The sequence below is a fragment of the Cygnus atratus genome, chromosome 19 (assembly GCF_013377495.2).
Source record: "Cygnus atratus isolate AKBS03 ecotype Queensland, Australia chromosome 19, CAtr_DNAZoo_HiC_assembly, whole genome shotgun sequence".
NCBI classification, from domain to species: Eukaryota; Metazoa; Chordata; class Aves; order Anseriformes; family Anatidae; genus Cygnus; species Cygnus atratus.
In genome coordinates, this window is record NC_066380.1 from 3,024,326 (window position 1) to 3,302,296 (window position 277,971).

At 50.2% G+C, this 277,971-nt stretch overlaps 9 protein-coding genes and 1 long non-coding RNA gene across 44 annotated transcripts; 2 read left to right on the plus strand and 8 right to left on the minus strand.

Annotated features, from left to right (window-relative positions):
* The first annotated feature begins 57,201 nt into the window (after positions 1-57,201).
* GPSM1 (G protein signaling modulator 1) lies at positions 57,202-130,230 on the plus strand. 6 transcript variants are annotated; one of them, XR_004780083.2, is made up of 16 exons: positions 57,700-57,819; positions 79,834-80,055; positions 80,586-80,721; positions 80,997-81,139; positions 83,005-83,128; positions 84,330-84,445; positions 84,727-84,882; positions 86,666-86,774; positions 89,559-89,685; positions 103,191-103,261; positions 106,523-106,702; positions 125,324-125,483; positions 127,638-127,846; positions 127,979-128,524; positions 128,638-128,959; positions 129,092-130,230. XR_004780083.2 is itself a non-coding variant. In XM_050714586.1 (14 exons), exons 2-14 carry the CDS (start codon positions 79,835-79,837, stop codon positions 128,165-128,167), a joined length of 1,941 nt encoding a protein of 646 aa, XP_050570543.1. In that variant the 5' UTR covers positions 57,202-57,218; position 79,834; the 3' UTR covers positions 128,168-130,230. The 6 variants fall into 6 exon arrangements, 4 of the variants coding, with proteins under 4 accessions (XP_050570543.1, XP_035411157.1, XP_050570541.1 ...); XR_004780081.2 differs by having other exon boundaries at positions 128,638-130,230; XM_050714586.1 differs by lacking the exon at positions 57,700-57,819 and adding an exon at positions 57,202-57,218 and having other exon boundaries at positions 127,979-130,230.
* LOC118252219 (uncharacterized) lies at positions 128,530-131,941 on the minus strand. Of its 2 annotated transcripts, XR_004780086.2 has the most exons (4): positions 131,536-131,941; positions 130,965-131,036; positions 130,600-130,708; positions 128,530-129,620 (listed from the first exon to the last, which is right to left on the minus strand). It is a non-coding gene; the product is annotated as an uncharacterized LOC118252219 (long non-coding RNA). The 2 variants fall into 2 exon arrangements; XR_004780085.2 differs by lacking the exon at positions 131,536-131,941 and having other exon boundaries at positions 130,965-131,281.
* Positions 131,942-135,173: 3,232 nt separating this feature from the next.
* DNLZ (DNL-type zinc finger) lies at positions 135,174-137,178 on the minus strand. Its single transcript, XM_035555267.2, has 3 exons — positions 136,951-137,178; positions 136,137-136,276; positions 135,174-135,450 (listed from the first exon to the last, which is right to left on the minus strand). Exons 1-3 carry the CDS (start codon positions 137,134-137,136, stop codon positions 135,279-135,281), a joined length of 498 nt encoding a protein of 165 aa, XP_035411160.1. The 5' UTR covers positions 137,137-137,178; the 3' UTR covers positions 135,174-135,278.
* A 301-nt stretch (positions 137,179-137,479) lies between these two features.
* Positions 137,480-146,454, minus strand: CARD9 (caspase recruitment domain family member 9). 7 transcript variants are annotated; one of them, XM_050714471.1, is made up of 13 exons: positions 146,214-146,454; positions 144,575-144,798; positions 143,835-143,972; positions 143,106-143,431; positions 142,502-142,681; positions 142,161-142,310; positions 141,556-141,681; positions 141,235-141,426; positions 140,873-140,914; positions 140,379-140,424; positions 138,877-138,947; positions 138,035-138,117; positions 137,480-137,865 (listed from the first exon to the last, which is right to left on the minus strand). In XM_050714471.1, the coding sequence occupies exons 2-13, from the start codon at positions 144,756-144,758 to the stop codon at positions 137,769-137,771; spliced, it is 1,635 nt and encodes a 544-aa protein (XP_050570428.1). In that variant the 5' UTR covers positions 144,759-144,798; positions 146,214-146,454; the 3' UTR covers positions 137,480-137,768. The 7 variants fall into 7 exon arrangements, with proteins under 7 accessions (XP_050570428.1, XP_050570430.1, XP_050570431.1 ...); XM_050714473.1 differs by having other exon boundaries at positions 142,161-142,307; positions 146,214-146,436; XM_050714474.1 differs by having other exon boundaries at positions 138,023-138,117; positions 142,161-142,307; positions 146,214-146,403.
* A 1,641-nt stretch (positions 146,455-148,095) lies between these two features.
* SNAPC4 (small nuclear RNA activating complex polypeptide 4) lies at positions 148,096-164,755 on the minus strand. Of its 4 annotated transcripts, none has more exons than XM_035554945.2 (23): positions 164,596-164,755; positions 163,684-163,721; positions 163,158-163,316; positions 162,502-162,627; positions 161,578-161,656; positions 160,896-160,977; positions 159,941-160,045; positions 159,218-159,290; positions 158,730-158,894; positions 158,375-158,522; positions 157,927-158,033; positions 157,556-157,650; positions 156,710-156,804; positions 156,459-156,544; positions 155,622-156,014; positions 154,479-154,568; positions 154,009-154,252; positions 153,832-153,902; positions 153,421-153,516; positions 153,272-153,299; positions 150,585-152,686; positions 149,643-149,773; positions 148,096-148,654 (listed from the first exon to the last, which is right to left on the minus strand). In XM_035554945.2, exons 1-22 carry the CDS (start codon positions 164,744-164,746, stop codon positions 149,654-149,656), a joined length of 4,653 nt encoding a protein of 1,550 aa, XP_035410838.1. In that variant the 5' UTR covers positions 164,747-164,755; the 3' UTR covers positions 148,096-148,654; positions 149,643-149,653. The 4 variants fall into 4 exon arrangements, with proteins under 4 accessions (XP_035410838.1, XP_035410837.1, XP_050570434.1 ...); XM_035554944.2 differs by having other exon boundaries at positions 148,144-148,654; positions 155,622-156,017; positions 164,596-164,751; XM_050714477.1 differs by having other exon boundaries at positions 148,152-148,654; positions 155,622-156,017; positions 164,075-164,736.
* A 117-nt stretch (positions 164,756-164,872) lies between these two features.
* ENTR1 (endosome associated trafficking regulator 1) lies at positions 164,873-168,141 on the minus strand. Its single transcript, XM_035554951.2, has 6 exons — positions 167,789-168,141; positions 167,147-167,220; positions 166,716-166,827; positions 166,050-166,112; positions 165,389-165,528; positions 164,873-165,121 (listed from the first exon to the last, which is right to left on the minus strand). Exons 1-6 carry the CDS (start codon positions 168,053-168,055, stop codon positions 165,028-165,030), a joined length of 750 nt encoding a protein of 249 aa, XP_035410844.1. The 5' UTR covers positions 168,056-168,141; the 3' UTR covers positions 164,873-165,027.
* Positions 168,142-168,174: 33 nt separating this feature from the next.
* PMPCA (peptidase, mitochondrial processing subunit alpha) lies at positions 168,175-174,974 on the plus strand. The gene is made up of 13 exons (XM_035554950.2): positions 168,175-168,299; positions 168,397-168,587; positions 168,768-168,847; positions 169,230-169,312; positions 169,622-169,716; positions 169,881-169,981; positions 170,356-170,619; positions 170,864-170,956; positions 171,224-171,342; positions 171,818-171,908; positions 172,142-172,204; positions 172,659-172,803; positions 173,146-174,974. Exons 1-13 carry the CDS (start codon positions 168,247-168,249, stop codon positions 173,313-173,315), a joined length of 1,548 nt encoding a protein of 515 aa, XP_035410843.1. The 5' UTR covers positions 168,175-168,246; the 3' UTR covers positions 173,316-174,974.
* INPP5E (inositol polyphosphate-5-phosphatase E) lies at positions 173,249-185,962 on the minus strand. Of its 2 annotated transcripts, none has more exons than XM_035554947.2 (11): positions 185,865-185,962; positions 184,003-185,072; positions 182,340-182,463; positions 181,516-181,613; positions 180,733-180,857; positions 180,458-180,577; positions 179,955-180,062; positions 179,030-179,191; positions 178,343-178,458; positions 177,726-177,862; positions 173,249-176,582 (listed from the first exon to the last, which is right to left on the minus strand). In XM_035554947.2, the coding sequence occupies exons 2-11, from the start codon at positions 184,857-184,859 to the stop codon at positions 176,450-176,452; spliced, it is 1,980 nt and encodes a 659-aa protein (XP_035410840.1). In that variant the 5' UTR covers positions 184,860-185,072; positions 185,865-185,962; the 3' UTR covers positions 173,249-176,449. The 2 variants fall into 2 exon arrangements, with proteins under 2 accessions (XP_035410840.1, XP_050570436.1); XM_050714479.1 differs by having other exon boundaries at positions 184,003-185,046; positions 185,865-185,907.
* Positions 185,963-186,343: 381 nt separating this feature from the next.
* On the minus strand, positions 186,344-216,567 carry SEC16A (SEC16 homolog A, endoplasmic reticulum export factor). 18 transcript variants are annotated; one of them, XM_035555222.2, is made up of 34 exons: positions 216,442-216,567; positions 213,655-213,815; positions 210,160-212,741; positions 208,900-209,403; positions 208,202-208,347; positions 205,956-206,041; positions 204,972-205,107; positions 203,997-204,195; positions 203,046-203,100; positions 202,147-202,289; positions 201,305-201,366; positions 200,936-201,074; positions 200,460-200,702; positions 200,065-200,162; positions 199,306-199,387; positions 199,001-199,118; positions 198,656-198,767; positions 198,273-198,378; positions 197,656-197,796; positions 197,427-197,540; positions 196,653-196,857; positions 196,200-196,448; positions 195,469-195,557; positions 194,451-194,498; positions 194,107-194,265; positions 193,470-193,547; positions 193,241-193,297; positions 192,452-192,563; positions 191,999-192,136; positions 191,184-191,284; positions 190,689-190,763; positions 189,877-189,936; positions 188,883-188,957; positions 186,344-187,994 (listed from the first exon to the last, which is right to left on the minus strand). In XM_035555222.2, exons 3-34 carry the CDS (start codon positions 212,665-212,667, stop codon positions 187,926-187,928), a joined length of 6,507 nt encoding a protein of 2,168 aa, XP_035411115.1. In that variant the 5' UTR covers positions 212,668-212,741; positions 213,655-213,815; positions 216,442-216,567; the 3' UTR covers positions 186,344-187,925. The 18 variants fall into 18 exon arrangements, with proteins under 18 accessions (XP_035411115.1, XP_035411111.1, XP_035411116.1 ...); XM_035555218.2 differs by having other exon boundaries at positions 203,046-203,223; XM_035555223.2 differs by lacking the exon at positions 189,877-189,936.
* A 4,425-nt stretch (positions 216,568-220,992) lies between these two features.
* On the minus strand, positions 220,993-261,803 carry NOTCH1 (notch receptor 1). 2 transcript variants are annotated; one of them, XM_050714508.1, is made up of 34 exons: positions 261,746-261,803; positions 260,086-260,167; positions 244,557-244,819; positions 243,904-244,242; positions 240,946-241,068; positions 240,545-240,778; positions 240,257-240,412; positions 239,967-240,152; positions 239,389-239,502; positions 238,592-238,705; positions 237,418-237,651; positions 236,974-237,084; positions 236,005-236,197; positions 235,760-235,905; positions 235,431-235,544; positions 234,366-234,485; positions 234,088-234,240; positions 233,501-233,729; positions 233,152-233,353; positions 232,834-232,987; positions 232,354-232,538; positions 232,041-232,173; positions 231,469-231,588; positions 231,257-231,369; positions 230,231-230,802; positions 229,092-229,520; positions 228,155-228,303; positions 227,344-227,560; positions 226,899-226,989; positions 226,457-226,622; positions 225,396-225,691; positions 224,926-225,073; positions 224,727-224,824; positions 220,993-224,366 (listed from the first exon to the last, which is right to left on the minus strand). In XM_050714508.1, exons 1-34 carry the CDS (start codon positions 261,801-261,803, stop codon positions 222,900-222,902), a joined length of 7,509 nt encoding a protein of 2,502 aa, XP_050570465.1. In that variant the 3' UTR covers positions 220,993-222,899. The 2 variants fall into 2 exon arrangements, with proteins under 2 accessions (XP_050570465.1, XP_050570464.1); XM_050714507.1 differs by having other exon boundaries at positions 231,469-231,726.
* Positions 261,804-277,971: the final 16,168 nt, after the last annotated feature.

The following is a 277,971-nucleotide window of genomic DNA, read 5'->3' on the forward strand; positions in this document are numbered from 1 at the left end:
AAAAATTATTAAATGCGTGAAGATGAAAGAGATGGATTACAGGAGAATTAAATGTAGGGTTTAACTGAGAAATAATCATTTTCTATGAAAGATAATGACTCCTCTTGAGGCTAGTATCAAGATTTATTGACCTAGGAGGTTAATATTGATCAAAACCAAGGCAAACAAAATATTAGACCTTGAAGTAGAGTAATCTTGATATTGAAGTCTTGCTGCTGACTGAACAGGTCAATATATCTGGGTGCCAGAATCTAAGGTTTTGAACACATAATGGTGGGGGATATTAAATATGTCTGACATGGTCTATGTACACACTTTTTATTCTCATCAGCAGTAGTTACTTTATGGCTATGTCCTTCTGAATATAGCTATCTTGCACAGATTCAGGCTTCACTCACAACTCTAGTTGCAAACATAATGGTTATCTTCCTCAAGCGTAACATATAGCAGTCTGAAATTAAACAAGTCCTTCATCTATTCATTCACATATATAAATGATATTTTTAATAGCTTTCATTCCAAACACACAACACAGATGCTTGGTGCTGCTGCTGCAGAACCACAGCGACAACAAACTGAAAAACTGTAGTGCTTCAATATATAGATCTGTCATTATATCCAACAATTTGTCTATAAGTCCAGGGGAAAAAAAAGCATTGAATTAAATCCTACCATAAGCTGACAAGAAGAAAGCATTAATCTTAGAACAAATAAGTTATCTGGATTAATTAATCAGTGAGGATAAAGGTCAGGAGGGCGGTAATTCTCACCTAAGAAGGAAGAGCTCAGTTAATGCTGCATCTCAGCAGTGCCATCAGCTGCAGGGTCTTACCAGAGGATCTCAAACTAGGAGAGTCAAGGCTCCAACTACAGCACCAAAGTCAGTTAATCAGTTAAGGAAGGCTGGGGCTGAGCCTTTGTCCTTACCAGCAGAAGGAATACAACCTTTGCAGAAGACTATAGCCTAAGCTCAGCGTGTAAAATGTTCCAGGCTGTATCAATGAGTTAGAAATAAATTTCTGCCATATGTGGCAGACTTCTTAGAAGACGTACCACTTGGGACATGAAACTAGTTTACAGGATATGATCAGCAGTTAAGGTGCTTGAAACAGAAGTTACCTTTTTATTTCTGTTCATAGGGCAGCTACTGTGACAGTGCTTTTTAATGTCCCGAAGATCTCTCTCTAAAACAACAAAACAATTCCCATTCACTAATGGGAGTAGCACTATATACAATTTAATCTGAAGTCAAATAGAATTTCAGTAAAAATAAGAGACAGAGGGGATTTATTTTGTTTATTCAGAAAACAATTCAATATGAAAACAATTGAACCATCAGTACTTAAACTGAAACAAAGCGCCTTTCAATTTTTAAAAATTGTATTAAGTTCCCTGCTTTTCATTTGAAAGACTCCCTGAAGGAAGGGGAATTAAATAAATCTACTTACATTCAATTATTTAGTAATGAACAATTTCTGAATGCCATTATGTAACACTTGCATAATATTTGTTTTAAACATTAACAAATACAAATTTATCATTAGTCTTAATGCAAAATAGGTAAAAGCACAGTACTATACATTGTTAAAAATTAACACATTTGAGGAACACTTACATTTCCTTCTTCAAATCTTGATTTTTTTCCAATTTTACAAATACAAAATAAAATAGGATTGTTTTCTTCTGATTTGCCAGTTAACGTACATCCTCAGGTGTTTAGACAGCGTTGGAATTCAAAGGGCTCATATAAATTCCGTGATAAGGAACGCAATCAAATGCACATATTTGTTATTCAGAAATGGAAGTTACTGGTAGAAAAGCATCCCATTTAAAGTGCATTACATCAGTATGTCTCATTTACATGAAGTTACAGACATTAGAACTGAATGTTTGGCTGTAGATCCTGCCATATGCCACATCTCTCAAGTCATCTCTGGGCTAATTTAAAACCATTCCACAGGGTGTAAAAAAAATGGTCATTTTCTCAGTCACCTTTGTTATGCTGCTTCACCCATCAGGCAAAGTTGTAGACATGATCCAATTGGAAGAGTTTATTCCAAAAGACAGAGGTCCATAGCAATTCAGTTTCTGGGAGATTTAATTCCATCTGTACCCGTGTGTTCTAAAAACATTGATTTTCCAAACAGTATTCTCAAAATATAGTTCTTCCATCATCATTCACTATCAGAACATAACAGAATAAAATAATTTACACATAAATTGGTTTTGAACTCTGTTTGTATAATCAGACTCCTATACAATTTTAAACATATGATGCTCTTAAAATGCATAGGTGAATAAAGTGCCATCTTGATTAAAAAAAACAGACATGAATAAGATTTCCACGCCACTTAGATTCCACATAACATCAGTCTAAGAAGAACATTGATCTTAATGAGCATTCCCAGAGCTCAGAACTCAAGAAGAATATTTTATGTAATATTTTTCTATGTGCTTACGTCTCTGCTTGCATCCTTTCATTGTAAATATGAATGTATAACTTAGGCCACACTGGTATTGGGTGAAGTTCAGAACTAAAATTCTTAATCACACATTCTTGCCTTAAAGATCAGGGATTAAAATTCCACTATTAGGGAAAACTTCACAGGCTTTTCTCAGATAAATCTTATTAAGAACTCTGATTGTATCAAGGATCAAGCTATCAAATATGTGTTCAGTCACTCTCATCTTCACAGTTAATTCATCATCATCATAGTAAGTCCACTGAGATTCTTCTCTGCGGAGCTCCTGAATCTAAAATATAATATGGATATGAATGTTTACTTGAAGAACAAGAGCATGGTCAGTTCTAAAAGGCAATAAGAAGCTGTGCCTAATCCAACAATTTATATATGCAAAATCCACTCAAACCACTCATAAGAAAGGAAAATACTAGGTTATTATTGCAAGTGTAACAAAAAGGAAGGCAATAACTCATTTCTGGTTATTTTTTACGTAAACATGATTCTCATAAAAGCATGAAAATTTCTAGTTAAACTAGAAGTAAACAAATCTCCGTCTGGGTGTCTGCTTACCAGAATAAGGTCCACTCTGTCTTTCTCACAGTTTCCATACTTGGTCATATTAAGAAGTTTTCTTTTCATTTCTAAGTCATTCTTTTCCAGGTTCATTATTTTAATGACTTCACCCTGAACAAGTGTCTACAAAATAAGAGAGGCTGAAAAGAATTGTTCTCATGGAAAACCTATCCCTGTGAAGTTTGCAAATGAGTGAAAGGGGCTAATGTCAAGATCCAGCTTCCAATCTAGAAACACCCTAGTGTTTGGGGAACAGATCTAGATGTAGCTAAGTAGTACTGACCAACCAATGCATTTTAAACGTGAGATTAGAGGTTACGCCTAAGATCATAACCACGGAGATTTAGAAGTCCAATTCCCATTCCTCTATTGAGCTCCATGCACTTGGAATATTTAGACTGATTAGCTCAGTCTATTTATTCAGGCATTTCAGATCAATGCTGTTTTCTTCTCTAATCACCTCAGTTATAATGCCAGCACCCTCCCAACATCTTTGCCCTTGTGTCATTGCAATGTCTGCTGTCTTCACTGACTCTTGTTATTGTGCACTTTGCATTCCAGAACTTACCTTGACCTCATTGACATCTGCTCTTCTGCAATGAGATCTGGAACGGCGAGATCCCAAATTTTCTTTTGACCATGGAAGTCTATTTGGATTTGCAGTTACTCGATATTCTGTACATAGCACCTCACGAGTCAAATCAAATATAACCTGTAACAACAAAAACAGTACCAAACTGAGTACCGACTCTGATACCCTTTCAAAAGTTTTCTTACTGTTTGATGAAAAATAAAAGGCTCCTGACAATATTCGGTCTTATGAAAGAAGAGCTCTAGCAAAAGGCTTGCATCATAGCAAGGATATCTGTCCTAGTAAAATTATTTTGCAGTTGATTAAAAGCAGCAATATATTTTGCAATAACTCTTTCAGTGTTCCTTTGCTATATTTAGTATTAGCAGCTAGAATAATAGTAAGTAGTAGCTAATATGATTCAGGCTACAGAATGCTAGGAAAAAATATATTAATAACTGTTTTAAAAATACCTGATCATACATCCTCTTGCTTTCTGTTTCCAAACCATTCCCTGGGAAGTCATTACATTCAAAATGCTTTGGCACACTAATTCTCTTGAAATTTGAATATATGTTTTCTGGAGTCCATAATTCTTCTACAGCAGATGCAGACAATTTTTTAACATACGAACTGTAATGTGGAACCACAAGAGGAACCTCCACAGTTTTCTTCCAAGGAGCTGAGTGCCAGCGATCCAATTTGTACAAGTACTGCTTTTGTGTTTGTCTTTCTAGGGTATGTTCATCAGAATTAGGCTGATCAAAATCTTCAGAGCTTCCAAAAACACCCGCATCAAGGATTTTTATAAGGAACTTTCGTAGGGAGAAAAAGAAAAAACAGATGACATACCCCATATTTTTCCACAATTTTTGAGGTATTGAAATTAGCAAATTATTTAAGGTTGCACTTAAAACTAAGGAATCAGATTCTTTTACTCATGGGCTCAAAACAAGTGGGCAACAGAAATGCTTGCCTGTGTAGACCCAATTTCAGGTTGAACACTCAGACAAAAAACTTTGACTCTACTTACAGGCAAAGTGGTTGGAGAAGTCTCTGAAGATGAATGAAATATCTTGTCTGCTTTTGCTCCATGTTTTCTTTTAATCTTCTTATATTCTTTAACTGCATCGTCTACAAATTTAGTCACAATTCTTTCTGCTACTGTGTGACAACCATGAATGCTAAGCATGTTGAAGTCACACAATAAAACATCAGAAGCCTTTGCTGATTGCTCAGATAAGCTAGCAACTGGATTTTCTTTGACGAGAAACTGTTTCAGATTGTCTTCTTGTCTTAGGCCTTTGCCATAATTCATCACGTCTTTTTCAAAGGCACTTTTATGTTTGTGTTGATCTGTTTCAGAAAATGCAATTAATGTGTCAAACAGAAGTTTTTTATTGAGTTCACCTGTGATATCATCAGCAAGTATATTTCTTTTCTGATCCTCTAACCAGCAAGAAATATTTTTGCTTGTGTTTACCCCATCTCTGCTGCTGGTCTTATTTTTCTTTAGAAGCACATCTGCAAGCATCCCTTGTTTTATTTGGGTAACTTCTGTTTTTCCTTTATCTGATGATTCCAAGCACATTAAATTATTTTGACAAAGGAATTCATTACACTTACACTGGTCAGAATGCGTGAACTTCTGACCTTTTCCAGACAGCAAGGCAACGTGTAACCTAGACTGGTTTTCTGGCATTTCTGATCCTCCTGCACTTTTCGTGTCTTCAGTGTTCTTCTCTGTTACCCCTGTGCCCTGTTCATCAGCTTCAGGGTATTTGCAGTCTCTTTTGAAGGATTCATCATCATAGGAGGAGTCTGAGTCTTCGTCCCCAGTGTTATTGGAACCACTGTTGTTATCCTCCAAGAGGTGTGAAATCTCATTAGGCCTGACAAAGATACCACAGTGCTGAGCACACTCAAAATACTTCACCCCTTTGTAAGTTCCAGCATGATCACCTTCAGCTTTGTCAAGTGCAACACCAGCCCAGTGGCCACAATCAAAACAAGTCCGTCCTTTGAACATGAGGGTTCCAGGCTGGGTCTGCTTTACTAACACTCTGTCCCCAATTTCAAATGATGATAATGGGTCAGCACCATCCTCTTCAGCTTTGGGTAGTGTTAAGTATGTTTCACATTGTTGCATTGTGGAATCAGGATTTTTACTGGCCTGACCAGAAAAAATGGGATTGGACACAGGCAGACACTCCAAATACTGTAAAGGTGTCTCATGTTCTCCTCCTTGGTATTCTGATAGTTCTTGTGCGAAGGAGGACTTACCTTCTCTAACTAAAGATTGTTCTGAGACATTACCATCCTGCACTGAAAAAACATCAGCTGGCTCTCGACTGAGCAGGGGAAATTCTTCAGGCACAACGTCATCAAGTAATGGGGATAATGCATCCATTCTCAGTGATGTGTCTTCATCCATACACTGTCTAGTCTCTGAGACTGTCATTTGTTCTGGTGGAGATGGGAAATCATCCATACTAAAGCTAGAATCATCATTTTTCATTGCATTTACACCTAACGGGGGAGGAGGAAGATCTTCACTTGGAAATGACAAATCCTTTTTATTAGAGGATGGCAAGTCAGCACTTCCATAGGACAGCACTTCATCAACAGGAGACAGTATTTCTGACAAGGTATCCTCATCAGCTGGAGGGAGGCCCTCATCACTAATAAAAATTGTATCATCTTTACCTTTGGAAGAGCAGTTTTCAGCTTGAAACAGTTGCTTTTTTGAGGAGGTGGAAGAAAATCCCTTCCCCAATTCCTCTGTGTCTTGCCTTTCAGTTTTTGAGTGATTTTGATTTCCTGGGGCCACCCTTTGCAAAGACTCAAACGAGTAGGTTTCTGTATGTACTTCCTCAGAAATTCCTTGCACAGACGTGGGCAGAGATACAATCTCATCGAGTTTTCTGGATGCAAGTCTCTCATTCAAAAGCTGTGCATGGTTATTTTGCGCTGCTGCATTTCTGGAAGACAGACATGCTACTAATTTACCATCTGTAATACCTTTCCCAGGGGGAAGAGAGACTGTGCTACTAAATTGGTCAGTAGCCAAATTTAGATGTTTCAAAGAATCCATCAGCAGAAACTGCTTTCGCTCTCTGCTGTGATCCATTAATAAACTGTTAATTCCACCATCCTTTTTCACTCTGCTGGTTGTAGAAGTAGGCTTCTGCTGTTCAGAGATCTTAAGTGGGTAAATACCATCACTGCCCAAAGAGCTGGCAGCTGCATCTTTTGAGTTTTCTGAGGCTTCCAAATTTGGCTTATCCATTCCCTTGGCTGGTTTTTCAAACTGGAAGGGATCCAGTGGCTTTGTTTTGAAGGTATTTGCCTTGTCTGTTGGAAGGAAAGAAAGCAAATGACCAGGGCACCCCTGATCTGAAGCCTCTCCAGGGCATTTCCGGGAGTTCTGAGAGAGTGATGAAATCTTAGTGCTGTTGTCCTCTTTGGGTGCTTCATGTTCGTTACGTTTGTCACTGTGTAATGTTTCCTTTCCAATACTTGCTGCTATTGGCATCTCTTTTGAAGTGTTAGGAAATGCATCATTGTTATCATAGATAAACTCTTCTGGGATACTGACATCTGTGTCCTTTCCATTTTTCACCTCTAATTCAGAGTCTGAAGTAGAGCTTTCTGAGATGTCTATCCAAACTGCAGACACTTTCTGAAATTCTGAGAGAGAAGAGTCGGATTTGGCACTTTCACATCTTGGAGAGAAGTCGTTTGACTTGGACGATGACTCAGCAGAAGCTAATCCTTTGCAAAACACTTTTAAAGTTAGTTCTTCATCAGAAGCTTCATGAGAATTATGGTTCAAAGGCTCCAAACATGGACTGCCATCCACACGATGGATCTCACAAGGGAAAGACATTTCCATTTCTTTAACTGGAGCAGCTAAAAAAATTCAGAAAAATATTTTACAGAAGTGCTGATAGGTAACTTCTGATTCAAATCTGGTAATCCTCAGCAGAAAATTGCATTCGAAAGTCAGCAGCGTTAAATTCACAACTTGAAGATTATTTTTAATATCAAATTGTACAAAAAATGAGACATCAAATAAAGATGAAGAAATCAGTAACTTAGTAAGCAAGCTAATACAATAGTGTCCAAGGTAGTTGATCAGAAAGGTTTGAATGCAGGGTGTACATTAAGATCTTTATTATTTTAGCCCAAAGAGCAACTTCACTGCCTGGTACAGGCAGCAGACTTACCGTCTATGGATGACTCCAGGAAGAATTATTACTCAGATTATATGTTAAGTAAATGTAGAAGCCTTGTTGGGAAAAGGCACTTCTTACCTTCTGAAGACAGAATTTCAGAAGGTGCTTTTTCATCCATATGCACAACTTCTGCTTTTCTCTCAGAGTCTGTGCTAACCCTGAAAGTACCACGTTGTAATTAGATTAAAACTGAAGTTATAAAGTGAAGGCACTCAGTGGCATTCAAGAACGTTGGTGCAGAACATCAAATTTCTTTGGGTGTATTTGCTACCTACAGACAGCGTAATGCAAGATGCCTTGTTTTTAGCTGTTACTTCTGATGCTTTCTGTCTAGCCCAGTCTTCTGAAGACAATACTTTTTTTTCCAAGTTGATTTCAACATACCTTCAACTAACTCCAAAAAATTAAACATCCTAAGAAAAACTGGCAGCCAACATTTGATGAATGTGGCATGTATTAAATCATATTATTTTGTGAGAGCTTTTTTTTTTTTTTAAATGTTATACAAGAAAAAAATCCCAGGTTAAGGTCATTATGGCCCGCCTCCCCCCTTTCCACAACAGAACCAACTATGGGCATTAAACCCAAACAAGGCAATGTTCGACACATCGATAAGAAGCAGAATGTATACCAGGTGGTCTTGACCTTGACAGATATAGTACCTCTGCTGCTCCTGTAGTGAGTTTTCCTTCCTTAACTGCGCTTTCACTACTGTAGCTTCATTTGAAATCAGTGCTGATCTTCTTTCATTATCTTCAATGTCAAAAGAAGGATCTTTCTTCTGTGTCTGAGTGTGAAGAGACTATGATCAAGAATCACTAAATTACACAAGGAAACTAAAGAATGCCAATGAATTGCTACTGAAATTCCCTCAGATTTAAGGACAATATTTTAGCTCAGTACAACAAAACCTCAATACAGCTTCAGCTTCTCAATGTGCAAGCTGACTTCTGAGTGTAATATCTCCATGACAGCCAACACTGAGGATTTCTTCTGATGAAAATTTAGGTGAGAAAAGAAACTGGTACGCTAAAACTATAAGCTTGCCACATACCTGAAACGGACAGGAGTCCTGCGCTTCTCTTGGAGTTCCGTGACTTCTCTGCTCCCCATGTACTTTCTCCACTGTCAGAGAATCATTCTCTTGATCTTCCACTAAGGATGGTGCATCGTCACCTGAAACACAGGTTACTCCGCACAGAAGGCAAATACGAGGTTCTCCATCACCTCAGTCATGCTAAGTGCCACGACTAAAAGAATCTAAGGCTTGCTGCTAGAGTTCATTTCACCTATGCACTCACACTCTAGGTTATGAAAGAGCGTGAGACTCCTGCCAAATATAAAGCCAAAACACTAATGGTGAAATTGTAATCCATTGAAATCCATGGGAAGCTCTCTCTACCTGAGGGACAAGATTTATATAAGACAGTTTGTTGTCCACATGCTAAGAGCGAGGCTTGAGAATCCAGTAAGTGTGCAGCCTCTGCAAAACTTCTATCATTAAGATTTAGTAACAATGGTCTTGAATACAGACCTATAGCCTCACTCACTATGGTATCTAGGAGGAGATGCAGAAAGGTAGCTAATTAGAAAAACAAAAATATGAAATATTACCACAAAATGCAAGTATTTAATAATACAGAGATTATGCATACCCAGAACTCTATAAATTATGTAACCAGCTCATATATAACAGCCAGTTTTATTTTTATATGTTGTAGTGAGAGCAAGAAATATGAACTGAGAATAAAATCTGGAAACAAAAATAACTGCAGCATGCGCTGTTGAAGTCTATATTCAACTGATCTATGTTCTTTTAAAGTGAACACCCTTAAATTATTTAAAAAATGCCTCAAAAGAAAGTAAATTGTTAATGACACAATCAGAATAAGTTATGATTTTGTTCTGAGGAAGCAGTGTAATCATATCTCATAATAAACCTTAGAGAGATCTCCACCATCTTACCTAGCAGTGATTTATACTTTAGGTATAGTGAGCAAGACACTTCGGTAATAAATGAGAAGACTGTCTCTCTTTCTGTCTGGATTAAAGTTTGATTGAAGTGGTTGAAACAGATTGGACATAATAGCATTAAATATGATTTACCTGTTTCTTGAGGAATATTTGCTGACTGAACCTGGCATAAGTTACACAAAGTAGAAAGCATCCCCAAGCTTTTCACTGTAAACTTGCTGTAACAGGGATTAATATCTTCATTATCTTTAGGTTCTATCTTTGGGTTTGAAATAAATGCCTTTTCCTTCAGCACAGATTCCTAGAGCATAAATATGCAAGAGATAGAATTAATGTCTTAAGGGAAAGGGACTTTGCTGTTAGCAGACTGGCACAGAGATCAGAGATTAAAATCCACGTTTGCACTAGTCTTCATCTAAACACTAGTCTTCATCTAAATATCAGCGTATATAGACTCGAAATATAAGAGTGTATATACTCTCTTTAGGGTAGCGTCACTGATGTAGGAAATAGGAAAGGAACTAGTCTCTGCAACTACTATGGACAGCTGATAGTTTATTGCTTCAAGAGCAGGAGGTTTAGTTTCTCCTGGTGCAGCACAGCACTTTGCAGCAGGAGATGGCTTAAGTGTGTCATCACCAGTTAACAACATGGAGAAAAGGGAAGAGGCAGGAAAGCGATAATAAGTCAGCCCATGTGAAAAATTAGTGTTTAGCTGAAGTGCCCACAGTCAACACACAAGGTTATTTCTACTTGCCCAATGAGTCTTGTGCTGGTCCTGTCTTAAGGCAGATATAACCTGGGACACCATTACTTTAAACCGAAAGGGAATTCCAGAGGTGATTTTTCTTACCAGAATCGCACACTTTCTGCCATCTGTTGTAATGGATGTGGCTATAGCTTCATCCGTTCCAGCTGAGTTTGCATGTTCCAGATGTAATAAAATGTGATCCTGAGCATTAAGTTCTGAGAAGTTACAGCATGAAGTTACAATATTTGAAGACCTGCATTTTTTTCCCCCCTGAATAAATTGACTATCGTCTTTGGTTTAACTAAGTCAAAAATATTTATAGTTTGAATAACTTATTGTTGCCCTACACATTCCTTGTCACTACAACAGAAGCTGAAAGGAGCAATAACCTTATTCATCTAATCATCATCTTTCCTATCTTCTACTTACATAGCAGCAACTGTAATGCCCACTTCCAGAAATTTCTACACACGCTCTTTTCATCTGTGCACAGGTAGTAAGTACCTCAACGAGACAATTTACACCTTTGCTACACCTTCTTGCTAATCCTGAATAGATCCTGGTACCAAAACCCACACTGGAGGTGACCAAGGAACAGATTAGCATCACAAGTTCTCTCTCATAGGCTAGTCAGCTTGACAGTCCTCTACTGAGAGATCATCTGAACTGCTCCAGAAAACAGCTGAGATTTCAACTTTTGCTCTAAGTCATTCAATTTGGCTAAACATTCACAGTTGGCTACAGAAATCTTCTCAGAAGTCTTCTATGTCGGGTACCTGTGGTTTTGCAGTCTTTAATCATGAAGACCGAGCCTGTGGTTTGACTGGTGGCATCACACACTTTCCTGGTCACTGTTCCAGACACATCGGGACCTTGCACAACAAGGGAGTGCTCCAAACTTGGGGACTCCTCTGCCCATTTCTGATGTTGTACTGGTGTTTTCTTGTTCTCAGTAGAAAAGCTGGAGACAGTTAGACGAGGAATTAATGATTGGGAATTGTTGTCATGTTCTCTTGTTAATCATGATAAATCTATGCGAAGTCAATAAAGGTATGAATTAAATGTTTCTGGTAGCCCTTGACAGTACCTGTAGAGTGCTTGCACATGCATAAGTTTATAAAATAGCAAATTATTTCTCTATTCTCCTCCATCTCACAATACGCTATTTTATAAAGTCGGGTTTCTTATCTTTATAGACAAGAATAGGAAGAGACCAGAAAAAGTCATCAGCACTGAAAAAGCAAAAATAGTCATACTCTGAACCTGAATGATGCCAGCTTGTCTATTTATAATAATAATTAGAAGTTCTGTATTCCTTGTTTGTAGTATTTAATATCTGTTAATGAAACTCCAAACCAGCAGCTTTTCCTGCATGTTGGCAATTTATTTGTTTTGGTTCACTTTCATTTTACAAGTATCTCCCAATTCCTTCCATTCCCTTACAGCCCTGCTTATTAACTGCCTTCCTGATCAGTATAAAATATTAACATACCCGCACTGGTGGATAGATAGCATAATTATCACTCTACACAGGGAACAGATCTATATGTAATAACACAGCAGCCAGAGTTTGGGTGCATTGAGCTCCACCAGGCCCTGTCTGCTCTAGACGTACTCTAATATTCACTGTTCTCCTATGAGTAGGCTTGTCAATAATAAGAAGTGAAAGCACAGCCAAGAAACCTTTTAAAGATTCTTGTGACTTATAATCAATAACACCATGAATTATAGATCAGTTCCATGCAGGGATTTATTTGAAAGCCTTTCCCTGTGGGCAACTTAAATAAATGCACAGCCCTGACTCACCAGTCTGCAAAGGATCTGGATAATACTGAATGAAAGGGGTTTTTAATTCATGTAGATATATATTTGGCTTCAATTGTATCTCTCTTTCTGTAAACTGTACATTTGTTCATCTGAGCTTGTTTTGGACAGCTGCTGTTTTGAGCAGTGTGAATACTGCTGGGTCCTCATCTGCACCGCTCAGCACCTCCTGCTCAAGGTGAAGCAAATAGGGGTGTTGGGGATACAGCATCTGGGGAACAGGAGGCCAATGATTTCTCATAAGTCTCACCAAACTCCTGAATTACATCTGACTGTGGGTATTTTACATGACACCTCTAAGCGTCAATTTAAACGTAAAAGTAAGCCCCATGTAGTACAAGAGGCTCCTGTGATTAAATCCCAAGTGAAACACAAACCTGCCCCTAAGGGGTTAAGTGATACCTAGGCTTAGAGCCAGCAGATGACAAAGGAGTGAATTTCACCAATTAAATCAATACATTTCTACTCATTTCATATGGGTATTTTGAAGTTTAATTAACATATAGTTGCAAAGTGCTTCAGGTTTGTACTTAAAAGCCATCATGAAAGTGTGAGTTACCATTAAATGTTGTATGTCATCATTAAAAATTATCCAGGTTATTAATGCTATGTGAATTAACTGGCTTAGGTCTGATGTCAAAGCTACATTTGTTCCTAATATTACAGTGGTAGGTCCCAGTCCCACAGACTTTACGCTTAACTGACACTGCTTAACAGTTCATACTATAGATAATCTTAGTGAAATGTTGTACCTGTGTGCACAAAAATGCAGTTTAAAAATGAATGTGTAAAGCCTGCAAAGCTTTCTCAAAGCATGGAGGATTGCAACACTGAATGCAAGAGTACGGAGACATTCTAATGAAAGCACAATGGCCTGGAGAACAAATATTGCTCCACCTTTTACACACAGAATTAAAGTTTATTACCTAGTGTAGCCCTTTCCATTCCTTCTCATGTGTAGTCACTTTATGATGGCAGATCAACATGGCTTTTTTTGTGCATGGAACAGGCTTGTTGAACTTGTAATGATAAATCCAAATCACAGTATTACGCGGTTACATGTGTGTGTGTATATATATATGTGTGTATATATATACACACACACACACACACACACACTCTCTCTCTCTCTCTCTCCAAAATTCAGGCTCAGATTTTTTTTTTTTGTTGTTCTATTGAAGGAGCTGGTGTTTGTGATATAAGACAGAACGGAGATTATAATGCAGCTACCTTTGTAACGATGAGGAAGGAGTATAGGAGGGGTGGGCATGAACATCAGATGGAGTCCCTGATAAACAGTACAGCTGGGCTAAATAATGACTCAAATACCTTTCACGTAAAATCCAAAATTTCAATTAAAACACTTTTCCCCCACGCACAGAAGAGTACCTCATCTTAAAGGGTAGAAAAATCTGAAAAAAATACACTGGTTCTTACTGATATATTGAAATGGTAAATGTATTTTACCTGAAGAGTTTAGCAAGTGGTATGTAGAGGATCTCCAGCTATGGATCCAGATTTTAATTTACTTGGTGCTGTTCACATACCTTGCAATAAGCTGGTACCTGCCCCAAGAAGCTTACTGTTTTAGGCATGAGACGGTAGATTGGACAGATAGAGGACGCCGATCAATGAGACGGTATCGGTCAGAATGTTAAGCAGTGATCTGGATGCATCAATTGCTTGACCACAGAGGTTTTCAAAACTTATCATTATAAAACTCCCTCTTGGGAACATTTAAAGCTCACACAGTTATCTAGGCTATAACTGCTTCTGTCTTCTCTACTGGATTGATTTTTGTCTTCAGTTATCACTGTGGAAAGGGTTGTACTTACCTATCATACTTCTTGCTTTCTTTGTTCTTTAGCTGGACGCAATTCTTTTTATCCCCAGTCATATCAGGCCTTTCTGAGCACGCTGTAGATTCTGCCAAGGAGTCGAACGTAGAGCTAGAAGTCTGTCTTGTCTTTGGCTTATTTGCTTCTTCAGTTGCTGGGCTCCTTGTAAGCTAAAAGGAAAAGGATAATGCGTAAGTTTTCACCTGGGTTCCTTAGTTGCAGTGTCAGTTCTTCTGACTTCAGTTATTATCCATTCAAATAAAAGACAAAAACACAAAACAACAACAAAAAAGCACACACACACACACACGAACTCTTGTAACAGCCTCATTAGGACAGCAAAAGTAATCAAAGGGCTATGACTGAGTTTAGTGGTAACAACCTTAGGTGAGAATTGAATGTTTTGAAAGCATTGAAGTACCACTGCAGATCCAGGTAAGAACCTCTTATGTAAGAAACTTTCTTAGATTCCATTGAAATAATGAAAAACATGTAATCCTTAAGAGACTAAGCCCTTCCTTGGACTGTAACACACAGAAGTTCAACCTAACTCTACATGCAACTGTACAACTAAAAACTATCACTCGTAAAGTGACTTAACCTTTTTCTTCCCAGTCAAATTATGCAGCTCTTCCTGGAGCTGTGCTGTTGAATGCTGCATCATTAGGATTTCTCTTTGCTGCTTTAATAAAAGCTTCCTTTCTTGATGGGCTGCCCTGTAGAGATTTTGCAGGTGCTGTATTTCTACCTAAACAAAGCAGAAGAAGGAAGGAGTATAAGAGCAAAGATAGTAGAAAAAAGATATACTTAAAAAAACATGTCTAGTATTTATTAGCATAAGGCAATACTACTCTTAAAGCATCCAGAGAATTCAACATGCAGGTTATTTTTTGTTTGTTTCTAAAAGGATTTTTTTTGGGGGGGGAGGGGGGCTTTTATTTTTCAGTAACGCTGACGGAAATAGGGTATCTCTGAGAGGTGAGACCTTTGGAAATGAAGTACCTTCAGGTCACTCGAAGTATAGGATGCTTGTGGTACCCTGTTTGCACAGGAATTCCTTGAAGCAAAAGAGGGGCTTGTACTACACAAGGAGTAGAATAGAAGTCTTGTGTTTACTAAGTGTAATTATGAGCCCAGCATTCCTTACGGTCAGGAAAGCAGACTATAAAATTAGCTTGCGGATTAAATTCATACATTTCAACATGAGAAGCATAAATCTACAGAAATCAGTGGAATCCTACGTACATCAGGTGCTATTTGTTATGGCACAAACAAAAGATACACAATAACATTGGAGTAGCACAAAAAAAAAAAATTCTCCCCTGTGAGACTTACTGAGTGCAGGAAACAGAACAATAACACTAGTGACCTTTTCTCTTATGAGAACATAAAAAATTTTGCTCCAGCCACCTCCCAGCGTTGCATCTTTCCACCACACACAAGAGGAAGCCTGGCTCCTCTTGCTGTAGCGTTACCTGCTCCTGTTCCAGCTCTGTTAAAATTTTGTGCTGCTTCTCAGCCACAGCAGAGGCTCCCTTACTATCCTGCAGGCTTTCCAGGCAGCTGAATACCAGAGAAAGACAGGCATCACCATCAGATAATTTATTGCCACGAACATAAGTCTTGAAAAAAAAAACAAGATCAGGGACAGGAGCAAAGCTTCTCTCAGAACAGCCCTCAAGCAGCAGTAGCCATGGAAGGCTCTGCAGCAGTTCTGCTGGGCTTTGAGGACACCCAGGGCCACCCAGTCTGGAACTCTCCTGAGGTGTCTGGGCCTCCTGGGGAGGCCCAGTGCAGGGCACTGACTGGTGAGGGACCCTAGCAGGACCTCAGCCCACACGGTGGGCTCTGCCCTCAGCCCCAGCGGGGTTCACCCATTGCTGAGGGACACCTCACACTGGCAGGGCTCACACCACACCTGAGGGAGGATGTGGCAGCCATTTCTGCCATGCTCTGAAGGGAGTAAGACCGTGCAAGCTCCTCTCCTTAAGAGATACGGATTTTGTACTTGCTCCTTTCCCCCAAAAGGAGTCAGTGTCCAGCCGTTCCCCTGCGGACCCGTCCCCTCAGGGCAGGCTTGTGGTGACCTGCCCCCAGCCTCACCACTTCTGGTGGCCCAGCCAGGCCAGCTCAGCCCTGGCTTTTGCCCGGAGAGCTTTTCTGCGGAGCTTGAGGAGGGCAGCCTGGTGTCGAGCTCGCAGCTCCTCTCCCCTCAGACACTGCTCCGCCATGGCCAGACTGAAGTGGCAGAACGTGCTGGAGCTGCCATAGTGCCGGCCGACTTCGCTCCACTGGGGACAGAGCAGAGTACCACAGTTATTGGAGAACTGCTGTGCGAGTGGCAAAACAAACAAAAAAACAAGAACTAGGAACATCCCGCAGGCCAGCAGTAGAGCTGGGGTTACCTGGCTGTCCAAGCTGGCCTGGTCACTGCTCTCCGCAGAGCCATCCACTGCACCAGGCTCCCCGTGGGGAGCATTTCCCAGAGGTGACGACAGATTCAAGGCTTGGTGGATGTGCAGCAGCTCCCCATCCTCTGCCGGCAGGGATCCTAAGGAGAGGAAGACTTAAAAACTGTAAGTAAAATATTTCTCTAACAAAAGGGAAAAAAAAAATGGAGTGATGTATCTTGTTTCTAAACTTGAATGTTTGGGCATAAAAAATGAAGGTTAGAGCTATATGCTTCTAATATACTCCCCGCAAGAAGCTGTTCACACAGTACATGAGTTAGCATCCCTTTGTGAATCCAAGGAGTCTCTCCAGAGACTCAGCAGCCAGGCTTATTCTTGTGCTGCCTTCAAAATTTTCAAAGTCAGTTTGGAAGTTAACAAAATTTGTAATTAAGTGTTCTAGCCCCTGGATGCTATGCTATGTCTTAAGCAATGCTAGAAAGTGTTTGTTTACTCAGAACCACCAAATTCCTTAAATCAGAGTTCACCTTCTTGAAGGCTTGAGCAAGATGAATCCCTTCCTCCTGGAGATTTTCTTTGTTCCACTATTTTGGGATCCACCGGACTGTGATCTCTTTCCATATTCAATTCAGATAGTTTCAGTGAATGCATCTCTTCATTACTGAAGGTAGGAAAGAAAGGTAGTTTTTTCTTATTGCAGTCAGAGATTCAATTTCAATCCTTAGCTTTCATAGAAAAGTCCTCTGGAGGTTGAATATTTTATAAACTAGCATGGTGCTTATTTTTATGCAATACTGAAAGCTTTACCTGTGCAAATTTCCTTTCTGGTGATTGTATCAGTAAGGATCTAAGAGCAACTATCAAGTCTTTAATCTATGCCACTCTAAATAAACATAAGAATGTGCATGTACAATATTTTCATTCATGCCAAGGTATGTGATGGTAAAGCAAAGTGAGGAAAAGGATATTCTTTTTCCATATATTTCTCAAAGGTGGTTCTACCTTAAGAAAAAAATAAAAATACACAAATTCCCCTTAACCCTGGAAAGATGTTTCTCCTATGGTTTGTGCATTAATCAGAGTAGAAAGACTATATCACAAAGATGGATACTTCACAGCAGAAGCTTGAACGATCAAAGGGATTAGACCCTAGTCTTGAAGGCATCGGGACTGCCATGTAAGCTGCTCCTAAACAACTTGAAACAAACATCTGTTTTAGGAACAATGCACAGCTCTAGAATTCCAAGTCATTCATATGGTCAAACCACAAGCTAAACCACTTGAGTGCCTCGCTGTGTACTGCACTCTGTACCTGCCAGATGCGTTGTCACCTTCGGACTGGGATCCTGTCCATGTTTGCTCTGCATGGTCCAGTTTCGGCACAGAAGAATAACTGCCTTTGGAGCTACTGCACAGCTGCAAAAACAAAAGTTGTCCATAGACCTGAATGATCTGTTCGGAAGGCAGAACTCCCCCGACCCCCCATCCTCTTAGATACAGATGTTTTCATAAATAATTTTCATAGTTCCTAAAGAGCTATAGTAACTAATGAGATGGATACTACGCACAGTGAAAGAACTGTGGGGGCATATGGAAGAAAAGTGGTGTAACAGCTCACAAAATGTTTCTTATTTAGAGCTCTGTTCATGGGAGTTGGGGTACCATGCTCATCCCAAGGGCTTTAAAAAATAAATAAAATATCAAGAGAATTCATTGAGCTGAAGTATCTTCCTAAGTAAGTGTTCTCAATGATGTAAGAGAGTTTCGAATTGCACATGAGGCCTGAGCTTATGTTTATGTATGTGGAACTAGTTTTTTATTCTAACAAATAGTCACTGAAGTCCATCAGTTTCTACGGGACTTCAGAATCCAGTGCGGAAAGGTAAACAATAAACAGCATGGTATTTTTTTCCTGAAATTATAACTTTTGGTTATGATTAGCATCTCACTATGCTCTCTTACGTAAACAAATATCACAGTAGTTATCTCCTGAGGACTTAAAACCCTTTCTCTTGATTTTACAAAAAAATAAAAGCTGCAGTATAATTTCAGAACCACAATCCAAATGACAGCCTAAGGAACTTTGTTACCTGAGAGATGTAGGTGCTTCTGAAAAACGTTACCCTGATCTACATTTCTTACCAGTTAAAAAAAAAAAAAAAGTTTGGTTAAGGGACTCCAAGTGAGATAAAAAACAAAACAAAACATAGAGATTAGAGAAATGTTTTGCTGAATTCAGAAGCAATGGTACACAAACTGAAATAACTTGCCTTTAAATTGTCTTGAAGCAGGTCACTCAAGAACCTCTGGCTTTCTTGAACCTCTTGCTTTGCTTTCTCGCTCAGCACTGTAAGTTGCTGTTTCTGCTGGAGCTGATGGGCCTGCATTAGGAAATAGCATGCTATAAATGATATTTTAACTGAGCCACATGATCCCTCAGAACTGGGTCCCAGAGGGCAGCAAACTCCAGAAGAAGGCAGCACAGGTACTGTACCACCAACTCCTGTTGCACCCTGCTGCCTTTAGAAGGTAGTCCAAATACTGCTTTGGCTGGAGCAAAATAACCCATTCTTGCCTACCAGAGCTAATATGTGATTTATGAGTGGTGAATTAAGGTCAGCACATCCCCCTTGCAGCTACATGGGTCTTATGAACCTGTTGCAGAACCAGCTGATGTCAACTGATTATAGCCTAATCACACCTGGGTCCAGGGGTAGCTAGCACCATTTATTTATTTATTTATTTATTTATTTATTTATTTATTTATTTATTTTACCTGTGATAGCAGCACTGGCATTGCTCTTTGCGTAGGTTGCTTACTGTACCTTCAGTCTGTGAGCCAGTAGGAGGGAGGTTTGTCTTAAATTGTCCAGATGGCTCCTGTGTTTCTCCTCCAGTTCGGCACAGCTAGGGTCTCCCGCACCTGCAGAAGCTTAGGAAATAGATGTTAACTGTCACCATTACTTAATAAAAAATAAAATAAAAGCTGTGTTCCATTTAATAGGTACTAGCTGAACAAAGTATCAGAGGTTACTAGAGGGAGGCAGTGGAAGCAGATTCTTTCAGATTCTAGTGGGGTGTTGCCCTCAAAATGCATTTCTGTGCTCTCAAAGTCCATGGAGATTTAAGGATTTGCTAGTATTTTGCTGGGAGGGACGACTTGCTGGGTCGCAACTGAGGCTGGTGCACTCTGTAAACAATTTAACAGCATCGTGATATTTTTCAGTGGGGTCCCAGGGCATCTGATCCACAACTCTGCTGCATTTCAGACGTGGCTGTGCTTCTTCAAACACGCCTGAGTCTTAATACACAGACTTAAAGAGGAGATCGCTGAGAGGGGAAGGGGGCCGTGTACATGGCTCCTACCTGCATTTTCCTTTTGAATCCTTCCAGGGCCTGTTTTTGGAGGCCTCCCAAATCTGACATCTGCCTTTTTTCCTGGAATAACTTCTCTGCATGCACTTACATCTTCTACCATATCTGAAGGAGGGAACTGTCGCTACCTCCAGCCTGACAAGAAATCTGTTAGCATAAACTCCCGCGAGTACTGGGGAGAGGGAAGGGGTAGGATTCAGAGGGGGCCAGCCCCAGGAAGCAGAAGGATGGAGGAGCCATTCCCTTTCCAAGCCACACCCTGGCCTGAAGTCCAGAGGGTGCACTATTGCTGCTCTTTTTTCTCCCTGCTCCTTCTCTGCACCGTCAGAATCAGACCCACCAGTTACAGAAGAAGAAAAGCTTCCCAACCTCTCTGGGATCTCTAGCAGCATCACGTGTGCCCCTCCATCTTGCAGCTTCTCCCCTCAGGGGGTGCAGACTTGTCTTCTCTCTTTTGTCACAGGGGAAACAAGCCCGTGGAAAAAAGCTTTTGCTTTCAAGTGGGGTAAATATCTCTTGTTCCAGGTGCACCTATTGCACTGCTGCTTCCTTATTGGGACTCTCCTGTCTGTCTTTTACAATGTAGGTGATGTAATGTTTACCAGTGATATGTTCTCGGCTGCTCTGAGCTTCTCAGATGAATTGCTAAGCTTATGCAAACAGGTTGAGTGTTTACTCTGAGCTGTGACACTGTCAGAGCAACCAGAGTCATAAATTGAATTGAAGTGTGGGTCATAAATAGAAATAGGTTTGACTTGGAAACTTCAGATAAAATCTGTAGCTCTATTCAGATCGTCTGAACCCAAATTACCCCATGCCCCAGGATAAGCCCACAACATGCAGGGCTTGGTTTTGTTTTAAATACTGAAGGATTCTTAACATGGGAAGGATCAGTGATGTGGACTTCTTTGCATGCCAAAATGCTTTTCATGTTTACAAGGATGTGAGTGAAATAAAATGTTAATGCTTCAAGCCTGATACAGATTTTCTGTTGGAATGTTGCTGCATTTTTATGAACAGCTTGATTGCGAATTTCATTTCCATCTTGGAGCGTTTCCAGTTATCAAAGTTTCTTACAATAGGAGGCTTTTCTTAACCCCCCTAAGACTGGGTGAAAATCTCATCTTTTATGTAAGTAATACATATCTCCTGGTTCTGGGTGGTTGTTTGAAAAGGCAAAATCACACTGACTGATTTAGAAATCACATGGCCGTTAAAGAACTTTTTCATGAAAAAAAAAATGTTTTAACCCCAATCTTTTCAATTCTGGGACCGATTCAGACTCTTTAATACTTATAGTTGCCAGAGATAATTTTGTGAAAAGGTATATTTAGGAAAATCCTATGGGTGAAAGCGCCATTATTTCTACAAGAAAGTTTTATTACTTGTTTTAAGCAATGTAATAGAAAAAAAGTCAACTGAACAGCTCTTCAATAGGTATACAGATAGCTCATCATTTTCGAAGCTAGACGAGGATGCCCCCTTAAATACAAAGAAATAAGGTAACCTTATCCAAAAAATTTACAACCTAAATCTATTGATGCTAAGTTGTCTGAGTAGTTTCATTGCTAACATCTGGGCCATTCTGAAGTACGGGAATCTGTTACTGTCAGGAAGTATTTTCAATTTGTGCTTCAGACTGAACAATGTTATTGCTGTTCTGCTCAAGGACTGACCAATGGTATTGATCTGAAGGTGAATAAAAAGTTTGTTCTGATCTGTTTTCCCTTCTCTCGAACACAATTTTCCTAACTGTGGCTGTTGCCAGATGCACTTCTTGTGTTGTGACATCCTGCATCAAAGAAAATAACATCTGGCTAAACTTCATGTCCTCTTACCTTATGATGAATGGCATTTTACTGCATACCCAGATAGCTTCAATGTTCATACACTCAGTCTTGTTTTTTACAGAATGCTATTTATTAAATCACTTTCCGCTGCACCTGCAGAATCTCAGTAAAGCCCTGTAGAATCTCTGTGACATGTAATTAAAAAAGCTGGGCTAAAAGTCTCATTTTTCTAATCACTTGAAGCTAGGCAGAGGCACTTACTGCTGCTTTACTCAAGGACAGCTTTTCCTCTTTCTGCCCATGTCAGCAATCAGTCCAAAGCAGTTATTACAAAACTACATACTTGCAACTTTCGATAGAAGCACAACTTTGACTACGCTGATCGCCTGGAGGTATATGAAGATGGGTTGAAAATGGTGCTGAAAGGCTGCTGTGGAACGGAGCAGCAGATCCACGAGTATCTGACCCACTTGATACCAAAGTCAGGCAATCCTTCTCTCTCCAAAATTACTGCACTGTCTCTGTTGCTTTATTATTTAGCGATGCTCTTCAGGCAAGGGATGAAATGCTACCCACGCGTTTGTTCGTGTGCAGGAGCTGAGCCATAGTGTGCAGGAACAGAGCCATAGTGCTGACAGGTGAATGGAGATACAGAAACGAGGTTTGCTAACTCCTGACCACAGCTGAGATACGCAGCACAAACAAATAGTGTGGCTGTTTGGCCCTTCTCTAGCAAGAACTGAGCCATGAGCAATCCCTGTGCAGGAGACTCTAAACTTGAAGGCTGTACTCATTTACCAAGGAAAATCAATGGGCTCATCTGCATTCTCGAGTACCTTGGAGAATCTGGATTTCCGTACCCACCGGATCAGTTTCTTCTCTCCTCTATAAATACAGCTGGCATCCCACTTGTCGCCGAAGAGTAGCTGCTTGCTAAACTAGGGATTAATGCGGCCTGTGCTGCTCCTGTCCTCTGCATGTTTTGTGCTTACATCTAAATCCTCCAGTGCGTAGGGTTGGCCAGAGTTCAGCTTCCAGCCAGATGTTGCAGCACATGGCGGTACATCTCCCTGCTACTGACCCTTCCCTGCGGGGCATCTCACATACAGAGCAGCCAAGCAGCTCTTGCCGCAGGCTGATGGGAGAGAGACGGGCCTGAATCCGGACCTGACCGGGACTCTGAATTCCCATGAAATGTTCCTTCTATTTCTCATCAGTTATAAAATTCCCTCAGCCCACTACACTTCCAGTATTGATAACAAAGCCCCAGCCCGTATGGCAAAGCAACTCGGGACACAACAGAGCAAGAAATACTCCCTTCTCTACATGCTTTGTGGTGGTATTTTACAGGTAGCAGTACATTATGGGGTAGTGGCACAGAGAAGGACGAAGTCCTGACTTCTGTGCACACACAGGTGCTAGGATGTTGTACCACGGCTAGAGCCGTGCAAATACAGTTTGTGAGGGTATGGAAAGAAACAAGTTCAGAGAGAGAAAGCTGGTGTCAGAGGAAGTGAGAGCGATTCTCAAGAGCAGTTTTTGTGCTGCCTGTCACAGAGTCACGAAGCATCCTGTGCCTCATTGCAGACTGCGCTGGAGGTGGTCGTGGAGCTCACCGAAGCTCTGCCAGACAGAAACTTTGTAAAACAGGAAAAATAGCGTAGTATTTTGAAGCAAAACACGAAGAGGTCTCTTGTCTCTAAACTATCAATCAGAGGACAATTAGCTGAAACCATGCTGTTAGACTTGCTGATTCCATTAGTTTAATCATTTCTCCCTCTCCTACAAGCAAGAAGGCAGCTCCCTCTAGTGATACGAGAAAGTAAGTCAATCAGCTGCTAAGGGGAAAGACGTTACCTATGATTTTTTTTTTTTGTAATCCAGGATAAAATTGTGTGTTTTATTATAATGGGTAGCATCCCATTTGGTTTCCTAATGCCAATTACTTTAAACCTGTAGCTATGCTGAAGATTAAACACTTAGAAAATACCTGTTTAACAATGAATTTCAGCTTATACTTTGTTGTCTCTCAAGTACAAAAAAAATAAAAAGGGTCTGGCTTGCTGAAATGAGCCTTCTGGTTCATACTCCAAACACAAGGCTGTAGGAAGGGCATAGGCCAAATGGTTTTAAAACCACTTTGTTCCCTTATTGAAGAGCGATACAGAAACCTGGGTACTGGGGCTGTATTCAGAGGGTGTGCTGCAGTAGGGAGGGAAGTACAGCTCATCTCAGCTCCATCCCTGGGATAAGCAGAACGTGCAAACCACTTTCTTATCAGCTCCCTCGGTTATACCAAATTCTGTGCCCAAACTGATTATAGGTGTGTATAAGAGCAAGGTGAAATACTTCCCAGTGATCCCCGTGGAAATGCTTTGTGTTCCTCACAGCATGTGCTTATAGCATTCACAGTTCTGGGTTTTATACCGGCAGTGTTTAAGAAGAAAATTCAACAGCTCAGGACACATTCATGGTCTTAGTCCAAGCAGTAAACAGTTACAAGAATTTTGTGGATATCAGCTTCTTGTACTGTTTTGTTACATTTGAAATTGCAATTTGTTATTTTGCCAAGTGTGTTTACTGCAGGAACATCCAATGTCTTTGGCACAGCAATTAGCGGTTAGGTGCTGCATGTATCTTTTAAATGTAAATATTTATATTTTGCATCAGATGTATAATTACACATCATTATGCTGCATGTGCACGGTAACTTCTGGGCTCTGTGAAAGAGAACAGAATCGGCTGCTGGCGTGGTGCATCGCGGCAGACAATGCAGCCCTGCAGCTGAATAGCCGTTCCCTGATAAGAGCGGTGAACAGATCCACTTGTGACCCATATTTCAAAGCAGCATTGTCTTCAGACTGACAGTTCTGTGCCTCATCTGCAGCAACATGGCCCGAACTGGAACTGCTGGCTTGCAGTCAAACCTTGCTTTGGACTCGCCGTAACTCCGCCAGCTCCTACAACTGCTGAGGGAAGGTACAGGTCTCTCCTGGCACAGACACCAGGCAGCAGCTCCTATTGTTCGAGTGCTGAGTAGTGGCTGGCAGGGTATTTTTGTCAGACAGCTCCCAGAATTGGGGCCTTTAATTATTAATATTCAGTAAATGCTGTGTCTTTCACTCACGGTGAACACTTCAGACAATGGACTTGTGTCCGATTGTGTAAGGTACCCTCGCAGTCCCCGGGGGCTGGGGAGGAGCAGAGTAAACAACGCTGGCTCCTCCACCACCTCAAAATCCAATATTACTTAAAAAAAATATGTGGGGAAAACAATGAAGAATCCTTAATAAGAGCAAAGGCTTTTTGTAAGTACCCTCTTTGAGGAAAGGATATCTGAGCTTGTTCTTTTGTCTGGAAAAGCCCTTAAAACAATGCACCATCTGCTGCCTTTTGGTGGAAGGGAGCAGGGCTCTCCAGCCAGAGCAGGCCTGCACGCCGCCGTTTGCTGCTTAACCCTTTAGACAACCAAATCCCCTTGTTTCTATGCAAATACTTGTTGTCAGCAGCAGTAGTGACGCTTGGCAGCCCACCCTTCCCTTTGCCAGCCACGCGGGATTCTCAAGCATGTGTCTCCATTCGCCCTGCATCCATTGCTAACCCTGTGAATGCTCTGAGCTGCCCCTTGCTGTACAAGGAGGATAATGGCCCACACTTACCTGATGTGTTAATTACAAGGAGTCCATTGCAAAGCTACCTGAGACCTTCAGTTGAAGCTGCAAGGGGCTGCAAGGGGCTCTGATCTGGATGGGGTTTGTTCCATTGGGGCACTCAGGGGCTGTCCCTGTGTCACGGCACAGCAGCCACTGTGAGGTGACGTTCTGGTCAGTTCCACATTTTTGTATTTATTCATTCATCACCTTCAATATCTGGAATGCTCACCGGCTCTTTGAAGTTTCCCTTCACCCCCCAAGTTTTTCAGTCATGGTCTGAACTTTTTGCAAGAGTTTTCTTGTAAGCAAAGGCTACTCATTCTCCTGCAATAGTGCAAGAAGCACCTGGGGAGGGCACGGAGTACCCACCGCACTGACACCGTGGGGAATGCCACCTTACCAAAGTCCTGCTTGAAGCCATCTCGAGTCCTTGATACACTGGTTGGAGCGGCAGAGGGCTGGGCTCTGAGGCCGTCTGGTGTCCTCAGGCTCTCTGGGGGAGACCAGCGGGCAATTCCCTTCTGATGCTGAACTTCCAGAATCGTCTCAGGCCAGCGGTGATTCCTCTGAGCTGCGGGTTCTCTCTGCAGGCTGTGTCAAGGCAGCCACAATTACTCAGAGAGTTTTTGAGGCGATGCACAACCATAAGCAACTGTTGAACTAAAGGATGGTTATTTCGTTTTATCAAGTCTATCATTTATTAAATTTTGTTAAATGGAAATGAAAGATTCACTGAAAAGTCATACCTGCCAAAGTACAAAATCCCCTTTCTTGTACTTTGATATTGTCAGGAAAGCTAAAAACTCTCTTCATTACCTACTCTAATTACCGCTCTGAAAGAGATGGAATTATTTTTCAGCCTGGTGGACAGCAAAAACAACCTTGCAGTTCTGAAGCTTAATTTATTAAGGCTGCATTGTACAATCTATCTCTGAACCTCGGCAAAGTTTTCTGAAATCTTTTTAGAAACGCACTGAAGTAACGCTCGCTGTTCCAGTGCTTCTGGGACTCGTGCTGAGCATGGTTGTGGCCCAGCTAAGGTTAGTTACTGATATATACACTTCAATATTCCAAAACAATGTCAGCACCAAACCCCACAGTCCTGACAAAGATCGCAGCTAACCGAGTTTATTTTGTTTTGATCTGTAACTATCTGAGCTTAACTAAAAAGATTAGGAAGGAAGGTGTGAAAACAGGCATTTGTTGATCAAGCCTCAGCTGAAACTCAGGCAAGGACCCTGGGACACACTGAGCTGGTGACAGATGTCTTCTTTTTTATACAGAAAAATGAATGTGGAAATTTTTTTAATCAGCAATCAGCTTAGGGAAATCTTGTTTCATTTTTCTTGTTAATAAGCTTTTCTTTGTTTTTCGTGACCCAGAAACTGCTAAAACGATTAGAGCAGTCTCCACTAGCACATCTTGGATGTAGTCTTCAGAAAGTGGAAGCAAAGGGGGAGGAAAGAGAAAGAGAAGAGATAAAAGGGATTTCTTACAAAGCAATTCTAATATTTGTCAGGCAAATATGCTGAGTATTGTTTCTGCATTTGTGTTGTGTTCGTTTTTCAGTCAATGCCACTGTTTCTTTTGGCTTTTGAGAAATGCCTACTTATGGTTGGAAAGCCTGATGTCAAGCTCTGAATGCAGCCCTGCCTAGGTCCTGGGAAGGCTCCTGCTAACATCAGTGGAAGTCAATTCGGTTTCTACAGAATACGCTGTGATTACCCAGGAGTAGCCAGCAACCCCTCTCCTCTAAACACAACCAGCTCTGCAGCCGGCAAAAATCATCACAATTGCCAGATGAGGCTCTTTGGATTTGCACCAACCAAAGAGAAAGCATTACTGGAGTAGGAGGCAGCAGGAGGCAGAGCTGAGGTCCCTCAGCTAACAGTCTCAGGACATCAGGCCTCTGCCTGACTACTGCTTGCTCTGCCTTATACCGTGAGGCCACCCAGTGCAAGTTGAGAAATGAACTTACGGCAAAAGTGCTGTGATCTCTTTGGCTCTCAAGGGATGCAGAAAATAACTGAAAGCCACTTCTATAGGTAATTGAATCAAAATAAGGATGAAATTGCATAAACATTTTCTGGCAGTTTGGAGAATTCCCATCACTGAGCAATTTGCATTAACAACAGATCTCCGTCAACCGCCCCTGCGGACAGCCGAGCAGCCGTGCGTGAAATGCGAACATTTCTTATGGAAAGACGCACCTGCGGGATTTCTTGCATGAACCTGAATCACTGTTTTCACAGCTCTAATTAAACATGTAAACACAAAACTGTGCTGTCGCAACTGGCTGTGCTAGGATCATGTTCAAGAGCACTGATTTTGTAATGCGGGATGTTTTGTATTTGTGAATGAGGCTGGCAAACAGTTTTTAACAGGTGGCTTTGTTAAATGAAGTGTTGAAGGGGATATGTATGCAGCCAGCTGCAGACACGTAACTCATTATCACTGGTAGCAACAGGGGAAGTCAGAGCAGAGACCTGATTCTGCTGCTGTTACTGACATGTTTTCTAACCTAGCTCTTAGCTCCGTTGGTGGGGAGTGTTATAGGCATGGGTTTACCAGTGGCTAAGAACAAAGCACTCTCCCTGTTCAGTAGCACAGTCCTATGAAGTCTGGTGTGTTAGTCAAGGGACTGGCTGCCTTTGCTCCTTAACAGGCTGGTGCCCCTTTAGCATGTGGCTTTCTGAGCAGGCTGTAGGTGTATGCCTTCAGCAGGCATGTGAACTGGTTGATACTGGAGGAACCTTGGGAATCGCTTGATTGTGGGGCCTTCATGTTGTCCTTATTGTCTGTGCTTCCTGCTGGTGTGTGCAGGACTCTCATCCACTTTTGCTTCCCATGGGTGGTTGTGGTTGTGCGGGTTCCAGGATTAGCTGTCAAATTAGAGTCTAGATCACATGCAAATAAAAGCTCAGGGCCATTCAAAGATTGGCTTTTACTCTGAACCTTTGTATTACCTACTTTACCAGTACCTAAGGAAGGGTTAGACACAAGGTGATCCTTCCTTTATAACGTCCCCCTGCTGCCACTACTGCGTCAGAGGGAGTCCTCAACTCACAAGGAGATGAGTCTGGAGCTGTTCACGATATAGCTACACTTCCCACTTGTAAACTCTAAAAACAGTGATATTTTATCTGCAAGTATCTCTCCTCATCTTTTGGAGCAGCACTCGCAGCAGGGTTGTGATTTATTGTTTGGGAGGTTTTTATTGCTGATATTTTTCTGCGGTGCTCTGAGGACTTTGTTTGACTCCACTGCTCAGACACACGGGAGCTCTGCTCTCTCAGTAATTGCATTGTTCAGGAGATCAGTGCAATCTGTCTTCTGCTTTGCCTGATGCTTGTCCATTACAGCTTCTCCCGTGGGGGCCCACGGAGGGTCTGAACCTACCTTCGATTACTGTGAATTAGAGCTGCATGTAAACATGCAGGGAGCTGCCTGCTGAGGCAGAGCCACGCCGTCCCCGCCTGGGCTGGGGTCCCACAGCACCAGCACCTCGTCCTGCTCTTCGAACGGGAAGATGGGGACGTGGGGGCCAGTTTGCTGCACGAATGTCCTTTTTGGCACTGCCTGCCCAGGCCTGATTTAATCTGCTAAGGTTCAGGGCTTTATTCTCCGAGGGAGACCTCTCTGCAGGGAGATGCGTGGCTCCTGGTGGGACTCTGTCATTCTCCAGGGGCTGGACAGGGACACGGTTTGATTTGCAGCCTGTGCTTGCTTCTGAGCTACCAGGTCCCTTCCCAGCTCCCCTGTAACCAGAGACAAGCCACCTGGGGCAGCTACACAAATGTGGCTTTGCTCTCTAAGATACAGGTTAATGTATCTTTTCTGTCGACTGCCATCTACATTAAACATTTAATTAATGTTGGTTGACTGAAAATAACCTACATTAATGTAGTCCTTTTCTCCAAACTTCCTGTTCTGAAACATATTTTCCATAATTATCATGCTCTGCCATGCATCCTATTTGAGGAAGCTCAGAGTCTGCGAGTAGGTGTTGCTGCACATACACACAATCTGTGCAGCTGCAGCAACCAGATTTTTTTACCCACTTTTGGAGCAAAGTGACTGAAAACAATCACTATAAATGAATTTATAGTATTCAGTCGATTAAATCACTCTTTAATCCCCTGCAAAAAGGAGATCAGTGGAGATTTAACTAGGTACTCATAAAGATAATCAATTTATTCTTCTGCCGGTGCCATATGTTGAGATAGCGAGGTTTTTATTTTACTGGGGTGGGGAGGGAGGCTAGATCTACACGTGGCTTTTCAAACACCTTTACAGGACAAGTGCTTTATTGTTACTCAGGAATGGAGTCACAGAGCAGAGCAGTGTACTTTGAGCCCCCTTTATGGCTCCGATGTTTCTCAACATAGCAAGTATAAAGCTGACGGAACTGCATCCAATCCATTTCCAGAGCCGTCTCCTGTACCACCTCTTCAGAGGCATTTTATAGTTTAACAGGAAGCTTTTTGAGGAGGTGCTTCCTAACACCTGATGCACTAGTTTGTATTGATTTGGTCAGGTAGGAGCTCTGCTAAGCCCAGACCGTTGGTGTGGGTTGGTGCAGGTTGGTACAGGGTTTGCATGGGTTGGCACGGGGTTGCCACCTGGTGAGCGGCCCCAGCAGCCCCTACAGTGCCTGTAACATGCCCCCTGGGTTTTGTTGCCTCCCTGTGACTCCCCCTGCTCAAGATGGGGCATGCAAAGGCTGAGCTGCCCCACGCAGATGAACAGGGCCTGGCTGCAGGAGGGGAATCCCTCCCTCAGCCCCCAGCCTCCTCGCACAGCTGGGAGGTTGCATCTAGGGCAAAACCTCTGTAGGGGAGATCCATCTCTCTAAAAAAAAAAATAAGCCTGAAACCTTCCTATTGATCTTCCAGCTCTCTACAAATAGGTAGGTCCCTCTTTCAGTATATCTTGTGTCAAAATCTGCCTACTTGGCAATTCTCGGGGTAAGGAGAAAAGAGCGGTCTGGCTCCGCGCTGAGCCGGTGCTATTTATTTTAACTGTACGTGTGTGTGGCGCATTTAGCAGAGAATAATATATCCAAATTTGTTTACCTTCTAGCGAGGAATCCGTGAGATGGAAAGGCTGGGCTGGTTATTGGCTTTTCATGCAGTAGGCTCATGTCCACCTCAGAGCCTTTATTCACAGAGAAACCTTTTAAAAAGACAAATGAAGGCATTTAATAAACATGCTCTTTGTAGAAATGAAATGTACAAGCTTTGGCATCTATTCTCTGCCTGCTTATGTGTGAGCACTTAACTTCCATACAGCTTTTCTTATCCACAGATTTCGAAGTGTGTTGAGTTAGGCTTATAATTCCTTTCTTGCTGCTGGGAAAGCCAGCACCAGAAGGTAAAGTGATGTGTCCAAGTCGGCACTTTGGATACAGCCGAGAGGACCCGCTTCTCAGGGATGTTCCCAAGACACAACACTTTGATTAGCGTTCATAGTTTAGAAAGAGCTGGGCTATGATATGAGAGTCTCCCTGTCACATCTTACCAACGTTACCTACCTTTCAGTGTGCTGCTCATGTCTTCCCCAGTGCTGAGATGCCTCGGTTTTATGCTGTAGGTGTTCCATGGTAATTCCTTGCCTCCAGCACTCTCCCCAGACAAAGAAGTGGGTATTTTCTTCTGGCTGGCCTGGTCCGTTGCTCCCTCAGTGCCCACAAGGCCGATCCTGCCCAGTCCATGAAATGCCCTGTCTGAAGACACACGTAACTCAGCAGGATCTGGGTCTCCCAGAAGCATTTGTAAGGTCATTGTCCTGTCTTGCTCATCCTTGGAAGTGTCCGGCTCTGTGACAGAAGACTTGTTGAAAAGGTCCCAAGTTGTCTCTGCTGGTATTTGGTCAGCAAGGCCTTTAACCCTGCTTGTTCCACTGAGTCTCTTAGTTGACATCTCAATCTTTTCTGCAAGTTCCTTGGATAGATTGTGTATGGCTTTCACTCGATCCCATTTACTTCTGTATGGAGAAAGACCAGAAATCGAGTCCTTGGAGTTCAATTTTGCATCTTTCTGAGGAAGGGAAAAGCTGAGAGGAGGTATAGGGAGAGCTGGGGGAGAGCAGTCCCTCAAGTCTTCACATTTCAGAGGACTGAAGAACCAGCATTCAGATCCCAGTGGTGCTGCAGAAGGTAATGTCTCTCTGTTTTTAGGTGATTGACCTGTTTTTAGAAGCTGGTTCCTGTTTAAATAAAAAGAACTGTCAGGTTATAAAACCAAATAACATTAGGTTTTTACACTGATCAGTATCCTCAGCTAAAGCACTTCACAAAAGAAAAAGAAACAGATTTCCCCGTCTGTAGATACCTTTGTCACATGATAGATTCAGGATGGAGCTCAAACTGCTGACAAATAGGGGAGACAATCGGAGTTTTGCCTGGGGCTGACAAGGAATAATTATTTAAAAACACAAATCATAAAAGTAGGCTGAAATGTTTGCCTCAGCCTGGAGAGCCAGAGCTCCAGCCTCCTTCAGTGCTCAACAGCCCTCCCAGACTGCAGCACTGGGCTTTGCACTGGGTAGCTCAGGTACTGCAGGTAAACCAGAGCACAGAGAGGCCAGGTACAGCACCATGCAGGTTCATTTGATGCGTTGGCAGAAGAAAAAAAAAAAATCCGATTTCACATCCTGAAACACACAAGCTATGTCTTACAGAGCTGTAACTGCTTTGGACTTGGGTGCAATGAGGCCAGTTTTAAGGTGAGATGTGATAGTAGACTAGTCCATTGCTCTGGTTTTTATAGCTTTCAACAGAACACTGTGAAAAGTCTGCAGTGTGTGCTGAGAGAGAGGCTTTCTAGGATGCTTTTAAAGTCTGAGTACCTGTCTCTGTGATCTTTATTTAGTAGAGTATGGGATGTTTTATCCACCCAGGCCATGAAACTCCTCTCCAGGATTCCACCACCAGTTTGCTCCTGAAACAAAAGTGACCATTCGTGTAAGCACTAAATAACTGGGCAATAAGAGCAGTATTTGGCTTTTGTTCCACTTAATAATTGGTTCATGTAACCGGAATAATGCATGAGCCAAACAACAAACCTGTTCTTTTGGCTAAAGTAATCAAGATTTCCAGGCTTTTGACCCTGAAGTCCAGGGTTCCAGCCTTACTAATGAGCACAGCAGTTCTTGCTATAATTAGAAATTAATTGCTTTATTTTTCCAGATAAAACTTTCTGACGCTTCAGAGCATTTGTATGGAGCGTTTCATGTCCTACTCGGTGCTGCAGTGATCAAGATTGAAGGGTTTTCAACCTGCCACTGCTGTATGACTTACTTGTTTAAGTGCACGCCGAGGGCTCTGTGTCACAGCAGCTGTTTCCCCAACCAGGCTGTTTGTCTGGTCAGAAAGCGTTTTCTTTCCGATAGCTTCTCTCTGTTTCCTGTATACTTCTTGCAGCCTCTTATTCCTCATTTCAGTGGCCTTCATCAAAGACTTTTTCTCTTCTAGCTTTTTTTTCTTTCTCTCTTCATTCTTTCTATAAATAAATTCCTGAACAACTTCAGGGCTGTAGGGATGAGGTTTTCTAATGTTTACCCTCCTCTTTGAAGGGTATTTAAGGTTTTCTTTCTCAGACCCTTTCCGCAGAGGGCTGCTTGAGCCTTTCCATCTCTGAGGAGGTGTGCTTTTTCCTCTGCTGCACTTTTCTGAGCTGCCCGGCTTGGCTCCAGCCTTTATTAACGAAGCTCTTATCTTGTCCTCAATGAAGGCAGAGGGAGTCGTGGTCTGAGGTTCAGGTGAAGGAGAAAGGATCCCTGGGTATTGCTGCAGAACTTCTACCTCTGCTTTCACAGTGTCTTCTGGGAGCCTGCTACGTCTGTGTTCGTCGTGATACTGGCTTTGCAAATGCAGGTTCCTGAGTACTGGTTTTGTATCCTTGGTTGGTGCACTGCTGCTCCCTTCAACAGGCCTGTGGGGGGGAACTGTGCAGCTTTTGAATTCAGGGCTTTTCTCCACAGGTTCATTTCCATTTTCTCTAGAGCTGTTTTCCATTGCTGGCATTGCTACAAATCCTTGCTCAGGTTCTGTGGAAATGATTTTGAAACAACAGTGGTGTTATCACTCCAGTGATGTATCAATTCTTACGTCTGTCATGTGCATCTCAAAACCTGCTTCCTACCATAGGCCTGAGGACTGCTGTAAGATTTTCTATGGTCTAGACGGAAGAAAAATCTCTGCTAATTTTGAAGTGGCAGTGTCCAGTTATACAAATGATGTCTAGTTTGTGGTCAGGGAAGCCATACAGCTGTGTCTGGCAAACCAGCCCAGCTGAAAAGCAGAGCATGCAAATACGTGCAGGACATGGGCCTGATGCTGTACCTGCTTGACACTGCACCATGCTGCGGAGACATAACCTGTGTCACGATCCAGACAAGCCTTGCTTTAAGGACACAGTGCATTCGTGTTGTCCCTACAAAACCACGGTGGGTTCATTGTGCCAGCTGACCAGAGACAACAGATTTAGTAGTTGTTCTGGGTGGTTGTTAGCTTTGACAAGTGAGTTATTGCAAAAGTCTTTAAAGATAGGTGCTTAGGAGAGCCCTGAAACCATTTATTTCAGCTAGATTTAATAAATGGTCCACCACTTTTTTGTTTGTGTGCCAAAGCAACTAGTGTAGCAGTGAGAGACAACTGTACCCAAGGCGTTTCCAGTGGTCTGCTCCTCAGCTGTGCTCCTCAGCTTTGGAAATGCAGGGGGTGGACCAAGCAACTGTCTAGCTAGCTTCTGACCTCTTCTCCATGCAGATGCACCGGGTAGCTTTGTATCTGAAACAGAGGACTTAATTATTAAACCCTCACATGTTCTTTGAAAGAAAATTGAAGCTCTATCGTAATTCTTTTTAATGGTGATGTCCAGAAGTCACACTGAAGATGTGGGGAGACCTAAAAGTTTCAGTCAGAGTAAGTTAAAAAACAAAACAAAACAAAATGCTGATGCTACTCTGATAATAAAAAGTTTTTAAAGCACTCAAACTTACAGTTTATACCATTTATCACTTGCGTCATGCTCATATAGTTCTTACAATCTTTGCTCAGAAGCCAGAGAACCCCAGAGTCCTCAAAAACAAAAAGAAGTCAGGACACAAGCATCTGACAGCATCCCTCCGTAATGGCAGCTGCAGACAGTTGGTACTTGCTGGGTTCCAGCAGATTTGAGAACTAGAGAGAGGGGGATGATGAAAATATGGTTTTCCTTGTGATTGCATCAGCCTAACTAGGGTGAACTAATTCGTTTTTAAACTGGTGAGAATCAGCAAGATGCAGCGGGGAAGAATCAATGAGCGATACAGGACGAGGGACCATGTATAATGCAAAAATAAACGCTGCAGTATGCAGCACAAACAAATTATTCTTGCTTAATAGGTGGTGTCACATAATAGACAACATTTATCACCGTTTTACTTCATAATTTCAGATTGCATTCACAGCATGCCAATACTTGCACTGGCATGATTATCTATCTATTGCAAACGCTTCTCGAGCAGCAGGTGACAAAACAGACACTTATTTGGTATTTGCAGGGAAGCTCCCTCCCCTCTTAAGTTTTACCCTGGCTAAAATATTCACGCTTTTTATAGAGGAAGGCCTGTACTCTTAAATAGTTGTCGGCCTCAGTTCAAAGATGTGGATAAAACCAACTGACTGAGTCCGGCTTTCGTAGCCTCTGCTCAGCAGCCCTCTGTGTCCTGAGCCGTGTGCGTACAGCACCGCTGGGAACCGTCTGCTGGCCGTGGGGCACTTTTGGACACTGGTTAACGGGGTTGTCCTTCGCTTTGTGACCACAGCTAGAAAGCAAGGCGGCCTCTCCACACCTATCACAAACCATGGGTGGAACTGCCAAAATCTGTCGGGCTCGGGCGGGCTGAGATCCATCAGTGTTTTCAATTAAACACCTCGCTGTGTCGCTTTGTTTTCTAGGTTAGCAGTATTAAAAATGCAGGAAGGTGCGTTTATTTATTGTGCTTAGTTTCTCAAAATGCAACAGACAAATAAACATGCAGCTCTAACGATCTTCGCTTCGCCGTCTTGTCTGATTTCAATTAAACCTTTTTTATCTACAAAGTGTTTATTAACTACTAAAAATCTATGTCAAAGTTCAAGAACAGCCTGAGTTTCTGATAAAATCACTCGCTAGAAGGAAATCTTTTGATTTAAATATTCTCCACTTCTCTTCTACCTTTGAGCAGATGAATATTTTATAGCTGTTGTGACTTAATTTTTTGTTAACTACAGCAAATTTATAATTCATCAAATTCCTGAGCACTCTGGCTCTGACCCCTGACCCCTCATTCATCTCCTTGTAGCCCTGCCTCGGCTCTTTCCCTGACAGAAACTAATAGCCAATAAAGACACCATGACACTGGCAGTTACAATGATGAATGTTTCATGTGCCATGGTCTTATTATGACCCACTCTCAGAGGAAGATCAAGCCATTTTTCAAGCAATCCATTAAAACAAAAAAGGAGGGAGAGGGAAATTATTATATATTTCATGCATTTTAAATAGTACTCAGGTAGCAGGGTGCGGGATGCAGCTCTACTCATAATTTCGTCTGCATGTATTAGATAGCTTGGATTTTTTTCTTTCTGTTTCCCAGAAGTTGCAGATCTGGTACTTTTGCCAGTGGAAAACACACCTGCTTGGAGTGAGCGGCACCCGTAGCACTTCCACTCCTTGTCTTGCTCCCACAAAGTTTGGACGCAGCCATTTCCACTGCACAATGCTAGCGTTAAATGGGTAAAATTACTCCGATAATTCAAACCTGCACTTAGAGATACCCTCCGTGGAAAATGGTGAGCTAGTGATTGGTAATCCTGCTCCTGTGCCGAGTTTGTAGTAAGGCTGGGGATCATTCATCCGACTTTGCACTGCGTTCACCTGGCCCCTGCTTTGCAGGCTGTGAAATCCCTGCCTTTTGGTGGCACTGCTAATTCATTAGCGAGCACAGAAGGGAACAGGGGACAGACGGTCCTTCCCACCTAGGACGTATGGCTTATTTTTTATTTCTGATTATTTTTAATCCTGGCAGGCCTGGAATTCAACTGCTGCAGGCAACGGCGTGACAAATTGTTGGAGGTCACAGAGGCTGGCTCTTAGGTAACGCCTGTGGGCATCGGCATGGGGCGTGCGACAAATCCTTTGCACATGGAGAGCCCGAGGGAGGGTCTGTGGCAGTGACTTGCCAAACTTTACCCAAAAGCCAGTGACAGAAAGTGCTAGCAGGTGGCTGGACAGACACCCCCCCGAGGCCTCGGCGTGCTTCGCATGCAGCTAACCCAGAAATTAAGCCTCATGTCCTTGTGCTGCCCTTGCTCGTCTTCTGCCTCCTTGAACAAATGCTGATTTGTGTCTCTCAGTGGTTTTGTTACTTGCTGGATATACCAGGCTCTGATCCTTGCCTGGATCCTAGGATCTGACGCTATTTTAATAAGCAGATAAATATTTCGGCGGGTGAGTATCCAGCTGCTGTGACCTCTTGTAGTTTTGTCCGTCAGTCTGTCATTTCTCATGATTTTCATCCTTACCTTTACTTGCCGCTGTTCTCTCCAGCGCAGAGGATTTGGGTGAAGGCTGCCTCTGGCTTTGTGTTTGAATTCTCTGTGCTGAACTTCTCTCCCTTCGGTCTTCAATCAGGAGGAAAAAAAAAAAAGAAAAAGAAAAACACGTAAAAGAGTTAGTGTGTAGGTAAAATTAAACTGCACACATGAGAGCTGTCCCCAGCAAACCAAAACTATGACAAAAATGGCAGCTTTTAGGTGGCAGCTGCAAGCCACCTTTTCATTGCCAGCTGGCCTGCTAGGAAGAACAACATTTCCACTTTCCCTGCACATTGTGCTGCGCTCCCTGGGAAGCTGGCTGAGAGCTGGAGCTGTCCCGAGCCACAGGGGCAGATGAGGGGGACCCAGTCCCGTTTGCTCACAGCAGCAGGAGTCTCTGTTAACTCTCATCAAAGCTGGATCAGGCACAGAGGAAGCAGCACTCCATTTTTCCATGGTTCTATGATTTTTTGTGGTACTGGAGGTGTCCCAGCAAGGCGAGCATTGGCCTGGATCCCCAAGGTTACCTCTGCTGCCCCACCTATGCATACAACAGGGTGCTGCACAAACAGCCCTGACCTAACTGGCACATCCAGCGGGTGCCGTGTGGCAGCTCTCCTTTTGGGGTCTGTCTGGAAACCCGTGTGTGCTCCCAGAGACCCCAGGTGAGCTCCGTAAAAGACTTCCACGCTTCATTGTAAAAAGTATTTTGGAGCAGATCTAAGGGAAGCACCCTGGAAGCTGATGGTGTGTGACAGGGATCATAGTGCCCAATGAGTTAACACTAATGCTATTACAGCAATAAGATTTATTATGCAGAGCTTTTCAGCTCGTCTTCTCCAGTCTGATACAGCCTCAGTAATCCTGAAAAGACTGCGGGCGGGCAGGCTGACTGGGCTGGCCCTAGGGCAGTAAGTACTTGCTCTCGAGTCCCTGCATTACTCACAGCAACCCGAGATCTTAAATTATGCTAAACTAATGTGACAGCTGTACATGAATGGCACTCCAGGCCCAAATTTAGCAGCAAAGCAGGATAAAGAACTCCGATATATGCTCTCAGATCCACTGCTTCCACTGAATGATCTGCTAAATCCTCTGTAATGCCTCTGAACTACACAATTCCTGCTTTAAATACCTGGGATGCCTCCCCACGCCGCAGTGCTGCTATTTCCTATGTGCTTATGCCACCCATTCCGTGCTTTATATCTGGCAAAAGCTACAGTGTGCAGAGAGGCGTGGGGGCTGGAAGCTCCATGCCACAGGCTAAGAAAAGCCACTAAAAGACCCTGGTAGCACAGCCACCAAAGGGCTTCTCTCGCAGAGCTTCAGTGCCAGGACCAGGCCACCTGGTGCCGTCGGGTACCTGCTCCTGGGCAAAGAAATGCAACCAGAGATGAAAAAGTTGCTGATGCAAGTGTGCTGTTTGTGGTGTGCTCCTCTGCGGGAAGGAGAAGTCAGTGTTTGGGCAGAAAGGGGAGAGAGGAGTATTTTTGCAGCAGGTTCTTCACTATTATGTAGAAAGAAATTAATAAATTTGAGCATGCTGGGGAGTAAATCCAGAGAAGTAAGGTAAGCAGGTTGGTACCAATAGCATGGGGAGGTTTATAGCTCCCCCGAGGGCTGCAGCAATTAAGGGACTTATCGCCTGGACATGGCTGCTGCCCAACACGTAACTAAACATGGGGTGGGAGCTGTGTGGTTCGGTACGCAGCTGTGCCAAGGCACAGCTCTGTAGTGCACAGTTCCAGCCTTTCTCTGGAGATGCCAGACCCCTACTGACCTCTGCAAACCGGAGCAGGAGGAGCCGACACCGCTGCGCACACCTTCCTTGTCAGCAGTCTCTTCTGTGGCAGCCCTCCGGCACGGGCTGCAGCCTGGCACTCCTGCGCCTGGGATGCCGCTTGCTGCTTCTGCTTCTGCTCCTGGATTTTCTTCTTGAGCTGCTCTAACTTCTTTTGGGGTGATTTGTCCCACAGTCCTTCCAGCTTCTGATCGTTGGGCCCGCTGCCTGGTGCAGGGCAGTACATCCGAGGTGGGCCAGCCATGGGCACGGGAGCTGAGAACCGGCCGCTCGCTGCAGGGGAGGGAGCTGGGTGATGCGGAGAGCGGCGACATTTCCCCTTCTGCACTGCACGACTTCTCGAATCCATCTGCTCCCTGAAACTGTCCCTTCTTGCTCTGCACAGGCTCGTCACAGGAGACCACGTCCCCGCTGTGCCTTCGCCGTCCGCAGGCTGCCTCCTGGCAGGGCCGCGAGGGGCTGAGCTCGGGTGTCCCCTGGGGGACAGGGGGACTGTGCCCGGTGGGACGGAGCTCACAGCAGGGCTCTCGTGGAGACAGCTCTGTGACCAGGCAGGGGAGAGGGCAGCACAAATCCCTTCTCTTAAGAAAAAGAAAAGCGAGACTGAATGTGTAAGGTGTACTATTAAATTGTTTGTTAGGTTGCTAACGTGAATGGCAGCTGAGTTTCTAGGCACGTTCTGCTGGTGATCTCGGTGTGTCCACGGGATCAGCAGTTTGTCCGTTACCATCAGCTTGGCAAACGAAGATAATATTGGGAAAGTGCAAAGGGAACAGTGCTCTGATCAGTTATTACAAGCATGGGCTAAGGCAGGTAGACTAATGCAGAGAACTGATGGCATTGGCTTGTTGGTCAGCATTTCCGAGGGTGAAATGATGCTAAACTTTTTCTGAAGTCCTGCATCCTAGAATTTTAAATCCCTTTCTGTGTGCCGTTGTCTCTCCATCCCCCGAGTGCTGTACATTAAAGTTATTACTTACCTGCAGGCCGAGGGAACCTCATTGCTCTTTTTCTCATTCAAATCTGTTTCATCTCTGCTTCTCTTGCCATCTACAGTGTAACAGCATTATGTCAATATTGGCAAACAAAGGTTCCTTACCCATTAAATTAAAATAGTTCATTTTACTGGGGACTATTCCCCGATGGAATTTGGCCCTTTGGGCTCCCAGGTATGATTTTGTTGTAAAAATTTCTGTGTACACTGTCTCCATGCCACCCAGGTCCTCAGGGCAGCCCGAGGACTCGGTTACTGGCTCGCACAGAAACCCGAGCTGCCTTCAGTAACCTGTGCCCAGCTCCCTGGGCGACACCGCAGCGTGGTGTTAGTGTGCTCCAACAGGTCACATCGTGCCCCAGCATTTAAACCCAGAGACCAACCTTCGTCTCATCTTTCCTTCCGTAATACAAATGGTGAGAAAGCAAGAAAGAAGATGCAAAACCACAAGGCCCAGCAAAGCCTGTAGCAGATCAGCTCAACATGCCTCTAGCAAGCTGTCCTCAGGAGCGTGACACGGAGCCCTGCTGCTCTGGGAGGAAACAGCACCCATCAGTACTAAGGGACAGCAGTTAAACTGTTCCTGGCCAGTAAACCAGTTCAAAAACAAATACCCAGCAGATGCAAAAATAAGTACAAGTGAAGTCTGTTCTTGTCATTAGTTCTTACGTCTTGTGGAATTTGGTTAAACTTCCTGTGTTTTGTTTTTTTTTTTTTCCATATCCCATTTTGTCTTCAATAGATTATTTCAAACTCATAACAAAAAATAAACAAACAAGATGCTGCATTTACATTGCTTCAGTTATTGATAGGAAAAAAGAACCCTCCGAGGTAAAGCACAAGCAGCTTTTCCTTTGCTGCAGCTGCTGGGCATTTGGTGCTGCATCTTTTGCCTGAGCTCCCTCCAGCAAGGCAGGACTCCTTGGGCATTGTGAAATTCTGGGAACAGCAGTAGGTAGCTGAGGAAAATACACACTTTCTTCAGTAAGGAGAGCCTTCCACCACCTCTGGTCCCCTTCCCATCCCAGCAGCACTGAAGCAGTCCCCCGGTCTCAGCAGTTTCCCAGGAACTCAGAACTCACCAAAGCTTTTTTCACACCAAAGCTTTCTTCTGGCTGCCTGCAATTTGGCACAGCTCCACGTTTGATGATACAATTTGTTTTCAATCCTTTGTAGCTGTGAAAAGGCAGATATTTCCTTTGAAGGGAGACATATGTTTTTTTTTCATGGTAGCCTTTTGCTGGCATACATTGCTTCTCTGATTAATTTTGCAGCTCCTAGTTACTCTGTAAATACTGGCGTGTCTGAGCATGTTCCAGGTGCTATTTCCTACGGTTGGAAAGAATGCAATTGACTGGGAAGATAAGAGATGGAATCACCTCTCTCTCCATTATTTACACTTTGCATGTATGTGTGCCTCAGGTTTTTACCCGAGCTGTTCTGACGGCTTTTAAAAACGTCTCAGGCTCGAAGTAGCTCAAGCCAATAGCGACTTCAGCAGCACGGTACGAGCATCAGGCCGTGCAAGCAACACTGTATTAGGATAATATTATCTGCTCATCCACATAACTTCACGGTTATGATTGCATCTGGGCGTGCCTGATGTAAATATTATCGTGTTTCCTACTAAGAGGACAATAAGACAGGGAGAATCCAGAGGATGTCCCGGCTCAGTGGGGGTCAGCTGTTGTTCTGCTCAGGGCTTCAACCACAAGCAAGGCAAACCTTTACCCGTCCTCATTCCTTCTGAAGAGTTTTGTGCAATTTTTTAAGACTCCTTGCTTTTGTCCTTATCCCCTTTTGGTCAGTTAGTGAATGATTAAAGAGGTCGTATGTTTGTTGCAAACGGAAAACAAAATGGCATGCTTCCCTTGCTTTCAGCTACACTATCTCCATAAAAAACTTCTGCAGAGGGATTGCGTGGGGAGCTGGCAGGGAGCAATAAAGCTATGTGACAGGTAACGCTCCCTGGACCACACGTACCACTGCTTTGGCTTTCTGAAGACTCTTCCAAGCCAGGACCACATCTGTGGAAAACAGGAGATGAAAGCATGTTTTAACATCTCTTCACATCTGTCTTCAGTAGAGACAATTTCCCCTCATGCCCAGCCCTGAACAGATTACAGAGCTGGTGGCTGAAACACAGAATTGCTCCTGGAAAATTGCATCTGGACTGCGTTTGTATACGTCGTGTATTCAACGAGTGCTTAGCTCTGTCAGAGCTAATGCTCTTAGAGCTACATTACTGCTTAGTCAGCAAAATCTCCACTGATATTAGCTGGTAGTTTTGCATGTATTTAAGAAAGACTGAGATGAATTTTCCCATTTCCATCCTACTTGGTACTAGTTAATTACAAAAAAAAAAAAAAACAAAAAACATACAGGATTACTTCTGAGAGTAAGAATGGCTTTTACTCATGTCTTTTTACAGAAAAGCAAACAAACAAACAACAGCAAGAAAGCAAGACATCAGACAGGGAAACTCCTGCTACAAACTTATTGCATACATTCAACAGAAAGTGAGTCTTGGTGACTTCAGGCTGAGGAAGACTCAAAGAGCAGGTCCCGCTGATAGAAGGGCAATGGGGAGTCAGGGTATTGCTGTAAGAGCTGCAAGCACAGAGTTACAAAATTGTCCAGCACTGCCAAACTTCAAAATCTTTCCTTCCTTGTGTTTGAAGACATGCAAATTAAACTAAACACTAAAACACAAGAAATGTTTAGTTTAAAATAAAGTTATACTTGAATATGACTGTGGAGAGGAAAATTGAAGCCCATTACCCACGTACCTGCTAGAGGAGCCGATCCTCCAGGTACAGAACTGCTAGCCATCCTTCAGCTGTGCTAGAGTTCTGCTTGCTTGATATCCATGGCTGAAAAAAACGTGCAAAAGGACTACTTACTGCTGCCCTTGGAGAACAGTCTAGGTCTTTTTTATTCCTCTGTATATTTTTACATATCAATAATTACTGACTGCCAATGAAGACCCTCATCATTTACATTTCTGGGGTTGTGGCAAATGTTACCTGCTATTGTTAATTTTCTCAGCCTTGTGAAGGAGTTCCGGGGGGAGACAGGCATATGACACAGCTGGTAAATGCCCTGCTCTGGGTCAGTGCACCCTGAAGAGTTGCTCTGGGACCTCAGGAGCTGTGTGCTCACTTGAGACAAATACTGTGTGACCAGGCGGTCAGGTCAGCTCCCTCCCACGGCCCCGTTACTGCCTGCTTAGCACTTACCTTTTGTAGCCTCATCCATGCGTGGAACAGCGTCTCCACTTAGGAGCTATGCAAAAGCACCTAGAGGAGCACTTTAGAGCTGATCTGTGGGCGAGCTGAAACCTTTCTTATGTCCAAACCCAGAAGCCGCTTCCAAAGGAAGGTGTGAGAAAGAGCTCGGCACCAGCCTCCCATCCTCGGCTCCTTCCCGGAGCTGAGCCACCTGCAGGCACCAGCTCCCCGGCACCAGCTGGGAATGCAAAGGTTCCTCTGAAACCAGGCCAGGCTGGTGCCTGCCCTGCCCCTGAGTGCTGGGAGGTGCACGAGGCCATCCAGAGAGTCCCAGGAGCCCTGCCAGCCGTCAGCCATCGCCACACCTTTGTTTGGGCCTCTCCATGCAGGGCGACAGCAACGGCAGCACGGGGAGAGGCCATTAGGAACAGCGAAAAAAACAAACAGCAACAAGAGGTGCCTGAAGGCTGAGCTCAGCTTGCAAACTTGGGGCAAGACGCCAGCAGCTTTCTTGACAAGCCCTTGTGGCCTTCCCAGGGCGCCTGGCATCCTGGCGGCGATGGGTCCCGGGGCTGGATGGCTGCGGAGCGGCGGGCAAGGTGGTTCAGGAGCAGTGAGCCCAACCCGGGGCCCAGCTGGAAGCAGCTCTGCAGTTCTGGGATGGGAAAAGGGCACGGTGCTGGTGCAGGGGGAGAAACCAGCCCTACCCGAGTCCTCATCCCAGGGCACCTCTCCTCACACCTTGCTCTCTGGGCTGGTCCAGCCTTTGATCCTGCTCTCCAGCATCCCTGTCTTGCACACCTGAATCCTGGTTTCAGGAGAGTGGGGGGCTTAATTCTGAAATTTGGTTTATATTTAGGGGAAAAAAAAAAAAAAAAAAAAAAAAGAATAACCTGCCTTTGTGATTACAAAGAAGAGCTTGAGAATATAAAGCGAGTATACGATATCAGATTAGATTTTTCCACCTTTGTGAGTGACTTTTTTTAGGGTCAAAGCGCTTAAGTTTCATTACGTGAAATCCGGGGGTAACCACCCTGGTTCTTACCTTGCGTTTCAGCAAGAGGGAACAGTTCATGCAGCGAACAGCAGAGGGCGGCCTCAGATCACAGACAGGAGATGAAGCTTTCAGCGCTGGGTCGCTCAGAGCCCAGTTTCTGCCAGGACAACCCAGGAGGGTGGCAGTTGCCACTTGGTCAAAGACAACCCGGAATGGGTAGCAGCTGGAAAACCCTTGCTATAGCAGTGATTCGCTCTCCTCTTCTTTTCCATACCCAGCCTTTTTAGAGCATCTTTGTGCTGGGCTTCAGTGGGCAGTGGTGTCCCGCACTGAGGCCTGCCAGTGCTTTTCTTAAACCTTCCCAAAACGGTGGCTGCAGAAGGCTAAACGTCCCTTACATCACATCTCAGCTGGTGAACCTGCCCTGTTCTGTTTGCGTGCTGCCTATGCATTGCTTTGGGAGAGTTGGTTCCTGCAGCTGTTTGTCCCAAAGTTACAGCTAATCCCTGCACCTGTGATTACAACCGAAACTGTTATGATCAATATATAACGGCCAAGACTAGGCTGATTGTTTGATGCCACTTCTTTTCCTTAGTTGGATGATCCTTAGATATTAATTTCCTGTGAAATTCCTACATTTCTGAGTTCTAAACTTCCTTCCCACAAATATCCTCTCACATAAGCTGAAATTCTGCACTTCCCAAAGCTGTAGGTGCTGTTGGCTCAGATAGTCATGGAGGGCACATGAATATGATAAAGGCAAGTAAACAAGGGTGAAAATAATTTTTTGTTTCCCTTCAGCAGTGACCATCAATTACTGCCATCATGGGCTGAATTTCAGTAAGTACCCTGAGGAAAGACATCATGTCTTCTCCAAGGTGTCCTCGCTGCAGAGCAAAGCAGACTAATGTACTGTTCCATCAGCATTTTGGTTTATATTGAATCTGACTCTTGTTTCTGGTTTATGTCCTCAATTATTTGTTCGTGCTTTATAATTCTACAGATTTGCTCTCAGCAGCAATGTCAGTATTGTAAGTGTTCGTTATTACTGGAAAGTACTCAGATGGTGAGGCAAGATACTGACACCACATCCTTTCATCTACAAGGATCCCTGTGGTCTCTAGAGAAGTTCTCTTGAAGATACAGACTCAAACTGCTAATCTAATAAATGTAGCTGCAGTCTGTGCTCAGATATCCGCAGCATTTCAGCTTTTCAAGTCTAACCAAACAAGGAATTCCTGAGCTGCAGACTGGAGTCACAAAGTTCCCATCTCAAGCTGTTCCAAGCCAAGGTTTCGGCCTGATTAGAGGTTTCAGTGCTAAGAATGCAGAGCTTGTCCAAGAGGGGAGCCGCAGCTATTCAGGGCGTGCGAGAGATAAGAGCCTAAATTGCAGCCTGAGGGTTCAGAGGCAGCCATCGAGCAGAGCTCGATGCAGAGCAGAGCTCGAGACTGGCACAGAGGAGAGAGGACAGAACAGCAACGTGAAACCTCAGCAGCAGGAGGGCAACTTTCAGGGAAGGCTGGGTGAGCTGGGAGGCCAACAGCAACCAGGAGAGCCCAGGGCTCGTCCCACATCTGCTCAGTTTGGGGAGGCACCAGGAGGAGCAGGACTGCAGGAGCCGTGCCAGGCAGCGCGTTCGGCTGCACACGGGCGATGCTTCTGAAGTCACTCGGGTCGGACTGGCATTTTTTTTGGCACCGTTATTTCTCAGCAAGCTGTTGGAGCTGATGAGAGCCAGGAGAGCGCCAGATTGCCAGCGTGTTGTGCTGCACGTCATGGAGTGTTAGACCACAAATCTGCTGGGAGATGAGGACGTGGAACCTACCTATCACTGGGCCAAATCCCTCTGCTGCAGAGTGCGAAACTCCCGAGTCAGGGAGCCAAGTGTGAACTGAGTCAGAGAGGAGCAAATCCGCTTGGATGTGTGTTTTAAGTCTGTATGAGCAAAATGAGTCAGTCTTGCACAGTTCTGTCCTGCTGACTCCCCAGCCCCCATCACATGGAACTAAGACAGAACTGGGCCCCATGTTTTTACTCACATGGCATTTATGATGCATCAGTCCTCAAACACTTAGTTTCCCTTGCAGGCGTACTCAGACCACCACCTATTAGTTTAAGCAGGTTCGACTACAGGCTATCACATACCTGTTACAGGTTTTACAAAAGCCATTGTAGTTTTTTTCAGGGCAGGATATTGCAAAGTTTCTGTAGCTAAAAACGTGCCAGGAGAGATGCTGATAACCCATTGCATGGCATTATCCCACAGAGAACACACCGACAAGATGCAAGCCTGCTTTTTCCTGGCCAGCAGTTTCTGGGGATCTTGACAGGTACCCTTACATGCCCAGTGAGGTGGGACAAGAAGTGCCCAGCTCTGCCACACTGTGGCACTCCGAGCTTCGGTGTGGCTTTTCCAGTGTTTCAGCAAGGTACCAGCGAGCTTGGTAATTGCTGAGCCCTGTAGAAGGGTGCTTGGAGCCTGCAGGTTTATTTCACATCGGTTCGGCTGCAGGCTCACCTTCCAGAGCAGTTTGCACTGTCACTGCTGTGCACTGTCACTGTTTAGGAAATATTTAAACCAATAACCCACAAGGCCTAGCAAAATTCAGGAAGTGCATATGTATGTGAACCCAAACTAGAAATTCCTCCTAAGTCTCTGTGGTTTGAAGCTGCTGCATATCATGCAGACATAGTTTTGTCCCCACCAGATGTGCTCCAAGGGTCTTATAAGCAGAAATTCACCGCTCTGGCAAGTACACATGCACTCCTTTCTTTCTCGTGCAGGTTTGCCCTGTGCGCCTGCCTTTGTGGGAGCACTGCGAGTTCCTCCACTGATGGGAAATAGGTCCAGCCAAAAGGAAAAAATGGTACTTGGGTTTTTGGTGGTGTGGGTTTTTTGTTGTTGATTTTTTTTTCTTTCTTTGTTTTGTTGTTGTTTTTACAGTGCCTGACTAAGCAATTTACATTGTAAACCACTTTTCATAGAAATTCTCCGTTAGCAAACAATCAAACCACAAATCTAGGCTTTAGCTGCAAGCTGGATGTGACAAGAATTTTGTAGTAAGCATATGGTGGGAAGGCAGCTGATTAAAAAAAAGTGTACTGCTCTGAAGTCTGACAGCCAAGGGCCCAATCCTGTACCCATCGAAATCCATGACAAAACACTAGCTGAACTGAAAAGGGACAAAAGTAAAGACACTTAATTTGGGAATTGATTTGGAGCTGCAAAGAACTTAGGCTTGGGTGCTACATATTGAAGTCATTCATAAAGGTACTTATTATCTCTCAAACCAGCAGGAAACTAAGACTGAGATAAATTTGCTGCCCCATTGACAAAGCCTTGTCACAGTTCCTGAGATAAGACACAAATTTCTTCTTTCACAGAAAGAAACTGTTGTAAAATAGCAGCGTTCGTGCACAACACTCAGAGATACATACGGGTGCGTCTGAGCCTGGCTGCAGAATTTTTGCTGGTAATACTGATCTTCTTTCTGTTCTTTTAATCCTAGCAGCTCATGTTATTTCCCATCTTGTTAGCAGTAAGCAGATACATTTCCCATGGCCTGTGTCATACACTCAGCTACTGTGTTGTACTAAGTGCTGTACAGAGAACTGCTTAAATGCAGATGAGCTACCATGAGGCTGCCGCAAGCCTAGGGGGGGATTTACTGCAATAGAGACGCTCTTCCTTTGCAGTCATTACAGCCAGAAACACAAGGAAATCTTAAGCTTGTATTTTCCCATTGAAGCCCTGAAATAATAAGGATAATGTGTGTCATCAAAGAACTATACCTTCGGAATATCTGCATTTTATGCTGCATGTTGAATGGTGTGTGGAAAACAGCAAGTGCTCGCTTGATGTGTTAAAATATATATAAATCATACAGTTATCAGGGAAAAGTGTGTAAAGATAGGAAATAGCTATTCATGGTCCTTTTTTTTTTTTTTTTCCTATCAGTAGGAGACTATGTGAATGGAATCAGAAGCAAAGGATGGAGAGACTGCCTGCACTGTGCAGCTGAACGTGGGAGAGCGCACGATTGCTATGGAAACCTGCTGTAGTAAACGGGGCTCTTCAGCTGCGAGAGGATTTATAGCACCAGGCCGGGAGGAGGCAATTTAATTCAACGATCCACAGGTAAAATGGCACATTTCCCTGCACATTGTCTCCATGCACTGTAAAATGGAAAGGAAGGGTAGGTGGTAGGGCAGAATTACAGCATTACAAAGTTATGAGGTATCTTAAAGCCTGACCTTAAACCCACTGAAGCTGATGCAAAGATTCCTGTGGTTTTTGGTAGGGGCTGGACCTGGCATGCAAGTTGCAGGCATACGTTCCTTGTGCACAAAACCAGGGCAGTAGGTAGAAGGACGCAGCATACCTGTGCACAACAAACTCAGAGAGAGGACAAGCAGAGCCTGTTCCCTACTTGCACAGCCCTGCAGATGGTGGAGTCTGCAGCTCAGGATCACCGCCCAGTTCGTGCATTTGGTTTGGAGCTGTGGAAGAGTCTACCTGACAAGGGCCTCCAAAACAGCTGGTAACACACATAAGTGAGACCAAGTCTGCTATAAGCTGCAACCAGTGCTTCTGTAAGGAGGGATCAGACAAGTGGACAATGATTTATTGTCTTCAGATTCTCCCATTTACTGTCATCCAAGCACAGTGACATGGAGCCATGTGAGACAGCAGCAATATCATTTTTGCAGTGCTGCCTTCATCACCATACATTACCAAGACCTGAATGACAGTGCCACATATCTTCTGTATCAGACACTGCACACTTGTCTGATCCGGCTCCCATCTCAGGGCAATGGTTAAACATAACATACGTGGAACCAGCATGAGGCCAGGGGGTTCATCAGCTCCTGCAGAACTGCATGCACTTGAGGAATTTGCCTTATTACCATAACTAGTAATGAAGCTCAGAACCTCCTGACTCACCGGGTATCCTGGGCTTACTGTGATTGGATTTAAGCATACAGTTTAGCATGCACCTGGGTATACTTGTGACGTTAAACGTAAGAAGGAAAATTCATTTTGAGCTGGAGAATACAGAGTCCTTGGCAGCAAAGACACAAAGCTTTGTACACTCTAATCATGTTTTACTGTGCTTTTTGTTCCAGTGCTACTTTGTTATGCTTCAATCTTTCACCAAAGCATCAAAGAGCTACCAAGAATAGCAAGATTTCAGCCTCTTCCTTCAGGAAATGTTTTATGTTCAAAACCCAAATGCTCCAAACAAAACAAATATCCAGGAATTGGGTCCTCCTGTCCTGCCTTTGCTGCTGCTTATTTCTTTGTTGAAGTCCTGCCCACACAGCAGATACTGCCCACCAGAGCTTCCACTTCCCTTTTGCAGGGTTTCCTCTTTATAGTGCTCTCCTTGGGCCTTCAGTGACTCTCAGAGTCCCTCCTGCACCTTTCAGTTCTTTATCTCTGCTCAGCAATTTGCAGGCCATTAATTTCAGACCTGCACCATTTGCAAATGACAGGTGAGAAGCTTATCTTATTACCTAGGTAGAAATTCTTGGGCAGATGGGTATATTGTGGCATGTACAGGTACTCCGTGATAGCTTGTCTTTGTCGTACAACAGCTGCCTTGTATCAGCACTGATGTGCCCAGTCCCAGCTGGGACACCAGTACAGTTGGCAGGTTGTGAGAGCAGAAGAGCTTTATATATCCCACTTATTAAGAACAGTCCCAGAGGTCACTATGTTTGCTCATAAATTTACCTGATTTCCCCTTGATTATATTTCCTTTACCTTTAAGTGCCAATCCAAAATATTGTCAGTGGAGAAGCAGCAGGATAAGCTAATGCAACTGATTGTTTTTTGCCTTGTTATGCTCTGTCAAGTCAGGTTGCCCTCAGAGTTGGCACTGTTTCTGCTGTTGTCCCCTGGGATTCTAGACAGCATGGTCATTTAACCCAAGATTATTCATATCTGTGACTGGTATTTGTTTGGGCATTTTTTTCTGTCTCTTTGGATATAAGCTGGCAAAAGTATTGTCTTACTATTGATGAAATCAATCTATATGGAGCTAAGTGCAAAGGAAAATAGATACTAGCTGCATACACATCTCCAATGGAAAATAAGCATAACATGTTTGAAGGCTTAATTCTCTGCTGATGTAAAGTGATGCGGCCCTGTTACAGTAAACAGCTATCCCAGTTTATGTAAGTAGAGGAGCTGACCCTGAGGAATCTCTGCTGGCAGCAAAGTTGGTGGGAGTGTTGCCACTGTCTTCACCAAGAGAAAGAACTGATGCCCCTGGAAACAATGGATTTCTATTGCTGAGCCGCTCTGAGCAAGGAGTGCTGCCACTGCAAGAATTTGGTAGGAAAATCTGGGCTTGTTTAATTCTGCTGTCTGGTAGAAAGGTGAGAAGTTTGCAGAGATGTAGAGACAGGCAAGTGAAGTGATCTGTCCTGTGCATAGTCTCAACTGGAAGGGTTCCCAGATGTGATTCGTATGTTTCTATGACAACATCATTTGTCAGCGCTCGAATGAAAGTCAAAAGCAGCAGCCAGGAGGTAGTAGACACACTGCTCTGAGCAGCCAAGCCACTCCCTTGGCTCCCTTTGCATTTCCAGGGAAAAGTAAGGGAATGGGACTGTAAACGCAGACTAACGCTGTGTTTTGCCACTCCCAAACATCTCATACAGAATCAGAACTCTGCTTTTTTCCAAGAGGCCAATGCAGCCTTCGGGCTGCTATCAACAAAGGACACAAATGTTTGATCTCAATGGACAACTTGAACAAACGTTAACGTTCATTTTGTCCCTTAGGCAATACAGGCTGCTAATCACACAGTGTGATCAATACTTCAGTACATGTCACAATGAAAACATGAGTGTTATGTCAACCATGATGTTGAGATTTGCCAGTCCAGGAAAAATTTAAAATATCAAAGGATACAACTAATCAATAGGTAAAATAAGAAGACAGATTTTACAGATGACAGAGCAGATTGTCTAATTAGAGTTCTGACATGAATGCTCTCATTAAGTGAATGCTGCATCAGACCCAGAACTTGTGTTTGAACTGCAGCATACTTAAACACCATTCTTTCAGATAGAAACTAATGGAGAGAGCACTAGGTTCCTAATAAGTTAGTCGTTTCACTGCTTAATTACCTACATTTAAACATCACGTCTTATTTCTAGTCTGAATTTGCCTAACTGCAAGTTTTGAAAGTGCCTTTCTCAACTAGATTAAAAAGCCTTCCTTCTATTGCCAGAATTTTTCTTGTCTGTAAAGTTAACTGTCACCTATGATTGTCACACCTTAATTCTCTTAAGCAAGTTAAGTTAATTGACTTGCTTAGTTTTGCATCATGCCAGTAGCTGATATTTATATTCTTTGCTATTGTGTTGCTTTGTGGAATTATGCTTGGTTTGTTACCTCCCAGTACCAATAGCCTTTCACTGCCCCTTTGTTTTAGCACGTGCATTTTCATCTTGTTCGTGTCATCCGAACTGAGCTGTTTTTGGGAGTGATGGATTGACATTCCATACCCTTTTTGACTATGTCCTGTACTGGACTAAGAAGGCTGAAGATACTTGGGTCATCCCAGTTGCTTTTCTAAAAAAAAAAAACCAGTTCACTATTAGTTTCTTTTCAGGCCTTTGAAACTGTCTTTGCATTCTGTTATTTGCTCAAAAATCAGCATTAATGGCGCCGATAGTGTGCTATGTTAACTGTGCCCATTAACATTCCTAAAATGGGAATTATTATTCTAAGAAAATGTTGTTTCATGTTGTCATAAAATTGTCTTAGTATTCTATTTCACTTATTTTCAAGTGGAAGAAATGTAGAAAACACCACCACCACCATCAAAACTGTATATCCTGCCATAAGCACCTGGAAGTGCTGGGATGTAAATAGCGACATTTTTGCATTGAATTTCATTGCTAATTAAGAAGTTGACGTGTTTAGACATGAGCTCGTGTGGTTAGACTGCAGCTCTTTGGTTATAAACAGAAAGTGCTTCCTGTCACAAGTGCTGCTTTGGGGACTGGAGGGCTATGCTGCCTGGCGTTCAGAAGCTCTGTGACCTTGCGGTGTGGCTGCTAACACCACACGGAGCGATCTCCTTTCGCACCTTCCATTTCTGGTCCTGAGCTGTTGGCCAATTAAATAGAAACAAACGCTGTCAGTTACACGGGAGTATTTGGGAAGCACTTGCAGAAACTTGGCTAAGCAAAGCAGTTGAAGTGTAAATATTGGCAATCTGTTTTAAAAACAAACCCAAACACGCTTGCTTGTAATTGATGTCATTACCAACTGTTCCAATTTAAAAAGGAAAGAAAGCCCCCTTCCAAGGTGAGAATGTGTATTTTCCCCCTGGGCTTTTAAGTATAACAAAAGATGACTTCTTATTTGAGTTAGTGCTAGTAGGCGGTTTTCCCAGACTTCCAGCAGGAGAAATTGGTTATTTGTCTGTTGGCTATTGGAACTGAAGTTGGTGAAACAAACCCTTTGCCATCATTGTAAATATGAGCTAATCGTGAATAGGAGCTCAGGGTTATTTGCCTGAGCAATAAAGCTTTGATAAAACGTCTCTAAGAAAAGCCTCCTGTCGCTGACATTCAAGTCTTTCTTCTTACCAGGGGAAGAGAGGGCTGGGCATGAAAGGCTCATCCTGGGGTGGGGAAAGGAAGCTAAGAGCACCCTTGGTGTGTCACCTTCCAGACTGTGGGAAGGGGTTTGACCTGGCCTGACAGCCCAATAATATCCTACCCACCATGACTCTGGTTGCTAGCTCCGGGCACTGTAGCTCTGGGTGTGAACCTGAGCCCCAGGGAGGGTCTCTTTGCCCTGCAGTTGTGCCTGTTTCAGGCATGCATGCACACAGGTAAATTATTCAGAGAAGCTCATTACTCAGAGCTTTCCCTGGGTGTCTGTGCTCCAGGTGCTTTTAAGAGACAACCACAGGCAGCAAAGCAGCTCCTAACTCTCGGATGATCTTGCTTATTTCAGGTATGAATACTATTTCTGGCTGTGAGTCTCTATTACGGGTTATCTGCAGATTGTAATAAACTCTTCTGCATCTACTTTGGAGAGGAAATAATCATTATGGAGTCCCACTCCCCGAACAGAGGAGTTTTGTTGCCTTAGGACCAGATTCAGTGGAAGGAAGGGTTGCAAAAGCTCTTGAAAAATGTAATTCCTTCCCAGGTCTTGAAAAAAAAAAAAGCTGTGCATCGCAGCGGTTTTATTTAGACCCATTAGATCTTCCAGATGCATGCAGGGTTCTGTTCCCCAAAGACAGATATTAAACCTCATTCTTCTTAATGTATTGTTTTAAATAACAGGAATGGTTAAGCACTCCTGCTGAAACCCATCCCTGCCCCCTCAAGACTTTCCTGCGTGGCTCTGGGCTGTTCTGAGGAGGATGTTGTTGCAAATCACTTAATTACGTTTTATGAAAATCCCAAAGCCAAAGCAAACATTCCAGGTTCAGACGGGCTGTGTGTGGCCCAGATTTGTACATCAGCCTTTACACCTTCCAGGGGCATTTCTATTATCCCTTTTTTCTCAAATAAGGCTAACTTCTCTCCTACCCATCTTCACACTCATTTCAGGCTTATTCAAACTGCTTTGCTTGCAGCTCAGAAATACATTTAAGATCTTCAGAAATTAATTCTCTGTTCTTTCCCAGGAGGAACGGGTAAAAGTGTGTAGTTTCATTATCTCAATTTTACAAACCAGCATACGGCAGCATCAAGGGGGATGTTTCACAGGAAAGCAGTCCCATCATCCCCTCCCTTCTAGCCCCGTGTTCTTCATCTGGGAAGGAAACGGATCTCGCTGGAACATCCCCCCGCAGGTGCGCGGAGAGGAGGTTTGCTGGGTTATCTTTCGCTTGGATCAGTTCTCTGATTCAGTTCAGTGTGTGGCTGTGTGAACATTTGTGCTGGACAAGTGTTGACAAACCACTTTGTCTGCCTGCTAGCAGATCATTTATAGCATCTATCTCTGAGTAACGAGCTTCTCTGAATAATTTACCTGTGTGCATGCATGCCTGAAACAGGCACAACTGCAGAGCAGAGAGACCCTCTCTGGGGCTCAAGCTCACATCCTCTTCAGCCACTTATTAACATTTGAGTAACTGTTGCCTTTTTCTCTTGGCTGGGAAGATAATAGGTCTCTTTATCCTAATGTTTTTGGGAATTGATAGGGACCCTGCATCTTCACAAGTATTGCTTTTCTGTCAAACATGTTGGAAGTGAGCTAGGAGTGAAATGATTGTCCGTGGGGAAGAGGCAGGAACTGGATGCACCTGTCCATACACTAGGATCACCTGTATACTAGGATCACCTGTGTTCTTTCACAGGCAGTCACAACAAAATGAGTGCAAGAAAAAATATTCTCTTCTATATCCACAGAAACTGAGACCACAGCCTGCTTTTCCTTGCAGGCTACCTTTAAAGGAATTTAGAAAATGTCAGCCTTTTTTTCCGAATGCAGTGTAATAGCAATGTGCGTTCAGAACCTGCCAGTTTGGAAAAAAAAAAAAGACAGTTCAAGGTGATGGTGTATAATTCCAGCTGTTGCTAGTAAGAGCTGGCGATTATAGTGCCAGTTCAGCAGCGATTCCAGCTTGGGTCTGTCAGTGTTGGGAGCCTGAATTACAATGCTTTTCTTGCACGTAAACCCCAGCAGAGGCCACCAGCAATCCATTTCAGGAGCCACAGGAAAGCTACCATGCTAATTAAGAGAGATCTTAATGTCTTGGAGGAAGTGCCTGACTCCTTGGTGTGTCTGGATGGTGAAGACATCGAGGCGGTGGGGGAATGGTCCTAAATCCTCATGATCCATATATGCTTTGCAAAATCTGCTGGCTGGCTAGTGCATCGCTGTTCTGTGTTACTGTCACCGCCTTTCCCTCGGCTTTCTGTGCCTTGTTGCTTTCACGGTTGTCTCTTCTAAATGGTAGGAAACGTGGCGATAGTTAGAGCTCCTCTGTGCTGTGTTGTGATAGCTTTGGATATCGGTGCCTTAAAGAAATACTAAGAACGCCTCAGGGAGTTAAGAATCCCACAATCCTGTCGCTTAGAGTTGTGATTCTGCCTGGGTTTGTGCATGAAGTGAAGTTGTATCCAGCCTGTGCTCAGACACAGAGGCGTTCAGTAACCAGGAGGAAGAAGAACTCAGATAATTTCATGGGTCTTGCTCTTTACTAGCAATCAGCGGTGTCTTACAATGAATAAAAAGCTGTTGGCAGTGGTATTTGTCAGCAGAGGTAAGTAATGTCTAACACAAACCCTTCATCTCCTGTGATGGATTCTATCCTATTCTGTATGCTACCCCCTTTCTTGTGATCCACTCTTGTTTTTTGCAGCAGCCCTATTCATATTTAAAGATTATTACTCCACTTCCTCTTGATCTTACCCAAACTGAACAAATCCATTTATTTTACCTTTTTCTCATAGGTCACTCTTGAACACATTCATCTGGAGTCGTTCTAATTCTCCATCTCTTTCCCAACGTGTGATGCAATGTGGACACAATCCACCAGATAAATTAGTGGTATTTTTTTAAAAGCATTGGGGTTTCTTTCTCTCTGCACACATGTAATCTGCCTGGTTCATTGCAGCTGAGCAAGAGATCTGAGCTGTGGCTTAGGTCCAACTACTTGCAGGGAGCTCTTGGCATGAATATGTAGGGTTAACCAAACCCAACCCACAGCAAAGTAATTGAATTATTTCATCTAATGAATTCAAATCTATTGTGACCCGTTTGCCACTTGTACAAGAAGAGAAAGAAACTGAGTTTGTCAGATGATAAATTATCCATAGCAAATTCATGAATTTTAGGGCCAAAGGGGACCATTACGCTCATCTTAGCCTGACCTCCCGCATAACCCAGGCTGGGGAATTCGACCCGGCGATTCCCGTGTCATTAGCGTGTGGGTGACTCGTTTACTCAGAGCTCTGTGGAATACCATAGATCTGGCGTGAGCCCAAACTGGAAGCTGGCCTCCACCCGCCTTTCTCTTGCTCCCCTTTCCAGCATTGTTTCTCTAAAGGGCAATTACTCTATCTGCCCACGTTCATTAAATGCCTAAATGCCGACCCAGCGCTGTGGGCCCTGGGCAGCAAAGCACCCTCTGTCTCCTGTGGTTGAGGAAGCTCTGTAGCCAGAGGCAAGAGCAGCTGCTTTTTATCTTGTTCACTTTTCTTTTTTTTAACTTGAAGAGGGGCTTGTGGGGAGGCACGGACAACTCCCTCTTCTGGAAATACAGAATCTCATCGGGCTGAATGGTTACTCCTTCCCATGCACTCATGAACGGCTGCTTGTGCCAGGATGCTTGCTGCTCTCTGAGAAACCGCAAACCTGGGTGAAACGCTGGCTGGTGTGAGGCATGGCACCCCAGCCTGGCCTGTGGGTCTGCCTGGGGTCCTCCTGGCTGCCTGTTCGGGGTGCTGAGGGGCTCCCTTTCTGCTGTGTGGGGCGGCGCTCACCAGGACCCCCCTGCTCCTCCCTGGGCTCTCAGCAGGATGGGTTCTGCTTCTGCTGCTGTGGTTAATCTGCACAACTGAGACCACTCCAAAGCTAAGACACAGATACAACTTTGTTTATGAGCCTTCTTTTGGATTTAAATGCCCAATCAATTAATTCTTGGGAGAGAGGCTTTTGTGGTTTGCTAGTAGGGTGTTATTGATGGTGTTTTTCCCTGAGCAGGATCTCTGCTTGCTCTTGAGAGGGGCTTTTGCACAGGTCCCTAGGGTGAAACGCGCCAGAAAGTGGGACGTGGCTCTGGATTCCCCATGACCACAGGGTCCCACATGACCGCACGGCTGACGGGACTGCAGAGCGAGCTGCTGGAACCCGCCGAAAGCCACAATTTATGCCTGCACTTCTTTGGGGAGTCTGCGACGATAATGATGTTTAATTTGGTGTTGCTGGATAAGCAGCACTCATTTACAGGCAGGCTCCTGCCGAGCGATCAGCTCACGAACCTAGAGGAACGTTGCAGGCTGTGGAAAACAGTGGGAGACGCATGCAGCATTTGAAGTGCCCTGCATCCAGCTCTGGACACCTGAGAGACAATAAATAAAAGAGGTGCCAGCGTCCAACGGGACAGCTGCCGTGGACTGGAGGGAAACATCCCTTTTCCGAGCGTGTTCCTCGCCGCCACAGGTCCTGGCTGCTTGGTCGGTGGCTCCTGGCGGCGGGTGCTGGTGTCAGGCTGCCGGGGGGCTGCTGGTGCACCCCTGCTGCTGGCGTGGCTGCAGCTGGGCCAGGTCCCGGTGCTCCTCCAGGTGCAGGCACTTGGTGCTGGGAGCAGAGCCTCAGCTGAGCGAGCCGGGAGAGGTTTTACAGCGGAGCCGAGCGGCTGGAGGCAGGATGGTTTGTTCCTGCACCAAGCCCTTTGTGCAGGAGCCGTGCCTGCGCCTCGACGTGGGCACCGGGGGCAGGCGGGCACCCCAGGGTGAGGGCACCCCAGGGGAGCTGCTTCGCTCCGGGGCCAGCGGCGGCTCCCGGGGCGGCGGCAGCGCGGAGCCCCGCGGCCGGGCCGGAGGAGGAGGAGGAGGAGGAGGAGGAAGGGCCGCTGCCCGCCCGGGGCTGACATCAGCCGGAGGAGGGGCCTGCCCGCGAGTTTCTTTGCTCGGCGCATCACTTCCCGCCGCTGCCATACTCCGGTGCCCGGTCCCGGGCTGCGGCGGGGCCGGGGCCGGTGCTGGTGCCGGTGCCCATGGCGTGCCTGCCCGCCGCCGACAGCCCGGGCTCCGCCGCCCGCCGGCTCTACTCGAGGTGAGCGGGGCCGGGCCGGGGGCTGGGGAGCGGGGCCCCGGCAGGATCGGTCCCCGCCCGCCGCCTCCGGAGCCTCCCGGGCGGTCCCGGGACCCAGCAGCCCCCCGCCGGGAGCAGCGGAGGGGAGGGGAAGGGTAGGAGCCTCCTCCCGGGAAGGGAGAGGGCCGCTGCACCCGGGAGGAGCGGGGTGAAAGGCGCCGGGACGTGGCGCTCCCCCCGTGGGGTGGCTCCAGCCTAGTTCCTAGGACGGGGGGGGGCTGAGGATACTGGGGGGGAGCCGGGGTTTGCCTCGGCACCAGCCCGGAGCCATCGGCACCATGTGCTGAGGATGCTGAGACCTCGCCTGTGCTGGGCGTTTTTGTATGGGAGGCTCTCAGTCGCACTGCAGAGACTTTAAGGCTCAGCTTTAAAATTGGGCGCTACACAGATTTGTGCAAGGCTGGAGAAAATAGCTTCAGGCTCTCTGGGGCTTATGCAAATACCAGGGCTTGGCTCTCCTTTTCGTCCAGGTCAAAAAATCAAAAAGTCTGAGCAGGAGGCGATTTGAGGCCCAGCAGTGTTGCTTGGAGTGTTGTTGTTTATTCTGTTATAGCCTCGTTGTGTTTTATTTCCCCTCTAGTAGTCACAAGTGGGGGTAACGCAGTGTTTGGATGGGAGGGGGATACTCGTACTGCATGCAATATAGTAGTTTTCCATCAATTCACTTTCTCTGCTTTGCAATTATTAGAAAAGCAGCTAGTAGGATGTCTGGTTCCAAGTATTGGTTCATTAGGGAAGCAGGTGTTTTCTGGTGTGTCAGCTCCTGGGGAAAACGAAAAGTCAATGCGGCTAAAGCCGTTGGTCTGCCTGCCCTGGCAGCGCAGGAGCTGCAGAGAAATGCACTGGCTTTTCATCAGGCTTGATCTCTTTTCTTTTTTTTTTTTTTTGTTGTTTCTTCTTGAAAACTTTTTGGGGAATTGACTTGTCATTTTTGGGGTGGAAATCCTGGTGGGGGGCTGTGTACCCCCCTGTGGGCCTGTCCTGCACCGTAGGCAGCGCTGCCAGCTGTGCAGAGGAGCCGTGGGGAATGTGACTTGGTGACTTCGTCTGGGCAGCTCCTGCAGCGCTCTGCAGGCCTTGGAAATGTGTGCCAGTGGAGCCTGTGCTGCCAACTGGGGTTGTAACTCTGTAAGTTTCTCTGTAGCTTCACTTGCATTGCCCTGTAGAAACGTCTAGCTTGGAATAAATGACTCTAAGCTCTGTCTGGCAGTAGGCACGTCTGGGGTGACAGAAGCTCGGGTGACTCCTCAGGTAGTAAAGCTATAATGACTACTATCAAATAGTATCAAAGTCTCTCTCCATGTGTGTTTATTTTCCCTCGGAGCAGTAACTCTGTTTTAAGACCTGCAGTGGGCCCCTGTGTGGGCAGGGGCTGCCAGACCCCTCGGCCAGGGAGAGGAAGAGGGCTGGGCTGGAAAGAAGCGTGCAGTGAAATGGGAGCGTTTGGGGCCTGCTGGCAACATGGAGCTCTCTGGTCACACCCCACAAACCTGAGCTGAGCAAGCATGGACGTAAGCCTGGGCTGGTGCTTTACTTTCTGTGGCGTTTTAGGCTGATGCTAATCTACGTGTGTCCAGTTCAGCTGTGTGTGACCTCTGAGGACTTCAGTTGGACAGAAAGTGGACTGAGAGGCCCATGAAATGCCTGCTTGCAGCAAGTGTCATCCTCTTCTCCACAGCTGCAGAGGATCTTGCTTGTCTTTTTGTGCTGGCTGGCCTCAACGGGTGGGAAGTGGCCAGCACCAAACCCATAAAATGATTCCCTAGGACCGTGGTTCCTGAGAGTTGTGTATGTCAAGGCAGGGCGAGCCTGCTGCTGGCCAGGGAGCTCTGCTGGATTTGGCCATTTGCTTTTTAAAGTTTCCCTGGAGATATCTGAGTCTGGGAGTGAAATGTATAAATCCAGCATGAAAATCTCAGATAAAAACGTGCCTCATTCATTCCTCCTTCCTTGGTGTCCCCCCCCAGGCCTCCCCTTCTCTTCCCTTGCTCTGTTCTCTTGCGGTGCCGTGCATTCAGGGGAGCTGCTGGCTGCTGTAATGTTTACGAACTTCTCTTGATTGTGCTGTAAACAGTTTCCATCTCGCTCATTAAAGTCACTTCAGTGGGTACCTGACCTGAATGTGCGCTGGGCAATTAGAGTGCTCTCTGAGAGCACTGGGGATCTTTCTAGAGAAGGTGACTTTCTCCTGTTCTGCTGGGAAACTGAGGTGGAGGAGTTGTCGGCTTTCTGCTGCTGAGGGCAGCGAGAGAGGGCATAACTCGGCACAGGGTTAAGACAGGATAAGCCTGTGTTTACAAGGCAAATTGTGGGAAAAACTCCACCACTAGGGTGGACTCTGCTCTGGAACAGTTCCTGTTCATTTTGCATAGGTGTCCAAGGAATCACAACACCCTGGCATCCTCCAGTCACTTTCTGGGTGCTAGTACTTGTTAACTTCCACAACTTTAGAAGATTGGAGTTTATATAATATTAAAAGCAATGTTGTGTTCTGTTCATTCAAAAGAAAAAAAAGTTGTGCATTGCTTTCTTTTAAGATATAATTGAATACCACCTCTTAGAAAGAAGACAAATATTTTGTCTGCCTACCTGCAGAGACAAAAATTAGCACCTCTGGCAGCACGACTTCTGGCGTTCGTTGGGAATTTTCCTGAACGTTCATATGAATAAGCCTTCTGTTGATAATTACTGGCTCTCTATTAACTTGGGCTGGGTTTGAGCAGCGTTGTGGTGACAAAAAGCTTGGTGCCCCGCTGGAAATCCTCTGAGTGTGAAGGTAGGAGGGCTGTTGGGTCGCAGGAGGATGGCAGGGTGGTTTGCTTCTTCTGCAGGATGGGGAAGGGACTTGGGTGGACTCGCTGCGGGTACTGCTGTGCTGCTGGCAGCAGCTACTGCAGCCCCTGGAAGTCGGTGATGGAAATATTGGGGCTCGGGAGAGGGAGCACACCTTGTGCTGGTGGCTGGCTGAGCACCTGGGTGCCTGCCGGAGGTGTCAGCTGCTGTGGCTGCATGCCCATGGCCCAAAGGCCGCAGTGCCCATGTCCCGGAACAGCGGTGGTGCGAGTGGTGTGACTGGATGGGGTTTTGTGGAGTGGGGATGAGTCGGTGTATCAGTGAAAATGTGCTGCTTTGCACCAGCAGGAAACTGGGAATGGCCCTTTCTTGTCCCTTGAGTATGTAGATCTATCTTGAAACTGCTTATTACATTTGAGAATGTATTTCTTTTTGTGTCTAAAACAGCAATTTTTCTTCTGTAGGCCTATGCAGTTGGTCTGATTTAGGCAGAGAGATGTTCTTAAACAGAAACAAAAAAAAAAAACAAAACAGGACAAACACTTCTAAAATAGCTGTGCTGCATAATAGGTGACATGGACAAAAATTCCCTGGTAGCTTAGTGTGCAGTAGTGGTTTTGTTGACATCTGTTTGGGACAGTTTCGAACAACTTGCTCGTAGTTCCAGCATTTATGAGCGGTGTGCTCATCCCAGAGCAAAGCCCAGCAGAACATTTGTCAACCCGCTGCCATTCCAGCCTCAGGCTGCGAGTTGGTGTCTGGGTGTCACGCAGGTTGCCCCAGGGCCTTGGCCATCCCATTCGATTGTCCCATGTCCCACCTTGTGGGACGTAGGGAAAGACATCTCCTCACCTGTATGTGTTTTGGGAAGGGGAGGTACCTGATATCTGTACAGTGCCTAGCATGCCGTGGTCTTTGTCTTCTGACCTCTAGGTGCTGCTGCAATACAACCGATTGTCTCGGGGGAGTTAATTTGATGTGTGTGCACATACAAGTCACGATCCTGTGCTGCTCTTCCCCATGCTGTGCTTGCTGACAGACCCTGTGCTTCCTGTCTTGACACCCTGTGAAGCCCGTTCCGCCATCAGAGGAACATTTACACTGTATTTGGCCACCCCAGGGCCTGGGTGTGGGTTTGAAGGGAGGCAGCTTTTGACCCTTCCACCCTGGGATGCTGCAGCGAGAGCAAGTGGCACTGCCCGTGGCTGTAAGCAGGAGGCTGGGGGAGTGGTAAGGGTGGTGAAGGTCTTTGGGGTCCGTGGTGCTAACAGCCCCTTGCCACCAGGTTGCAGGTGGATCGCAGTGCCCAGGTGCTGCGATTTGCTTGTCTAATGAGGGAGTCCTGCTCTGGCTCCTGCTGGATCCAGGGCTGGTCGGAGCTTTGGGTGGCGTCTGCACCACTGCCTGCTTATGAAAATCTTCTCGGGTGTAATTAGTTTCTGTTTTCCTGGTGGACATAACTAATTGGGGATCTGTTGCCTATTATTTGTGAAGTAACTGAGGGAAGCAGTGCCTATTGCACCAAAGGATGAGAACCCTTTATGAAGGCTGAGAGAGCTATTTGTTGTTAGAGTGATTTAAAAAATCCTTTGTGGGTATTCCTCTGAACCATGACTGCTCTGGTGACGACAGCAGAGACTCGGCTGTGATGGGAGACCAGAAATATCTGGGCGAGGGAGACAGGAGCTGGCTGCGCAGCTCGGTTTGCATTCCCCTTCTCCAGGTCAGTGATGAGAATGTCCCAGACACTGGATTTATTCCTGATCTTACATAAAACAGCTTTGTTAGTGCACCGTAGCTACATGCAGTTTGTGCTCTCCCTAGAGTAAACACGGGCATGTCTGAAGCCTCGTCGCCTGTACTCTCATGTTCTAGCCCTGCTTTGTGCTCCCTGCTGCCTTGCCTCCACTCCAGCAGATCTGGCTGATCAGAGAACATAAACTGCATCTTTTTGTGCTGGTGTGGCTGCTTTTTTGCCGTTTTGTATCTTTGCACTTCTGGTGATGTCCAGGCTTGCATTCAGCCTTGCCTGAAGAGCGAGTCTGAGCTGTCAGGCCTTACTCTGCGAGGAGCCACCAGCAGCACGTTTCTTCAATTTGGGGGCTGTCTTATTTATATCCTGATGCTGTTCTGCCGTAAGAACAGCTTTGTCTCCAAATTGCTGCTTGAGTGTACTTTGTCTCCCCCCTCCCAGGCCAGCTGCATGTGTCACTGATGGGCCAGCCCAGCGCCCAGAACCCGAAGCCACTTCCCTGTTCCCAAACACGCTGACCGAAGCCGTGCAACACAAACACCGCCTGGGCACGCAGGCTGCGGAGCCCGACCACAAAGCGGGGCTGCTGAATTCTGGGCCTGGGCTATTTATATATCATCAGTGGGAGAGCTTTCCATTCACCGAGCTGCTCTCTCCGTTAGGATACTTTTAATTAAACATTACTTGAGGGAGCCAATTTTTCTAACTGGCTGAGAATTTAAGTGGTGTAAGCGGGATTTTTTTCCTTCTCCTGCTGAAAGCTGAAGGAAGTAGGAGGAATCTTGTTGGCAGGCTACCTGCAGAGGCCACATCTGTCGTCCAGCGCGGCGAGCTGGCAGCGTAAGGCAGGGGACACCCCGCCGAGGAGGTGGGAGGGAGGCGCAGCTGCTGGCTGAGCAATGCCTGGCGGCGTTGTGCAACTACCTAGGGAAGGAAGTGAAAATTTATCATTACAATGCAGTTTCAAGGGTGATATGAAATGAGCGAGTTGCGCTGCAACGCTGCTTAACTGACATCTGCTGGGGTGGAAGGCCAGGGCTAGTGAGGGCACCTCACTCAACCCCAGGAGTGGGGCCAATGCAGGCTCTTCCTAGAGCTGAGTGTTTGAGGCACTGCACCGAGCCCTCCACGTGGGTAGTCAAACTCCAAACTGGTGTCACGGCCTGATCCTGCATGTGCCTGGCTGATTCCTGTCCCATGCAAGCATGGAAATGGAGGAGCAAGCACGTGCGGAGGTGTCTCATTAATACCCGATTGTTTTTCCTTATTGTTTTCACTGAAATAAAAAGGCCCTGTCAGGGAGCAAAGCCATAGACACTGGAGCAATAGCACAAAACCTGAATGAATTACTTGGAAGGCAGTGCTACTATCTAGTTGCTACTGTCAGGGTAGAAATAAATAGCTCAAGTCTTCTATTCCCAGTTTTCTTCCAGGATTTTGTCCGAGGAAGATAGGCACTGGAACCACAGGCCTTTGCTTTCTGACTCTCAGCTACATCATTCATAATCTCAAGAAGCTTCGTCTGCTTCTGTGAGCCAGGAGGTCTGTGCAGCTGCTACGCCTGCAGGGATTTCAGCCATCTGATTGTCTTGTCTCCCTTTGTGCTCTCCTATTGCTCTTTGCGTTCCTCTGGAGCAGCCAGGTTCATTGCGTGGCTCTTCTCTAGGAGTTTGTTGTAAATGCACCTCTGCTCCAGATGCTGCAGGAGAAACGTATTTCCCCCATTTTAAGGCTGTTTTCTTAATCTGTGTTCATACTACTGACGTACCTCGGTGTAGGAGCCATTTCATGTTGAGCCCTGGCTCCACCCGAAAGCAGCTGTTCTGTCTTGGAAGCTGCTTTGAAAAACGTATGGATAAAACTTCGTGTTGTCAGTTGATCTATGCTGTTTGCTCCCTGAGCTGCAGAAAATGCCGGCTGCGTTATGCCCCTGGGAAGCAGCTCTGAACATGCGCCGTGCCGGGCTCCTCGCCTGCCCTGGGGACCCAGCTCTGCTCCCCTCCCCTGCTCTGGCTGCCGAGGGGCAGATGCAGAGGGCTGGTGCCTGGGCAGAGCATTGTCCCCGAGCCCCCTTCCTGGGTGCTGTGCTGAGCTCGCTGCGGACATGGCTCCTGCGGCTGGTCCGTGATGAGGCCTGGGGCAATCACTTGATTTGCTGCCTGCCTGGTGCTTGTGCACAGCTGGGACGGGCGAGTGGCCTGTGCGTGCGTGCAGTGGAGTTTCCCCATGCATTGATTAAAAAATCTACCTGTGCCAATTCCAGGTAGAAAGGAGGGGTTTGCTGTGCGTGTTTACAGGCGAAATTGAGGGGTTTGCTTCGTTATTCTGTCAGAATACGTTCCCTTAGCGTCCTCGACACCCCTGGGGTTTTTGCTGACCGCTGGGCTCTATCTGTTCTTCGAGTATCCCGGCTGCTTTCCTGTGATCTGCGCTACCAAGATGGAGTGCCCAAAGAATAACCTCGTCTGCGAAGCCTCCGTTCATGCCTGAGGAGAGCTGGAAAATGTCAATTAATATTCATCTCTGTGGCTATTTGTTAATTACTGTTGTTCATGGTTTGTATTACGGTGCTGCCGAACGTCCCACGCTGCTGTACCCGACTGAGCGGATCCTCGAAGGGTTACATCCGTTCCGGGCACTGAGTGCTTAGTGAACATTAGTATTTTATTGCAGCCTTGCTGGGAAATGCTGTTCCTGTTTTCAAGGGTGAGAAGTTGTACATCCTTCGGGGTGAAAGCAAATATAGGTGGCAGAGCTGGGAACTGAGTGTCCTGACTCCCACTCCTTTCCTTTGGTGCTTCCTTACCCACGTCAACGAGGTTAACTGGGAACTGGAGACTTTGGGTTCGTTTTAGTGAGCTGTGCAGGCACAGCACTCGTAATGCACGACATTACAATGGTGCTACTGTTCTGCTTAATGCGGGAGGGAGCGAGACGTCGTTCAGAAATTCAGCAGCTGGGGAATTAAAGCCCAGGCTCTGCCTGTTTGCGAGGTGTGCCCCACAGATGTGGTGGGGATGCTGCAACCCACGGGCCAGGGAGAGGAAAGGAGTAGCCTGGGTGGCCGGGGGGGGGGGGTCTGGATTTGGGTTCTCAGGGCAACCAGGCATCAGCTGGGAGAAGGCAGGCAAACATTCCCGGGCTGTTGGAGTGCTCAGGGACTCGTGCTTCTGTGTAGTTAGCTATCTCACCAGCTCCAAGAAGAGAGCAGTTAATTTTAAAAGAGACGCAGTCAGAGAAAAATCTTTCCTATAAGAAAATCACCTGCGAGTTAAATCACCCGGGAACCGAGTGGAGTTCCTGGGTGTCCTGGCTGCATGGGGCTTGTCTTTGGGATGTTGTGAAAGGTGGAAAGAGAAAACTACACACCCCTGTTCCTGCAGCTGGGAGGAAGCTTCTGGGATGGGCACCGGCTGCTGGTGCTCTGGGAAGGGTCCCTTCCCTGCTGTGCTCTCACTGGGCTCCTGTAAAGTTATCGCAGCTCACGCTGTGCCAGAAACCAACCCCTTTCTAGGCAGCTCCCTGCTGCAGAGATCTGTGCCGAGAGAAGGGCACTGGCGAGCGTATCCTGCTGCAAAACACAGAGGCCGTCGGATCCGCCTTGTTCACTGGCCAAGCTTTCTGCAGCATGAAAGCAGAAATACAAACCACCAGTGACTAAATGAATGAAAATCTCAAGCACCGTATGCAAAGTGTGGTTCTCTTCCCTTTCTGACAAAAAAATCCCCTCCGATTTCAGGGAGGAGCGGCTTGCTTAGGAAGCTCAGGGCCAGCCGAGGCGGGTGAAAAGGGACTTCCATGTTTAATGCAGATGAATGTCCTGGAATTGTGAGAGTCCTGTGTGTGCCTCGAGGCGTTTCCTGGCCTGTTTGTCTCACTGAGTGTCTGAGCCCCTGCCCCATCTAACTAATAAAACAGACGAGTTCACTGCAGCCAGAATTTTAAGGCTGCAGCCCTTGGCCAGCTCCTGTATCGACGGCATCCATTAGGGCTGTAATCCAGGGAGCTGCCAGCAGGAAAGAGGTGACTGAAGCATGTGGTTTGATGCTTTGCTGGGTAAGGGCACTGGAGAAAGGGAGGCTGTCACGTTATCTGCATGCATCCCTTTCAAGTGCACCCCTGGGAGTGTAAACAGCGAGAATATGCCATCTGTGGCTGTGTTCGACAGGGAGCTCCGATTGTGTGATACTTGAGTATCACACAGGAGTGAAATGGTTGAAAATACCCAGTTTTTCCTCTGCTGTTGTGGAGGAAAATGAAAACTCACTCAGCAAAATGTGTTTCCTTCAATAAATCTATTTTTTGGTGTTGGTGTTTCTGGCAGAAACTTGTCATCAGTCATGCCCCTGACTCGCAGCACTTTGCGGGGCTGGGTGAACGATGGGCACTGGGAAAAGCAAGCCCGTGAAACCTGTGCAGGTGTCTGGGACCGGCCTGGCGTGGAGGGGTCCTGTTGTGCTGGTGGGGCTGCTGCCTGCGGGAAGCAGGATCAGGGCCACATGCTGCTGGCGTCCTCTGCTTCGGGCTCTGTGTCCCTGCTGTCTGTGACCGGGGCTGGCCCCAGCACCCGAATGTGAAGCCAAAGGTGGTGTCGTAAGGATGAGGAGCGGAGAAAGCTGTTGCATGACCTGTCCCTGGCTCCCCCACACTGACCACTTGATGTTCTGCTGGGGCAGAAATCTGTTTCTGAGGGACCTGATCCGTGGGACATCAGGGAGTCCTTTCAGGTCCGCTGAAACAGGATCAGGCCCCAGCTGTGTCTGGAGAAGCTCTGTGCCTGTGTGCAGAGGGCAGAGCTCACCTGCTGAGGGCCGGGGTGGCTACGCTGCCAGCAGCCTTGGGAAGGGGAGGAAGGAGAAGCTGTACAGTCCTGGCTCCAAACGAGAACTGAGTCATCTGTCGAGGCTGTCAGCTCCCTCCCAGAGCTGGTTGCCTGAGGCTAATGTGGCACAGAGACAGGAGATGTAAATATATATATATATACATGGGAGAGAAAAGTAACAGCTCAAAACATGTGATTGGAATTTAAAAAAAAAAAAAAAAAAAAAAACGAATTACCAATTAAAGCCATGTGTGCTGGAGGATGTAACTGCTCCTGAAAGGCTCTTGGAGGCTGGTTGTACAGCACGAATGCAGCCGTTCTGTAGTGCCCTGCGTTAAAACAGGCAGACTTCTCCAGCACGCGAACCCTGGGGGAAGTGGAGGTGTTCCCGTGTGTCAGCAGCCTCCAGGGTTAAGGTGAGGAGCTGTCTTGGGTTAAGGTAAGGAGCTGTCTCGTCGCCTGTCTCGCCCTCCCTGTCGCTGCTGCCTGCGCTCCTGAAGCATGTCTCAGCACAGCCTGCTGGCGTGCCCTGTCTGCATTTCCCTGGAAGATGAAGATGTCTCCGTGCAGGAGCAGAGATTTTTCTGAAGACGTGCATTATTCAAGAGTCAGTATAAAATGAGCTCCCTAGCTTTGGATGTGTGTAACCCTGGTGCTATCTTCTTTCCTCCTTTAGCAGTGGTGGGGAGAGGGAGCAGCGAATTCTTTCAGTGCCACAGCACAGCCTGCACTCTGCACAGCCCTTACAGCACCTGTCAGGTTGCAACAAGGAGCCATCCTAAACCTAAAACAGGTCCGTGGAGAGGTTTCCACAGCCTGTTCCTCATTCTGTCTCAGCTGTGGGCTTCTGTCAGCAGGTAATAATGGTAGAACATTAAACCTATGGCTTCATCCTTCCTACGTGCGTGGTAACAAATGCTGTGCAGGGCGTACTGTGCTGTGGCAGGGAAGGTGAGGGTGTGAAAGAAATATGAGGGAGGGAGAAAAAGGAACTGGAAGTTAAAACAATGAAGAGCATGGCCTTAGGAAGCTTGGTTTGGAAGGGGGGCACTTTCCCATGGGAATTGTTCTGCCTCCCCCCAGCAGGCATGGCTGTAGGCAAGGTACAGCTCTGTGGCTGGATGCAGCAGTGACAGAGCATCCCTGTAAGCTGCAGAGCTGCTCCTGCTCTGAGCTGGTTTTCTGAAGAACATGACCAGTGGTTTACCCTTCAGAAAACCTTCTCTAACTTAGATTTCTTCAGTGATGGAGCAGCCAGAGCTGCTGCCAGGGCAGCGCGCAGACCCTTGGTAGTCTTGCTGCAAGCTCCTGGCTGGGGTGCTGGCCGTGCTGCGCCCAAAATCAAACATCCCATCAGGGCTGCCCTGGGCAGGATGCGTGATTGCCTGGCAATGCTGCTTGTACTGGGTCTGGTGTAGTCTTGAGAGCCATCCTTGTTAGAGGGCATGGGTTATTTGGTGTCTCTGCTCCGTGCTCTAGAACCCACCCCTGGCACCCTAGGGGTGGGAGAGCAGCTGCTGTGGCGTAACAGGAGTCGTTGTGTTGGGATGGGAGAGAGGTGCTGAGTTTTGGAGGAGTCTTGGGCACTTCACTGGAGTTGGATGTGCTGCAGTCTTTTACTCTGTGAGGAAAACAGAGAAGGCTTTCTGGCATAGAAATAAAACCTTAAAAATATAACTATTTATTTTAAATACGATGCTTCATCCTTTTCTTTCTCTTACCCAAGGCTCAATTCCAAGGAACACAAAAAGGACATCATCTTTTTGTATTTGTTCATAATTTTTGCAGTTTGCTTAAAAACCAAATCATTGTATGGACTAACACATGATTTTGTGCTAGCAATGGGGAAATTACTAGGGAAAGTAATAATGTTCTTGCCATATCCTGGGAGACTTTCCAAGAAACAAACCCTTTATACAAATTCCTGCTATGGAAGAACAGTACCAGAGTCTATCTCACAGCTGCAGAGACGTACCATGCTTTGCTCTATGAGGCCGACTCATGCAGCAAGGCATGCTTGCCTGCTGTTCACATGGGATTTACACACCGATATCGCCATGTCGGAGTAAAACCTCACGCAGTGCCATGTCTGGGTACGAGTGGGGACTTGTCTCCATATGCTTGGTCCGTGCAGTTGTTCGTTGTGGTGGACCCAAGCGTTCCCAGGGTAGGTGTTATCTGCGAAGTCGCACCAGGACAGAAGTGCTGAGAATTCTGGAAAATGCAGCGGAGGACTAAGCCATATGATCCTCTGGAAGGAGGAAAACCAGCTTGCAGGATGCTGGAGCTCCAGGGTTTCCCACAGAGCCAGCAGACGCCCGACACGCTGTGCTGCATGGTGCTAGACAGTGGGTCTGTTCTCTGATTAGCAGAGCAGAGCATAATTCTCACCTTGCATGTGAACTGCGTGGCCGCCTGGGAATCCTGCCACACTCTGATTTATGGGCTTGCAGATTAATCTGATGGCATGTGCAGATTCTCTATAATGTCACGAAGAACCCAGAAGCACTTTTGCTGCTGTTGTGCGGAGTCTGGGTTTGCACAGAGGAGCTGCACAAACTGACTTGAGATGCCGGCAAGGGCTGTGCAGCTGATATCTGAGCTCTCAGGGGACCTCCATTTCCTGGTTTTTCAGCCGTGTGGAACATTGTGTTTAGGAAATCCAGAGGGGTGCCCTGGGGCTCTGAAACTGCCAGGGGGAGCAGCAGCAACCCGTGCCTGAGCATGGAGTTTACAAGGCAGCTCTCCAAGTGTACACGTGTCTAGGTTAACTTTGAATATTCAGCACCCCAGAAATTTTCAGGGGGATCTTGACAATGCTTTCAACAGCCCTTGGAGCACGAGACAGCTGCAGAAGAGCAGCGTAGAATTGGTACAACCTGCTCTGCTGCAGCCTGGCCAAGGAAGATCTGTCCTGCTGGGGTTCTCTGGCCTGGTGTTACCCTCTTCGTTGCCTTTACCTGGGGAAGTCTGAAAAAAGGAATTGTCACCTGTTTGAGTTCACTGGACTTGATCCCTCTGTTCCCGCTGATGGCTTCTCAGCGAGCTCTGCAGACTGTAAAGGACGGCCAGGCTCCTGCTGTTCCTGCTGCTGAGAGCACATCCAGGCCCCTTTCAAGTGTGAGCGGTGCTCCGAGGCCTCTCGGTGAGCTGCGATCGCTCAGCACCTCCCTGGTTTGATGCCTGGGTGGCCCAGGAGCACGGCACCGGTGGCGTGTGCCTTGCGAAGGGTCCCGAAGGCGTGAAATGCTTGGCTGGGGGCTAAGGGAAGCAGACGAGCCAGGAAGGGAACAGCACCAGCTCGGCTGTAGGGTGCTGAGGAGCCAGTGGGAAAACTGTGGCGTGAACTTCGTTACCGTTGCCTTGTGCCCCACATCACGATGATCTGTTTGCCCTGCCGTGGGTCTGTGGGCAGGAGCGGGGCAGTAAGGGCGTGCAGCCCCTGGGTGCTGGCGCTGGGTGGATGCGGGGCAGGTTCAGGATGAGGCCTTCTGCATGGAGAGGGATGGGGCGCCAGGCAGAGGGGGCTTCCTTTGTCAGGCAGGGGTTAACCATGCTGCGTCCCTGCCCTTGCTGGGACTTGGCAGCATCTCGTCAATGTGCAGTTGTTTTCCTGCCAGGGTCGATGCTCCGAGGCAGGAGAAATTGGCAGCTGGAGGGAGGAAGGAGAAGGGGGGCTGCAGCTGAGGGGCCTTCCAGGCAGCTCAGGCTGAGAAAGGGCTTGGGCCTGTGGCCTCCATGTTTCTGGGGAAACCAGGCTGATTTCCTTGGCTTCAGAAAGCTTCAGAAAAGTGGTCTGGGGTGTGGAGGATAGGAAGTCTCCAAAGGCCCCTCGGCCTGTGTGGCTGCGTGGTGCTGCTGGGGTGGCTCTGTGAGGTGGAGCTCTGTGGGCTTGAGCTGGCGGGGGGGGGGGGGGGGGGCAGGAATTAGGTGCAGGGCTGGGCACTGCTTCAGAATTTGGAAAAATAGCCCCCCTGAACCAGAATCCAGCCGTTTTCAGTAACAAATCTGGTGTGAATGTGCCCTGTATGCTTGTGGGTGAAAGGAGGTGAACAGCACCAGAAAAACAGTGTCAAGTTGGTCAGCTGCCTTCGGTGTATGGCTGCTGGTGAGTCAACTGCTTGTAAACATATTTGTTTTCCTGACACGCATCGTAATTGTAACTCCGGGTGTGTTGTAGCAGGAGCAGTGCGGATTTAAATCAGAGCACACACTTCAGCGAGAGGATGTGTGTGTGACCTAGCTGCCAAAGTAACGCTGTAATGAAAAGCCATTCAGGCTGCACGTCCTCTGTTGCCCTCTGGTTTCTGGAAGTGACTGAGGGAAATAGCACTTCGCTTCTGGTGAAATCATCCCAGGAGTGTTGTTTCACTGCTGCGTGATGGATTAATTTCATTGAGGGCCCCAGCAGCGTACAAGCAAGCAGAATGCTCTTGCAGAACTTGGGAAGTTTTCCTTGTGCTGAAATCAGTGAGTTCATTTGAAGGATTTAGAAGGATGAGAAGGATTCGTTCTCACTTCTTGAAAGCGAATTCTCTTGCACAGTCCCTCTTCTGAGGCATCTTGATCAGTTCATATGTTTTCCTGGATTTGTTCAGTTTGGGAGTCAGAACATGCTTTAATGAATTATTTTCCAAACTGATATCTCCTTAATCTTCATTTCCCTAGATCCTGGGAAGTTTTTACATCTTGTATAAGTGCTTTGAATCTGGGTATCAAGTGAAACTGTTTACCAGGATGAGCTGAAATTCACATTTACATCTTAATGGTAACCTTAATTTATGGGTTCCTGTCCATCCTCTACAGCTGACTTACTGCGGACAAGTTCCTTGTTGGATTTTGGCTTCCTTTTGCACAAAACGGATAACATTTTATGAAAGCACAGTGGTAACTATTTTGGAGTCCTTTGGTCAAAAAGTCTCTACACGTACAAGTTCAGCATCATAAGTGCTTAACAAAACGCTACTAAAACAGCAAATAAATCCCACGTGCCTTCAGGTCTCACTGTCCCTATGAACCAAAGCCCCAGAGGAAATCATTCCACATGGCCCTGGCTGCACAAGACCCTACACGTGACCCCCTGGGGAGCTGTGTGAGCAGGGGAGCGCTGGCTGACTTCTGCTTTTAAGCAGGTGGCAGAAGTTTGAATTTGAATTTCTGACAATGACACAGCTTGTCGGAGCCATTATGACTTGAAATGGGGTTGTATTCAGCTCTGCTAATAAGAGGGTAAATGCAACTAAATACAGCTGTCTTCCTCGCTGTCATTTGGTATTTATTAGCAAATATGCAGTGGAATTGAATCCCTTGTAAGTACTCTGTAGCTAATGGTAGATAGCAATTAACTGAAATGAGTACTGTTGAGCGCTGACGCTACCGTCAGCGAGTGGAAGAGGAGATGTGGAGCCAGCACGCAGGCCCAGCAGCTTCCAGAACACCCTGTAGTTTTCCCCTCTGGATTCTCTTGTTTCATGCCTTTATCAAGACTGCAGTGAAAATCACTTCATCCTGGCACTCCCAGGAGCTCCAGCTCGAACAAATGTTTTTCAGGCAGCAGTAAGTATATGGATGTCTGCATATTTCAGTTCGGGGGTCACTGGAAGGACCCACTGCTGTGCTACTGCTGGTTGGGAAACCAGCATCTGCGTGTGCTTTTGGACACCCTGCTTCTACCAAAGGCAGTTCTAGTCAGGCTCCTTTCATGTATCTTGGTTTGTTTGTCACCTTTCTTGTCATCCTGTGTTTGATATGCTGCCTGGTGGGGAAACTGCTTGTTGGGGGGGATTGGTGCTGGGGCTGTGGGGGAAGCAAGGGGCTGTGAGTGCCCGGTCTGGCTTACAGTGCTGGCCGAGGCTAAACAGGTACAAACTCACCATGAATAAATTCAGGCAGTGCATCTGGAGGCTCTGAAATAGCTTTCCTATGTAAGGAAGTCCACGAAGAGGAGTCAGAGCCTCTGGTGAGCGCAGTGCATGGGACAGGCAGGAGCTGGCCCATGGGGGATGCGAGCAGCCTGCAGCATGTCCCGGTGCAGGGAGTGTGTCCCCTGGGGAGCTGAGCAGCTCACCTGGCCGTGCAGTCTTCAGCTGAAGCTGTGTGACCACTGGGGAAGGAAACTACTGAAGGGGAGCGATTCCCAGCTTGATTACTTTCTTTAGGGTTGTGCTGCCAGTTAATTATTGAAATGCATGTTTAATTAGTTTAGCCAGTGAATGCACACTTGCACTGAGCACCTGATAAATACAGTTCCTTTCTGATTGCAAAAAATGTTTAATTTCCCCTGTCATCAGGGTTTGAAATTACATCTATTTTCATGTAAAATTCAATCAGATTGCAAGTAAGATGCTAAAATCTGTTGGATCACTACTTTGTAGCAATAGAAGTAAGTTTTGACTAAGGAGGTTTTTACTGCTGTTGTTTTGTGGTGTTTTTTTGTGCTTTTTTCTTGAGTTTTCTTTTTACTCCTTACCTCCTGTCTTAAGAGTTTCCTCTTTTCTTCTTTTTTTCCTTCTTGACTTAACTACAGCAGCTCTGGTTGGGAATGAGTTCTGCAGTTGCCCCCACTAATATGAATCAAATATGTATAAACATCTCTATTTTCTTTAACAAGGCAGTTTCACCTTGTAGGAAAAGGTCTTCTTGCCCCACGAGCTAGGCAGCGCTTTCATTACACAAGTTTTCTGCCTCCTGGACGATCTGCTCCAGTACTGAAGGCAGCAGATGGCACTCTCCTAGCCCTGTCTCGGGTTATTTTCCATGTACTTGATGGATTCCCTGTTGGCAGGGTAGGTGCCGTGAGCAAGACGGTCCAAGCAAGGCGGCCCCGAGCGGGTGATGAGGAGGTTTGAGCGAGAAGGGTTGAGCTGCCGATCACTCTGTGGTTTCCCCTTTTTCCGCCCGTGTTCTGCCTGGGGCGGACGTGGGGCTGCGGCGCAGCCCTGAGAGCTGGGACGTGGCTGCAGCAGCAGCCGTGAGCCTCGGGTCTGCAGCAGCCGGTGACCCTGCAGAATGGCTCGTGGCTAAAAGAAACATGCAGGGTTGTTTTCTAAGCTAGAGGGCGAGTGTGACGTCCATGCAGTGTTGTTTTCTTGGAATGCTTGGCAAGGGAGATGCAAAGATTTGGGGAGAGCAGGGTATTGGGAGGTCAAACTGTAACTCCAAGCCTTTAAACACGTGCTGTGAGTAGTGTTTCCCCTCTGGGGACCTGTATCATCACAGAAGTCCTATATATAGTGCTGTTTTGACAGCAGTCACGGTGATTGTTGTTAATAGCACTAATAGCACCTCGTGCCATTTGCTTTGTTTCTAACTTGGCAGTGTTCTCAGCATCCCCAGCACTCCTGGGACCCTCGCTGCCTTCTCTGTATTGCTGTGTCGCTCGAAATTATTTGCTGCATAAGAGTCCTTGTGTCTTGGCTGCGCACCTTTTGTAAAGGAATGTTTTTTTTGCTCTCTAATTCTTTCAGTAGCTTCCAAGGCAGCCACAAGGCAATCGGTGCTACGCGCTGTCGTTAGCTGCTATCTGGCAGTGATGAATGACCCTGGGAAATCTCGTTAAGGCAATATCAGCCCTTCCTGGTCGTCTCGGCTCCCTCTGCCTTCAGATCATGGTTACCCTTTAAAGAAGAAGGGAAGGAGGAGGGAGGGTGGCCCTGCGTGTGCTGCATTGCCACCGCACGGCGCAGGGTCACCCTTCCCTGCCTCGTGCGTGTCGCATCTGTGAAATTCGCAGCTGCCGCCTTGATGGGGGCCGAGTCCTCTGCCAGCGTTATGCCATTCACTCATTCCCCTGGCAGAATGCTGTGCAGATTGCCTAACTCGTTTGTGGCCAAACATTAGGCTTATATTTCGCCTCCCACTGCTTTTCTTACGTTACGACTGGTATCTTTAACGCTTTATTCTTACCTGGCCAGACTTGGCGTGGTCTGTCCGCTCCGTGCATTCAGACAAGCCTTTTGCTCTGCTTGGTGTGCTCCTGTTGTGGTCTGGGACCTGTGCACCTGGGGGGGACGTCGGAGCCTCCTGGCTGCCTGTGGTGGGCCTGGAGTCTGGGTGGGAGTCCCACCAGTGCCTGGAAATCCTGCACAGATCTGCGTGGGTGGTTTGCACAGACCTAGGGCAACGCCTATGAGCAGGGGCCGCTCCAAGCGAGCTTTATTTTCCTTCAATTTTTCTCTCCCATATCTTTGTTCAAAGCCCCAGCTGGGGACACGCTGCTCTGTTACCTGCAAGGTTGTGTGTGGTGGGGGAATTGCATTTTCAAGCCTCGGCATCGTGGCTGTGGCAGTAAGAAAAGCAGCTCGTGTTCTGCAGTGTGTCTTCTGAGCCACGCCATATGGCCGAGCCCAGCACCTTCAGCTTGTCGGCAGGGATTTGCTGGCTCAGGAGGGAGTGAATCTTCTTTCCTGGTATTAAGGCGTGAGTAGAAGTGCTTGCTGAGGTGGTGCAGGCCCAGGCGTGTCGCCTGTGTGTCAGCAGAAGAGAAACTTAATACCTTGGGTGGGGTGGGGGGGGGACAGAAGGCTGTGCCTGCCCAGGTGGGGAAGCTTTGGAGCCCGGTTCAATGGGCAGGCGTGTGCTCCGTGCATCTGCCTCTCGCAGACTGGGGACAAGCGGGAACTGCTTGGATCGTTTGTGGACTTTGCGGAGCTTCTTTGGGGTCTGCCGAGCTAACGTGTGCTTCTGCCCAAGGATGACCCTGCTCCGGAGCAGCCCTGAGCTCTCCTGATGAGGAGAGGCGTCTCGTGGCAGCAGCCCTTCTGCTGCAGCCAGAGCAAGGAGGCACCAGCAGGAGCAGCCGCTGCAACCACAGAGGTGAAGAGCTTTGGGAAGAGGTTGGTTCAGAAAGGAGGGAGATGCATGCCTTTGACCCTGACCATCTCGTGGGCTCACCCAGAGCCCTTTTTCTTCTTTGGGAAGTGCTGAAAATACGTGAATAAGCCAAGACACTTGTTTCTGGAGTTTTAGCTGTGGACTCACCTCTCTGGTACCTGAAGCCAACAGATGACAAAGGATTTCTCAGTGGGAAGAGGACAGTGCTTTCTCTAGGTCTTTTGAAATAAAAGCAACGCTCCTTTTTCCCCTTCCCTTTCACGGGTAGCATACAGGGGAGAAAAAGAAGTGTCCCATATAAACGCAGTTCAGGATTCTAGCAGCTTACTAGTAACATTGCCCAAGTGGATGGAGTGAAAACTGGAGAGCAGCGCGCGTCGTACGAACATGAAGATGCCGTCAGCATCTTCCAAACCCCAGGTCTCACCTGGGAACTTAACAGCAAGAGCTGTCTGCAAAATTGTGCCTAGCAGACCTCAGCCCCGCTGCTTCCTTCTGCCAGTGGGCTTGGAGCTGTGGGTGTACGTTCAGAAAATGCGCAACCTGCAGAAGAAGAGGTAGGAGAGGGCTCAGGTGCTTCCTGTGGGAGGAAGTGGGGCTCTGACTCGAGGCTGGCTCTGCTCACGGCTTTCCTTTGCCAGGGTCTGGCAAGATGGGTTCAGTTTGGCTCGCTTGCTCAGCGGATTCCTGTCTTCTGCCCAAATTGCCCTTCTTGTCCCTTCCTAGAGACAGCTGAGCCGTGGCCACCAGAAGCTGTTGCGTGCGGAGCGATTTGGTGTGCTTGCGTTTGTTGCTGAACCTTGAGCTGCCTCCTCTGCCCTTCGTGTTGTTTCTGAGCACTGCTAAGCCTGTGGTGACTGAATTGCACGTAAAGGTGCTTCCTGGAGCTAGCCCTGGCTGTGGGGCCTGGAGGATGTGGGAAGGGCAGGTGGGTTTTACGAGTGGGTTGTGTTTCCAGTTATAACCGCTGTCCCCAGCTCTTGTCCCTTCGCATGGCAGCGGAGGCTTGGCTGAGGGTGACGCGGGGAAAAAGCCGCCTCTCCCCTCCCCTTGCTTGCTCAGGTCCCAGGCTGAGCCGTGATGTTAATCGGGTAAGTCAGATGCTCTGCAGAGCAGCCTGGCCAAGGACAAACGGATTGCGGTTCCAGGCTGCGTGCGCTGGGGGCCGTGTCACCGCGCTGTGCCGGAGCGGTGACGGTGGGAGCCCCAGGGAGGCACCCAGGGAGCGCACGCGTGTGTGTGCGCGTGTCAGTGCACGAGCTTCCCTTCTGGTGACGCTTCCCCTGGTAAAAGGTAGTCAGAACATGATGCTGATCCTGGAGCACATGGCCGGGCTGTGTTGCCGTGGGGCTTTTTGTGTGACCATTGCTATCCAGATCGCATTAAAAATTTGGTGTGTACGTGGCTGCGATGCTATGAATCAGGCAAACTGAGCTCCAGCTCGGTTTTTAGGCTGTTTACAGCTGGTGAACTCAGTCTCTCAAGGAGAACCTGGTTATTGGGAAGAACTTTGTTTGTTGAAATGTGGAATTAAATGAAATGTGCTTCTCTGTCTGTGGTCTTTTAACTGGACCCCAACGTTAGATCCCATGATAGCAGCTCATTCCCCCATTTCAAGTCCTTTCAAGATTAATCTCTGCTCAGTTTCTTGAATTTAGTTTTGCTGATTTGAGTATAAGGTGTTCTCTGCCTTTCTCCAGGCCCACACCTTCTTTCAGCCGTTTGGGAAATATCGGCAGGTACCTGTCAATAGCTGGTGATGACACCAGGTGTCTGCTCTGATGATCTGCAGGCCACAGAAGTGCCTTAAACTGATGGGAGTTTGGTGCGATCCCCAAACGGGCCCCTCTAATTCAACTCGCTGTAGCAAAAGCTTGTTCTTCGTTTTCATGTGGCCTGGCAAGAGGATCGGTAGAGAGGAGCTGAACATTTTTAGTTTCAACAGTCGACGCTTTTCTTTTTCCTATATCAAAGGGGAGTCAGGCAGGGCCTGATGCTGCACTGGCACTGCCAGCAGCCTTCTCACGTGAGTAAAGGTGCTGCTGACCTGGGCAGAAGATGCTGGAGCACAGTCCTGGAGCAGGAGGAGCTCTGCCCCGAAGCCCCTGTGTGTGAGGGGTGTGTGGTGGCAGGTTGTGTCCTCGGGGAGAGAGCCGGGGTGGTTGCAAGGGTGGCTCTGGGGGAGGCATCTTCAAGGGCTCAGTGGGAAACTGCTGCAGGAGGCATCGGGGCCGCTGCCATCGCAGCGAGGGCGAGCGCGTCGTTCTCTTGGGCTGCATACCACGATCGAGCTTCCTGCGGTGCTCTTTCACTGCGAGGAGAGCAGGATAAAAACCTCCTTTGGATGTTTGTCATCTTCTGTCTGACCCTTGCTTTCTGACTCCGGACAAGTGAGCTGTAATTTTTGTGAGCAGCTGTCTGCCTCCGACCTCTGTGGGTTTGACTTTTTAAAATACATTAAGCAGAAAAGAGCAAAGGGAACGCTCTGCATGGAGGAGCGGGAACATGCTGTGTCCATCCACCTCGTGGAGGGGCTGACTTTGCAACAGGCAAGACGTTCCCAAACGCAAGCTTTCAAAGGCGTGCTCTGTCCCTTCTGAGAGCTGATGGATGCGTGGCTCTGTAATCTAACAGGGCCAGCTGTGACTTAGGGCTTGGTGGAGCACTTTTCCCTTGAGGCAGTGTTGGCGGCATCGCTGCTCTCCCCTGGCTCGCAGAGCTCTTGTGCCAGCAGCACGGCGTGTGCCACTGCCGAAGGCGCTGAGAAATGCGAGGGGGAACAGCTCGCCTGCAGGCCAACGTGCAGAGCGCCGGTGGAAAAAGTGACAGACGGGGAGTTAATGGAAAGCAGACACGGAGCGCTGGAAGCTGCTCAGCCAAGAAATTCTGCACAGCCCAGGGTTTTCTCTGGTATCCAATAAAAATGTGCTACAACTTGGCTACCCTCTCCGTTACCCCAGGGAAATGGCACAGGCACGAACAGCTCGGGTCTGCGGCTTCTGCGCTGCGCGCCACCTTGAAGAAAAAGAGATGCCGTGCCACGCTTAGGGTGCAGGCGCGTGAGGTGAGAGCTAGGAGGCACGAGTTTCTTGTCCAGGTCCTACTGGGAACCCAGAGGCTGCCGTCTGTAAATCTGGGTGCTCCTGTCTCGTGCCCACGGGAGGCTGGCTGCACAGCCGCGAGGTGTTATGGCCCCTTGGAGCCCAGGGGAGGCAGCAGCTGCCCCAAGGGAGGCTTGGGCAGGGCAGGCAGAGCCCCAGCCTGGGTGCTCGTGGCCTTGGCCCCTTCTAGAGGGGGGGCAGCTGCCAGGGAAGCAGGCAAGTGCTCGGTAGTTGTTGTCCGAAAGGGACTCTGGTCCCTGTGGTTGTAGGCCTTGTCCATAGAGGGTCGTCTGCTCTCTAATATTTCCCTTCTCGCTGCCCAAAAGGTAGAGTTAAAATGGACGAAGTCAGCCTGGTGATTTAGAAGCTGGTCTGATGGAGCCATGTACAATTTGACGACCTGTCAGACTGTCTCTTACCTGTGGGCACCACTCAGAAAATGAGGCGTATTCCTAAATGCCATAGTAGTTCCTGCAAATGTTGATAGTAGACTCTAAAGTCTGGCTGGGCTTTGGGCTCAGGCTGTTCGCTGTGCCTCTGGAGGCGCAGACATGCACTGCATTGATAGCTTTTCCAGGTGCGGTGAGTAATTTTAGATACACGCTGAAGGATCTCTTTAACCGTTGTGTGGCTGCAGTCCGACACCTCTAAAATTGGCCTTCTTGCTTTTGCAGAATGGAGGCGTCCTGCCTGGAGCTGGCCCTGGAAGGAGAGCGCTTGTGCAAGGCAGGGGACTTCAAAGCTGGGGCAGCCTTCTTCGAAGCAGCGGTGCAGGTGGGGACGGAGGACCTGAAGACTCTCAGTGCCATCTACAGCCAGTTGGGCAATGCTTATTTCTACCTAAAGGAGTACTCCAAGGCCCTGGAGTACCATAAGCACGACCTTACGCTGGCCAGGTAAGCGTGTTGGCACTGCTTCATCCTAATCAGAGTCTGAGCAAAGGCAAGTTCTGTGGGGTCTGAGCCCAACAGACTTAAGGACCCTGCTCTAGAAACGAGCATCCAAAAGCAGCTCTGGGGCTTGGGGTGACCCTCCTGTGGAGAACTCGGGAGGAAATGAGAATGGGCCAGCTGCCTTCAGGGCATGGAGGTAGAGAGGGGGGATATGGATTGTAGGAGGGCTCTTGGAGCACGAGCAGGGCACTGTCTGATTCTCCCCTCCCCAGGTACTCGCTGTAAGCACCCCTGATGTCATTAGAACAAAGAACTGAGAAAGCAAAACAGTGAGCTGTCCTCAAAATTCAGAGAACTTGTATGAAGCCCTCCAGCCATTCATGTGGGCTGGGAACAGCCAGATGGGGTGTCTGTACTGTGCAGTGCTTGCTACAGCTTGACTCACTGTAACTTGAATTTTGCCTCCAACAGTCGAGGAATAGAAGCCTGTGAGCTTTTTAATACCTATTTCCCTTCCTTTGGTCATCCTGTAGAACCATTGGGGACCGCATTGGAGAAGCCAAGGCAAGTGGCAACCTTGGGAACACACTGAAAATACTCGGGCAGTTTGATGAAGCTGTTGTTTGTTGCCAGAGACATTTGGACATTTCCCAGGAGCAGGGAGACAAGGTAATTGCTTCATGGCATCCAACAGGAAATATTTCCTACCTTTTAAAATTAATTCATCTGCAAGCCAGCAAATGTGAAAGGGTAGAGACAGGCTCTGGAAGGAGGTGAAGTGTCAAGCTCTCCCTTGTGGCTGCATCACAGGTCAGATGCCACTGACAGTAACAGCTGTATGGCAGCGATGGTGGGGAAGGAAAATGTGGGCTTCCTGGCTTTGGCTGACTGTCTCTGTACTGGGATGGGAAGTGTAATGCCCTTACTGTTCTTGCTCCTTTCAGGTGGGTGAAGCCAGAGCACTCTATAATATAGGAAACGTTTACCATGCAAAGGGAAAGCATTTATCTTGGAACATGGCCCAAGACCCAGGCTACCTGCCGCAAGATGTCAAGGAGACTCTACAGAAAGCTTCAGAGTATTATGAGTAAGTATCGAAGCTCGGCCACCCCTTTGTCCTGCAGGGAACAGTCATCAGCGACTGATAAAACGCACACAGGTGCGCCTTTATTAGAGCTAAGTGCACTTGTGCGGTTCACTTGTGGAGCCTTCAGCAAAAGGCTTTCTACATCTCCAAAAAATTAATTGCATGCTGTTACTTTGTATTTTTGAATGACCTGAAATTGGAAAACCCCTTTACTTCCTGTAATGAAGCAGTTCAGTTTTCCCTTAAGACTCTGCATTTCTTTAATTCCTGCTGCTTTACTCCTCCATCGTGCACAGTGAATGTGTAAAATAGGATAATGCTGGGGATCTGGGTATTTGTAGAAAATGGGCAAGAGAGGTATAAATCCCATGCTCTGGACCACATTATTTTGGCAGTATGAGGCAGTGCATTTGATTTTGCAACCCAGGAAGGTTAGGAGCCTGCACACTCTGTTATTCATCTGACCAGGTGAAACTTATGAAAGCATGCAAGCCGCGGTTACTTTCAGCATGTTCATCCATAAGCCATATTAGCTCCAACAGCAATGGGCACAGCGCAATTTGGTACTCTGGCAGGAGCTGCTGCGTGCAAACAAGCAGAGATGTGGAAATTATATCATTTACAGGGGCAAAGCTGCGCCTGAATTGCCTCTCTCAGGCCAAAGCTGCGTGCAGCTGTCTGTTCCTCTCTTAGCATGCAAAAAATCATTCTTGAGAAGATGTTATCAACTGGGAATATTGCTCCACCCCTGGGAGGCCAAGGTATGGTAACAAATTTGTCTCAAGGAAGGCAAGAGAGGGACTGCACGCTTTTATAAAATTAGAGCTAAAATTCATCCTGGTATTGCCTTAATAAAAGTCTTTATATTTTGAAGTATGATCATGCACCTAAGTTCAATAGTCTGTTCCTTCTCAGAGCTATATTTGGAAGGTGAACTATTAGCTCCTGTAGCCCCTGCTGCTCTCTGCTGGCCTTGATGAAAATGTATTCCTGTGTATCTGCATTGCTGGAGCCACAACAGAGCTTCTCCTTCCCCCAGGGGAAGAGGCTTTTCCCTGAAGTCCTGGTTGTCCTTTTGATGGGTCTGTAGCTCATCCTGCTCTAACATCCTTCCCTTTCTTAAACAGTCGCAAAGTTCCCACTCTTGTTCCACACAGGAAGGCTGTTCCCAGACTTGCTTTCAGGCTAATGTTTTTCTCCTCTTATCTTGGAGTTTTATTCCAATAATGAAGCTTTTTAAAGTAGTGTTTTTATTATATGGAGAGCGTGTCAAGATCTTACATTGGTTTCCTCATTTCTGAGGATGTGATTGTGCTTATCTATAGCCCACCAGCCTTTTCCCAAAGAACGATAAATATTGCATAGCCAGTGATTACCTTTGTGCCAGCTGGGAGCTCTGTGCTTCCTCCTGTGTGCTGTACATGAAAAGGGGGGGGGGAAGTGTGTAGAGAAGTGCTGGGAAGAGCCCTGGCATGGAAATGTGGATCTTGTCCCTACCTCTAGCAGGGCAAGGAAAAACTTGGGGATAATCTCTCTCCTTTGCTCCTAGTTCACCCTGTATGGTGGCATGACCATTTCTTATTTAATGTGGGTTCCTATCAGGCTTTTGGGTGTGCGAGCACTCGTGCAGTTACTGTACAGAGCTGCAGCTTGCCCGAGGTCAGGAGAGCAGCAACGATTTATCCCCCAGGCTGCCAGAGCTCTGCGGCCAGCGTGGATCACCAGGCTGTGACCTGCGTGGGATGGCAGCGTGCAGGACGTGTCTGGGAAGGAGAAGTGCCTTCTCCAGTGTGTGTTCCCTGTTCTTTGTGGTGCGAGTCCCTTTGCTGTGCCTCCTGTAAAGATCTATCCCGGATTTCTTTCAGGAGGAACCTGTCCCTGGTGAAGGAGCTGGGGGACAGAGCTGCACAGGGCCGTGCTTACGGCAACCTTGGCAACACCCAGTACTTACTGGGCAACTTCACTGAAGCCATCGCCTTCCACAAGGAGGTAGGGAACTGCTTCAGCTTCTTCTGGGGCTGGGTACCTGGTAGGGAGCAGCCTTCCTTTCTTCTCACCACCTCCCAGGAGATACTGGGAGGTGTTTTACCCCCCCCCCCCCCCCCCCCCCGACTGTTTTGCTCCCTCCTGTGTGTGCTTCAGATCCTGCCCGTGCTGTGCTGTGCTAGCTCCCGCTGAGCAGCACCTTCCTGCGTTCCTCATCAGAGCTTAATGAGCGACTTGAGGGAAGGGTGCTGTTGGCTTGGAAACCAAAGGAGATTTCTAAGGGCAAATTGCAGCTGGGCCTAGCAAGGCTTTTCTGTGCTTAATTTGTGTCAGTCTAAATTTTAATAAATGCAAGCCATGAATTTAATTAAGCTGCTGAAAGAGCTGCTGATCAGGAATAATTGTTGTTTGTAGAACATAGCTACTTTCTGTAAAGCTTTACAGAGGGGCGAGATGACACAGTCCCTGCCCCAGTTCAAATGCAATTTGGTTTCTAGTTTGGAGTCTGCTCTGGTTTTCTCAAAGCAGAGGGTGCTGAGCACCTTGGGACGTCAGGCACTGCCAGAGCTCTTCCTTCTGTGTGAGAAGGCTTGGGGGCAGCAGCCAGCAGTACGTTGGGAGAAGGCACTTGGAAGGGGCAGGAAAATTATGCAATACCAGTGAGCAGGGAGCAGGTGCTGCAAAGTGAGAGGTGGGGAACCATGGGGAGAGGCAGGATGGAGGTACAGGCAGGGACGGGGGCCTGGGGAGCAGCTGCAGCACAGAAGGTGAGATGCAGTTCATGTGTGTGTTCATTCTGTGCTGGAGCACCGCACGGTGTGATAGACATGCTCGTGCTCCTGGTCGTTACAGTCTGTAGATAACTGCATCCCTTCCCCTGACCTCGAGCTCTCCGTTCTCCTATTGATTCAGCTGAAGTACACACAGCTCCTTTTGCACTTCAGCTGAACAGATGCGTACTGACCAGGCTGGAGTAGGAGTTGAGAGGATGCATCTCTGCTCCCACTTTTCCAAAGGTCCTTCCTGATGCTGAAGTGCAAAAGATGGAGAGCTTTCCTGCTGCATCTAGCCCCGATAGGCATGGGCGCCCCTACTTTGCTGGACATGAACTTTGCAAAACAAGAAGTTAAACTCCCAGAAAAGTTGTTGTGTAACAGAAACCTGGCAGTAGCCAGCCTGTACTCACTGTCTGTGTCTGCTGCAGCGCCTCGCTATTGCCAAGGAGTTTGGGGACAAGGCAGCCGAGCGGAGAGCGTACAGCAACCTGGGCAACGCACACATCTTCCTTGGGAGGTTTGACATCTCTGCTGAATACTACAAGTAAGTGCTGGGGTTAAAGCAGACTCGGGGCAGACGTTCCCTGGAAATTCCCACCTATGGCAGTGAATTCATAGGCTCGGGGGAATGTGACAAGGGGCCTGGTGGCAAATTGCCTGTGTGGTGCTCAGCGGTGGCAAGCGATGCTGCCACCTGCCAGCCAGCCTGCGGAGTGTAACAGGCATAAACCCCAGTTCAGAGCCCACCAAGGCTGGGACTTCCCTGTTGCCTCGTGGAGGTGCCCTGCAATGATCAGGTCTGTTCATCTCTGCCTTTCCATGCAGGAAAACACTCCAGCTCTCCAGACAACTCAAAGACCAAGCAGTAGAAGCCCAGGCTTGCTACAGTCTTGGAAACACGTACACGCTGCTTCAAGACTATGAAAGAGCAATCGAGTACCATCTAAAACACCTGGTGATAGCACAGGAGCTCGGAGACAGGTAAGGGAGTGTCTCAGGGGGTGGCATCTTTGCTCTGGTGGGCTCAGAGCACCGGTCCTTCCCTGTGGATTTGTTGTTCTCCACCTCCAGCACTAAAGAGCAGCAAGATGTATTCTTGAAGGCCTTCAGAAATCTTTCAGGGCCCAGGCCTTAGTCCAGCCATGGTTCAGAAAAGTAATATGAGTGAGACCTTTATCATGTCATTGAAACCTGGGGATCATGCCTTTAAGCTCAGCCTGTCTGAGGTGAGAGAGATTTCTAGTTAGATGTACTTCAGGAAAATGCATTGTATCCAGTGCTTTGCTGTGCAGCTACTGCTGTTTTATCCTAGTGGGGCCTCCCTAAAGCTCTCTCACATCACAAAAACTGCCTCTTCTTTGGAAACCGTGCAGATAGGACATACGTGTCACCCTGTCCTGATGCTCTGAGATGGGGCTGGGAACTTCCATGAAGAAATAAATGATAGCATGCAGCATGGGGAGATGATACATCTTGCTTCTTGGCCTCATTATTCTTTGAAGTTTAGTCTCCCTTCTCTCTTTTATTTCTTCCTTTTTTTTTTTTTGACATTAGTTCCTTTCTCCTCTTTCCTCTCTGGATACTGCTGGAGCCTCCCCGCAGCTCATTAAGTGGCCTTGCAGCCCACTTGTTCAGTGTTGCTGTTGCTGGCTCTTGGGAAGCCGGGTGTCCTCCACTAGATGGAGCAGAGGCATTAAAATGCGAGCTCCGTGGCACTGTCAGGGCATTAACTGCTCTGGGAAGGTATAATCCCACCCAAGGGTGAATCATGCTGTGGGGGTGCAGGCCTGTGGGCTCCTGCATTTCTGGGAACACACCCCATGAGCAGAAGGTATTGAACTGGGTGACAAGAAAAATGTTTAAACGCTGATCAACCCGCCCAAACCTCTGAAAAGGGAGTTGCAGTCACGCTGAACCTCCCCCTGCGCCCCCATGTGCTTTTTTTATCCCCTCACCCCCCACATCTGCACGTTTGCAGAGCTAAGCAGGCTCTGAGCACTAGGTCTCTGCCTGCTTGTGCAAGCAGGTGCTGAAATCTGCTCCAGAGACACCTGTGGGGCTGGTGCGGACTGGCTGTGCTCAGGGGCTGAGCTGCCTGGGGCAGGTTTCACTGGCTGTGCTTAGGGGCTGAGCTGCCTGGGGCAGGTTTCACATTTGCCTGCGTTCTCTGGCATCTGAAAACAAGAAGCTGTGCCCTGGAGGTCTGGTGGAAATAGGTCAATGTTTGCTTGGCTGCTGCATGCAGTCTGTGCGTGCATCCTGGGTGACCTGCTGGGATATAGCAGGAAAATATTGCATCCCCAGAATGTTTTCTCCTTGCCACGTTCCTGCTAATTTAGCTCTGGGCTGTTATGGAGTAGAAGGGCAGGATGTTACTTGCCCTCGTGATGCACTGTGTGTATCTGGAGGAGAATCCTTGCTGTGTGAGGTGGAAGCTAGATGGGAGCTCTCACTTCTGCTCTCAGTCTGGCGCTCATAAATAAAGTCAGACCATTCTGGGTCTGTGCTACACGGCTTTAGCTGCCTGCTGCTGTGGGTACAGACCCGTTTCTGAGGCTATTGCTTATCCTCTGATCTTACTGACTTCAGCATAAGAGTCGTTTAAGGTATACAGTGCATTTCATTTTCCTTTGCAGAATGTTCTGTAAATGTAAATTTAGCTAGGAGGTCTGGCTCTTGGTGCTCTTGAGAAGGAGGCCATGAAAGGGTTGCTGTGCTGGGTTTTGCCCAGGATTTCTGTGGTTGACAGCTTCCTGTCTTGCAGGGTGGGAGAAGGAAGAGCCTGCTGGAGTCTCGGAAATGCCTATGTCTCCTTGGGGAGCCATGAACAAGCTCTGCACTTTGCAAGGAAGCATCTCGAAATCTCCCAAGAGGTATGAGAAGCTGGTGTTCAGGTCAGAGAGAATCAGTCCTCCCTGTTGAGGAAGATGATTTTTATCGCAATAAGTTAATTTGATATAGTTCTTCTAGCTAGGAGTGCTCTGGAAAGCGCCTGCCTGTGTGCTGTTTCAATGTTGTCTTTAGGAACTGCTGGGAAGTGTTCATTTCATGAGGTGCTCCCAGGCCTCCGCTTAGTTAAAGCTAATGTATTTGCTGTGCGTTGCTAGTAACTGATAATTCCTGGGTGAGGAAGGGCGCAGGGACCAGTTCTCACCTGCTGGTCAAGGTGCTGTGCACCCAGCTGGTATGAAGGAGCTCGGATACCTCCTGGCACCCAGTCTGTTAGTAAGACCCCCCTCTCCTGAGCACCAGGCTCTGAGATCCTGAGGAGGTGGACCTTGTGATTCCAGCTCTGGTCTGGCCTGATGTCCTAGCACGTTACCATGTGGAGAAAAAATGCCAGCTTCTGTCCAGTGGCTGGTGACTTCCATAAAACCGCTGCGTTTTGCACTGCCGCAGTGTACGTGTGACAAGTTGTCCTCTCTCAGCGGAGCTGGCAGGGGGTCCCAGCTGGGAGGTGGTGAAATCGAGCACTGTGCAGACACATGATTTACTGCTGATTCTGGGTGGGCACAGCCTCCAGCGAGCCCTGTACCAGTGTCACCATTTGGGGTTCCACGTGTGCGGCTGCTCTGGTTTTCACAAGTGTGCTTGCCCAGCTAGCTGCAGCTTTCCAAGCACAAAAACACGAGGCATTTTCGGATGGCTCAGATGTTCAGAAAGCAGGAAGGCCGTTGTTTGCTCTTTCCAGTGTGCTATGAGGAAGTTGGTTGTGGCCTCTTTAAAGTTCCCCGGATGAAGAAATTGCCCTTTTGAAGCACTAATTGAAATCACTGCATGCAGGCGTTGTGTGTGTTCTCCTGCCTGTCTTTAGGCTGGCTGAATCCTGGAGCAGGGCTGACACACCGGCCTAATGATGCACTTAATTATACTTATCAGACATGCAGGAGAAATGCTTTTCTTTGGCCCTGAACATCTTAGGACAGATTAACTTTTCCAGCTTTTAGTCTACCAGGACTGTGGCGGTGTGGGGCTGGTTACTGGGAGCCAGAGGGCTGTGTGGTGGTGATGGGAGGGATGGAGCAGTGACTGGGGACCGCTGGGGGCGGAGGGGAGAGCCGGGGTGGGCAGGAGGGCTCACAGCGCTGTTCCCGTCCCGAGGCGATGGCTGTGATTGCAGGGCATGTCAGGAGTAGGTTACTCATGGCAGGTGGCTGATAAACTCCTCCACATCCTTAATTACGGAGTGGTGCAGAGACCGTGTCCGTTTGTGGGGAGGGCTTGTGTCAGCTTCTAGCAGCTAGTGATTCTCTTAGAAAACTGTTTTACTGTAGGCTCGGGAATGAAGTTAGTCGCCTGTGCTGTTGTGAGCAGCACCATCACTCTGCCCAAGAAAAGCCTGCTGCAGTGTGCTTCGCACACTGATGTTTCTAACTCGTTTCCCATCACCCTTTTCCCCTCCTCCCCCGACGTAAATCTGACAGCGACATCTGAATCCGAGTGAAATCTGCTCAGAGTAACCGCATGGGAAGCTGCTGCAGGGTGATCAGAGGTTGCTGCAAAATTTCTTCTGAAACAGCCCGAGTAAAAGCTAGACGCCTGGGTGACTCGGAGGCTGCCCCGGCTCTCAGACACTGCCCTGCAGGACCTCTCGTGTCTTCGTGTGGTGGGGGGCTTCTGGGGAAACTGGGGCACATGAACTGAGGGCAGAAAGCAGGGCCCTGCTGTGGTGTGCGTGTAGGTGCTCCGATTGTCCTGCCAGTGTTCCTCAGAGGGTAATAAGGCCTTGGAGAGAACCTCGAGTGAGTGGAAATCAGGGAAGCATTTAACATCAAGGGCTGTGAAACCGAACCAGGACATGGTAATTTCACTGGAGATGATGTCAACAGCAAATCTCTTGTAATTGGCAGGGGATTTATGCCTGATGATAAGCTGTTTGATCTGCCTCCCTTTACCGGTGCTTGGGGCTTTGTCATAAATAATGTGGGGATTTATGATTTTGTTCTGGGATGGCTCACGCTGCAGTCTATCTCAGAGGACCACAAAAGAGCTGTTGCAAGGCGTTTAACAGGGAGTCAGGGAACAGCCAAGGTCTCTCTCTGTAGCAGAGGCTGCCGTTTCTGATTACAGATTAGAGGCTGCTTCTGAGTGACCTCTCTGTTTGCTGGTGATATGCAGCGCAGTCATTTTCATGCTTGGTGTTAACCTTTGAGGGGCACCCAGCAGCACGTCCTACAAATCCCCGTTTTAAGTAGCAGGAGCCACTGGAAAAATTCCTGAATATCTGCCCTCAGCTCCTTCAGGCTGGTGAGAGATGGGACTTTTGAAGAAGAAAAAAATAAAGCATACACAGGAATTTGGACTGTCTCAATTTTAGTATTAATTTAGTATCTGTGCATATAATTCTATCCCAGTTCTGTAGCTGCGGGCGAGCTGTGCCCCCTCAGGTCACTGTAGTGAGCTCTGCAGAAATGCTTTTCGAGGTGCAGCCAGCACACAGCACACCGTGCATGGACCCTCCCTGAGATTATCACCGGAGTAGTTTTGGAGAGTTGTGGTGGTGTTGAAAAGCTGGGTTTGTGTGGTCTCTCGGGGTGTCTCCAAGCTCTCTTCTCTATGTGTTTGCTTTGGTATGGGACTGGCAAGCCCTTTGCTAGGGACTGTTTCCTTGGAGCATGTTCCCTTTTAACCAGCTGCCTGTTGGTTTTAATCTGCAGATCGGGGACCGGAGCGGGGAGCTGACGGCCCAGGTGAACGTGGCCCAGCTCAGGTCAGCCCTCGGCTTGGGCCCCGGGGACGAGGACGTGGGCACGGCTCAGCATTATTCCGGCTACGAAGCACAAGGTGAGTGTCTGGGCTCTTGCTGGTGCTGTGAAAGACGCAGGATGGTGCACGGGGAGTGGGAGGTGTTGGCAAGTGGGAGGAAATATGAATGCCGGAGGGAGATGAGGCTATCAAGTGCCTTTACCAGAAAGGAGGCTGCAGTACGTTTGCAGGGAAAAGAATGTGAGGACAAGGGTTTTTTGGCACGCCCTTGTAGTGAATCCCTGTGACCCAGTTCTCCCCTGTTTCACAGCAGAACCCTTCATTATTGTATACACCTGGTGTGAAAAGCTTGCTCTGACAAAGGCCCACGAACAGCATGTTATTCTCCGCTCCTGCTCTGTGCTTTCCCTAAGTTTCAAGGACGGGGAAGGTTCTACCCCAAAGAGGGCACGGAGTGAGTTAATGGAGCTAATCTGCATTAGGAATGAAATCCCACATTCCAAGTAGCGAACCAGCTTTTGTCTCTTCTGAAGCTCTGCAGGGCCTTTTTAACTGATTTGACTGATAGAGGGAGCTTTCAAAAGGTGACTGGCAGGGATTTTTGGCTGCTGTCATTCTGATTAGCACCCAAGGAACGAGGCTCCAACACGAGCTGAAGGCAGGCTGTGAGCATCGGTACGCTGGGTGCTGTCTCATACCCAGAACACCTGCAGCGGTGCTGAGGTTGGAAACAAAGATGTTACAAGGCTCGGTCACGGCAGACGAAATGGCTTTATTTTACCCCACTGGGCCTGGGGTTGTTCTGCCTCTGCTCCCCAGGGAGAAGCCACGCTGCCAGCCCGATGTGTCCCCTGCTCGGGGACCGTCTGCCTGTCCTGGGGCTGCCACCACAGACGTTTGTGGGTGCCTGGCATGGGGCGCTTCCAGCCGGCTGTCCCGTAGCTGTGGACAGCCTTATTAATTTACACAGATGAAATCGCATCCCAGGAGGTGCGGGCTGATTAAATATGACCTTGTTAGTGCAGACGCATCTTCTGAGGCGGTGTGTTCTTCCCCTGCTGGTAGGGCTCGCTCAGAGATGGTGCTCTGGTTGAGGCACGGTGTTTTGGGAGGGGGAAAGGCTGCCTGCGAGGGTTCGCTCTGTGTATTGATCCTGAAGGTGTAGCCTGCTATGTCAGTGCTAAAGCTTTTCCTGAGAAATCGAGCCGTGGATGAGGAGCCAGCCGTGCCCTGCTGTGCCCCATCAGGAGCTGCAGGGGAGCAGAGCTGAGTTCAGTCTCCTCAAAGGCCGTGCAGGCCACGACAGCTGAACCAACCTCCTTCTGCACGTCAGCTCCACCTCTATAACTGCTGGGGAATTTATTAGCTAGTGCCTTCTGCTGAGTCCTGGCACCTTGTCTGAGGTTTCCCTCTGGCAAATTATTTTGCTCTGAAAGGGGGTCAGGAAATTAACCTTGGTGCTGCTGCTGCTCCTAGGCCAGAGAGAAGCGTGGAGGAAAGGAGCCGATGTGGGTGCCAGGTCCCACCGGCTGGGGAATGGGGGGTGCAGCAGGAAAACAGACTTTTGGTCCCTGAGTTGAACTCTGCAGGTGAGACTTGGTGAGGCAGAGCCTGCCTACCTGTGGCCCGCGGGCTGCTCGCTCCCCCCCAGCGATCCAGATGTGCCTGTGCTGTTAACGTCTGGAGCCAGGAGTGAGTTTTCTCTCTCCTGAGAGAGCCACGTTATTCTGTGTGTGGTCACGGAGAGCAGGCGAGGGCTGAGCTGGCTGGAGGTCGCAGTGGCCTCGTGAATCCGTGGTGCCCTTGCTCACGTTCCCGAGGTCGGGGCTGTTGTCAGCAGCAGCACAAGATGTTCTCTGAAGGAAAACCAACAAATAACCGGGGCTTGCTGTGTGAGAGAGGGATGCAGAGCAGGGCCCAGGACAGGGGCACAGGGTGTCGCAGCACGTTGCACATAGCTGGCTCTGGTGTGTGCATCCCGGGGGGAAAGGTGCTGTCCCTGTCACAGATCTGGAGAGAAGGTGGCTCTGCGGGGCAGCCTGCGGGAGAGGAGCCTGGCTCCCTTGGTTTCTCCCTAATTCTCATTCTGACTTCATCTGTGTCGTTCTGAACCCCAGTGGAGGATAAAAGAGGCCACTGACGTGTCTCTGAGCCCTTCAGAAGGGAGATCTATTTTATGGCTGCCAGGCACTTTGGTACCCTGCTGTGCACTTATTAAATGATTAGAAAAGCGTGATTATTTATATTATTAATAGCAGCAATTTACAGCAAGAGGAACATCTGCTTCTGTAATAGGAAGCAGGTGAGACAGTTGAGATTCAAGTTGACTTCTGAACCAGGCGTGCCTTTTGATGTCATGGGGAGAAGAGCTTTCAGATTTTTTCCCCTTCAGATTATTTTCCCTGCTTCAGGTTGTAAAATGGCTGCATATTCATAAGGATGCTAAAAGCATCGGATAGAGCAGGTGTGCTATCAGACACACGAATGTCACCAAGCAGGTAGAATGAAGCTTCACAGCAAATTTCAGTTCTGGGAAAATCCGTCCAGCTGGCTGAGAAACCCCGAGCCACCAGACTGGGATGTCCTTCGCAGGTCGCTTGTTTCCAAGTCTTGGGCATTGTCCTCCACCCGGAGCCTGGGGGAAGAAGGAGTGTCTGGTGTTTTCCTCTGCTGCTTCGGCTTCCTCTTGCTGAGCTCTTTGTGATTTAATTAATATTCTGAGAGCAGTTGGAAGTCAGAAGACAAAGCTGGAGGCCAGGGAAGTGGGGCAGTGCTACAAAAGTCTTGTGAAAGCAACGACCTTGTGAAGAAATGCAAACAGGGAGAGCTTAAAGCAACAAACCAGAAGAAGCTGGAGAGGAGCTAAAACACAAAGCAAATAAGCAGAGGTTGTGTCTGCTTCTCTGAACACACGAATACACGGCCCTGAAAAGTGGTCTTGCCCTCTTTCACATGCTGCAAGTTAAGAACTGGGTACGGGTAGGCTCTTGCTGTTGGAGGGAAGGGAACTCGCTGTGCTCCTGAGGGATTTGTGTTGCAGAGGTCAAAGCAACCGTGAGCGGCGAGAAACGCTGCCTGGTGCTGGGGGTGCCCTGGGTGCACGCAGCCGGCTCTGCTAGCCCGGGGCTGAGGGTGCTGCCCTGTGCCGCCCTGCTCCGGGTCGGGCCGTCTGGGCTGAGGCTCCAGCCCCTGCTCAGCAGGCTGGAGCTGTGCCTGGTGCTCCACGAGCAGTGGTGGGTCGGGAGCGCTCGACCTGGCCTCGAGCAGCCTGTGGCAGTGGCACCGAGGAGGGTTAGCTGAGGTTCTGTGTGCACATCGCTGCCCTGCAGCGTTCCTCTCTTCAATTCCTCCTTGTCAGCTCTCCCCTCTGGAGGCTGGCACCGGCCGGGGGCTGCCTGCCAGCCGCAGGGAGCACAGGGAAGGGGCTCACCCGCTGCCAAAGGGATGGAGGTGTCGGGCAGAAGGCAGAGAGCAGCCCTGGCCGGCCAGCTCAGCTGGATTTTCAGTGCTTCTCTAAAAGAAGAACTGATTCTGGGCTGCTTTTCTTTTACACTCAGCAGCGCGTCAGCCTCAGCTGTCATCTCTGATGGCAGCAGTAGTGTTAGGAGATGCTGAGCAGCACCTCTCCTGGCAGCTGGGTGTAGGTGGGGAGGGATGCAGGTGTTCTAGAACGCGTTGGCACACATGGAGATGCTTTCAGAGCGTTGTGTGCTGGTTCCTGGCACGGTTTCTGTGCTGTTTGCAGTACACAGCCACCGCTGCCCAGCTGTGCTCAGCGAGCTTGGAGGGCAGGAAAGGACTCGGCTGCGAGCCTGACTTAGAATCGTAGAATATCCCCCCAGAATCGTAGACTTCCCCCACTCTGCACAGCCTCTGCTGAAAAAGTGGGGTTACAAGGCTGCTCTGCTTGTCTGCGCTTGGGTTTCAGGAACCTGTGTGAGAGGCAGCCGTGCTTCAGGTTGTGTTAGTGGGGTGAGGAGGTGGGCAGTCCGGGTAGGCACGAAACCCGTCTCCTTCTGGGCAGTGATCAGCTCTGCGTGGCTTTCAGTGTGGGTCTTTGCATCCTCAGTGCAATTCTGAGCTTGCTTTCTTCACAAGAATCTTTGAACCCTGGGATAAATTAGGGGTAGAAGAAATCTGCTTTTATGTTTCCCAGCCTGTTTGTTTGCTTGCTTGCTTTAAATATCTTTGAAGTATCTGAGAAGTGTTTAGGGCTGCTGAAATATGCTCGGCTGACCAGCCTCTATTGACGCAAAGCGAGGAGGAGGCAGAGCTGCCAACCCGTACCAGCCTGAGCCTCGGGCTGGGATGCTGTGCAGGGATGGTCCTTCTCCGTGGCTTGCTCGACCGTGCTGCAAGGACTCTGGTGGGTGACAGCCGAGGGACGTGGCCCTCTGAGACCTTCTGACAGGGGGACAGCGCGAGGCTGCGACTTCGGTGTCTGGAGACAAGGCTTAGCTGAGAGATGCAGAAAGGCTGTGGGGGGACAGACAGATACATCCTTGACATGGTACGGCTCCTGAGAAAGCCTGAAGAATGTAGAAGCTTTGGGGCGTGTGGGGAGGAAGGATTTTGAGGTTACAGTAGCTTCCCCAGTCGACCTCTGGGGGAAGGAGAGGAAAGGATGGGATGGCCCCCGGCTGGGGCAGCAGAAGAGATTTCTGGCGGGGCTGCTCGGAGCTACCCAGGCTTGGCTGATGGGAGCCGAGGGTCAGGCCTGAGCAGCAGCCCCTGGGTGCAGGGACCACCGACCCTGCAGGCCTGCACTGAGCTGCCGTGGCCAAGCTGAAAGGCAGCAGGGCTGGGGAGCCCAAAATGCAGCGCGTGGGCAGCCTCTGCCTCTGCTCTGCAGCCGAGTACGGGGTCACCTCGCTGGAGGCTTCAGCACGTAACCTGCCCTGCTTCTCACCGTTCAGATCAAGTAAGCCTAGCCACTGAAACTGTTTAACGTTAAGTATCTTCAACTGTATTTGATTTTCCGAAGAGCTGATGGGCTGCAGCTCAGCCTTTGTCCATCCCAAATAAAGGGATGAAAGCCCAGGGCCGTGCTGGTTAACTGCACCCTGCGTGTGCAGCTCTGATGGATGAGAAGGTGACTCAACAGAGTAGCTCTTGGCCAAGTGGAAGGCAGAATACAAGGTGGCCTGGAAGGTTTTTTTTTTGTGCTCAAACAGATGCTCAGTAGAGCCTTAGCTGTGAGTTCAGATTTGTGCTTGGTATGCTCCTGGGCGATGAGTGTTGCCTCCCACTAAGGCACCTGCAGGAAGGTTTCCAAAATGACCTGAGCTGTGGTGGTCCTTGCCGTGATGGAGCAGGGCTGGAAGGATGACAGGAGTGCTGCTTGAATGGGAGGGGGGCTTGAGTGAAGATTTAGGATATCTAAAGGATGCCTCTTTGTTATCTCTGAGTCTTCTCTAAACCTCTGAGTAACCTCTGCTGTTACAGCTGTTAAATCACTTCAGTAGCACTGATGAGGGGAGATGAACCTCTGAGTCATTTGGATTTAAATTGAGTTATTTAGCACTCAGCTCAGACTGCCCCAGCATTAGCTTTATGAAGTTTTAAAAATATTCTTCCCAAAGTTTTTAGCAGTATTTAATTCTCTCCTCTCACTTCGCCCTGTACACGAGCTACCTTCCCAGTGTCAATGTGAAGTGCAGCAAGACTTCCAGCTGATGGCAGACGAAATGCTTCGGGCCTGGAGGAGAGGATATTGTGCTGACGAAATTCAGGTGCCTGTTTTATCTTGGTGCCAGGGGAGATTGCAAGTGCTAGAAAGGAGGAACGAGGAAGAGGCTTGTTCGCAAATCCTTTGGCAGAGAAGATGCAACGTGGCCTTTGGCAAAGCCATCCGTTAAATCAAGGAACCTCTTGTTGTGGGGAGAGCTAACTTCATGAAAATGGTCGGTTCCTTACACAAACCCCTGCTCAGAGCTGGGAAGCCTGAAATCCCCTTTGGCTGCTGTTCCAGGCTCCTGCAGCTATCCCAGCTAGAATTACTTTTTATCCTTAAAGGTTTTTGTACAGGGGACTTGGTCTGCTTTGGCACTTCCCTGGACACACCGCTCCACTCAGCAGCAGGGCTGGCCCCTTGCCTGACGGAGCTGGGCACTCAGACAACAGAGCTTTGCTTAGCAAAGAGGCCTGGGGCTTGTAGGGACAATCGGAGCTCGTGAATTCAAAGGCCAGCGTGGCCAGCCACGTGCCAGTAGCTGGAAGGTGCCTGCCTGCTGCAAGCTGGTGACAGATTCACAGCAGCCTCCAGGAGGAGGGATCGAGTATGTTGCCCCCTCTCTATAGGATTTTGCTGTGGGTGTTTGATCCCCGCACAGCTCTGACACGTGTTGTTCTTGCCCTCCCTGAGTCAGCCCGTAGGACACAGCTGCTCTGACTGGGCTTGTTTAGCTGCTTGATGGTGCCCGTGTTAATTACTGCGTGTCACTTCCTAGCTCAAACTCAGTGTCTTTTTGATCTCTGCTTGTTCAACGCAAGCTTGTAACGGGAGATCAGAGGTCATGAAGCTCTGCTATATACTGGCAGAGAAAATCTTGCTCTTTTTAGAAGAAAACCAGGTGTACCTGCCAATCCTACCATGGCTGTTCTTGAATTAGCCCGAGGTTATGTGCCTCCTCCCAGTCTGCTCCACCCAGTTCAGTTTATCTCCCCGAAAATCCTTCTGTCCCCAGAACTATAAGCATTGCCTAGGGGAGGTCATGGTTCTGCAAGGCCTCCCCTGACACGGCTCCAAGTTTCCCACAAGGCTTGTATTTGACTTTGTCAGGTGGTGCATCATTGGGTGCGCTGTATGTTCTATATCCTGCAAGTCCAAACCGAGATACTTCATTCTTTGGCCTGAATTGCCAACACTTTATTTGCAAAAAGCCATATTCCAGGCTTACTCAGAGAGAAAATGATGCCCGCTGCGGATGGGGAAAGGTGGGGAGGGGGACTGGAATCAGAGACATGCCCAAAATCACAGCAATCAGTAATGGCTTGTAAGGCTTCAAGATGTAGGATAACCTTATGCTCAAAGACCGCAGCTTTTCTGAGCTGCATTGGTTTTGCTCCTACTGGGGGAAGGAAACTCCTTTGTGTCATCTGTCTCCAAGGAGGACTTCTGCTCCAAGTCCCACCTCGGCCACATGAATGAAGGCTCTTCTGGGATGCAGTCCGGAGTGTCTCCTTACTCCCCCTTGAGAAGCCTCTGTGCCAGCCGCCCTCCCTGGATGCAGTCAGCCCGATGTCGCGGGGCTCCTGGGTGCTGCTGACGTGCAATATTGCTGTGATATTGCTGGTACTTCCAGCCAGTTGTTGAGCTGCCAGACTGGATTCAGGAGGACGTGGAACTTGGGTGACACACGTGAAGCGTCTTCTGCCAAATCAAGCAGATGAGCATCTCAGTTCAGAAGTAGCTTGTTTTTGTTGCTGCATATTGTACATGCATGTATATATTTAAAGGAACAGTTTCACTACGAAAAAAAAGCTACAACACTTCTGTTATTCTGGAGAAGGTTTTTGTAGTGCTCAGGATCTGTCTGGAAGGCTGATATTTGCTCAGCTGTGTGCTGGTCTGTGTGCCAACGAATACAGCACTTCGGAGCTAGTCAGAGCAAACACACAGGAGCCCAATCTTCCCAGCAGAAGAGGTTTCATTCCTGTCCTCTTGGCTTCCAGCTTTGATATGGGGGGCCGAGGATGCAGGACCTTGCGTGAGACCAAAGCATTTCTGAGGAAGTCTGATGTGACAGCGTGCTGGAAGCAACCTTCCTCCAGCTTTCCCTGCCACCCTGACCCTTAGCTATGGGTTGATTTTTGTCCTTCCCATGTGTGCTGTCCTTTCTGTTGCAAGCTGAACATGTTCATGGTGTTGGCCTGGACCATAGAGCCCAAAGAGCCCTCATTTAACTGCTAGGGAGGAAAAAGTTGTCTCAGCCATGTCAGGGTTCCCCTGGTCCTTTCCACTCTAAGGGATGGGTGGGCAAACAGATGGTCCATCCCCTAGATCGATGCACAGCAGCTTGGTGCCAGCGTTTTATGGCTCAGTTGTTGTAAATAACTGATATTATTTGCTTTCTCTGTTTAGAGAAAAGTATTGTTCTGTCCCAGTAACATCAACTGGGAAAACAAATGCCAGCATTTATCATACAAGTGCTGGCAATAATAGAGGTCAAGTGGATTTATAGTGCCAGAACCCATTACATGTTTGAAGACTAATTAAAGCCCTAAATGAGCTGCTTGTCCTACTGGAGGCTTTTTTATTTTTTTTTCCTTTCCTTGCTGCTGGTTTTTTTCCTTTTCTTTTTGAAGAGCGCTTGCTGTAATAATGGAGCACCAGCTAAACGGAGATTTCCTGATTAGATGTCAGCAGTGAAAGATTTGAAATGCTCTGTGTGCGTTGAGATTGCTGGACCATATCGCCACTGTTAGTTCGGAGCCTGGTAGGGTTTACAGACCTCCCCCCCCCCCCAAACAACTGCCTGGCTGGTCTAATTTAATCCTATTTAATACTTAGAGCTGTCTGCCACAGCCAAGGTTCTGAAATGCCAGGGTGTGTACAAAGGGAGGAAGGCAACGGCCTGGGCTGGTGAAATCTGCCCCAAAGACAAGCTGATATCTCAGTCGACGAGGTGTGGAAGGAAATGACCTTTCCAAGAAAATACAGCAACTGTTTCTGCCAAGATTTGGTGTGTTCTTTATTGTGCAAAGCCTGGGCTCTGCTGGGTATCTCCTACCCCCCCAGCTGCCCTGGGGGCACGTCACCGACCTAGGACATGCGCTGCTCGGCCAGGAGAGCTGCAGGGCGAGGGGGGATGATACTGGCCGTGTAACCTTTCCCTGTGGCTTCTGTGGAGTTCGCTGTCAGGTTTAATTCTGCTCCCTGTGGTGCAGCCACCCCAGAGGGACATGGTGCCATCCGGGCCCCCAGACAGAACTGCCCCTCGATCTGCATCGGGGAGCTTGCTCCATCTCAGCCAGGGATGCAGTAGGCAGCTCTCCAAGCTGGAGATGGGGGAGAGCCTAGGAGTCATCAAAGCACACGTCAAGTTGATGAGAGCTGCTGGCAGGGCTCCCTGAGTCGCTGCTACACATGTTGTGCTCGATCTCGTCAGCTCTGAGCTCTCAGGAGTGCCAGCTGGAGCTGGAGACTGTCCATGCAGGAACAAAACTGCCCACGCTGTCTGCCCAGCTTTACCCTACTGCAGAGTTACGTGGGGTCACCCATCGCTGTCCTGCAGGAGCATGGAGCAGTGGGAGGAAGCGTACCGGTCCCCCCGTGTCTCATTGCCCCACCCGGCTGGAAGCAGGGGGAGCTTTGCGCTGAGCAGGCACTGCCAGGGGTGCGTGGCTTTTTAAGCAGAGGCCTGGTGTGGTCTTTCCCCTAAATATGCTGAAAAAAACCCCCAGAAACCCTGAAAAGCAGAGTGTTGCCCTACACTTAATCAGCTTGAGAAGCCCAAGGACAGCAGGAGCGTGCGCTGTCAAACTTCTGGCTGCGAAGAAAAGATTGTGGATAAAGTTTCTTGTATCTGTGTCGTCACAGGTAGCACACGGCTGTGGGGAGGGACTGTCCCCATCTCTGCAGGGAGGTGGGAGATGGAGGAAAAAAGCAGCATCTGGATGGGTGTATGGTGGGGTTGTATTGGGTGAGCGTCCCAAGGACAGAAGACTGGAGAGTATTTGTGACGGGGGGGGATAAGAGGGGGCTAGGAGAAGGAAGGATGTCACAGCTACATGCAGGCGAGCACATGAGCATCTCCCCTGCTCTGCCCCAGTAAAATCCCCCACGCACCACGAGAGTTTGTTGCTTCCTTCCAGGTAGGGAGGTGACGGATTTTCAAGTTTTAAAACACGGGAATGTGAAAACCGTTAAACGCCCCAGGAACCAAACTGCAAAAGCAAGAAGTAAAAAAACAAACAGAAACCCCTCCTTGGTTCGTGGGGGTGTTGAGAGCATGGGGGGGGTGGGTGGGTGGAGATTTTTGGGAAAAAAAAAAAATTTAAACAGAAACAACAACCCTGAGCCTGAGCACTGAGAAGAACAACATCCGAGGAGCTCCAGGAAAACAAGCCATGAATGCGGGCAGTCAGCAGCGGCGCTCAGCTGATGTTCACAAGAAGGTTTCGACTCGCTGTGTTAGAGACCTCAGCAAACCTTGAAGACAGAGAGAGCATTTAGAAATGCCCCTGAGGTTTTCCGTTGCTCTGCAGTAGGCTTGGTAAACATGCCAATAAATACTGGAGAGAGAAGAAAAGCCCTTACAGAGGAACAGACACCGGTTTTCAGCCGCTCAATCTTCTGCCTCCACGGCGGCTGCTGTCGGTCGGCGCTGGGGAGAAAGGGGCAGCGTGGATCCGAGCTCTGGGGCTGCAGGAATTGCTGAGAAAATCGCTTCTGAGGAGGATCTGAGCACACCTGGAAGTTACGTTCGGAGCTGTCAGAGGGAATGTCCCGTTGGAAGGCAGCAAGCTAGCGGGACTCGTGTTGCAGCGTGCCTGTGAGTATGGGAACCTCTCCGCTCTGCGGCAGGATGGGTGCATGCGGGCTCCTGAGCGTGTCTGCCAGGGGAAAAAAGGGGAGAAACTTTTCTGCGAGCGTGGTGGGAGCTGCTGCCTGCTTCCATCCAGCTTATGATAACCCTGGCTGTAGGTAGCATCCGAATTCTTCTAGCTGCTGGTGCTGCTTGCTCTGCCCGTGGGACAGCTCGGCGTGAGCGAGGGCAGAACCGGGCGCTTTGAGGCCAGCATCCGGCCCCGGTGCTGGTCGTGTTTTCTTCAGGAGGGAAACAGCCGAGCTGGCCTGCTGGGAAGTTGAATGTGTAATTCCTAACTTCTTCCTATCTTAGCTCAACTGAATGTGAAGTCTGCGCGGTAGCAGAGGAACACCAGCACCAAAACAACGGAAAAAGACAAATGGTTCTGCGTGCCCTAATTGCTGGGGTCGTCTCGGCTGACGACGTTTATTAAATTAACAGAGAGGAAGGCAGGCTTTTGCAGAGCAGAGATTAATGGTTTCTGGCCAGCGGTTTAATGCTACTGCAAATGTACAAAAGCACCTTAGGATGGAGGTGTGTAATTAGCGACTCTTTAGCCTGTTGGAAACGCTGTGTGTTTATCTAATCAGACGCACTTTGCTTCTTCCTCGCTTTCCTGGAAGTGGCCCTTAAAAGCTGCCGTGACGCACGCTCGCTTCCAGATGCCGCTCTCACCTCTCGGGCATCGCTTTGAAACCCAAACGCGTGATCCGGTTAAGTGTTTGTGGGTGTCTTTTATCGCGGGCTCTCCTTGCTTCTCCCCTTGCCGAGCTCCTGCCGGCCGACGTGGCAGCTCCGGGAGGGCTCTGCTCGGTCTTTGCTCGTGTGGCAGCGTGGGAGGAGACCCCGCAGAGCTGCCTCCTTCTTGCTGGTGCCCCCAGGGGCTGGTGGGAGCACAGTGGAGCGTCGGGAGCTGGGTGTGAGGTGTCTTTGAGGACCTCGGCTTTCTTTAGGAGCTCTGGGTCCTCCCACAGTGAGCCAGGGCGGGCTGTGCCGACCCACTGAGAGCTGTGCGGCCGTCTCCATGCTGGGGTGGAGAGGGCTTGGACTCCATCGTTTCAGCTGTCTTTGTGGTGCACATCCAGCCTGTGGTAAAGCGTTCAGATAGCAAAGAACCGTGTCGTGTCACCGGTATCCAGCGGCATGGGCCTTTCCCATCCTCCTCAGAGTCGGTCCTTATGATACCTTAGCAAAGACAAAATAGCATAGTTAAGCTTTCTTAGTAAAAATAAGCAAGGACAAATGAAAACGGTAACATCAGGAGTTCTGCCTGCTGTATCGAGGGCAGCAATGTCCTTTCTTCCTGCCTGCGCCAACGGGAGAACAGCCCCGAGTCTGAGCCCGAGCCAATGTCAGCAGCAATCGCCGAGCTTCCGGGATCGAATCCTGGTTTTACCGAGCTGCTGCCAAGGCAGCGATGGCTCTGCAGGGTGCAAGAGGGTAAAGCTTGGTGCAGACGGCAGCGGCGTGTCGCTGCGTGTTCTCCTTGCTCTCTGACTTTGCTGTGTGCTCAAGTCAATATCCATCCTCCACCTATTCACCACCTCCTCCAGTACCTTCTTAATTCAAAGCCTGCTGCTGAAGTCACCTTCAAATGAAGCTGATGCTCACGTGCTTTTTGGAGAGACAGAAAACGTGCATAAACGTTTTGCTGCTTTGGCTGTCGTGGCTGCAAGAAGTAAATCACGTTGGGGTAGTAAGGAAGTCGTGAGGGGCAGTGGAGTTGCCTTTAGGTCATTCATAACTAAGCTGTGGTATGGATGCGAAGTCCCAGATGATCTGAGCTTGTCTCCGTATCTCACGATGCTGAGCGAGGGGGGAATTTTGTCTTTGGAGGTGCCGCAGCTGAGAAATGCCCGTGGTTGCACCTGGAGTCATGGCAGAACTGGGTGCGTGTTAATGCAGGAATCCTGCTACCTGGTGGCTTTTCCATTTAATCACGGCCTTCTGTTTGCAGTCAGTCCCGAATTGGTTTGTGAATTTTGGGCCTTCTCTCGTTAAGTTTGTCTGGTGAGCAGCTCGGTGGCACCCTGGGCTGGAGCAGGGTCTGTGGGGGCTGCTGTAGGATGTCGGTGCTGGTGGATGTTGGTGGGAAGCTGGGGAATCTTTCGGCTTGGTGAGCTTGCTGCTGCAGGAACCACACAGAGTTTAGTGGTTTCCGTTCTCAGGGCTTTGCACGAGGATGGTTTTCAAAAAAAAAACTTCGGGAAAGGGCAGGAAAAGGGAGCAGGAAGGGGAAAGGGCAGAAGTTTTCCTGGATGTGTTAGAGGCACCCCAGGGCCATTTGGTAAAAACTGCGTGTGCCGGTGAGCAAGGCGAGAGCAGCTGGGAGAAGGTTGGAGGGAGACGTGCAGGTAGAGAGAGTGTGGAAAACAGAAGTCAGAAGCTGAACTGTTTTTCACCTTCTCTGTTATTGTTATAATACAGTATTTAAATTAATTTTATTAAATCTCAAATATCTTAATGGTTGCCAAATTTTATGTTTTGTCTGTCAGCTTCAGGGCAAGGTTTCTCTCTCCTTGAGGCTGGGCCTGTGATAACTTGAAAATATTTGCTCTTTCACTTAGTTTTCCAGCCCTCGTGACTGCAGAGCAAAGCTTTAAGATATGTCCCAGACGCATTCTTTAAGTTGAAAACATGGAGATAAAGCAACAAACCCACAGATGTATTAAACTGTATTTTTGTTATGATTTTTCTCAGTGCCAGTCCCCTGACCTTCCTTGTTTAGGGTCGGGCTCGTAGCTCTGGAATTTCGGAGACCTCAGCTGAGATCCGGGGTCATGGTGTGCCCCCGCTACTGGTTCGAAATCAAAAGCTTTGTGCAGCCCTCGCTGTTACTGACTGTGCTGTGACAGTGCTTTGAAAAAGACCCAAAACAATAGAGAAAAAACAGATCTGAATCTCAAGGACAGCACAGCTGCAACATCCCGTCCGCTTGGCTTTGCAGCTAACAGTAGCTGAGGGTCCTGCCACGCTGTGAATTTGGTCTGCGTGACATCGGTGCTGCTGGTGAGTGACACCCTCCTGATGCGAGAGTGCGTTGTTTTGCAGGAGCCAGGCCAAAGAGACTCCAAAGAAACAGCATGGACAGCTTAGACCTCCTGAAGTTCCCTTCTGAAAAGGTAAGCAAAGATGGCTGGCTTGCCTCGAAGATGAAATATCGGTAGGAATCTGGAATGGCTTGTTGGCTGCCTGCATGTGCAGGGAAGTATGCAATTAGCAGATAGCATGGGAGTCAATGGGATTAACCAAAGAGGGTTTCTAGAGAGCTCGGAGGAGAGGAACAGCTGGTCTAGCTAAAAAGGCACTTAGCTGAAAGCTGAAAAAGCCACTTCTGTGCTTTTTTGAAAAAAACCAGCCCTTTATTAAAGAGGATAAGCACGAGCAGTTTAGCCCCTTCAGTGGCTGGTGGCACATCTCGGTGCCTTGTTAACCCAGCAGAGTGCTCCCGTCCATGCAGACAGGGAAGGAGAGGTCAGGAGTGGGAGCTGGAGCGTTGCAGGAGGCAGAGGATCTTGTCCCAGGGGGCTCTGAGGATTGCCTCTGCTCTGGTTCACTGCTGGAAATGTCAGATCCAAGCAGATCAGTGTTTTCATTGCCTCCCCAGGGCAAAGGCTGTTTCTACAGTCAGCTGGGAGGCACTGAGCCTTTCCACCTACAGGGATCATTTAAATTTCTGAGAAAATCCTGCACAGGATCGCTGGGTCTGCCCCGTGGCAGGTGTCGGTGCTGCCGTGTGGTTCAGCCATGCCCGATCCCAGGAACAGGCAGCCAGCTCTGCTTTTTGGGAAAGGCGTTGGCAGGAGTCATTTACATTCATGTGGTGCTTTCCAGGCACAGCTTTCCCGAGTGCCCCAGGGAGCATTTCCACTCTTGCAGAAGTGTCACAAAAAAAAATAATCCCCCAAGTTGTGGGTAGGTGCAGGGGGTCAATGGGAGATAACCTCAGGCTTGCAGAAACGTTTGAGTGCCTAAGCAGCCCGGTAGGCACCTGGAGGGACTGACAGAAGCTCTTCCCTGAATTAACTCTTAGGGAGTTGAATTCCAAGCACACTTTTTGTTAATTCATCCACCTGCCCAGAGGCCATTTGTCTCCTACCTGCTGTAACCAGTGCGGGTCCATCTCTTCTCCAGCCACGACCACCCTTTCCAGGCCAGGTGGCTGCTGCCGTAAATCCCCCTGACATTCCCCATGCCACTAGACTAGCATTCACTAGTCCAGAACCCCTGCCTCCGGGTACGGGTTGGACCTGAGCCGGGGGACCGACCACGTGGGTTCTCCGTGATCGCAGTGCCCAATGTCAGGGAGACAATCGGTTCTGTGTCCTGATCGATCAGTTGTGTCCTACTCATCGCAGCGTGGCCCGGGGGCTCTGGCAGGGTGAGTTGTGCCACGTGTGATTCGTTGCTAACGCCGCTGGTTTCCTGCTCTTTGCTCTACAAGCTGAGCCTCGCTCAGTAGTTCAGGCAGGGTGGTGGATTTCTGGGACTCTGGGGGGAATTGTGGGCAGTCCATAACCTGGCAGTCAGAAACGAGTTGTTCCCCCTGAAGTGGTCCTGTGGGCATGTGTGAGCTCACCTCTCCTTGTGGATGCAATTCCCCTTCCTCTCCTGCTGCAGCTCCTGGGGAGAGGTGACTCCAGCCAGGGGAGGGGGCTGTTTGCTTCCGGCTTGCTATGGGGAGAGCGCTAAGACTGCAAAGAATAAATCAGCGGCGTGAAACGTGATCTCTCCAGCACCCTCTCATTATTTTCTCACCCTCTCTGCCCTTAGCTCTGCCAGGGATATAGCCTTCAAAGTCAACAGGGCCCCCTGTTACCGAACAGGCCAGGGACCTTTGTGCAGTGCCCCTGCACAGAGTTGTGCCCCAACAGGCAGCGGGAGCGCTGCCTCCCCGATCGTCCTGTTCTCACCGACCTGTGCCCTGTTCCTTGGTTTGAGCTTCCCTGGTTTTAGCTCCCAGCCGTTGGCTCTTGTTTATTCCTCTCTCCACCAGACTAAAAATCTCTTCATCACATGCTGGTTTTACCCTGGAGGTGCTTACGTGCTGTAATTGAGCCATCTATTCTGTTGGCGTGAAGGAAGCTGTTCGAGGCTTCTGAGGCAGTGAGGCATTGTGAGGCAGCTTCTTTCCACTTCTGAAACCCACTTTTAGGCCTGCTTTTCAAGATGTGGACACCGGCCTGGCTGCAGTTGGTCGCGTTGATAGCATCTAAGGAGATGAAACTCCCCTTGCTTGTTCTCACTATTCCTGTTTGTGTTTCAAGGAGTGGAGAAGGCATTTTGGCTCCAGCATCCTACTGCGTTGGGCTGCTGGTGTGCTGTGACTTCGGGTCCTGTTCAGTGTTTTTGCCTTCTCAGTGCTCACCTCTTAAAATCCCAGCCTCGTGGGTCCTTGGGTGAGCTGTGCTCCTGAGCTGGGCTCCAGCTTCTTTCACCCGCACACAGCTGCTGGAATGAGGAGTAAGGTCACTGGGGAGTTCTCTCGGTGCTCTGTGAGCGATCATAAGGTGGTTTGCAGCATGGAAACACCAAAGCATCAAGCAGGTTTAGGCACTCCGATCCCACTGGTTACGTGCCTGGTGCCTTTAATAAGTGCCTTTGGAGCTAAATGCTGAATGCTCCTGCTGGTGTTTCTGTATCAGGGCCTCATCTGCGTGGCAGCAGTAATGAGGTTGTTAGGATAATACAGGCAGGGCCATTAACATGAGGCTTTTGGCAGAGAAGGGATGGAGTTGTGTGCATCTCACGGGAAGGGAGTAAGGAAGGAGAAGTCAGGTGAATGGCAGGGCCTGAAAAACCAAGCGAGGAGCTGCAGTGAGAGGAGACAAAACCTAGGATTTAAGAGACGCGTTATCTGTCACCTCGTTTCCCCATGCATTACACAGAAGTGACAGTCCTGTGTTTTATATGGCCACGGGAGCAGTGCAAACAGGCGTTGAAGAGGGCCCAGGAGCACAGCAGTGAGGGAGCAGGGGGCTGCCTGTAACCAGCTGCTGCAGTCGGTCATGTTTCCCTGCTGGCCCCACACACTGGTGGCAGGAGGGTTGGCAGGAGGGCTGAATGGGACTCCAGCCACTTGTGCTAATTCATGCCTCTACCTTTATACCTGTTTTTTTTTAAGAGGATGCTACTTCTCCCTATGGAGAGGTTGACTGTTGTGTGCTGTTTGGGTGATGCTGCTTCTCCACGCATTAAAATCCTCTGCTGCAGATACACACAAAATGTCCTTATTCAGCCCTGCACATTGGGAGTGGCAGCTCACTCCGTCTAAATGCCACGTTAACTTCTCGTTTCTGTGCATCCCCTGTTCTGGGGATATTTGCCAACAGTTAAACCGGAGACAAGCAATTTGTGCAATGACTATTTCTTGCTTTCCCAAGGACCAGAATGGGGACAGCCATCACGTGGGAGACCTGAAGATCTCGGGCAAAGAGTTCTTGTCTTTACCTGCAAGGTCGAAGAAATACCGGGAGCACCAACCCACTTCAGAGAGAAGGCCCCAGGGGTCAAGTACATCACCGCTGGATGCCAGTGAAGTCCGAGTCCAGGTGTCACAGTCGGTAGGTAGATATTTTTCCTCCTCTGGTACTCATCTTGGAGCTTTGTTTCTAACCTGGTGGGGGGTGGCAGTGTGGCCTGTTGGCTGGAAAGCAGAGCTTGCGTCTAGCTCTGCTGTCGACTGTTCAGGCAACTGCAGGCAGATTATTTTTCCTTTCTGAGCCTCAGCTTCACTGTCCATTACGCAGAACAGGGTACCAACCTCCTTTTACTGCTTTGTGAGAGCTTGGTGTTTAGTGGTGTTTGTAACCTTCTGCGGTGGGGGTTTAGACCTGAACTTTCCTGAGTTTGGGACTGTCTGGGTGTGATGCCTGACTTCTAGAAGAACACATTTGGAGGCCTTGCTTTGTGGAGCCTGACTTGAACAGCCTCCCAAGCTAACCAGGAACGTGCTTGTTGCCTTCAGGAAACAGAGCCCTTTTCATGTTTTTGACAGCTTATCAACCAAAAATGCCGATGCCTTTGCCGTTTACAGGTTACTGGCATGCAGCAAGGCCCTATTCGGGGTTGAACAGCTCTGACTTAGTCTGTCCTTGGCTCCCCGGAAGGTGGTGGACATCTGTGTCCTGGAAAGCTCTCCTTGTGCATTTTTGACATCTTTAACCCAAACAATTGAGCTGTTTGAGGCTATTATCTTCTGGTTGTATTGCTGTTTATGTTGTGACACTGGCAAATACAATGTGCTGGGGAGGTTTCCTGCAGCTGTGCTGGTTTTGTTCTCCGTTCTGGAGGCAAGAGTCACACCCACAGACGACTGCATGTTTCTGGACTGGGGGAGTGGGTTTGGAGGTATTCGAACTTGGTGATCTCAAGTGAGAAGCCCCAAGTCCTCAGCTTGATTTTTTCCAGGAGATGGATTGTAACAGCAAAGCTGTAATGATTGCACGGGTGCTCAGAAGTATTTGGGCTCTTGCTTTATGCTGAGGCTGTAATTCACTGTCACACTGCCATGATCATGCACTTGAATCCAGGTGGATTAAGTCCAAGCCAGGAAAGACAGACCTATTTTTTCTTGATATTTAAGAAAAGAAAAATGAAAAAATATTTTTTGCTGGGTATGAAAGGGTCTGAGCTGCAGAGCTTGGGAGGAAGCCTGTCTGTAGAGGGGGGATGCTTGAAAGTGTTTCCTTGTTCCTGGTCTGTGGGTCACAGGTGGAACATGTCCTGCTCTGGGTGTGCGTACGTACACATCCCCTTTTGACCACAGGCACTTCTGATTTTCAGTTCGGTTGTCTGACCGCTGGAGACAGGATTTTTACACCAACTGTTTTTTTTAGACTTCTCTGAGCTGATTCTTCATTCCCAACAGTGTTAGTGGAAATGGTCTAATAGGAAAAGCATTTCCTGCTGCTCACCGGTGCAAACACGATCATTGAGAAGGAAAACAAAGCTCATCTGAGCCAGAAAGGAGACAGCAGTACTGGGGCATCCGAGGGAATATAAAGGCAGAAAAAAAAAAAACACACTTCTGCCAGAAATAGCTTTGTATTTTTAACTCAGACATTCAGCCAGAAACCGAACAAAAGCCATGCTCCAGCAAGAGTAAGGCAAAAAGCATTCCTTAGGAGTGTAGTTGTGAACACGCAGGTTATGTCTGTAGATGAGGCCCCGTGGGACATTGCCAACCACTAGTGAGCCTGTGACCATGTACACAAGGATTTGGGGAATGTCCAGGCAAGAGCAAGTGAAGGCAGGAACACGCACACCCCAGTCACGGGAGGCGCCTTGCAGACACCCGGGGTTTGCTCTTGCAGGGGGGTGGTGCAGGCTCTGCCTGAGTGCTGCGACCTGACTCTTCCACCAGCTGCTCTCCTGAGGCCTCTTCCCTCTGTGCCCAGGTTTTGTAGAGTTTATTAGCTCTCTGCTTGCTCTAGATTTGTGAGCTAAACCCCGACCGTCCAATTTTAGTTCAATTCCCAAGCATTCCTTGTGCACCCGAGGGTCAAACAGCAGAGAGGGAACTCACAGGACACAGACCCGCAGAGGGGTAAGGGAAGGTGAGGCGCTGTGTCCATGCGTTTGCACAGCCCCAGAGGCCAGGGCTGGAGAGGGGCAGGAGCCTGCTGCTTGCAGGGGTCCCTGCGTGGGCATCTGAGTTTCTGCCCTGCTCCCTGCAGAGCCCGGCGGTGCTGCATGTGCCACTTGCCCAGGCACGGAGGTGGTCCATCGCCCCGCCGGCAGCAGCGCCCCACAGCCCTTCCCGTTTCAGCCCCACAAAGGATCCATGTGCAGAGCCCTGCTGGGCCGTGGCTAATGCCAGCTGGTGTCTTCAGACCATGCCCCACCACACACGAAATACCCTCCAGAAAGGGCTCTTCTGCCAGGAGGGCATCTGCAGCGTGTTCTGGGCAGCGAGGCTGGGTCACTTCGGGTGAATCTCGTTCTGTTTCCGTGCTCCCACCTGACAGGGACCCCAGGCTGACTCTGCAGGCCAGGCCTCAGAGCATTTAAAGTCAACATCTTCTCGCGAGTACTTGCCAAAAGCGGTGACCCTTTGCCTTGCATATGGCTTTTGTCCCCATCCGTCGGAGGGCTACAGAGCTGTGTCAGCCTGTTGTGTGGGAGTGTGGGTGGGCTTTTTTTGTAAAGCTCTAATTCCCATCCATGCGAGCCTTTTTAAATGAAATGTGGTGAACTGCACCCAAGGCGGGTGGATGCTGGCCCCGAGCTCTGCAGCACAGACCCTTTTTCTCCCTCCCGCAGAGCTGGCTCTGGTCAGGCAGTTCAGATGAGAATCCCCCGGCATTCCTCCTTTTGTGAACGCTCAAAACAAAAATCGTCTTTTATCCATCAGTAAACAGCAAGTCCTCAATTAGAGGTGAGCTCTGATGGCTGGTCTGAGGTGCTCGTGTGGGCTGTCACCGTACCTGCCGTCCCGTCAGAAGGCACCAGCTCAGGCTGTGCGCAGCCCTGCCCGCTGGACGGTGCCCAGGAACAAACCTCCCAGGCCCCACACTGAGTGATGTGGTCTCTGGATAAGTCCTGCTGTCAGTGCAGGCACTGACCTCCTTCCAAAAGGGCCTTCTCACCAGGACGAGAAGGTCCCACAGGTAGGTGCAGGGCCTGATTCAGAGCCTCGTGTTCCCTGCCCACCGCTGCCACCACCACCTCTTGTTTACCTCCATCCTCCCCATCTGTGTGATGGGGTAATGCTGCTCCCCTGGGGAGCTTACAGAGGCGTGATGATGGCTGTAAAGTTGTTTGAGCTTGGGATGGCAGGAGCTGTGGTGGTGTTATTAGCATTGGCGATGCTGCTGCTAATTACTGAGCTGCTGGGAAACTCCCCATGGGAGGAGGCGGGAGAAGGGAGGGGAGGCAGGGGAAAGTGAAGGGAGGCGAAGTGCACTCGGGGATGGAGAGGAGCCTGGCCCTGCTGGCAGCTCTGCCAGGCCCTGGGAGAAGGGCTCAGCCTGTCGGCAAAGCCGTGGGGATGCTGGGATGGATAGGAGAAGCCATGGCCCAGGTGCTGCGTAAGGTAGGAGAGCGCGCCAGGCCGGCGGGCAGGGCCCCTCCGTGGGTGCTGAGCCTCCCACTGGTGCTGCACAAGATGGAGCCCGTGCAGGAGGGTTGTGGTGCTGGTGGGGCACAGATGGGCTTCGTCACCCCATGGGAAGTGGGGAGATGCCTGACTGGTGGCCACAGCGAGGAGAGGGGCTGGTGGGGGCCAGGCAAGGGCAGGCTTCACGCTTCCAGATCAGGCCTGTGTGAGCTCCCAGGGGGAAAATGCAAGGCTGTGAACGTCCGGTTCTCCCCAGGCAGCTTTGGTCTGGGAGAAGCTGGTGGGGGTGAGCCACACGTGGCCAGATTTTCCCCTGTCACAGCAGAGCCACGAGCAGAAGTCCCCATGCTAGGGCTCGGTGCCGGTGCCGGGCAGCCAGAGCCCGGTCCTCCCTGGGACGCGTGCGCCTCGCAGCTGCTGGCTTCTCTCTCTTTTTAAAGCAACATCAAAGCAGGAGGTTGTGTACCACATGAAGCTTGTAGACATCAAAGGCTTGGTCATAAATTTAACCCTTTGCTTTTCTGTGGAGAAGGTCATAACTCTCCGGCTCTCGAATGACTCGGTAACAGCTGTATTTTAGAGGGTTACTGGGAGGATGGGATTTTTCTGACACTTCAGAAGCATCAGAGGACCACAAGTCAGTGAGGCCATGTCCCTCAGCCCCCCACCTGAGAGCCAACGCTATGGAAAAGGAGGGAGAGGGCACATGGAAGAAAGGGGCTGTGTATTCCTGAAAAAGTTGCCTGGGACCCTGGGGACCTGCCCCACTTCTGGGCCTTGCTTTCACGGTCAGCACTGAGCTAAAGTCTCCGAGATCGGTGGGACTGTGCATGTGGCAGGGTTTGAGGGCTAAAGCACTTCAACGGATCAAGGCCTGACAGCTGGAATAAAGCACAGAGAGAGGTAAGGATCAAACTCAATCCTCTCCCCTCATTGGGGATCAGTGCTCTAGGAACGGCCCCGTTCGTGTGGCCGCTCCTCTTCCAGTGAAGTGCATCAGCTTGAGGGAGTTCTTCCTCACTCCTTGAACCTGTCCTCCGCCCTGTCCTCTGCAAAGGCCATTTATAGTCAAGAGAAAGAAGAGCTATGTTTGCAGTGAAGACTTGCAGGGATGGGTTGCTGATGTATTTAGACACCGAACAATCTGCGAGTGTGCTGTAGCTCCAAACATTCCCCAGGACAAATGTTTTTATAAGACCTGTTTTATGCTTCCAGGGAGAAGCAACCATAAAAGAAGGGAAAACGTTCTAGATTATACCCCCAAAGGCAGGTTGCCAGCGTTCTTTTGATGTTTTTATCTCTCGTGATTTACCGGTGCATTGTTAGATGGCAGGAGCAATGCATGGGTCAGATGCTCTTGGCTCACCCTCTGCCTGGTTGCCAAGTGCCAAAGCTCGGTTCCCGGTGTCACGGGGCAGGGAGCAGCGTGGCAGAGGTCCTGCCTGTCTCTGCAGGCTCATGTGCTGTCCACACAGAGCTCCGATGTCTGGTGCCCCTATCCATCCCCGTGACTTCGTGCTGGACTGCAGAATTGGCCAGATGGATGCTGGGCTGCAAGGACAAACGCAGTCTGGGGGGCTTCCTCCCACACACTTGCATGCTGGCCCCAGAGCATCTTTCTCCCTTTTGTCTTGTATAATTTGAGAGAAGATTAAACTGGTACTACCCTGCAGTCCATTAAGAGCTTGAACATGGCTGCACCACGAGCCTTTGGTGGCTGTCTGTGCGTCTTCCCTCTCCTTTCCATCTCCTCTCTTTTAGGATGAGGTAACCTCTTTGTCTCGCATTGATGTGTAAATTAACTCAACGCGAGGGCAGTGCAAATGCACACCCTCCTTTATCTCTGGGCTTTATTGTTTGTTTAACTGCATGGCTATAATTATGCCATTATTGTTGGTCAGACTTTCTGGTGTAAACGTGCTCTGAGAAACTGAGAGCAAGGGGGATGGAGAGGAAGAGAGAAGCCAGAGCCAGGGAGAGGGAAGGCAGCTGCTGCGAAATTTAAGACTGTTCCTAAGACACCTCGGAGCTGCTGTGCTGGTGTCAGTCCTGCTGGAACCGAGCAGGTGAAGGCAGAGCTGTGGGTCACTCTTGGCATGCTGCGTCTTCGTGTTCAGTTTGTGGGACCGTCTGTAGGGCTTCGTGCAGGCGCGGACCTGGGAGAGAGGCTGCTCGAGACATTTCCCAGCTGGGGGCAGGATGCGCAGGAGAACTTTCTGGAAGGCTCGAGTCTGACAGAGGTAAGGAGACTCTTCCAGAGATGCAGGCAGCTCAGAGAAGCAGCCAGTGATCTGGTTGCCTCCCCAGCATCATCTTAAGCTGTCTGCCCTTCCTGCCCATACACCTGTATGAGTCTTTTTGTTAAGCACTGGGACTCTTCTTTTCTTTAGCTCCTGTTTTCTGACCAGGTGGGTTGGTTGGTGCATGAGCCAGGACAGACTTCAAAAACTCCCCCAAATCCAGAGGTGCAGCAGAGCCAGAGCCATGACTCCGGTGAGTTTTGCAATGCAGAGTCCTGACATGCTGTTCCTCACTGGGACTTTCAGGTAGCAGGAGGCAGGGAAACGAGCAGGTAGATAGAAAATCTCTGCAAAGTAACTGCACAGAGGTGGGGAGGGGAGGCAGTAGCGTTTTCTGGCATGCGCTGCCTCTGCTGCATGCGCTGCCTCAAAGGTAAATTATCATTTTCTCCCTTAAATATTAACAGCTGCCAGGTAATGAATTCCCCCTCTCTGTTTTATAATGGCACTAAAATTGGGATTTGCCTTGGTTTTCTCTGTAATTATCCAATGAGAGCGTGTGAGTGCGAGGGAGGTAGCGCAGAGCTGGGCCTCGCAGGCTCTGCTGCTGCGAGTGCTGTGTCTGGGGGCAGCGCTGCTTTAACCACCCCGTGCAGTGGGGTCTCGGGGTGTCTCTGCTCGGAGCGAGGGGCTCTTCAGATCCAGCGAGACTCAGCTGATGCTGTTTTAGTATTGGGAAAGTGACCACTCTGTTATGGAGCCCCTGAAGGTACTGTGACTTGTTTTGACATTTCTTAATTTAAGCCAGGAAAAGGCAGGACTATCACCTCTGGGTCATCTGTGAGTATTTGAATCTTTTGGGTAGAGAAGCCGGAGAAATGTCTCCTACAAGGTGCAGAGCACAGGACAAGTGTTAACTATTCCATCCTCTTTGTCCTGCAGACAATAAGGAGGACAAAAGCAGAGAAGAGAACCTGTCCCCACTTAAAAGAGGCACCTAACTCCTGTGCACCGTCTGGGACAGGACTGCTGTTGGCAGGGCAGCTGGCGGCTGCACGGGCCCCAGTGGTCAGTGTCCTCCATCTGGGGAGGGGACGGGTTGGAGACTGCTTGCTCAGAGCTGCCCTGCAGTGCCCTCTCCGCATTCTGTGCTGAACAGAAGCAAAGCAGAGTTTTTGCTGCCCCTGTGCCTTGATATCAGTCCCTAGGCTTTGTCCTCAGTGAGATGCTCCAGTACCGAAGGTCCCAGAGATAAAGCAGAATTCCTTATCTTCCTTTCTCTGGGGTAGTCTTGTTGTTGGAACACCCTCTTTCTGCTGCTTCCCACTACGCCTGTCTTGTTTTTCGTCCTCCCAGACCGAGGTCAGGTTGTGAATCAAAGCTGTGCTGTGGAAAGGAGATAGAAGGCAGGATTTAAAGCAAGCCTCTGCTTGTGCATCAACCACAAGCAGAAGAGAAGAGCGTACCCAGGTGCAGAATGGCTGTCTAAGCCCTCAGCTCTGCAGAAGTTACACCAAGGACTCCTGGTCTGGTGCTTCTCAGGTCTCTGGGCTGGGGATTGGGGGACTGTATGAAAACACGTCTGAGACCCCATATTCCAGCCATAACCAGCTAAGGGTGGGGCATAGTTTTGGAGCTGGAAACTGCAGGAAAGACGCTTTACCTGAAGAATCTGATCTGAACTGTCTGTCCAAGGTCCCCCAGCAGGCCTTTGCTGGAGGTTAGGACAGGAGGTCCGCAGCCTGGCTGGCCGAGCGGTCCGGAGCTGCCTAACCCAGCTACCGAAACACATTCTTTTTCCCCTGACTCACTGTAACCGGGTTTTCAGTTATTGGCGCTTTGAAGCCGTAATTGAGGTCTGATCTCCTTCTCGCGCAGCCTTTTCTCCCGGCAAATTGTCAGCCCTCAAGTGGTATGAGACAGTAAAAGAGATGTTACACTCACCATTTCCTAGAAACTGTCACTTTAAAGAGAACAATACTAAAAAGAGGGATGAATTGAATCCAGACCCGGAGCCATAAAACTCCAAATGTTTGACTTCTCTCAAAATCTGGAACTCTTCATTCATTTCTAGGGTCTCTGCCGTGCTTGGGGCACTTTGTACAGTCACAGTTCCGGCTTCTCACATTTAATAAACTGCACATGCCTGAAAAGCTTTAAAAAAAAATCATAGTCCAAGTTCTCTTTGGATGTAAATCAGCGTAACTTTGGTTAAATCACAGGGAAATGCACACTAATAATGCGTTTTCTGGGTTACCTTTAAGGACAGACCTTACAGGCAGGGGTTACCTTTAAGGGCAGACCTTACAGGCAGGGGTCTGCGTAACCCAACAGTTTTGTCTGCACTTTTGGGATAATGGCTGTTACCAGCTGCTAGACAGGGCTGCAGCTGGAGCCTGTCCCACAAGACAGAAATCCAGCACAACCTTGGGAAAGGTTTGCTTTAATCTGTTGTTGCCCAGCTTTGGGAAGGCCAGATGGCAGCGAGTCGGAGCCAGGACCCCTCAGGTGAGCAGCTTGTCCTGTGCGGTCACCAGGGCATCCTGCCGAGAGGCCACCCTGCTGCTTTCGTTCCCCAAAGCCGCTCCGTTAGTGGGTTCTTGTCCAGCCCACTGCCTGTGGGTAGACACGGTCCCATCCAGTGCCAGTCCCTTCTGCCGCATTTAGGATACCCTTGGGGTGAGCGGTTTCGTGGTCTCTCTGGGCTACCCGTGTGTCTGTGCTTGGACTAGATGTGTGGCCCGCAACTTCCCCGGGAGCTGGCTGAGCGTCCTGCAAGGCTGCAGGAGTACAGACGTGAACCAGGAATCAAAGGAGCTTGAGGTGAGGAAGGTCCAAGTGCTGGTTCTTGGTGCTCTCGTGATATAAGAGTGTCGGGGCAGCACTCTGCCCCCCGTGAGCATCCTGGGGGTGTGAGGGCAGAGGAGCAGGCAGGCAGATCCCTGCTCTTGGCTGTTGCTGCCGGCCAGGCAGGGCACAGCCTGAGTCTGGGGTTAACGTGGCAATCACGAGGCTCTGCTCACACCTAACCTTCAGCCTCCATCCAGGTTTCCAATTAGCAGGGCTATTTTCAAGCCTCCCCAAAGCAATTAACACCAATTAATCTAAAAGAACCTAAATACTGTTGTTTTTTTTAGAGTCCCTGGCTTCTTTCTGTTCCACGTGTGGCCCCAGAAGGCTGCAGCCTGAACCTGTCAGAGAGCTGAGCCCAGCTGAGGGCTTCCTGTGCTTCTTGGGGAGGTGTGCACTTAGAGAGGGCCCCAAATGATCCCATGGATCCGATTGTTCCATCCTGGGTCGTGGTGTCTGTGCCGCAGAGAGCGCTGCAGTTCCTGGGAAGGGGAACCAGCCCCTGCAGGTCGGTGCAGCCTCTCTCCACAGTCAGCAAAGAGCAAGACAGCTGAATTAGGCGTGTTTGGGGTTCAGGAGGTGCAAGGCCCGTGGGATGTACAGAAAAGTCCCTGGAGGATGTTTTGCCTGAATCTAAAGCCGGTCACATCCAGGGTACTGTCATGAGGAGCAGATCAGCCTCCTTGTCTTTGCTTTCCCCAAACGAGGCACAGTTTCATTTTGCCCCTGTTAAACAGCATCTGTTAGAGCAGGTCTTGCCTTTTGCTGATAGGAGAAGCTGTTCACGTGTTTGCGTATGAGTTTTGTCTTACCAGCTTAAGCTCTTCGGAGAAGGGCTGCGCCTGACCATCGCTGAAATCGTAAACCCGCAGGGACCTGCCCCAGGATTCTCCCTGCCCCCAGCAGGGCCAGGGTTTCGTGTTTTGTGGGTGCCTTGCCGAGCACGGCCTTGATCTCGGGCGAGGCCTTCAGGCGTTGCTGGGATAGGAGTAAATAATAATTAAGATCTGGGCGTTTGCTGCAGCGGAGGGTGTTTATGCGAAGGGTAGATGTGCGTTGGGTGTGTGCAGGCACACCGACCGACTTCACCCGATCGGCATCACCGCTGGCAAGGCGCTGCGTCTGCTCAGCTGCTTTATAAAACAGCGCTGCGCAAGAGCAGGTAGGCGTCTAAACAAAAGCACGTTTCAAGCCAGCAGTACAGTTCTGGCAATCCAGAGACAAGCAGGCTTTTTTGCAAAGCGTTTTCCAAAGCACATTGTCAGTGCTTTCCCATCTGAGATGCACCGAGCACGGTGTGTAGTGGGGAGGAGGGCAGATCTGGGGAGCGCTGGATAATTTCGGTACTTCAGAGGAGCGTGTCCTTGGGTGGCGGCGTGCTCACGGGCACCCCCCTGCTCTGCCACCGCCTGCTCCTCGGCCAGCCTGGAACTGGGGAGGTAGCGAGGTCTGGTGGATGGGGCCGGGGGTTGAGCGCCACTTATTAACCTTGGCGTCTGTGCTAATTAATGGAGAATATGGGTTATCGCATCTAAAGCAGCGGAGTTATTTCGGTTTAGCAAATTACCGCTGCTCAGCTGAGACCCGACAGCCGAGCACGGTCCTAGTTCCACCCTCGCCGACTGCAAAGGAAATTGCTGCGACTGGTTTCGGCCGAACCATTCTGCTTTGCTACCTGGCTGCGTTACGGTGTGCGCGGGGAGGGACTGCGGCCCTGGGTGAGCGTGGGCATCGGTTACGCTTCAGGAACTCGCTGCTTGCCGGCAGCTGCCGATGGCCTGGGTGGGTTTGAGCAAGCAGGTCAGGTTCACTCCCGCTGCTGGTGTTGAAGCGCTCCTCCAGGCTTTTGCCGGGCTAAGTTGGCCTCTGGAGCTGCCCGTCTGCCTTCCTAGACTAGAGAGGCTGACCTGGAACGGTGATGCTTCCAGTTTGTGTCCTTGGTTGATAGTTTAAGCTTTGAGGGCTAAATCTAGGCTTGGGTATTTTTATTAAATGGTGACAGGGGAGCCCAACCTGACCTGGTAAGCGCTGTCAAAACCGATGTGGAAAAGTTGCTACGTTAACTTCGGAACATTGGTGCAGCTATTGGAGGAGTGTTTGAGCACACCAACTAGCGTATTGCCTCCCAAAGAGAAACCAGAAACGATTTCCACGCCATGGATGCGCTGGTCTCAGCGGCGGGGGTTGGCTGCCTGGGCTGTGATTTTAGGGCAGGTTACAGCGTAGCTGGGGAAAAAGCATAAAACCAGAATTAACGGGGCTGTTGCACAAAGTCGCCAACTCCGAGCGCACCGGCAGTCGCTTTCAGGCAGTCGGATCAGCGCAGCACGTAGCAGAGGTGTCGGTAACACTTCAGCCAGGCGCCCACGCAGACGCTCCACGCTCCGTCTCGAAATAAAAGCAAAAAATGGAGTTGTGACCCCGCTAGTGATCCGAAGGCGTGGATTTAAGCCACGCGTGGCAGCAGGGCACGCTCCCAGCAGGTCATCAGTTAGTGTATTAGGGAAGGAGGGAGTGTGGGCGAGTTATTTTGATTTTGTTTGAAACAATAAAAGCCAAGTTATTTGAAATCTTAACAACAGAACCAGCTTTTAGCACCAGCGTTTATGCGGATGAGTGGGCGAGTTGTTTGAAGGAAAAAAAAAATATCTTTGAAAACAGTCCAAGGCAGGGTGATAATTTCATCCTACAAGGGAAGAGCGTTGGGCACGTCCTGCGTTTGGGGAGTGTGTGCGGACGGGCCCCACCGGGAGCTGTGCCCGGGCGCTTTGGAGGAGCTCCCACCCTCGGGAGCTGCAGGTGGCGTCTCCGCAGACCGCGGCTCTTCCCCTCGGTCTCCTTTGCTGCATCCGAAGCCCGGGTGCAAAAAGCCGTTCTCTCTCGCCGTTCCAAGCGCCCGATCTGTTCTGTGCTGGCTCTGCAGCTGCGTTATCCCCGTCTTCTGCGTTGTCGCCCTCACCACCGGCCCGACGCCCCTCAGCTCTCCTGGGTCGTGGTCTTCAGATAGGGGCCAGAGGCTCGGCTGGGGCTCGTTTCCCCCCCTCCTCTCTCCGCCAAAGCTGCAGCCCAGATGTGCGCACAGACGTGCGGCTCACGCGAGCTGCGGCACCGCCGGTCTGCGTCAGGCGCACACGGCCCCTGCGCCGAGCGTGTCGGGGACAGGTCGGCCGTGCCCTGCCCCGTCCCTGCCCCTCCTTTCCCTCTTCGTTTGCTGCAGCGTTTTTTTTTTAAATTAAATCACGACTAGATTGGAGTTTAGTGCGTGAGCTCTCCGGGCAGCAGCTTAGCTTTAGAGGCAGATTCCCAATTGCCTCTTGCCTCCCGTAGCCTGTGGCATCAGAACAGATGCGGAGTGATTGCTTTCTGCACGCTCTGATGCTGGATTTTGTAAGGTCCCGAGCGATGGAGAGCTGGCCTCGTCCCCCGGCTGCCCCACACCACAGGTCCTGCTCACTGGTGCTGATGCAGCGGGGGCCTGGCTCGTGTGTCTGCAGCAGCCCCCCCTTGGAGGCTGAGCCCCGCGGTGCCCCCGTGGTCTGGCAGCAGGCTGGGGGCACCGGGCGGGAGCCCTCATTTCAGGCCCCGGAAGGTTTCCAGACTTCAGACCACTGCGTGACTCCTGGGAAAAAGCGTGCTGGTGTGGCAGGGCAGGGGCAGTCCCCAGAAGCTGCGTTTGTTCAGGGTAAGGAAATTCCCTGTGTTGGCAATGAAAGAGGAGAATGAAGTGTAAGGGGGCGGTGGGATGGAGAGCTGACGGGGCTGCCCCCATTCTGCTGCTGCCCCGCCAGGTGGCCTTTGGGCAGCTGCTTCCCTGTCCAGTGACCTGCCTCGCAGCCACAAATTCACATTTCTGATTTTCCCATTTCATAAATGAGAGTTAAGAAGAGCTTTTTGGCTGCTGCAAAGCATTTCCATCCTTTCCGTGTTTAAAAATCTTTTTACGATCAGAAAATTCCCCCTGCTAAGCAGGGATACGTTTAAACGACGAGCTGCTTATGGCTGAGTATCTTCGGCTCCTGCAATAAGACAAAAAAAAAAAAAAAAATCATGTATCTAATAATACGTGGAGCAGGAGGACTATCAGGAGCTAAAAATGGCCCTTCGGTATTTTGGTGCTTTAAATCCGAGCGCTCGCATTGTGTCTGAGCGTGCACGGTGCGCTCACGCCGTGCTGCGTGTGCCCGCGGAGCTGCGCGCCTTTGCAGATGTAGTTGGGCAGAATCGATCCCGGTCTATTTTTAAGGCAAAGTGTGTGTGGCGGGTAGGAGGCGAGGAGGTGGAAGGAAAGCTAAATATTCACAGAGCTCCGCTCCGTGTTTTAGAGCATCATCTAATAACGCCCGGCTCGTGGCGGCGAGGTGAGGGCGATTTGAGCTCGGCTGAGCCCACCCCCTGTGCCAGGGCACCCGAGCGGCTGCGGGAGGAGCGTGGCGGTGGCGGGGCTGACGCTTTAAGCTGGCTCTCGCACCGAGCCGGTCGTTGGCGCTGGCTGCGGCGTGCACATGGCCGCGCGCTCGGCATAAATCTCGGCTCCCGCAGCGGCTGGGGGAGAGCTCGCGGCTGCCGGCGGGAGCTGAGGAGCAGCGAGGAGCCAGCCCCCTGCGAGGGGAGGGGGTTCCTGCTCCTGGACATGTGAAAGCTGGAGCCCGGGGAAGAGCTGGCTGCGGAGGTCAGTGAGTAAAACTCGGCTTTGATTTGCGCTTCCCTCCCGGCTTCCGAAATGAGAGTGGCTGGCTCAGGGCGAGGAGGAGGAGGAATATCCAGAGATAAAGGAGATTTACTTCGGCCAGGGCTTGGCTGTCACCTGCGCGCGCTTTTAAAATCAGCTGCTTCGTAAAGTTTGCAAATAGCTTCGTTTTGCACTTCTTATTATTAAGATTTTTTGCAACTTTCCGGGACGGGCTGAAGCAGCGCCCAGAGCTGCTCGCTGTCCCGCGGCCGCCCGCGGTTCTCGAGCGGGCTGGGAGGGGAAGGGGGGCTGCCGAGGGAGCCGTGCCTCAGGAGGGGCAGTGACAGGGAACTGCTGCCCTCGGCACAGCCTGCGTGAGTTTAACAGCTTCTCTGAATCCGAAGATGTCACCGAGGAGAGGAGACTCCAGGCAGCAGCACGCTGCCGGTGGCTGGGGACAGGGAGAGCCCCGCTCCTGCGCTCGGAGCAGATGCTCCAGATGCTTCACCTCCTGCTGAAACAGGCGGAGGCGTTTGGCCGGGGGGTTCCTTCTGTGCCTCCAGCCCCTCCTCAGCCTTCTGGGAGGCTCCCCCCAAACCTTCCCCCGGTGCCTGCCTCCAGCAGCTGCTCGGCGAGGTGGCAGAGCCAGCTCAGCGCCTGCTGCAGCGGCGAGGTGCCGGGATTTGGGGTGCAGGACGGCGGTGACGGTGCTGCTGGCCCCGCGGCAGCTCCTCCAGCGGGGCCTTGGGTGATGGCAGGAGGCAGCGACGCCACGTGCAGGGCATCGGCAGGCAGTGGGGCAGCTCCTGCCAGGTGATTTTGGGTCCGCTGCCTGAACTGAGAGCAGGTGAGTGGTCGGGGTGCGTCTGGTTTATAGGGGGAGAGACAGACAGGCACGGCACGCGGCTGCGGATGTGCCGGGGTGAATATCTGCCAGGCCTGGGGCAGATAGGCACTGCTGTAACAACGGGCAGGAGTTTTCCAGGAGCTGTCTGGTGGTGAGGGCTTGGTCCTGGGGACAGAGAGCTGGGTCCCAGCTCTGTCACTGCGAGACTTGGGCAAGTCCCTTTGGCTCCAGGTCATCTCCTCACCGAGATGCAACGCGGAGGAGGGATCGGTGGTGGACAAGGAGCCAGGGAGGCCCTGTCTGAGGGGCTGCTGTAGGAGTAGTGGTGGAAGCTGCCCTCGAGGGCTCCTTGTGCTGGGGCAGGTTTGCAGGAAATCGAGCCTGGACGGGATCAGGGGCAGGCCAGCGCCCCGTGGGGACGCCAGCCCCGAGGGGAGAGGCCGATCGGAGGAGTGAGCTGTGGGTGGCTCGTGAGAGCACCTGCGTTTTGCTTTGGTGGTGAAGCTCCCTTTGGAGGGGCCGTTTCATCCCATGCATGGCAGGGGAGGTGCTTTTGGCTGTCAGCACAGAAATCAGCTGCTATGGTCCTTGGGGACCTCCAGAGCCCTGTCCCAGGGCGCCCTGGCAGCGCGTTGTGGCACGGCTGGTGATCAGACGGCGTTTCTGTGGGGCTTAGCAGCGGAGAGGGGGAGAGCTGCCTCCCGTCCTGGCTGCTGCTGCTTTCTGCGGGGAGCTCGGGGTGAAGCTGCTGGAGTGTTCGGCTGAGGGCATTCCCAACACGGTGGGTACGGGCTGCTCTCGTCCTGGGGTTTTGTGCCAGGTCGTCTTTCGGGGGATTTCTGTATGGGTTTGCTGCCAGAGCAGCACCACGGGGCAGGAAGCCCGAGCTGCCTCCTGCTTCAGGCACGTGTGCGGGGCCAGGCACGAGGAGCCCCCTCCTGCCTGCCGAGGAGCCCCGCGTTGTGTGAAACCAGCATGGAAATGATGAACACAGCCTCTGGCGATCCCGGGACGGGGCTCGGGAACGTGTCAGACAAAGTCCCCTCTCCGCAGAGCGCTGGGCAGCGGTGGCCAGGGATCGAAGCCCTACCAGGCGCCCGTGGGCTGCAGCTCGCGGCATCTCCGTTCAGGTGCTGGCAGGGGGGAGGTGTTTTAGCTGTTGCAATCAGGCCTCCTGCGATTGTTTGATGGCTTTCCTGAATCAGAGTGAAAATGGCCAAGGGAGTTTAGGCATCGGAGCCTCTTCTGACTTCGTTTTGCTTTGCCTGGGATTGTTTCAGCCTTGACCTCGCCTGCCCATCCCGAGCAGCCAATGTGGGGGATTTCCCCCTGAGACGCTGCTCTGTGCCCAGGCGACAGAGCCAGGCAGCCCAGCACCGTCTGAGCCAGTGACTGCAGGAGGTTTTATTCAGCACCTGTGAGAGTTTGTTGGGGAGGTGCGCTTGTGCTCCGCAGGGCAGTGACCGGCGGCGTGGGGAGGCTCGGGGCAGCCCCACACCAGGGCCCCGTGGGGTGGCATCGCCGCAGCGAGGCGCAGGCACCCCGCCGCCAGCCCCACAGCTGCTGTTGGCTGCCTTCCCAACACCTCAGCTGCGTTTTACACAGCCCGGCTCCGACCTGGCAGGTTGACCAGCCTGCTCCTCGCACCACTGCGTGCGAAAGCCTGGATGCCTTCCAGTTAGGGGAGGCCTGTCTCAGGTAAGCGAGTCCTGCTCCCGGGCTGTCATTAGCCAGCCTGCTCGGTTCCCTGATTAGCAGGCGGCGTCTGGGCGGAAATGCCATTCACAGGTGATGCGAACAAAGCTCCGACCCCTGTGTACGTGGCCTCTGCCCGTGGCCAGGGAGCAGGGGCAGGAGCAGGAGCGGAGGCTTGGCACGGGGGGAGCTGCGTGTGTCCCCGTTTCTGTGCCACGGGCGAGCAGCCCGGGGTCGATCTCTGCTGCCCTTTGCAGGCAGAGCCGGCGCAGCCCAGGCCATGCTGTGCAGCACAGAAGAGGTTTTTCACCTCTGAGGGAGGCTGGCCGGCCGGAGGGAAATGGCATGTGGCAGGACTCGAGTGCTGGAGGTAGAGGATGGGGGGCGAGGCCAGGTGCAGACACCAGCCGTGGGTGAGAAGTGGTCCCGAGGCTGGAGCAAAGTCCCTGCCCAGGAACCCTTCAGGGCTCTGGGTCTGGGGAGCCCCGCGGTTGTTGTTTGTGCTGCTGTGGGACTGTTTCTCAGCCCCGTTAGGGGATGCCCTGGCTCTCGGGAAGCCTCCTGCCCCTCCTGGCCGCGCCGAGCCCTGGGCACAGCTCGGCAGCAGACGGTGGCCCCGGGGCCGTGACGCACGTCCATCTGCCCGCACAGCTCCAGCCTCGGGGCCAGGAGCAGCCAAGCAGGGAGCCCAGGCACTCTGTGCGATGTCTGTTTGGGAGTTTTAATTAGGTGCGGGATGGGGATGGGGGCTCTGTGGCTGGGGTGGCACCGAGGGGAGCCTGCGGCACCCCCTGCACCAGGCTGGCACAGGAGGTACCCCCGCACGTGGCCGGCCCTGTCCCGCGCTTCGCAGGCACCGGTCGCTCTTGTACTGATTCAGAGCGTCCTTTCCTCCCCCGGGCACGTTCTGAGCAGAGATCCTGACACGGCAAAACACAGATCCCTGCCAGGGAGCACGCAGGGGGGATCCCGGCTCTCCCTGGGGCTCAGCACCTCGCTCTGCCCATCGCACTGCCCGGCTGCTCCCCGCGAGGTGAAACCCCTCCTCGGCACCGCTCTGAGTGCGGGGAAGCTGGAGGGAGCTCGGTGTGAATGAGCAGGCTGCCTCCTCTACCCGGAAATTTGGGTCACGCAAGCCAACACAGCAGAGCTGCGATTGAGGTAGTTCAGCCTTGCTTTCAGCCCGAGCAAGTTTTGGTTTCCGAGGGCGCTGGCTCCGAGGGGCTGGCCGAGGCACTCTTTGGTCAGAGGTTTGCAGAGGTGAGAGGGGCTTTGCCCCTCCCCGATCCGCTCCCACATTGCCAATGTTCCTCTCTGGCCTGCTGCTAATTTTGACGCTGCCCTAAATAGAAGCTGAGTGCATCTCATCTGCTCCGCTTAGCATACGGGAAAATTGTTTGCCTTCGTTTACAGGATCCGAGCTGCGGCTTTAACCCTGTCGGCACGCGGCCCTCCCCAGCGCAGAGCTCCCTCGAAGGCCTTCGCGTCCCCGAGCCCCGGGGGGGGCCCTTTGCTGGGAACGGCACCGCACACCTCGGGCTGGGGGGGGGCTTCTGGGCTGCCCGGGACGGCCAAGGACCCAGGGGACCCCGCGCTGCTTCCCCAGCCCCGCATCTGCCTTTAGCACTGGGAAGCTGCTCAGCACAGGCAGACCCGGTCTGAGGAGCTTGGGTTGGTTTCTGTTGGGGTTTTTCTGCCAGCATCTGGCAGGACCCGGACCCTTCCTGGCAGATGCCTTTCTCATTGCTGTCTAATTTTATATCCCATTGTGGGAGGCTCTTCGGAAGGCTCTGCTCTTCCTGCTCCCTGCCTGCTGGCAGCCGGGCTCGGGGTTCACCCTGCTGCCCAGCACACAGCCCGTCCGGGGCTGGAAGCAGCACGGCACCTCAGGGAGGCTGCCTTGGGTGCTGAGCCTTGTGCAGCGCGACTTAAATATATCTCCCCGTCTGGTGCAAGGTGCTCATTTGGGCATCTCACGCAAGGGCTGTTTCCCGAAGGGCTGTAATTTTGTGGCATCTGCAGCCCGGTGATGGCTGCACGTGGGGTGCTGTGAGTGGCGCATCGGAAGGAAGCGCCGGCAGCGCAAAGGGCAGTGGCCTGCAAAGGTTAAATTTAGCGGGTTAGGGAGGAAGGCTGGAGGCTGGCGGGCCTGGGCTGGAGCTGAGCCTCCGCTGGGCACACGACAGCACTTCAGGGAGGGTGTCTGTGTGGTTCCCCCACCCCCTGTGCTCCCGACTCTGTTCCCTGTCCTGCCGAGCTGCGCCAGAGCTTGGGGTGAGTGCCGTCCCTTTCCCTCCCCGGCTCCTCTTTCCCTTTCAGCCTCTGGTTTGTTCTGAGCACTCAGGATGCTCCACAGCAACGTGGGCTGCCGCGGCACGAGGCTCATCTGCCTGCTGCAGGAGCCCAGCGCGGGTCTGGCTGTGGCAGTGCCGGCGGCTCGGGGGGCTGCGGCTCTCCGTGGACGCCCCTCTCGCCGCGCGCAGGTCGCAGGGCAGCCCTTCTCCCGGTCTGGGACCCTGCAGGAGTGGGGCCCTTCACGGTGTGGCCTCTTCTTGGAGGGTGGTTTTGGATTGCCCAAACCGTAGGGTGGTGAGAAAAGAGGAAAAGAGAGAGGCTGCTTCAGAGCCAAGGGCACAGCGGGACCGAGTAGCAGTGACCCCGGCAGGCGGCGGTGCCTGGCAAGCTGCGGGCACGGCCGGGAGCCGGCTCTGAGCAGAGCAGGACAGGGCAAGGCACGGCCACGGCCACGCCAGGCTGAGCCGTCAGACACAGGGCAGTGTTTGGGGCGTTCTGACTCCCTGCTGCGTTTTGTCGTCTTTCCAGAAGATCAACCGGACCCCTTCGGACGAGGAATGCTTCTTTGACCTGCTGAGCAAGTTCCAGAGCAACCGGATGGATGATCAGCGCTGCCCGCTGGAGGAATGCCCATCGGAGGCTGCAGAGGCAGCTGCCACACCAGTCCCTGCCCTGGGAGAACGGATCTGTAAGCACTGATGCGTTTATAAGTCACTCCTACTAGGGGGTGATGCTGCTCCCGTGGCGTGGCCGGCTGTCGTGGTTTTATTGTGCATCTTGTGATGTTTTCCCCAAGCCTCAGCTCCCTGAACCTAGCAATTATTTTTTTTTTTTGTTTGCAATCTCCATCACTGTGCAAGGCATAAAGAAACCTTCCTGTGATAATGGTTGCTGAAGCAAAAGCTGGAGGATGTGAACTAAGGCTTAGAGAACAGCCTGGCAAGAGAAATGCAAAATATACCCGGATTTTTTTTCAGTCTTTTGGAGGTCTTGTCTGACCCGCCGAGGTTGGCAGGAGGACTTCTGCCCCTGCCAAAGCGGGAGATGCTGGTGGTCGTTGCTGAGGGAGCCTCGTGAGAGCTGCAGAGCTGGGGCAGTACAGGCCTGGAGGGGGTTTCATAGGCAGGGTAAAGTACCGCCAGGTTTTCTCAGTGTTACCGTGGAGGAAGGACTTCTGGGTTTTGTCCGGTTGTTGGATGCTGTGGTGATAGGTGTCACAGAGCAGAGAAGCCGGGAGGGCGGAAAGTAATAGGAAGCTCCCAGCACGCAGAGAGCTAACTCGCTCGTAGGAAGAGCACGGATAAATTGAGGAAGCCACCTGACAAGTAGCTTGGATAGGAGAGGCAGATCAGGTCTGTGTCTGCACTTTGGCTTTGTGTCCTGTTTTGCGATGTTGTGTTGAGGGCCTTTGTTTAAAGCAAGCCGGAGAGAAGCACTGAAACGTGCAGGTCCCACTGGTGTGCTTAAGCACCATCACAGAGGGCTCAAAGCCCTTCATTCGAACCGATGGGTTTGTTTGTCAGCTCCCTAACCGACACGAAGCCCCAACAGGGGAGGAGCAGACCCCGGCCTCCCTCTGAGTGCGGCCAGGAGCGCTGCACGAAGTTGCTCGGGGTGCAGGTGCCAGCGGCAGGGGCTGAAGCAGCAGCCGGAGCGAGGCAGCGCCGAGGTCAGGCTGTGGTGCAGAAGGCAGGCAGGTTGGCTGGGAGGCGAGCAGTTCTTTCTGTGCTAAAAATAGGCTGGAAATGAGCATCACTTCTTCGAGATACGTGTTTCTGATACAGAAGTGCATTTGGCTTTAACAGCTGTGTAATTTAGGCGAGCGAGTTTGCTTTATAAAGACTGTACAAGTAGGCACATGTTCTGTTCAGCTGTCAGTTGGACTCTGAGCTTTTTGGACGTGTTATTTTCAAGGTTTCTTTGTGAGCTGAAGGGGAAGAGACACGTCTTGGCGTCAGCGCTGAGATTATTCTGCGTTCCTGCCCCTCCGCAAGCCGGGGCTCCAGGAATAGCACGCGGTGGCAGGAGACCGGGGGTACCCTCAGTGCTTTGTGCTCGCTGGGGCGTTTGGGTTTCTTACTCTTTGGTTTTGCTTGTCGCCATCCCACGTGCGCTGCCGGTTGTTTGGGAGCGTTTCGCTGCCCGGCAGCTGCCGGGAGCCAACAGGCTCTTCCCTGGGGCGCTGCCCGGGAGGCGTTTTCCTGGCTGGGGGCTGACTCGCTCGCTTCGCAGCAGTCCCAGCATTGCTCGGGTGCTGTTGGAGAACCCTCCCGTTGTCCCGTTGCTGCTCTGCCCCCCGGACGGGGCCCTGCAGCCCCTGGTGTTGCACCCCAAGGGTTAGAGCCAGGCGTGTTTGGTGCCTGGGCAGGATGCGCCCTGCGAGAATGGGCGGAGTGTAGGCTGTATGGACGGGTTCTGGACTGGGAACCCAACAGGGGGAAGGCTGTGCCGCCCGGTGAGCAGCTTAGCTGGGCCTTGGCTGTGCTGATTAGCTGCCTGTAATTACACCCAGCCCTTGGGAGCGTGTGGGGTGCCCATTATGGAACCACAGCCGCGTGCAGAACTCTGCGTTCACCTGCAGCTGCCGGTAACTGCGCAGCCCCATGCCCCGAGCGAGGTAGGGGCTGGCTGATGGTCACAGAAGCCGATGTCCCACCCAGCTCAGCCCCAGGGGGCCCGGCTGCACGGCCGGCCCCTGCCCCTCCGTGGGGGTGTAAGGCTCCGCTGGGTGAACGGGATTTTTGGGGGGCGAGGACTCGGGCTCTGAGGCGAGCAGGGCTGCGGCTCGCGTGTGAGCTGGCAGAGCTGTGACCCTGGCGTGTGCTCCTCTCCCCGCCTGCAGCGCAGTCCTCCCTGATGGCGTCCCCGCAGACGGAGGAGTTCTTTGATCTCATCGCCAGCTCCCAGAGCAGACGGCTGGATGACCAGCGCGCCAACGTGGGCAACCTGCCCGGCCTCCGGATAACCCACAACAACCTGGGGCACCTGCGCGTGGAGGGGGACGCTCAGGAGCCTGGCGACGAGTTCTTCAACATGCTCATGAAATGTCAGGTACGGGCAGGACTCGATTCTCCCCCCCAGCACGCGCTGCCCCCCGATCCCACCTGCGAGGGGCTGTGGGGCAGCAGCTGCCCACCCGCAGCTCCTGTACCAGTCCTAACGCCTGTTCTTCCCCCCCCGCAGTCCTCCAGGATAGATGACCAGCGCTGCGCCCCACCCGACTCCATCCCCCGTGGCCCCACTATGCCAGACGAAGACTTCTTCAGCCTTATCCAGCGCGTCCAGGCCAAGCGCATGGATGAGCAGAGGGTAGATTTGGCCTCAGCCCAGGAGGAGGCAGCAGAGGAGCAGCAGAGGCCTGGTTCCAGCTAAGAACTGGGGTTCAGGTTGGGGGGTTTGGTTTCATTTTGTGTGTTTTTTTTTTAAAGAGAACTAAGTGTAGGTGGTTTCAAAGCTGAGTGCTCCTGCGCTACCACAGACTTCTCCCAGGAGCGACCCGAGCCGTGGGGAGCTGGAGCTCAGTGCACTGCATGTGGCTGCTCTGCGGAGGCAGTGCCACAAAACGGCCCACCAGACGGGGAACAGTTTTTAAACAAGGGGTTTTTTTAGGACGTGCAGCCAGTGTAACACTGGGCCCAGCACCTGGGAAGAAGACTTTGGCAGTCCCTTTGCTTGTCACCTAAAAGCCCAGGAACTTGTGCTGTCAGCCGAAGGAGGAGCCCGGAGCAGGTAGCTAAATCCAGCCTTGATGTCCTTTATTTCCAAAACACTTTTAATTTAATGGGGGAAGGGAAGAGCACCTTTTTCATTTTCAAGTCCTCCTGTCTTGTTTGCATCACGAGGTGACAGATTGCTCTGGATCCTTTCCTGGAATATCTTGCTCAACTTTGTTCTTGCTAAAGGAGGAAATGAGCTCAAGTCAGCGGCAACACAGGTCCTTTTAAACCTGACCCCTGCCCTGGCTGCAGCCATGGTCCCCCCACTTTAGTTTGTTCTGGGGTTGCTGTGAGCACCCTGTGCTGTTCCTCCCCTCCGCTCCCCCAGCCACTCGTGTGCAGAGCTGTACTGGAACCTCCTGCGCAGGATCCAAGGCTCTCCCACCCGTAGCTTCAGTGGAATTTGGAGACCCCCAGCAAAACCCCAGCCTGGGACAAAGCCTGAAAGGTAACTGCCAGCTGGGCAGCCCCAACTGCAGCCCCGAGACAGGAATCTGTGCCCGGGAAGGGAGGAAGACGGTCTCTGCCCATCTGCTCAGCACAGAACACAAACTTAGGCAACGCATTGCTTCTGCTGCAGCTGGGCCAGAAGCCTCGTACAGGATTGAATCGTGCGCCCGAGGCAGAAACCTGCATTTGGCACTGACCTGCTTCGAGAGCTACAAAGCCTTCTGGTCACCGCTTGCGATGAGAGTGAGCAGAACTACGCCCTGCTCCCTTGTGCCCAGCAGCAGTGGGGGACAACGGCCCTTCCCTCCGCCTTGTTCCTCCTGAAAGCAGGGCTGCGCTGCTGCCCGCCCCGCAGAGCTGCTCCCAGCGCGGCCGTCCTGCTCTGCCCAGCTGCCTGGCGCCGTCCCCGCAGGAAACGGAGCCTTGCGCCCGCTCCAGCCGGGGGTGGTTGCTGGGCCGGCAGCCCCGCACCGCACGCGAGTGCGAGGACCTACATTTACTTACATTTCCTTCTGGTAATGTTGGAAAAGGAAGCCCGGAGGGGAGGCCAGCAGACTTCTCATTTGAGGAGGTGGAATGGGTTTTTCTTTGCTTGACCTGAGAGGCTATCTTGGACTTGAGCACCTCCAGTAATGAGGTCTGCCAAAGCAGGTATGTTCCTACGGAGAACAAATCAGCACTTTCTAACTGAAACGCATTTGACGGAAACATTTCCAACCAGCAGTTGAGATTTTTAGACCAGTGATGCTGCTCATCGGGCATTTAACCTGCCTGCACTGAACATTTGGAGGGGTAGCTGCATTTTGCCTGCCACCAGGGAGCACTCACCTGCTGCATGGATGGCTGGGCCGAGGCTCGGCCTCCTGCCTGGGGCAGGTCGGAGCTCTGGAGACAAGCCAGGAGGACCTGCCAGCCACCTACGTACCCACCTAGCTTGAATTTGTCCAGAGGAAGACAATGCTGAGGATGCCGATGACTTGAGCAGCTGCAGGCCCAGGCCTGTGCAGCTCAGCCAGGTGGCGAATTGGAATCTGACCATTAAGCTTTCAGAGGTGTTAATTATTTGCCATATACTTGAATGTATGAGCTTATTTATTTTTACATGTGCATTTGCTAATGTCATTTTAATGGGGAATTTCCAACCCACAGGTACTTTTTTTCTAAAAAATAATCTGCCAAATGAATTAATATATTAGAAATGAATACAGCGCGAGGGAAGGGGAGGGTTGTGCTTAATAAATATTTGTGTCTAAGCTTCAGTGACAAAAATTAATTTCCACTATTATTTTTTGGCCAGCAGAGCTAATGGCGGTCCTTTGGGATGGGACTGGGGGTGCGTGGTGGGTTCTTGTGGCAGACATCGCCACATAAAAGTGTTAAGAAAAGGGCGTGTGCACCACCTGCATGTCCCTTTATGGTCAGAGCACACAGGTCTCTTAGGGAGCAGCCACCACCCCTGGCCCTGCCTGCCTTACCTCGCTGCAGGGGCACTGTAGGATACAAAGCCCTGAGCCCTCCTGCCCTGTCTCGGTGCATTCCCGGCACCTGCCCCCAAAAGCTGTCTTGTTTCCCTGGTGGGAGCTGCCAGAGAAAAAGGGCAGCCAGTGTCTGGCATAAGCGCTCGGTGAAGATACTCACACAGCAGCGGGCAGCAGCGCAAGCTCATTCCCACGCAGCAGGCAGGTGCAGGCCATCAGACTTCGCTAGAAGGGGGGCCTGGGAGCAGCAGATTTTTGGATCCTGAGCCCTGTGAGGATAAAGCCAAGTCACAGCTGGTCCTTCCACGCCTGGCTAACTTGTGCAGGCTACTGCCAGTCCTGATCACAGATTAATGAAGAGCCACCAGCTCGTTCTCATCAGGCGTGCTCAAGTTCCTCAGTGCCTAGACACAAGCAGGCAATGTGTGGGACTTGAGGACAGAACCGTGCCCCCAGCTAGGCAAAGGCTGGCGATTCCCGGGATTCGGAACAGGTGAAATTCTTAAAAGCAAGGGGGGAGCTCACCTGCTGTCTCTCTGTCCTTAGCAGCTGGGGAAGGGCATGTATGTTCTCCAGTAAATGCCTCTCGCAGAGCACCTACGGAACAGACAGATCCCCGCTGTGAGCAGGAGCAACAGCCCGCGCTGGTTGCTGCTCTGCTGGAGCCTGAATTAACAGCGGGAACAGCGTTATCGCTGTCCAACGGCTGTCACAGCGCGCAGAGCACAGCCCTTCCTCTCCTGCGCTGCCGAGCCGAGGCCAGCAGAGCTTGGGGTAGGGACCAGCTCGCTGCTGCTGACACCCGCCGGGCAGACGCGGCACTGCCGAGGCCTGGGCAGGGCTAAGGCAGGCCGACTCGCTCCGCATGAGGCCCGCTGCAGCAGCTGTGCAGCACAGCGCGGGGTGCTGGCCCCAGGGCAGGGCAGGGAGCGGGGAGGAAAGCTGAAAGAACAGCAGACCCACAACGTGCCGGCCTCTCCCACTCAGCTGTACAAATGCCCTGAGAGGCACTCGCGAGCCGGTGCTGCTGTCGCGCAGGATTTGTTCTGCAGTGCTCAGCTGCCAAGGCACGTCAGGGCCGAGGCGCAGCACTTACCTCAGCCCTCCCCAGAGCCTCGTGCTGGTGCGGGTCCGGCCATCCATCTGCATCCGGCTGGGAAGGCGCGCAGCCTGCAGGAAGGGCTCTGCTGGCCTGGAGCACCCAGGCGCTGTAAATTTCAGTCTGGAGCTGGACAGCGGCCCGAGGCTCTCCACAGCCATCTCCCAGGACCCTGCCAGGCCAGGACGCAGTCGTGGGCTGTTAACTCCTGCGTGGCCTCGCAGTAAGGAGCTCAGCGGTCAGTAGCGCTGAGTATCCCACACCAGGGACGTGGGCCTAGGTCACAGCCACGTGCCCGTGGGGTCGGAGCAGAGGGCTCGCACCCCGCTGTGCCTCTGCCCGCACTGCAGCAGGCCCTGGAGGCCCAGAACCGCGCCGCATCAGGCCCTGGGCAAGCAGCACAAGGGTGAGTCACTTCACAGCCCCCCGCTCCCCTCCTCGCCGCCTGCGCTGCTGCTGACAGGAGAAATTTACCTGCCCGAGCCCGTCAGGAAGGCGGCGCGGTGCCGCTGAGCCCCGCACAGCACACCCACGGGTGGCAGGGTCTGTAATGCCATCGCTGCACGCGCAGCAGGAGGCGCAGCCCCGCGCGCACACGCTCATGTCCTAGCCCTGCAGGGCCCCAGCTGCAGCCAGCAGGCGCAGCACATCAGAATCCCGCAGCAGCTGGAGGAACTCGGGAATTTGAGTGCAATAAAAAAGGCGGGGAGGGAAAGGGGGTGTGCAAAGAGGCAGAAAGCAAGAGGCACAAAATTTCCCGTTTTGCAGAAAAGCCCTCACGGGCTAGGATTCGGGAACAGAATCCATCCCTTAGCAGCCCCAGTGAAATGCTTTGAGGCCTGTGCCGAAGGTTTGCAGCGCAGCCTGGGAGTGCTGCTTTGCCCCACCTCGGCTCACCGGCCCTCCTCTGTGCATCCAACACCCCTGTCACAGCACCGTCACTCACCGTGCCCTGCTGCACCAGGCCTTCACGGCACTTTTCCCCCATCTTGACACACCTCCAGCTCAGGAGGAAGCCTTTTTTCTCTTCGTCTCTCTCCCACTCCTTTGGCTGAAGGAAGGTCTGCTGGGCTCTTCCTAGACAAAGCCTGCTCACTGGTGTCCTCTTTAACAAACAGACAGGTTTCCTTTTTTTTTTTCAGGAAAAAAACACCCAACAACTTCAAAACGGAGCACGTTTTTTTTTAAATACAGTCTATTAGCAACAAACCCTTTTGTTTTACACACAAAGTCCCTGAGAGAAGTGCAACCCTTTCCCTTCCAGCTGAAAGCCCCGGGATGGTTTGTCACAAAACGCACCCATTTCCTGCGCTGTGGCACGGCGCAGCCTCTGCCTGGCTCCAAGGAGCCCCTGGGGGCTGCCCTCCGGACCCACCCTGCCTCTGCAGCTGCCTCCCAGCAGCCGTGGGCAGCGCGCTCCCTGCACCCACACCCTGAAGATCTGCCCACTCCGTGCGATCTGCTGCTGCCTGCTCTGTCCTCGTCCTGGCCCGCAGCAGCAAAACCAGGCCCTGCTCCATCCTCAGACCGTGGCGTCAGGCGCCAGCAGGCCCGCCTGCTCCACAAGCACCCGGCTGCCCGCCCGGCAGCACCAGGACCAGCGTGCTGCCCTGCCTCAGCACCCGTGCCAGGGAAACACTGACCCGTCTGACAGCCAGGGACAGACTTTGCTACAGTTTTTCACTGTAACGGAGCGAAAACCAGCGTAACCTTTCTGTATAACTGTAGCTAGGGGCACAGTAACTGGTAAGAAAGGTAAGGAAAATGGCTATAACCTGGCTTTTTTAGTACTAACTGTTTCCAGGACAACGCAGATCCTTCCCAGCAGCTCGGTTCCACCCCACCAAAGGCACCAGAGCCACGGAGGCAGAGCGCTGTGTGTCACGTAGAGGTAACACAATAACCCCCCCTTCCAGCAGTGCCAGCAGCTCGCACCAGGGCGAGCACGCAGCAGTGATCCAGGACTCCTGTTTCTTAATTAACACGTGGGTCGCTCCAGCATCTAATTGTATCAGAGAGCTGTGTTTCTTTAGGATATGAACACACGCAAACCTAGCTGAGGGACGGAGCTCCTGCCCTTCAAAGCTGTTTCACCACTGTGAGCTTACGTACCTACAGGAAAACATGATTATTTTCCTGTTGCTCTGAACCATGCTCACAATACAACGCGCATAAAGTTACTATGAACCCTTCAGATGAACAAAGAAAACTCATTAACACTCATTAATACATGCAATGCCCTCACTGAATACTTGAACGATTAAAGGCCATGGACACCTGGATGAGTCTGGCTGAAAGAACTGGGCTCATTCAGCTTGGAGACACAAGGGCAGAGGGATTTTATGGCTTTCTGTAGCTCTCTAATGGGAGGGCGTAGAGGATACAGAGACAAGATTCTTCTCAGCAGTGCAGTGTTCTGAAAGAAGGTAATGGGCACAGGCTGAAACCCGGGACATTTCTGTTAGGTACGAGGATTTATGTCAATCTTTTACTAAGGGATTGGTCAAATACCAGACCAGGGCTCCAGAGAGGCTGTGGGATCTCCATCCATCCTCAGATACTCAAGCCTAGGCCCTAAGTGTCTTTATTTAACTGAACCTCCTTTGAGTACGGTGGTTGGACTAGAAACCTCCAGAGGCCTCCTCCAACCTAAATTACTCTTTGATATCAAGTTTAAAAACATGACAAAGAGGATACTTCCCTGTGCTTCACGCTACTGGACCTTAAGATAAGCTAAACTTTTATCCAGGCAGAGAGAGGAAGCCCTAAGAAAAGGCAGTATGATCACCTTGCTGCCTGACTCATCACTACCCAACGTTAGGTGCTGGTAAACACCTACATTTTGCTTTTATAAAGTTATTATTTTTTGTTCTAGCTGATCTTAACATGCAGCAGTAGCATTAATAAGCACCTCAATGTCTGTCAAATAAGACACATTCCTAGGTGCTCCACTTATCTCCAACGTGCTTCACAAATATTAATTTTGCCTTCACGCCCGTCCTCCCCCTCACCAGTGAGGAAGTTGCATAACCCCAGCACCCCGGAGCCGCTCGCTGCGTCACAGCCCCAAGTGGAATTTCCGAGCAGGGGCTGGCACTCCCACGGGGCAGCACAGCCTGCCTCACGGCGTAACCCACAAACAGGGATTTTCAGCCTTGTGACAGATAGAAGGGGCACAGAACCTTCCCTCTGGATGATACCAGGGGAAATGAAAAAGCAGCACTTCGGTGACTGCAGTGAGAGCTGGTTACCTGATCCTCCTGCAGGGACGTTTTGGCTTTGCAAACTCACACGCGGTCAGGCCTCCTCCTCGGGTGGTATCAATTGCCTCTGCTGCTCAGCTACTGTGCCCTGTGATGCTCCTCCAGGAGCACTGCGATCAGCTGCTGATGTGCAACACCTAGACAGCATCAGAGGACAGAGCTAAAACCTGCAGTTAGAGCTAGGCCAAAACACATGGCCAAAGAGTTAGCTCCCTTCTCACCTGAGAACAAAGCAGGCTTTCTGACACTGCTGAAGCACTCAAAATTGCTTTAATGTCAGCAAAACAAGTACCAGGAAAAATATCCGCACTCCACCTCTAAAAATATTGGCTTGGTCAAAGGCAAAACTACATAAGACAATGACACAACAGAGAGAAGACCGACGCCTGAGTTTATTTTAAACATAGACCATTGAAATTAGGGAAGAAATGTTAACAGTCTCTCCTGCCATCAGCAGAACGACACAAATCCCACTTGTCACGTCTGTCCCTTGCCGCCAGTCTCTGGGGGGCCTTCCCCACCTTCTCCCTCTGTAGGATGGCTTTGAGACCCGGTATCTGCCGTGCTTTCCAGAAGCAGCTCCAAGGCTTCCTCACCAACCACACGTCTCACCTTCTCCCCTTTGGCTGCCAGGATTTCCTCGATATTCCTGAACAGCAATTTGAAAACCAACAGTGACACTACAGCAACGGCTAGACAGAAGAGTCTACTGCGTGCTCTCTCCTTTACACTTTGCTCGCAATATTAACACCACACAGCAAATCACCACATGCACTTTACCACGGTACCGTTCCATAAGTTTGGGAAGCAGATGAAACTATCCAAACCTCCTAGGACCGTTTTTATCCATTAGGATCAATAACTTAGCAATTACGGCAGAACAGAAATTTTAAAGGTATCTAACGGAGTTAGAAATCACTGAAATTCAACAGCACACGGGTCCCCACATTTGAAACACTTAGCCAGGTGAACCTAGCAGCAATTTAATAAAGCCTGAGAGAGAACAGAAGAACACCACACACAATAATTCACCTGCTGGCACCAACAAGACTGTCTGCGTCTCATGCAGCTTCTGCTGCTGCTTTACACCATTTATTTGGATCCTAGGTAGTGAGGTTCAAATTATAGGTGATTATAAACCTCCATTTTTAAGAAAACTTTAAGAAAGCTTTAAGAAACTGGATGAAATATGGAATTATACCAAATAAAACCTCTGGTTTGATTTAAGTCATGTTTTAAAAGCATCAAAGAAATAATACATCAGCTCAGGAGGATCTGGTTATAGCTCAACAGTCTTTTTCCCTTGCTAAATGAGAGTGTTGCTGGCACACCTACCTTTTTCCTTCCAGATCTGAGAACCATCCCAAGTTATCTGCTATGACGTGGTGATTCTTGCAGCCGGGGCACTTCACAATGACCACCCCTTTATGGTAGGCTAACTTGGAAATTGTTTTTGCTGAGCGTGTCTGGCAGACCTACAAGGCAAACAGACAGCAACAACAGATAATAACTGCAGCTTCTGGACCTTTCAAAAAGGGAAATATTTTCCTGAGTGGCATATTTATTTTGCCCTCCCTCATCTCCAGCTATTCCAAGGCTGCTCAGTCACGGAATGATGCTGTGCAGCTCCACGGGCACTTTGCAGGTCTGGTCTGCAGAAAACACAGCCCCACAGCCCGCTCTTCCCAGGCTCTCCGGTCTGTCCCTCGCTTCTTTGTAGAAGCGGTAAATGGTTTCCATAGTGGGGGAAAGTGCAGAACTACAGAGCAAAACCGAAAATAAAACACTGATGATTTAGGCAGTTCTGGTACTGCGGATCTGTATGTTGGGAACTTTGGAAATTTCACTGGGATCTTCACCTGTTTGGAGCGTATTTTAAACGCATTAGTTTATTGCACTGATAAAACACTACCGTTATGTTTAATTAAAAAAAAAAAAATAAGAGACCCAGCTACCAAAGCCTGATGCCTGCAAAGGCAACCAGGGGCCTGGCCTCGATGAAACGCGTTTGTTTTTGTCTTTTTAACGCGTTTAAGGGAAGGAGGCGGGAAGCGATTTCAGATCCCCGCCAGCCCTGCCTGTCACCAGAGGGCTGCTGGGGGGGGGGGAAGGCGCCGGCTCCTCCTCGCCCCTCACCGCCCCGGCCCACCTTGCAGGTGTACACCAGGCGGTAGTGCGAGGCCTGAAGCTGCCCCACGGGGCCCGGCGCGGCGGTGCAGACCGGGGCCGGTGCCGGTATCGGTGTCGGTACCGGTATCGGTGCGTTCCGGGGCCGCCGTGGCGGGGCTGCGCTCAGAAGGACCCGGGCCGCCGCCCCCGCCGCCCGCCGCAACATGGCGCTGGCGCAGGCGCGCGGACGGGGCGGGCGCTGAGGCGGCGGCGGCCATTTTGGGGCGGTGCCGGGAGCCGCTGTGGGGAAGGGCCCCGAGCCGGGCGGCGCCCTCGGGTCTCGGTCAGCCCCCAGCGGGGTGCGGCCACAGACCCCACAAGGGACGCGTGAGCCCCTCCCTGGCACGAAGCGAGGCTTGTCCCGTGTTGTGCATTAGCAGCACCCGCCCCCGCTTTTCTCTGTTTCCTTTTATGCGAGCCTGGCGCACAGAGCAGGCTCTGAGAGAAGCAGAAGCTCCCACCCACGCTCTCTGGCAGAGCTGGTACCACACACATGCAGACCATGGGGCTCCAAGCCTCAACCCTGTTTATTGATGCACCGCACACCTCTCACATTACTGCGGATCTAAACGGGAAAGTTCTCAATGACAGAGATGGACGAGGACAGGCAGAATGCTAAACACACAGTCCAGTTACAAACTTTAACTTCTCATAGTGTTGGTTATAGTCCAGTTACAAACTAACTTCTCATACATGTTGGTTTAGATGGTTTTAAAATCCATGTAGTCTATTTGAAGGGACAAATACAGATCGCACCGTGGCCTCTCTGCTGTTTGCCTTGCAGGTCGGCTCCTGCTCTTAAGAGCCCTCGGTGTCAGTGTTGTCGCTGCCAGTGGTGTTTTCCCAGTCTGCTTCGTGGTGTTGGCCCTTTGGTACTCTTCGCATTGCCCTTTTTCTGAAAACAAGAGTAGACATTTCAGTTTTAGAAAATGTTGAGCCTCTGAAGGTAAGTTCTGTAAGGCTGTGGACAGGGAACAGACTGAATAGAAGAAATACACACAACAAGCTAATCAATTAAGTCACAAGGTTATGTCTAAATTAATCCTGCTTACTAAAGGCCAGACCTTCGGTAACGCTCAAAGCAGTCCTTCATCCTCCTCCGCTCCTTTTCTGCCAGTTCCTCATTGGCCAAGCCACACTCCTTGAACTGGAGAAAATGCAAACAGGTATGAACTGCATTCCTCTGAAGATCAGATCAATGTTATTATCCAGTAGGGCAAAACTGTTCTGTAAAGATGGCTGGTTTTGAGGCTGATGTACTGTATTTGGCCTCTGCAAGGTAAGGTAAGGCTGCAAACCACCCAAAGAAGCTTGATGATCTCCTCTCAGACTTGTTTGTGCCCTGAATCATTTCACGTGTAAGTAAAGGGGGAAAAATGGAAACCTATGCATTAAAATGACAAAGTATAGATGGTCACTGCCCAAAGCCTCACCTAGGGAAGTACACCAGTGTGTACAGCTAGCTTCCTGCATCTGCTTGGGCCTACAGAATGAAGTATAGTGTGTTTACTCCTGCGCTGTCCACTACTGTGTGTCCAGGATGGTAAAACATCCTGGTTTCACATAATTTTACCATGCTTATTCTCTCCCAGTTGCAAATTTGAAATTCTATTTCATCAGTGATACTGCAGACAGTTAAACTGAAAAACAACCATAACCAGAGATAAAGGCCAGAAAATAATTAGAAGTTCCTAAGCAAAGATGGAGAAATAACCAGCAGATGAGTTCTACTGTTCTACTGTTCAGAGCTCACCCTTTTTGGAGGGGGCATTTTGCACAGAGTGCTTTCTGGAAAAGCAGTAGCTGCTTCCATGCTTGTCAAACCTAGTAAATCTATCATTAAGAAGAACATTAAAGATCACAAACCCCAGTCAGCATAAGGAAAAGCTCACAAAGATTCTCTTACAGTGGGCGACTCTAGAGGCAGATTGCTCTCTCGGGTGCTAAATTGCTGGGTTTGTCCTTCAGGGCAGTCTTCTAAAAGATGGAAAAATCACAGCATTAGTCATAGTTGCCACTGATAAGTAACTTCTCCTTCCACTAGTTCAGCAAACAGCAATAGTTGTAATGTAAAAGCTGCCCAACAGTGCACAGAGTCAACAGCAGAACTGAAACCAAGCCTTAAAACACTTGGGATTTAGTCTTCTAATCAATGTGCAAGTCACTGTTCATTTTATTTGACCCCTTGAATCTTGCTTAGGATGATGGACTTCTCCAACAGGCTCAGGAAGAGAGACCATCTATCTACTTTCTGCATATGAGGGAGCAAAATGAACCTTTGCAAAGCAGCACCTCTGCTTAATATCATTAAAAAAAAAAAAAAGCAATTGTGTTGAAGATGACCATGAGAAATCATTCTAAACATGATTTTAATCACAATTTGTTCCTGTTCCCCAACAATTAAGTCTTGCATATCAAGATACTTAACATCAGGTGATATTTTAGTGAAACTCCTTATGTAGTGATCAGGTACTGTGCTGCCTGATTTTGAACTGAGTGAGGTAGAATAATACAAGTCTTTTTGGATCAGTGTTGTTTAGCTTTTGTGAAAAATCTCCCATCTCAATAAATAAAAAAAGAGATCAGAACAGAAGGTTTCTTCTGTGCTAGTTTTCCTCCTTTCTCAACACGTTTTGAAGGAGAATCTCAAGCTCTTAGAGGAGCCTGTTAATTCCTCTCCACACTGCTGAATCATTTCCACTGGGGATGCCACAAAAACAGAACCAGTGACAGCATTAATTACATGGTTCTGCTTTTGTGAAAACAGCCTGCAACATAAAAGGGAGGAGGGGAAGGAAAAATCCCTGAAGAAAGCCACATGGTCCTTCTGAACTGCAAGGATGCTTGTTCTGTTCTCAGCTCAGCCACAAATGCAAGAGGACTTGGGGAAAAAAGGGCACCCAGGAACTGTTTCTCAGAGGCACCATGTACTAGGTGATTTTTCCTGGACAAATTCAGAAGACAGATTACTGAAAAAAAGACTCAAGGACCTAGGACAGTCTAATGACACAACTTTGCCACATCATTCAGCTGTATGAAAGACTATTTCAAAGACCACGTAGTAAACAGCATGTGGAGTTTCTTCTCTCCAAAAAACTGTACTTGCTGTTCCCAGCATCTGGGGACAAGTTCTTTTTATAGGTGAGAAGGATGGTGGTATGGCAGAATGCCTCGGCATTCCAGAAGCCTTGATTTATGGGTGGCTATTCTGAGTACTCTCAAGGAAGCCTTACTCAGAGTGCCAAGCATGCCCCCACTGAGAAACATCTCTCCCAAACTGAGTCTCCAGTCACACTACCGCTTCTCCACTAAAAATAAAAGGCAGGGATTGTCTTTTCCCATCCCTTTGGAACACTGAATCATCCCTTTAAGACTTCTACTCTATGTTTTGCCCAACAAAAGCCTTACTTTTAGTCAGCTGTGCATCTTCATCTAGATGACCATGAAGAGTAAGCTATGGGACAGAAACAAAGCAAGAAATGAGAACAGCCCCTTATTCCTCCTCAGACAATAGCTAGGAACAGATGGAAAAACATAAGACACAGCACATGCATAAAACTGACCTTTCCCTATTGCGTCTTGCTGTCAGCAAAATAGGAGACATTCTGAGCCAAAAGTTATCGATCTACTCCTAAATTTATCCTCCATGACTATATCCAGTTCTTTTGGCCTCATTTATGCATTTTGTCCCCAGACAATGTGATGATCTCTTCCACAATGAAATTATGAACTAAGTAAAAACTCTTTACTACAGATGACCCCAGGGTAATACTTTTGCCTGTTCTCCCACAAGAGACAATCAGAAGCAACCCAAAACAATTTGATTCCACTTGCCTGCTTAGCCTCAACATTCTGAAACTATCCCATCAGAAAGTAAAATGTAAACAAGGCACCCTACTCACTTCCTGGGAATCTCTGGACGAGGTGTCATCCAGGTCAGAAGTCTGAAATAAAACCAGTAAGTTAATCATTCCTCACGAGCAATGAAGTTGCAGTAATGGAATGTATAGGAGACTGACAGCTTCAGAAAACAGAGAATTGTGGACTTCCTCCCTCCCACAATCTTGTCTGACCACTTGGAGAAAGTACACAGGATGCCACACTAATTAAAAGCCCCATTATGTCTTATTTAGTTCCAGAAACCCATTTACTCTGCTTCCATTTCATCTAAATGGCTCATACATGGTCTCTAGAGTTCATAACAGTCACATACTCTGCCTAAACTGAGCTTTCCAACCCCTCGTACACGACCCCACAGGCATACCAGTGCAGGTAGCTCCAGTTGCAACCTTTTCAGCTTGGCTTCAGTAGCCAGTAACTGACTCTCCTTTTGGAAGAGCTGCAGCTGCATTTCGTCACATCGCTCCCCCAGCTCCCGAATCTGTTTCCGGTAGGTGTCCCTCTCGACCAGGTTCTTGGAGTACTGTGTGTAGAACTGTTCTCTGGTCAGCAGCGCCTGGTGTAAGAGGCAACATGTCACGCACGGCACGTCACAGAGCAGTACATTCAGGGTTACAGTATCTGCCTGCTTCAAGCAGCAAACCAGGAATTAGCAGCAGCAACCCCAGGAGGAATGTTTTATCACCTGGTCTCTTTCTGAAGCCACTTCCTCCAGCTGCTGCAGGACGGCTTCGATCCGTTTTTTATACATCTGGGTGTCCTTCCGCAGAGATGTGCACTGTAGTTCGAGCATCTCCTTTTCTTCTGCATACTGTTGAGACATGGTCAAAAGCACCCTGCAGGTGGGGTGAGTCTGAGCTAGGATCTCACCCCTTCTGCTCCATACCACAGCCCGACCTCCCTGCAACATCGAAGTTCAGCCAGACTGTCCAGCTGGAGGCAAAGCCAACCAGAAGACCGGTCAACATGACTGAGGACTGCTGACATGATGGATTTACAAGCATCAGAGCTGTCAGTCGTTACAAAAGCTCTCATCACCCTCCAGGCTGAGGCACGGACTGTTACTTAACAGACACAGGCATCAACAGATGACATAGTTACTGTCACAGACACAGAATGCTAAAATATTAATGTGCCTTTTTTCCTCGAACTGTAACACAGACCCTAGAATAGGAGCAGCAGGGATCACTGCTGAGCAGCTCCTCTGCTCCACAGGCAGAACATGGCAGGTGCTTCATCTGCCTGTATTACCCACTGACCCCCAGCAGGGATTTGCACTGCACCACTTACTTTGTCTTGGAGCACCTCGGCTCGTCGCAGCTCCCTGCGAAGGTTGTAAACGGTGTTCATCAGCTTGCGGCGTTCTAGTATCTGGCTGCAGTCATTCTCCAGAGTTTCGTTGGAGAGGCTCTTCTCCAAATTTTGTTCCCTGGCAACCTGCTGGACAAAGAAGAAAGTGAGATACAGCAACCATCTAACTGTCAACTCTCCCCGCAGTCCCACATGCTCTGTTTGACTTGGGAGAACAAGGCCACAGCTGAGCCACACAACCTTCAGTACAGCCCCATCGCTGCCCGGGCTGAAACAAACCATCACTTCTTAGGATTCCATATCCAATCACCCCCACCAACCTGGAGAGTGTTCTCCAGCTCCTGATTCTTGGCCAAAAGCAACTCCTTCTCCTGCTGTATCTCCCACATCACCTCATGGCTTGGACGCTGCTCTATGGCATGCTTCAATTTCATCGTGTGCTTACGCTCCAGCTTGCAGTCATCCTCAGCCTTCATGAGGCTGTGCTTCAACTGATCAATCTACAAGGAGGTTCAGAACGTATCAGTAACAGGAAGAAAAGTCTGACCTCCAAAAGCAGTTCTCTTGTGGCAGAGTTCTCACTCCCCAGACTAACATCAGGCATGCTTTTCCCCAACTCTCTTTTCCTCAAGAAGTTTGGTGCTCTGAGGATCAGAGTCTTGCCTGTGTGCTAAATTGGTAAAATGTGCTGGTTCTGTGCTGCCCTTGTGAGAAGGCCTGGTCTTGAGTGAGGGCAAGACAGTTAATTCTTCACAGCACAGCCTGTAAGACATGGGCTAGGGACCACTAAGACATGCCATCTGCTAAGGAAGATGCGCAGTACCTCATAATAGGCTGGTCTGGTCCATCCCAGGCAAAGACCCGCCTGGTGCACAGCACAGCTCTTCAGGGATCAAGTAAGAAGTGAAGAAAAGGGCGACTGACCTCTAGGAGCAGGTCCCGATTCTTCATGAGGGCAGCGCTCTTCTCCTCGCTCTGCTTGGCATAGCTCATTGCCAGGTTGTAGTTCTCGTCCTTGCACTTCCGCAGCTCCTTGCTCAGACTGTCCCGCTCCTCCTTCATCTTCTGCGCCCGCTCTTGGTGCTTGCGGAGCAGGCTGTCCCTCACCCACATCTCTCTGATCGTGTTCTCTTTGGTGTGCAGCCACACGGTGAGCTCCTGGGCCTTCTGCCGCTCCTCCTGCACAGTCCTCTGCAGCTTCATGATCTCACTCATCAGGAGCTGGCTCAGGCCGGATTCTCCGGCCGTGTCTGTTGGGTGGGCAGGCATCAGCCGCTGCTGTCCTGTCTGCTCTCCAGCCACGCACGCAGCACTGAGCCCGCCCACCTATCGGCACGTTCAAACCCTGGAGACACGTGTGACCAAGCCATACATGTTGCTTCCCGGCTGCCCTTCCCCTCTCTCCATCACAGTGTCACTGACAGAACAGGCAGAAACAACTCCTGCTTCCCCCGCCACCCTCCCAGGTCCAGCGATGCGGGACAGCAGGGCCGTTCCTGCCAGACCCCTTTGCAAAGCACACGGGCAGGAAGCCAGGGAACACTCCCGACTCTGCTCACCTCAGCTGTGGGGAGTCAAAATCAGAGGTGAATTCCCCCTTAAGTTACACAGCAACATTAAGTGAAGAGCTGCTTCTCAGAACTCAAACTTTACCTAGAATCATAGAGAAAACCCTGCTTGGGTCCTTGCCGGTTATCTTCTTATATAGCTGTGGATAGTAGAGCTCAAGACTTTCCATAAATGCCTCAAAGCCCTTGCGCCCCGTTCGCTGAAGAATGTCCAGGAGAACACCTGAAAAAACAGCAATAGTTCTATTAATCTATTTTTCTCTTTTCTTATTTCTAATAGAACAAAGAATTGCTCCAATTTCCCCCTGTGCAGGCTAAAGCCCTTGGGATCAAATCTCCTGGCCAATATTAAGCCAACTGCTGTGGAGGAAGAATTAAAACTTAACCCTTCTCTCTAGCTCCTACTACACTAGGTGCACAAATCTCAGAAGGGCACTTGATGTTACCCTGCTGACAGCTACAGAAGAGGTAAGCTAAAAGGACACACAATGATGGTTTCTGCAGCTTGAGGCTCCACTCCCAAATATCAGAGGCAAATGTAGGGAAAAGAAAAAAGGTAAAAGGTAGCAGAGACAAGCCTAAGTAAGCCTGGACTTAAGACTTTGAGCTCAGTTGCCTACTTTGCCTAGAAATAACTGCATGAAATCAAGCCCAGGGTGCTTCTTGTCTGTGTTTGCAGTTTCCCAACCTGGAAAACATGGAGTGTAAATTAAAAAAACACATGGAATGTACCCGTTAGGTACTGGAAGGATAGCACGCTATTGCAATCTGCAGAGCATGAGAGCATGAGCTTATCTTCAGAGCCAAAAGCTGCACTTCACCCACCTGCTTTCCGCTTGCGCATGACCAGGCTGGGGTCGTTGAGAACTTGTTCTTCATCATCGTGGTTTATCACCTGGCACTGGCGAAGGTAGGGCGTTATACGGGAAGGATCTATCACAGAGATCAGCTTCACCCGGAAGTTCTCCAGGTTATTCCAGCATGTCTCATCGTTATCTTCTTCCAACATGATGGCGAGTGAGAGGTGTTCGCGAGCTGTCTTACCCTTCCTGACAAACAGAAAACAAAAAAGCAGACTCTAAGCCTCCTGGAAAAGCGTGGGTGGTGGTGGGGAAACCATGTTCACTGACTGGGAATGGAAGTGTGTCTTTTACATGCAGGAACACATCTCTCATGCAGTCTTTAACTCAGCACTTGTGAATTACTTTCAGAACAGGACGAAATACTGCAGCTGTACCTGCAGGAACAGTGCAGTGCCAGGCTGGAGACAGCAGCAGCTGTGAGGCCAATGCCAACGCTACTGACACACACGTGAAGGAGAACCAGGGTGAAATTATGAGAAACCAAAAAAAGAGTCACCAAAGCTTGATGCTTTCCCTCCAACCAGCTGAACTTCTCCCAGAGCACTGCAAGACAAAAGTGAAACTGCTTAGCCACAGGCCCACTGGTGACAGGAAAGTCATGGAGAGCCCCGTAGGGAGGAAAATCCAACAAACTCCAGATTCCCAACAGCGTACCCCGAGGAGGTGCTGTCAGATCTCATTGACTTCATCATGAGTTCTCCAGATGCTCAGCTATGCTCACAATTAAATCTTGAATTTATCCCAACAACACAGAAAGGTTGGAACACAACACGAGATGAGCTGATGGCAAACAGCAATTTTCCACTTTGAAAGTGAGCGTCTTCTGAAGCGAAAGCATCTTTGAAGGCCTCCTAATTAGCTATTAGCTCTACTTTTTAAACGGTTCACACACTTCCTCCTCCATCTCACAGCATTTGAGAGCCCTGTATTATTGCCTGGCTACACAATCCTAAATATAACTCCCACAGAAGGCTCCGTGAAAACCCCCAGTGGTGATAGCCCGAACTGCATTCAGCTGTATAAGAACCTGGTTTTTCTCCAATTTACACTCTCAAATAAAATGTGCAAAGAGTGCCTCTGTGTGCTTGGTGGGAGCTTACTTCAGGGCTCCCCCACAGCAGCTGGACCGGGAGGTTATTAGTAACCTGCCTTCCGATTACAGCCTGCTATTCATCACAGCCAAACGCTACGACTCTTCAGCCAGGAACCGCGCAGCTAAGCAAAAGCAGAAAATCCAACACTTCTGTACCCAGGCTTTTGTCTGAAGTCGGTTTTATCAATTCAAATAAGAAACGAGGCAATATTTTTTCTTCTTCGTAGTCAGCCTGTTCCATAAGGAGTATTTCTGAAATCCCAGCCGTTAATTACTACGCTTATATCACATGCCAGCAACCTTAGCATTCAAGTTTTCTGTTGTTTCCTTTGATTTGAGGCAGAGAGGAAAGAGTTCTGACTATACAGGGGCTGAGATTTCACTCACTTATGTCTTACCGCATCTCTTCAAGCATTCCCCTGTTGATAAATACCACACACACCCCTCAGAGCTGTAAAATTAAAATTACCCCTGTCAACATAAACCAATCGGCATTACACGAACCAACCTGGGCCTATGCAGTCAAGATTCTTCTTGTCCCTTATGATGGTCTGGGAAAACTCATCTGCGTCCTGTCCCTGAGGAAATGTGTCCGGGCTGCAGCCTCCCTTTATAGTCTGGCTAGAGCAAAAATAATTCCAGAAATAAAACCGATTCAAGAAAAGGGGAAACTGCTCAGCTACACTCAGACAGAAAATGGAGAGAATAACAAGGGGCCCCCCTAAAAAAGGGAAGCCCGAAGACATGACGGGGGAGGAGAATGAAAGCTGATGACATAGCAAGCCACCAGCACTACATACGCAGTGACCTTAGACTCACTCAGACTTGCATTTCCAATCTGTACCGCTGAAGTACCAAGAAAGTTTCTTTGTGCAGAAAGATTAAAAAGAGTGAAGGTCGCAGGCACAGGCCTGTCCAACTTATTTCAGGGGACAAAACAAGCTACTGAGGTAGAAGATGAGCTCTTCAAGACGGCCTTTTAACCGCTCATGTAACATCTTTGAATACAAACGCAGGCGGCAAGAACACATTCTTGGTTGAGAGTTCAGCTGAGAGCGACGATTTCTAAAGCAATGCCTCTAATTTTGGATGCCCTTAAGCTTCAAGCATAATTATGACAACTGAGTATTTTGAAAGAAAGGGAGTCAAGAACTGGCAAAGCATGGTCCCTGATTCCCGAATTACAGGCTGAGGCTCTACCAGTAATTAAGGGAGCAGCCCTGCAAGCAGCAATGTGGTGATGTTAAACACCAATAAACCTTTGACTGCATCCCTCCCCCTTCCCACAATCCTAGAACCGTAGCTGCAACAAAAACTCACTAACAGCTCATTTTAAAAAAGCCTCGAGAACGTACTCGCTCTGATACCATGGCAGCATGACACATTTTCCCATTAGCTTCCCCCTCCACTCGTTCTGCTAAATTCCTGGAGAGTCTCTCAATGATTTCCTTCAGAACGGGGCAAAGATGCTCAGAGATTCTAGAACCCTGTGCTTCTTGTTAGACATTAAATTAGCTTTACACTAACAAAGATGCAGTACATCTATTATCTATGCCCTTGCTAAGTAGAAGTAATCAGAATGTCTGCTAATTGATCAGTCTCTGCTCAAGAGGGTTTGTTCTTTAGCAACAGATTAGCTTAATACCCAGAGTGAAAACAGACAGCTTCTTCTGACAGCTATACGACTTTTTCCACAAGCAGTAAGATTATAAGGGCACCTCCCTTGGCACTCGCCAAGAGCAGCAGTCATTTAGAGCACAGATCACGTTCACCACCAATGCCTGGTGGTAACAGTCCTGTGGTGAATGGCGCGCAGAACTCCACGGCAGAGCTTCTGCCACATCAATTTACTGGAAAAAAATGTTACCTATAAGGGCTTGGGGAAGACAGAGCACACTGCAAGAGGAAAGCTATTTCAAAATACTTCCTCCTGCTCCACGGTGTCTTGACACGCAATTAGGATGCGGCAACCTCAGTACCCCCACCGTCTGTCCATCCCCAGCTCTGCCAAAAGGGCCCTCACAGAAAAGTTGTACCTCACACCACACTAAACTCACCACTGAGCTCTTGGGAAACGTTGCCAGGCACAGTGCAAGGAAGCTTTCTGTAGCAGCTTCCCACTAGATTTTTACCAGCTTTGACTCAGCTAGCCTTAAACCTCTCTGTACGACAGAAATTACCGTTTTATGAATGAGGAAACGAGCTTTCGTTAAGTGATTTGCTGATGGCTGTACGGGGCAGGCTGTGGAAGAATCAGGAAAGAATCCAAGCGTAATTCAACCTTGCATTTTTATCTACATGCATATTCATTTCCCACACTCTCCTTGGCTTTCTTTCATGTGGCTTACAAACTTCATTTTTCTCATTAGCAATCACACTCATACACACATCATTTAAAATATTATTTACTGTAAAAAACACAGACGACATCAATAGTTTAAGTGAGAAAAATAAAACATCTGTATTTCAACAAATACTCGAGGCTCATTTGATACAAAATTAATCTGCTGCTTATTCAGCAGCATTCAGTCAGCTGTCAAACAACACTGTCACAGCACTAAAATAAACACCTAATGAATCACATACTCTGAATACAGATAAACATTCACATAAATAGGGGCTAACACAAAAAAGAAATAAATAACCATCCTTGCTGGCTTCCCCAGGTCTCCAACAACACCCCCCCCCCCCCCAGTATTTATGGCAGGTGCTAGTTTGGAAGAGAACAGAATCGCTCTGTGCCTCAAAGCCTTCCCTCCAGCAATTTGGCTTCATTATTTGCAACTTGTCTAAATGAGCAGACTCGGTTAGGCGATGAGGAAACCACTCCAGCCATTTTCCTCTCTTCCCCAGGTCTGTCTGGGCAGTTTGTTGGAAGCATTCAAAGTGAACAGTGCAAAGAGTATCTCCTACTGCCGTGGAGCAAGGCAGACCTCAGTCAAGTGACTCCTGTAACAGAGCACAAAACTCCAGTTAGTCACAGGACTTTTTTTTTCTTTTTTTTTTTTTTTAAATAGGGAAGATAACATTTTGGAGTTTCTAAAACTAGTTCAAAAGGAAAAAGGGAGAAAAAACCAACAATCTCAGCCAACAAGCAAGCAAATCAAACACCGTTCATGCTCGTTTGGTCCATTTCACCAAAGACCTCAACACACATTAAAACATCACACACTTGTACCCTACAGAAGCTGCTCCGGTATTCACAGAGAAAATGGAACCATATGGGAGGAAAAAAAAAGTTTTTCAGAGATGAAACTTCAAAGCTGAACTGCAATGCAGTACCCACCAGTTTAAGCCCTAGCTTCCCACCATCTTCTAATCCTATTCCTCACCTCCTCTTAAAGACTCACGAGCCAGGCAACAGAGAGCATCAAACTGTGCAAAAAGCTGACGCTGCCTGCGCAGGACCTACGGGACAGCCTCACAACACAGAGCAAGGACGTCCTGCTACCAGCCTGCTGGAACCCGCAGCGAGGATTTACTTTGGCTTCTGCTGCAAGCGTTTAGCACCCCCCCACACAAACCCGTGCCATCAGCAGCAGCTGCCCAGGCTTTCCTGTCCCACAAGCAGTGACCCTCTATTCTTACGTTGGCCTCACCGTAGCAGCCAAGTCTGTAGCCTCGTCTGTACCTACTAACCAGGTATGACACTAATAGGCAGCAGCAGCGAGGTCTAAAAGGCTGCCAAATGCTTGAACTTCACGGCTTTTATTTGTAGTTTTATCATGCAGACATCACCTTTCCCCCCCCGTGAAAGTCACAGTATTAGTCTTAATATATGATTAATGGGTGGTTGCAGAACTCGGTGTGCTAAGGGAAGGGAAGTCAAAACCATCCTCTCCTAGGGTCATGATTCATTGTCTGAGCTGTGCCACAGACAAAGGTATTTCAGGTTCTCCCTTCGAGGAAAGGCAAGATTCACAGAATGATTACTAACCCGTTTCCTTCTCACGTCCTTCTCCTTTTCCTGAGGCGGGAACTTCTCCTGATTTGAGGAGCGTTGGCATCAGTCACATCCGCGTAGGAGCCCGAGACGGATTGTGCAGCAATCTCTTCAGCTCCCATGCCCTGCAAGGTAAGCAGAGCAGACTATTTGCACGCCAACACATAATTTGCGGCAAAACCCCTTCACCCATCTTTTTATTCTAAGGAGCTCAGCAAGATTTCCAGAATATTCCATTTACGTTCAAAATTAAACATGGAACACAATGTTATATTACCATGACCACAGGTAGCAGAAAACATCCAAATGCATATTTTTTTCAGAAAGACAACTGCTGGTTTTTACTGTGGGAAAGCTGATTTTTAGGCACCTTTGTCATCTTTCTGTAGAAACAGCTAGTGACCTTGTCTATTCGTCTTCATTAGCATTTCTTTTGTCTGGTTTGGAGCCACAATTTATTGAAATGCAAGTCTGAACTACACAGCTTCCTGGCATGTTCTGTAAGAAACAGTGTTGGGCAGTAAGAGATTTAATTTAAAAAATAAAAAAATCAGAGTGATTTTTGGTCGATATCATGGCTTAGATCAATCCATACACTCTAATAATCTTTAGTCGCATAAAATAATTCAGGAAGAAAACATTAAAGAGCAACAGGAACAGACATGTAAGTCCCCTTACATCACAGGCGCTTGAAGAATGTACGCAGTGAAAATCAAGGGCCTGATTTAAGAAGTACAGGAGCCAGGCTTTGTGAAGACTAAAGGCTCACAGCCGAACATGAGAGCTTCTGCTATCAGATGCAAAACTACGCTTACTCAGGACGACCAAATTTCTGCTATGCTTAAGATCAGTGGGAGTTTCACCCTAGATTCCAGTGGGAGCAATACTTGGCTGGCAGTAACTTTCCACTCTCGGTACCTGGCACCTCTGTTTTACCTCATTTGGAAAATCAGCATCTTCATCTCCCGGCTCCTCACCAACTGTCCCGTCCGACTGTACACCTGTTAATTCACTCCCAGAACTCTCTTCCTCAGACACTTCGTTCTCACTCTGCCACTCCTCTTCATCACTCTCGTCGTACTGCTTCCTGCTGGCTGACAGAGTTGTTGCCACTTTTGGAGGAGACAGAGTTGCGAGTACAGCAGGGAGCGTAAAGGCTGCCAGGAATCTGGCTTTCAGGAGGAGAAAAGCAGGGTCATCGCCCAGTTTCTGATGCACCAGTTCTGTGATGGCACGCAGATCAACCCCAGCGCCCTCACCCCGACCGGCATCAGAAGGCAGAAGACACGCTGCTTGCTTTTCCAGAGCCGCCTTCTGCAGAAGCAGCCTCGAGAGGGTTTTTAAGTTGCACAAGAAAGGTGGGAAATAGGGCAACCTGGTTTGCAGTGGCGGTACCTGGACACCTTGCTCCCCGCTCAGCCATTCTTTCACTAGCTCCTCACCCTCGAGGGAAATCAGGCTGAAGTCAAGCAGAGCCTTTCCTGCACTAGAAGTGGTTGGCTGGGGCGGACCCCCAGCAGGCTGTGTAGCGGGTGGTTTGGAGGCGATAGGTCTGGTTTTCAACACCTGGGCAGCAAAGCCCTCAGAGCTCTTTGGGACATTGTTAGGAGGAACTGGGTCTCTCGGCTGGAGCACAACCCCTTCTGTAACGACACCTGGGTTGGAAGATGATGCGTTTGTTGTGGCAGAGTCCTGGTTCTTCCCCGAGCTAACGGGACTTGCTGCACAGTGGGAGTCAGACCCTGGAGTACTTGCAGGTAGCTGTGTTTGGGGCAGCGGCACAGCATGCAGGGTTGGTGCATCAGCTGGAAGAGAATGCTGAGCTGCAGGGGAGTCAGAAGTCTTGGAGGGAACAGCAGCAGAAGAAACAGCGGGCGTGTTGCATCCAGGATTGGCTGAGGTCACAGGTAAGAGACTTGCAGAATGGTTTACAACGGTCGTCTTTCCCAGCGGTACCCCTTCGGCTAACTGGGAACCTGGTGCTTTCGTCTCTGCGCTAGTAGCGTGAGGCGTATTTGCTCCAGCTGGTACAGGAGCCACTCCTAAAGCACTGCCATCAGATGTCACGCTTGCCTGGCTTTGACTTTTCACAGCAGCAGCTGGCAGTCCTTGGGGAACACCCACCACAGCTTGCACAGCGGTGGGGAGCAACGCCTGTGGTGTTACAACCCACGTGAAAGGCAGCACGCTGCTGGGAACCAAACGGGAGCCGGCTTGTGGAGCTACAAGAGCCGGCAATAAATTGACCGGCCTCTGCTGTGGTCCGTTACTGTTCGGGTCACAGGTAAGTGGTGTGGAAAGAGACAGTTTGTTGGTGCCAGACTCTACGCCAACAGGCACCACTGCAATTTGACGAGGCACAAAAGCTTGATTTTGCAGCACTACTGGAACCGAGCTACCAGCTAGGATCTGACCATTGCACCCTCCTTGATTTGAGGCCTGCTCTGCTCCAGCTGGATTCAGGCCTGGAAAACCACCTCCTTCAGGGCTACTTTGAGGAGCTTGCTCATTTAGTTCCTTACCGGATTGTACTTTTGGTCCTGCTGAGGAACCAGAGCTCTCCCCAGTTCTGGGCACTGATGAGGAATGGTTTTCAACCACAGTGGTGGTAGAAGTTGAACCTGCAACAGAAGTAAAAGCTGGCAGTGGAGCTGGTGCACACCGCACGTTGCTGTTTGTACAACCAACTGCTCCAGGTTTGCTCCCTGCCTGTGCAGAAGGAATGATTTGCTGTGGCGGGTGCTGGATTATCAAAGGCCCTGGAACCAACATCTGTGGGGCAATAAATACTGTTCTCTGTGCAGCTTTCTTGGCCTGGGATTCCCTTAGCCGCTTTTCTTTCAGCAGTTCTGAGACAGTTTTAGGCTTCTGCCTTTGTGCTTGGGCCGGAAGAGCCGCCTGCATGGCGAGAGCAGGAGTGCTGCTCTCAAGGCCAGCAACAGAAGTCTCCCTTGCTTTCAAGGCAACAGGTCTTCTGACAGCATTCCTTGGTATGCCCCTTTGGGAGTTCCTCTGAGTGCAAGGTTGTGACGAATTGCCTGTAGAGGAGTAAAGAAAGGGGAGTGAAACGTTTCAGTGTCTTCAAAAAGGATTTTCCTTTATAAGCCATTCCTTAACTACTAAACATCAAGTACCCAGCACAGGAAGCAGCAAAGTTTCTGTTTGTACGAGTTCCTACAACACTACAGTATTTATTTAACCAGCAGATGGGTTAGAAATGTACCTTAACACTGCACAGGAGGAACCGTGCTGGTCAGCGCAACACAGGCACTGCACATCAGCCAGGGTGACAACAATAAACTGGGCTTTTGGTCAGTGCCAGCACGTTCACTCCAGCCCACAGCCAGCATCTTGCTTGAGAAAAGTTTAACAGCGATAATCTACAGACTATCAGACAGGCACAAAGCCACTGGTCCCCTGGCCCTTCAGTATTTTTGCCAGTCCTTACCGAAAGCAATGCAATTAGCCAATGACCGAAATATCCAAGAGCTACCAAAAACGAGTAAGACAAATGTCGTTTCGTTCCAGAAGTTCTCCTTCAGTTAAATTAGCCATTAATACAGCAGTGACGAATTAAGTGAAAGTTCTTGTACATCATAAAAAATAAATGTTCTGGTACGTACCTGAAGAAGTCTCCACATTTTGGGAAGCCTGCCAAAAAAAATATATTAAATTATACTTGAGATACAGTAGCACTTGCTACACCCATTGAAAAATGTCTACTTTAGTCAAGACTCCGGTAGGGAAAGCTTTGAAATGTGATGTACAATACCTGCTGAGGCCCTATTGCGTTAGCCTTAAGCTCTGACTGCTTTAGTCTTCCCTCCCGAATAACTTTCATGCAACCATTGGTATCAATCTGAAAGAGCTGCAAGGTAAGAAATTCATAAAAATTTGATTCAGAACAAAAATATTCAGGTAGAGCCAGTGCCGATATAAGATAGATAGGAGAGGCTTTACGTGAAAGATTCTGGGCACATTTTCACACTTACAGAAAAAAATCCTGACAGTATTAGAACGGATGCAGAATGTAGTAAACATCATATGCAAGCCATGAGAATAGATTAATCCAGTAATTAGATGACTAATTAAGGAGCAAAGATAAACCTTTTATTCAGGTATCAAATACAGAAACAGATCACCACTGTTTAAAAGTAGATGCTATGAAGACAGCAAAACCTACCTGAATGAAAAGCGTGAACAGGGGAGTGCTCGAGAGACTGACTGACTTCATCTTCTCTTGAATGGCATAAGCTAGAAAAAGAGTCCAAGATCAAAATCAGCTGGACGTTCACTTAGAAGGTATCAGAAACTGGGGACACAAAGTAGGAGAGTACTATCCCTGATGGGTTACCACTACCTTTCGTCTGATGAAAAGCCATCTTCCCAGTTTGCAACGTGCAAGGCAGTAGCACATTGCCCACCCAAGGTGTCACTGCCATCAGAAGCTTTCTGTCAAGGTTTATTCTTCTCAAACGCTCTCTCTTTTGACGATAACTTTTCTCCATGGTGTTCTGCAGCCCCTGAAGCTTCTGATCGGCAGATGTAGCAGCTCCAGACATTTTTGTTAAACCAGTGGAAATAGGTTTTACCATCTTTGATTGCTGTGCATGAATAAATACGGAATGAGAATCCCAATTTGGTAGGTTCTAGCAAAGGTAGTCCCATACCAAACTATTCACAAGGCAGTCACGAAGGAAAAAAGAAAACAACCTTTTCCCTCTTGGGACTACAGCGAAATAAGATCCGTGATTCTATGCTTATTTTCCACTAAACACAGCCTGGCAGTGCACGCATTGCAAGAGCGGATAAGACAGAAGAGGCACTTACGAGTTTCCTTTGAAAGCACGTGTTATTTCTTAATACTCTTCTCACATCTTCCAGGGTAACCTGTAGCACTTGCTTTCCACACCTGGAAGCCTTAAAAAGAGAGTACACAAAAAAAGGTATAAGGGAAAGTATCCCACAGAAAATTACTTGTGCTGACAATATACACAAAATGTACAAAAGTTTTCAATGTTCCTTCTACTGAAAATATCATAGTATATTAGATTAGCCCCGAAGTGCAGATGTTTACCCTATCTTTTAGTCCTTGTGTGTTACCACAGTACCAAATGCCTATTTCGTTAAAGCCTTAGCATAAAGCATCCACAAAAACCCACCCAAAACCTATTGGATTATTCTCTTTCCATTTTTTGGCTTAACAGTACAAGGGAAGGAATAGGGAGAAGTTTGAAAAAGTCAGCGACTCTTCCCTAAACTTCTACTGGTAAAAAAAAAAATCAAGCCTTATCTGTAATCAAAATCATAAGACTGATTACATCAGACAAGCATTTACGAACCATGCATACCATAACCACTTCTGTAACCAACAAACTTGTCATCAGTGCAATTGTCCCTGCAGCTGAGGGATGCACATGCTATTTCAGTTCACTTAAGCAAAAATATTTTCTCTTGTGTTAAGAATTGCAGTTTTGACATTTAGTATTTTACTACGGAGTATTTTTCTGCAAAAACGTGCAAGGAGGGTTTGTACTGTTTTAGTGTCTGATCTGGGATGAAAACCCAGCTCAGAATGAGACAGATGCACAGGTAACAGTTCTTACAAACTAAGTCTACGCACTCTAGTCATCAGGATAGAGAGAGTAACAACAATTCACCAGCCAATTCTGCTTTATGAAAATATGGAAAAAGTTTTGTTTCTCTGACATTGTGGGTAGGAAAGAGCACAGCTATTTTCTAGATAATACAGGGCGGGAGCACTGCTAGAAATTTCTGTTTAATCACACAGCTCAGCTTCCAGTAGCACCCCCCAATGGTAAAACGAGAAAGCAACTAACAGAGGTGCAAGAAAGATTTTGCCATCTACTTATCACTCATCACTTCCTCTCTTTACTGTAGGAAATGTACTTCCTGGTAATTCCTGATCTAAGCTGAAATTCCATCAAAACCAAACAGAATCCCAGGATTTACCTTGTTAATTACTTCTACTGGATTCTTCACGGTGATGTCTGTTGAATGTGGGCGTGCAATGCCCCTCAGGATGGTGTTCAGTTCTGCAGATTTATCAGCAACTCCGTCCTTGCCTCCATCACAGGGTGCACGTGGAACTTCACCGTTACTGGTCTTTGCATTAGCACTCACAGAAGAGAAAAGGGATGAAGTTTGGTATCTTCCTTTGTTTGACTCCTGCGTACTTGTCTGTGTTGGAATCCACAAATCGATGCTGGGAAATGCACACTCCTCCTTACTCGTCATCTCCTCTTCTGAACTGTCCGCTAAGTCCAGTTCTACATCTTCGCTGCTACTCTCTGAACAGCTGGTACTCTCTTCCACATGTCGCCGTTTCGCTGGCCTTGATTTTTTCTTCTTCGCCAAAAAGAGCACAGACAATTTTTAGCCAGTGTTCACCCCTGACTTGCAAATCTCTCGAATGAGTAAATTAAAAAGTTTTGTGGGGCAGTATCCTATCAGAAATGTGTGGCTTCCAAATGGACAGTGCAGCAGCACCTGCTGGTGCTTTGACAATGGAAACGCGACAGTATTTTTAACACGGTCTTAAGCAACCAGAATATTTTTAAGAGTGCTTTGTGCCAAACCTGGCAACTCATGATGTACCTATAAGAAAATATAAGTTTATGCCATCCTTATGGGCGTTTCAAGGCAATAAAATTAATTAACGATTGATAAAATTGATTGTATGAAATCAAGGTCAATTTTGGTATTGATTTCACATACTTTCGCTTTTAGTTAGAGAATCTTAATTAAAAGATAAACGGGACTGTGACATAACAGGATTTTGTACAGTACCTTAGACCCAATCATGAGTTTCCACTTGCTTAGGCACTGGGAGCCAGTCCGGTGAGGCAACTCAGAAGCGATTTTACTCCAGTGACCTAAAAAGGATGAAGAGCAGAGCATATGGAAGCTTGCAATCACCAGTAGGAAGCAGAGCCTGCTTCTGTCAGCCACTTAAAATAAAAGAAGAAATTCAAACGGTAAATTACTAAATAATGCTTGCTTCTCTAAGCTTTTGAAGATTAATCCACAGCAACACTTACCCAGGCCATGCTTTTGCACCAGATCAATTAGCTGTTCCTCTTCCTCTAAACTCCACCTGCCTTTCTTTACATCACAGTGCAATGCTTTTAAGTACCTTCAAAATAAAAACATTAAAGGAACACTCAATCTTGTTTGTACAGTTCTGATCATTACTGCATAATCTGAGGCTAAAAAAACCAGCACCATTATGAGATTTTCTAAGGGGTCCCATTCCTACTCCCTTAATACAGCATGGCTACAATCTCTTTGTTCTCTAAACATCAGACCACACGATTAAGAATTAAAACGAGCAGGTGTAAAACATCACCGGAATTATGACGTGCTGCACTCTAAGCCTCCTGAAGTTGGGTCCAATGCTAAGGATTGCTCAGCACCTCTCACAATATTGGTGTCAGTGACAGGAAGTGACTGACCAGATAACGTTCACAGGTACACAGACAATATATGAATGACCACCTTTCCTCCCTACATGCGCTCACTCAAGTTTCAGGATAACTTTGCATTGTTTAGGACAAAAACATTCCCAACTTCTAGCCCACCAGCCACTTTACAGAGGGAGTAGCATGCTGCAAGGCAACAGCGCACTGCACTCCCTGCTAAGACTCAAATGTCAACTTTTTAACTTCTCTAACTACAAATCCAAAGTTAGGCAGAGGCAATGGAGACCATATTTAGAGGCTACCTTTAAAGACCAGTGTAGACCGTATTTAGACCATAACCACTTCTCACAACACTGGTCCTTAGGACGACACTGGTTTAAGCAAAGCAACATTTGTAAAATAAAGTTGCACCTTAGCTCTGGATAATAAGCTTGAAAGAACAGTTGTTTCCTTTAGTGTACTTACCGATCTCTGCACTGAGCATCGCTCCTGCCTGGTACTTCTGTCCGAATTTTGTACCAGTCACGCTCTCCATATTTCTTAACTGCAGCCAACAGCATCTATGTTAATCACACAAAGAATGAGTTGAAACTCTCATCAGTAATAGTCCTAGTAGGCCTGAGACAAAAATAGCTGTTTCTTTCCACTGTATTGCAAGTCTCAGAACAAAAGTGTTTGGGAGCTCGTAAGCCTTCTTGACTTGTAAACTGCCCATCTCAATCCATTTCAAATTCCTCTGTGCCACTATTAAAGCTCAGGTGTATAAAACTTTCTAACGTTCTAACCTTCCCACTTTTGCACCCTGCAATTCTAGGGAATCAGAGAACAGAGCTTACAGAATCTTCCTCTGGTGTCCAAGGTCCTTTCTTCAAACTGGGGTCCACACTCTTGGTCCATCGGTAAATCAGCTGGGCAGAATCTCTTCCTTCCATGTAATAAGCAACTAGAAATGCAAAGAAAAGCTAAACAACCCCAGCTCTCTTAGCCACTCCTCATAAAATTTGTTCTCTAGATCCTTCACCAGTTTCGTTGCCCTTCTTTGGGCACTCTGTACCTTATCTAGGTAACAGGCTACAAAGGTAGGATAAAAACATAGAACTGTGACTATTGTGGAAATGTAAGCACTCATAGGAAATAAAACTTTACTAATTCTTTCAATCAGAGCAGTCTGGGTGCTCTAGCATGCAGAAATATTAATACACATAAGCCTGGGAAAACAAAAACAACAAACAACAACTAACCCTCACACATGAATGGAAAATGTTTTATTTGTAAGTCACTTACTTTTCTTGTATGGGATATGACTTCCTACTCTCATCTCTTGAACAAGCTCTAAAAGCATCAGATCTTCATCTCTGGTCCATTCTTTCCTTTTCAAGTCTTTGTTATAGGCTTGATACTTCTGCAAGCACTGGAAAGCTGTCCTGTTTGTCTTAAAGCAATAAAAACAAAGCTACTTGGAAAAACGGATACTTATGAGGACAAAAAGCAAGAAGGCAAGGCTAAAGATTCTTTAACGCTTCTCAAAAAAGCATTAATTAACAATGAATTAACTTGGATTTCTGAAAATTGACATGAGATACAGTCAAGTCAGAACTAACTGATTTTTCACCTCGTTTCTGGCCTCAGAACACCTTACCCCCAACTCCTGGGCTATGGTCTGCCAGTCCAAATAACCATGTTCAGCAGCTATCTTCTTCAGCCTCTCTGTTTCCTCCTCTGTCCATTCCTTTTTGTTGATGCTTGGATGTTCATAGTTCTGCCAAAACTTCCTCAGTTCTTCTGAACTACGTTGCCCATCAAACTAAAAGAGATAGCAAAAATCTCTTTCGTCTTGTAGCTGGGACTGAAACAACTGGACAGATGTGAACACTGATACAAGGGATATATTTTGTATTCCGTATATATTTTATTGCTAATTTTTTTCAGAATTAAATTATTAAATTTAAACCAGTAACAACAAATGTCCAACGCTTCTGCGCTTGCCATGTTGAGATCACACAATAGTCAACTTCTAGAAGTGCGCAATGGAAACAGTGGGTGGAAACAACACCAGTTCAGGTGTAGTTTCTCTCAAGAGAAGGGATGCATGTCAGAAGTAATAAAATAGCTGATCTCCCAACTTACATGGATGTTTGAAATTTTCTCCCAGTCATGCTCGTCAAATCTGTCTCCTAACAAGTCACTTTCTGGAAGTTGGCTAAAGCAGAAGATACAAAGAGAACAAAAGAGCCACATTAAAAAAGTTAACTGAACAGTCAGTTTCTCTGCCTGACCTTGCTTCATCTTATTTCTCTCACCTGCTATCAACTTCCACAAAAACTTACTACCTCAAAGCATCAGGCTCTTTAACATCCATAACTTTTCCCCAAACAAGGTTTCTTTCTTACTGGGTTTACTAAAGTAATTTTACTTGAGTATAAGGAATGCACCATTGAAAAACAGCCCCCCAACGAGATGATTTTGGTTTAGCAGGAGAAACAGTTTAATGCAACGTCAAACTACATTGCTCCAGATGCTTTAGCAAGCAAAAGCTCAGAACTATTAGAATTTGCAGAGTTCTGCCTCCTTGTTGCTAAAACAAAAACTATTTCAAACTGTGCCTCTATGCTGGCTATACATATTACATTTGTAGATCAAAACCCAAAACATGATTCTTGTTGAAGAGCTGTGGAGATGAGAGCTCTGCAGGGTTTGAACAGCACTTCATACTTTTATTTGTGTTGGCTTGCGAAAAGTTTTCTCCAAACGTCATAATCAGAAGTGCTCAAGGAAGGAAGGAACTTCACGAATTAGCCTCCAAGAACATATCTGCATTTTCACCCTGAACATAAAAAGGTAACTTCTCACTTAATTGCCTCTATTTCTCGTTCCACTTCTTTGATTTGCTTTTCCAAGATTTGTTTCTCCATTTCAGTCTTGACTTTTTCCAGTTTCTGATTCCAGTAACTCAACCTGTTCAAAGACATTTTCAACATTACTTAAGACTAGATGGGAAGCAGGTCAATGGCATCAGAAGATACATAGCTAAGGTGGTTTCCCCATGAGTATCATTCTTTCCTTCAATTTATTTCCGCAGTAAACAAAACTTCTTCTAGGTTTTCCCACACGGCAAACTCATCCTATTTTTACTGCTTCAATGCAAGTAGTTGACCCAGAACAGGTCTCAGATTAATCATTTTGGTGTTTACAGAGATAATCAGTGATGGCTGCAACAGCAACAAACAAGACTGTACCAGCTCCAGGCACATAAATCTCTCACTGGACACACTGTTATGGCTCACTTGCAACATACCAAGTTCAGCTTCGAGCCCTGTAGACCATTTTAAGTTATACTGCTGTGTCAACAGAAGAAATAGATGGCTATAAAATGCTACAGAATCTTCAGAACAAACCCATCCCACCTGCCAGTTACCTGCAAAACAGTCATCAACTGTTTACAGTCCAAGCTGAATGCTGTAACCTCTTGCTTATGGTCAGAACTTTACAGTCCAAGACCCATCAATACCAGGTACGTACACAGATAATACAGATGTCAACAGAGAATGAAAGACGCTGCCATCTACAACAGCATCATCCTCTGCACCGGTGCCCTCAGGACACGGAGTTTGGATATCCCTGCTGCAATTCAGAGTGGCTCTCCCAGGCCTCAAAGTGATAAAGAATCCCCTCTGTGCTTTGTAACCTTACTGAAAGTGCAAACGGCTAACACAGAACTTGCTGAAGAAGGCAGCATGTCCACATATTTTCTCTCCTTACTTCAGATGTAACATTGTCAGAGAAAGGATTTTTGCACTGTACTTACTTCAGCAGCTTTGGCTGAAGCAGGCGCTGCAAGCGGTCACTTACGACTGATTTCTGCAATAGTATCTTCTCTCTGCTTTTCCCTTAACAAAATAAATAATCAAGCATTCAGTGTTTAGTAGAAAACCATTGCCAAGTAAAAGAGAGACGCGCTGCTTTCAGCATCACTGTTAAAAGTATGCCTCAGGTCTTCGATAAGAGTTCATCTTTCATTTTGTTCAGCAAAGGAACTATCGAAAGCTAGGTAAATTAATTATATTCCCCGCCTAAACCACTAATGTCATGTCTGACCTCGGCAAATTGCAGCCTCTTACTCAGTTTTACTTCCAAGGAGGCATCAATGAAGATCACCACCCAGGTGGATGTAACCACCTAGAGCTTTAAGTGTCTCTTGAACTTCTCTCATCTCAGCACTACCCTTGCATGATCCCATTTGCTTTTGGAGCGTTCATGGGAGAGATGGAATGACACATCAAAACAAATGCAAGTGAAAGGAAGTAAGTCATAAATAATTCAGCGAATCAATTCATAAAGCATCCCATTTACTTTTAAGTACTCTTTCTGTGAATTCAAGTATGAAATATCAGAAGTGTTGGTGCTTAACTGCAGATGTGGGGGGAGCAATGCTATGAACATAGACATTTGGTACAGCAGAACGCTGAGCAGCACATACGGTTTCTTACATTTTGTTGAAAGCAGTTGTTCAAAGGATTTTATGCCCTGAGCTGCCTTTTCCTTGGCATCTTCATTGGAAGGAGGGCCCTAATAAACATTAGGAGGGTTAAGATCATTAGAAGAGTCAGATACACAGAAAATTTGCCCATTCTCCTTAGAACTCTAGCATGAGCCACTACGAAAAAGAATGCTAACTCAGACTTGCGCGGGTTGTCACATTAGAACTGCTCAGTCACCTTTACTAGTACTAGCTTGCGGATACACCCGAAAACATAACAAAATATAAGCAGATACTTAAGCAAGTTTGCCCACAGTTACACAGCACATTCTCGGCTCACAGCCAGGCCTGCTCACATCAGCTGACCGTTGGTTGAAGAAGCATTCCGAATGCGGTCAGACACAATACGTATGTTTGTACCTACTCAATCTATACTACCAATTTAGGTACAAATGTATAGTAAAATTACCAGTCGTTACTTGAGGATTATGGTAACGTGTATACGGTGACAGTTGACAGTTTAGTCAGGATTACCTTTTGCTAGCAACCCTTTAAGAACACTTGTAAGAAGTAGTGACACTTGCCTCAGAAAACTTACAGACAGCCAGATTTCAACAAGTACGTTAAACAGAGTGGAACTGGATCGCGGAGATGAAGTCAAACAATCAAAGTTAAATTGAAAAACACAGCGCGCGATTGCCCCACGGCTGGAATGGCACCGTTCTGAACTCCCAGGTGTCACAACCAGCCGTGAACTGGACACACGTTTCCAAAAGACAGTAAGCAACAAGTGAGGAATAAAGAGACTGTAAACTCAGGACTGACACTGGTAGTTACAAGTTACAATGGAACACTGTTACAACAGTTACAATTTAAACCTATCACTGCAAAAAAAAAAAAACTATCAATATGTAACCTAGTTATATTTACTTACAATTCCTGTTGTTTTATCCTTAAAGTACGGCTTCATAAAATGGCCCAAAAATATATTTGCTGGTAAATTTCTACCATCTGCTGCTTTTGCTGTTTTTGTGCCGTCAAGTTCGCACATGATTTCTTTCTGCAATAAAAGAATTAAACCACATCAGTACCTTTAAATTCCCTAATTTCAGAGAGCAGTGGCTGAGCCATCACAAACATCTCAGGAAGGGTTCAAATAATTTGCAGCACCAGACTACAGATTAGTGTGTGTGTTAACGATGGGATTTGGAAGTTCACAAGTTTGTATAGTACAATGGAGATAAAAAGATAAACACATGAATATACCGATTTGCTAGCTAAAACATTCTCCAGTGGTAGCATTTCTGGTGGTAAGAAAGGACGGAAACTTCAGCAGGACAAGCCATTCCAAAGGTCACCACTGAGGTGACGCTGGTTTGAATTGCCATGAAGAAAATGAACCCAAGTCTCCTTGTCCCTGTCCAGGCAGGCGGACAACTACACCAGCACATCAGTAAGGACTGTGACTGCTGATTCCACTGGTACCTACGGTACGTTAAGAACGCAGTGGGAAGTTCTACTGGGAATGAGAGGCAGAGGAAGATGACAGCTGGCAACCCAAAAAAGCACATTTTACTCCTGTTTGCTCACCTGCTGTTCTTTGTTTTGTGCAATCAGAAGCTCAACTTCTTCAATCTTTTCCTGGATAACTTCCTGGTACACGTGGTTCATCTGCAGACACGTTTCTGGGTCTTCTGGCAGGCTGTTTTCAGTATCATCATCACTACTGTCCTCTTCTTTTTCCACTTCCTTGAGGCATTTTAAAGGGTTAAAAGAAAAATGAGGGAAATGCTTGCTCTTAAGAGCAGATGCAGGTATGCAGCATGATAATTATGTAACTCAATACTTCTATCGTGTTACGAAACTGATTCTCAAAAGAATTGGAAGCACCCGTCTCTCCCTGACGGCTGCTTTGAATGCTCCCAGAGGCAGAGTTACCTGCCTTGCCCAGCTCCCTTTCTTTCTGTCCATTACTCCACCATGCTATCTGGTCCAAAGTTTGACTCTCAATCTTGCCAAGAACTGTTCTTTACCCAGAACAGTGCAAAATTTCCCCTTTCTTCCTGTCCCCTTCAGCAGACAGATGGAAAGACATGCTTAAAGAGAAAACGGTTACCATTTCTTCCTGAGAATCTGAGTCGTCATCTTCAGCATCTGTTGGACAACAAAAATACAAAAATGCCGACTGCAGTGAAAAACACACAGCTTCAAAACCAAAGACTTTTCAATTAAAGCATACAGAATAAAGTACTACATAGTGCCTAATACATGAGCATTAGGGTTTTCACGTATTGCCAACACCCTCAAGTAAAAATGTTTAGTTATACACCACACGTGTACTTTTTTTTGTTATTCTAGAGTAGGCAAAATAGCAGCTTCTGCTGGCTATAGCAGCAATCAAGCTGCATCTTGGTCCTGTGCATCATGGTAAAATAGAGGCCTCAGAATGTGCAGACAAGCGAGTGTTCCCACCCAACAAACCCCATATTCTGTAACCACCTAGCAACCTTCCGCCAGCCTTCAGCAGTATCGGTTTTGCCTTCAGTGTGGCTATGGAGTTCTGACATGTGATCTTTGGAGTGGCACGATCAAAACTGAGGCGAAGGATTAGTGACAGCCACCAGAGGTACTGATACCAGAGCTTTTAATTCGCCCCCTTTATTGCTTTGAAAGAACGATTTTAGGAAGCACAGCCAGGCTGAGCAATGGAATGGTGCAGTGGAGTTCACGTGGTCCGTTCAGAGAGCATGGAAACGGCCGATATAACCGTGCCAGTGTCTGGTGGGAGGTTCCATTTCCCAAGGCAGCTCGGCCCCCGCCTGTGATGCCTAAACGCCTCCGGGAGGGGCCGGGGCAGTTCTCCGAGCCTCCCTCGTGCTTTTTTTCCCCGGGTTTCGTTACAGAAACGATCGGAGCGGCGACGCCAGGGGGCTCCCCTCCGCTGGGACCGGCTGAGGAGCCCGGGCAGGCGGCACCTCGCATGGACGCCAGCGGGCACGGCGGGCCCGGAGAGCCCGGAGGCCCGTACCGGAGGCGAGGCTGCAGTCCGACACGTCCAGCCCGGCGCCGGCCCCGGCGGGCTGCAGGCTGCGCTCCAGCTCCTCGATCTCCCGCCGGATCCTCTCCCGCTCCGCCTCCAGCTCCGTGGCGCCGGGGGGCGGCGCGGGGCTCCCGGACATGATGGCGGCGGCGGCAGCGGCGGCGCCGCGGGCCCCGCAGCCAGGCCAGGCCCGCTCCGGCCCCGCCCCTCGCCCGCCGGCCAATCGGCGTCAGCGCCGCGGTCAGCTGAGCCCCGCGCACGTGGCAGCGGGCAGCCAATGGGGCGCGAGGCGGAGCAGCCGGGAGCCGCGCTGGGTCCTGCTGCCCGCCCGCTGCGGGAGCGGGGCGAGGGCGGAGGGCAGGAGCCGGTCCCGGTCCCGGCCCCGGCCCCGCACCGAGGCCCAGCTCTCCTCCGGGAGTTTCACTGTCCGGCCTCGGGCACTTCGGAGATGCTGTCTATGGACTTGAGGAGATCGGCCACCAGCTGCAGCGATTCCGCTCCCGACACCAGCTGCCTGCAGCGCGGGAGAACACCGCGTGAGAGGGGAGAGGATAACGCACCCAGGCGGTGTTTTTACAGCTTTTTTCAGAAACAAATAGAATAAAATAAATCGCAGGAAAGCAAAAAGAACAGGGACTAACTACCTCATGGGGCATGCACAACACAAGACCCCAGGCTTCAATCCTAAAGACCAACCCAACCCCAGGACGTTTCGCTGTGCTCCTGGCGCGAGCTCGGAGAGGCGCCGCGGGCGGTGTTGGGAGCGGCTCTTCAAACTCACCTCACCGCAGACCGAGAGTTTGTAATGACCGTGAGAAGGTTCTGCAAGGCCGCCTCAGCGTTCTGCTTCACCACAGCCAGGCTCGCCGACTGGCCCGACCTCAACGCTTCGTTCTCCTTCTTGTAGTTCTTCAGCTGAACCTTGGGAGGAAAAAAATACAAAACCAAAACACTGGGTATGCAAATCGCCCCAAAACTCAGGTCTGAGCGGGGTGAGGCAACTATTGAGCAGATCGTTAACCAGACTGCCTAGAGAAAAAGTCCTCCCAGCTCTGAGAGCCTCTACACGGGGCTGTAACCTCTCTCAAATTTCCTTCCCTTCTCCATAAGGCGATTTCCTACAGGTAGACACCTATTTGCCTCGTAGTATTACAGGCTTTCACAGGCCCCAAATACCAAATCATGTTTGAACATCACGTGAAACTTAAGAAAAGCTTTAATTTTTCCAAGATTGCACCACAAAACAAGCACCACGTGTCGCAGAGATGACGTTAACAGTCAGCACAGAGCTTAAGCATTCTAACCCAGCACGTTTTCTCTAGCATTTGCCACGAAAAGTGAGGCGCAGTTAGGAATTCTCAGTATCCCTTTTATAGCCTCAATGTCAAGCTGTTCCCAAGCCCCAGTACGTTCAGCAAGGCCTTAACAACACCGCTTCGTACCTGAAGTAAGGCATTTTCCTGTTTCAGTTTTGCAGCACTGTTTTCTGCTTTAAGAGCCCGTTTCTGAAAGAGAATAAAGATGACTTAGACCACAGCAGGCCTTAGGACGCAGCAGGCAGCCTGAGGAATGTCGGAATTCACGATTCCAGCACGGAACTTGAAGCGATGTGGTTTGTGTTGCAGCATCTCTTGCTCTAAATGCCTTATGAGGTGGGGACGGTGCACCCGGTCACATCCCTCCTCTCCTCCCCATTTCTCCTTTCTGATTATCAGGTGCAGTCCGTTACTTCCAACCACTACTTTTTTTTTCTTGGACTAGAGGAAAATCTACTCCGAATAAGAAGGCAGGAAAAACCGTTCTTTTTCCATAAAAGTGGTGTTTGCAGAACACAGCAAAAAAAGCAGCTAACGGTGCTTATGAATACAGAAAATGGTATTTCTGCAGAGGTCTCCCTTATCCCAGGCAACGAAAGGAGTTGTAGACTGGGACCCAGGCTTGGCATAAGAGAAAAATCCGGCCCCACATTAGAGCTGTTTAGTGCTCACATGGGTGAAGCAATCACTTCAGCTTCCCTTGCTCTCCTGGGAGAGGAAGGAGGAGAAGTGGAACTACAGATTTCCAACTGTGAACAAGGTTCTGCTACTACATAAAACGCCACCACTTACAGTCATTAGCTGGAGATTTTGTTCCACGTGCTGCACCATTGCTTCTAAGTCCTGCGCTTCTTTCTCTTCTTTAATTTTGTTTTCCTCAAGCTTTCTTTCAAGCTTCCTCATCCTTAAAATAAAGGGAATGCTCAGTAAGCAGTTGGAACATCTAGGCTATTTGCCTAGTAAGAAAATTCTAGGGAAGGACCAAGAAACTTCTCTTACAATGTGAAAGAATGAATTAAGTCTTCCCACAGGACTACAATTTTAGCCTGTTGCTCAGGGGATTTCTGCATTCATCATCCACCAGCATCAATGCAAACTATCCAGCTGAACACACACACAATGGCCATACAGAAAGTACGTCCATTCACAGGCAGTCTAGGTAACGGTAATTCCCCAACAAACGGCTACCCCATCACCGTGGGATGTAAGTGTGGCTTACGCACTTGTCTGCTTGAGTTTCAGAGAGAATCTGAAGCTTATTGATCTTGCTTCTCAAATTGGCATTCTCTTCTTTTAGCTAAAAAATAAAAATTATTAGAAATGAGAATACTCATAAATAGGGTTAGTACACTACTAACATTCCAAGACCAGTACCAGATGAAGTAATTCAGCTTTCTTATCTTTAGTGCTGAAAAGTCTTGCACTTCCTATGGCATTCAAGCTTACTTTCACGCCTAGTTTTTCCCTCTCAATCCCACTTAACTTCAGTCAATACCACTTAACTTCACCTAACTCTGGAGGGCACAGAAACGAGGCAACAAACAATCAGCGCAATTACGCAATTAGCCAACCGCTGTTAATATGAAATTAGCACGACCTCAGAGGGCAAGAGCTTGAGGAGGTCACCTGGGTCACGCAGCCAAAAGCCCCGGCGCTGGCCTGACTCAGGCTGCGGAGCAGCTTCCCAGAGCTCTTCCTCGAGGTGCTGGGAGGAGCTGCCGTCGTTACACCGCCCTTACCGACAGCGCCCTTCAGGAACGCTGGGGGCTGACACGGAGTTCCTCCAACGCCCTGACGCACGGCTTCACACCTCGCCTGAGGGGAGCCGCAGCCCGCAGGCGGTCGGGGGCCCCGGCGGCGCTCACCTCCTCGTAGCCGGGCCGCGGGGGGGCCCCGAGGGGGGCGTCGCAGAAGGAGCCGGCGGCGAGGTGGGCCCGCTCCACGGCGGAGGGCTGGTAGCTGCCGCCCCACTCCTCCTCCTCCTCGTCCTCCTCCTGCTCCTCTTCCTCGCCGGGATCCGGGAGCAGCAGGGGGCCGGCCCCCCCCGCCCGGGCACCGCGGGCCTGGCTGCGCACGAACTCGCGGAAGGAGAAGGGGTTGGGGCCGGGCTCGGGGCCGGGCTCCGCCGCCATCGCCTCAGCCCCCCTCAGGCAGCGCCCGCGGGGCGGGGCTTCACCTCAGCGCACGCCCCGCCCACCTCTCAGACCGAGCCAATTACCAGCCGCCGTCTGAACCTCTCCTCCAATCGCAGCCCGCCCCCCGGCTGCCCGCGGGGAAGGGGGCGCGGCGCCGGGCGGAAGGGAAGCTCGGCGGGGGCGGCAAGATGGCGGCCGCCATGGCGTGGCTGAGGCGCGGCGCGTGGGGCCCGGCCCGGCGGTGAGCGCGGCCGTGGGGAGGGGGGGGAAATGGCTGAGGGGAGGGCGCTGAGGGGTTCTCGGCCGTCCCCTGACGGCGGCTGCCGCTGTCCCCGCAGGTGCGGCCGGAGCTACAGCGCGGGCGGCGCTCCCCCCGGCGTGCCGCTGAGCTGCCCGCTGCCCGGCGTGCCCAAGGCGGTGTTCGCCGCCGCCGAGGGCCGGGAGCGCTTCGAGACGCGGGTGACGGCGCTGGAGAACGGGCTGCGGGTGGCCTCGCAGAGGAAGTTCGGGCAGTTCTGCACCGTGGGGCGTGAGTGGGGGGCGGGGGGGGACGGGAGGAGGAGGAGGAGGAGGTAGTGGAGGAGGAGGAGGAGGAGGAGGAGGAGGATGTCGTCCTGGTCTGTACTGAGGCCCTGGGGTGACCGTGTGGTGTTACCGGAACGGCTGCTGAGGTAAAAGCCCCGCTAACCCCTCGCCTTCTCGCCGCCAGTGCTCATAAACTCGGGATCGAGGCACGAAGCGAAGTACCTCAGCGGCATCTCGCACTTCTTGGAAAAGCTGGCCTTCTCTGTGAGTACCGCGCCTGGCGTCCGTGGGTCTGAGTCCCTGCGCGAGGTACCGAAAGCTGCACAGCAGCGTGAGGATTGGAGTAGATAGATGATCGCTCAAGGTCCCTTCCAATCCCTAACGTTCTGTGAGAGACAGGGTGAGGTGAGAATGAACAGCTGAGGGCAGGGCCCTCGTCCTCACAGTGGCAGCAAAGGTTTAATTTGTTTAAATGGGTGCTGAAAGTCTGTCATGCTGTGATCTCTAACATTAACAACTGTTTAGTGACTTAAAGAACATAGGGGGCATCTGTGCTAGAGCAGGAGGTGTTTGTTCTGAGCTATACCAAAGGATTATAAGTAGTTGTCAGTCTGCTAATTCGTAACGCTGGTGTCTTCTTTCTTAGTCCACAGCTCAGTTTGGCAGCAAAGATGAAATTCTCCTCACCTTAGAAAAACATGGGGGCATTTGTGACTGTCAGGCTTCAAGGTACGATGCTTTTCCTATGTCCTCTGTTACCCTAATGGTTGTAACGCGGTGGTTTGGGGTAGCTGAACCCTTGCTTTTCCTGGTGCGTGAGTGTAGAAGTTGCTTTTTGGTTCTCAGCATCAGAAATGTTTCTGGCAACTGCTAAGAAGTCCCAAAAGTGAACCTGGCAGGGTAATGGAAGTCAGCGCTGTTGGCTTTTCAAAGCACTTGATGCATCATGGCCTCTTTATCTGGGATGCCCTGAACCACGTTTACTGAATGCTCAGAGATGTGACTTCCTAGTGCAGAACCCCTCTGCTTGCCTTGCAGGGACACCATCATGTACGCTGTTTCTGCTGATGCCAAAGGCCTGGACACGGTGGTCAACTTGCTGGCCGATGTGGCGCTGCAGCCCCGGTTATCAGGTCTGAGAACACAACATCTGCCTCAAAACGGAGTCCCAAAGCATGACTCTGAGCAGACTTGAGAGTACATTAGATCGTGCTTGTCAAGAAGCTTCAGAGCTCTCCTGTACCAAGTGAGTACTTTGTGTGGTGGTGGTGATCTCTTGCTTTCTCTCTTATTATAGATGAAGAAATCGAGATGACTCGAATGGCTATACGATTTGAGCTTGAGGACTTGAATATGAGACCTGATCCAGAGCCTCTCCTCACAGAAATGATCCACGCGGTAAAACACTGAAAAGTCTGTGTTGTTGCGTTTAGTATCCTGCGTGAGACATGCTGAGCTCTCTTCCTCGGCTTTTCCTTCACTGTAGGGTTTATTTTAGACTGTTTTGAAAACTGATTTTCTGTTACTTAGATTTCACAGAGGGAGAACTTTTGCTTTCCCTCCAATTATAAGTGTGATTTCAATGTGTAAGATTTTAACACAAATTAAAGCTAACCATGCCTTACCATCGTTAACATGTTAATTTATGCTGACATTAGTGAAATTGTGCTCAGCCCTTCCTTTCTTAAACAGGCAAAATTCTAAAACAAAGGGAAGGTTTAGGTTGAGGGGGTGAAGCAATACTTGCTGCTTCAATTTATGTTTCCTTTTAGGCAGCCTACAGAGAAAATACAGTTGGGCTGAACAGGTTCTGCCCAGTGGAAAACACTAACAAAATCGACCGGCAAGTCCTGCACTCGTACCTGCGCAACTACTACACGCCCGACAGGATGGTGCTGGCTGGGGTGGGAATCGAGCACGAGCAGTTGGTGGAGTGTGCCAAGAAATATCTGCTCGGCGTGGAGCCGGCGTGGGGCAGCGCGCAGGCCAAGGATGTGGACAGATCTGTGGCGCAGTACACGGGAGGCATTGTCAAGGTAACGGGAGATGGAGATGGCCTTTTCCTTTCTGATGGAGGTTCAGATTTGGATTCGAATTGACTTTTTATAGGATTTGCTTTTCTAAAAGTACGTACACTTCATGTAGAAGTAGTCTGTGAATATGCAGTCCAAACTGGCCATGGTAGCCGTTATCTGGGTGACAGGTAAATTAACATGAATTTATCATGTTGAATAAAACAGACGTGAAAATGTCTTAATAATTTGTTCGCTTTTCACGCAGGTTGAAAAAGACATGTCAGATGTGAGTCTTGGCCCTACTCCAATCCCAGAGCTTACCCACATTATGATTGGGTTAGAAAGCTGCTCGTTTTTAGTAAGTACCAGCCTGAAATGCTCTGTTTTGGTCGCTCTACTTGCAGACTCCCAGGCTGCTCTCTCTCATTACATAAACGTTGGCACTCTTGCTGCTGGTGGTGTGTGTACAGGCAGCTTTTTCGCTGTCAGTTTGATAAAGGCACTGACCTTTACGTTCCTCTCGTGCCATGTTTCTCTTTGACTCTTTCTCTCTTTACTCATCCCTAGCCCTTGAGCCATGCTTGGTCTCTGCTATTGGGTGACTGAATTTCTTGTTGCAATTCAGGAGGAAGACTTCATTCCCTTTGCAGTATTAAATATGATGATGGGAGGCGGTGGCTCCTTTTCAGCTGGCGGGCCTGGCAAAGGCATGTTCACTAGACTGTATCTCAATGTGCTCAACAGGTTTGTTTGTCTTCTTGTTTAATGGATAGCAGAAACCGTCTTCTCTAGCACATTGACATGTAAAACTGTCTGTCTCAAGATGAGGCCTTCCATCATCTTACTCTGCTTGAAACATGCAGAGTTGATTTATTAGCGGGTATTCTGACAGGGTGAAATTAGAGGGCAGAAGTGGCTAGGAGTCCTGTTTTCCTCCATTAGCCCAACACATCCTTTCAACGAGGCAATATTAAAAGAATTGGCTCTAGGTCCCAGTAATACTGCTATGTATCCTACACTTTTTGGTCTCAAGGATGCTGGTGGCAAGAAGGAAGTAGATAGCACACAGAAATTGTCAGAGGCAGGGACTGACTATTCCTACTAGCACTGCTGAGAATTTTGAAAATGAGCTAGGAGGGGACTCACTGTCCATGTTTGTATAACTTTGACATTTAAATTCTGTTTTCTAAACTTTAAAATTTTGTTTGCATACTTGTAGGCACCACTGGATGTATAATGCAACTTCTTACCACCACAGTTACGAGGATACAGGTCTCCTGTGTATACATGCCAGCGCAGATCCAAAACAGGTATATAGCCCTGTATACAAAACGAGGTATCCTTAAAAAGTGATTGCATCGCTTATTACCAAACAGTGATATGAGAACTTTTGTACTTAAAGATAACGTCGTGGTAGATTTCTATAACCATTGCAAAACTATTGGAATGTAACATAATATTCTTGTGAAATTCAGCTAGATGTTGAGCACGTTATGCTATTTTAATAGAATAATTAATCATTGTTGTAACCTGTTCTTCCTAGGTTCGAGAGATGGTGGAAATCATCACAAGAGAATTCATTCTAATGGCAGGAGCAGTCGGAGAGGTCAGCAGCCTAACTTGCAGACTACGCAGGTGGTCTTTGAGCTGAAGCACTGCATTGTGTTGGCCTTGCTGGGGTGATATTTTTGTAGATCGGCTATTTCATGTATTACTTTAAAAGAACATAGAAATTTTAGCAGAACGTTCACAAAGAATTCTGAAACCACCTTCCTCTTAGGCGCTCTGTAGCTCTTCACAGCGATTTTTTTTTTTTTTGGGGCAAGAGAAAGGCCTTTTGTCCATTCTTAATGTCAAGAGTCTGCCTATTAACCAGTCAGCTGCCTCCTGTTTTCCCTTTTCTGAGGCAGTATGTCTAAGAGAGAGCCCAGCTCCTTCGTGGACCAGAATGTGGCGCTAATAGAGCCATCCCCCTATTTTTCAGAAAGTGATGGTAGCTTGTATTAGAGAACAGTGGGCAGTCTTCTTTGAACATGTTTGTATTTGCTGCTTATTTGCAGGTAGAACTTGAGCGAGCAAAGACACAGCTGAAGTCCATGCTCATGATGAACCTCGAATCTAGGCCAGTTATCTTTGAAGATGTGGGACGGCAAGTGTTGGCTACAAACACAAGGAAACTACCTCATGAGCTCTGTGCCCTGATCAGTGAGTAAACTGTTTTTCCTTGCCTGGATTGAATTGTAGGTACAATCTGGGGGTGGCACCTTAAAATATATTCCTGTAGCAGTGGTGAATCACCTGAGAAAACATGGGGGCATGAAGACTAGATACACATTTCAAACTGATCTTTTCAATTGCTTGCAAGCTAGTGCAGTACTTCTTTCTTCTGACAGCAACAAAAAAAAGAAAAAGCTAAGTGTAGTAGAGAAGGTCTAGAGCTAGTGATTTGGTCTTCTGAGCTGGGGGGCTGACCCAGCATCATAATAAAGCTGCTTTGTGATACTTAAAATGTAGTTGTCACAGCTCTGGCTTTCTTTTTTTCGGCAGGTCAGGTGAAATCTGCTGACATCAAAAGAGTGGTCACTAAGATGCTTCATAAAAAACCAGCTGTGGCTGCACTGGGTGACTTAACAGATCTGCCCACGTATGAACACATCCAAGCAGCACTTTCCAGTAAGGATGGGCGACTTCCTCGGGTGTACCGGCTCTTTCGATAAAGCAGCGCATCCTGCATGTATCTGAGAGACTTGCTTTTTTTTTTTTTTTTAATTTTTTTTTGGTTTATAATACTGCTGTGACTCCACTCCTTCCCAAATCTTTCCAGGCATACTGTGCAAACATGGAGCTATGCTACAGCTGAGCAAAGCTGCTTCAGAACATTGGTCTGTGAAGGGCTCGTTACGTTGGGCTTCTCAGCCCATCCTGGCTCTGGATGAGTACTTTGACCATCAACAGAAGACAGGCGTGTATAGCCTTCTCTGGGCACTGGGGAGAACATAGCAAGCCAGAATATTTGTCAGTGCAACTGAAGGCATGTGTCTGAGAAGAAGTAAGTCACTGCTGCGTGTTACTACTAAGTGGAGCATAGGAGCAGCCTTTTCAGCAGCAGAAGTGGGGCTGTCACGTTAGAGGCCCCGGCGTGTGCCATTCTCGAGGAGCGCAGCGCCTGCCCTTGCTGCAGGCTGGCAGGGCAGACGCTGGGCCGTGCTGGTTGGCAGCAGGCCAGGTGGGATTAAATGGCAGGAGGCTTCAGGCTAAACCGCACTGTTACAGTTAGAGAGGAGGGGTGTTCACATTCACTTTCCTTCTGAAGGCCGATCACTACACACGTGTTAGTAAAGAACTTGCTTTACGTTACGGTTCGGTTTGGCAGGTTGTACTCCGGTGCAACGCACTGAGTTGTCAGCCATGTATGGCCAGAGGATGACTGCTGTTAAAAGGCTTGGCTCACGTACCTGAATTCAGAGACAATTTACAGCTGTTACCAAGGTGAACAAGTATTTGGTCAAAGTGACTTAGGCAAATAGTTGTTGTTATCCATCTGAAATCAGGTAACAAGTTCCTGCAGTCCAGGTTCTGTTACAAGCATCATGGATCAGGTCAGTGTAATTTACCCTCTGCAATACTCTAAGACATTGTATGCCTGGGAATAACTTAACTTTGGTAGAACTCAGAGGAAGGTAGACCTATAGCATAACTTCCTGGGGAGTCCATAGAGGGAGATACTATACATAATGCTACATGGACATTCACTCTAGACTGAAAGCAATTTTTTTACTTGAAAGTGAATTATGCAAAAGAACAGAAGGTTTTTTTATGCCTGAATTGTTATTCAAAGGAGTCGCTGCTGCTGCACCTTAAATTTGTACCCTACTTTTCTTCAAATTGTCATGCGATTAACTTAAGGCCTTGCAAAAAGACAGATCTTTCAGTTTTAACAGCAGCGATGGAGCTCAGCTAGCTAGCAGTTAAGATCAACAATGTCTAGAAAGCTTGTGATACTGAAAGTGACTGCCATGGGACCGCCATCACGTTACAGAAAGAGATGGCAAATATTGGCCACTTAATTTCAAACTGAAGAAATGGAGACCCAGAAGAGAGAAGACAAAACATTTTGATTTACGTAATCCCTTAATATAGGGGCTTAAAAATGTAGGCAGCTGCATTGCAGCATTTCACGAGCTTGGTGTGTATTGTAAGGAACAATGAAATTGGGAGCAGAACACTGAGGCAGCTACGATCTGCTTTATCACCGTACCTTTCTTTATGCAATTGGAAGAAAAGGTGTTGCTTCTTATAGAACCCAAAATATGAAAGTCTTATGCAGTTGTTGTGTATGTTTTTAAAGAAAATAAAGAGCCCTTGAAGTCACTGGAGTAAGTAGCAGGAATTCTGAAATTCAGCAGTGAATGGCAAGGTTTCTTGAACTGGCAGATAAAATGCCCTCTGTCGGTACTTGCATTGAGCTAAAGCACCCTGTCTCTTCCAGCTGAAGAAAAATGGCTAAGGTCAGCCCAAGGGTTAGCATGCGTCACAGTCACAATGCCCTGCAATAAGACCTGGCTCTCATTGAAGGTACCATAGTAATTTATTTATATTCCTTTAAAAAAGAAAGGAAATCCAAATCTCTGATGGCTACAGACAGGTCAGTGCCATAACTGTTTGTACCGCAGAACAGAAGCTCTGTCTTGGACAGGTTGCATAGTTAGCAGCACTTCCTCCAAATTGTTTGCGTGGTGTTATGTACTGAGGTGATTATGATCCAGCCAATCTGTACCTACAAAGACTTTTTAAGAAGTAGTTGTACTTACATTTTACCAGTGCCATAGTGGTCCACATAGTATGGTTATAGCCTTAAGACAACACTACTTGAAAAAGAGCAAGTTATTCACAGTTCACTGAATTGGGAAAAATAAAAACAAAGGAAATGTAACTGTCATCAGAGGTAACAAATTGCACTGCTCTGACTTGCTGCAGTTTCTCTGCATACGTCCTTGGTACTCACTTAACATCTTAAATCGTTTTGGTGGAGCATTACGCAGTAGCTGTATTTAAACCCTTGTTTTCACCTCAAGCATCCTGCTGCTGAAGGCAGGTAGTGTTTTATCACCCCTGCGGAGGGGAAACTATTTAAAGAAGAGACTGCCTCAAGCAATCTTGACAGCCAAATATAGGGTGCAAGAGATTGATATTTACCCCCCCCCCCCAACAGAAGGCCTATGGAATAATTATTAAAAGGCAAATGTTTACACACCTTGAACGTACAGTAGTACATTCCCACAGATCTTGCTGGAGAGGACCAAAAAAGCCCAGCACAGGAGCGCCATCCTTACACAAAACTGCCCAAGTCCCCTGACTGGTCCCTGTTAAGCATTTGACAGAATACTGCACATTTGGCTACAGATAAGGGAAAAAAAGAACAACCCCACAACCTGTACGGGCTTACCAGATCAAATCAAACAGACAAAACAAAATGTTCACCTTTCTGCGGGTTTTTCTTAGGTCCCCTGCCCCAAGTCATGCCAATTCCAAGAGCTGTAAATCCTGCGTGGAGTTATCTTAGAACCAAGAGACTGCATCTGATTGCTTCCAAAGACAGTATGGTTAAAAATAAATCAGTTGCATCTGTTGGAATGGATGTCCTAAATAACTGACTCCATTTTCTTCAGCAAAAGCACTTGAGCTATATGGATTAGCTCATGCAAATGAATCCAGGATGAGGGTTAAGACTTTCTTCACAAGCCACAGCAACTGCCAGAGGTGCTTAGGCAGACAATTCCCTGCAGATTTTGCCGTGGCCTGAAATCTTCTTTCTGGGTACCTCTAACACAAGCGTCGCAGAGTTTTCAGCTCAGGAAATGCTACATATGCTGCTGGATTTTTGGTCCTTTTGCACTCGTCGATTCTGAAGGTCCCTTGTAATCCGCCTCTTTATTCCGATTAAGTAGAGTTCTCTGTCAAACTGCCCTGCAGCAAGTGGAATACTACAGTATTCCAGAATATAAACACAAGCAATTAGATCAGGGCATAAATATACTCTTGTTTGCCCAACACTGCTCAACTAGTTCATACAAAAAAGTCCAGAATTTTTTTTTTTTAACTTTTTTTGAGGCATTCAGATATTGCTGCAGGAGAAAATGAGTGAAACAAAGTTCTTCCACAGCAACAAGTTAGTGTTCTTCACAATAAATTCAAACAAAGAACATATTGGTCACAGAAGGCAAATGTACTTTCAATTTAAGCATGAAAATGCCTGCGTTCATAAGGGATATAAGATGTAGGGCATTGTTTTTTATGTCTCTAAAACAAAAACAATACTCGGTCAAAAAGCTAAACTAGCTTACTGTTAACCTGCTTCCTCACTAGTACGGTTCCTGCACAACAACAGTTCTGTTCTGCACAGGCCAGACGGAAATCCTAGCAGCCCACCCTCTGCAATACTTCTATTTAATGGATATTTAATATCCATAAACAAACAAACAAAAAAATCCAATTCTAATTGCACTGCTGATCAAGTGCTCTGAGAAGTCACCATTTTCTAGATACTTGGCTTTTGAAATTCTTGAGCATGCTACTCGCAGAAAAGTGGCAAAATTTCAGTGACTTCACTAAATTTTCTAAGGAGTTCTACTAGCACAGCAGCCAACAGTGGAACATGAAGAAAAATGGAGGGTCTCAAAATTCTCCACTGGCACATAGCTATGTTGAAACGCAGCCACCACTGGGGACTGCAAACAGCACTGACCTCAAAAAGGGAAGGAGGAATAGAAGATGAAAGGTATCCGTGCTAACGGGGAAAGCAGAGAGCTGCATCTCAGATAAAACGCAGACTCACAGTCAATGGCAATGGATTCCAATTATCTCCCTCAGGAGAATTAAGGGACCTGGCAGCAAGGATTTCTGATGTCAGGGCAAGGCTTAAGCACTGTTACTGCTCTGACTGCTGACAGTCTGTATTGGGTAAAAAACCCAAACGTGCTACAGGGAGCTACAGGGGATTAACTCTATTTCAGGAACAATCCCGAGGTCCCTGAAAGTCCCTGAGGGGACAAACTCTGAAAAGCAGCATATCCTTGGGTCACTGCAGTCACGTGCAGTTACACAGAACGGCATAAGCAGGCACTTACTTGTCTCTGCCAGGCCTCACTTTCACACGGAACAACGCAAACACAGGCCGATGGTCCGAAGTTTTGATCACAGGACACGATGAGTACTTGACAGCATGGATGTCATCTCTATACCGACTGCGGAATACTACTCGATCCTGGGGGACAGAGAGAGGAAACTGATGGTAACTCCCTTTGCACTGCTTTTGCACGCTGAAGAGAAGCACTAGTTCAAAAGAGACAAACACATTCCTTTATCATGCTCCACTTAGTGAAATTTGTGTCTTGGACAGGGATACAGTCATGAAGAATGTATGCCTGATCCCAAGAGCACTCGTGTCCAGTTCTGAGCACTGGGGAGAACGCGCTGTAACAGGACGCGAGGCAGGAATAAGTAACATTAGCAGCCTGTGCCAAACTCTCATGCATTCAACAATCCTTTCCTCCAAACCACTCCCACATGCCCCGTTTCCCTTGAAACAAATGCCAGCAAGGCCACATTTCATGCAGAAATTCATCCCTGTTGCAGGGAGCATATCCAAAAAGGCAGCTTTTTACTGAATATGAGAATCCCCTTTGGAGGCAGGTAAGAGCCTGAGCAGCCCCTCCAAGCATGCTGCTCCGAAATCCTCTCTTACTGTGTAGGAAGGAGTCCTTTGTTTGGAGGTGGTGTCATAGCTGTCTTTTCCTATGTCAAACTTGTAGGAAGGACGGAAACGAATGTCAGCCTCTTGGAATCCTTTGAAAATAGACCCTGTATGGGAAGGGGAGAAGAGCATGAACAACAAACTCCTTCCAACAACCTGGCACGATTTCTACACTTATTTGACGCTGTTGAACTAATGCTGGCTGGCAACTGCAGGCACGTACATTTGTGACTATAGAAACCTGGGCCTGGGCTCTGGAAAGGTAGGAAGTTCAAGTCCTTACACAGTGAGGATTAAGAGCTAGTCTGTTGCTATTAAACAAACACCACTTGGTGTATGCACTTCCCCTTCCCCCGAAAGCTCCCAATGCTTTGCATATGCTGCCTTTTCAAATCTAAATGCCCTAGGTGCTGTGAGAGAATGATGTCCAGCTTACAAAGGCATCAGGATGAAACATAGCAATAAATAGCCTGGGAAATTACACAAGGTACATAGCAAAATGCAGAATTCCCTTTAATAGACTGCCACTGGATTTGACAGCATTTGAATTCTCTTTTTAGAGATCTTAACAACAAAAAGCAGTGAAGGTCTTTAGGAAATTGCAAGTTGGCTGTAAGTATTTCTGTGTGTAGAAATCTTTGTTCCTGGAGAGCGGGGAGAAAAATAGTTGTTGCTCACCTCTACTCATTTCACTAGTAAGCTGGTCATATGCCAGTAGTTTGGACACGCCTGTTTCTGGGTTCTGGCTCAAGATGGAATCCACAGTTTCACGATCCTTATTTAGTCGGAAATTGAAGTCACCAAACCAGAACACTTCATCAAACCGAGTTGTGACATCACCTGCAAGTTCAAGGCAGAAGCGTCAGTATAAAGGTGAACACTCTAAAAAGTTCCAAAACCAGAAAAAAATCCCCTCCAAAATCCCTGAATCTCACTTTGAGTTTTTAAGGAAATTAGGGTATCTGATATAGCTACATGCTCATTGAAATTAAACTCTCTTAATTCTTTAGAAATGGGAACTGCATGATGCATAGTTAACCGAGTACTGCTGGGTATGTTCAAGGAACAGACAAATTATTTCTTTTTTATTAACGAGAGATACAATACTTGAGCATGTTTTCTGCCTGCGACCATCAAATTAACAGCACGGTATTAAGAAACAATAATGGAATATGGCCAACAATATATTGACCTGTATATATGCAAACTGAAATAATGTTCTTTCTCTAAGTTTTGAAATAAAATCAATTTCTACTAGTTCCAGAAAACACTAGAAAAGTGAATCACAGATTTATAAAGATAACAGCAACATTATGTTACTGCTTTTCTGAGAAAAAAATACATCACATTAAAATGACTTTTGAAGGTTGTCCTCCCCTCCAACTTTTCCTCTCAAATATCCCAAAAGATTATGCCCCAGCTTAAATTAAAAAAAATAAAAATCATGGGAATAATAACCATCCTGACACAAAAAAATGTGGTCTTTTGTTTTATCTACTGTCTCAAATAAGCAGTCCCATTCTCTCTGCCTTCGTGCACTGTCTTTCACTCTACACTAACTCTGTTCATTTGGGCTCATACACCAGAACGTTTTCACACTTACTAGAACTGGATCGATACGGATTTGTGTCCGGAACATTCTTGGGAAGTGTAAGTGCTTGAATGGTTTTATTGTAGTCCAGCTTCCTTTCATTCACCTTACTGTCTCCAGCTGAAAAACCAAAAGCCCACTACTGGCAACGATGCATCGTTTTCATTTAATTACCACATCTGATTACAACAGCAGCAGCTTCCAATGGAGATCAGACATGTTCCACATGTAAAATGGAACACTGACCCAGGGAGCATACAGACTTAAAAAATAACAGCAGGAAGTGTGGAAAAATGAACACAAATTCACACAGTTCATTTTTGTTTTTCTAAACAGTTCCTTTTGAAGTTTGCTACCGAAAAATCCCCCATCCCTTACTGTTTTCAGCTCAGCTGCCCCAAGCTTTAACTTCATCTGTCTGGTTCCTGTATCCCCCTGCAGCTTTTTTACTTCTGTATATCAACCCCCCTCCGCCCTCAGTCAGGACACTTCTACCAAGACCGTAAGCATCTCACATGTGAAGTGCGAGGTAATGAAGAGAAAGGAGGTCCCAAAAAACGTGAAGCAGATTCCCAGAGCTCCCTTGGTTTTGATCTGAGATACGATTCGAGTTGTCACCGTGGCATATTCCACTTCTGGAAGGAGAAAGAGAAGCTGCTGTTAGAGAGAAGCCTCCAAAGACAGTGAGCAGGAAAGTCAGGAGAGGGACAGCCCTGGAGAAAAGGCCAAGACACCTGATGGCAGCAGTCCTTTCACCTCCCTATTCTCCAGCTCATACTGGGCCACACACCTGAGCAGAACCAGATCAGGTCCCTTCGAATGAAGACCGACATGTAGAGCACTCCATGCGCAGCAGAGTAGAGCATGACATAGTGGGGGCCTAGTGTCTCTTGGAGGCGGATCTCCCACTCTCTTCTGCAGGAAAGAACAACAGCTGGATCACAAGGACAGTACAAGAGACAATAACCAGGAAAGAAAATCAGCATTTTGAGAACAGTGTAATCCCTCTCACGAAGAAAGGCAAGCAAGCATAAGCAAAACCTCCCCTGCCAAAGCAATGCTGCTGGTCAGCCTAATTTGTAACCACGTATGCCATGTGGCAGGGTCTGCATGCTGGTGAGCTGGCGCTTCCAAATCTGAGGAAAACCAAGTCCCACTGGAAAGACGTCCTAAAAAAGCAGGGTCTGACATGAGGCTTCAACCTGCTTTTGTAGGGCTTGTCAATCTCAGACGGTCTAGAAAAGTTGGAGCAACGTACTAGTAATTAGCACAAGGTTGCTAATGCTTACAGTCAGCCAGTGAGCTAGGTTACAGCTGGCTCAGATCTACGGTAAGAAGCCCACTGAACAGGAGTTTTTCTATTTGCTGCCCTGGAAACAGGGCCAAGTTCTATATTTACAGATTTTTGTGCCATTTTCTTCTAAAACCCATTTTCCCTGGTACTCATGCAATAAAGTTCTCAGATTAAATGGGAGGTTTATGGAGAATACGACTGAGATATTTCCAGAACAGTTAAAAACAAAGTTACTAGTTAACAAGAAAAAGGGATGGTTCATTACATTGTTTTTGCTACCTGTCTGGACAGCCTTCTTGAACTCCGATGACATACATGTCCTGGGCATAGTCAGGATCTGTTGGTAACAAGAAGTCATCCAGATTCACTGGAAGTTCCTGTTATTAAAAAAAAATAAATTATGCAAAGATTTACTACAAAAGTAGAAGGAAAGCCCAGGCAAAGCTACAAATTCCACAGTATACGCAAACAACTCGGGCTTCAAAAATAGGTTAAGTGCTAATACTGAGAATATTCTTTCCCAAAGACAGACTTCAACTGCTGTCAGTCCAGCAGAAACCAACACTCCACAGTTCAGCCACGTGGTCTGAAACTGTGACATTTTTAATTTCCTGTAATGCATATTTTTTTTACCAAGTTCATAGGCTATTTACTGAACACCGCAAAGGATTGCTTGTGTTCTTCCAAGCACAGCATCTCAATCAGGTGGTTGAATCAATCCTGAATTCCTATGCTACATGAAGATGTAAGCAGGAGGCCATGTTCTTTTTCAGAGATGTTCTCTTTTTATGTACTAAATAATCAGCCATTTTCACACGACCCTAATTGCAACAGAACATAACGGAGCTGCCACAAAATACCAAAGGAGCACTAGGAAGCTCACTGTTTTCATACGTAATATCTGAGGAAACTTATTAAGTTTCAATTAAGACTCACTAAGCTGAACATGCATAAGAGGGCCCTGAAGTTTGGTAAAGACACCAAACTCAGGTTGATTAGGAACACAATCAAGAACAGAAAAAAATATCACACCAGTCCTTGTAATAAATACGGGGCAACTCTACCACTGCCAGAAGAACTCTAGAGGACTTACGTGCACATACCTTCTGACCTTGCATGTTCCAGGTAGCCACAAAAATTCCAATATTCCGATCAGGGAAATATCTGCTAAGCTCTTCTGCTCCCAGTAAGGCACCGTTTGCCAGAAGGCTGCCTTCCAAATAGCTTCTGTAAACAGAAGACCCATTAAAAAGCATCTCAGAAAATGGCATGACAGCTAGAATAATGATTTGTAACGCTTGAATCTCAAGCACATACATTTAGCTCAAGAAAACAGAGTTTAGTTTATATACTTGCTTAAAGTTCATTAGAACATTTGCAGTTTTCAGAAACTCGTAGTTAAGTGCAATTGACTTTGCAGGGAAACGCAAGACAGCCCAAGCCCTGGTTATTCCCTTGGCACGGCGTAAGACCAAAAGCAGATGCAACATGCCTCCAGGTCACCAGCGCAGAGGGCACTTCAGCCACGTGCCAAACCTTATGCTCTGCACACATCTCAGTACTCATCAACCAGAGACAACCCTTACAGAGAGCTCGTGGATCATGCACAAGAGAACAAAACTATTGTCAGAAACCAGCTGGGACACAAGCACGATGGTGAGACTGATGCTGCATGGGTTTTGTGATCAAAGACTTATCCTTCCCAAGTCTTCAATCCCCTTCGTACCTATTGCAGACACAGTGAGAGACTGGTTTGAGTGTCTTGAAGCAGTTCAGTTTATCTAAACATGGAACTAACACCACCATGCCCAATGTTCTGGCACCAAGTTGCTCCTAATCAAGGATTCAAACTCACATTCTTCCTTGCCAAATTATGTGATTTATTGTGTCCGAGGTCATGTTCCACACAGACAGCCCTGCCCCACACTGCCTGCCTCTCCAGGCACCACGCTGCTCACAAAAGCAAGTGGTATTGGCAAAAGGAGAGCAGGTTAAATAAGCATTTTTAATCTTCCTTAAGCTCCACAAGTAACGATGACAGCATGGTGTTAGGGAATGCTGCACAACGCGCTGGCCTACACAGCTCCTCACCTGACTCCGACAGCTTTTCAGAAGGAAGTGCAAGAAAACCCCAGACAAACACGTAACAATCTGAGTGGAACCACATTTTTCCTCAAGAGATTCCTGGAAAACCTGGGGCAGAGGAAATCCTGCGATACACTGAAGCAGTTTACAGCAGATGATTTGTTCTTGCCAGAAGCCAAACAACTCTCAACACCTGCAGAGGACAGTCACCTTACAGGACTGTGGCAGGCACGTGTGGGCAACTATCGTGTGATAGTTTCAAACTAAAATATTTGTGTGGGGGGATTTTTTTCCTGCCTTAATTAAAAGTTAATTAATTTTCAGTTCAAACCCAAACTATTTTTGGTAGATTACTATATATATATATTCCCAAGTGTTGGCGTGCACAGCTACTGTTCCCCAGCTTTCAAATCAGCTTGCTTAGATACTACAAGAAAGTTGACAGCAAATCTTACTTTTGCTTATGAAAAACAATACACAGCCCCAAGGAGAAAATACACAGTATCTGTACTAATCTTTTCATCTTCAAACTGTTGCCACTCAACACAGCAAGTTAAACAACACTGAACAACTCTAGCGATTTACCAATCAGGTCTCTGCCCCTGAGCAGCAGGATTCTGCGTGGCAGCTGGCACCTGCCCACAAACAGCAAACTTTGCCACGAGAAGCTGGGCGACATACCTGCTCCGGACATCCTTGGAACGAATGGGGGTGAGCAGGCTGAACGTGGATTTCATGGAGTCTGTGGAGCAATTATCGTAGACCATCCCATTGCCGTGTAGCCTGGTATCACTCAAGCTGCTGCTCACCATCCCAAACTTGTGCTGAGAATAATGTCGATAATCCATAAAATCTGAGTCAATCCTATTAGCTGTCCTCAGCGTGTGAGAGGCCACATTGAGCTCCATGGGTGGCAGAGGTCGAGCTGGCATTATTTGGGACAGCCGGGGTTTGCTGCCTGCAAACGCTTTCCCACGCAGAAGCCCACCAAAGGCACTGGAGATCTCGGAGGCTCGTTTCCCCAGGTCGGAAGTGCTTCCTCTGCTTTTCCCCATGGGACTTGCTTCTGAGGCATCTGGTGAACTGTGCAAGGAATTCGGCTCGCAACACTGACTGCAGGGGGTTGCTCTACCCCTGATAGGAGGGCTGAGGGACGCTTCCTGCAGAGAACCATTTGAGGAACTCGTCTCATTGGGATCTGTCAGACTTTCCTGACTAGTTCTAAACCGCCTCCACCTCCTCCAGTTTTTCTCATCCAGAGATGCAGCACGCTCCAGTCGGGGTTTCCTAGGAGGCCTTGGGGTGACTGATTTGATTTTCATATTAGCTCTGAGTTCATCCGGTAGAAGCTTTAAGGTTTCGTTTAAAGAGGTGTCTACACGTAGAGGATCTTCAAAGGTAAGCACGTCGTTGCCACTGGCCTCCTTCTTCGCTGCTTTGCCAGCTTTTTTAGCCTGCAGGTCCTGTACTGCTCCACCTCCGGTGCTCTGAGTAACACATGCCCCTGAGTGCTGGGAAAATCCATTTAGAGTACTCATTCTCCTCCAGTGTGCCAGCTATGGACACTGCTCCATACGCAGAGTTCCTCACAGCATACCTGTCTTTCCCTTGCTTAATCTGTAGGTTCACAGAGCTTTAACCAAGCCAGAAAGGCATGGAGTTTGAAGACAGTTCAGTCTTTAGTTGAGAGCGAAGGGAAGGTGTACATACAGGCAGATGCATTGTCTGCAAAATTTCAAGAGGTGGAATACCTGAATTTTCCCAAGAGAAACATGTAAAAATAAAAATTTACTGAGCTGCAAACGGTGGTCCATAATCAGAGAGCAAGCTCCCGACAGGACTTCATTCTAGAACATTTCAAACCTTATGACAACCTTGTTAGAAAACCAATGTTATTTTCATTTTTACAAGAGCAGAACAATGAACTAACCTCCTAGGTGACGTAGGCATCACAGGCACAAATGTATTTCTTTAAGAAAAGGTTGTGCAAAGCGTTAGCCTGAAAGCAACTTCGAACTGCCCCCAAATCCCGGGTTGCTGTTTTAGCGCTGCAGGACAGCCCTGCGGTACAGTGAGTCAGGGTACAAGCAGCCTCCAGGCTGCCCGCAGCACTCGCTGCCAGAGGCCAGGAAATTTCCAGCGATCTCAGCCTCCACCACGACCCCACGGGAGGGAGACCGCTGCCACCTCCTCTGGTTTTGCCCCAAGCCCTGCTGCTGAAACCCAGAAGGCATCTGCCTGGAAGCTTTAGGGATGCAGAAGGAGGGCGGAAGGCAGGCTCCTCGGTGGGAAGGGCTGCATCCCGGCGTTACACACACCAAACTTTACACCTGCATAGCTCCGTAACAACACACGAACCCACTGAAGCACACCAGCACGCGATTTCACACGTAACGTCAGGCTCCCAGCCCCCTGCAGGGACCGCGGGGGGGGCTCTGCCGGCTCCTCTCCGCTGCCCTCCCACCGCCCGCTGCCCCCGGTAGCGGAGTCCCGAGCCCCGGCACCGGGGGCCCGGCTCGGCGCCGCCACCGCCCCGCGCTCACCGCTGAGGGGCCGCCGCCGCCTCACCGGGCCGGCCGCCCCCCGCCGCCGGCCTCTCCCCGCCTGCCGCCGGCCCGGGCCCCGCCAGCTCCGCCCCGGCAAGGCCCCGCGGCCCGGCCGGAGCAACGGCGGCGGCTCCGTGAGCGCCCCTTGGCGGCCGGAGGAGCGCCCCGACAGGCCCCGGCCCCGAGGTAGCCGTAATCAGAGGCGGCCCGGGTGCTTTCGGTTAAGCAGGCAGTCAAAGTTACCTTTAAAGCAAAGCATTTTTCACTTAAAAATAAAAATTAAAAGCTCCTTCTGTTAGCCTGTGGCTTCGCTTTTTAACATTTCAACGTTTATAAAGCGCAAACTGCTTCCAGTGCTCAACACCCAGCATTCTCCAAGTCGCTTCAAGCAGGGCTTTGAGCCATTTCCGAACACTCAGGAGATGGATGGACCTTCACTCGACTTGCCACAGCAATAACCACAAGAAGTAGTAAAATGTGAAAGTGCTCCAGAGCGCAAAATATTTTATTTAAGAATTTACAGTGTCAAATCTTACACTTAGGAAAGATAGCCGCTCCCAGCTCAGAGGAAGCCTTCTTGAATTAAGATGTTTGGCAGTCTCTACTGAAAGGAGAAAATAATCAGCAGCCTGGCTGAACTAGAGGAAGCCAAGTGTCTGACTAGGTTTCAGTCACAGAAGAGTAACCCACGGTGCTGCTCACCATGCCTGGAATTGAGTACGGACCACTATGCCAAGGTTTCCGATTCCCCCAAACAGCATTATGCTTCAGCTACGCATAACCCCCTTTAGACTAAATGTAAGGCTATCAAGATCTCAGAAAGGTGGCATTATTCAGGAAAAGAAAAAGTATCAGGGACCAACACCAGCAATTTCACATTCACATTATTTCTACTCATGAGCAGAAATTCAAGTAAAATCAAATAGTGTGGTGGCAAATTCTAAATAAAATATGGCCTAACAATTTAATAAATATTTAAAGTTTATTTCCCTCTTTGCAGATGATTCAGATTCTTCAGTCAATATGAACATTGCATATCACGGTTTTCAAGATTTCCTATATTAATCCTATAGATTTTAACGTCCATCAGTAGAGGTCTAATCCATCTACATTTAGTATGTTTGAAATTCAGCTGTTAGCTATTTAAGACCTTGGTTATTTTAGTAATGGAAATTCAAGAACAGTATTATGCTGATTCTGGCACTCAAGAGGAAAAGACAACTTTCAAGCTGTTACCACCTTAATTACACAGTGCCAGCAGTTTGAGAGAAAGCAAGTAACCGTATTGCACTTAAAAGAACACTCACTCATCAAATAGTACAGCATCAGCTATTATACAGAGAGCTTCTTTCAGACTATACAATTTGCTTTACAAGTAGTCTAAACCACAAACTACATACATACTAGATAAGATCCAAATCAAATTAGTATTAGATTACAGTCACAGTTTTCATTCGATATGGGTCAATTTATTTGGATGAGCTGTGGCCCCCTCCCCCCTTCAAAAAACAAACTAGCATGAGGCATTTCCCAGATGAACATCTTGAATTTCATACATTGACAAACCAAGTCCTGTTTTATAAGCATTACAATTGCGCATGGTCCTCTTAAGGCCACAGAGTGTTATGTTACAATGTGGACATGTTTTCCCCCACAATGGGAGGGGAGCATCCTTCAGAAATTAAGGAATCCCTGAAACTATGCCTTAAAGTCACACTAGTAGGTTTAAAATTTTTTTTTTTTTTAGGAATAAATTGCCTATGCAATTTATGAATAATTTTTGTAACAGACAGCAACTATTTCCTCCCTTATGTCTATTCTTTATCACAGCAAAGCTATTTCTAGCCAGTTCTTTAAAAGGAAGAGTTACATATATTTCATGTTTGGTAATGATTTATGTAGATGAGGTGCAAGTAGGGAGACCCATGAAAAAAATCACCCATCATTAAATTACTGTCCTGTCAACTGCAGCTAGTTCTGATACCATGTGCCATAAGATTGAATAGTTCTTCATATATTCAGAAGATGAATGAGAATTCCAAGCAGAGCCACTGTATTCTACTTCAGCGTTGGATACTTCCTCTGTCCAATTCTTCCTGGCCTTGAACTTCCAGTGACTGCAGAAGACTGAAAAAGAATAACAGGAATAAACAAAAAAAAAATATTCTGTAGAAGTGTCATACTGGAGACAAAATACAAGAAGTTGTCAGTAAAGTTTTGATCCCAACATTGTTAGCTTAAAGGAGCTAGATTGGTCCATGTGCACGTTTAACACCCTGCATGTGATAGTCCAGATTAAGCTAGTAAACCAAAATCAAACCGTATAAAAAATGAACAGGGTTGACATTCCCATCAGACAGGTTTGAATATCAAAGCTATATCACGTATGAGAGGTCTGCTGAAGCACCAAATTCTCACAATAATATGCTTTTATATAGTTCTCATCTGTATGGTTTCAACAAGGCAGGAGAAACTCATCCTGCAGTACTGAGAGCCTGATTCTATGTACACACACCTTTCCATAAAGGTGCCTAGGCTACAGTGAGACTGCCTCTTTTGTTACACTACTTTTTAACCCTTTAATCCTTCATACAGAAAACAGATGAAAAATACAGTGCCATTTGAGACATTCCAGAATGGGCAGCTGCTCATTCCATTATTTTATCTTGCAAAATTCTTAAGTGCTACAAAGGCAGAGAAAGAGAAGGAAACTCCGTGACAGACTGGATTATCTCACCATAAGGATCACCTGGGAATGGGAGTGGGGGAAGAAACAACTACATGGTAAAAATATCTGGGAGGAAAAAAAAGAAAATTTGTACTGATATTTAAGGCCACACCGAGTTACTTATTAAAAGGTAGACGTGGACTCAGCTCACTTAAAAAACAAGACGGTTCAGGATGACTGATTTACTCAAGCAACATTTAATTACTCGTTTGAACTCTCAGAGCTAACAAGTCTCTATCATTTTGTTCAATAGTTTAGTTCAAAGTAACAATGAGGCCTTTACTCACTTGTGCAAATTGAGAAGGATTGTAGAACTGTACTGTTCCTGCTGAAGGTCCCCCCGAAGGTGGTACAGCGGCAGGCTAGAAAGCAGATTATACTAAAGTTACAGAACTGCAGAGCTTCACTGCCTCTCAGACTTGGTTTGCTTAGTCATACAGAGAAAATATTCACAGTAATAATGCCAACAATATGGACAGAGCAGCATATTATAACAACTGCAAAAAGTGCTGGTACAGTTTGCATCCATTTCTTTAATATTATTTGCTTAATGTAGGAATTGGCAAAACAATGTCACATGCATAAACTGTAAATAGCTCTGAAAATCCAAGGCATGCAAAACCAAAACAAGACGTTGGTGCAACTTCACTGCATTAGTACCTTCTGTTTTTGTTAGTAGACCTCAGGACTTGCCCCAAAATAAACATTCTATGTCAAGTTTTGCTTTACTAAAAAGTATCAGGAAGAGTTTGTGTCACTCCTTTACAGTGACCCCACAGTACTCCCAGAACAGCAGAGATGAAGCATTCCTTTAATTCCTACAGGGGCTTTTGCAGATGAAACAGGCAATGGTATTATTACCAACTTGAGATTGGCAGCAGCAGAATGACAAGGTTTAGTTTGCATGGGTCATTTGGGAAGTGGTAGGTTGATTTGTCTTTGTTTGGAGTTTTTTTGTTTGTTTGTTTGTTTTTTTACATCAATTGACTAGTTTGGTAACCCAGGAAAGAGCTAATCAAAATTACTAAGTAAATCTTTTAGGAACACGAACATAAACAAAAAGCATGCCTGGATTACATGCATTATCATAAACACAAAAGTCTGAAGACCCTGTTTGAGTGTTAAAAGGAACACTGCATCATTAGTCACTTTGAATGTTATTTCTGTGAAATGAGAAGAGGGGAAAATGACTAAAAGTAGCATTAGTATTTGAGCAAATGCAAAATAAAGGGTGGAAAAGTAAACACGTTAACATAAATGAGAATGGCCAGCCACATGTACCTGATTAAAATGCTGGCTTACTTCACGTGATAATGAACTCATTGAACTAGAGCGCGAAAGCTACAAAACAGCAAGAACACACAAATACAAAAAAACACAAATAAAAAAGTCGTCATGCATGTCACTGCCCCAAGCTTTCAGTTGTTTTATTTAATTATAAAAGTCTCACTCTGCCAAAGGTTAAACCAACTTCAAGTTAAAAATGTAAAGCCAGAAGTTAGTTTAAATCAAAAGGACTTCCTAAAGCACAAAATTATGTAGATACAGAAAACATTTAGTAGGAATAAAGGTAATGTTACTCTGCCTGGCACACAGCAATCTATTTACCTCTTTGTGTCTCACATTTAATATTAGTGAAATTATATGCATGCACAGAGGCAAGAAGAGATCCTTAAAGTACTATTGACATTTTACTCTGAAAAGGCTTTTATAATTTACATATATCGAACAAGCAGATCACACCACAGAAAGTAGGACTCTGAGGCTGAACTTCTCATATGGACTTAGAGGTCTCTTCTGAGCAATTTTGGAGGCAGTCATATGACACCATCTTGCCTGGTCACGAGCAACTGCATCCATCATAGAATTATAGAACAACCCAGGTTGGAAGAGACCTTAAAAAAAATCATCTAGTCCCACCTTTGGTGGGAAAAGCGAGACCAGATGAGATTACCTAGCATCCTGTCCAATCGCATCTTGAATAAGTTACTTGCCACTTAGATGGCCCACGTTAAGAGCACTACAAAATAATGGTTAAAAATATGCAGCACGAGTCGTTAGCTAACCACTTTGAACCAAGTCTTAAGTCTTACCTCTCCTGATTGGAAGCCATCAGGGTTGGAAACAGGTAGCCCGGATCCAGGTGGAAGGATTGTAGGGTTTAAATACTAAAGAAAAACAATGCACTCTTTTTTTAATCTTAATTACTGTAACTCATTACAATGTTATTTCACCTTTCTGTTATATTAATCCCATTGCAGCAAATCAACACTGCAATACATGAAGTCAGATGAAAACATGCCGCATACGGCTACTTCCAGTGTTCTTGGTCCATTTCCTAACACATACTGCAAACGCAAAATGTGCAGTCCTGCCAAGTTGGGAAATACAACTCTTCATGGGCTTCCTACTTCTATTTTCACTTGTATTTCCATTCTCAAGTTCATAAACTAAAACATAGGGATTATGTTTGTGTATAACAACAATATGCTTTGTACATTTTGCAGCTATGAAGTTACTGTTGAGAATCTTAAGTTATTTTTATGAGAAGTTTGAACAATATATACAAGACGTTCTTTTTAACACACCTCTGGATCAGCAGCTGCAGCAGGTTCTGTGTTGGTTTGGTTTGCAACTGGTGTGTGCTCTGCTGCACCACTCCCTTCCATCGGCTGGGGTTCCCCTGGAACTACAAAGGAAATGGGATTTAGTCAGACACACCAGACCAGGGGGTTTGACTTCACAGAATAAGAAGCAGGGTCATAAGCAGAACTGAATTTGTATAATACCAGTCTTCTTCCGGGGAAAAAAAAAAACAGGCAATTTAAAGAGTGCAGTATTAGTATCTACAGATGTCTCAGTATTGTTACAAGTTTGCAAGCAGGAGATGCATACAGTTTACACAGAAACAGTTTATACAGATCAACTTGGTGCAAGGCAGCATGTAGCAAAAGCCAAAAAAACATTGTAAGCAAGTATGCTGGTAAGACCTCCCCCTTTCTTTCCTCAAACAGGGATACTGGAACTAAAAACAGGTGTCAGAAATGAGCACTAGGTATTTAGCAACACAGGAATACTATATAATTCAAATTTTGTTATTACGATGGCCTAGGTGCTCTGTATCGATTTTTTAAAAAATCAACCCCCAAAAATTAAAAAAAAAGACAAAAATGCAATCAAGACAAGCAAAAACCCAATCTCTTTTGTTTGCAGAGTGCAGAGCTGGGCTTTATTAACTTATTTTACTGCAGTTCCCAGACAGATTCCTCTTTAAAAGGGATTGGAGTTAGTGAGTCTGAATGCTGTGAAATATTCATTAAAGGCTACATAATACACACACTGGCAAAAGTGACTTTAAGGTAACCATAGAACCTCCTTACAAGTTTAACCACACACAACACACCTGAGTTTGGAACAAAGACATTTGCAGGAACTGGCATCGGTGCCAGCGGGGCAAATAGGTCTGCTGGTGCAGGAACAGCACCACTCGACTTGGTTCCACCTGGATTCAGAACATCGACATAACGGGCTCTGCTTCCTGCTAAAACAGAGAAATCCAGAAATAACAGAGATAAGTCTTGTGTTATTCATCTCCATGTCTATTTTCAACAGTCTGCTGGTTAAACTACCTTTCAGAATCAGAAAATAATGCTGCAGGGATACAAACAATAATATCCAAGTCACAATGTCATTGTGACAGCAATCACAATGCAGAAGTTAGGCACAAAGCCAGAAATAGCCACAGTTCCATGACATCACTGAGATGCCAACTGTTCCCGAACATCCCCAGAAAAGCCAAGAGTTTTGTCTTCATATTTTATGCAATAGAAAATTTGAAGTCTTCCATGTCTGTTACCTGCTCTTCTGGAGAAGATGTTGACAGGAGCACTAGGTGGACCTCCAGGCCCAGACGGAGCAGTCTGGGGAACTTTAGGAAATCCTGTTGGAGGTGGCGGTGGAGGTTTACTCTGCCAGGAGAACATAAAAGAAAAAAAACACATCATTGACTAAGAGTATTAAAAGGCAAGCGTCTGACTTCTCCTCTTCCTTACCTATTACAGAACACACAATGTTGGGTATACTGACATGCGTCTTGCTGTGTGGATCGATATTCCTTATCTCACTCCATATGATAACTCCTTATCTAATGTCAAGATATTTCTACAGCCCATCTACACTCACTCTAAAAGGAAGCATTTACAACCATGGTTCTCATCATTTGCTTATGCTTTGAAATAGCTCTTTACCAATAAGGATAGACAGGGTGGGTGATTTTCCTTGCTTTACAATGCGTTACGTTTTCAGAACTAAGGACTCTTCTTTACTTCCCCTCTCCCACTCACCCCCCTAGTCTGTTTTCAGCAAATCAATTAACAAGCTATTTTCCAGGTGGTATCAACGTGTATCAAGAGATACATTGAACTAAGTTTAGAATAAATTCCTTTGTAAACTCAGCCATAACAACTGGATCGACACCAGCATGTGAAGACATAAATGGTTTCATAAATACGTGGACTATACAAATACGTAACGTGTTGATTAGCTTCAAAATGTTGCACACTTTAAGCCAAATTCAGTAAAAGTCAGTAAAATTGTAAGCCAGTACAGATTTTAGTTTGAAGAAAAAAAGTCCTCAGTTTTTTACCTCTTCTTCTGGTTCATCCAAATTAACCCAGCGCTGTTTCTGTTCATCCCAAACAATCTACATGGAAACCAGAGTCAAAAATTAGCAGTCCAAACAAAGCTGGAATAAACACAATTTTTAAATTTTACACACATTTGTTTACTTGTTAAAACAAGGTTCATCTGTTATACGGGAAGCCTCTTTGAACCAATTAAAATGTACAAAGGTTTTTGTGATTTAGTGGACTTACGGATTTGTTTTTGTCATCTGGAAGGTGAGCTTCATTCTTTCCTTTCCCCATCAGCCAGCGAAACCAGTTTGCACCAGTCTAAAATATAAATACATCTATTTAGTTAATTTTCTCAACACTGTCTTTACAGGCAAATCAAAAGAATTTCATGCAATAATTAGTTTTCTGTTAGAGACTTCAACTGTAATATAAAAAACACCAGGAAAGATGCCCTCAGCTAAACTAAATTGTATCTTTCTGACAGACGGAAGAAAGAATTCAGAGGTAATGCCACAAATGAAAACTAGTCCTTATAAATGGCAGCCTGAGAAAACAGGGGAACAGGGCCAACGCACAGAAGTGGTGTAAGCAGAGGAAAATAAACAAGTAGGGGTAAACCCACTGTGGAGAATGGGAGTTGGATGAAAGAGAGGGTGTGTGTTTGTTTTTAACATGAAGGGAAATTGCTCTGAATTCATTCCCAGTGAAAACAAGTGGCTAGTACAGCAATGCTTCAGTGCATGTAGGGGCAGCTAGCGGTAGCACAAACTTTGATATGGGTGTATAAAAATGTCTAGATGTTGTAAAAGCCAAGACAATGTTACCACATATCCCGCAAATCTCCTCTACCTATGACTACCTCACTTATCAAGTTTACCTTTCTAGATGCTGTCTCTTTTTTTACTTCTTTTTTAGTCTCCTTCCCTACAGGAACAGGTGGAGAAGGAGAAGGCTGTTTTGCTGCAGAGTTGGATCTTTCTCGTCCCACAGAATGAGCAGAGGACTCTGAAGTCGTCCGTGACCTTCGCCCATAGCCCTGCATCACAAATATATGGGAAAGCACAAAGCCGTCACTGCTGGAGTGAACTGATTACACCATCTTGCTAAGCAAACTCTTTCTTTGAAAAGTTAGTAATAGGAAGAAATCCAAATACACCAGTAAGAAGTAAATGTAAATAAGAACAAAGACTTAGTGGAAGAAGCAGCCTGCTCATGGCATACCATATATGCTGAAGACTGAGATGCAGATCTGGATCTTCGTCCTGGTGCCTGGTTAGATATAAAGCCAGGACACGCTTAATAAACAAGCAGCTAAATATCCAACACAACATTCATTATTACAAATTCCCATATCATTCAAGACATTCAAGCTGGTTATTTGGGTACTTCTATGTCCTCTGACATGTAGGAAGGACAAAAAAAAGAGCTGATGTCTGGCCAAGTAATTACATGGTCATATAACTAATCCAATACAAAGTTAAATCAGGTCACTGCTGTGCACACCAATCAGCCCACAAGGGGAAAGATATAAAAATGCTGCACCAGACAGCAGTTGCTGCAATTCCACCCTCCCCCTCTATATTAGGCCAGTAGTTTTCTAATGGTCATATAGCAACTCAAACATTAAAAGAAATTAATCACTGTTTCTTTTGTTAGCATAGTTAAGAATTCTCCCCATCCTTTATCAGTAGCCATATGTATCCCTATTAAAAAATGTTTTAATTCCTTCAAACAAGAGACTGAAATAACTTCCAAGGAAATACCAACTCCAGCAATACTTAAACAGGGCAAATACTATACATTTTTAAAAAGGCTATCTGGATTTCAATAAACACCATGAATATTTCCAGTCATGACCAAGTGCTAGGCAATGCTGTGCTTTTAAAACTCAGTCACAGAACTGTTCTTTATGGCCTGGCTGTCTCACATGTATGCTACAAGTTCTTCTGGGTAGGAAAAATTGTTTTGGAAGATGGGAAAGGAAGACAGGCCAGTGAAAGAAAAAATAAATTCTTCAGACAACAGCCTGGTTTCCCCTGCTCAATTAAAAAAAGGAATTAAAAATGGCCAAAAGTTCTATACTAGTTCATTATTTATCCCAATGAAGAGAAGGAGAATGGGGAAGAAAAATTAAGCTTCAAATCTAGATGAAGAGCAAGACAGACCCCCAATACACTTTGTGATTGCAAAGACATGCAACATAGCTGACGTGCTGAAGAGCTGTATAAAATAAAGGTACCATGCTAGCCATTCTGTTATAGAAATCCTCCTCTCTCTGTTCGGGGAAAGAGTTTCGTGAAGGAGAATCTGGAGGAATTCTCTGCATTCCTTAAAAAGCAAAATTAGACTATGTTAGTGGGGAAAAAACACACAACTAAATGCTTTTAAAATAAAGTTTTTCACTAGTTCTGAGTTTTGTGCTATTAAGAACCTGACCTTTTACAGAACAAGAAGTTTAGCTGCTGTGATTTTTTGTTTCTCCTGCATGGGTATTGTTTGATCTAGATATAGGTTAGAGCAGGGTGAGCAATGCAACCATCAGAATGGAGGCAATATAGTGTTCTTCACATCTCTAACACAACTGTCAATGCATCCATCCTTGCCTTCACACATCACGTTCTGCTGTCACAGGATTAAAAATTAAGAAGGTGCTAACGCCCAGAGACAGAAATCCCTGATGCTCCGATCACAGACCTTCAAGACAGAGCCAAGTGGCAATTGCAGTGCATTCACCAATTCCATGGTACAGAAAAAATTGCCTGGTTTATGTCCAAATCATAACTTGCTGATTCTGACCTCTCTTTTAAACTAAGCCAATACTAAGTGAATACTAAAGCTTTCCACAGATGTTTCTGTAACCTTCCATTGTCTTATTAAACTTAATTACCCAAGACTTGTCTCGCTATTTCATAAGTTTTGAGATGTTTTGTATTAACCGCCCAAACACTTCATTCCCCTAAGATTCCAGACCTGTTTCCAGGTTTGTCTGCTCCTCTTCCCGCGATTCAGTGTCTTGCGGTGGCCCTCCTGGTGGTAGTGTTGACCCTAAATACAGCGGTGATGGCTCAGCTCCATACTGATTTGAAAATCCTGGAGGTGCAAAGCCAGGGCCTGGACCAATGGGCTGAGAAGCCACTGGGTAGAAGGGGACACTTCGGACGGCTTCCTGGTCACCAGGAGGAATCACAGCAGCTGACCCATCAAGTATAGCCTGAGGTGCTAAGGCACAAAATAAAGTTAAGAGCTGTAACTAAACAGAACCTTTCATCCTGCGAATAAGACGAAATAACGCAGAAATTAAATTTCACTGTTTCTACCACCCTGTTAAATGATTTCTTATACTAGAAACCCAAAACATTTACTTTCTCTCTTTGTCATGAAGAAACATATGAAACATCATAAAGAAGGATATGAGACACTAACCTGACGGCATCAGCTGCACACTTTGTATCTGTTGAGACATATTGGGTAATAAGGATGCTAACAATGCATTTTCAGTGCCTGGGCCCGTGTCATGGCCAACTCCTCCTCCATCATATTGGCTGGTATGGTCTAATTCAGAGCTTGGTGTGCTACATGGATATTGTTGTGGTGTGGATCTGTCTGTGTTATAAGCTATTGCACCCTCCTGCACAAAAAAAAAGATTAACTCTACCAGATGTTAAGTTCATAACTAAAGAAATATATAGAAAATTAAATCTTAGGGTGATTACACCATAATTTTTGTTGCCGCTGTTTTATTGAACTGTTAGGGCAGTTTTCATATCTCTAACGGACCTCCTTCAATAAATATTTCTCCCCTTCCATTCTGTTACAATTTAGCTATACTAATTCACACAGCATTTTTGCTTTTTCTCCCTCCCCCCCTTACTGGCAAGCAGATCATCTGCTTACAACAGGAGTTGCTGCATTAGTTCCTTAATGAGCCTTGCAATTCTCCTCGCATTACAGTACTAAGAAAAATGTTATGTAACATACATTAACCTTTAAACTACTCAGTACTGTATCTTAAGGCACTAAAGTGTGATAAATCCACTTATCTTGAATTATGATACCTGTATTTTATGACATGAATATATCATGAGGTAATCACTTCTTATGTTTCTGTAATTAGCAATACGAATAAAACTATTCAAAAACTGGATTTACACTAATCCTTAGAAGGGAATAGTTCATGTTGGAAAGTACATTCTTTACCTTAATCTGTCCATCCACGTGACGAAGCCTTACCAACCAGGAAGGTTCAACTAGAGATTCCTGTTCTGGTTTCTCCTTTATCTGTGGATCAAACAGGCGCAGTTGCGATGACATCTAGAAAAAGAAATCATTGTAAAATTTCAGTTAACCAGCAACCAAAAGGCAACTTTAGCCACAGCATATCACCCACAGCATGAAGCTACAAATACTTAATTCTTCCGTATGTTACCTGGATTAGCTGGCCAATAAGTACAGGTGAATAGTAGTGTGGATCTTTGAGGACAGTTCTGGAAATCACTTCACAATAATGGAAGGCCTGAGCAGCAAGTCCCATTTCAGCAAGTCGGCAAGCATAGATAAATTTGAAAACCTATGGAACGCAAGCAGGTCAAATAAATCAAGCAGTCAGAACATTCTTGGGAGCACCAAATGAAAGGTAATTTGTAGTTTCAGCCAAAAGTTCATATGTTCCATTATCATGTTTACACTAAGCAGGTAAAAAAAAAAAGTCTGAAAAAAGCATTCAATACTCCTCTTCCACTAACTGTATCCAGTGGAAGTAATTATTTGTCTACAGGTAGCATCAACAAATCCTGCTAGATTTTTCTTTTGGAATATAGAGTTATGGTAACAACAGAATTTAAAATTCTGAAGTTCAGAATGCACAGATGAAAAATGTAAAAAGACGGATTAAGTGACAAAATAGGGAAAAAGCTATCTTGCGCTATGCTACCTGTAAATATTTCCAGCTACCATGGATAAAGTGTCTTCTACACCGAATAAAGCACATATGAGAGATGAACACCTCACATAAAAGCTGCCAAAATATATGAAATATCTCTTCACCTGGAAATTGGGCAAGCAGCCAGGCTGAGTTCCTAGTGACTGTGCGTATTCATAGGCTTCTGTTCTTTGAATGGCTTCATTGGTGGCAAACTTAAAAAATGGCAAGCTATTGGGGAATAGGAGAAGAAAAATAATACTTGACATTCAGATCAAATATAATCAATAAATACAGATCTGTCAATTAGAAATAAAGTCAGAAAGGTAGCTCTTAAACATACAGTATGGGAAACTTCAACTCCTTGAACAAGGACAGGGCATCAGACAGTTCTCAAAGACTGCTGTAGCTAGTTATGACGAGGGGAGCTGTGCAACTCAGTCTTGCCAGCTATTAAGTTTTTATTTTTTTGCATCAAAAAGGGATATTAAAAAAAGGAAAGCCAAACCTATGATTTGATCCAATTAGGACAAGTTTTGTTGTCTTCCTTGTGTAAACTCCAAAACCAACTTGGGCCATAAGGTAACAAAAGTGAGCAGCATCAAGCAATCCTTTAGAAGCTGTAGGGAAATAAGTGACAGAACTCAGAATATTTTGTCTTGATGACACATCATAATTCAGTGGCCCACACTGTTTTGGCTTTGTACTTAAACACCTTCACGGCACAGACAAGCCTGCATAGAACTGTTCCACTTTACATTTTACATAGCAATTGCTGCGTAAGTGCTGAGTAATTAAAATTTTTCAAAAAGCTTTTCCTTCAATCATCACCAGTTCATCCCCCAGGACTTACCAAGAGTGTCTCCCATGGTTGCAATGGTCCGGGATTCCAAGTCCACATTGTTTGTCAAGTTGGATAACACCATTGCTAGATGAGGCCTCCAGTCTCCCCATTTCTCATCTCCACAGCACTAAAATGAGAAGAATTAATTAGTCAAATCAGTGACTGAAGCTCTGCATGGTTAAGTGTTTAAACCTAAAAAAGGACAAGTTATTTGACTGTCTAGGAAAAGCACATGGAAAGATTACTGTTATGAACTACACTACTCACTGCAGTACCCTGTTAAGACTCAACTGCAGCTCACACTCGAATCTTACCGTGGATGCAGCTGGCATCCTTCCAGACATGAGCTGGTAAACAGTCTGCAGAGGGTCATTAATCGGGAGACTGTTGGCAAATCTACAGAGACATTATACAGAAAACCAAAACAACAAACATTGGGTAAGCAGTTAAAATGTATTTGAACACTCAGTCACAGCTTATCTTGCTTAGTTTAAGACATGGAAGCGCTGCTTGAAAATATTACATCGAATAAGCAATTGCCCCCAGTGGATAGTATCCAAAAGCAAAGTATTATTAATTACCTGGATCTGCCACTTTGACATATATCAATCCAAGCTAGGAAAAACCTCATGATTCTCCCCATGCCAGATGACTAGACTTAGTACCTGATTTCACAGGCTCAGGAGGCAGAAAGTTTATCTGTCTATAGACAAAGCATGCATGAACACATCAACAGAAGTTGACAGTTGTTTTTTTGTGCTACCCCCACACAAAGCCTGACTAACAGCACCTGTCAAGCTAGCTCATGGATTACTGTGGTTAAAATATCCTTTAAATGGAAGGAGTGCATAGAATAACTTCTCAAGTTTAAGTTTATGGCCTGAAGACCTCAGAATAAAAAGCAACAGCTTATACGAATCAACTGAACACAGAGGTAAAATTAACGCATAATTCTTGCATGAGGTATTAAAGATAACTCATGATTTTGACATTAAGATGTCTGAAGCACCAGATCACTCATTAGCAGAATAGGTAGACCATATCATATTAATCAATAACAAGCAAAACTGTACCTGGTCATAACTCTTGCATGTGTTCTGCTGTCCATCTTGCTGGCAAGTAGCAGAGCATGACCCCATAAGCCATGCTTCATCGCCGATTCCAAAGCATCCTAAGTTAATACAGAAATTAGTTTCCCGGGTTAGCTTAACATACTACTCAGTAAGAGTGATTTTTTTACAGTAGTATTTTGACTGAATGAAAAGTGTTTGTTTCGGTCATATGCTAACACAAGAAATATAATTGTTTTATTTTATAAACTGTAGGACACAACATTTTTTCATCAGTGCAGCGCAGTGTTATGAAATACACACTGCAAGTAGCAAAAATGATTTTCACTGATGCTTAGAGCTTTCAGATATTTGAAAAATAAGTAAATAAGACATAGTGTTTGAATATAAGCATTCACCTTCTTACGGCCATAAAGCAGCAACTCTCTGAATCTCTCTGTCTCTTTTTCAAGACTGTCAATTGTGGTTATAAGACTATCAGTGAGAAATGAGAGCTGGGCTTCACCAGATTCCTCTTCTACTTGTTCCAAAGCCTCATTAGTGAAATCGATCAAATTTGCTTCATTAGGGGACTTTCCAGGAAGCCATACTGTTTTATGATCTCGGAGCAAAAGTTCAGCCAAGTCTGTTCCCACAACAGTCTATAATGTGTGGTAGGGGGAAAAAAAAAAGTTATTTCAACATCGCCTTCATGTTATTTTCAACAAGATTTGACTATCAACACCTCCGAGCACAAGTGACCAGATTACCTGTTCCATCAACCTATGAACCGTTTGTTACAGGTAAGTCACTGTACACGTATTACTTCTACATAAATGCCACTTTCTGTATAAAAGATTTTAGGAAGGACAAAAGTTCAAGCAGTGAAACATACCCCATTCTGCCTGCACAACAGAACAATGAAGTCCCAAAGCAGACTTGCAGATTCTTTGTCGATTAAATTTTCATTCTTAAAGCACTGTGTAGATTTATTTTGTGCAAAATTAATAACATCCACTTTATGGGTGTCATCCCTGGAAGAAGAAAAAAGCATTTAATGAGACAAATGTAAAACATTCAGATCATTATTGTGCCTAGTATGAGGAACAAATTTAAAGCTCACCTACCATTTATACAAGTGAAAAACAACAAATATTTAGAGTTAGTTTAAATCCTGTAATCTACAATTGCAGGACAATAAAAAGTTTGATGAAGAAATGAAATCTTGAAATGTGAAATTTCTTTAAAATCTGTTAGGACATACTTAGCAAGAGGACCAGGAAACGCTCTCATCTCTTCTTGCTCTGGAGAATGTTGCAACATAGTCTAAAGACACAAATATAAACCATAAGAAATTTTTATAACTATGCTTTCTGGATTTTAAGAATAAAAACAGATCTGAACATATCTATATTATAATCATGGCTATTGCTCTTAAAATATATATGGTGGCTTGCAACCTGCGTAAGGATAATAAATGACAAGATCTACTTCTTGATGGGGGAAAACATTCTGTAGCAAAATACAAAAATATTCCTCTTATCTCCTCAATTTTCCTGCTGCCTTTCTAGTATTTGTGTGCAATTCCACTTCCTTCTACTGATATTCTACCAATGAATCCCTATTCTCATCACGTAAACCAGTCCTTACACACATTTTACAACACTAGAGTGCTGCAGTTCTTTGTAGAGGCATAGGAAGAATAAAAACATGCACACAATATTTAATCCCCAGTCAATCAAGATAACAAGCTGTCGTTTGTCCTTGTACATTCTCTGCAGGGCTATGATATCTCTAGGAACAGTATTACATTAGTAACAAGCAAACAAAAAACTCCAGCACTTCTAGAAAGTAAGGATTTTACCCAAACAAAATTATAAGGAGCTGGATGATCTAACCATGCCTATGTCATCTCTCATTGAAAAGGAATTGTTAAGTTACCACTTTACTTACAGCTACAGAGCAAACCACAACAGGTAAGTACAGAAGGATTACATGCACTGACATATTAAAGAAATACAGGAAGCTACAGACCTAAGTTCCCTACTCCCCTTCTGAAAGGCAGGCCTGTACACCACCACCCTCCTTTTTGCTTATAAACTTTACCTCCATACTGTGTATTTCAACCAGAGCTGGCTGGCCTTCTGAAGGCAGGTTTGGCAGCACTTTTATTAAGAATCCCCCAGGACCAAACCTAGCACACAGATGAGGCACTGAAAATTTCTCAGGCGTTGATGGCCTTAAAGGTGCTGAAGCAGGGAGAAAAGAAAATAAGATAAAGTGACCTGACTTGCAACAAAATAGACATGCTGACGTATTTATTTAATTCAGTAATCCCGCAGTACTAGTGGAAAAAAACAAAGAAATACAATTTGGCTAAATTTCATAAGCAACAATTAATCAGTTCCATTAAATTTTCAGATCTTCTGAAGATTTACCACAAAGAACAAAACTAGACTAAAGAACTCTAAAATCCACTTACTGCTTTAATGCAGGGGTTTTACTTGTTTGTCTTAGACATCTCAATATAAACACGACAACTTCAAAGAGCTAATGACTTCAAGAAACTCTAGAAAACCTTTTCCAGATGAACAGTGTTTTGTTTCTCATGGAAAAAGGTAAAAAATAAATGTGGATAAATCTGAAGTTTAAGTGAAATGTTAATCATTCCCCCAGAAGCACACACAATACAATTCAAAAATGTATCTAAAAGTGTTTAGAAATGCAAGTATGCAATATTTAATCGCAATCACCATCTAGCTACTGCCATTCTGTGAAATACCCATGCTTCAGCAAGCAAGAAGCTATCCTTTTGCTGAACAGGGAAGAACTTTGTTCACGTATACATACTGTAAATAGGAGTGCTTTCCTATTAACAGGCTTAACAAATGCACAAAAGTGATCTCACACACTACAAACATTAACAGAAGCACAAACTACTACCAATAAACAACCTCACAAGCAGAGTCCCTTCCCTCCTCCTCCTTCCCCAATGGTGCCAATACCTTGTTCTACAGTTGACCATCCAGTTTCAGTCGGGTAGCCATAATCTGTAAAAGGCTGTTGTCCACCAAAGTTAGGAGCATATCCACCATACGTATAATCTGCATGCAGCGACACTGCCTGTGCAGCAGTTTCATACGCATTAGCCGTTAGATCATGGTTACTTCTATACAGCTGGCTCTAAATAGATCATATTAGTAGTTGTCAGCAGAGAGCGTGAAGTTACACAAAGCAAGCAATACTGCAAGCATGACAAGACAGTAAGCATTCCACCCCACCATCTTCACTTCTTTGGATGATTCTTAAACCAGGTTTACTACACTTGAAAACACTGCCCTGCAAATCACCTGGCACAACAGCCTGCAGAAGATAATCTCTTAGTGTTCTCCCCTCAATGTTTTTACTACCATTTGATCTGTTCACATCCATGTTCAGCTCTCTCATCACCACAACAATCACCTGAATATTACTTGTGTTTTTCAGGTATTTGTATTCATGGCATAAATAGGTAAGTAATCAGCTAGGTTTGTTTTTTGCTTCTAAAGTCAAGATACCATCATACAAACATTGAGTTAGTCTTTTAACAGATCCCATGCTTGTGATCAGAAAAATGACAACACTGAAAGCCAGGCAGTATCAACTCCAGCCAAGCACAGTAAAGGCAAAGTTCTCACAACCGTATGGATTCAGTATTTTTTTCATTTCTGTATGTGTGGCAACTGACACAGCTGAGTGCTGATTTTGGTTAAAGTTCTCTTGACAACTGTGACAAATGCTAAATTCAGAACTATATTACAAAACAGCCTTAACCTACAGAATACATGTTTTCAAAATACATTTTTTCCCAAGCTAAAAACTGAAATATTTAAATACTTCTAACTTTTCACCCACACCTAAGAGAAAGACCCAGCTTAACCGTCTGAGAATACTTGATGTGACCATTTGAAGCTTACTTGCTGAGAGCGAGAGCTAAAACTGCTCCGGTGACTGTGAACACTGTGGGAGCTACGGAGACTATGAGCAGAATGCTCACTGTGAACGCTGCGTCTATCAAATTCATCACCGTAAGGATCTCTGTGAGGCTCTGCTTCATCATCAAAGCTTCCAGTAAAACGAGGATCATATCTCCAGTGATCTTCGTATCGGTCATGTCTGAAGAACAAAAACATACCAAACAAAAATAAACATAGCCAACTGTATCTAAAGGAAAGTGACTCCGCTGCCTGCCTCTTCAGAAGGGAACTGTACCTAGCTTCAGAAGGGCTTCTAGATCATTACCTAGATTTAGGTTTTTATTACAGTAAACAAACTGGTACTTCAAGAACTTCATCCAGAATATTCAAGATGAAGATTAACGTCATGCTCCGAGGCTGTTTAGAATAAAAAAAGAAAACCCAAACAACGTTTATCTTATCTGAAAACGTCATATTTGCCTTAAATCCTTTTCTTAAGGGTGAGATGACAACTCATCTGTTGTTCCTCAATTACCTGTGTTCAAGCAAAAGAACAAACTAGCGAAAGTAGCTATTAAAAGCATAATACTGCATTTTAATAGTCTGTCACAGGATGCAACTGCGTTCCTGGAGTACAGTACTGAGAGGATTTTGTTTATGAAGCTGCATGATACCTCAGAATTCTGATGCCCATACAATTACCACAACAGCACACAATTTTTTAAGGCTTTGGGGTAGATCTTTAACAAATAAAGCAGTATTTCCATTGGCGCACAGGTGATGCTTCAGCCCTTGCCTTAACACTTACTGCCATTATCTAGTTTCCTGATGACACATTTGAATATGAGGGACTTAGTCCAGAAGATAGCAATGCCAGACTGTCTGCCTTCATTCACAGTGGTTCTCTGGACGCAGTCGGCACCTAGGTCCCACCCTGCCCTAGATGTGGAAAGAGCACGGACCGAATGGACAAACCTGTTGCCGTATGGATACGCTTCTCTCTTCTGGTACGGGTTGTGTTCAGCATCATACCAATACCTCTGATCGTAACTTCTAGGATCTCTGTATCTGGGGTCATATGCTGACGAGTAACGTTCCCAACGACTTGGATCTTTGGAAGATAAAAATAAATGGGTTAGATACTGGAAGACATTGCCTATAACTTTCCTCTCCTTTCTCTTTAATTGCCTGCTGATTTGGTCAGCAGCCCAGAAAAATAAAAACATGAGTACAATTAGCTAGATACTCTTGAGAAGACAGTGTTTACCATCAGATAGATCTTTTCTAACAACTTTCAACCTTAATCATAGCATGAAAATAATTCAACAAATATTAACAGAATCTTTGCTATCAGTTTTCAGAGCGCCATGCTACGTGCTTCAGGATACAGACAGATTTTGCTTAAAATCCTCCCAGGCACTATCCAGGCAATTGCCTTTAGACTACTAACACCGCTATGTCTCTGTGAACATTCAGATAGCTACAGACAAAAACAAATTCTAGTCATGAGTCAATTTCTGTTTACACCCCACCTAAATTTTACTTTAGAACTTTGCCTGCAGGTTACACACCAAGGATACAAGCCAGCAAATGACAGGTTTGCAAAACACCAAAGAAATCCATTCTGTGGACTTAGCATGGTACATTTTTATAAATGAAATGGCAAATAGAAGTCTTGGAGTGAGGAAAAACTTTACTTATTTTCTATTTACTAACTATGCTGAATAAAAGAAATATAGGAAGGACGGCATGGTATTAAGAACTAAAGTAGGCCCAAAGATCAATTTCTAGCAAGTGTAACTTTATTCTCGCTGGATGTAGGAAGGAGATATATATATTTAATTACAGAAAAAAAACAACACAGTAACTCTCCAATTTTAAAATTGGAGAAAAATTTACGGGGCAAAGGAGATCTGCAATTTGCTATAGAATAATTCAGAGAATACTTTGACACCTTACCTCCATAGTCATATGCATTTGGGTAATAGCCTGGATAATAATCAGTCCATCCAGTTTTTGCATAATAATCTTCAGGATACCCCTGCCTGAAAGTACACAGGCATAAGAAGAAGTTATCCCTCCTTCAATCTCTCCGAAAGTCAGCAAGAGATATGAAGAACTACATGCCGTGATTGGTTAGGTAGTTTCATATTTAAACTAATGCATTTACAGGAAACCAAATAATCATAATTGTAAAATTAGGTGTTTACAAAGTTATATATCACTAAGCTGTTCTGTGCCATAACAAACTGACAGTACAATACCTTAGTGGCTTTTGTGAACTGCTTTGGTCATGAGATCGGTTACTTATGGGCAATTAATCACAAAAACTACTGCTATAATTAGAACGAACTGTCTCAACAGAGAGATCAGCAACCTAAATAATGAAGTAATTGCTCCCTCAACTTTAGAAGTGTTTTCTCATACATCTTATGGGGATGAAAAGAGGACTGCAGTCTGGAGACAAGGTCACGAAAACAAGTCAGGACATGCACTAGTGCTCTTGTAGGTAATTCCAAACAGAAGGCTTCCAAACTGAAGTCTCTGGGGATGCCATTGCAGCATCTGTCACCAGCATAACATACAAGTCAGAAGAGAAACAAAACCAAAATGCACTACGCTATTCTTTGGCTACCTGGCCACCAAAGAACTCAGTGATATCATTTTCTTGTTCTACTTGGAGCTCTGTTGTATGCCGTTCTGGGGACACCATCCAAAACTGATGAAACAAAGCTAGACGAACATTAGATAAGAACATAAAATAGTAGTGTGTGTACATATATGCATGTACACTTATATGCACACATCTACGCATCCATGTGTAGCTGTATGTCCATAAATAGAAACTTACATGTGGATATAAACACTCGTGTGCATGCATTCACAAACACTCCTATGTATACATACACATAGGCACAGGAGGGAAAGCGATTTAACAACAGTGTGGAGTGACGGGAACTCCATGCTCCTCTCCAAAGCACTATTCATAGAAGTGATAGCGCAAACCCTGTAGTGGGCAAGCCAGTCAGGTGATACTCAGCACTGGAAAAACGGGTGGGAGCCTTGCTAACACAGCACTTAGCTCTGCAGGAGGAGTTTTGATCTTATCAGATCAAGTTTATCCACCTAACCAACCTCCTCAGTCCCCCTCAGAAAGATGTTATTCCCTTCCCCTCCCCAAACAGAATTTAAGAATCTTCATCAATTATTTACGGAAATCAATACAGCATTGATACACTGTGGGAAAGTTTCAGAAACACTACCTTTGGGTGCCTTGCCACTCTTAGTCTGTGCTGCCCTGCAGCGCCACACCACAGCCTGCAACCAACTGCAGTCACATCACACATCATCACTGACAGAGCAACCCACAACAGGCTTTGATCTGCCCAAAGCCCTCCCAGGAATTTTAACCTCTTCAAAACACTATGTCAAAAAGAGCACGCATCAGAAGGAGTGCTTTCTTTGTCTACTAGAGGTTATCTCCTTAGGAGATCTCACAGGGCAATTAAAGTCACTTCAGACAACGACAGAAGTTATCACAAACGGATATGCTTATCGTTTTGTAGTCCTCAGTGCCAAACTTCCTGTAATCTTACGAAGGCGGTGAACAGAATTTCGTTTTTAAGTTGAAGACTACCCCATGAGTGAAACACCTGTCCTGGTTCGACCTGTCAGACAAATTTACCCGACACAACACCAGCTGTTTTCACTGGATTCATCTCCTCTTTTCCAAAAGAATAAAATACTGTACGTCAGTGAGCCACACGGACTGCTAAGCTTGCAAAGCACATCCCCACACCAATGTGCAAAAGTGCCGTTTATTAACAGAACTAGGGGGCCGCTGTGTAAGTGCTACCAAGAAAATAAACTAGCATTGGTTAACCAACCCATGGCCTACATTGCACTTCCACAGCACGCATGCAAAAGAGCATCAAGTCTGTTGCAGTGACTTTCAGCCTGGCAGAGAAGCTGACAACCACCTACAGAACCGAATGAAAGGAGCACCGAGCTGTAGCAGCGGAACAGACTGCTGGAATCGTATCAGTTTCCTTTTCAGGCACGGCATTCGATACCGTACGTTCCTATGGCAGCACACAATGAGTTTTTGAACTTCCTCACTGCAGCTTATGCTGTAGAACTTGAACAGGTATAATTGCACTCACTGCGTTGGGTTTTACCAGATCTTCAGTTTAGGAACTGCATACCTGGAAGAAGGCCTGTCGGAGCAGTGGCTGGCTCTGGAACTGGGACGTTCGGGCTCAGGATAACGATAGCTCCCGGGCTCCATATAAGCAGCGCTGCTGCTCTCGTAGTGTCTGTACCGTGGGTCATACTGTCCGTAGCTGTCCTCCTAGAAAAGAGATTGACATGTAAGGTAAGAGGCTGCTCAAGTCCAAGAATAAACCTTTAAAAACAAACGAATTGTCACAAACACCACAACCGTGATACCTGAAGAGATGAAGATCAACAGTCTACAGGATACCTTTTGGTATACCCTGTGGCAAGGTCTATTAATGTTACTTCTAGAAACATTACTTCTAGACTACTTCAACCACTACGATGGTCATTCTGCTAAACTGCCAATAAGTCAGGCAGCAGGTGGAAACCAAATCTGAACAACTGTGCAGCTAAGACAGAACTGCCAACTTTTCCCAGAGAAATAAGCAGTTATCAGTTGACATCTGTGCCAACTGGAATTAGTATTAACAACTATTTTAAGATTTTTAAATCTCCATTACGTAAATTTTATTACTGCAATTTAGATTTTCCATATTAAATCCTTAATATGAATGCCATACTGAATGTTGATCGTAACACAACTATTAAAAGTTGTAATTCAAAAATGAAGACTATCGATACACGCTGAGTGGGGAAGGAAGGGGAAAATAAAAATGTATCCTACCACGTAATAAAGATGAGATGCTGCCCTGGGATCCGCAGGAGGGTAAGGCGGGGGATATGGAGGCTGGTAAGCATCATAAGGATGTCTGTAGTAGTAGTAGGGGTTCTGTGGTGGACCGAAGGCATCCTGAGGAGTCTGAGGCAGGGGTGCACGCTGCGGGTCTTGTTGTGCACTTGGCATGACCGGCTGGCCGGTGCTGGTAGGAGGAGCTGTGGAAGCCTGTGCACTCGATGGCTGTCCAGACATGGGTTGCTTATCAGGGCTTGTCTGGTCGTACCTCGCCAGCTGCGCTGAACTGGCCTCTTGGTTCCCCAGCTCCTGGTTCTCGCGCTGCTGCGATGCCTGCATGGCGCCAGTCCCTGCAGCAGCCGGGTAGTTTGAGGGAGCTGAGGTCTGTGTAGATACCGGCTGCTGCATCTGAGCTGCCTGCGTTTGGGGCTGAGATGGCAACGCTCCCTGCACACCTCTGTCTGGCACAGCCTGATGCTGTACATCTTTTGTAACCTGTTGATAGAAATGTTGTTTGTCACGCATCTCAGGACCCACCTGGCCAGCACCAACTGCCTGCGGAGGATACGCGGGACCACCAGAAAGCGACTGATTGTGCACTTGCACGGAGTTACTCGCACTGCTTTTCTCCAATGTCCGTGGCGCTGTAAAGTCAAGCACTCCAGCAGCTTCTTCTTTGCTATTTGAGCGATTTGCAGAATTATTAGCCTGTACTACAGAATTAACAGGTGGGAGCAGCGCACTTCCACTGGGAAGATTAATCCCAGGAGAGACGGATGAATTAGCTCCTGGTTTGCTAGCAAATTCAGGAACAAAACCTTCAAAATTAACATTCTTTTGCCCTTCAGGAGCTAAATTAAGCGGTGTTTTCATGAGCAAGTTTGCAGGCTGATTAGAGGCAGTGTCAGAGGAATTAACAGGGCTTTGCAATAAATTATGTTTTAACAGATTAGTATTTGGAGGTGCATTAACTAATAGAGATCCAACTTGCATCACAGGCAGCGGTACATTTTCCCCCGAGATGATCCCACCAGTATGTGAAGTCTGGGGGCCCATCAAAGGCTTGTCCCCAACCACGGCATCCTTCATTGGCTGATTTTCATTGCTGCTTAGCTGATTAGACAGAGAAATAGAAAAATTAATTGGCTGAGCCAAGTTATAGCTTTGATTAGGCTGAGCAATCAGGATAGGCTGATTTTGCAAAGACTCTGTAGGTGGAGAAGACAACAAACTTGCATAACCAGAACTTGCCTGAGACTGAAGTGCCTCCTCTTCTCCCATTTTGGGAGGATTCTCAAGATTTTCAGAAGATATATTTCCATCTTGGGAAGGCTGCACAGCAATATTCCCTGGTTTATTTGGCTGCTGATCGGGCAGGCCTTCTTCTGGTGGCTGAATGACTTCCACAGTTTGTTTGGCAGGTACATACACTGCAGGAGCAGCAGGAGCTAGAAGAACATTTCCCCCAAAATTAGGTAACTCATTATGAGCCCACAGAGTCGTTGCTGGGCTGTCACACTTCTTAATCGCTCCCTGAGCTCTTGTTGAAGACCTTCGCTCAGACAATGACTGCATGTTTTCTGTAACAGATCCAGAGTGCAACATGTTTCCAGCTTCACCAGTAACTGCGAGAGGCAGCGGGTATACCTGAGGCATAAAAATAGTTTCCAGATTATCTGGCGGCTGTTCGAGATTGCCTGGTGACGCAGCTGGCACAGCTGTATTCTTCTTGGTATTCTTTTGGTTTGGGTGGTTCTCTCTTAACTCAACCACCATCTTCGCCTGGTCAATTTCTGCAGGTTTTATGCCAACTCCGTGGGACCTCACAGGTTCAAAAGAACTGTTCGCGCTCGTCTGAAACACTCCTGTAGGCTTAGGAGGGCTTGGAGTTGGAGGCTGGGAGAGGTTACTGTGGTAGCTCTTGCTCAGGTTTACCTCACTCAGATCACCTCCCAGAGGAGAAGAGTCGATCTGTTTAAAGAAGCGAGCAGAAGATTCTTCATCAGGCTTCCCGCTTTCTTGCTGAATAAACGTACCGACTTGCTCTGGAGGTCTCGCTGAGCTCGAAGCGCTCCTATGGCTGATGTTGCTGTAGTTTGAAGATACGCTATCGGGCCGGACAGGATGAGGTAAGGAATCAGGCGCCTCCAAATTTGGTCCTCCTTCAGCATGGCTCACAACAGCGTTCTTTGGAAGCATCTGACCTGGTAGGGGTCCGTATCTGTACAGATCGGGGTGAGCAGAAGGGGATGAAGCAGTCACGTTGCGTGGCTCGCTTGGCAGCACTTCCTGATTCTGAATGCACTCCAGGTTCTCGACGTTTTCGTACTGTGACCCGCCGATACCGGATGCATCACCTGCACGCGCTTTGTCATCGCCGATAAACACAGCGTGCTTGGCAGCCTGTGCCTCCTGCTGACTTACAATTTTAGGGAAATACTGGACATCCATTCCTTTTTGTACCACCTCGTTGGCTGAACCTGTACCGATGTGCGCCTGAGACAGAACATTCGTTGCAACCCACTGTGGCTGCATTGGCTGGTGATACAAGGGCGACGAATTTGGCTGACAAGCAAACTCGGTTTTCTCAACCACGTAGTTTTTTTCAGATGAAAGTATTTCTTCATTTTCTGCCTCATCCCCTTTGAAAAACATCGAGATGGTTCCTGAATCTCGGTCTGCGGGAATGGGTCTATTTGATGTTTCAGACACACCTGGAGATTGTTTTTTGGGGTTGTTTTCCTGAGCTGTGGGAATGACAAAATTGGAGTCTTGCAAGGGTGGCTGTGGGTAAAACTGGTCCTGGTAAGCTGGATTTAACCAAGCATTAGTCATTTCTGCGTTCTGCCTAAACACATTTCCAGGCTGGATGCTGTTCATGTGATGACCATCGTTTGCAGAGACATTTTTCCCATTCTTTTCACAACCAACGGATAAAGGCGCTTGCACGGGATTTTGTGGAATACCTTGATGTACAGGACCATGCTGCAAATTTGTCTGCGGGGGAGGATGAGGAGGGCTGACCGAAGACTGAGAAATGTTATGAATGTCAGGCTGAGAAGACGGCTCAGGATGGGGCACAAAATTTCGAACCGGAGACCGCAGGTTACCTTGACCAGGTCTCCACTGAGACACGGGCTGCTGAGGAGGTGGAGGGAAGACTGCTGCTGCAGCGGGTCCCGAAGGAACGTCGCTTGGATCTCTGTTAGCGTCTTGCCTACCTCCAGGTTTGTTTGACAGAGACACCATTCCAGGATGCACACTGAAAGAATTTTCAAGTGCTGTTCCTGTATTATAATGCAATGGTACCGCAGACCCATGGAGTCCCAGATCTGCGTCGGGATGCACTTCTGTAGCGCTGTTTATAACGTATCCTGGGGACGGTGAAGGAACTGGAACGTTAGAAAAGGTACTGGTATTTATTCCTGGTTGAGATACAGGAGCTGACAAAGACGCGTGCAGTCCGTGAGGATTGTCCCCTGCGTGTGATGGTGAAGGATGCAGAACGGCTGGCTGGGGAAACGCCGCCGGGGAAGAACTCGGCGTAACCAACGCATTGCCCTTGGATGGGTTATCTAAAGGGGAACCCTGGGGAGTTTGTCTGCCAAAGGCAAAAGGGTCTGTCACAGGCTGCACCGGGGCAGCTGCTGCATTTGCTCGTTTACTGAGCGAGGTGTTTCTCCAGTAAATGTTCCGGGCAAGGCCTGCAGGAGGTGGAGCTGCTGCTCCCGCTGGAACAGTCTGTGGAGGCTGCTGCATGATGGCCTTCCAGCAGGGTCAGATGCCAGACGAAAGCTAGCACTGGATGCCGTAAACAGATTCCTTCTTCCACCCTGTTAAGGCAAAAGGATGACGAGTCAGTTTGCTTTCTTGCAACACGTGTAGCGAGCACTTCAGTAACTTTTATTTTAGAAACAAAATTACTCAAAAAAACTTGGAATAAAAGATGTCTCTGTTCTCCGGAACCTACCAGAAATTCACACTTAACATTGTATTTCTAAATGCAAATACAGTGTTAATGAAGCTTAAGGCTGTGTGGTAACAGTGCACATAATTTAACAAATAGCTCCAAGTAAGAGCCACTGAAACACAGTTTGGTCCTGTACAAAATTTGAAGTCTCAATCTCACCAGTGGGATTCTCCTGTTACATTTCCCCAAATCTGTTTGAAGCAGAAGTACACATCATAAAGGAAAGACACAGCAACAGCTGGTCTCCAACAGCATCTGCGATCGCTTTGGCAAGGTCAATTTAGTTAAGGAACATTGAGAAAATATCGTTAGAGACAACATTTCTTCAGCTTTGTTGCTTAATGTGAGCAGACCATTTTACAGGTAGAGTGAGAAGCTCTCGAAGTACTCATCGGATGTTATTCTCCTGAGCAGAATGCACTTTGGTAAGAAAGGTATCATTTAGGGCAGTAGTGTTATTTATTTTGAGACTGGCACCTGTGTTTTCATCCCAAATATCCTCTTTGAGATGAGTGCTGCGTAGCAGTAAAACAGCATTTAGGAATATAAAATACAATCAACGCCCCACCTATTAATCAATCAATACTCTCGCTTTACCCTTAGCAGGACTCTGGCACAGTGCCGCAGAGTTAAAGCTGCGCTGCCGGGTGGACAGCGCAGGGACAGAAGTATCCCGGCTCTGCCAGCAAGAACTCCAAACACCACCGGCCAGGAATTCGGTGCACACGAAGTTCAGTAATTAGGAACGTGTATTTTTCAATTTTACCATCCCTTACCAGCCTGGGGAGGAGGGCAGCTGACAAAATGTGTTCTTCACTACTCGTCCAGCTCAGCAAGGCTTTAGTAACCTGCGATACTCTTGTTTTTCTAATTGTATGTGACGAACGTGGTCTGTATCATATAGGCTGCCACCAGTTCTTTCATACCAGATGCAATTCTGTTTACAGAAGACAGACAAAAGCTGTGCAATTCTTGTTTTTATTTTCTTATTCTAAAGATTCAGCATCTTGTCAGTAACAGTAATAAGTCACTCGTTCCTAGTCAAGCCAAAATTTTCATCGCTATAGAGAAGTTTAAACGCAAAAAAAATCTGGTTTGGGGTTTAAGAAAAAGACACATGGAGTAAACGCCGCATAACCGTGTGCATTCCATGAAGATTGCCAAAGAAAAAACTCCTGTAAAAAGCACACTGGCCAGCACGTGCAGCACAATCTGTGTAGACTTTTTCAGAATCCGTACAGCTTAACCTCTTCTGCTCATCACCGAGAACCCAGCAGTCTGGTGTGTTATCGAGGCCCCTCTTCCAGGGGACCAGAAACATCAGGCAGCAGGGACTGGGTCTCTCAATTTCTCCTCCATATTCGTATACTTCGTAGCCTCGATTGACTGCCTCAATTCTTAAGCTTAGACTTCACAAACTCGTTAAAACTTTTCTTTTGTTAAAATGGGAAATGGGACCAGAAGCAGATTTCAACAGAAAAGCACTCAACAGAAAGCTTCGTTTGTTTCTTTCATGCATTACTTGCAGTTGTATTCTTTTTTTTTTTTTTTAAACCACAGCTGCCTGTTGAATTCGTCTCAAGGAATACTTACAGAAGGGTTTTAGTGCTGTGCAATCATTTCTCCTATACTGACACCAAGGCGAAGTTTTTCCAGCTGTGCACGATTACTGCCAACCAAGATGACACCAACAAAACCCTGCCTGGTCACCTCCCTCAGTTTCCACATGCTTAAGAAACCCCAGGGACATCTCTAAAACTGTACTGGACTTCCCAATTTATTGTTTGTCATGTTCTGTGTATTTGTTTAACTGCAAAAACTCCTCTCCCCTCCCTCTAAATAACCTAGTGCTTTTATGCAACACATTGAAAAGTGGGAAGGAAAAAAAAAGGTAATAAAACCACCTGCAGAGACAGCTCCCTCCTGGAAAGCACTAACTTCACTGAACAAAAGGTCAATATTTACCGAACAGTTCGGCTATTAATAGAAAAATTATGTGAAGCCGTTGAGCACAGAAGCCAGCTGTTTTATAACTTAAATGCCCACTTCCACATTTCTAATGCGGGCTTCACTGCTTACAGCGTCTCATCGGATGTACACACACACAACGCTCATGTCGGCCCCACTCTTGCAATAGCCCGGGCTAGTAATCAGCTAATTAGTGTCAGCGTAAAGTTCTATGCTTAAGTGCTGCCTTGCCATTCCTATAACAAGACCTCTAACATCACGTTACAGAGGTTCAATACGAGGGCATCAGACTCCTTACAGAAGTTAATGTTAACAGATGGCACACAGCAGTAAAAGCATGCAGGATTTGAAGAATTAAGTCCAAATAAAATGAACGTGCCCACGGCAGTAGTTTAAACAGGAGGTATCAGCTCCTAGACACCGACCCTCCCTGCCTCCAGTATTAACAGAAACGCTAATTTGTGTAAATGAGCAATAATTACATAACCTACGAACAATCCAACTCTCTGCCTTATCTGGTTTGGAAATTCTTAACTTTCCGAAGGTTTAACGGATAATACAGAGCAGCCTGCCAAACATTAGTCGCTAGAAACAACAACTGCAGAAGGTACTTCCAACCACGCCAAGAAAATATTACCAAAGAGGAGAAAAACAATGAGAACTACCCTCGAGACAGGGCCACCAGTAAGTCCCACCTGACAGGCTTTATGGTCACGATGGGTTTTAACTCCCCTGTGAGAACTTACCTATATGAAGGAACAATTGGAGGAAATTTGTTTAATACCATCTCCATGTATTTATGCTAAATTACTCTTAAACAACAATAAGTACGCCCACAAAACAGGTTACAGAGTACTAATATTAATTCTTAAGTGTGCCTACACCTGTGCCTGTATGCGTACGCACGACTGTGCATGCCTGTGCCTACACCAAACAACAAACGTATTCAGATATTCCTAACTAAAAGAAAGGAATATATAGAACAAAGCACCGCTGTGCTGAAGACACGAATAGCTGGGATATGCAACTTGCATAAAATCAGCATTTGGGCCATTTGTTTTTATCCTCCCGCTGCAGACAGCCGCACACCGCACGCAGGCGGACGGCCCTCGGGCTGAGGGCATTTTGCGCCTTCAGCAGTGCTCGCCGCTCCCTGCCAGCTTTCTTACAAACGAGACCTCCAGGTGAGAACGCTGCGCTGGGAGAAGAGCCCTTCCAGCGCCGAAACCACAAAAAATACGATTTGGAGCTGGTCGGAGCCAGAGAAGCCAGCACCTTCCCGAGGCTCTGCCAGCCGCCGCGAGCCCCTCGCTCCAACCCCAGCGTTTCGGGGGCCGTGCCACTGAGTCAGCGCCAGCCGCTGCCCCCGGAGCACGCAGAGCTCCATAATCGGGGCGCAGGGAAAACAAACACCGCCCTCCGCCTGACGAGAAGGACTTGAAGCGCCTCGCTCCGAGCAATACCCGGTAACGACCGCCTCGAGCAGGACCCCGGCGGGCAGAGACCCCCCTCCCGGCCCCCCAGCTCCCCCCCCGAACCCCCCGTTCCCGACGTCCCGGCCACCCCACCCCCCCCCCGCGGCCGCCCCGCGGTACCTGCCGCCAGCCGCCGCCGGAGCCCCCTCAGCGCCGGGCGCCGCCGCCGCCCCCCCTCAGCGCTGCCGCGGCCCCCCCGGCCGCCATCTTGGCACATCCGGCCCCCGCTTCCGCCGCCGCCGCTGCTGACGTGTCGCGCCGCGCACGCGCGATGACGTCGCCGGTTCGTGCAGGGCGGGGCGCGCGCGCACGCGCTTGTTTATGAGGGCGGAAGCGGCTCCACGAGGGCCCCGCCCCGCGGCGCCGTGGCTCGGCGCAGGCGCAGCGGGGCTGCGGGCCGGGAGGTCGCGGGTTCGAATCCCGGGTGGGGCGGCTCGTAGCGCGGCCGGGCGGTACAGCGGCTTCTCGCCGCCCTCGGGCCCCGCTCCGCCCGGCCTCGGACGCGGGGGTCTCCTACTTCTTCTCCGTGAAGCCCAAGCCGAGCCTGGCCCCTGTGGGCAGGGCCCCGCTGTGATCCCTCTCAGGAGGCTGCGGTGCTGAAGGCGGCCGCCAGGGCGGGACAGAGGGCTGCGGTCGGGCCTCCCTCCTGGCCTCCCTCCCTCCTGGCTTCCCTCTTTCCCTTCCTCCTGGCCCTCCTCCTTCCCTCTCTCCTTCCCCATATAGCTCCTTCCCTGCCCAGGGTTTCCTCACGCTGCCCCCCGGCATGAGGCCTGCTGAAGCACCCGAAGATGTTTTGGGGGAGAAAGAGGCAATTCAAGAAAACGCCTCTGTCCTTCACCTCCTCGAGGTCCCTGGCCTCACGGATAACGTGGGCTTAATTTGTGAAGTGTGCTTAATTATGCGGAGGGATGTTAATTGTGTGGGTGCGTGGAGGACGGGCGGACAAGTGTCCAAAGTCTGTGGTGTCACAGATGCCACGGTTCAGCCCTTCTGCACGTAGCCACCTCTGTGCTGCATTAAATAAACGACTTCAAATCGTCACTTCTCCAAAAAAAGCATGTTCAGTGTTCTTTCATTTCAGATAAGATGGGAGCATATTATCAAACAGCTATGTGCAAGTCTAAAGATTTTACTCGACTCTTCTTTGTGTTCCAGTGCTGCTCTGAGGGCCTATTTCATGTGAACACAAAGGTTTTTTTGGGGGTGGCATTGTTCACATGTGAGAATGGTCTCTCATTTAGCAGAGTTTGTACACAAGCAGTGGTCACTGTGCCTATATTGTCGCACTCCACATCGAACAACAGGCCCTGAAGGGGAAAATCCAAATGACCTAAACAAACATCTTAATCAAGGGTCATTATCAGTGCAAGAGCTGTTTCTGCACGCTTGATCATTAAAGCAGGGTAATATCCTCAAAGCCCAGTCCAAGCAGGGGAAGCAGCACTTTGATGCTGGTGTGGGAACCAGAGGCAGTGCTGTGATTTTTAAAGTGCCTTTCATCTCCCTCTTTTGTAGGAACGTTCTTATAAACCAGCTTGTCAAATACAATTTCCCTACACAGGCATGAATTGCAGCTAAAGCCCTGGTGTCCCCTTGATATTTTCCCCAACAGGTGTCATCTGAGGAACCACAATTTTAATTAGCCTGATTGACTTTTTAAATATATATGTATTCTGTAAATACCATCATCAGCTTACACCTGTATCTATAGCTAGATATTTACATTATATATCTAACCCTTTTTTACACACGCAATTCCATACTAATGATGGGATCTCACCTTTTCTGTTCTCCTGTTAAATATGTGATTGTAAAGAATTGTCACATTAAGGCATTTAATCCCTTTTTACCATGAAGCTTCCTAACTTATTTGCTGTACTTATGCAAACGCAGCCAGCTCTGGACTTGAATGACACACTTCAAATAAAAAGGCATGTTGAAGGGAAGAGGACAGTACACACCCTTCTGTCCCCCTTCATCGGCATTTCTGAGGTACAGCAAAAGCGAGACTGACCTTTTGCCATGACGTTCTGATAACTCGGCCTTCGGGTTGCAGGCAACCGTAAACACAGCACCACTCCAGAGAGCTTCCTATTAAAATGATTCTTCCGAGTTTAGAAACAGGAACAATGTCTAAAGGAGAGTTTCTGTTATGAGTATTGGTAATCTGTATCAGGTTAGCCAACTCGGACAAGCTGAGTTTTATTTATTTACTGGTTTAGTTGCTGTGCTTATTCAGGCTACCCCAACCACATTAACCGATGTGTAATTCGAGAGGCTACACCTTAGATGAATTTGGCTCCTTTTGTACATTCTTCAGGGGGTGATTTGAGCTGCAGTAACAATTCAGCAATCAGGGTTCAAGCAGCTGTTAGCAACTGGCTGAGCAAACACCAACAGCCTGGAGGCAAAAGCAATACAGAGTAGCAATTTCTAAATGTCCCATCTAATTGAGCAGGAATAATGAAAACAAAGATTTTTTTTTTAAAAAAGCCCTCCAGCATGTAAATAAATAGTTCAGATGCACCCTCATAGCAACAACACGCGTACCATTGGAATAGCTCAGTTCTAATCTTGTTTTATGCAAACACTTCTGAACTCTTCCCTTGGCGTGGGATATAATTTTAGTGCTTCTCAGCCTTTTTCACCTGGAATCCTACAACAACAGTGCCTGCCACGACCCACTCATCTCTCGGCATCTTCTGTTGACATGAGGGCTTGAGATTCAGCTCCTGGCATCCTTACCGACACAAGGGCTTGAGATTGTGGTCAGACAATTGTTGGAGGGGGCTGGAGAAATGCAAAGCCTCCTGGAAAGAGATTTTGTGGGAAAGCCCTAAGTGTGGGGGGAGAAAAACATTCTCTGTGGAAGCCTTCTCTGACTTCTAGTTTTATTTTGTGGCCAATTTATTAGTATATATTCATGTGCCAATGCAGACCTTTTGCTTTTGTCCCTTTCAGCAAAATTTGCAGCATTCAGCCTTCTCTTTCCTCGTGCCATCCCCCTGACTGACCCTCACAGGTTTCACAGGCTGTGCAGCCACTTCGCTTCTTTAAACGAGCCATGTGTTCAGCTGCCTCTCGCAATGCCACCTTTTGCATATCCTCATAGCCCCTTTTCGTACCTGTTCCGGGCCAAATTCCTGCCTTGACCACGAGTGACCGGAGTGTTACATGCAGACAGGAGCGAGGGCAGGAGAAAGCCTTACTAATGCCTCACGTGCCCCAGTCTCGCTGCCAACCCTGAGGCCTGCCATGCTTGCTGATGGCGGTGGGCACGAGCTCTGGGACGTGTACGTGTGGGAGAAGCCTGGCAGGACGGGCTGCATGCGAGCATGCGGCCAGGATTCATGGACACCACATGTTAAAACTGTGGTGAAGGCCGACAGCACCCTTCTAGCATTTCCCAGACGGGAGGCAACGAGACACAGCTGGGGGAAAGCGCATGTCTCGCAAAAACCATCGCCAGGGTATCCCTAGTGGTAACAAAGCCCTTGCTGGTAAACTGGGGGAAAAGGGATTCTCAGTAAAAATAATTCTTTCCACAACGTTTGCATGGAGTGCAGGCTGACAAATCGCCCCCCTTAAATCCAAAATTCACTGGTGCTGGATGGCGTGTAAAATGCTGTGGAGTGCCTGGGACTGGCAAAGAAACCCAAGCTCACTGAAGCCTGCATTGAGTGATTCGGATAGGTGCTGGGGGCCACGAGCATTTGTTGCAGCAGCTGGTGTAGCTTCTGCAGTCTGGCAGGGGACACTAGGGCAAAAAGTGCTCTGCTGGGGCTTCTGACCTGCTGTACAGCAAATGTCTCAAGGCCCCGAATCCAACTGGGGCTGGGCATTCGGTACATGTACACACATGCCCGCTTCCTCCCCGGCCGCCGAGTGGAAAATACCAGCAGCATTCCAGGGGTACCGGGCTTATCTGGCTTGGGAGGAGGTCCGCGGCTTGGCTATTTATGTCCGGGTATTTGGGGACTTTGCACTTGCATTTGGAATACAGACTCCCTGTGGGAAAGAGAAAGGATTGAAATAAATTGCCATAAAGATCCGAGTGCAGCAAGCTCAGTGTTACTGCGTGACGGGCTTTGTGCACAGGAGTGGGACTCGCGCTCTGGTGCTGCTTCCCCTCGGCCGTGCCTTCAGATGCCTCCAGTCTGTGTCTGTGCAAGCAACCACGTTTGAGAGCTCTGCCACATGCTCAGCTGTGTGTGAAGTAGGAAGCACGATACATAATTCTTATCATCACTCCTAGAGGGCTGTGTCTCTAGAGACCCCAAATAATTAAAGGCATGTGGCCGTGCTTTACCCTTCTCCCATCAGCTGGAGTTATCCTAAAAATCTGCTGCTAGCGATCAGGAGACAATGTTTTTAAGTAACAGAAGAGTGCTTGGCATGGACGTGAAAGACACATGAAACACATTTTCAGTGTTAGCCCATTGGGATCCCGACCTAATGGCAGAGGCAGCAGCGGACATCGAGGCACGCACAGCACCGCGAAGGACCTGGAGGCCAAACGCCTTGCAGAGCCCCTCCTGCCCTGCTCACACCGCACATCCAACGTCTGTGAGAGTTTGGCACAAGGTAAGGAGAAAGCTTCATTGACCAAAGGCCCCCTCTGAGCTGTATCTAGGAGAATGACATTAGGAAAGTGCCAGTTCTTTGGGCCAAGGCAGCCCTGCAGTACTGAAGGACAGCGGGTATCAAGCCCAGATTTCAGTCGATTCGTAACAAAAAGACTGAGTTCCAGTTTTAGTAAAATCTAGATGCTGAGAAGCACCATTTATTGCAAATCAGTTAACCAAAAAAAATACATCATTTTTGCAAACTACAACTTTGCATGTAGATAACTTTATTACAGAAGATATCTTTTCTTAAACTACACTCTAGTTTATAAAACATAGGAAGAGTCAACACCACGTGATGTTTTTATCACTCATTTTAGGGATGTCACAATAACTGTGGTCTGAAATGTTACTAAGATGAGTGCTCAACAAAGCTTTGTGCCTTGAGAAATATCCATTTTATCTGGTGTTCTAATAAAAAGGAATGAGGAAAAGGAACCCTTTTCTTAGGTTTTCTGGATTAACTGCACTCTATTTGCCTGTCCCATACATGTCTAGTCGGAGGGTGTCTGCTTGCCTTCGCACCCGAGCGAGTGATATTCCAACACCTCTATAAGGTGATATATTTATGATATATTTAAGACTTGCTCATTTAGATTTTTGAAACAAAATCCACCTTTTCTTAAAAAAAACATATTTACAAACATTAAATCTGCCACAGGCTTATACTATATTTTACATGATACACAGAACGAGTGCACATCAATATAAAAAAAGATGCATCACTCCAGACTAACAAGAACAAAATGTTAACGTTTCAAAGCACAGGCTCAGCTGTGCTGTCCTCGCCCCCTGCTTCAACAGCCCGGCATCCCACGAAACCCGGCCGTGCCCCTTGCCCAACACCCAGCCAGGGAGCCGGAGGCACGGGCGAGCATGCGGTGGTGGCAGCGTTGTAATGCTTCGGAGTCTCGCTCAGGTTGTCTGCATTAATCGACACGCCTTCTTTAAAACAGGCAGGCCATCCTTAAAATAAGGATGAGGTTTACAAGTTTATATTGGCATTTATTTCTTAAACAGTTCCTCAAATGCAAACACAAAAACATCAACAAGAAAAAAAAAAACAGTAAAGATATTCAAAGTAAAATTAAGTCTCCTTTGTGTATAAACTCCACAGCTATGGGTTTGGTATATACTCCATAGTTATGGGTTTGCTGTCTTAGAAAGTTTGGCAAATACTCTTCTTTTTGGTGGGGAACAGTGTTCGTGTTATGTAAGGTTGTTGTTTTTTTTTTTTTTTAAGCATAGATCCTGTTCTTACAGGTCCATAATCCTGATTTATTTACTTTTTAGATCATAAAAATCATTTAAATATATTTTTATATATATATATAAAAAGAGAGAGAACAAAAATTTCTATTACCAAGGCAAATATACAACTATATAATACTGAAATTTAAACAAAGATTCATGACTGGTACCATAAAATGTCCTCTCAGACAGAACAGCAAAGGAAACATTTTAAAGTACATTTCAAAAATCTGTCCATGCTTAATTTTTTTTCCCCAAAAGGAGTGGTATTTTTAGTCAATTCTTTTCTTTTTTACATCTCTTTCTGACTTGAAAGAGCAAAAAAATAAATTAATGGCATTCCAGAATCCCAAATGGTTGCTTGTAGCTTTACATAAACATTTTCTCTCAAAACAGCACAATGAACCCCCCAATCAAAAGAGAATGTCCTATAAAAACCTAGTTTCTTGATTTCTTGAAACACAACTGGTGTCTCACATTGAGTTCTTAACAATAGAACATATAAATAAGAAGGCAGTGTTTTCATGTAAAATAAAAAGTACATAAATAAATACTAAAAAAAAAAAAGAATTAATTTGTCTTTTTATTCTCGTATAAAAACATATTTAAAAAGGATCCTTTAATAAAAGCATCCAACGTCCTGTGAAAAAAAGATCTCCCTCCAGCTCCCCCCGCGCGGCAGCGTCTCTGAAACCCGGCGTCTCACTTGAAGGCTTCGGGGATGTGTCCCATCTGCGACTGCATGCTGGTCGGGGGGCTGGAGATGCCCTCGGACCAGTCGGACACGTTGGAGTGAGGAGAAGAGCTCGACCACTGGTCCGGCGACTCCGGAGACGGCGTTAGGAAGGGGTGGTCGGGCACCTGGAGCTGGTGGCTGGGGGTGTTGTCCAAGGGGGAGGAATAACTGTGCTGGGAGGGCGGCGTTAGAAACTGCGTGGTGGTCATGGGCTGCGCGAGGGAGGACGGCAGGGACGTGGGCAGCAGCTGCGAATCTTGCGGCAGGATGGTGTGCACCGCCATGGTGCTGCCGCTCACCGGCTGCAGGTCGGGCTGGCTCAGCTCGGTACCGAGGAAATTTTGGCCGATGTGGCCGCTGGCGTTGGAGCCGGCGCTGTGGTGCTGCTGCGGCTGCTGCGGCGGCGGCTGCGCGGGTTGCTGCGGGGGCTGCTGCGGCTGCATGCCGGGCTGCTGCAGCTGCTGTTGCTGGAGCTGCTGCAGCTGCTGGCTCTGCATCAGGTGAGGCTGGGAGGCCAGCCGGGTGTTGGGCATGGCCTGGTAGCTCATCATCTGCGACAAGCTGGTGGTGGGCAAGCCGTTGTGCAGGGAGGTCATCATGCCGTGCTGCAGGTTCTGCGTCTGCTGGTGCGCCCCCGGCTGCATGTTGCCCCTCAGGGGGTTGTACTGATTCTGCACCATGCCCGTCTGCAGCCTGCTCAGCCAGTCGCACTGCCCGTTCAGGCCGGCGGCTCCGCCGACGGAGAAATTCATCGGGGCGTTGCTCATGGCTGTGCTGGGGCTGGAGACGGGGAGGTGCGAGAGACGTGGCGGCACCGAATCGAAGGCCATCCTGCTGGAGTTTCCCATGGCCATATCCTGCTTCCCCGCCATGTTGAGGTGGTTGATGCTCATGTGGGCATCGGGCATGCCCGGCAGGTGATTCAGAGGCATGGAAGGGGACTGCTGAAACGGAGAGGTCATCAGCGGAGGAGAGGCGACATCTGACAGGTACCCGTGGGGCGACTCCAGGGAGTCCACTGGGGACAGCACGCTGGAGTTGTCAAGCAGACAGCCTTTTCCATCTTGTGACTTTTTCCTCCGGGCTTTCAGGTCTTTGGCATCCTTGCCGTTGCAGCTCAGGCCCTTGGTACTCGGCTTCCTGGCCTTCTTGCCCTGGACGGCGGGTTTCAGGTTGCCGATGTAGCTGTTGGGGGAGCAGAGCGGCGGGGACAGGGTGGGTGCCCCCAGGGGGCCGTTGTGCAGCGGCGGGCTCCGCACCAGGTTGTACTCGTCCAGCAGCCTCACGATGTCGTGGTGCATGCGCTCCTGCGCGATGTCCCGCGGGAGCCGGTCCATGTGGTCCGTGATGTCGCGGTTCGCAAAATGGTCCAGGAGGACTTTGGCCGTTTCGTAGCTCCCCTCTCTGGCCGCGAGGAACAGCGGGGTCTCCTCCTAGAAACCCAGCAGAGATGATTAGGTTCGTGTTCAGATTTTCCTGGCTAACGCTTCCCTGAGCTCCTCGCCCAGCACCACGCAGCTGGGTGCAGAGGCTGTAACTGCCCCTCCTCTGGTGAGGCTTTGCTGCTGCCTGTTTTTATGCTGCTGAGCCACAGCCTCGTACTGATACCAAACCAGGAGCCCCATGAGTGCCCCAGAACACGCAGGGAGATGGCCGCACTAACACTGTATCAAACCCCTTACCAAGCACTGCACAGGCCATCAGCATCACCCGTAACACCAAATCCCACATTGCTTCCTCGAGCTGAATACCCCTCCTTGAGTCACAGCAGAACAACACAGTAAGCCCCCTACCTTATTGTTCTGCATGTCCTTGTTGGCACCGTTCTTCAGAAGGACGACTGCAGCTTCAATGTTATTCACGGCCGCTGCCCAGTGCAGTGCTGACTTGCCTACAGAGGAAGGCCAGGAAACACACCGAGCATTAGCGAGACGTTAGAGGACCAGAAAACAGCCCTTTTCTTCGAGCCCGTGTTTCAGTCGCCTGCAGTACCTAGATCATCCACGGCGTTGACGTCTGCGTGGCAGTTGATGAGATCCTCCAGCATGCCCTCCACAGCCAGGCGAGCAGCCAGGATCAGAGGGGTGGTCCCATCGTGCATGCGGGCGTCCAGATCGGTTGCCCTGTTCCTAATAAGGATCTGCCGGGACCAGGATCGAAGCACGGGAAGCACAAACGTCAGGCAGGACAGACAGCAGAGACACCCACAGCTCAGAACCCAAAAGCCCCTTCCCATGGGCTGGTCCCTCCCATCCCTCCCCTGCCCTGGGCGCACATCAGGAGGGCAGCCCAGGATTGCTGCCTCGTGGGATTCGGGTGGCCCTGGTTATCCAGACTTCCACCACGCACCTTGCTGGGGCAAACTGGTGACACTGGGATAAGATCAGCCTTGTGACCGACCCGACGTGCAGCACGAGTCCCTTCTGCAGAAAACCGGCGGTGAAGGAGAAGGGATCGGTTACCTGGAAGACTCCTTGGGCATCGGCGGAGACGGCCGCGTGGAGCGGAGTCCTGCCCATGTTATCCTGGATGTTTGCGTCGGCGCTGGCTTCCAGCAGGCGCTTGGCAGCGTCGGAGCGGGAGTAGCGGGCGGCCAGGTGCAGCGCGGTCTCACCCGTGCGGTCAGTCTGGTTGTGCAGGCTGGCGCCTTGGTAAATGAAGTCCGAGATGACGGCGGGGGCATCGTCCTCCTCTTCGCTGTTGCCAGTCTCCAGCCCGCCTCCGCTGCACGAGGCGATCATGAGGGGGGTGAAGCCATCTGGAAAGCACAGGGGGGAAAAAAAGGCTTTTTTGTACCTTTCTGTAATGCAGGCGGCTCAGCGAGATGTTCTGCCTGCAATAGATGCTTATTCTCATGGGTGCATAAAGACCGAGTTCCTGACTGGCTCTGCACATCAAACATGAATATCCTTCCTCTGATATGGATGTGAAATTCCTTAGTGGTTATCTCACCGCTCGCTGGTTTTCCTGTTTCATCTGCTAGCCTGCACACTGCAACGTGCAAGGTGCAATTTCTACGGGAGGTTGCTCAAAGCAAACTTTAGCGCACTACAGCGCAGCCTTAAATATTTTCAGTATTTGAGAAGACAATTTCACAGAGGCGAGGAAGACCAAATGTTTGAAATAATTTAAAAGTCTAGTAACTATTAACATAGTTAAAAACCTGAAAAGAAAACCATTAAATGTGCAGTTCGGTGGGAGGAGAGGAATCTTGGAGTGGCAGGGAGGGAAGCTGGAGGATTTAACAGGCACTTTTCCTGTATCCTCTAGTTTCCTTCTCTGTGATCAAATACAGAGATCTTATGGAAAGCAAAATTTGTCAGGGTCCCTCTCTCACGCAGAACAGCAATCGTGTGATGCAGAGTGGTGAGCAGTGACTGTGACACGGGGCTGAGAGGGCAGGGACAGTAGCATTAGGAACAGAGCTGGGCAGGTCTGTCTGGGACTGCCCATCTGCAGGCAGTCAGCGAGGATTTCGGATTAGCTGAGTAGCAGTGCAGCAAAGGCAAGGAATCCGCCTTACCGGGACCTCTCACGTTGACATCCATGCAGTCTGCATCGATTTCACCCTGCGGTGGAGTAGGTGCCATGGAAGATATGCGGAGGTCGGCGGCATCCAGGTGCTGTTGGGTCCACTGCCTGTGGTCCGTCTGATCATCTGAATCAGGCAGCATCGCCTGCTCCTCAAACTGAGGGAGGACAAAAGGGGATGAGCACCACGAAAAACACACGAGGCAGGTGTGGGAGGGGGGAGCTGAGCTGCAACACGGAAAATTCTGCAAGCCCCAAAGGTGCGTTTGCCATACACGCAGGTTTGGAAAGCAGCCTTCAGACGTGGTGAGCAGCACGGACCGGACCCCGAAGGGGAATCCGTTCTGCTGCTTTCCCAGTGCTCTGCCCTTCCGTGCCACAGCCGAGCGAGTGACTACTTGCAGCACAGAAAGGAAATCCTGCAGGTAGCTTACCCTGAACTTCTTGGTGTCCAAGGTCTCCTCATCACCCCACTCATTTTGGTTGTCATCCATCAGTGTGCCATCTGAAGCATTTTTGAGGGGTCTTTAAAAACAAAACCATGCAAAAAATTAGCTCCTCCACTGGAACTGATATGGGATGGGCTGTGCTTATTTATACACATGCACAGAAGAAGAATCAAAAGAAGATTTTCAGGAAGTTCCCCTCAAGGTGCCTTTCATATTTTACCAAGTGCAAATGGATCAAGAATCATTTAAAAATCTCCTCCAAACTAGAATGTGATTTTCCCCATGCAAAACAATACGAAACCCAATTTTTCTCCTCCCAACTACTCTGCTAGGATGCACTAGAGGACAAAACTCTGATGGGATTCTCCAGAAGAGCCCCCAGACAGCCCCACTCCGCTGTGTTTAACAGGCTAACACGCAAATTACTCACTTCAGTCCAACAGAATCCTCCCCAAGCGGCTCTCGTCGCTTCTTCTTGCTTGACTCTGTCACTTTGAAGCCCTCTGGGAACCAAAGCTGCCCATGCTCCCTGCGCCGCTTACGAGATACCAGTACTCCCACTCCGATGAAAGCAAGCAGGACCAGCACAGCTACCACCACGTACATAGGATACAGCTGGGAGTTCCTCGTGGGTTCAGCCGTTTCACCTGAAAAACAGTGGGGCACAAGGAGACGCTGAGACATTAAGCTGCATAGCAAACCAGTGACAGAGTGGAAATGAAGCAAAATTAGTTAATAAAGGTACCTAAGGCTGATCTAAATCAGCCCCCCCAAAATAAGGTCATTTTATACGCTATTAATCAGAATTGCAAACTATCGGCAAATTCTCCGCTGCACAAGCCAGCCTGCATCAGGAGACAGCTTTACTTTTTTCTCCTTTAAGGAAAAGGATTAGCAAACTTCAAATCATTGCGCTCGCATTGAGCTGTTAAGACAAAAGGATTTAGGGGGGATTTTCAAGATACAAACTTCAACTCCTTGCATGTCACTGATTGATTGGAGCTGGTTGGGCTGTGTTTTTTTTAAACTTTTATAGTGGTAATGATTTTGAAATAAACCAGGAATAAGCAAAAATAAACAGTTTTTGTATCATTTTTAAAAACAGACTTAAAAACAAGGTGCAAGGTTTCAAAACCAGGCTGTGCTCAGCTGTGGCATCTGAGCCAGCCGACAGAGAACAAAACACGGATGAGACTGGGAGGTTTCAGTGCTCTCTCCCCCAGCCGACCAGCCCTGCTTACTTTTAACGGCTTCTATTTTGTAGGGTATGTTCAGGTTGCCAAGGGAGGCCAAGGCACCCAGGAACGCCGCCACGTCGGTTGCACTCTGGAAGCACTGGGAAGACGACTGGATGCACTGACGGTTATCAATTTCCAAGTAGACGATGGATCTGCAAGAAGAGTCAATGAGAAATGAGGTGCGATGATCACACTGCAAAGGCAGGCAAGATCCGTCTCCCTCCCCTCCTTAACCTCCCATCAGTGGGAATTAGAAGGTGGGAACCCATTTCCCCGCTTCTATGTGGCTTCCCTGAGCTCACACCGGTGGTCTACTGGATTTATCTCAATGAACACGACAAAGCCTGACTCCTTATCCACGGGAATGCAGGGGAGTCTCTGCTTCACAATGCTTTAAGACTACCCAGACACCAGAGTGTCTTAAATCATGCTGTTTGGGAGCCTTAAAACCTTTCACACCAGTTTCGCTGCTCGAACTCCTTTGGTTTTGGTGACTTTTGATTGAGCCCGCAGAGAGGGAGAAGGTTAGATCTATATGTTTATACCAGAGATCTCCAAACACAGTTTGCAGCGATTGAGCTTTACAACAAAGCTCTAGGAAGCATTTCCCAGGGAGAAACTGAGGCTTAGCTTAATGACTTCCTGCAGTCAGACAGACGGTCAGGCCAGCCTCGGCTTCCAGGTCCCACCCAGCCCAGCCCGGTTCCCAACAATGCACAAGGCTCCCTCAACCGTGAGAGTCGGCGCAGCATTGTATCAGCGATTCCTGAGCAATCGCTCGCTTTTCCCACATGAGAGCAAAATCCGGTTTCTATTCACACAGAAAGCAACATCTAAATACAATTATCTGGCCTACATCCTCTTCTTTATAGCGTGTTACTATTATCAACACACAAAACAAATGCTGCTCGGCGAAAAGGAACCCACTGGTCCTCCTTACCCTCTGATGTCCATCTGATCGAGCTCTCTCTTTTGCCTCCTGCCAGCCCGGGAGTAGAGGCTGGTCTTCACTTTGTTGATGACAGCACTGGACATATCTGACCAGTCCTCTGTTGACCTCTTGATGTAATGCTTTTTCAGCTCCTCCTCGTTGCCGTAGTAGGGGAATATCATATACTCTCCCTTGGAGTTCTTCTTGAAGACGACGTTGGTGTGCAGCACACGGCTCAGCTCCCGCAGGAAATTGAAGGAGTTGTTCTTCAGGTTCTCGGGGGTGATCAGCACCACCACCACCAGGGTGCCGTCTGCAAGCTTCTCCGGCATATTGTTTGCACAGTCCAGACCATCCCATTCGCACTCAAAATTATTGCAGCCCTGGTCACAGTGACCATCTGAGAAGTGGTCCTTGCAGTACTGATCATACAGAGGGCTGGGCAGAAGAAAAAGAGAGGCAGAAATATGAATTAGGCTAAGTATTCTGCATATTACCTGTCTGCTAAGAAAATAATTTGTGCTTCACACAAAGACCTCTCTTTTGGGTCAACACTTTTTATCCTAATGAACGTGAAAGCAATTTACATAGAAGGGATCTGTTCTATGCAGGACGGCAAAGCATCCACATCTGGGGTGAAAGACAGCAGCTGTGAAATTGTAAGTCACAATTTAGATGCCAGAAAACAAGGACAAATTACAGTGACTCAGAAAAGACATGGGGACATGGAATAGTTACTTAGACCAGAATTTGTCTGGAAATCTGGGATCAAGTTACTGGTGTTGCCAAAGACAACGTTTGGTAAATGCCTGGATGTTCATACCATGTTTCGTGGTTGGTCTTCCATCTGAGCTCTTACTACACTGAAACTGACTGTGACACTACTGCAAGCTGCAAAATTCACTTTTGTGGCATGATACAGGCCAGGGCAGGGAAGCCAAGCACAGAAAGCTTCAGAGCATACACAAAACTCTGTAAGACCATGGGGAAGCGTGGTCGCTTGAGATGCAGCCCCATGTGCAGGAGAAGAGAATGAAGAGAGCCAACAACAGGTCTGCACTGAGGAACTGAGGAAGCAGATACAACCAGAAGATCTGAGAGATCGGGGCTTTAAAGCAAGAGGGTCAATGAGCAAGAGTGTCACTTACTTGCACTGCCCTTCGTACTTCTGGCAGTCGAACCCATCGTACAGGCAGCCCGCGTTATTGCACTGAGAGTCGCACTTGCCGTCGTTGAAGTACTTCCAGCACTGCAGCGACTGCGAGCAGTTCTTCCAGGGGTCGTTGAAGTTGAGGGAGCAGTCGCCCCCGTCCCAGCCGCAGGCGTGGTTGTTGCACTTGCCGTCGCAGATCTTGTTGCCGGCATACCCCGCGCAAACCGCGATCTCGCACTTCTCCTCAATTTTGGGTGGGATGATGTCCTGCCCGAACCCACCTTGGAAATCGAAGTCGAGGATGTGGCAGTTGAGGCCGTTGAAGTTGGCAGGGCAGTTGCAGTGGTAATAGGGGGGAGCATCGCTGAGGAACTCGCAGGTGCCCCCGTTGTAGCAGGGGTTGGAGGTGCAGGGGCTGCTGGCCGGGTACTGGCACTCGGGCCCCGTGAAGGCCGGGGCGCACATGCACTTGGAGCTCTTGTGGATGGAGATGCAGGTGCCGCCGTTCAGGCAGTGCAAGTTCCCGCAGGTGCGGGAGTCGTTCTCACAGGTGGCACCCACGAAGCCCTGGGGAGGTGACAGCACAGAGGGAGTCAGAATAAAGCGACGCTGCCCTGTGTCCTAAACCACATGTGTGTTCTGGGAAACTGAGCACAAACCCAAGGGTGATCAGATAGACCTGGCCAGGGCACGGCGCTGGCGCTTCCCCTGAAACTAGTGACGGGCAAGGATAATCTAGAATGTGAACCCCGTTAGAGCATCCCCCTGGAAACAGAGAGCTCTTCTCCATAGCTGCCCGCTCCACCTTTATGTGGTGCAAATCATCGTCCACCAACAAGATGGCAAGGAGCCTGTCCTACAGAGCTGGGTGTCACAGCGTGAGCCTCCTCCTCCTCCCTGACAGACACCAGATCCCCGTGGGGGTGAGGAAGGCACGGACGCACGGATATTCCTCCTCTCTGCGACCTGCAGGGCCCGTGCAACGCCCCGTGCTCGGAGCTGGAGAGCAGCAGGTACCTACCGGGGGGCACTTGCAGATGAAGCCGCGGCCGGTGTTGCTGGCCACAGCGCACGTTCCCCCATTCCTGCAGGGCTTGCCCTTGCAGCCGTCCACCACGGTGTCGCAGCGACGCCCTGCAGAGGGAGAGAGGAGGGTGTAAGGGGCGGAGGGAGGCGTGCGAGGTGCTCGGGGTGGCCAGGCGCCGCAGGGAGCGGGAAGGACGCGGCGCTCACCTGCGTAGCCAGGCCGGCACTCGCATTTGTAGTCATTGACCCTCTGCACGCAGTTCTGGGTGCCGCGCGCGTCGCAGGGGTTGGACAGGCACTCGTTGACGTCTCCCTCGCAGCGCTCCCCTACAAAGCCAGGGGGGCAGATGCAGCTGTAGCCACCTACCCGATCCGTGCACTTGCCATTGTTAAAGCACTTGGGCCCCAGGGTGACAGGATCAAAGAAAGGGCTGCAGTCATCCACATTGATTTCACAGTGCACCCCTAGAGAAATGGGGGAACAACCCACACAGCTCATCAAACAGTATCGGGGTGACCGGTGGTCCCTCGTGCGAACCTTCCCTGCGAAGGGGCTGAGCCTGACCAACTCAATGGCAGTCTGAGCCACCGCTCTGGCGGGAAGCACGCAGCACCGTGCAGCTCGTGTCCAAGGTTGCGTGGCCTTGATGGCTAAGCTCGCGAGCAAACACAATCCTCTATCGTTGCGTTTGCTTCTGCTAGCCTGAGCAGCTAATGAGCAGATACCGAGGATATCTGCATTCAACCCGCTAATGCCCCAGCCTGGGGAATTAATTTACCTTGGGTTCCTCTGGGGCAGGAGCATTTGTAGGTATTGATGAGATCGATGCAGGTTCCTCCATTCTGGCACGGGTGGGACAAGCACTCATTGATCTCCTCCGAGCAGTTAACTCCATGATAACCAGCCACACACTACAAGGAGGGAAGAGGGGAGCTGTCAGAGATGTTCGCCCGATTGCCACATGGTGCCTGGGATATACAAACAGCTGCTCTGTTCCTGCCCCTGGCGCTACCACAACCCCCACAAAGGGCCCAACACAGCCCTCACTGCCCTCGCCCTGCCCCAGGACACCGCATGAGGACAGCACCCACCTCGCAGGAGTAGCCTCCCAGGTAATCCGTGCAGGTGGCTCCGTTCTGGCAGGGGTTTGGGGAGCACTCGTCCACCTGCTCCTCGCAGTAGCTGCCGGTGTAGCCGGCCTGGCAGCGGCAGAAGTGAGTGTTGCCGGTGTCCACGCAGAGCCCCGAGTTCCTGCAGAGGTGTGCGACGTCGATACCTGCCGGGGAGAGCACCAAGAGACACGGGGACCTCAGCGACACCCAGGCACTGCAGGGCCAAATCCTGGCCACCCTTTGCACCGCGTGTCCCACCAGGAAATACAGCCCCAGGGTGGTGGGTGCACACAACAGCAAACCCTGAGATCGCTCTGCACTGTGCAAAGGTCCCCACCAAGAGACCTGAGCGTGGTCCCCACCGAGAGACCCCGCTTGGAGCCCAGCACTGGAGGCCTTGGTGACCCCCCAGCCCTGTGAGACCACACATGGCTGCAGGGAACGACGGCAGGGACGTACCTTGCTGCTTTGCAGCCACCTCGCAGGAGACGCTGGGGACGTCGCAGTAGAGCCCGGTCCAGCCGCTGTTGCACTCGCAGCGGTACAGGTTGTTGGTCTGCCAGCACTTCCCCCCGTTCTTGCAGGGCGAGGAGTCGCACCAACGCACCAGGTTCTGGAAGGGGACAGCAGGGGAGTCAGGACCCAGTGGGGCTTCTACAGGATACAGACCCAGCCCTGCACCCAGGGCAGAGACCACAGAGACCCCCGAAATCCCCCCGGTTGGCATGCATTGACAGGACCGGGGGCAGTGCCCATGACAGCCCAAGCCTCCTCTACCTGGCAGTTGAGCCCGGTGTATCCCTGGGGACACGTGCACTTGTACGTCCCGTAGCTGTCCTGACAGGTGCCCCCATTGAGGCACGGCTTGGAGTCGCACTCGTTGATGTTGTGCTCGCAGTAGCTGCCCGTGAAGCCGGCCGGACAGAGGCAGGTGAACGTGTTGATGCCATCCACGCAGGTCCCACCGTTGAAGCAGGAGCTGGGAACACAAACGCCGCATCCATGTGAGCCAGTGCCGCTGGCTGACGTGCTCCATGCCGGACCCCAGCCCCAAAGCCCCCGCAGACCCACAGGGCTCGTCTGGGGCCATAGGGCAGCACGGGGACCCCCTCGCACAAGGCAGTACCTCTCGGTGCAGTCGGGAGTGTTGTTCTCGCAGTGGATGCCGCTGAAGCCAGAGGGGCAGGTGCAGGTGTAGCTGTTGACGCAGTCGGTGCAGTTGGCACCGTTCTTGCAGGGGTTGCTGGCGCACTCGTTGATGTCCTCCTCGCACTTGGGGCCGCGGAAGCCGGCCAGGCACTCGCAGAAGAACGTGCCCACGCTGTCCGAGCAGGAGCCGCCGTTGTGGCACGGATCTGGACGGGGGAGGACGTGCACGTTACGATGCAGCGGGTCCAGCCCTGGTGTTGCCCACACACACGTCCCCCAACCATACAAAGGGATGGGACAGAGGCCAGCCCAGCCCCAGCTGGGGACTGGGAACGCGGAGGGCACGTGGGACACGCTTGCTCACTGCCTGCACGTCACTGTCCCCCCCAGCCTCCTTCCTGCCACCTACCACCTGGCCCGGATTGACGCAGCTCCATCGGGATGGGATGGAGACGTTCCCAAAGGAACGGGGCCGACCCAGACCCACACGGAGGGCTCCCTGTGCACAGGGCTGTGCACAGGCTCGGGGCTGGGCTAAAAGCACGGGGGACATATTGCTCTTACTGGGCTGGCAGTCGTCGATGTCGGTGTCGCAGTTGCGGCCGGCGAAGCCCGCCCTGCAGAGGCAGCGGTAGCTGCCGTTGGTGTTCTGGCACGTGGCCCCGTTGCGGCAGGGGCTCTTCACGCACTCGTTGATGTCGATCTCGCACGTCTGACCTGCGGACACAGCGGGTCGGGTACCGTGAGCTGGAGGCGCTGGCGGACATCCCTGGGGACGGACGCCTTGCCCCTAGCGCCCGCCGCAGCCCGCAGCAGGGCAGCGCCCTCGCAGCAGCGCCCACCTTGCCAGCCGGGCGGGCAGCCGCAGGAGAAGCTCTCGTAGTCCTCCGACTCCCGGCACTCGCCGCCGTTCTTGCAGGGGCCGCCGGCGCAGGGGGCCAGCACGTCCTCGCAGGTGGCTCCTGTGCAGGCACAAGTGGCTGCTGATGCCCTCTCCCAAACGACGGGTAGCCCAAGTCCCCACGGTCCCCATTCACACCTCTGGGGCTGCTGCCAGCCCTGGGCCCCCCCAACCCACCCCTGGGCAGCCTCCCCAGGGCTGCTTCCTCCATCCCTGAGCCCTTTGTGACTCCCGGTTCCCCAGGAACCCTTTAAACACTTAAAATCTGGGCTTCGTTAAAGGGCCACTCGTTTCCTTTGGAAGGGAAGCACTGCTTGGGGTGGCTTTCCCCCTTATGCTCCCCCCCTCTCAGCTGCTTTTCCTGTTTACGTCCAGCCAAGGGACACGTTCCCTCCGAACCCTTATCTTCCCTGTCAGCCAGTATCTCCCAAACTGGCCTTTGCTATTTTCCAGAGCCTTCCACTCCCCGCCTGCCCCGTCCCGTCCCCCCCCAGGGGTTTCTATGGCCACTGCCGAAGGCAGGAAACAGCTCAGAGCTTCCTGCAATTGTGCTCTGGCGGCCGCTCTGCGCGAGCGGAAGCGGGAGGACGGCAAACAGGAATCGGCTCAGCAGAACCCCCCGGCCCCCGGCCTCGGCTCGCTTTTTCCAGCGGGGGCACCAGGGCGGGCGAGCAAACGGGGCCCCCCCCTGGCAGCGAGGAGGGTTCCCGGTGCTGATGCCCAGGGCGCGGGCTGCAGCCGAGGCCCTGCCACCACCTCGGTGCCCCAGAGGAGGAGGAGGAGGAGGAGGAGGAGGAGGAGGAGGAAGGAGGAAGCTCTGCCCTGCTGCTTCCCAAAGCTCCTCGGTGTTTCCTCCAGCTGTGCTGTGGCACGGGGAGGTGGAGCCGTGGGCAGCCCCACGGGGCAGTGTTAGGGAAGCCCCCGCGTGCGGTGCACGCACACAGGGACGGCTTTGCCATTGGCAGCCCCACGGGAGGGCTGGGGTCGTGGGGTGCTGCCCCCTCACCTGTGTAGGGCAGGAGGCAGTTGCAGGTGTAGCCGGCCACGTCATCGATGCAGGTGCCCTGATTCAGGCAGGGGTTGGAAGCACACTCGTTGATATTGGTCTGGCAGTTGGGTCCTAGGAAAGAAAACAGAAATGCAGGTGCAAAACTGGCCGTGATGGAGGCGTGCTCATGGGAGGGGAGCCTCCTGCTGTAAGTTCAAGCCCTGGGAGCCCAGACACAGCTGAAGGTCCCTGGGCTGACGGCACTGCCACGTCTTCCACCCAGACCAGGCATCTCCCCACAGTGACATCTCCCAGGGCTCCCACCCACGCCCCGGCCACATCCTTACCGCTGAACCCTTCCCTGCAGGTGCAGATGTAGCCGCTGGTCATGTCCTTGCAGGTGCCGCCGTTCATGCAGGGATTGGATTCACACTCATTATTGTTGATGTCGCAGTTTGTCCCGCTCCAGCCTGGGTCGCAATCGCACCGGTACCTTTGGGGAAGAATTAAGAGTGTAAAGGAGAGGATCTGCTGTGACCCAACGTTGCTGGGTCGCCCTTTGGTCCCAGCAGCCCCCGTGCCCCCAGCCTACCCGTTCAGCCCGTCGTGGCATCTCCCGTGGATGCAGGGGTTGCTGTTGCACTCGTTCACTTCGGACAGGCACTTGGGGTCGTGGAAACCCTCGGGGCAGAGGCAAGTGAAGCCGTTGATGCCATCCTTGCAGGTGCCCCCGTTGTGGCAGGGGTTGCTGGCGCACTCGTCGATGTTGATGTTGCACATGCGCCCTGGGAAGGGGCAGCGAAGCGTTACCTCGTGCGAGGAGCCTCCTCAGGGCACGGAGCATGTGGCTCCCCTCCAGCCGTGCTGAGGGTGCCATCAGAGCTCGGATCTCCAGGCGCACGTGTGCCAGCCACGTACAAGCAGGCCTGCCCTTGGTGTACGGTGATTTCACACCGCTGCATCGCGCTCCTGGCTTAATGAAATGCAGCTGGGAGGGGGCCGTGCCATGGGCTCCTTTGGTCCAGGAGGGAATAGCAAAGGGAGCCAGTTTCAGCCCGTAACCCTACCTGCCGCGGCTGACAAAGGAAGGCTTTATTGAAGGCTCCTGGCGAGCAGGAGCACAAAGAGCTGTGCGGCCCTCGCTGCCGCGAGCGGGGAGCCAGCGGGGTCTGCTGCTATCAAAGCCGCTGGCTTTTTCCAGCGGTGATCAAACAAACCAGTTAGACAAGGCAGCAACCCGATACCCATGGGAGTGGATGCACCGGGAGTCGAATTCGCGGCACTGGAACCCCTCTGATTTTGGCCTGAGCTGGAATCGCCCATTTGGACACGCAGGGGGTCCGGGGTGGGGTGGGAGTGCGCGGGGCTCCTGGCAGCACCGCCGGCTGCAGGACGCTGGGGCAGGGCCTCCCTGGGACCTTGGTCACCCCGGCTGCTCCCTGCCACAGAAGTCCCCCACTGGAGGACAGCAGCGCCGTCCCTCCTCGCCCCATCCCTGTGTCACCCAGAGTGTCCTGATTTGGGCCAGGCTGCAAGCGGCCACCGCCGTGCCTTCTCTCACCTGTGTACCCCGGCTCGCAGGTGCACTCGTAGCCGTTGATCTTGTCGATGCACTTGCCATAGTCGCAGGGGTTGCTGGCGCAGTCGTCCAGGTTGATCTCGCAGTTGGGCCCTTGAGGAGGAAAGCAGGGGCGTTAGGTGCTTGTGGGGCCCCGGCCCTGCTGACGAGGCAAAACAAAACCCGCGGGCAGGCCCCGCCGCGCTGCTCCCCACTCCACAACAAAGAGCCTCCCCCGCAGGCAGCTTCCAGGCTCCCGGCTGGGGCGAGGGCGCTAAACCGGGAAAACTCGTCCTGGCCGAGGACACCCCTGCCCCAGGCCGTCCCCAAAATCGGGGTGGCTGCTGGCGGTGGCCCAGGGCCTCCCCGGGCATCACGGTGAACCTGTCCAGGGGTGGGACCAGGCACCTCGCTGGCACGGCTGCCGCGGCCTCTCCCCTTGCTCACCTGTGGTCCCCTTGAGGCACAGGCAGTTGTAGGCGTTGTTCCTGTCCTGGCAGGTCCCCCCATTTTTGCAGGGCTGGCTCTGGCACTCGTTGATGTTGATGTCGCAGCGGTGGCCCGTGTAGCCAGGCTGGCAGAGGCAGGTGAAGGCGGCAATGCTGTCCTTGCAGGTCCCGTAGTGGCACGGGTCAGGGTCGCACTCGTCGATGTCGATCTCGCAGTGAGCGCCCGAGAAACCTGGGGGCAGACAGGGGGACGTGGGGTGAGGACGGAGAGGTTGTGGGGTGAGGATGGAGGATGCAGGAGGAGGATGGAGAGGATGCAGGGTGAGCATGGAGGGATGGAGGATGCGGGATCAGGACGGGGGATGCTCCTGCCCACCCGAGGCGGGTGCTGGGCAGCACCCACCCGCTCCACCAGTGCAGCAGGAACCCCCTGGGGATGGGGTGCAAGGGGTTGGATCCCTCCTGGCTGTGGGGCCTTTCAGAGCCCGGCTCGCGGGCTTTGTCCCGGGGCGCACAATGACCTGCATTAAGCCGGCTCGGCTCAGGAGCGGGGCCCCGCGCTCGCCCGCGTCTCGTCCCGGAGCGTGCGGGGGGGCCGGCCGCATGCACCCCCGAATAATCACCCCCCCAGCAGATCCTATTCTCCTGGCCGGCTCCCTCCCCGACGGGCTGGGGGTGGAGAGCCAAGGACAAAGTACAGCTTTGACTAGACCCCGCCAAGCCCACATAGCAGCTTTTCATCGGGGCTTGGCATTAGCAAGACACTAATTAGAGGCCATTCAGCTGGAAGATTTCTGGCGGGAGCTGCTCCACAAAAGAGCCACTGTTTGCCACCAGGGCTCGAGTCATCGTTCTGTGCAATCGCTCCTTGGGTTTCGGTCCGCGAGCCCCCGGAGCCCTGCACCTTGCGTCCCCATAGAGGCAGCTTTATTCCTTCCTTCCTTCCTTCCCCCTCGCCGCCGCCTGTCGCAGCAGCGGGGAGCGCAGCGGGACGGGTGCTGCGGGGCCACACCTCATTAGCGCCACGCTCGTTACACCCGGTACGGGGCTGGCTGGAAGCAGGGATTTGGGCGCTTTCCTTGTTAATAGCTCATTACTGTGGTTTTACGGCACTTTACGGGGCAGAAGGGGGGTTGTTCCTCGGAGGGGGGGGGGACTTGGGGACCCCTCACCTTCGGTGCACTCGCAGCTGTAGGTGTTGGGGCCGTCCACGCACTTGGCCCCGTTCTTGCAGGGGGTGCTGGCGCACTCGTCGATGTCGAACTGGCACAGGTGCCCGTTGAAGCCTGAAATGGGAGGCAGAAGTTGTGTCCCTGCGGTGTGGACGGCCAGACCTGCCGGGGGCTGCCCGCTGCCCCCTCCCTGTGCCGGGCAAGTCCCGTGCGGGCCCCCCACATCCCAGCCGGGACGCTGGGTTTCCATGGGGACGGCTGCGCGGGGCCCTGAATGCGGGGCTGCGACCCGCCATTGAGAGCATCTTATTTACATCTCTAGAGGAGCAAAGTCTCTGAACTTCAAAACCTCCTTTCACAGATTAACCGTCTCCCCATTCTCTGCTCCACCCCGTGACTTTGACACCGCATTCAAAGCGGCTGGCGAGGCCCCCCCCCAGGCCCCCGGCCCTCCTTCCCAAAGTGGGGCCTTTTCAAGTGCAAAGCCGAGGGGTTTAATCCTCCTTCCCCTCTCCCATGGCTTGGTGGAGCATCGCCTGCATGGCGCTCAGCTCCTCGCCAGAACGGGATAAACCTCCCCGAAAGCTCCCGCCGGTTCTGCACCACGCTTCCCGCGTGCGGGGAGATGCTGCTCGCGGCGAGGTTTCACCGCCAGCATCCCACATCGCTGCAGAGCCGGGCGGCTCCGCGGGGAACACAGCCCCTTTTTCCCGAGCTGCTGAGGATCCCGAGCAGCCGGCACCGTCAGGTGCGGGACACATGACGGCTCGGTTCCCACCGCGCTGGATGCCACGTACCGGTGGGGCACTCGCAGTGGAACTCGTTGATCTTATCCAGGCAGTTGCCGTTGTGCAGGCAGGGGCTGCTGGCGCACTCGTCCGTGTTGATCTCGCAGTAAACGCCCTCGTACCCTGTGGACAGACCCACCGCCCCGTCAGCTCGGCGGCACGGAGCGCAGCAGGACGGGTGCCCCCTCCACACGCAGGTTACACCAGGAGGCACTGGGATTTTATACAGACGGCCCAGGAGCCGTGCTCCAGCTGGTGGGAGCCCATCCGGCCTTACGCACAAGTTTCTGGGTGGCTGTCCACCAGGGATTTCCCTACCTAAGCCAGCAGGGTTGGCAAGAGGAAGGGTGTGGAGGGCTGGTGGTGCCCAGCTCCCCGCTCCCCTGTCCCCACCGCCATGGGACGCTGCGCCGAGCAAAGCGCGCTTCTTTTCAGTGCTCCCCCCGGGCACACCGGCCTCTCACAGCTCTGAGTGCAAATCGACGCTGAGCTGATGCTCACAGGCACCTGGAGCCTTCCCCTGCCTGCACCCGGCACCAGGGCAGGGGGTACACACGTGGGGGCCATGGGGCCGCCCGCCCACCTACCGGGCATGCAGATGCACTGGAACTCCCCGATCTGGTCCAGGCAGGTGGCGTCGTTCTGACAGGGGTTGGAGAGGCACTCGTTGACGTCTATCTCACAGCGAGGGCCCGAGTAGCCCTGCAGACACTGGCACTGGAAGGACCCCTGGGTGTTGATGCATTTCCCTGCGTGCTCGCATGGGTTGGCTCCTGCAAAACACAAGAGTTGCTTACGGGACGTGCTCCCAGCTGCAGCGAGCTCCCTCCTCTGCTGCATGAGCTGCCCAGCCCCTCGGCTGGCACAGGGCACTCACCCAGCGAGCACTCGTCCACGTCCTGGTTGCAGGCTGGCCCCATGTACCCTGAAGGACACGTGCAGATGGCTTTGCCGTTGACAGGGTTGGTGTCGCAGTTGGAGCCCTCGTTGCAGGGGTTGCTGATGCAGGCGTCATCGAGGTGGCACAGCAAACCTGGGGAGCGAATGGCACGCGCACGTCAAGGTGCTGGGCACGCAAGTCTCCATGCACCGAGACCTCTGCCATCATTGGCCAGGGGATGCTCGGGGAGCTGCCACCCCGCACCCTGAGCACTGGGGTCCTCACCTGTGCGGCCGTGGGGACACTCGCAGTAGAAGGAGGCCACCCGGTCGTGGCAGGTGGCCCCCTGGAAGCAGGCGGCCATGGCGCAGTCGTCGATGTTCTCGCTGCAGTCCTCGCCCGTCCAGCCGTTGACGCAGACGCAGTTGTAGCCGCCGTGGTTGTTGTGGCAGGTGCCCCCGTTCTGGCAGGCGTTGGGCATCAGCTGGCACTCGTCCACGTCCTCGGTGCAGTACTGGCCTGCGAGGGACAGGGACACGGGTGTGAGGCTGGAATGGACCCACTCCCACCGGCTTGGTGAGCCACGCTCCTTGCAGAGATGCGTGTTGCTGCACTCAGCGGAGCAGGACGGCTCTCCCCAGCCACCTCCCCAGCCCCCAGGACAGCCCTGCCACCCTCGGTGCTACCTGTCCACTCAGGGGGGCACTGGCAGTTGTAGGTGTTGACGCCGTCCACGCAGGTGCCCCCATTCCTGCAGTTGTTCCCTGGACAGTCGTCGATGTTCTCCTCGCAGTTCTGGCCCGCGAATCCTGCGGGGAGGAGACACCCGAGGTGACACCAACCTCCAGCCATGCCCCTGCCCTCATCCAGTGCCACTGTCCCAAGGGGGACAGGACAGCCCTGAAGCCCCGCAGGGCTCCCTGCACCGAGGCTAAGGCTCGGGAGCTGCCCTCCCGCCGCCCTCCCCGCTGCAGCCGGTTGCTCATTAGCACGCAGACAGCCCGCCAGGCGCTCTCCACCCTGCCGCCTTTGAAGCCAGCCGCCCGGTTTCATCTCCAGCCCCGTCCCGCCTCCTCCGGGGCTGCTTTCTGACACGCACATTACCCTGGAAGGGAGCAATCGCCCGGGCCTGGCAAGGGGCTGCATCCCCTGCGCGGGGCAGACGGGCGTCCCCGGCGCAGGGCGCGCCTGCCAAGGCCCCCGGCTCCGAGGATGCTCTCCCCGAGCAGCGGAGGCTCCGCTGGGGACGCCAGCCCCGCCGACTCCACGGCGAGCTGGGATGAACCGGCGCTGCTCCCACCACCGCTCGCGGCAGCCAGCACTGAATCACCATGTTTTAATTTCGCATTTAAAGAGCCTAATAAGCAGTGCTTCCCCCAGAGGGGAATTCTTCGCTCCCCAGTCTCTGGCAGCATGAATCACGGCCCCGCGCGCTGCGCTGATCCCAGCTCTCCTCGCTGCAGCCCGGCTGCTCAGGTTTGTTTTATCGCCTCCACCTGATGGCGCGGCGCGCACTGAAGCCGCGCAGCCCCTGACCTCTCCCCATGTGCAGCAGAAACGAAACGGCCGGGTCCTTATCAGGAGATCTGTCGAGCCACCCTGTCCCCCTTGGACTGTCGCTCGTCCTTGCTCCAGGGTTAGAACAAACGCAGGCCCTTGCTCTGGGACCCACTACATCAGCCCCACTACACGAGCAGCAGTAGCAGTGATTTATGGTCGCTGACAGGAGCCCAAAGCAGACAGCACTGCTCTGCGCCCTGTTTTTAAGCAGCTGGGCTGAGACTGAACAGCAACAACCGGCAATGTCCTAGCTACCAGGATTAACTCATTTCGAACCACCTGAATGAGTAATTAGTACTGCAATTACTTTAAACTCCGGGTTACATTCTGCAGCGATGGCATGATAAACCAGACGAGATTAGTTTAACTTGAAGAAACCCGGAACAGCCAGGCCTCTCTGGAAATGAAAAGGGGACATTGTTTCGGATCGGGCGCGCTGCATACCAGCGTATCAATCACCCTCTTATCATGAGAAGCGGCCCCCGGTTCCTCGTGCCTCTGCCAAAAGCCGAGGCAGCTCTCGCAGCGAGCCACGAGGTGCCGAGGGACCTCAAAGTCTCCCCCGTTGGAGCCACCCTGCCTTTCCGAGGGGCCGTGCCACCCCGCGGGAGGCGAACCGGCTCGTGCAGCATGCAAATCTCCCTGCAGCCGCCCGCGAAGCCGCGGCTGGGTGTGAACGCGCCGGTCCCCGTCCCCCCCCGCCCCCGGCAGGGATGCTCCCCGGGGCGATTCCTCACCCCGCCGTGCCCGACGCCCAGGCTGCTGGGGGTAAAAGTGCCTCGTCAGCGGTACGGCAGGGCAGGCCAGCGCCGCTCCTGCTGCCACCCGGCACCTGCCCGGCCCTGCGGCAGCGCCGCGCCGCCCTGCCCGCGCTGGGAGCTGCTCCCGTGGGAGCTGCTGGCTCGTGGCTCGTCCTGGAAGGAAAGGCTTCCTTCCCCGGGTCAGCCCCAGCACCTCGCTGCCTGCGAGGACGGGAGCTTTGCTCCAGCCTGGGCAAGCAGGCGTGGAGGGGAAGCAGGAGATCCTACAGGGCCCTGGGTATCTTCGATGGCTAACAGTACAGCCAGAAGCTTGGGAAGGGTGTCGAGCCTCTGGTTTTCTGAGTCCATGTCAGAGAACAAGATGAGATTCCCCCATGCTACCCCAGGGGATCTCGCATCTTTCCCCAGCGCCAGCCCACACTGCCGGCAGGAGGCAGGTACCGGGATGATGGTACTGGGATGTGGGTACGTCTCTGCCAGCTGGGACACCCTGTCCCTACCTCGTGCAGAGGGATGCTCCGTGCAGATGGGGCAGGAGGGAGGATGGGGCTCCCGTGGGAACGCTGCGCACCACCCGGGGTGCAGAGCAGAAGAGCCGCTCACCCCTCATCCTGCCCCAGCCCCAGCTGGGCTATATGGGTGACAAGAGGAGATAAAACAACCCCATGAGAAAATTCCCAGGCAGCTCACCACTGCTCACGGCATCTCTCCCCGGGAGAGGACACAGCTGGTGGGGCTGGCTCGGGTGACAAATGGCGCAGTCCTCCTGGCAAGCAAAGCCTGGGCTGAGCTCAGGCTGCACGGCGCTGCCCTGCGTGTAGCGAGCGGCTGGGCTGCTCCCGTGCTCGCCGGAGGGAGCAGCAGTGAGCACGGGCAGGGTCTCCCTTCCCCAAGCCTGCCTGCACTCAGAAACTTTCCAAAATAGCTATTCCGGGACAATTATTCCATTCTGGAAGTGGATTAAGCTAAAACGGAAAAAGGCACTCTTATTCTGGAATATGAGCATCCGCAGAGGGGCCTCTGCTGAAGCAGTTGTTTTGGAAGAGCTATTTTAGTGAATCACCAAGTATAAAAAGCCCCCAGATGACCTCTCTGCTAAAGGCACGGCTGCCCAGCATCTCCCCACACACACCCGGGACGGCCCTGCTCCGGCCACTTGGTTTTGTCGCTCCCTAGAGCTGTGACGTGAGCAAAGGCTGGGCGCTACGTGCTTGAGGAAGCAAATTGGGGAAAAAAAAAAAAAAAAGCTACAAAAGGGCCCCCAGCACCCTGGTTCCTGGTTCCCCGGCACCTCTTTGCAGGGAGCACCCAGCGGGCACCTACCTGGCAGACACGTGCAGTCGTAGGTGGTGTCCCCGGTCTGGCGGCACGTCCCCCCGTTCTGGCAGGGCGAGGGGTTGCAGGGCACGTAGAGGTGCTCGCAGTTCTGCCCGGTGTAGGCCGGCTTGCAGGAGCACTGGTAGGTGCCCACCTCGTTGGTGCAGCTCCCGCCGTTCTTGCAGACGGGCGGCGAGATGTTGCACTCGTTCACGTCCTGCTTGCAGTTGGCCCCGTGGAAGCCGGCCGTGCAGCGGCAGACGTAGTGGGCTTCGAAGGGGACGCACTGGCCCCCGTTGGCACAGGGGTTGGAGGCGCAGGGGTCGGCCTGCTGGCAGGTTTTACCTGGGGAGGGAGGAGGAGGGTGAGGATGCAAAGCACAGCTCTTAGCGCTGGGAGTCCTGGCGCACAGCCACGCTGTGCTCACAGGGGGTTGCGGTTAATTCCCCCGACCTTTACCCTTTTAAAACCCCCATCAGCGGAGGATTTTTGCAGCTAAATGGGCACCTCCACGCTCGGCACTGCCAACCCTCTCCGCTCCCCCAGCAGCACCACGGGAGGAAGCAGCAACCGGCGCCGGGGGGGAGCTTTCCAGGAGCAACCCCCCAGCGAGGACCGTCCGTCCCCGGTCCCCGCGGCGGCAGCGCCACCGGCCTCACCTGACCATCCCGGCGGGCAGCGGCACTTGTACTCGCTGAGCGTCACCAGGTCGCAGGTGCCCCCGTTGCGGCAGGGGTTGTTGAGGCAGGCGTTCTCGCGGGGCGTCAGGCAGAGCTCGTCGGTGAAGCCCAGGCGGCAGGCGCAGGTGTAGTCCGCGGTGCTGCCGCGCACCACCGGGGTGCAGGTGCCGGCGTTTTTGCAGGGGGAGCTCAGGCAGGGGTTGGGCAGCTGGCACCGCTCGCCCACGTGGGCGCTGCTGCACCTGGGGACGGGGAAAAAAAGAGAGACGTCATTTAGTGTGACCCAAGCTCGGGGGGATCGGGGTGCCCCGGTCGGGTACCGGCACTGGTTCCAGGAGCACGTGCGTAGAGCCGCGCGGGCACGCTGCCCGTGCCCGGCCCCGCAGCACGGCTGCTTTGGCAGTTTGAAGGCTCTACCCTGACGGCTCTGGGCCGAGCTGCACCTTGAGAGAAGAGGAAGATGAAAGAGGCGCCTGGAACAAAGGCTTCCCCCATCAAGGGGCCTGCACAGACTTGCAAAACCACAGTCTCCAGGGCCGACATCCTGCTTTTCAGCGCTAAGTGCTTTCCTCGCTCCCCCCCCTCGCTGAAGAGGAAACCGGGGCCCAAGGGGGGACGCGGCGGTGGCTCACCCCACGCCTGCGGCAGGAGCACGGCAGAGCCGGGAGCACCGAACCCATCCCTGTCCCCCCCATGCAGACACCCCCAGACCCGGTGCGGAGGGAAGCCCTGCAGCAGCCCCGGGGCTGAGCCGTGCAGGACGCCCGCGCTGCATCGCCTCCTGTCCCCGCAGCGGGGTCCCCGCAGCTTCTACCTTCCCTGCGTCCCGAGAAATCGGCCAAATGCGAACAACCGCGGGCTTGCCGTTGGCTGGTAACAGGTGGGGCACATCCCAGCTCGGCGCAGCTGAGGTCTTCCCCCAAGATAAACCCTCGCCAAGCTCCTGGCGGCCCCGCGTTTCCGCATGGGGGCCCTGAGAAAAGGCCCCGAGCGATGGCCACCGGCTCAGCCATCTGTCACCAGCAGCCACGAGGCAGGGACGGGGACGCGGCGCACGAGGGCAAACCCTGCGCCGGTGGCTCCACGCCGCCTGGAGAGGCTGGGCAGGACGCGGGGCTGGGAGGGGATCACGCGGGGGGGGGGACCTGGCTCTGGGAAGGGGAGGACGGAGCCGAGCTGTGCGTGGAGAGACCGAGGGCACCCGAATATCGAACGGAGAGCCCGGGGATGAGCACCTCCCTGGCACAAACAAACCCTCTTGTGTTTGCAACACCAGCTGCCACTCGTTTCGTTTCTCCCCTGAGCAGCTCTGCTGGTGGCACACCGCTTCCCGAGGGGCAGTTTCTGTGCTGAGCGCTGGTGCGGGGAGGGCACGGCAGGAGCCAGGCGATGCTGCAGCCCTGTCCTGCACCAGGGTGGCAATGCCACCACGCCACGCTCAGCCCCACGCCTGGCTGCCATTAGAGGCCTCAAGAGCAGAAATAAATGCAGGCTAACAAACAGCAAGACAGCTGATGCCCAGGGAAGGCGCCGCTCTGGCAGAGCTTTGGCAGGACGGGGCTGGGGCACCTGCTGCGTGCTTGCACCCATAGCCACAGAGCTGGTGGCACCTCGTGTCCCCAAGGCACAACGCCCCCAGGGGCGCACTGGGGACAGAGAGCCCCGGGGACCATCCCGGACAAAGCCACAGCCCCGTGCCCACACTACAGAGCGCCCGTCTGCAACACCACAGCCTGAGGACCCCAAAGCCAGGACGCGGGGATCCTACAGGCAGCAAAACCCTCACCCGCCAGCCCGCCCCAGCCCCGGAGCCGCCGCGCCGTGCCGCAGGCAGGACCACGTCCCTGCCCCGCTCCCCCTCTCCTCTCCTACTTTTTTTCTTTTTTTTTTTTTTTTTTTAACCCAATTCTGATTTCATTGTTGGGGATTGTGTGAGAATTTGTCAGGATTCGGAGACATTTTGAGTTAATGAGACGGCATTATCCCGGCCAAATGGAAAAGAAAATGCGTACAATAATAAATCAGGGCATCTGCTCGGCACACAAAGGGCGGCGGGGAGCAGGTGTGCATCTTAATGAGGGAGAGCAGCTGCCGGCGCCCGCGAACGGACGGACGGACGGACGGACCATGCCCGGCTCGCCGGCGGCTCCGAACCCGGGGCGCCGCGGACGTGGGGCGACGCCGGCGCTTCTGGGTGGCTGCGCCGCGGCCCCGCGCGGGGGGAATGCGAGGGCCGGGGGCTGCAGCCGCCTGAGAGGGGCCATTGTGCGGGGCCAGGCCGGCCGGGCGAAGGCACGCCGCCGGCAAAGCGCTCAAGTGTGCAGTCATCTGTTAAACCCCCCCCCCACACACCCCGCGGGCCCCCCCCCCCCGCCCGCACCACACACGCTTTTTTTCTTAAAACAATCCCCCGGGCGCTCTCGCGGCCGGCTGGCGGCCGGGGCAGCAGCGTCACGAGGTTCTCCGATGGGAGAGGGGGTAAAAAAATAAAAAAATAATAAAAAAAAAAAAAAAGAGGGAAAATAAAAGCGATGCCGGACAAAGAGCCCGGGGACTGCGCGGGAAGCGGCCCCGCAGCGACGCTGCGCCCACGGGACCGGGCGCTGTGGGGCTGCCCTGAGGCTGGGTGCGCGGCGCGGTGCGGGGCGGAGGGGGAAGCCCTCCCACCCCATTACGTTTTGGACCGTTTCCAATTCCGAACGCCGGCGAGAGGCGTTGGGAGCTCGCGGCCGGGAAGCCGGAGTAGGGCAGACCCCAGGCCGAGCTGCAGGACGGTTATTAGCAGGGGGGTTGATTAGCGATCGCAGGAACTCACCTGGGGAGGCAGCCGACCCCTGCCTGGAGGCAGAGGGGAGCTTTGGGGCCTTTTGCAGCGCTGCCTCACTGCGCTAAGACGCATACACACGCTTGTATGACTTTTTTGGGGCCCCACAGGGCTCCCTCCTGACACCAGCACCAGCTCCCACCAAGCCAGAGGCGTCAAAACTTCCCCAGCAGCGCCGCCAGCACGCACGTGCTGCTGCCCCCCGGCCGTCCCAGCCGGGCACAAGACACCAGACGGGCGGGCTGGGGGATGCTGAGCATCAGATTTCCCTTCCACGCAAGGGAAGTATTTCCAGACACCGGGAAGCACTGGCACAGCAACTCCAGGACATAAGCAATACAACACAGGCTCCATCGAAAGCCATCTCTGTCCCTGTCACACCGACGTCGCCCTGCTCCTGCCCCCGGTTGTGACAGCAGGTCTGGTGCAAGGTCTGGTACAAGGCAGGGCAGAGCACTGCTGGGGACGGATTTCAGTGCCACCAGCCCTTCCACCAGCGGTGGTTTCTCCCCGCTCATAAGCGGAGGCTCCTGAGCTGCATTTAAAAGCCCGGCGCCCACAGCGCATTAAAATAGTCCTGGCTGCAGCGAGAAGCCTGGATCCAGGCGGTGCATGCAAAGCAAGAGATCAAAACCCAGGAGATGAAGGCAGCGAGCAGCTAGTGGCTGTTTTTCAGCTCTCCCAGGTCTGGGAAGCCTGGAGTCAGCAGCGCCGGGTCCAGCTCCCAGCCTCGCTTGGGCACGCAGCCTGGCTGCAAACCTCGTCACACCTCCACCTACGTCAGGGGCTAAAAACCTCTCCCGAAGTCCAGCCCAGGGAGCAAAGCTTCGCTTTCTGCAAAAAAAACGCCTGGCTGGTGGTGCTGCTGGTGCACACTCGGGCGCCGGGTGCCGACGTCCCCGCGGGCTGAGCGCTCGGCCCCAGGAAGATCACCCCGTGGTTTTTCCTTTGGCATTTCCCAAGCAAGGGCTACCCAGTCCAAACCCGAAGCAGCTTCTGGAAATTAGCATAAGAGACATTAAAGCTAGGCTTTAATTAGAGATTTAAGTGTTGGCAGAGGATGGGGCGGGTGCTTCAGCATCAAAACATCTCCGAAGGGCCATTAGAAACTGGCTTCAACCTGGCCAAGCTCCGTGGGTGCTCAGGAGCCTCCTGGATGTCCCCACTCCCCGCTCACAACCCTACAAACACCAGCGCCTCTCTGCCCTGAGCAGCAGCTGAGAAACCTTTCTGTTCACCACTGACCCGCTGGGGGAGCATCGAACACCCCAACCACGACCCACCCCGGGCTTTTGGAAGGTGGCAGCGATGCACCACGAGCTTCCCGGCACAAGGAGCGAGGTGGGCTGACGGCCTCACAACTCCCTCCATCCCTACCCCCAAGGGACCAGGGCTGTCACCTACGTGCCAGGCAGGACAGGGGACAGTGATCCAGTCCCCATCCCCACGGACGGGGATGCTGAGTGCTCTCCCTGCAGGCACGAGCACGCTGATTTACACCGCCTGAGCGCCTGCAGCTCCCGCCCGTCCCCAGGACTTTGTGCTTTGGGGCCGAGGCAGAGGCTGCGGGGGGGATTCCCACCACGTTGGGCTGCTCCACGCCATCCCCGAGCACAGGCTGCTGCGTGGAGGAGGCTCGGTTATAACACACCAGGCTCCCGACCCAGACATCTCCAGCACGATTCGCAGGCGACGCAAAGGGTGATGCAGAAGGCCTCGGCCGAGGGCAGACAGCAAATCCCCTGGGACGGCCTGGGAACGGGAACGGCGGCCCCAAACTCCCGAGCCGCTCCCAGCGCCGAGCCCAGGCCAGATCTGGATCTGCTCAGCGCGGGCACGTGCGTTTGTTGTGTCTGCTGGACATCCTCCGCGAGCCGCGGCAAAACGCTGCAGCGTTCCAGCAGGGCTCCAAAAAAAAAAAAACGCCACGCCACGCCACTCCCCGCACACCGGGCTCCCAGAGCAGGGCTGGGGGGGGGGGGGGGGGATAAGGGGGGGGACACCCCTCCTGCCTCCCCCCGTGCATCTCAGCCCGCTGCCGCCCCTTTGTCCGCGGCGCGCGGGCTTTTCCCCAGCCCGCCAGCAACAGGTTCCGTCCCCGGCGCGCTCCCTCCGCAGCAATGCGGGCACTGAAAGCATCCCGAGGCAGATGTTCCTGCGACCTTTAACCCCCGCCTAATTCAAGGGGTTTTGCTGTTTTCCTTTCCGCGCTAAGCTGCCATCTGCCACCCCCGGCGCAGATGACACCCGGGCGCTGCCGCGGCCCTCCCCGCCCCAGGCACGCTCTCGCCCCGCGGCTTTGTTCGAATTCGGGACGCGCCGGCCCCGCACGATGCTGCCCTGAGCCTTGGAGGGGCTCTAAAGGTGCTGGGTGCTCATCACCCCCAAGGACTGGGACCAGGCTGGAGGTAAAACCCACGCCGGGCTTAAAATGCACAAAACAAACCGGAGCGCGGCCCCCAGGCGCACGCAGGGGCTGTCCCCGTGTCCCCGTGTCCCCGTGTCCCCGTCCCGCGGGCAGCCCCAGCAGGGAGGGGACGGAGGCTGTGGGGCCCCGCGTCCAGGCGGCCCCTTATCTGCGCTGCCATCGCGTAACCTCTTCCTCGCCCTCATCTGCTGGAAGCATAAACGGCCGCGGTTGTTCTCCCCAAGGTAAAAGCACCGTGGGAAAGCCGAGGAGGGACGGCTCGGGTCTTTACTCAAGCCCCGTTTTGGGGCGATTGGGCTCACGGGGCCGGGTGAGCCCCCGCTGGGGCCGAGCGAACACTGCCAGGATGGAAATACCTCGAGGACAGGGCCTGCGGAGCCCAGAAGTGCTTCAGTGAGCACCCAGGGGTGGCCTTGTGTGGGAAGGGGGCCGGAAAGCACCACCAGGACCTCGCGTGGTGCAGAGCGTCCCCATCGAGGGACCTGCGGAGCCGAACGGGAAGCACGGCCGCCTGCCGCCGCACGTTCCCGTACGCAAACGGGGCAAGCCCGGCAGGTACAGGCCCTGCGTGCTAAGCCCCTTCTGCCCCATCAGACACCCGCGCAGAGGAGTCACTCTTCCAGCTGTGCCAGCGCTTTCTCGCCCGGCGCAGCCTGGAAGCAACTCCCTGACTGCTCCCCAGGTTACAGCCCTCGCCCCGAGATCTGCTGCCACCACTGGGGACCCTCATCCCCGACAGCTCCCACCCGGGGGGATACGTCACCGTGCCACAGAGGGAGGGGACGTGTTTCCACCTTTCTCCTGGTTTTATTTTCGTGCTACTGGCTGAAGGAGAAAATCCTCCTGCCTCCCCACCAGCCCCTCCGGCACGGAGCATCACCGGGGGCCGCGTGGGCACAGGGCCGGCCACGGGACTGCTCCCCAGCAGCCTCATCCTCGGGACCACCCCGCCGAGCTCCCCGCAGGGCGAGGGGAAGGAAAAACTCTCCCGCTGGCAAAGCGGAGCTCCACATCCCGCGTCAGCTCCCACCTCACCCTCAGCCGCTGCCCCGGCACCGCTGCATGGCTCGGGGCCCTGCAGCACCACGCAGCTGGCAGAAGGTGGGCGCAGGGAGATTGGGAACGTCGGGGGTGCCGCGCTGAGCTCTCAGCAGCACGGAGGAGGCAGGGATGGCTCCCTTTGCCCATGCGACCCCTCGGTGTCCACCCTCTGCCAGCAAGCGGGCACGGCCGGGCTGACGGCGCCTCTCCTGCAGCTCGCCCTGTGGTTCCTGGCACACGCAGCCGGGAGGAAAGCAAAGGCTGCGCCGCGCTCCCAGGAGAGCCCAGGCAGAGCTGCCCGGCTCCTCCTCGCCCGCGTGGGACACGACGTGCCGCGGCACCGAAAAGCAGCGCTGGGCTGAACCGGCGGTTTCTTTACAAAGTCCCATCCAGGTCTTGCTTTATTAAACACGCCGGGACACCAGCCTGGGAAAAAAAAAACAGTTTCACATAGGGAGGGTGGTTGGCAAAGCAGCGGGTTACTTCGAGTGACATCAGGTTAATAAAGCAAGAGCCGATCTACGGTCTTGTTTAATTAAAAAAAAGCACGCTGCAATCCAAAGTCTTTGATGTGTGTTTTTTTTTTTGTTCCAGTTCATTTTTGACCTAGCCCAAGCCATCTAATTGGGATTTTAAGACCCAGACTTTCATCTGGAGAGAAACTCAAGGAATTCCCAAAGCTGGATACGCTCACGGACAGGAGTGGGGAGAGACGTGCTAGAGCCGCTGTTCCTCCTACCAGCACGGAGCAGAGAGAAGAAAAAAAAAATATATATGGCTTTGTTTCTTCAGCAGACATTAGTCAGGACAGTTTGGGAATCAAAGTTCCCATTGTAATGAAAAACAATATAATCCCATTACTAAGCACAGTGGCCAGGCTATTCACCCCGAGCGGTGAGCAGCTACCTGGGAAGGAGCTGCTTTTCAATGGAGCTTCATTCACAATACACATGAAAGATGGCTGAGGAAGAGACCAAGACACAACTCGCTTCATTCCCACCCTCAACAATGGGTACTAGGAACTTTTTTTTTTTTTTTCTTTTTCCCCAGCTGACGCTTTTTATATCCTCTGCCGGTGTAAATCCGCACAACCCGATTGTTTGTGGGGCTGTGCTGCCCTAAGAGCTCGGGTCTCCGCCGCATCAAGCCGCTCGTCTCGGGCCGTGCTGGTGGCGACGTGCAGCTCCCGGCCAACGCGGAGCTCCTTCAGCATCTGGGAGGAAACGCTCCCCCTGCCTGCGCCGGTTCCTCAATTTCTTTCCCTATACAAACACTTTATTCTTTAACCCAGCAGAGAGGAAAGTCTGAACTAGGGGGACCGGGGCATCCCCACATCCCTGGGGCAACCCCGAGCCCGAGGCCACCCTGCATCCCCTGTCCCTTGGGGAGATGAAAGCCCTGGCACTCGTGGCAGTGCCGGTGTCACCACCGTGCTCAGCGATGACGAACGAACTCTTTTACTTTTTTCTTTTTTCCCCCTCCCCAGCCAAGTTTTGGCTAAACACTGAGCTGCCCGATCTCCCCGTATATGGAGAACTCCCCCAGGAACACACGCGAGCCCTCCGTCCCGCTCCTCTGCTCCTGGAAATAAAACCTGCGATTAGGATCTGAACAGCTACCGAGAGTTTAAACAACCTATATTTAGCTCTGATATTTATAAATAGGAGGAGAGGAGGGGGTTTTACAGAGCCCAGCAGTGCCCCTACAGCGCAAAACCCCGCTGAAAGCCAAAGCCACCGGGCTGGGGCTGTTTTGGTGAGGTGTAGCAGACAGACAGACAGGAGGCAAAGAGGAGGACGGCCGGACAGTGACGGGTGCAGCCCCCCCCCAAACTCACACAGCTTTCTCTCCGCAGGCAAAGCTCCCTAAAACAGCCAGCAGCAGCAAACCCCTCGCCCCTCGAAGCAACGCCGCAGAGGCTCGAAGCCCGCCCGAGCAGACGGGCGTTCCCCGAGCCCGGCGTTGCTGCTGCTGCCGAGTTTAACCAAGGAAACAGCAAGGAGGGAGGGAAGGCGCTGCCTCCGACACCTTTTGCCGGCAGAAATCCCTGTGTCAACATGAAGCCCCATTGAGCCCGGGGGACAATAGGGGCGGCGCTGCCCTCCGGCCGGCGCCCGCATTCCTGCCCGGCGTCCCCTAGAAACCCCCTTTCATGAGGAGCAGCGGGCCCTGTGAAAGGGCCGTCTGTCGCCCTGCCTTTTGACTCCGAGGCCTGTGTCTAACATTTTAATAGGGGCCGGGGGCTGGGGAAAGGCCCCCCTGCTCGCGGGCCGTCCCCCCGCGGGGTCACTCTCCCAGCCCGCACCGGTGCGTGGGGCTCTCCGCGCCGAGGGGCGCGAGCTGGCAGCGCTGGGCATGCCTCTGTCGGCAGCCACGTTCCTCCACCGGCCCAGGAGCAGTCGTTCGGTGCTTTAGCTGCCCGCAAATACCTTCAGGAGAGGCTTTTTGGGGGTTTCTCCGTGAAGGATGCTCCAGCCAGGCAGGAGCACTGCACCAGAGGGGACTCGCACAGCCGCCAGTTGCCAATTCCCACCTTGACATCAATCACCTCCAGGAACACCCAACTCGTGCGCAGCGATGCCAGCGGGGAGTATAAATTCCAGGAGGTCCCCATCGCCCTGCCGGCATCTCCTGGCAAGGGACAGAGCGGTCAGGGAAGCACGGAGCCCCCCCTGCTCTCCTGTTTCTCCCTCGGGAACAGCCGTAGGTGGACAGGGAGCACCACGGAGCCAGGCGCCGAGGAGCCGGCAAGGCTCAGCCCTGCGGCCCCAGCCCACGCGACGGCCCGGGCCTGATCCTGCACAGCCCCGGTGGCCCAAGCAAAGCCTGGCACCGCTGCCCGTGGCCACGCTGACTTTCACCCGAGCCCAAAGCCGGAGGCTCTGCAGCCCCGCGCTCCTCCCGGCTCCCAGCCCACCGCCACCTGGCCGCTCGCCTGCAGCGAGCCCCATCTATTAAGTAAGGGCGACGTTATAGCGTCATTAAAACTTAATAAATCCATTTCCCATATAAATACCATTAAATTCAGATTTTGGGGAAGGGAATTAGGGTGAAAACTTGTTAAAAGAAAATGACTTACGCGCAAATAAATTTTTGCAACTTGACTGAGCGTGAAAGTTTCCCATTAAAATGCAACTCCGCTCCCTTCGCTCGAAATGTGCAAAAGCCTAATAACCACGGCCTAAACATTAACTGTTTAACCGACTTTTCCAATATTAACTCCAGGCTGCCGTGGGGGGAAGGGGAGGACGTGACGGGTGAGAGCTTGAAGTAGGCGTTGGTGCTGTGCGACCCAGCCCTGAGCACACACTGCTCGCACCTCGCCGCCGCGATGCTCCCAGCAGCAGTGCCCAGACGCACGAGTGTGCCAGGGGGGCTGCGAGCACAGCACGAACCCGTGCAGGATGCTGCTCGGTCACGGGGAGCCCCCCCTGAGCCCCACGCAGGGGCTTCGGTTGTGGTCATGATCCTGCACCGCTCCTGCTGAGCACCTCGGGTGCCCGATTCGCCTCTGCTAGCCGCGTTCCCGTGCTGGGATGCGTCGTGCGCAGAGACGGGCCCTGACGCTCAGACAGGCAAGAGCAAACGGGGGAAACTGAGGCACACAGCAGCACTCAGCACAGGAAACCCTACGGGGTGAGCCCACCTGCTGGACATGTGCTGGAGCTGTCCACGGAGACCCTGCCACGGGTCCAGCTGCTGCCGTGCACCTTTAAAGGAGAGCAGAGCCCAGGCGAGGTGTGCCCACATAAACGGGCACCACCGCAGCTCAGCGCCCCCGCCAGCTGGAGCAGCACCCAGCAGCTCTACCAGCGAGGCTCGCAGGCGTCCAAGCAAAGAGCCAGGTGTCACCAGGCGGCCATCTCTCGCTGTCCCATGGGAGCTGCCTTCATCCGGCGCCTCTGAGACCTGCTGGGGTGCTGCGAAGACTTCCCAACATCACACCCTACAGATGCGCACAGAGCCTCTGCTCCTGCAAGCCTCAATGCAAGAGCAGCACTTCTGCTGCTTGTTCCACATGCTGCTTACCCACATCTTTGGCTGACGCAAACAGCAGCAGTCCTGCCCCAGAGCAAAGATGAGCTCAGCCCTGGCCTGGTGAGGACCCAACACAGTGCCCACGGCTGGGGGTCCTTGGGATGGGGGTAACGAGGATCTGCTGCTGCCGAAACCCACTGAGGACAGCCCCGAGGAGCCCGGTGCTGCAGGATGGAGCACCCCAAGGAGCTACTTGCCACCCCATCGTGGACAAACAAGGATCGTGTTTATCCTCTTATCACCACTTTGTGTCCGTAACCTGGCTGCAGGACAGGAATTACATGAAGGATGGTAAAACTGCAGTCATCCCCCAGCAGGGACAGCCAGATGGACAGGGACAGCCAGGACACCATCTCCCCGCAGCACAACTGGATCGAGAAGGCACCAGGCAGCTGGGAGCATCAGGCACCTGTGGGGTTTCAGCACAGCCGTGTCCCAAGGGCATGCAATGAAATGGAAACCCCATTTGGGAAACATCTGGAATTGCCCCGTTCTGGCCTGGTGGTCTAACCCTGGTCCCAAAACAACCGGAGGCAGGAGGCCAGCCCCACAGCACCGCTCCATCCTGGAGGCAGCAGGAGCTGGGCAGTCCCCGGGGCTGGCTGGACACAGAGCCACGCTCCTGCCCCAGCGCACCCCAAACCGCACGGAGGCACCAAGAGGAGCAGCCGGACCCCACCAAAGGCAGAGAGGTGGCTGGTTGGCCCCTGCTGGAGGCAGGGCGCAAGCGAGACCCCTCTGCAGGTCTCCTGGGACTTCTAAGGCACATCCCAGAGACTCTTCCACTCCGTACCCACATGGTCTGAAGCCTTGGTGTTTGGAGATACGTTAACCGCGGAGAACTCTCCATCCGGATCCAGAGCTTACATTAACTATGGGGAACTCTCCATCCAGATCCAGAGCTTACCAGCTGGTGGTAACTGCACCCCGAGGCTACTCCCTCGTTAAAAACACCGATGCTCTATAAATTTCACATTCCACTCATGTACACACGCAGTTACCACTCAGGACACCAACAAACATGAGAAAAACGAGGGTCACCGCACCTCCGGGCCTGGAAAGAGCAAGTTAATTTCCAAACAATGTTATTTTAAAACTTGCTAACTGCCTACTGATTATGTTATCCAAGCCCTTAATTGGTGAATAGCTTGGTCTTGCGATCACTTATACGTGTCACCTGCACGCTACATACAATAAACCATAACAGCCCTGGAGGTGAGACCAGGGTGTGTAGCACCAGCTGGAACAAATGGGCATTTGTGACTGCAGGAGACCACGCCGGTGTGAAGACCTCATCCCCTCTGGATCCTGGGGAGCCCCCGAGCATCTTCATCTCAGGCACTGCTGGGGGCCCTACCAAGACATCTCCTCTGGTGCACGACCAGAGCCGACCCCTGCCCAAACGCAGGGCAACCCCTCCGGCCCAGAGAAATCCGTCACAGGTATCCAAGCCGTGAGAAAAAATAAGCAAAACACTCAGTCCAAACGGTAAAGTCCCAAGGCGAGTTATCAGCAGGCAGCGACACCACCTGAGTCAACTGATAACCAGTGCGGCGAGGAGGGACGTAAACAGATTCTTCTCGAAAAGAGCCACACAATGTCCCCGCTGTCCCAGTGACCTCACCAGCTGAGCTCCTCGGCTCAGTTTCTCTTCCACTGGAATTCGCAACAGGTGACGCTTTTGTGCTTTTAATCTCTCCCCTCTTACCCATTTCCACCTTGTTCTTTCCCGAGAATGAGATCAGACTTGAAACAGCCATCGAGAGTTCTCAACATGGCTGAATCACCACTCGGCTACTTCTTTAAGAGCTTCCTCTGCTCGATTGTTCAACACTCCACCCTCTTCCTCTCCAGCGCAGAGACTGCATTTTTTCTTTGTTATTATTTCATGGAAATAACGTTGGGTTAAAGCACATGAGAAAAAAAAAAAAATCAAACCAGAAGGAAACTTCCGCCCTTTACAATGAGATAACAATGACTGAGCAGTTGAATAACTTGAAGGGCACAGAGAGCTGCAGGACTCAGATCGCTCCTCTGCCTTCCTGGTTGTCTCCAGAAAGAGTTTTGAGCTGAAATAATCACCTCTTGCTGCTGTGGTCCCCCTCTGAATGCTTCTTCCAGGCGCAACCAGCCCTGGTCCACTGGCCCTGGAAGCTGGGGGTGCAGTGGGCACGGCTCAGGACCCATCTCCCTGACTGCACCACAGCACTACGCTGATTCATAAACAGAGGAAGTACTTTAGCAAACTGACTTTTCCCCCTTTTCAGGGCAAACCTAGTGATTAATTTAACTTATTCTTTTCCGTTGCAGACTATTTTGCTTCTCCGGGCAAGAGTATGACAACCCAGACACAGCTCCTCCGACTTCAACAGGGAAATGCTGGTGGAGCAGGGTTTGAAATTCTGCCCCCTTTCATGCCATCTGCTTTTAACTAGTGGAGCAAGGGAGGTCCTGGGAATAAAAGTCACATGGCACAGCAATCTAAAACGAGCCCTGCTCATTTGCAGGGATGCCAGTCAAAAATACAGTTATCCAGCAGTCTAATTAGGAGCTACCACTGGAAGCCGGAACGATTTTTTGGAAAACCTTCTCATTTCGTCCGGGAAAACGCCTCAGTCAAAGGCGAGCGCCTTTTTGGAAAGCCACAGCTCACCAGCACCGCGAAACCACACTTCAAACACCGCAGCCGCCAGCCACTGCCCCTGGTCCCGGCCATCCCTAAGGCAGACCTTGAAGAGCTACAGGTCTGTGCCAGTGCCATGCGTGGGACACGAAGCTTTGCCACTGCTCTTACAGCCCTGGCGGAGCCTGCTGTCCCTGCCAAGGTGGAAAGCAACTCCAAAGGCGGCTTAATTAGACCACTGCTGCCGCAAGCCCTCCAGCCGATCAAATGCTCAGTCCTCCGTGTTCAATTAAAGCTCTGTGTGCCCCCGACTGCCTGGCAAAGGGACAAGCAAGATAAGGCACCTGGAGCTTTACAAACTACCACTGTAAAATAATAAAGGCTGAGAAAGCTCCTCGTTTCGCACCGGTGACTTCCTTTCCGCCACAGAACTGATAACTGGGGTTTGGAGTTATCAGAGGCGTCTTCAAGTAACCCTGCTAGCTCTCCGCTGCGACAAGCGCCGGGACGCTCGTCCACTCGAGGAGCGTCTCCCTCGTACGCTATTTATTTCACTCCACTTTTCTAATTGGATTTGTGGGGACAGCACAATGGGGCTTTATGGCCAAACTTTGTTAAGTGCCAGGCCGAGCGGAGATGTGGCCAGCAGCCAAAATGGTGCATTTCACGCAGGCGCCAAAGGGCAGTGCCAGCTTTTCTGCGTCTGGTATCTGTGCTCTTGGCTCTGCTTTGTTTAAGAAGCTTGGAAGCAGAACTCCTCGTAAAGAGATATTCAAACAAGTGAAAAGCGGGATTTTGCAAGCTGCTATCAGACACCTTGGGAAGTTGCATCTCGTCCGGTCTGCCAGCACCTCTAAATCTGCCTCCATCGCCCACGAGATGTCACGGCATGGCACAACTGCTGTACCACGCCGTGAGCACGCACCTCAGCTTCCTGCAGGAATAACTCGCACGTACTTGCGAAGCCATCCTGGTGTCTGCAGCCAAGGGAGAGGCGGTTGTTCACAGCTAGCAATGAAGAAGTTCTGTAGTTCTGTAAACTTAACTTTTTCTCTTAAAAAAAAAAAAAAAAAGCCACACCAGCAACCCAAGCCTACTTTGGAGGCTTCTCCTCCAAATAGAGCTTGCACACATCAGATCTAATTAGATTCCATCACCATCTGCACATGAAATGTAAATCAGGAGTTGCAGAGACTTAAGAAAAAAAGGAAAGAATGACCACAAGGAAAAGGAGGGGTGTAAGGTTGGGGAGGGGGTGGAGGGTTGGGCATTCTGGGAAGCCATACATGATTAGTCACACAGCATTAATCTGCCTCCCTTAACAATAGCTGCCGAATTTCGACCGAATCCCAGCTGTCGCTCTTTGAATGAAAGAAAACAAGATTTAGAGCGTCAAGCGTTGGTAAGGGCTTCTGTGCAAAAAAAAGTGGCGTGCATTCATTAGTGGCTCACAAAAGGACCCAGCCTTTGTCCATTAAATTGCTCATGTGCCTGATTGATTTGCTGATTTATTTTCACCAAAGGGTTGGGGGGCTCAGCTTGGAGAAGGGGGTGGGAGGTGCCCGGCTACTGGGCAGAGTAACGGCACCCAGGCAGATTTGCAAAAAAGCAACACACATTGTCAAGGAACACTGCCATTCAACAGGTCGGGATTGGAAATGCCTTCAGGTTCCTCCACCGAGAGCTTCCTATTGGGAAATTTGGGGTGGGTGGGAACGTCTCCCTGCCTGCTCTCAGCTCAGGCCGTCTTTAACAGGCAGAGGGGAAATCTGGCCGGAAAACAGAGCCTTGCCCATTCAGATTTCTTTTATGGAATAGTTTTAAAAAGGGAGCTGCAGCCTTATTCATTTCTCTTGGTTATTGTTCCCTGGGAGCCTGGAGTGAATCGGCCATCGCTGCGGTGGGTCGGTTGGTCCTTCAAAGAGTCCCAACGCTTCTCACATCCGCTTCCCCACAATCAGCTTGGAGAAGGATCCTGCCCGCGTGCCAGGACCCGCGGGTAGTGCCGGGCTGGACCGTGCCATGGCACCGGCACCGTGGGGCCGCAGGAGAGCGTGGCCCCGTTCTGCCACCTGCCCCGTGGACACACGGACGTCCGTGGGGCAGCTCCGGCAGCCAGAGCCACGCAACGCAACTTCTCTTGAACATTTATTGGAGATGTACTGGAAACCACAGCTGCCAGGGTGCCAGGGAATGAAGGGCAACATTTTGGGGACCGGGGGGAGTAGCTGGAAGGCAGACAGCCTCCCTGCCCTCCTGACAGGCCCGCGAGCGCCGCGGGCTGGCCCTACCTCCTGCTCCATCAGCAGGGCAGCCTGCATAGGTTAACACCAGCAAAACATGGCCCTTTGCCCATGTTTTTCCACCCAGCTAGGAACAAAGACCGATCCTGCCAAACTCGCGGCGACTCCTACACAAGCAGGTTATTCTTGCCACTCAAGGAAAGAAAACACATGCTGCCCCTATTAAATCCAGAGCCTTCAAAGCAAAGTCAACACGCGTGGCAACGCTTCAGTCGAGGGAGATGAAAATCCTCCGGCTCCTCCATACTTACTGGCACACCTCCGTCCCATTGAGAAAAGTTTCGCACTTGCCCCCGTTGAGGCAGGACTCGGCCGGCTGCGTGCACCGCAAACCTGCGAACAGAAGCAGAGCGTTAGCCACAGCGCAGGGCCTGGGGGCTGCAGGCCCCGGCACCCCCCGGCACGGGGACGGGCTCACAGGGCTTGTGTCCACACCGGGGGGTGACGGAGGGCCTACGTGGGTCCTGGTACGGGAAGGCCAGCCTAAAAATATCCTCGGGGTGGGCTGGCGGGTAGGCGCTGCCCTCGCCTTCAGCAGGGCTGGGAGAGAAGCAGCGGGTCGGGCCCTGAGTGACAAACGCCATTTGGGAAAAACCATCCTGCCCGAGGGCCCGTGAGTTACCATCAGCTCGGTCGTGAAATGAGTGGCTCCTCGCAACTCGCTCTGAGTAAAGGTTTCATTGTCTGGCCCTCGGAGCCGAGTTCTGCGCAGTTACCACAGCAACTCGCTGAAAAGTACCAGAATCGCTTCCGATTTCCACCCCGGGCTCGCTCTTCCCCTTCTCTGTCCCCGCCAGCTCCTCACGGTAACCGGCTCCGCCGCGCTCGTGTGCAGCCCTCGCAGTTTCGCACTGAGCGAACGCAGCCTCGCGCCGCCGCGGCCCGAACCCAACTTCTCCCGAGGGGCCCCGAGCCCGAGGCGCTGCCATCCCGGGGCCACCCCGCACCCTGGGGGGCTCCCTCCCCAGCCCCCCCGAGCCCTGCTTTAGGAACACAGCAGGGAGCTGGGGGTGCACCCTGCGCCCCTACAAACTTCACCCCCGAGGGGGCAAGCTCCGGGATGGGGTCTCCTGCGGGACCCCCGTCGGGGTGTCCCCACTGACTGCGTTCCCCAAAGGCTCCCCCCACCCCCCCAGCTCCGGTGGGGGTTTTGTGCTGCTCCCCGGGGGCTCTGCAGGGCCCCGGCCCCCCCCAGCCGGGTTGGGACGGGACAGGACGGGCTGTGCCCCCCCCCGGCCCGCCCCGCTGCCACCCCGCGGGACCAGCCGCCCCCGACGGTCGCTCTGCACTTTTTGCGGCCAAACACCCGGAGCCGGCGCCGAAGGGGGGGGGAGGGGGGGGGGTGCCGAGGGGCACCCGGCTGACTTTCAAGAAACAGGAAACCGAGAGAAAAAAAAAAAAATAAAGATTTGCAAAACGGTCGAAAACTCTCGCGGAACAACAGGCAGGAGCGCGGCTGCTGCGCGCACCTCTGCGGAGCCCAGCCCCGTCCCGAGCTCCGGGCCCCCCCCCCCCCCTGCAGCCCGCAGCACCGAGCTCCGGCTCCCCCCCCGACGGCCCCGAGCGCCGCTGCCCCCCGCCACCGAGCTCCGGCTCTCCCCGACGGCCCCGAGCCCCGTCCCCCCCCCCCCCGCCCGCGCCGCCGAGCTCCGGCTCCCCCCGACGGCCCCGCTCCTGGCGGTGCCCCCGGCCCCGAGCTCCCCTCCCCTCCCGCTCTCTCCTCCTGGACACCGAGCCCCGGCCCCCCCCCCCCCCCCGCACGGTTCCGTCCGCCCCGGGGATCCCCGCTTCCCTCGACGGCCCCGAGCCTCGGTGCCCCCCTCGGAGCCCAGCCCTGTGCCCGCACCCCCGGGGCCGCCCCGCCGGGCTCCCCGGGGCTCTCGGGGCGAACTTCCTGCCCGCGGCCCTCACCTCGCGTCGGGGCGGGCAGCAGGGCCAGCAGGAGCCCGGTGGCCAGGAGCCGCTTCATCCCGCTCTGCTCCCACCGCTCACAGCCGCATAGATCCGAGGGGGCGGGGGGGGGGGGGCGGGTGGAAGGCCGCCGGCCGAACCGGGCCGGGCCGAGGCGAACCGAGCCGAGCCGGTGCTCCGGGAGCCGCAGTCACAGCGCGCCCCAGCGCCCAGCGCAGCCACTCCGAGCGCCGGCGCCTCCCGCGGCTGCTCAGCCCCGGCGGGCCGGGCCGGGCCGGGCGGAGGGCGGAGGGGGGGGCGGGACGGTGCGGGGCGGGACGTCTCGGCACGGCTCGGCACGGCTCGGCACGGCTCGGCAGGGGACGGCACGGGACGCCCCTCCCTGCCCGGCCCTCGGGGGAGTTGGGGGGAACGCCGCTGGGAGCACCCTGCACGGAGAAGAGGGTCCCAGGGTGGGGTGGGAGTGGGGTGTGGGGGGGTCCGGGGTTGATTCGGGCACCCCTGTGCAGCCCCCGCCTCCCAGTGCAGCCCCTCACCCCCCAATGCAGCCCCTCAGCCCCACGCAGCACCCCATATGCAGCCCCCACCCCCCTATGCAGCCCCCCTCAGTCCCCATGCAGCCCCCTCCCAGGCCTTTAAACAACCTCCGGACACCCCTGTGCAGCCCCCCCATCCCAGAGCAGCCCCTCACTCCCATGCAGCCCCCCCCATGCAGCCCCCCTCAGTCCCCATGTAGCCCCCTTCCAGCACTAGTGCAGCCCCCCCATGGGCCCTATCAACCTCCGGACACCCCTATGCAGCCCCCCCAACCCAATGCAGCCCCTCACCCCCGTGCAGTCCCTCACCTCCATGCAGCCCCCTCCCAGCACCAGTGCAGTCCCCCCCCCCCCCCCCAGGCCCTTAAACAACCTCCAGACACCCTCACGCAGCCCCCAGTTGCAGCCCCCCAGCCCCCAGGGCTCGCAGCCCCCACTCAGAGCCCACAGGAGGACCCAGGCCCCCAGCCCCAGCCGCAGCATGGCCGGACAGGGCAGTGCCCACCCGGCTGCACGGGGCTGAGCATCCCCAGGGGGTCGCAGGCCCAGGAGAGCGCGGTGAGGGTGGGCTTCCTGCTCCGACCCTGTGCAGGTGGGTGCAGGTCCAACGGGACGTTTCCCACCCGCACCCCCCTGACCTGCACGCAGCTACCCGTGGAGCAGGACAGGATGTTGCTGTGTTGGGCCATGAACTAGTGAACTCGCAGCCCTGGCCAGCCCGATGCGCTGCAGCAACACACAAATAAATTAGGGGTGGCAGAGAAGCCAAACCTGGGAGACAGCCCCGCAAATCCCCCACGTGTACAGGCTTCCTGTGCCCTCAGCCCGGCGCCCCCCGTGTCCCCCCTGTTGCTCCACCAGGCTTGAGCCCTGCATGCGGAGCTGCCCTGGAGCCTGTGGGATGGGAGCACGGGGATGTCCCAGCCAAAACCTGGCCAAGTTCCTGGGCCTGGGGACAGCACCGGGTGCTGCCACCGCCACAGGGTGGCTGCAGGGCCTGCTTCCCCCTGCAGGGTCACCCCACGCAGCGCACGCGGTTCCCACTGCGTCCCGGCACTTCCAGCAAATTGAAACCAGGCCGCGAGCTCAGCAACCAAAATGCAGGCTCGAGCACTGAAATCTCCCGTTTGCATGTGTCGCCCTGCGGGGGAGGCTGGGGGGGCTCAGCGCCTGCACCCACTGGGAACGGCCTGTGTTGGGGTGCCAACGTGTGCCGTGTCCTCGTGGGATTTGGGGTCCCCCTCACCGTGACACCGATCCCCATGCTGTGACACGCACTGGGTGCATGCAGAGGTGGAGAATACAGGGGCAAACACTGGGAGCACAAATAATTTGGGAGTATTGAATCCCACAGGGACCCGGGTGCCTAAATCCTGGTCTGGTCCTGGTCTCCTTGGCCTCATATCTGAGCTGTGGCTGTGTGGGAGGCCATCGGGTGGCCCTTTTACAGCTGTGAAAGCTGCGGGACCTGCGGGGCTGGCTGCCCTGAGGCTCCAAGCACGGGAAAGAGGAAGAGGCGTGAGGGTCGGCAGCGGGTTAATGAGGGGGTGACACCGTCAGCTGTGCCTCTCCTCACAGGGCACTGCTACGCCAGCCCCCGGGCTCATCCCGTCCCATGCCAGGCCTGGTGTTATCCCACCGCTTCCTGTTGTAAATTATTTCCAGAGCAAGTGTGAAACAATTAAACAAACCGAAGGGCAGAGTCTGCTCATTAGATCAAAGCCGCGAGCCCTGCAGCGTTCCTGAGCTGCTCTTTCCCCGTGTTCCCCTGCTGCCGCCTTTTGCTTGAGATCGGGCTGGGCTCTGCGGTGCCCTGCTCCGGGCAGGGGGAGCACGGGGCCACCTGGGGTTTGTGTGACACCGGGAGCTCGAGCCACCGTGTGAAATGTTAAAGCATCCCAGGACCGTGCCCCGTGCTTTATTCCACTGCTGCAGCAACACGGGCAAGGCTGGGCCATTGCGGTGTCCCAAGAGCAAACAGCAAAACGATGCGAGAAGTTTGGTTTTGTGCCCGTCTTTATGGTCCTTCTCTACCCCTGGTAGGGCAGTGGGTGTCCCCCCGTCTCATCCTCCCTGCAGGCACGAGCAGGACGGCAGTGGCTGGGCAGCGGGATGCAGCCTGTGCCCTGACCAAGCGACGTCCCCGTGCCACCAGGAGCGTGCCACCGCCTCCAGCCCCACACAGCTGAAAGGCAGCTTGAGGTTCCCACCACCCAGGCTTCTTTGGCCATGGGTATCTCTGTCCTGTTCCCCTCCATCTCACCCCTTTCTCCCTCCCCGCTCGGGATCCGGGAGCATCTCTGCTCTACCTGCCTGGAAATCGCGGCGGCACCTTGCCCGGGCTTGTTCTCCGCGTGCACAAAGCACCACGCGCTCGGCTTGGCTGCGCTCGGGTGCTTCCTTCCCGAAACTCTAGCGACACCCTCCCCCCCCCCGCCCCCGGCCCTTCTGGGCCATCGTGGCCATGTCTGGGAGCACGGGGCCACCGAGGTCCCCGTCGTGTCCCACGCCACCTCTGGGAGAGCGGGGTGGTGACACTGGCTGCGTGGAGGGATGTGGTGGCAGGGCGAGGTGGTGGGGACACCCGTCCAGGCAGGGACTGCGGATAACCAGGCACCAACCAGCTCAGGAGCAGGGCAGGATTTGGCCCGGACAACCACAAGCTTGTGGCCAAGCCCTGTCCCCCGCTTCCCTCTGCGGTGGTGAGGGTCTGCCAGGGGCCAGGCTGCGAGGAAATGCAAACAGCCCCGTGCGTGCAGCCACACGGCCAGGCTGGTTGGCTCCCTGAATGCAAAAGGTCAAGTATATATATTTACTGCCTTCACCCCGAGTGCCGGGGCAGGCTTTGCCCTGGAGGAGGCAAAGATTCCTCTGCGGCGTCTCCACGGATGGGGACACGGGTGCTGACACCTCCAGGTGCCCCGCTGCCATCCAGCACAACCCTGCTGCACGTCCCAGTCGCTGCCGCCTTCTCAGGGAACCTCCTCGAGCTCCCTCCTTCCACACACATCTTCCACGGACTCCTACCAGCAAAAGGAAAACCAGGGAGGAAGGCGAAAGCCAGCGTATGCATAAATCTTTTTGCAATAAGAGGTGAATGTGACATAAATCCAAAGAAAGTTTTTACTTTGAGTGGTCTTTAGGGGTTAAATGCAGTGGGATTTTAGGTACTTTTAAAAATAGTGTTCATAAAAGGCTTGAAAAGAAACCTTGGCAAATGGCCATGTGATTAGTGATTTAAAAACATAAAACCTCCACACATGTTTAAAAGTTTTAATAAGTCAAAATTAAATGAGTGAAACTCTGGGAATATTTTTTTGTTACTGCAAGCTAAGAAAATTATGTCCGTTAAGCAAAACTTAATACAAATATAAACAGGTAATGCACATCTGTAAATTATTTTCATGTCTCCAGGGGCTGGAAAAAAACCTAAGTGAGACCAGCATTCTTATATATATTTTGCCTTGACAGCTCAGGAAAAAATTTGCCAAAAACCAGAGTTAGAGCACTGGGCTGGCGTGGGAAAGTTGGTTTAGTGAGAAATTTGCCCTAGGCTATTTAAATAAAAACAGGCGTTTTTTAATGGCAAATGCCTGTTAAATACAACCAACACGCTTCCAATCGCCTGAGTAACTGGTGTGCCTATTCCTTCATGACACTTTCATCTCTTTATCATCGCAATCAATATTTTGCTCTTATACGCGCAGTGCAATAAAAATAAGACCGATAAGGCAGACAACAAACTGGATCTCGCCTGCTCTCCCCGTCGTGCTTAGCTTGGCGCTCCTCTGCCAGCTGATCTGGGGAATGGCAGGCAGCACGGAGGGCTAGCCCTCCTCGTGATGATACACGCACATGCACACTTGCTCACGCTCTCAAAAAAAAAAAAAAAAAGGCAATTTTAGTAATTAAGCATGAACCAAAGTGGGTAGATCATCCTGGAAAGCCTAAGCAGATAAAAATACCACCGGTGGTGGAGCCTGTGATGTAAAACGGAGCCAAAGCTGCCCTGTAATGGGATTACGCTGCAATTCCCAGGGGCTCCAGAGAAATGAGGATGGATTTGCGAGAATGGGATAAGTCCCGATTCTTTTTTTTTTTTTTTTTTTCTCCTTAAATAGCCGAGCGGAGGAGGACTTTGAATGGGCAGCGTTCCGACAGCCTGCGCTGCTGGCGGCGGTGACGGCACAGCCCGTGGCAGCACGTGCCTGCCGAGGACAACGTTCAGGGCTATCGGTCCCGCCAGCCCCAGAGCCCCACGGTGGCACGTGGCACATGGGGTGGCTGGGGACGGGAGGGGACAGCGGGGACGGCGAGCTCTTACTGCTACGGCCCTGCCCTGGCACAGCGGGTGCACCCGGGCTTGGTCCCCGCGGGGTTTTCCTCCTCGCGGGCTGCTGAAACTGGTTTGAATTGCAGGGTTGCTTCTGGCCATTATTTCTCGGTGTGTAAAGTGAGCTTAGGAACAATTACCCACGGGATTAGCGACGGGCGGCGGGGCGTCCCAGGGGAGCAGATTTCACTGCACGGCTTGTACCTGGGTGAAAGGTGCTGCTGCGCTGTTGCGCTATAAAATCCGTGTCACGTTTAAAATGAAATGCCTTTATGGGCCAGGAGGGGAGAGCAGGTGTTATGCAGGCGCCTCTCAGCCCATACCTGGCCTCTCTGTCCCCTGCGCTGCTCTTATCCGCCTCCATAAAACAACTGAAACATTCTCTGTTGTGTAAACAGAGGTGGATCGGGAGAGGGTTTATGGAGCTGCGGGTGACGGAGTGTGCCCGGCGCAGCCGTGCGGGTGCCGCGGTGCAGGCGCTCCTCCATCCCTCCGACTTTTGCTTTTCATCTCGGCGAAGAAATGGCTCGTGTGCGTGAAGGGGCCAGGATCAGGCCTCCTGCGATATTTACATTTAATAATTGAAAACCATTGCTCGCAGCAGTGAAAACCCAAGCGTGATTCTCCGTGCAAGCCCAGGCACGAACCCGACGCTGTGTTTCTGGACCGCCGAGCGGTGCCAGGCACCTCTGAGTTACGCTGGCATCGCCGCAGTTTCGCTCGGCTCCGCACAGCTGCGACTCGCACGCCTCCTCTCCTGGGGCAAGGACTCAAGGAAGATGTCATGCCGCATGGACACTTGCTCCCTGCAGGTTTTTGAGTATATTTTTTGGGAGACATTGCTACCGGAGACCCAGGCATGGGGGTGGCTCCTGGGGTCCTGAGATGGCACCGGTGTCGCAGGTAGTTTCAGGGGAGGCTCGGTGCCAGCTCTGTTCTCACAGCAATGGGATCTGAGAATCGAGAGCTTGTGCAATGTGTTGAAGCCAGTGAAAATTCTTAAGTAATTAAAAAAAAGAGGGTAAAAAAGCGTTATGCGCACCGCAGCCCTTCCCGCTCGCTCCATTACCTAGCGCTCCCACCACCCCCTCTGTCCTTCCACGTGGAAAAGGAACATTTTGAGATGTTTCATTTGGCAGAGTGGCTGTAACGCAGATTTTCACCCCCAAAAAACACACCTGGAAATGACTGTGCATCTCCTGCGCTGCTGGGGATCGGCGAGGCTGCCTCCCGCTATGGGCACCCGGCAGGGCTGCGTGCACCGCGGCCGGGCGCATGTGCTGGGCTGCCGTCGCACAACGCTTCCCACCCAGCTCTGACCTTGGTGCCTCTGAGCAAAAACACCTCCTGGAGAGGGGCCAAGCACAATAGCCGGTTCCTTCTACTCCCTTCCTTCCCAGGCAGCCACATTATCACAGGGCTCGGCCGCGAATCAAAGCCAGGCACACGGGGATGGGAACCACGAGGAATCGGCCCAAAGATGCTGTTTCCTCTCAAAGGGGCTGAGTGGCACTGGGGGGGGGCTCTGGGGAGCCGCCTGCTTTATCGCAGGGTGCCCATCACGGAGGGCCCCATGCCCAGCAGGGAGGGAGAGACCCCCGAATCCCGCTTGGGTGCACCCAGGAGCCCCAGGAAAACCCTCTCGTGCCCATCGCACTCGAGCCCGGTGCCCCCTGTGCCCCCCAGGCCCCTGTTCCACCTTCCTGGTTCCACGGCAGCTCCCGGCTCCCTGTGCCCAGAGGCTTTGCCGTGCTATAAGGCTTTGTGGTGCCGCGGCTGGAGCCAAAGGGTTTGGAGCAGTCCCAGAGCCCATTCCCTGACCTCTGTCCATGGGCAGCAGTAGATAAGCGATTTATTTCCTGGAAAATCATCGTGGTTTTGCTATAGAATTAGGCCGAAAAATAAATAAACCAGAAAAATCCCGGGATGCCTCAACCCTTTGGGGGGGACCCCTCTCTGGGGTGGATCCTCGCGTGGCCCTGACTGGGTGGGGGCAGCATCCCAGTGCCTCCCACTGCCAACCCCCCCTCCCCCAAGCTTTTTGGGGGCTGTTTTGCTTGCTCAGCAGCCCAGGAGTGACTGCGGCTGTGGGGCTGGATGGAGTCATCGCCTTCTCATGCCCACAGAGGAAAGCACCACAGACACCGCCGTTTGCCCTCGCTGCTTCCTCGTGCTCCTCCTGCCTGCACCTCCCTGCTGCCCGCTGCCATCACCCCGTGCCCTCTGTGGACCAGGGCCTCCCGTCCCCACAGCCGGGGACGGTCCCCAGTGCGTTGGGTGCGGGGCAGGTGGCACAGGTCCCCAGCACCGCGCTCCTGGCACGGGCCGGCACAAGCAGCGGCCGGGAACCGCTGGCACGGAGGTGTGAAACCTCCCCTGCGCTGGTGAGCTGCCACTTCAAAGCCCGGGTGACCTTTCAGATGCAGCCGCTCTTCCCGGGGCAGTGACTCACGGCCGGGAGGAAACGCCTGCCCTGCGGGGCCGGCGCACGGGGACGGGGACCTTGGTGGGGCGATGCTGCCGGCTGCCACCACCGGCTCCCCGCTGCCCCACGGCTACGGTGTCCTCAGCAGCACAAAGCCGGGCCGGGCTCCTCGCTGTGCCTGGACTTTGGAGCGTGCGAGCCGTGCCCACGTGCTGCCCAGGGGAGCGGGGTGCTGGCTCCCGAGTTGTGCCGAGCTGCCGCCTGCTGCGTGCACGCGTGCCCGGCTGGCAGCAGCACGGCGTGGCACAGGCTGGTGCAAGCAGGGGCTGCGCACCGTGGTCCCCCCCCCCCGAGCTCCCCGACACAAAGGGACACGTTGTGGGTGGCTTGGTTGGGAGCACGGGGGAAAGTGTCCCTGCCTTCCTGCTCCGAGAAAATGCCTCCTCTCCCATGAACGTCCAGCAGCAAAAATACATCAAAGCCTGTCTGATGGCAACGAGTAAACAGGAAGGGAGAGAAAGACAAACACGGCGACTTGCAACTGTTGGGGGAGAAAAACAACTCGCTCTCCAGGCGGGAGAAGGTTTGCTGCAACCCCAGGGAGAAACGTGGCAAATGAGCCAAATGAGCCAAATGAGCCAAAAGGGCTCGGGAATGCCTGCTCCAAATGTTGCTGCGGGGAGGCTGAGCCCCGCCACCAGGGCTGGGGGGGGGTCAGGGATGCTGGTGTGACTCCCGCTGCTCAGATGTTCTGGCACACTGTGCCCAGCAAAGTGGTTTTAGGATACCTGGAGGAGACAGGGCCAAGCAGGATGGAGGCTGCGCTTGGTTTTGCTGCTGCAGCGGAGCACATCACGGCCGTGCCCTCGCCTGCCTCTACCCCGGTGCCTTGCAGGAGGCCAATTCCCAGGGCAGGGGTGCGCCAGGGTCTGGTTAATAGGATTAGGGGCCTCTTCGCCTGGTCATCCCATCCTAATCCTGCTGGGAGGGGAAAAGTCAGGCTGGGACAAAAGGCATCAGCCATCCGTGTCTGGCCGTGGCCCGCTGACCCCTGCGCAGGCGGCGGGGATGGGGCAGTGGCCGCAGACCCTCGCTGCCGCCACGCGGGTGGTCACAGCCACCGCCGGGTCCCCACGTGTGCTGCGGCATCGGGGCCCCCAGCCTGCAGGACGCTGGGCACGGGAGCGAGTCGCTGGCACGGCTCCGCTGGGCGTCAGCGGGATGAGCCGATTCACCGCCTCGGAGCAGCTGCTGTCCAGCAAAGTTCCTGTTTTTCAGTGAAATCTCCAACTCCGTGCCTGGAAAAAAACAAGCGAGAGTGGAGCAGGTGCCTGGCCCTGTGCAGGGTGGCTGCAAGGGCTTGGCCCTGGTTTTCTGTTGAAAACACGAACGCCGGAGCTGGGCCAGTCCGTGTTCACAAACTGACAAAAGCTCCAAAAACTCCCCCCCTAAAACAAAGCAAAAGAAAACAAAGCAAAAACTAAAATTAAGGGGTTGGGAGGGAGTCAAAACCTCCTGCCTTAGAGCACGAGCCAAACACAAAAGCTGGGAAAATTAAAACGCAGCTTTCCCTGGGCAGGGATTATCCCCCGTGTGCTCACTGCCCCCCCCAGAAGCTGCCCATCGCCCCAGCTCCTGCACCTCCCCGGGGTCCCAGCAGCCAGCACACCGTGCCTACCCCATCCCCAAAAATTACAGCGCTCCCAGATCGCCTCTGCACCCAGGGGAGGCCACCCAGAGGGCTGGATGGCTCCGGGCTGCCCCTGCAGCAGGGTTTTAAGCACCTGGGGGTTATGAACACGTCTTTTTGCACGGGCACGGTGCAGGAGCAAAGCCTGGTGCCTGGGGAAGGGGCGCGCATCCCCCCGCACAGCGCTCGCAGGCAGCCAGCACTGGGAGAGCCCGGGGGCACCTCCTGCAAAATGGGCTTCAGCAACACGAACGTGGAGGAACAGGACCGTGGGGGAGCAGCAGGATCGTGTCCCTCGCTGCCACCGCAGCCCTTCCTGGGGGGCCGGGTGCCGCTGCCCTGCGGGGGCAGGCGCGGGGGGAACGGCACCCGAACCACAACGGCTTGGCTCGAACTTGCGCGGCTTCGGTTTGCTGAGCGGGATGTTTTCAAATCTGCACTTAAGGGAGGAGGTTTGCCAACGGAAATATGTAACTGACTGTAAATAATGGCTTTTATCTTCGGAGGTACCCGTGAAATGAATAAGCACCCAGGCAGCGGCGGGGCAGACGGAGCAGAGCGGCGCAGGTGACAGCGGAGGTGTTGGGTTACCGGCTCCCCATCACCGCCGGAGCCCCCTGATGGCTTGTGACAGGTTCATAAGCTGAGAAATGCGATGCCCTGCAAGGTTCAGTAAATATTAGGGCTACTCCTCCCTCTTTCTGGTGCAGGTTTAATTGCTAGGATAATTCAAAAGAGCACAAGGGGAAAAAAAAAAAAAAAACATCTGGGAAAATAGGACCTGTTAAATAGAATCCATTAATAACGAAATAATTGTTCCTCTGCATGTGATTCAGACAGCTGCCTAATTGTTAATTACCTCGATATGAGAATAACAGGTAATTACGAGGCTGCATCATGAGGAGCCTTTTTTCTGCCTGGTTCTTTTCTTTCAGTGGATGCCGGTGATGGAGCGTGCCCCAGCAGGTCACGCCGGGACTCGGGGGAGAGCAATGCCCGGGGGGATCCTGCGGTGGGTGCAGGGGGGGCTCTGGGTCCCAGCCCCATCCCAGGGCTCTCTCTGCTCTTGGACCCGGAGCCCAGAGCCCAGCGGTGTCCCCGGAGGCAGAGCCAGGGCTCTGCCTTGAGCCTCTGGGGCCAGGAACTGCTGCTGGGTTCCCTTCCCTGGAAGTGGGAGGGTGAAAACACAGACAGGCATCACTGGAGGTGAGATAACATCTGTGCAACTCGTACCACCGCTGCTGATGATTTGCCATAGCTGGTTTTGTGCAGCCATCACCTCTGGCTTCCTCCAAAGATGAGCTCCGGTCGTGAGATGGCCAAGCAAGGGAGCGGGGATGGAGAGAGCTGCCCGAGAGATGTGGCCCCATGGACTGAATCCAGTCATGGATTCTGATTCTTCAGTCCAGTGTGCTGCCTTGCACAGCGGATGTGCACACTTCAGGGGCCTGATCCGGAGGCAGTAAAGCCGATGCTGTTTCCCACGTGCGCAGGGAGCAGGTCATCCGTCAGCAGAGATCTCCGCAGGATGCAGAGCTGATATCAGTCCCGGGGAAGGCGACACGGTTTAGCTTAAACAGCGTGGTCAGCGAGTGCTGGAGAACATGAGCTGCTGTGTGTTCTGGGGGCTCTGGGCTCGTCCCTGGCTCTGCTGTAGACTCTGAGCACAGATGAAGACAAGTCTTTTTTGGGGAGGACTTCACACCTTCATGCCTTGCTTTAGATAAGGCCATGCTCGAGGCATGTCCCCTGTGCACCAATGCAGGCGCCTATCCATGGCCCTTCCCATCACCCTGAGGTGCTTGCACCAGACTGTGCACCCCCTTTCAGAGCTGCTTGTGCCCAGTCAAGGGGCAGCAGCTGCCCTGCAACTCCTCTTTGCCCTGGGAGGGAGAAGGCTCCGCTCTCCTGCTTGCATTTTCTTGCAGCAGCAGCGTGCAAGCAGAGAACTCGGAGCCAGCGCGGGGCAGGACGTGCCCGGCCTCGAGGCGCTGGCCCTGGGCATGTCCTGCTGCCAGCAAAGTGCTGGGAGGGAGGGATGCTCTCCTCATCCCCAGCTTCCTGCGGGCAAAAATAGCAGCGTAGGAAGCCCTGTGCTGCGGCCCCGGGTTCCTGTGTATCTGGTGTATTTATAGCGTGAATGGCCCCGTAACGCTCTGCCCTTCTGGCTCTCACCTGGGTTTTGGGGAGGAAATATCACCTCCCTCCCATGCGTTCAGCTCACGTCTGTCACACTGGTGAGGCCTCGGACTTCCCACGGGCTCTGAGTCAGTGAGGTCCCAGCGGTGAGCCCTACGTGACCGCGTCCCCCTGCGCGGCCGCAGGGCACGGGGACGGCGCCGGTCCCCGACACGGGCACCCCAACGGCGCAGCGTGGTGGGAGGTGTGCCCGCACGGATGCAGCCAGGGCAAATTCTCCAGGACAGAGACGAGCAAGGACCTCGCCAAGATCAAAGCCAGCACCCCCAGGCCGGATCCTGGCTCGGTGCTCCCTGAGCCCCCCGGGGCCGCGGTGGCCATCCCTGCGGCCGGGTGATGCCTGGCAGCTCCGCTCCACTGCCCACGAGCTGCGCGGTGCTGGCGAGGGCAGGGCTGGCACAAATCTCCTCCCACAGCGGTGACAGGAGTTTATTTTTCTAAGCAAACAGCCAAAGAGGCTAAATATATATTTTCCGTTCAGATCCCTAAAGCAGTGATAGCCCGGAGCCTAAAAATAAATCCCTTTCGATTGTGCCTGCTCCAGAATTAGATTGCTGCTGGACCGAGCCCTCGTTCGGCTCCGTCCCACATGGAGACCTCTCTTTGTGCTCCCAGCCGCGCCAGGACGGGCTGGCCCCGCACCCCTCGCACCATTCCCAGCCCCAAAGAGAAATGGGAGTGGGAGAAGGGCATGTGTGACCAGCCATCATTGTGAGACTTGTTTGTTGGAAGAGCTCACATTTTCCATGGCTTTCCCTAGCCCAGGGCACTGCTGCTGCAGCTCCAGATGCCCAGAAACTCACAGCCCTGGTTTTGGCCCCCAGGGTCCTGCCCCGAGGGTTTTGCCCATGCCCACGCCGGTCCGAATGCTGCTGCTGCTCCCCTTGATGGGTGCCCCTGGAGCCAAGGCTGGGAGCCCTGCAACAGCCCCAGCCAGATCCAGCTCATCCCTCCCGCTGCTGCTGAAGTCGTAACCGCCGTTACGTCTCAGCGAAATAACTCATCCGAAAGAAACGGGGAAAAAAAAATACCCGAAACCCTGTAAAACTGAGATCGTAGTCCTCCCGGGATGCAACATCTGAAATATTCCCACAACCTTTGCATAATGCATTGCTCATGTCAGACCTCGGGAGACAGAAATTAATAGCTAACAGCAAGCAGGCATGGCACACACGTGGGTTTCCTGCGCTCCGCGCTCCCAGGGGCCGCGCTCTCCGGGGATCCTTTTCCTTTACATTCAGCTCCAATAACTCTCCTTTAAAAACACGAGAAGAAAAAGACCATAGAGAAGTAAAAGAGCGTTTGTGCCAAACAGGAAATATTCAATAAATGTTTACGCTCCAGCACAATGGTGGGGTTTCGAAAGTTTTCTATGTATAGGTTTTAAGGTTGCAGGCACGGCGGGGGCGGTTTCTCCCCCACCTCCAGCCCTTGGATGAGCAGGAGCTGAGCTTGGGCTCTGCCTGCAGCAGCTCCCAGCTGTTGGGGATGGGATCTGACGGTGCCACTTCCCCGTTGGCACCCACAGGGCGAGGGACAGGAGCTACAGACTGTGCCATCAGCCGGGACGGTGCCTGCGCCGGGCTCTGTGGGGCTGCCCCGTGCCTCAGTTTCCCCACCGAGCTCCACCACCGGGAGCACCCTGCAGAAACGGGGCTGTGCTGAGCAGCCCCCCTTGCAGATCCGCTCCTTCTCGCTCCTTTCCCGGTCCCGTCAGCTTTTTCCAACCCTTCTTCCCCTCCCCCAAGAAAACGTGCAAAAAAAAAAATAAAAAAATAGCTCCATCTGGATGCTGTTTCCACCCAGGCACAGGCCCCGGGGCCGGGAGCCAAGAGCGCAGCGCCTGTGAACGGCAGACGTGGGAGCCGGGGAGGATGTGACGGGGAAGCTGTGAGAAAAGCCTGAGGTCGGCAAACCTTCGGCCTCGCCGTGGGATCCGCTCTGCCTCGCGGGAGAGGGCTCAGCACCCGCAGGCGCGGGGCGATGCCAGCCCCCAGCCTGCGGGACGGCGGCGATCAGGGCTGGGGGACAGCGGGGAGAGGGGCAGGGGGATGGAGGGAGAAGGGATGGAGAAGGGACGGATCCTGACCACCGGCTCCGTGCTGAGCAAGCGCTGCAGCTGGCCCCGTTCCCCTCCCGGGGAGCACCTCGCGGGGCCGTGGCTTTGGGGACGCCGCCGCTCCTCCGGCAAAACTGCGGTGTGCTCCCCAGCACTGGCCGCAGGAGGGGACGGGCTGGCTTCCTGCTTCCCAGACTTCCCATGCCAGCACGTGTTATTTATGACCCTCAGGTTTTCAAATTAAACATAAATTATGGGAGGCCGGGGACGAGCGGGGTCCTGCCGCGTGCTCAGGCACCGCTGGCTGCAGGGGCTGGGACGTGCGAGCCCGGGGCGGGAGGAGTTAAAGCTGCCTGGCGTGGGGAAGCCACCTCCATCCTCCAAAATACAATCGACCAGGAAATAAACAGGAGCTTGTGTTTGTTTCAGTTCACAAGTGAAAAATAAAAGGATTTCCTCCGGGCCCGGAGAGCCCGGGGTCCCGCAGCCCGGCCGCCGAGCTGCCCGCCGCCCCGCGCCCATTGTTCGCCCCGGCTTTGTGCCTTTTGGGGACATTGTTCCCTAACGTGCCCTCTGATATAGGGGCTGGAAACGGCTCCCTGGCCATGGCGAGAGCAAGATGGGGCTGCCCATGGGTTTGAACCAGAGAACCAAAGGCAGCGAGGGGGTCGTATCCTGCCCTGCGCCCCAGGACATCTGTGGGTCACTTCCCCACCTGAGTGGGGCTGCACCCATGGGGACAGGGCGACCAGGGGTGGCAGGAGAGGGCTTCAAACTCCCTCCAAAGCACGTTTCTTCCTTCCCTTTTTTATCAGCTGAATCTCACTGCAACAGTAAAACCTCACGTTTCCCACTGTTTCACGGTATTTGATGACTGCAGTGTCACAGCAACCGTACCGGATGAGTGGGAAGAAAATAAAGGCTAGGAAAACAACCCGGTGTGGGGACTTGTTGAGAGTCCCGAGCCCTGAGAGCCGCGTGGCTCCTGGCTGGCACAGACCCCTCGCGGGTGCTGAGCTCCTGGAAAGCCTGAGCTGAGGGGAAACCTGCAGGCGCCGGCCGGCCCTTGGTCCGACCTCCTCTGGGCCTGGCTCGTACAAGTGAAGTGGGCTGGAGGAGAGCCAGTAATGGGTGCAGGGTGCGATTTGGGGCCGCACAAAGGACGGTCCCTGGCACAGGGATGTCCCCGAGGTCTCCTGGCCACGTCTGTCCTTGCACAGCTGGTGCAAGTCACTGGCATCACCCTTTGCTCATGCTGAGAAAGCAAACCTACTTTATGAGCTTGCCCCGTTTTTATGCCAGAGCTATTGGGGTGCCACCTTCGCTTCCCAGCCCCTCGGGACTGGCACACGAGGTTTGGGGTCACCGTGCTGCGGGGGTGAAGCTCCGCGTGGCTGCTGAGCAAAAACCCCGTCTGCTCTGCGGCAACGGGGCCCTGCTGGCGGCTGGACCGGACCAGACCTGCTGCTGCTCCTCCTGGTTTTGTGTCGGGGTGTTAAATCGGCATCAAAACCACAACCTGGTGCTGGGGGAGCTCCCACAGGACAGGGAAGGAGCGCTGCGGCCCCATGCCGGCTGGGGCTCGGCGCACCGACAGCCGCGCGCAGACGCGAGGGCAGTGAAGTGTCTCAGGCAGCGTAAATATAGTTCATAACTTTTTTTTTTTTTTTCCTCGGGCCGATCCCAAGCCTGTTTGTACTCTTGCCTTTTTTTTTTCTTTTTTTTTTTTTTTTCGGCCGTGTTTTTTTAAGCAGCGCTTGATGGCAACCTCCCAGCCACACGTTCGGGCTGCTGAAAGCGCCTCGCTCTGCTGCGGCCGGGGCAGCAGCTTTCATTGATGGCTCCAATCACTAGGCAGCCTCCGGCTTGGAAAAAGGCAACAATGCTACAACACTCAGAGGTTTTCCAGGGCAAAACTTGCCAAAACAGGGATAAAAAAAACATTGGATTTTTTTTTTTTTTCTCTTGGTCTGACAACTGTAAGCTAAAACCTCCCTGGGTCGGCTCAGCACCCCGGCTGGTGGGAGCACAGCTCCGCGGCCGAGCTGGGCAGCGCCAGCAGCAGGCTGTGACGGGCCCCTTGGGCTCCAGCTCGCTGAGCCAAGTGGCCAAAGCCAGGACACAGGTAGCCAGTGCTCAGCCGGCATTTCGGGAGGGCTGTGCTTCACACCTAATTGTCATGTTGGAGCCGATAGTGCAATAAGTCCTTGGTCTCACCGGTGTTTTAGGATGTGGAGAGCTGCTTCTCCCTTGAGTTGACTCGCTTTGGGGCATTTTCCCCTCCCTGCAGCATCCTTGGGGGTGTTTGTTGGTTTTCCTTGTCAGCAAGGTTAAAAATCAAAAGGCAAAAGCATTTCCTACGTGGTGGCCAGCAATGGGACAGGCGGCCCCTCCGGGCACTCCTCGCTCTGCTCCCACACCTCCTTCTACCCCTGGCTGCCCCCCCAGCTGCTGTTCCTCCTCAGAGCCTTGTCCTGGGGGTGCCACAAGATTTTGGGGGTGACAGCCCCAAGCACACTCCCACCATGAGGCTTTGCTCTCCCATATTTCATTACAAAGGAGCCAGGAGTGTTCCCGGGGGGATGAGGAGGGGACAGCCATCCCGGCTGCTCCTCGCAGGCAGCTGAGACATCTCACACCTAGCGGCCAAGTGGGGCCTCTTGCGGGGGGGGGGGGGGGGCAGCACTAAAAAAAATCCTGGGGTGATGCCTCCAGGAACAGCTGCCCTGGCACGGCCAGGCTTTGGTGGGAAAGTGCCATCCCCTGGGCCACCAACCCTGCTCTGCTCCGAGCACCAGTCCACGGGAGGAGCTGAAAATCCCCCCACGAGCCCACGGGAACACAACCCATAGGGGGGCAGAGGCACCACCAGCCTACGTCTCCCTCGCCCGTCCCACAGCTGTCTGGGTTCCTAGACAACCACCTCCCAGCACGTCCCAGAAAGCGGATTTTGCCCAGTGCAGCTTTGCAAACAAATCTGGGAA

Excerpts from the sequence above, each read along its gene's own strand:
- GPSM1 (XM_050714584.1), top strand. The coding sequence starts at position 76,446 with ATGAAGATGCCGTCAGCATCTTCCAAACCCCAGGTCTCACCTGGGAAC. Across the intron at positions 80,056-80,585 it reads CACGACCTTACGCTGGCCAG|AACCATTGGGGACCGCATTG; the intron begins GTAAGCGTGTTG and ends GTCATCCTGTAG. Across the intron at positions 84,883-86,665 it reads GCACAGGAGCTCGGAGACAG|GGTGGGAGAAGGAAGAGCCT; the intron begins GTAAGGGAGTGT and ends CCTGTCTTGCAG.
- DNLZ (XM_035555267.2), bottom strand. The coding sequence starts at position 137,136 with ATGTTGCGGCGGGCGGCGGGGGCGGCGGCCCGGGTCCTTCTGAGCGCA. Across the intron at positions 136,277-136,950 it reads GCCTGGTGTACACCTGCAAG|GTCTGCCAGACACGCTCAGC; the intron begins GTGGGCCGGGGC and ends TTTGCCTTGTAG. Across the intron at positions 135,451-136,136 it reads TCAGATCTGGAAGGAAAAAG|GAATATCGAGGAAATCCTGG; the intron begins GTAGGTGTGCCA and ends ATTGCTGTTCAG.
- CARD9 (XM_050714470.1), bottom strand. The coding sequence starts at position 144,758 with ATGTTGGAAGAAGATAACGATGAGACATGCTGGAATAACCTGGAGAAC. Across the intron at positions 143,973-144,574 it reads CATGCGCAAGCGGAAAGCAG|GTGTTCTCCTGGACATTCTT; the intron begins GTGGGTGAAGTG and ends CTGTTTTTTCAG. Across the intron at positions 137,866-138,034 it reads TGCTTTGAGCGTTACCGAAG|AAAAAGGGCAATGCGAAGAG; the intron begins GTCTGGCCTTTA and ends TCTTGTTTTCAG.
- SNAPC4 (XM_035554944.2), bottom strand. The coding sequence starts at position 164,746 with ATGTCCGGGAGCCCCGCGCCGCCCCCCGGCGCCACGGAGCTGGAGGCG. Across the intron at positions 158,034-158,374 it reads TCATATCCCATACAAGAAAA|TTGCTTATTACATGGAAGGA; the intron begins GTAAGTGACTTA and ends TTGCATTTCTAG. Across the intron at positions 157,651-157,926 it reads GGACACCAGAGGAAGATTCT|ATGCTGTTGGCTGCAGTTAA; the intron begins GTAAGCTCTGTT and ends TGATTAACATAG.
- ENTR1 (XM_035554951.2), bottom strand. The coding sequence starts at position 168,055 with ATGGCGGCGGAGCCCGGCCCCGAGCCCGGCCCCAACCCCTTCTCCTTC. Across the intron at positions 166,828-167,146 it reads TCTGAAACTCAAGCAGACAA|GATGAGGAAGCTTGAAAGAA; the intron begins GTGCGTAAGCCA and ends CTTTATTTTAAG. Across the intron at positions 165,122-165,388 it reads AACTCTCGGTCTGCGGTGAG|GCAGCTGGTGTCGGGAGCGG; the intron begins GTGAGTTTGAAG and ends CCCGCGCTGCAG.
- PMPCA (XM_035554950.2), top strand. The coding sequence starts at position 168,247 with ATGGCGGCCGCCATGGCGTGGCTGAGGCGCGGCGCGTGGGGCCCGGCC. Across the intron at positions 170,620-170,863 it reads ACACGGGAGGCATTGTCAAG|GTTGAAAAAGACATGTCAGA; the intron begins GTAACGGGAGAT and ends CTTTTCACGCAG. Across the intron at positions 170,957-171,223 it reads TAGAAAGCTGCTCGTTTTTA|GAGGAAGACTTCATTCCCTT; the intron begins GTAAGTACCAGC and ends GTTGCAATTCAG.
- INPP5E (XM_035554947.2), bottom strand. The coding sequence starts at position 184,859 with ATGAGTACTCTAAATGGATTTTCCCAGCACTCAGGGGCATGTGTTACT. Across the intron at positions 180,858-181,515 it reads CAAGAAGGCTGTCCAGACAG|AAGAGAGTGGGAGATCCGCC; the intron begins GTAGCAAAAACA and ends TCTTTCCTGCAG. Across the intron at positions 177,863-178,342 it reads AAAGGACTCCTTCCTACACA|GATCGAGTAGTATTCCGCAG; the intron begins GTAAGAGAGGAT and ends TCTGTCCCCCAG.
- SEC16A (XM_035555207.2), bottom strand. The coding sequence starts at position 212,667 with ATGCAGCAGCCTCCACAGACTGTTCCAGCGGGAGCAGCAGCTCCACCT. Across the intron at positions 194,266-194,450 it reads CTCAGTCTTCAGCATATATG|GGCTATGGGCGAAGGTCACG; the intron begins GTATGCCATGAG and ends TTTGTGATGCAG. Across the intron at positions 192,564-193,240 it reads TGGATGAACCAGAAGAAGAG|AGTAAACCTCCACCGCCACC; the intron begins GTAAAAAACTGA and ends TTCTCCTGGCAG.
- NOTCH1 (XM_050714507.1), bottom strand. The coding sequence starts at position 261,803 with ATGAAGCGGCTCCTGGCCACCGGGCTCCTGCTGGCCCTGCTGCCCGCC. Across the intron at positions 241,069-243,903 it reads CGACTGCACGTGTCTGCCAG|GATTCGCGGGCCAGAACTGC; the intron begins GTAGGTGCCCGC and ends TCCTCCCCGCAG. Across the intron at positions 232,539-232,833 it reads GGTGGCTGCAAAGCAGCAAG|GTATCGACGTCGCACACCTC; the intron begins GTACGTCCCTGC and ends TCTCCCCGGCAG.